At 42.1% G+C, this 272,702-nt stretch overlaps 2 protein-coding genes across 3 annotated transcripts; one reads left to right on the top strand and one right to left on the bottom strand.

The window, feature by feature from the left end:
- The first annotated feature begins 6,987 nt into the window (after window positions 1–6,987).
- Window positions 6,988–203,457, top strand: LOC132832133 (E3 ubiquitin-protein ligase znrf2-like). Its single transcript, XM_060849868.1, has 5 exons — window positions 6,988–8,221; window positions 114,902–114,997; window positions 186,369–186,474; window positions 188,461–188,554; window positions 201,990–203,457. Exons 1-4 carry the CDS (start codon window positions 7,726–7,728, stop codon window positions 188,516–188,518), a joined length of 756 nt encoding a protein of 251 aa, XP_060705851.1. The 5' UTR covers window positions 6,988–7,725; the 3' UTR covers window positions 188,519–188,554; window positions 201,990–203,457.
- Window positions 203,458–209,324: 5,867 nt separating this feature from the next.
- LOC132832207 (nucleotide-binding oligomerization domain-containing protein 1-like) lies at window positions 209,325–255,422 on the bottom strand. 2 transcript variants are annotated; one of them, XM_060849995.1, is made up of 12 exons: window positions 255,258–255,422; window positions 244,160–244,383; window positions 238,526–238,700; window positions 232,725–234,534; window positions 229,556–229,639; window positions 226,286–226,369; window positions 226,102–226,185; window positions 224,399–224,482; window positions 220,670–220,753; window positions 219,944–220,027; window positions 212,786–212,869; window positions 209,325–209,639 (listed from the first exon to the last, which is right to left on the bottom strand). In XM_060849995.1, exons 2-12 carry the CDS (start codon window positions 244,355–244,357, stop codon window positions 209,570–209,572), a joined length of 2,841 nt encoding a protein of 946 aa, XP_060705978.1. In that variant the 5' UTR covers window positions 244,358–244,383; window positions 255,258–255,422; the 3' UTR covers window positions 209,325–209,569. The 2 variants fall into 2 exon arrangements, with proteins under 2 accessions (XP_060705978.1, XP_060705979.1); XM_060849996.1 differs by lacking the exon at window positions 229,556–229,639.
- Between the last annotated feature and the right edge of the window lie 17,280 nt (window positions 255,423–272,702).

Raw genomic sequence — 272,702 nt, forward strand, 5'->3', positions numbered from 1 at the left:
TTTCTAATCTCAGCCCATACTACCTCAGTACACGAGTCCTCAAACATCATTTCTGCAACTGTAGTACTGTCCTTGACTAACAGTGCCACACCACCCCCTCTTTTACCATTTTCCCTGTTCTTCCTAAAACATCAAAATCCCGAAATCTGCAATAACCATTCTTGTCCCTGCTCTACCCATGTCTTCAAAATGGCCACAACATCGAAATCACAGGTCCCAACCATGCTGCAAGTTCACTCACCTTATTTTGGATGCTCCTGGCAATGAAGTAGACACACTTCAAACCAACTTCCTGCTTGTGGTGCCATCTTGCGATCTTGAAATCTTAGTTCTGACTTCACTACTCTCAACCTCTTCTGTATCCAAAGTACAATTTCGGTTCCCATTCCCCTGTTCAATTAGTTTAAACCCACTCGAAGAGCATTAGCAAATTCCACTGCCACCCCCCTCCCCCACCCCCACCTCCCTCCAGGATATTGGTACCCCTCTGGTTCAGGTGAAGACTATCTTGTTTGTAGAGGTCCCACCTACCCCAGAAACAATTCCAGTTCCTAACACGGTTTTTGAGGAGCTGGAGTTGGGTGCACTTCCCACAGGTGCAGTCAGCAGGGACAATACTGGTGACCCTTACCGCCCACATTCTGCAGGAGGAACATTCAACAGCACTAACCTCCATTCCCACTCTTCTAAATTCCCAATAAGACTACTGAAAAACTACAAAAAAGAAACCTTACCAATCTGGCGCACAGAACCTTTTTTTTGGTTAGAGGAGGAGGATGGCTGGGAGACACTACCTGAGTAGTGTTTCAGGTAAAGCAACCACCCAAATATAAAGCCTCACTTACCCAGCAGTCCCGCATCTGCTCCTGCTCAGTGTGCGTTCCACCTATACATGAGGTAAACCTTTATATCTTTTAAATCTTTTTAAATTTTCATTCCTGTTAGGCCTCTGGTCCTCGCTGTCACTCCTCCCACTCCAGCTGTCACTAAATAAAAAAGGCATGCTGTATACCCATCAGAAATCATCTTTACCACTCATGGAGGATTCCTGCAGAGGATTTTTTTTTTGTTTGCCTATTGGAATCTACCCCATCGTCTGAAACAAAAGGAACTCAGTTGCTACAGCTATACCAGGAACACAACTTCCGTGTTCTCAGTTTGTGTGTGAAGCACAGCTTCAGATTCAGAGCACCATTAGGGACAATCTGTAACTTAACCTTTTTTCATGAGTTTAGCTATCACTTATAACTAGTGTGTTAAAGTTAACATTGAGCAGAATTTTTATTTGCGTCACTTCAGACATGTATGTTGTATGCATGCTTTGAAAGAACAAACATAACTGTATATATTTTCACATTTCCAAACTCAAAATTGAGGCGAGTGATATGGCTAAGGTGTTAAATGAATAATTTCCATCTATCATTACAAAAGAGAAGAATGCAATTCTGGTCATGGTGACAGTAGGAGGATTCAAAATTAATTTATAAGAGGTCTTGGATAGATTGTTGGGACTTTTAGTTGACAAGGCACCAGATCTGGATGAAATGCATTTAAAGATTTTGAAGGAAGTGAGGGTAGAAATTGGCAGGGCACTGACTGTACTTGTTCAAGAAGGATTATAAGGTTAATCCCAGCAATTACAGTCCAGTGAGTTTAACTTTGGTGGTGGGGAAACTTCTAGAAACAATTATTCAGAATAGGATTAGTAATCATTGAAATAGATGGGTTGATTAGGAAGAGTCATCATGGATTTCTAATGGGGAAAGAAATCATGTTTACCTAACTTGCTGGAGTTTTTTTGAAGAGGTAACATCATGGCTCATTGCGAACAATGTTGTTGATCTAAAGCATTTGATACTGTACTACACAGCAGACCTGTGAGGGAATTTATAAGTCATGGTATAACAGGAACTGAAGCAACATGGATACAAAATTGGCTGAGCGATAGGAAACAGAAGGCAATAGTGAGTGTATATTTTTTGGGCAGGAGGGTGGTTTGTGGTGGAGCTATGACCTTTGTGTTTTTCCATTTCTGACTCATAGTTTACAGTGTGACCTCTGTCTTTGACCATGTCTCTCTTTCTATCTCTCTTATTGTAACTGTATGATTTCTGTGTTTTTCCTCTTCTAACTCAGTGTCATATTTTGACCTCTGTATTTGATCATGTCTCTCTCTCTCTCTCTCCCTCTCTCTCTCTCCCTTATTGTAACTGTATGATCTTTGTGTGGTTTTCTCTGTCACATCCTCATTGTTACAGTATGTTATCTCCCCATATAGTTCCATGTCTCTTTTTAACTGTTTCTCTGTTCATTATCCCATATCTCGTTGTCAACGTGTGATCCATCTGTGTGTTGTTACATGTCTCTCTCTGTTATAGTTACCAGGTGATTTCCTTGTGTATTTTCCCACATATCACTCACATTTTTGTATTGTTCCTTGACACTCATCCTTTATTGTTGTGTGATCTGTGTATTATTTCTTATCACTCTGTGATTGTTACTGTGTGATCCCTGGGTATTTTTGTCTGTCATGCTCCCATTGTTACTGTGTGATATCTCTGTTTATTTTTTCCTATATTCTATGTCTCCCTTCCATTGTTGCTGTGTCATCTCTCTGTGTTGCACCATTTTTATCTCTCAAATTGTTACTATATGATCTGTCTATGTGTTATTCCAGTTCTAAATCTCATTGCTACTATGTGCTTTCTGTGTGTATTTTTCAATGACTATCTCACGAATGACTGTTGTGTGATTCATCTTTCTCTCTCATTGTACAATACACAAATATCTCAGAGTCACAATATCTGATGCTCATTATTACTGTGTGGTCCCTGTGTGTTGTTCCATGCCTACATCACTCATTGATGCTTTGTGTTGTTTCATGTCTCACTTTCATTTTCACTGTGTGATCTGTTTATTTTTCTACGGCAGTCTCTCCATTTGTTACTGTTTGATATTTCTGTCTATTATTCTCATTTTCATTGATACTATGTGTTCGCTTTGTGTACTAGTCCACTTCTCACACTCTCATTGTTACTTCACAATCTCTATGTAATGTTCTGTATCTCTGTCACTTTTACTGTGTAATCCTGTGTTACTGTTCCACATCTCACTCTTATTACTGTATTGCTGTATTGCTCCACATTTCACTGTGGTTGTTGTCATTGTTGTTGTGTGATCCATCTGTGTATTGTTCCATGTTTCCTCTTCATTGTTATGTTATGACATCTCTGTCAATTGCTGTATGTTCATCTACCTTATTGTTACAGTTTGACATTTCTTTGTATTGTTCATTGTTACTGTGAGATCACCCTGTATATTGGTCCATGTCAATTCTCACTTAGTGTTACAGTGCAATCTCTCTTTGTCTCACTTTTTGCTCCATTTCTCACTCTTGCATGGGTTTCCTTTGGGTGCTCTGGTTTCCTCCCACAATCCAAAAGATGTGCAAGTTAGGTGAATTGGCCATGCTAAATTCCCGACAGTGTTCAAGGATGTGTAGATTATTAGAATTAGTCAGGGGTAAATGTAGAGTAATAGGGTAGGGGATTGGGCCTGGGTGGGTTACTCTTCAGAGGGTCAATGTGGACTAGTTGGGTCAATTGGCCTGTTCCCACATTGTAGGAATGCTATAATCTATGATTATCATTACTAGTGATTGCCATGTGCATTGTGTTCCCTCACTCTCCTTGTTACTGTATTATGTCTCTGTGTATTGTTCTATTCCTCTATCTTTGCTATTGTGCAATTTCTCTGTATTGTTCACATTTCACTCTCAGTTACTATGTGATCTGTCTCTGTATTGGCCCATATCTGTCTTTGTCATTGTTATTTTGTGAACTCTCTTTGTGAAGTTCCATGACTCTTTTTCTCATTGGTACTTTATGATCTATCTCCAGATTGTCCTTCTTGTATCTCATTGATTGTTGCTGTGCCATCTTCTCTATATTGTTCCAAATCTATCATTTTAATTGTCTGATCACTCTTTGTATTGTCCTATGCCACTTTCTCATTGTTATAATGTGACTTCTCTCTGTATTATTCCATATCTATATCATTCAGTGTTTTAGTGTGATCATTCTTTGTAGTGTTCCATGTCTGCCTTTTAAATTGTTATTGTGTGATCTGTGTATTGTTGCACACTTTTCTCTTGCTTTGTTACAGTGTGATCTCTCTTTGTGTTGCTCCATGTCTCACTCAGATTGTTACTCTGAGACCTCTCTGTGTATTGTTCCATGTTTATCTCTTTACTTCTTACCATGTAACCTTTTGTGTTGTTCAATGTTTCACTTTCACTGTTACTGTCTGATCTCTCTATTTATTGTTCCATGTCTCTTCTCTCTCTCATTGTTACTGTGTGATTTCTGTTCATTGTTCCAAGCCTAACTTTCATTTTAACTATCTGTTCTCTCTGCTCCATCTCTCTCTCTCTCTTTATTGCTGTGTGATTGCTGTATATTTTACCAGCATCATAGAGCATGGAAACAGGCCATTTGTATATGCTGAATAACAAACCCCAAACTACAGTGATCTCATATAACTGCACTTGATCCATTACCTACTATGCCTTTAAGTACTCATCCAGATGCTTCTTAAACATTGCAAGAGTATCTGCCCCCACCACCCTCTTGGACAATATGTTCCATGTTTCTACCATTCTCTGGATGAAGAGATTATTTCTCAGATCTCCTCTAAACCACTTGCTCCTCACCATAAACTTATGCCCCCTGGTCTTAGGCATGTCTGCCATAGGAAAAAGATTTTCAGAATCTACTCTGTCTAGAATCCCTATAGTGTGGAAGCAGGCCATTTAGCTGACACCAACCCTCTGAAGAGCATCCCAACCAGACCCATTCCCTATCCTATAACCCCATTTTCCCCATGACTAATCCACCGAGCCTGCACATCTCTGGACACAATGGGTAATTTAGCATTGCCAATCTACCTAACCTGCACTTCTTTGGACTTGTGGGAGGAAACCGGAGCATCTGGAGGAAACATACACAGACATGGGGAGAATGTACAAACTCCACAGAAACAGTCATCTGAAGGTGGAATTGAACCTGGGTCCCTGGTGCTGTGAGGCAGCAGTGCTAGCCACTATGTCACCACTCAGCATCTATACCTCTCATAATTTTGTAGGCATCAATAAAATCTCTCCTCAGTCTCCTCTACTTCAAGGAAACTTAATCTAGCCTATCTAGTGTTGCCTCATAACTGAGATTTTCCATTCCAGGCAACATCCAGGTGAATCCATTCTGCACTCTCTGCAGTGCAGTCATTTCCTTCCAATAGCATGGCAACCAGAAATGCACATAATATTCGATCTGTGGCCTAACCAATGTTTTATAAAGTTGTAACAAGACTTCTTTGCTCTGAGAGTCTATGAACTGGTTAATGCAGGCAAGCATTCTGTATGCCTTCTTCACCACTCTGTCCACCTTTGCTGTACTCCCATTCTTTCTGTCTCTCTTCTCTCATTATTTCTGTGTGATCTCTGTGTATTGTTCTATGTCTCACCTTAATTGTTTGCTGAGATCATCTGTATGCTGTTCCCTATCTGTCTCACTGTTACTGTGTGACCTGGGCATTGTTCTCTGTCTCTCTCATTCATTATTACTTTGTGATGTCTGCATTAATCAAGGTCATAATTTCATTGTTACTGTCTGATCTCTGTGTATTGTTCCCTGTCTCACATTTTCTCTCTCACATATTGTTACTCTCTGATCTCTATGTATAGTTCTCTGTCACACATTTTCTATCTCAGACATTGTTACTGTCTGATCTCTATGTATTGTTCCCTGTCTCACATTTTCTCTCTCACACATTGTTACTCTCTGATCTCGACGTATTGTTCTCTGTCACACATTTTCTCTCTCACACACATTGTTCCTGTCTGATCTGTGTATTGTTACCTGTCCACATTTTTTTCTCTTACATTGTTACTGTCTGATCTCTCTGTATTATTCCCTGTCACACATTCTCTCTCTTTCTCATTGTTACTGTTTGATCTGTGTTATGCTGTCTCTTCCCTCTCATTGTTACTGTGATCTTATTTGGTCTATCTATTTCTCATTGTTACTATTTTATCACTGTATATTGTTCTGTTTTTGTCTCTTTATTAATGTCTGATCTCTTGTATTGTTCCCTATCTCTGTATCACATTATTACTGTGTGATCTCTACAGATTGTTCATATCTGCCGTTTCATTTTTACAATGTGTTCTCTGTGTATTGTTCCATCTCTATCCCTAATTGTCCCTGTGATCATTGTATATTGTTCCCTATCTGCCTCTCTCATTATTGTTGGATGATCTCTGTATGTTGGTAATGTGTTATCGTTGCATTGTTCCTCTCTCTCTCATTGTTACTGTGTAATATTTATGTATTATTCGTCTCTCTCTCTCATTGTTACTGTGTAGTCTCGATTCCAATCTCTTTCTTTCCTTGTTACTGTGTGATCTCTATATATTGTGCCTGTCTCCCTCTCTTTGTTACTATGTGATCTCGATTCCAGTCTCTCCCTTTGTTACTGTGTGATCTCGATTCCATCTCTGTGTATTGATCCTGTCTCTCTCTCTTTCATTGTTACTGTCCGATCTCTATGTATTGTTCCTGTCTCATTATTAGCGTGGTCTCGATTCCAGTCTCTCTCTTTCATTGTTACTGTGGTCTCTATATATTGTTCATGTCTCTCTCTCATTGTTACTGTGTGATCTGTATGTATTGTTCCTGTCTGTCTCATTATTACTGTATGGTCTCGATTCCAGTCTCTCTTTCTCTCACTGCTACTGTGTGATCTGTATGTATTGTTCCTCTCTCTCTCATTGTTACTGTGCGGTCTCAGTAAATTGTTCCCTGTCTCTTTCTATTTCTCATTGTTAACCGTGATATCTGTGTATTGTTTCCTCTCTCTCTATATCTCATTATGACTGTGTGATCTCTTCCTGCTGTTTGTGACGTTCCCTGACGCGAGGAAGGGGGTGGCCAGTCAGTCAGTCATTGAGTAAGTCTGTTGTGAATGTGTGTCGGTGTTAATGTGGCCGTCCTTTGGACTTTAATGATGCGTGTGTGTCGGCGTTTGGATGTCCCCCTGTCGAACAGCAAGCCAGCAGCTCCCGGAGCGTGAGGAAGGCAAACAGGGGTGGGGAAGAGGAAATAGTTGAAGCAACAGAGAGAGAGAGAGAAACAAAGAGAGGAAAAGCAACAGCTCACTTTTGTTTTTTGTTCTGATTGCCATGCTGTTGGTTTAGCGCGGAGATGGCGGATAGTGCGGGGCAGCAGCAGTCCGGAGGAACGGCAGCGGGAGCTGAATCGGGAGCGGAGCCAGCGCGGCACTCCCGCCGGTTGCGGGACCCTCACCCCCGGGCCACTTGCTGAACCTTTCTCCCTGTCTGCAACGCCGCTTCGGATCTCCTGCCCACAAGGGGCTGCAGAGAGGGTATCCGCTGAAGCCGACTCGCTTTCCTTACTGGGATCTTTCTGTTCCTCATCTCTCTCTCTCACACACACAATCCGGTGCTTTGGTTTTAAATTCTTTTATTTGTGGAGAATATCAGCAGAACAAGCGGTGGATTCGAGAGAAACACTGGGAATCTCTTTCTTTGCTGGGGGAGGAGGGGAGGGGAGGGGAAGGACCCAGGAGCGGAAGAAAGTGGCTCAGAAGTTTGCTGGCGAGCGATTTGAGAAGCGCCTGCCTTTCCCCTCTCTCCTCCTGGTCACCCCCATGGGGGCAAAGCAGAGCAGCCCGGCTCCGAGCGGTCGCACCCGGGCTTACTCGGGCTCCGACCTGCCCTCGCACACGAGCAGCAGCAGCAGCAACGGGAGCAGCCGCTCGGTCGGAGGAGCGGGAGCCGCAGCCGCTTCTACCTCAGGCCAGAGCTCCGGGCTGGCCGCTACCTCGGGCGGTAGGAGCGCCGCCGCCGCCGCCGCCGCTCTCAGCCCCAGCGGCCGCTTGCACTTGGTCTCCCCGCCGCCTCCTCCTCCTGCTCCTCTGGTCCCACCTCCCGCTGCCGGTGGCTTCAGGTCAGCGGCCGCCGCCACCAGCGGCAGGAACCAGTCCGTCAGCATCCCCAACAGCGGCGGGACGTGCAGCTCGCAGGAGGAGTCGGAGGGCAGCACCCCGGAGGAAAGGACGCCCGAGCGGCCGGGAGGACACGGCTCGGCTCCCCGCTTACTCATCGGCTCGCTGCCCGCTCACCTGTCGCCGCACTTATTCGGAGGTAAGCGCTTCTTTAGAAACGCGGGCGGTGTGCTGACATGATTTGGAGATGTCGCTGTTGGACTGGGGTGGACAAAGTTAAAAATCCCATAACACCAGGTTATAGTCTAACAGCCCAATTGAACCTGGTGTTGTAGACTATAACCTGGTGTGGTGGACTATAACCTGGTGCGGTGGACTATAACCTGGTGTGGTGGACTGACGATAACCTGGTGTTGTAGACTATAATCTGATGTGGTGGACTATAACCTGGTGTGGTGGACTATAACCTGGTGTTGTGTGATTTTTAACGGTGTGCAGAGAGGTCTCTTCACAAACCGAAGGCTCCTTTGTAATGGGACTCTGGTGGAAGAGGGATTTCCTATTGATATTTTTAAAAACAAATCTTTGAAACAATTCGGCCCTATTTTAACAGGTTCCATTCCTCCCACTGAACGCGGATTCCCCGGCCCTTACCCCTTTCCTAAATTAGATGACGAATTCTAGAGATTAATTAGGATCTCTACGCTGACCAGCACTGCCTTGTCAATATGGGAACTCCTGCGTGGCTCTCCTGCATCCGGACAGCGATCCTGCTTTTGTGAGGAGCCCCCAGTTCCCCAACTGTTTCACCTGCACCGCAGACAAATTTGTTTTCATTCTGTAGCACCTTTCATATTATTTACATCTGTGTTTTCAAAACATGTCTTTGTCCCCCCGCTTTGTCTGGCGGTCAACAGGTGATGTGGAGGGAGATTCTGTGCTGAGCAATCACGGCGAGGGAATTTCACAACTCCCACCGGCACGCGTTGCTTATTCCTCAATACATTATTTACTCAACTACTCGGGTTCTGATTCGAGAAAGCAATTTGCAGCGCCTGAGTGTTTATGTAGTCACTTTACCCAAAGCCAGTTCAGTGAATCCTCGGTATAAACTCGGCCAAATGATTGAGGAGCTTGACATCATAAAGAAGTGTAACCCGGCTGACTCCTGCTCTATCACTCGCCCCTTCCTCAGGCGTGGTTTGTAGTCAATCAGTGCCTCTCTGCTTTGAGCGTGAGGGATTTCTATGGTCAGGATGTTTTCTGTGGGGAATCGCATGGCCTCCTACCAACACCTCATCTCAGTAGCTTTTCCAAGATGAGTTGAGCAAAGTTTGGACTATTCCAGGCACCATTGTGGTCGTTCTTGAATGTGTTCTGCTCCCATTACATAGCTCACCACTCTAGTGCTGAAAGTCTCGCCATGTGATACAGTAAATGGCTAGTCAGGATGTTCACACACCAGTACAGTTTAGAATTGGGTAAGAAGGATGATTGGGAATTTAAAAACCTATAGAGAGACACGACTGAAAATGTATCAATTTTGTGGTTATCACATAATTAATCTTTCTTTGTGTTCCTTATGAATTTCTTCCAACCCCACTATTTTGCCTGGAGATATCAAACCATTCAGCCACTATAACCAGGAAGTTTGATGAAGAATTTGACACCAGGTTACTGTAATATTTTCCCATTATATATGAGGAAGAGTACAGAGGGGGACTTCCACATGCCTCTGTCCTGTCTGCAGGGAGACATCCAGTCTCCACTAAGCTCTATTCTCCCTGTGGTGGACAGTTGTTGGGAAGATTTTTAAATATGTACCTGTGACTAATTTTGTCATGAAGTAATTTACTTCCAACTTTTAAATAGGTTCCATTAAGTAGGTTGTGCAACGGTTATGATCCTAGAAAAGCAGGAGCCCTGAGCTAGAGATCCAGGAAATGTGTGCCAAATCCCATCATTGCCATTTGAATATTTGAATTTGATTTAAAAACAAAATGAAAGTAAGAAGCTAGAATTACACAAAGGAGTGAAGTAGGCCATTCAGCCCATCAAGGCAATTCTGCCATGCAATGAGATCATGGCAGACCTACTAACCCTCCATCCCACTTTCCTGCCTTATCCTCATAGGCCTTGATTCCCTTGCTGATTAAAAATCTGTGTATCTCAGCCTTGAATATACTTAACACCTCAGCCTCAACAGCCATCTCCGGTAAAGCATGCTGTAGATTTACTGTCCTCTTGAGAGAAGAAATTTCTCCCCTCTCTGTCTTATTATGAGATAATTGTATGCCTTATTATGAGATTATGCCCTCTGCAAATCACTTCTCCCACAAAGGAAGCAACGTCTCAACTATTTTGAGCCCCCTTGTTTGTTTCAATAAGAACTCTCATGCTCCTAAATTGCAATGAGTACAAGTCAACCTACTGTACCTCACCTTTCAAGAAAACCCCTCTATACCTGGGATCAACCTGTGAAGCTTCTCTGGACTACTTCCAGTGCTAATATATTAAGACAGCCAAATTGTTCACGTTATTCTAGCTGTGCTCTCACTGGTGCCTTGTATAATTGTAGCAAGATGTCTCTTTAACTCCATTCCCTTTGACTTGAAGGTCAACATTCTAATTGCCTTCCCTATTTCTCACTGAATGTGAATGCAAGTTTTTTGTAATTCATGTACTAGGATATTCCACATTCTTCTGTGCTGCAGTTTTCACTGGCCTTTCCCTATCTAAATGGCATTCAACTCCTTTATTCTTCCTGTCAAAGTGCATAACCCTACGTTTTCCACCTGCCAAATTTACGTCCACTCACATAACCTGTCTATATCCCTCTATTGACTTCTATATCATTCTTACAATTTACCTTCCCATCCATTTCGTATCATCTGAAAACTTGGATGTAGTACATTCATTTTTCTCACCCAAGTCGTTAATACATATCGTAAATATCAATGGCCCCAATACTGATCCTTGTAACAATCCACTAGATACAAATGCCATCTTGAACTGCCTCCTTCCTTGATCTGAACTCTTGTGGTCTATTAGTTAGCCAAACCCGTCTCAATGCTGATAAACTGCTCTCAGCACGATGGTGTCTTATGCTATTAAGTAGTCTTTATTATTGAAAGTGATCATTCAGTTCCTTATTCTTTTTTTTTGAGCCAGATCTCTATTATTGTTATGAAAAGGCAATTATTCGCTTTTTGCTAATTTTCCTACCTATTCTTAATTTATCATTAAAAATACTTCTTAAACATTTCACCTTTGCTTTCCTAATGTTGCCTACTCAAAAGGTAGGGATGAGTTTATTTAGTAGTCCAACATGTCCAGCAGGTCCCCTTCTGGAAGAGGCCATCAGTACAATCCAATGTTTCAACCTGTTCAGCTTGTTTCGGTAGAGGTCAGAGAAGGATGATGAACTCATTAGTCTTTTAACTGAACTGACTTTGAGAATCAAACTATTTTCAGAACTGGTCTAACAGCAGGGGAATTCCACTGCTCTGTAATAAACTGTTGGATGAGGAAGTTACAGTTCTGACATTGATAAGCAAGCCTGGTTTAAAACAGAAACTGTGTTTAAAAGGGGCAAAGTCTTCACAAAGGAAAACCTGTTACCAATTTGAAGAGTTGAAAGGTTATTTCCATTGCATCAAAGATCCTTGAACAAACAAAGGTAAATGTTGGGGTGCACTTAATGAAAGTGTATATTAATTAAATGACAACTGATGCTTTCCTGTCAGAGTTGCTGGAATAGATGTAACTCTGACTGCAAGTTCAGAAATAATGTCATATTAGGTACTATGTGACTTTTCAGTTTTTTTTAAACTCTCACTGTCCAAAACCTGATTATTTTATGATAGTTGGAAACTAAATATTTCTACAATAGCTTAGTGAACTTGATACAGAACTACTGGGGTGGACAAAGTCAGAAGTCACACAACACCAGGTTATAGTCCAACAGGTTTATTTAAAATCACAAGCTTTCAGAGCGCTGCCTCTTCATCAGGTGAAAACGGAGCAGAGCTCTGAAAGCTTGTCATTTTTAAACAAACTTTAGTGAACTTGAGTTGATGATAGAGAAGTTATTGCCTAACTTTTTCTTATCGGCAAACAACTTCATCACAATTGTCATACCAAATAGGATGATTTTGGCTGAGTTGCGCGACTGCTGTATTTTGACTGTATAAGCACAGTATTTCAAATTTGTAACTATTGGTGACATGGTGCTGTTTATTAATATATACGGTGATGAATTCTCAATACAAGAATCTATTGTGGTTCTGTGAATATTCTCATAGTTGTTTGACAGCTGTTGAAAATGATAAGGAACCCCTTGTGTAGTAACACATGCCCTGCAGTAATGGGATATGGGGTCAGTCACGAGTTGTTGCCAGCTTTCAGTTGGCCTGTCTATTGGTAAACACTGAATGGAGGCTGGGCACTTCTATGAGGAAGTGCTTAGGTTTTGTCACACTTGCACATTTCCAGGCAGCTTTTTTTTCTGCAGTATTCATTGATGGGACCTGGATAACATTGACAAGGTTAGCATTTTGTGCCTAATTTTAGTTGTCTTTTGGAAAAGGTTAGTGATTTATAAGCATCATTATTAGTGGCAAGGTTATAGAGTAATGAATTGTGCAAAGGAACAGAAAGGGAGAATGCTGTAGTCACTGATTACAGTCACTGGCTCAAGGAAGGAATGATAGGGAGATTAATAGCCCAGATCTTCCTGTCAACAACAATGCTGTAGCTTACACAGTTAACTGCATTCTAAATTGCATTCTTAGCTTTTACATCAGCTATGGTGGTAAGCTTCCTCTGTGTCTTCAGCATGGTTCAATTGTTGAGAGGAAATGCGCAGTTGAAACAAAACTGTACCCTTGAGGTCTACCTTCAATTCAGTCTTTACAAGTGTTTTAAAGCTAATCTTTAATCAATTTTTCACTCTAGTTTCTCCAGCTGCATCCATGCCTACTGAGAACAGCATTATATCATTCCAGGTTTTAAACAAAAAAACTAGGTATGTCCTGGATAACCAGCCCCTGGTTTACTCATTGCCAAGTCCCCATGGAGCCATATCTGGTGGACAGGAAGACTGGAGTTCCAGTGTAAGTTACACCCTGGAATCTCTGCCTTGCAACTTTCAATAGCTGAGAATGACTCCTGATTTGCAGCAACCAGGACCTGGAAGTTCTCCACCATTGTTCCTGTATCTAGGAAATATGGGAGTAAAAGGAGGAGGGGAGGTCTTCAAATGATGAAAATGTAGTAAATGTAATCAAATGTGTAGTAAACACTGAGGAGGAGAGCAAAATCTTTCAGGAGAACATTGATTGGTGAAATGAATAAGACCATAAGACATAGGAGTAGAAGTAAGGCCATTCGGCCCATTGAGTCCACTCCGCCATTCAATCATTGCTGATGGGCATTTCAACTTCACTTACTAGCATTCTCCCCGTAGCCCTTAATTCCTTGTGACAGCAATAATTTATCAACCTATAAATGGTATTTAATGCTGCTGTGTGTGTTTTGGTTTGAAGGATGAGTTATGAACTAAATAGTACAGTCTTAGAAGAGGACTCAGGAAAAGAGCCACCTCATTGTGTACATACTGTAGACAAATTTTAAGCATGGTAAAACAAGTTGTGAAACATATGGAATCCTTGGTTTTATCAGCAGAGGAACAGAGTACAAAAGCAAGGCTGTGATGCTAAACCTTTCTAAAATACCAGTTGGGTTTAGCTGGAGTATTATTAAATTCTGGGTACCACTCCTTACTAAGGATGCCAAGTCTTTTGAAGAAAGAACAGAAGAGATTTACTGGAATGGCACCAATTTGATATTCTTTATGTGTGTGTGGAATGACCGGTGGTTCTTAGAATGGAGAAGGCTAAGACAAGATTTGCTAGAGACTATCAAAACCATTAATTGCTATGAGAGTAAATTAAAAAAATCCCAGTGATAAAATGGTTACTACTTAGAGGATACAAGTTGAATATGCTTTGTAAAGGTATCAGCAACAACAAGAGGAAACATTTACTTATAACATGGCAAGGTCTTCTGATCTGGAATGCATTGCTTGAAGGGGAAGTGAAAGCAGATTCAATCATGGTATACAAAAAATAATTAGATAAAAGCCTGAGGGGGAAAATAATTACAGTACAATGGCAAAAGACTAAGAGGATGATCTAAATTGGATAGCTCCAACAAACAGCTGGTGCAGGCAAATATCCACTTTCTGTGCTGTTTCATTCTATGGTTCTATGATGAGTTTGAATTATATAAAGACTTGATAAGAGTGGTTGATACTTCCTGTTCAGGCCAAGTATTTGGGCGGCACGGTGGTACAGTGGTTAGCACTGCTGCCTCACAGCACCAGACACCTGGGTTCAATTCCTGCCTCAGGCGACTGACTGTGTGGAGTTTGCACATTCTCCCCGTGTCTGTGTGGATTTCCTCCAGGTCCTCCGGTTTCCTCCCACATTCCAAAGATGTGCGGGTCAGGTGAATTGGCCATGCTAAATTGCCCGCAGTGTTAGGTAAGAGGTAAATGTAGGGGTATGGGTGGGTTGCGCTTCGGCGGGTCGGTGTGGACTTGTTGGGCCAAAGGGCCTGTTTCCACACTGTAAGTAATCTAATCTATTCTAAAGTTGTTCTTAACAACATTGGAATGTAGGAAATAGGAGCAGGATGAGGCCATTCAGGCCCCTGAGTCTGTTTTGCCTTTCAAATAGACCCATCTCATTTTCCCATCCTTTGCCCATTGCCTTTGTTTTAATAATGAGAAATCTGTTGACCTTTATCTCGAATGTGCGCAATGACTGAGCTTTCACTGATCTCAGTATTCTGGGATTTACCACCTCCTGAATGGGGAAAACAAAATATGAATGAATAAAAAAAATTCTGAGACTATGTCTCTTGGTTCTAGACCAATCCTCACAGCCAATGAATGCATCTTTTCTGTATCTACCCACCTGAGCCGTGTAAGAATTCTGCATGTCAATGGGATCAGCCCTCAGTGGTCTAAACTAGAGAGAATGTCTGCCTTTGTCTCCACAATCTCCTGTTGACGGACAATCTGACCATCTCAGGAATCAGTCTGGTGAACCTTCATTGCACAGCTTCTATGGTAATCATATCCTTCTTTAAGAGGGTTTTGTCACACAGTGGTAGTGTCCCTGCCTCTATGTCACGAGGTCTTACTTCAAGCCCCACCTGCCTGGTAGGTGTACCATGACAAGTATGAACATGTTGAATGAAAACAATTATCCTTCCTTGGGTGAGGAGAGTAAAAGTTTACACAATGTTCCAGCACAAACAAAAACAGAAATTGCTGGAAAAGTTCAGCAGGTTTGGCAGCATCTATGAAGAGAAATCAGTTAACGTTTTGGGTCCAGTGACCCTTCCTCAGAACAGTCCTACAAGTGTGGATTCACTGAGGTTACATATAATTGAAACAAGACATTTTTATAATGTGGCTGTACATTGAATTATTTATTTAAGATTAATTTCCTTTTGCTCTCCCAAAGAAGTGAATATTGGCGAACTATACAAACATGATGATGTTACTTAACTTTAGTGCCCATTTAAGAGTTGCAACTTGCAGTTGCATTGTAATGAAGGATTACGGCCCTAATTAATTTGCTTCCTTAGACCTATTAGTTGGTAAAACACCTACAATCAACTTGCATAGTACAAGGAGTAGGCTATTCAACCCCTCAAACTTAATCTGTCATGTATTTGGGTCCTGGTTGATTTTATATAGTGATGCCATTTCCCCTCCTTGTCTCCATGTCCCTGCCTATCAAAAATCATTTTGGTTTCAGTTTTGAATTTTTCAGCTGACTGAGCCTCAGTGTCTTTTTGAGGGAGACTTTTCCAAATTTCCATTTCACTCTTGTCTCAAGTTGATTTCCTGGTTTTCATTCCTGATTGGCCACGTTATTACTTTTAGGATTACTGTAGGCCACTTTATTCTGGATTATCTTTCCCTATCAAAGCCTTCTTCAGTTATCCGATTCACATAATTAATTCATCATTAATCTTAATTACACCAGCCCTTTATTATCTATATATAAGGGAATATAAGGCTTGACTTTGCAACTTGTCTGCATGATTTATCATTCTGATGGATCAGCACTGCACCCACTCCAAGGGCGATGTATCCTTCCAGAGTTAGTGTCCAGAACTGACTGCATTTCTCGACATAGGGAATAGCCAGTGATTTTAATTTTAAACAGTAGTTTTAAAGCTAATGATGAGCTTTCTCTGACCAACTGGCCGGTGAAAGTTAATTTTAAAGACACTTCATTTGGACAGTGCACCCGTGGGCTGCAGAAGACAGCTAAAGCGTGGAAACAAAGTGCTGAGTGTTCATTTTCAGCCTCACGTCCAACAGGGGAGTTTGTCTCCCGGGTCGCGCTTTGGATTTGACTTTCAGGAGTTGAGACCTCGTGCGTGTGTGCAACTTGCTTCACGGCATTGAGCGGGGTTGGCTGCAGCGAGGGCTCATTATCCCACAGACAGGAAACAAACGGCCTGCCTTCCTGCAGCAACGAAAACCTGCCCCACAGATGGATTTTCTTGTCGTGACTTGTCTCGGTGTAATTTTTTTTATATTGCTCGTCTTTGCGCATGTCTGCTTCAATGTCCTTCAGTAGTTGCAGTGAGCTGGCAGGTATTATCCCTTATTCCTGGATTGGATGTTCTCCGGGCGTGTTCTCTTAGTGAAAAGGCCCACCCCCCTTTTGTACAGCAGCTGGCTGCGCGCTCAGTATATTAATGTTGCTTCAACTACTCAGTAACACAGTGGCCCTAACCCTCTGCAAAATTATAACGTTAACCATAACGTGTCCACGCACCGTTTGGTGCTGTCTTGTAATGCATCAAACTTTAAATTTGTTGCAACATCTCTTTTACACAAAACGTCATTTATCATGGCTGTGATAAATAAGAAATTAGATTACCTATAGTGTGGAAACAGGCCCTTCGGCACAAGCCCACACCGACCCTCCGATGAGCTACACACCCAGACCCGTTCCCCTACACCTAACACTGCACCCTCCTTCGACTGACTGAACTGGTCCCCATCACGAAGGACTCAAAGCCCTCCGCTTCTTCCTCTCCCGCCGCACTAACCAGTACCCTTCCACTGACACCCTCCTTCGACTGACTGAACTGGTCCTCACCCTGAATAACTTCTCTTTTCAATCCTCCCACTTCCTCCAAACTAAAGGAGTTGCCATGGGCACCCGCATGGGCCCCAGCTATGCCTGCCTCTTCGTAGGATATGTGGAACAGTCCATCTTCCGCAACTACACTGGCACCACCCCCCACCTTTTCCTCCGCTACATCGATGACTGTATCGGCGCTGCCTCGTGCTCCCACGAGGAGGTTGAACAGTTCATCAACTTTACTAACACCTTCCATCCCGACCTGAAATTCACCTGGACTGTCTCAGACTCCTCCCTCCCCTTCCTAGACCTTTCCATTTCTATCTCGGGCGACCGACTCAACACAGACATCTATTATAAACCGACTGACTCCCACAGCTACCTGGACTACACCTCCTCCCACCCTGCCCCCTGTAAAAACGCCATCCCATATTCCCAATTCCTTCGTCTCCGCCGCATCTGCTCCCAGGAGGACCAATTCCAACACCGCACAACCCAGATGGCCTCCTTCTTCAAGGACCGCAGATTCCCCCCAGACGTGATCGACGATGCCCTCCACCGCATCTCCTCCACTTCCCGCTCCTCCGCCCTTGAGCCCCGCTCCTCCAACCGCCACCAAGACAGAACCCCACTGGTTCTCACCTACCACCCCACCAACCTGCGCATACAACGTATTATCCGCCGCCATTTCCGCCACCTCCAAACGGACCCCACCACCAAGGATATATTTCCCTCCCCTCCCCTATCAGCGTTCCGCAAGGACCACTCCCTTCGTGACTCCCTTGTCAGATCCACACCCCCCACCAACCCAACCTCCACCCCCGGCACCGTCCCCTGCAACCGCAGGAAATGTAAAACTTGCGCCCACACCTCCACACTCACTTCCCTCCAAGGCCCCAAGGGATCCTTCCATATCCGCCACAAGTTCACCTGTACCTCCACACACATCATCTATTGCATCCGCTGCACCCGATGTGGCCTCCTCTATATTGGTGAGACAGGCCGCTTACTTGCGGAACGCTTCAGAGAACACCTCTGGGCCGCCCGAACCAACCAACCCAATCACCCCGTGGCTCAACACTTTAACTCCCCCTCCCACTCCACCGAGGACATGCAGGTCCTTGGACTCCTCCACCGGCAGAACACAACTACACGACGGCTGGAGGAGGAGCGCCTCATCTTCCGCCTGGGAACCCTCCAACCACAAGGTATGAATTCAGATTTCTCCAGCTTCCTCATTTCCCCTCCCCCCACCTTGTCTCAGTCGGTTCCCTTAACTCAGCACCGCCCTCCTAACCTGCAATCCTCTTCCTGACCTCTCCGCCCCCACCCCACTCCGGCCTATCACCCTCACCTTGACCTCCTTCCACCTATCCCACCTCCATCGCCCCTCCCCCTAGTCCCTCCTCCCTACCTTTTATCTCAGCCGGCTTGGCTCTCTCTCTCTTATTCCTGATGAAGGGCTTATGCTCGAAACGTCAATTCTCTATTCCTGAGATGCTGCCTAACCTGCTGTGCTTTGACCAGCAACACATTTGCAGCTGTGATCTCCAGCATCTGCAGACCTCATTTTTTACTCGAAATTTAGCACGGCCAATTCACCTAACCTGCACATCTTTGGACTATGGGAGGAAACCAGAGTACCTGAAGGAAACCCACACAGACATGGGGAGAATGTGCAAACTCCACATAGACAGTTGCCTGAGGTGGAAATTGAACCCAGGTCTCTGGCGCTGTGAGGCAGCAGTGCTAACCAATATGCCACACTGACACATATAAAGTAGTAGCTGGGCAACATGTGGTCAACTATTGGGTTATGCTATTTTTCCAAGGTCTCTTTAACCTTGTTGTAGTTGTATTAAGGCCAGAGAGAGGTTGGAACTTCGCAAACAGTAGTTCGAGATTCAGTTGATGCTAAAGAGCAAAATAGGTTCTCAAACATTTTTGTAATGTCACCCTTTGGTTTCCAACACCCCCTGCTCCCTTCCAGATACGTTGATTTATAATCCTGGTCCTCACGTGGAGTAACTTTTGACATTCTGATAGATATATTCACTAACTGAACATATGATGTTTTCTCTAAGTAGATTGTCTGATCTTGTGATCAGACGTTTCCCCTCAGCTGGCCATAACACTCACATGGTCTTGGGTTGCCATTCTGTCTCTTCCAGAATCCTGAAATATTGCAAGCACCTTCCTTAACTTTGCAGAATGTTGAACACATTAAATATGCTCAAACTAGCTTGTGTTACTAGTAATATATAAGCAAGATTTACCTCTATCTTGATATGCATACTATTGTATAAATTTGGCCCTGAACTGACTGGCAACCCCCTTGAAGGGCAATCTCTCCTTTGTGAGGTGAATGTAGCCTACCAACTCCCACCTAACAAATCGATCAAACATCAGCTTAGCGTTTGCTCCAACCAAGATCAGCTAATTGAATTTGCAGTGTGCCTTGTCAGCATGGTCCCAAATTACTCCACTTAACACCTCAAACCATAATTTTTATTAGGCTTTGTTAAAAGACGGTTTATTTTTTGATTCTCATGCTACTTTCCAAGGGGATTGGAAGAGCTCACCAGATGTCATTCCTGCCTGCCACCTATCACTCAAGTGACATCACGTTCACAGTTCAACTGGTCATTAATCTTATTGCAGTTTCTGAGATCACTCTGTCTGTAAGATGCTTGACATTATTTCCTGTTGTAATAACTACACTTCAGAGCCATTTCATTGGTTGCAAATTTCTTTGCAATGTGCTAGCAATATGAAAAGTACACATACAAGCTCTTTCTTTCTATTTAACTGTGTCCTGTCAAGTTTGGAAGTCATGGATGCATTATTGAGATTTGTGTCACGGGATTCATAATTTCATGAGTGGCTCTTTGATAACTTATTAGATCAAACACATAATTAAATAATGGCCAGTGTCTTAATTAATGGATCCATCCCCTGGGTATTTATATTGCGTTCTGTTTGTATCATACATCTGATAGTTTGATGATTAATAGGAATGTAGGGTTTCTTTCTGTGATGCATCAAAGGTTAATGCGATAACTATATGTTACTCTATTATACTCGGGATGTAATTGGAACAGTGTCTTTGAGGTCAACATTGTGGATTTAGAAAGTTTATGTACCTTTGTCGTTCTCTTCATTCATTGTGTGATGTCAGTTACAATGTTTGCACTCAGAATGCCATTAATGTCACGTGTTTGGAATACTTACACTCTGAACTTTGTTTTAGTTGCTAAGTCCACCTCTTTGCTCCTGGTGGCAAAATCCCCTGCTGCTTTAGTAAGGGAACTAGATTTGGTAGTGTTAGCTGGTTCAGGAGTCTACTTCTGTGACAATTCAACCTAAACCTGCCTTCATTATGCTGTGTGCAATGTATTTTAAAACTTTTCTAACTCAAGATAATCCCTGAAAGAAATTTTAACAAGAGAAAGGTAAATTGATGCGTATCCCTGGATTATGGAAGCTTTAATCCAGATAACATGAGGTACAAATATTTATCTGGATATAACTAAACATATGAATTGACAGTTGGTGTGTTTACTAATACAGTACAAACCTTCATATGTCAAGATTAGAGTGGAGCTGGAAAAGCACCGCAGGTCAAGCAGACTCATTCCTGATGAAGGGCTCCTGCCTGAAACATTGATTTTTCCTGCTCCTGATGCTGCCAGACCTACTGTGCTTTTCCAGTGCCAATCTAATCTTGACTCTGATCTCTAGCATCTGCAGTCCTCTCTTTCGACTAGTTGATTGAAAGCTTCATATCCTAAGTGCAGTCAGGTGATGTGCTATTCAGTGGATGTTGTTGGTGGAACCATAATTTACCTTTTATTTTCTGCATTTTAGCCTATATCTAAGGCCAGTCATGTGGATAGCACCAGTGGAGGCTAAATTGTGGAATATATTGATACATTGATAGAGGAACTGCTTCAGAAACATTTGTGTTTTTACCATGTCTCAGTTGAGGACAGTTGACTACTTGACCAATTCTAATATTCTCCAGTGATCTCGTCCTTTGAAATTCTATGTTGTTCTTGGATGTACTTCCTGTGAACTTGAAGAATTAACATTGCCAGAATGGTGTGTCACTTCTACCTATTGAAATGTAACTACATCCTGTGGAGAAGATAAATTTGAATGTGCTTTTTAGGTATCTATTCCTTCACCAGTGGAATAAATTCATAGTTGTATGGTGGCTTATTAATAGTCTTCTCTAGACTTCTAACCACTGGGGAAATAGGAAATAGGAGTCAACCAATCAGTTAGGCCATGATTGACCTTAATTTTTAATCTACTTATCCACATTTTGTGCCACAGCCCTTGATATTGCTACCTATTTTATTAATATCCATCTTGGTATTTTCAATTGTCTCAGCATCTTTTAAAGAGAGAGTTCCATCTTTCCATCATACTTTGTAGAAAACAAAACGTTGTTATTACACTCCAGAATAGCTTGGATCTAATCTTAAGACTTCCAATTGTGGATTCTCCAGCTAGAAGAAATATTTTATTCTGTATCTTTTCTTTTGAATCTCTGATTCATTTTAAAATTTTTAATTGGATCATGTCAACTATTTAAACACAAGAATGCATGCAAATTTTACATGACATGTTCTCATAGTGACATCATTCTGGTGACTATGGGATGTATGTTGATGCTTGGTACCCATGACTGAATGCAGCAGTTGACATTTTGGGTCCAATGACTCATCCTCAGAGCTGATGGTAGTTAGGAAAATGTCAGTTTATATATAGAAGATAGGTGGGGGGGGGAGGAAGGAAGTAAGGAGTAAACAATAGATAAGGATAGAACCCAAGAAGAGAGAAACAGTTGGATGGACAGAGGAGTCAGGAATGATCTGGGTGGTAGGGTGTTAAAGGAAACTGTAAGTGGCTAACAGTAAGTAGTGTTAGGCCACCGGAATAGTCTCGGGGCTCTTCTCTTCTTCCTGGAGCAAATGCCTGAACGGTCCACACCCCCACCACCCTCCCCCACTTGGCTGAGATCGTCCTCACCCCCCAACAATGTCCCTTTCAACTCTTCTCATTTTCTTCACATCAGAAGGGAGGCCATGGGCATCTGAGTGGGCCCCAGTTATGCCTGTCTCTTCGTGGAGTATGTGGAACATTCCTTGTTCCAGTCTTATTCCGGATGCCAACCACAACTCTTTCTGTGTTGTATCAATGATATCATCGGTGCTGCTTCCCCCTCTTCTCCGGAATTGGAAAAGTTAATCGATTTCACTTCCAATGTCCACTCTGCCCTCACTTTCATCTGTTCTTTCTCTGGCTGCTCCCTTTCCTTGACATTTCTGTTTCTATTTCTGGGGATAGACTAGCCACTTATGTCTACTGTAAACCCCACCGACTCCCACAGCTTCCTGGACTATACCTCCTCACACCTGCTTCCTATAAAAACTCCATTCCATTCTCCCAGTTCCGCCATCTCCATCACATATATTCTGATGAGGCCAACTTCCACAAGAGAGCCTCCAAAACATCACCTTCTTCCTCACTTGAGGATTCCCCAGCAGGGGCAGGGCAGGGCACTCAACCGGGTTCAACCCATCTCACACACTTCTGCCCTCACCCCCATCTTCCCTCCTGCAACTTCAATAGGGTTCCCCTTGTCCTTGGTAAAAACAATGACTGCAGATGCTGGAAACCAGATTCTGGATTAGTGGTGCTGGAAGAGCACAGCAGTTCCATTATCTCTACTGTTGTATTTGTGGTTTTCTGAAGTTCAACTGTAAATTTGCTTATGATTGATATGATAGAAAGCTAAGCTTAATGCAGGGAATAAAAAGGAAAATAGACAAAGAATGAGAACAGATAAATAGATAATATGAAAGGAAACTTAAAAGTTTCTCTATGTACAAATAATTAAGTAGTTTACAAGAAAGCTGGGGGACAAAAATATGTTCTTGTGGAGGCAGTGGACATGGTTGAGTTACTACATGTTTGTATATGTCTTCACCGGAGTGGAGAATCTTGCCAGTGTTGCAATAATGGAGGAGGTAGCCAAAGGAAATGACACTTCAAAATGTTGACAGTGTTTGAAGGAGAAGTCACTTGCTCAGCTGCTGAATGAAATATGGCTGGAGATTGGCTGTGAAGTTTTGAACCAGAGTCTGTCTTAGATAGGGGAGTAGTGCTCCAGGAATGGAAGATTGTGAACTTTCCAGTCCAGTTTGAAAATGGAAGAGGGGGCCAGCAACACTTCAGACTGGTCAGCCCAAGGGTAGTAGAGAAATGTGTAAAAACAATCATCTAGACAAAATTAAATGTCACTTGGAAAAATGAGTTAATTAATGAGAGCCCGGGTAGACTTTGTGAGAAGAAAGTTGTTTGACTAACTTGATTGAATTCTCTAATTAAGTAATGCAAGGATTAATGCAAGTGTTACAGGTTGGCGTGTTGTACAGACATTCAAAGTATTTTCGATAATTAGTTGCAATATAGACTTATGAACAAAATTAAATGCAGGGGATTATAGGAGCCATAACAGCATGGAGATGAAGTTGATTAAGATCAGAAAACACCAAATAGTAGTGAAAGATTGTTTCTCAGCCAAAAACAATATACAGTGGGATTCCCTCTGGGTTCATATAGGCGCCACTGCTCTGTTGGATGTGTCTATTCATTATCTGAATGTGATTATGCAGAGCATGAATTCAAATTTTTTTACATGGCATTAAACTTAGAAGTAGCAAAACAATGAACTAGATTATTACAGATTTGAGGATGATTTTAGATTGGCAAAATGAACATGTCACATTAACTTAATGCGAGGAAGTGTGAATGGATGCATTTTGGCAGGAAGAATGTGGAGAGACAATATACTTTAAATGGTGCAATTTGAAAAGAGTGACACCTGAGGATATGCATACACAATCTTTTTCAAGATGATGAAAAGTCAAGAAATCTATTTAAACAAAATACTGGCTCCTTGACTTTATAAACCGAGGAGTAGCGCACAAACAAGGAGTAAACCCTCACAAATTTCTTGTTAGATCTCTGGAATATTGTGTCCATTATGGCCTTCGTATGTTTGGAAGGGTGTCAATGTTTCTGGGAGGGTACAAAAGGGATATTGTAAATTGGCACCATTTCCTTATGTGGAGATGATGAGAGAAGCTGGAAGTGATCTCCATGGAGCAAAACTAGTGGAGGTGTTCAAAATTATTAAAGGTTTTGACAGTGCAATAAAATGGTTTCCAATGGTAATGAAAGGGCACAGATTTAAGGTAATTGGGAAATGAACCAGAGGTGAGGTAGCAATTTTTCTTTTTGTGAAGTCACTACAACTTGTCTATAACTCTAACTCTAATTATCACTATAACTCTACTTATCTTGGTTGCCCTTCATTACCTCTCAAAATCACAATAAGTTAGAATGCAGTTTCTGCATACGCATGCACCCCAGCCCCACCTGCATACTGGAGCCTAGAGACTGAAGTTGGAGTAATTTTGGTTTCTCACTGACAGCAGTATAGGCTGAATAGTTTTCCACCTGTTTTAGATTACCTGGAATATGCTGCCTATGATGGATGATTGAAGCAGATTCATTTATACTTTCAAAAGGAAAGTGGATAAATATTTGAAGGGGAAAGATGAGAAGGTTGTTAGGAAAGTACAAGGTAATAGAACTAACTGGATAGCTCTTTCTGAATTAGCACAGGAGCAACAAGCTAAATGTCCTCCATCTGTGCAGTTGTTTATTACAACCAGTCCAGACTGAAACAAAATTTAGCTAAATACTTATACATCTTATATAAGGCCCAAGTAGGTGGCTGATATAATAGGAACAAATGGGCAGCACGGGAGGTTTCAACTGTGGGCTTTTGTGTTTCATTCATTAAAATATTAACCGTGTTTCAAAAGTACTTCATTTGTTGAAAAGTGCTGTGGGTCATGAAAGGTGCTATATAAATGTAATTTTACTCTTTGTTTACCTATGCACTTTGACACTGACACTGAGATCTGCTTCCTCTGAATTGTAGTCAATTTAGTAAATTAAAATTCCATAAAGTCGAACCTCCCCACCCAACCTACAATATTTGATTTAATTCTCCAGTCTTTGAGCCTGCTGTCTCTCAGGATGGCAGCTTCAAAAATTGTTAAATTGTCAGCAGCATTTATGTGGAAATTTCACAAAACAAAATCCACTTCTTCTGTTTTCTCCTCCAGTCCATGTTTAATTAAAATGAGGAAACTTTCTGCAGCATTCCTCTTTGTACTTTGTTTGAAATGTATTTGTGGAAATTATCTTGGACTAAGGGAATCAAGTGACCTCTGCAAAGAGACTATTTTAAGCAAAGCTTGCACCTGACTGGATAATGTGCTTGTAATGTGCTGACCTCTATCTCAGTCACTACTTTACAGTTAGGATGGCTTTTATTCTTTACTTTCAGTTACTGACCCTAGCCAATGGTTCAGCCCCTTCCCTGGCTGTTGTCTCTAGTTAAACCAGACAGTTCTCAATTTTATTTGTCCTGAGCTACACTTCTGACCCTACATTATCTCTATCACAAAATCTGTGCTATCACCTGTCTGTACCTCTGCCTCAATGTATTTATTGCTGTAACTCCATCCATGTTTCCTCCTTGATCCATATTTTTGATCTCCCAAGATCTTAACTTTCACCAAGTTGCAAGGAAGTTATTCCATTGTGACATATGGTTTGAGAAGCTCCAAACAGTTTTCAGCCTCATGAGGAAGGAGTCAACAGTGATCATTCCTGCTTCATCCGAAAGGGACAATTTCTCGTGTATCGCTCCTGACAGACTTTGCCTTCCCAGCTTGGTCAGCTGTGAGGTGCTATGGATTATGCTACTGGACTTCACCAAAATACTAGTTGCATTTCCATCATCCCTCCTGTTTGGAAGGATGCCAGCTACCCAACCAAACCCAATCTATTTGCTGATCTACATTGGATCTCTCTCTGTCAATTATTTGATTTTGCAGTTCTCATTCTTGCATTTAAATTGTTCCATGACCTCACCCACGTTCTCTCTCCAACCAGCTCCTCTGGCCCTACCTGTCATTGAGAACTTTGTTTCTCCAAATCCCACCTCTTGCACAAGTTATTGCATGACAGTAACCTGAGCTGTCCCACTGACTGGGGTTGTGGAGTCCCTGAGCTCTAAAAAATCCCTTCTAAATCTCTGAATTGCTTACTCCATCCTCTCTTGAGTGTGCACTTGAAACTGTATCATTTAAAGCTTTTGATCAGTGTCCTAGTGTTGTCTCTCTACCAGGTGTCTTTTGCTGTGCTTTAGACACTTTGTAAATGTAAGTTGTTGATTATAATTCAACTTCTCTTGGTTGTCCTTGATTATCTCTCAATGACAATAACTTGGTCTTTGAGTACAAATGCACTGACACTCCATCTGCATATTGGAGCCCAGTGACTGAAGTTGGAGTGCTTTTGGTTTCATATTGAAAGGCAGTGTAGGTTGAATAGTTTCTCATCTGTTTTGTAGACTACCTTCAAACCTTTAGGTGAGGTTTGGTATTGCAGCAATGAAGATGGAGAAGACTATTGTTGCAATGGTACAGCCATGTTTGACCCCAGTCTTCATCAAGATAAGCTCTGTGCTTGTTCCATTTTTGAGATTCATGGCTTGTGTTTCACTGTGATGCTAAGGAGGATGGTAGCAAATTTGAGGAAAGGAAAATTCGAGGAGGATATACAGTAAGTGTCCGTGGTTGATGGAGTCAAAACACTTTTGTGAGGTCAAGAAAGTGTCACAACAGTACCCTGAAGCATATGAGAAAATTGTTTTTTCACTAAACACCTAGAAAAGTGCAGACCATTTCCAACTAGCTCTATCAGCGCAACATCATCCGACGTTAAATAATGGTGTTATCCTGGAAAACAGCACAGCTTTTTGGTGTCAAGCCTTGAAGGCAGATTTGTGCGACAAAATTAATTTTCTTTGAATGTGCCACTTTAACCTTCAGCTGACAGAGGTCAAGAGTATTTGAGAATCATGATTACGAACATGCCTAAGATCACAAGTTATTGGGCAGCAACGACTCTCGCAGTCCAGTGTACTTCACCGATTTGGACACACTATAGCAGCATTTCAAAGCATTGAAGTAGTACCATTAGCAATTTCTTCACAAAATCCTCCAAATCCAATGGCAAGAAAAGTGGTCCAAAAACAATGTCCTCTACAGGCCAACACATGTTATGGAACTGGTTTTGAGTGATTAACTCCTCAATGAGTGTTGTTTGTATTTGACTTCTAACTCCCAAAGCAACTGCTCTACTCGGAACTCGGTTATGACAGGAGACTCCAGGAGGAAATCTGAAATGCTTTTGCGATGTCCTCAAGACGTCGCTAAAGACTTCAAATACCCCTGTTACCTCAAGGGACTATTTGGCTTGTCCATAAAATGTATTCAGAAGAACCTAAACCCTTTGAGAGATTTTGTTGGGAATGTGCAAAGTCAAGGTGTTGGGGAGAGTGCACAACCTCCTCTCTCTGTCTCTCTCATATGACAACATCTGCAGAATACACAATAGATTTATTGTTGTAGAGTTTTATATATTTAATTTACCTCCAAACAATACATAGGTTATACAAATTCTAACTTCAATAAGAGGTTTATTTACAATGCTCTTCAATTACTAAATGGCTCTGCATATAATCAGAACCTTGGCATTTTGGGTCTTTGTCTGGATGTTGCACCCAGATTTATTCAACCAAACACAGTAAACATAAATCAGGGAACAGAGTAACATTACCAAAAACCATTGAACATTACAGTCTGTTATCTCAGAACCCATAGAACTGGAAGAAACCAAGTCAACCCTGATCCTGAGGGAATACCTTTGAAGAGAAAGGCCTCTTGCAAGTGACCAATCTTAATGTTTGAACAGTGGAAGATTGTTAGGAGACCATTTGACTATGATGAGTTGTAGCAATCAGTCTGCACATTTACTTCAATGAAGTATTGCTGAATAGTAATTAAGTTAGAGACAAAAGCACTGTAGATGCTGAAATCCAAGGTAGAAATGCAGGAGGCTGGAAAAACACAGCAAGCCAGGCAGCATTAGGAGGTGGAGTAGTCAACATTTCAGATATAACCCTTCTTCAGGACTGGGGCTGGATGTAAGGTCAGTTGCAGAAACGGGTTGGTGTGGGGTGGGGGGGTGGAGGGGTGGGGAGGGAGACAGTGGCGGGGTTGTGAGGTAGGAATTGGGTGAACACAGAGGGTATGACCTGGTTGGTTGATGGGAGGACTGAATTTGGTTGGTAGTTTGGAAGGAAGGGTCAGTCAGAGGAATGGAAGGGAGGGGGAGGCACTGGAAAGGGAGCCAGGAGGTTATTGGAAGTTGGAAAGCTAAAAGCAACCACTTAGATCTATTCACTCTCTCCTTTCTCCTCTTCTTTCTCCTTCCCTTCCCCTCCCCTTTCCCTTTTAACAGCCTCCCCCAGCTGTCATCCTAACTAAAGTTGATTTAATAGAAATGGGCATGCAACTACGCATATCAGTGTGTATACAACAGTGCTTTGTATTGTGTTACTAGATGAGGCCCTGCTGAGGAAATTTGTTTTGCTTTAGAGAGATGGCATTTAAGGAAAATACTATGTTTGTGTAGGATCCACACAGCATCCACCACTATCTTGGTGTTGATGAGAAAATTGCTGTATGCACCTCCAAACAAAGGCAACTGCTGTCATTGGCTGCTTTACATTGAGTTGAATTTGTCAAAAATATCATTGACATTATGATTGAACACTGGGGGAAACCAGCCAAGCATTGTGAGCTGGAGATAAGATCAATATCAGTGTTTACTCATGACAGAAGCTTTTGCATGTGTCTAGGAGCATTTTTATAACATGCAATTATCCCTTGTTTCTTCAATAAAAATGATCTCTGATCTGGGCAGGAATTCTCAACTGTTTCTTTCATTGCTTGGTATATTTGGAATTAAAGGGAGAATGTTAATGTGGCGGGAAAGAACTCTGATATAGTGATTGTGTTTTGAGGCTTTGTAGATCGAGCTGAGCTCTTAACAGGGGCAGACATTATTAGAAGTCTGTTAGGATGCGTTTAATATTTGCCATCCTTTCACCTACAGACCCTTGCTCTTTGGATTTTATGGAGTTGGCATTTTAACGGAATATTACAATCATGTTACAGTTTAACTGGAAATTGCTTTTCATAATCGATGCTTTACCTCAACCTCTTTTTGCAGTCTCTAACATTTAAATACGAGAGAAGAAATTAAGTAAAGGCATACATCTTTCAGAATTATGATTTATGTGGTGCCCATACAGAGTTCACAAAAAAAATACATTATATTCTCTTCTCTAAATTTACTTGTCCACTTGTCCTTGAACCTCCTTTTCTGTCAGCTTCGAGGATATGAGAAAATCCCAGCATCCCTCCAGTACTATTGGCGCCCCAGTTGAGTTGGAGCAACTTTTTTTATTCATTCATGGCATTAGAACATCACCAGCTCGGCTGAAATTTGTTGCCTGTCCTTAATTACCCAGAGGGCAGTTAATAGTCAACCAGTGGCTCTGGAGTTACGTGTAGGCCAGACCTGACCCTCAAAGTTAGCAAACCAGATTGGTCGTTCCAAAGGTCAACAATGGATTCATGGTTGTTATTAGAGTCTTAATACCAGATTTTTATTGAATTCAAATTCTACCAACTCCACCCGTTTCCCCCACCCTCAAAAGAAAAGTCAGAATTCGAACCTATGTCCCCAGAATATTACCTGGGCCTCTGGATTATCAGCCCAGCGATAAGAGGTCATTGCTTCCCCTCTTTGGTTCAAGGACAGTTTTCTCTCAATGAGTGAGGAATGCAGGGTTTTATCATTACTCCAGGCGGTTGGGAGTTCTGACTCTGATCTCAGTTGGCACCCAGTGGGATACTCCCATTGATGGGTGTGTGGAGCACCACCACCCTCCCCAACCTCCCACCACCATAATTGTATAGTTTCTGGAAGCCTATTTTTTAAAAAAAACCCGTATTAGCACTCTTATCAGCTTCAATAAAGATAGTTACAGCAATGAAAGGAGCATTTACATCACAGCGAGCCCTGTGTTAGCCTGTGAATCTGTTCACTACACTGTTGTCTGAGGAAAAAAATGTGAAGATATCAAACAACAGTATGCCACCCTGGCAGACAGCAAATTAGCTAGTGAATCCTTCACTACTTCACATGTCTTTCTATCTGCAAGAAAATGAACAACAATTGATTGATAAGTGAGAATGGCCCTTTTTTCACAGCTGTTTTGGAAAACCCTTCCAGATTTGGTGCCAATTTCAGTAATGCTGTGAACTCCATGTACTTGCACCATATTTCCTTATCGAATGCCTTTTCTGTCCATGACACTCCATGACACTCTTCAAACTCAGTGCTTTATTTCCCAGGAACACTCTGTTGTCCAGGATTCATTCACCCCGTCGCTGACTGGGCCAATATTTAGCCCATGAGCAGATGGTGGTGAGTTGTCTCCTTGAACTGCTGTGGTTCATTTACAAGATGGCAGTGATGCAAGAAGACACTTAAATGGAACTCCTCGGGACACCATATGGCCTGACCACCAGTTGAGTTGAGAACTTGTCTGGTTGAGCTCATCTTAACTGAATGAGAGTAGGAGCAGTGGGTCTTCATCTCCTCTTTGTTTTGAAGTGGAAGTCTTAATAATGAATGAGGTTATCTGACCCCCTGTAGCTGGTCTCTCTGTTTGAATTCAGATTTCTCCAGTTTCCTCATTTCCCCTCCCCCCACCTTGTCTCAGTCGGTTCCCTCAACTCAGCACCGCCCTCCTAACCTGCAATCCTCTTCCTGACCTCTCCGCCCCCACCCCACTCCGGCCTATCACCCTCACCTTGACCTCCTTCCACCTATCCCACCTCCATCGCCCCTCCCCCTAGTCCCTCCTCCCTACCCTTTAGCTTAGCCTGCTTGGCTCTCTCTCTCTCTCTTATTCCTGATGAAGGGCTTATGCTCAAAACGTCGAATTCTCTATTCCTGAGATGCTGCCTGGCCTGCTGTGCTTTGACCAGCAACACATTTGCATCTCTGTTTTAGTCAGGAAACCAAGCTATGGAATTCAGATCCTGTCAGTCACTTTACTAACAAACCAAGGGGCTTTTACTACAGAGCATAATGAAATATTCTGACAAGTGCAAGACTTATTTTTTCCCCATTTTCTCCTCACTCCTTGCAATGTTGACAACAATTCACACACACACACACACACACACATCCCGCTTTTGGTACAATTGGTAGCTCCTGGATATCTTTATGTATGAGAATGCCACATGATGCTGTCATTCTCACTACCATTATTTTCAAGCCTGTTCCCATTACTAAGTTTCTCTTGGGTTTCGTTCATTTGGATCGGCGTTTGCTTCTAGACAGGGCAGCATTGATCACAGTATATAAACCAAAGTACCAACGTAAGTGGTCTGATTTGTATTTGAGTCTCTCTCTCTCTCTTGCACTCACTCACTCTGTATATCTAATCCTGTCAGATGGTATATGGGGAAAGTAATCAAATCTGTTAGTAATTTCTCAACTAATTTACAGAAGTCCTTAGTTACAGCTTGGGTCTTCTTGATCAAATGAAAATTAGTCCAGCTAAAATTGGAATTGAAAATCCGATAAAAGTTTTAGCGCTTTAGTTGGTTTATGTAGTGTTCTGATTTTAATTAATTAAAGAGCACCAGATGATTTAGTTATTGTGAAATCCAACTTTCAGGAAAGATCAGTACTTTACATGACAACAGAAGATAATGGAAATATTCAACCCATCTGGTAGCGCCTGTGGAGAGAGATTTTGTGTGTGTTTCTGATCATAGAGTGTGGTCATAGAGTCCTAGAGACGTACAGCATGGAAACAGACCCTTCGGTCCAATCCGTCCACGCCAACCAGATATTTCAACCCAATCTAGTCCCACCGGCCAGCACCCGGCCCATGTCCCTCCAAACCCTTCCTATTCATGTACCCAAACAAATGCCTCTTAAATGTTGCAATTGTACCAGCCTCCACTACTTCCTCTGGCAGCTCATTCCATACACGTACCATCCTCTGCGTGAAAAAGTTGCCCCCTAGGTCTCTTTTATATCTTTCTTCTCTCACCCTAAACCTATGCTCTCTCATTCTGGACTTGCCCTTTGAAGTTTCACAACATCTTTCTGATAGGAAGGAGACCAGAATTGCACGCAATATTCCAACAGTGGCCCAACCAATATCCTGTACAGCCGCAGCATGATCTCCCAACTCCTGTACTCAATACTCTGACCAATAAAGGAGAGCATACCAAACACCTTCTTCACTATCCTATCCACCTGCGACTCCACTTTCAAGGAGCTATGAACCTGCACTCCACGGTCTCTTTGTTCAGCAACATTCCCTAGGATCTTACCATTACGTGTATAAGTCCTGCTAAAATTTGCATTCCCAAAATGCAGCACCTCACATTTATCTGAATTAAACTACATCTGCCACTTCTTAGCCCATTGGCTCATCTGGTCAAGATCCATTGTAATCTGAGGTCCCTGACCTTACCTCCGAAAGGGATGGCTATTTGTTGAGAAGCACTCAGTGTTAGGCAAGTAATCAAGGTACAGGACAGGAGGACGAAATGACAAAAGGGTTCATGATGCAATGTTAAATGGGTCAAATAAAGAAACGAAAGCTATGCCGAGAGGAGGTGTGATGGAATCGTGAATAATTTCAATTGAAAATCAAAATAGAAGGGGGGAGAATAGAGGGGGAGAGAAAATTGTAAAGGGAATAAAATGGAAGTAGAGACTGCAATGTAAAATGTTGAATTCTCTGTAATCTAGAAGGCTGCAAAGTGGACAGTTGAGTGATGAGGTGATCTTTTGAGCTTGTGTTGAGCTTCATTGGAACACTGCAGGAGGCCAAGGACAGAAGTGTCAAACTCTGGAGGCAGCACTGGAAGTTTGGTGTCAGGCTTAAAGACTGAACGGAAGAATCTGAAAAAGGGGAGTCTCTCAGTCTGCATTTAGCCTACCTGAACAGTGATTTCAGGATACTAAATTGGCAAAAACAAAGAATGGCTGGGGTTCTGGTTGCTGAGATGGGTGGAAGCATGACAGCAGGTATTGTATCTCCTGTTCTTGCATGGAGAAATGTCGAAAGTGACTGAGGACTATACCAGGGTATCCCTGATATTGAGCTGAAGACTGCTCTTGCCTCTCCTTGGACGATGATCCCACCACCGAATATCTGGCTCTTGTTTTCAGGACTGTCATCAACCGCATCCCCTTTGGATTTCTCCCCTCCACTGTCTCCAATCCCAAACATTCCAAATTTACCTCTTTTCCAAGATTCACAAAGGGAGCTGCTCTGGCAACTAACTGAACAGATTTCTTCTTAATTTTTTTCCCCTTTCTCTCCTTGTCCAATCTCTTCCTATTTACTTCGCTGACGTTTCCTTTGCTCCTGTCACCAACACCAACTTCCTGGGTGTTCTCATCTCTTTAACATTGTGTTTGGCTCAATTGTGCTCTACCTCCACATTCCCCATTTTTATGTAACTTCCCTTCTTCTGCCCAACTGAGTATTCCCAAGTTGGACGATCTCTCCTTCATCTCTGCTCAGTTCTTGCAAATTCAAAACTGCTTGTTGCTGTGATTGTCTGGGTATCTCAACTGTGCTGGTCTTTTTGTGGGGAATGTGGAACTTTTGTTTTAGTGCAGCACAATATAGGTGATGCCTAGCAGATCTGCCTCATTATTTTTCCTAGCACATTAATTGTATTGATGCCATTTCATGTCCTCATCCTGAACTGGACAATGTCTATTAATTTTTCAACCTTTTACTTCCTGTCTCTTCCTAGACTTTTTCCTTGACCTATTCCTGGAATTGGAGGAAGTCCACAACAAACCCAGTAACTCCCACAATGTACCATGCTTCCTTTTGCCCTGTGTCCTAAAAATACTCTCTTCCATTCTCCCAGTTTCTATTTTTGTTGTATATTTTTTTGAATTTGCTAGCTTCCAATATTTCTTTTTCTTAACCAAGGCTTCCCCCTCACCGTGATTGACATGGTACTCCACTATGGCAAAAGTGAGGACTGCAGATGCTGGAAACCAGAGTTTAGATCAGGGTGGTGCTTTACTCCTGATGAAGGGCTTTTGCCCGAAACATCGATTTCCCTGCTCCTCGGATGCTGCCTGACCTGCTATGGCTTTCCAGCACCACTCCACTGTGCCCATTTGATTTCTCGTGTCTTCTTGCACTTCAACCCTCTATCTCAGAACCAGAAAAATATTATCACCTTCTCCAAACCTCCCATTCCACGAGGGTCCACAGGCAACAGATTATCTTTCACCAGTTCTGTCCTCTCCAGTCTGGACCACTATCAAGTGCATCTTCCCTTCTTTACCCTTTCTTTCAGAAGAGATTGATTCTCCCGTGATAACCTAATCCACAGCTCGGCCAACAATACCCCATTCTGTCCTTGACACATGGGTGTTGATGCACGCTTGCCATTTTACCTCCTTCTTATTGCGCAAGGCCCTTGACATTCCTTAGAATTCGAATTAGCTTTATTGTCACATGTTCTATAGTGTAGGTTAGATGGGCTTTAGATTGGTTTTGGCGCAACATCGAGGGCCAAAGGGCCTGTACTACACTGTTATGTTCTATGACCTTACATGAGTATAGTGAAAAGTTTACAAGTCACCACTTAACGGTGCCATCTTGGGTACAAATTCTCAAAACAAATTAGAAAAATAAAGTAATGGAAAGTTCAGCATTACAGACCTTCATGTCACCTTAGATACAAAAGTGGAAAATCATACTTAGAAAAATAAAGAGGTGAAAAATTCAGAATAAAAGTCCTTCCAACCCAGTTTGCGCTGGCACCTTAGCCTCCAGCCTACATTGGTCCTTGCCTCTAGACCGTGCCAGGCTTCACCTCAAGGCTGCTGAGGCTAGGAGTCCGCTATGGATTCACGTCTGGGCTCGGAGGACACGCTGAGGCTGGGATTCTGCGCTGGCTTCACCTTTGAGCTCTCAAGGCCGGATGTCTGCTATGATTTTACTCGAGGCTCCAGGATGGGAGGTAAGAAGGAAGAAAACAGTATGAAAACAGAAAAAGAGCAGAGCAGATTAGATTACCTACAGTGTGGAAACAGGCCCTTCAGCCCAGCAAGTCCACGCCGACCTGCCGAAGCGCAACCCACCCATACCCCTACATTCACCCCTTCACCGAACACTACGGGCAATTTAGCATGGCCAATTCACCTGACCTGCACATCTTTGGACTGTGGGAGGAAACCAGAGCACCCAGAGGAAACTCACGCAGACACAGGGAGAATGTGCAAACTCCACACAGTCAGTCGCCTGAGGCGGGAATTGAACCCGGGTCTCTGGCGCTGTGAGGCAGCAGTGCTAACCACTGTGCCACCGTGCCGCCCAAATGAGCTCTGGCTGCTGCCACCTCAGAGGATGAGGTGAAACAGTGATTTATTTGTGTTTCTTTCAGTTTAGACCACTGTTTCACACATGATGCAGTCTCTTCTACACTGGGGAGACCAAGTGTAGACTGGGTGACCACATTTGGACCATTTGATTGGTATGAGCCATTGTCCTGATTACCTGTCATTTCAATTCCTTATCTTGCTGTTTCTCTGACATTTCTGCATTCAGGCTCTAACAAAGTCCCAAAGACGCTTGACTCAAGTTGACCAACAGCACCTCCACTTTTGACAGGCCAATTTAGGGCAATCGAAGTTTAACATTTAGTTCAACAATTTTGAATCATATCCTTATTTCCACATTTTATTCTCTTTATTAATGATTTTTTTCTCTCTCTCTTTCGATCCTGCTATTCACACCTCTGTTTCACCTGTTCTTTGTTCTCCTTTTCATGTTTTAGCTTGCATCATGAACTCTATTGTTCTCACTCTCATCCTCCGCCCCCGTCACAGGGTTTCCCTTTTTGATTCCTCAGGACTTATTGCATTTTTAACTTTTTTTTACAAATCCCTTAAATGCCTGAAATTATAACATTAACTCAGTCTCTCCACAGATTTCACCTCAACTGAATATTTCCAGTGGTTTTGCTTTTATTTTTGAATTCCAGCATCAGCGGTGTTTTGCATATATGTCAGCCCTTTGCATAAGTGGTCTCTTGGTAAACAAATCTTCTTTCACAGTCGTGATCGTTTAATGATATATAATTTCTGTGACTAGATAGAATTTATATTGTGCATAACTGTATAAAAGAATTGACATGGCTGAATTAAAATCTAAGAGCTGTAAATCTGGGGTAGTCACTAATAATTCCAATTAGGATGTCTGGAGAAACTCTCTTTACCTTGAGAGTGGTTTGAATTGTGGAATCGCTGAGTTGAATGTTTAAGAGGACACTATGCATATGCAGGATGCAGAAAGGTATTGCAGGTATTATATTCCAAAGGAGAGGCTTCTTGGATTCAACCTAAACTGTTTCTTTCACCCCACAAGTTGCCAGACCAGCTGAGTTTCTCCAGCACTCTCTGCTTTTATATCAGATCTTCAGCATCTACGGTATTTTGCTTTTGTAATGTAATGAAGGACGTGTTAATTGGCTAAGTTGAAGGAAATGAACCACAAGCACAAATCTGTTGGGACAAATCGCCAGCTCCTGAGCTGCAAGTTTAATGTTCTTCTATTTCTTTGTTTAATGGCCAGCCCTAGTGAATTGACTGCTTGAAAGAGCACTCAGTGCAGGAATCCCAGGCAAGAGTCCACATAACCCATCATGCAGCAATGCAGTTCATTGGTGAAATTATAAGCTGCATCACACCTGGAACTCTTGTGCTCTAAAACTCTATTTCCTGTTTTAGCCTGTCACTCAGCTAAGTAATAAATGTTTCATTATTCGGTTACCTCATTGTGCCAAGATATCTCAAAGCCCTATACACAATTAGTTATTTTATGAAGTGCAGTACTGTTGCTGAGGTAAACTTTCTCATTATCCAGATATTTTCTACACCCTTTGCTTTTGCAAATTTTATTGACACTAAGTTTTTGTCACAGCATTTTGTTATAAGAGTTTAAAAATTCTTTCTGCTAGAGACTGGATGAGTGAGCATCTGAACCTGAATATTGTATATAATATGAGTAAAGTAAATGAATGGCTGTTTTGATGTTTTAAATCATTAGGACAGCAACTGAAAGGAAATGCAAAATCCTGGATGTGATTTTCTGCACAGCTTTATTCAAACTGAAATGCATAACTTAGAGACAATGCAGATCCAATTTAAATAGAATGTGTAGCACAGAAATAGGCCATTCAGTCCAATTAACCCATGTGTTTATACTCAAGTCTCCTGTGTGTCTACAACTAAATATATAAGCATAACTCTCTAATCCCTTGTCTCATGTTTATCTTTCTTACTTTTAAATGCATCTGTGCGGTTCATCTTGACTGTCTTCTGTGATAATTATTCACATACTGTAAATATTTCTTCTGAATTTTTTACTTGATTTGTGGTGACTTTTTTTGTTTCAGTGTCTGTTAGTTTTGCTCTACCCCGTAAGTGTAAAAATCACCCCTTAGCTTTCTCCTTTCTAAAGATGCAAAAATCCATCCTGTTGTTTTTCTGATGGGTGTAACCTTGCATAAAAGAACGTAATGACTATATCCAAAAAGGTGAAATAACACTGTATTTATACAGCAACCTGGGTTTTCAGATTCATAAAGGGAAAAAAAATAAAGCAAGTATTTGTGGAGGAGTGAAAGTTTGCTTAAAGTGGCAGACTTAAATGAAGAGATAAGTGAGGACTGCAGATGCTGGAGAACTCAAGAGTTGATAGTGTGGCACCAGGAAAAGCACAGCAGGCCAGGCAGCATTAGAGCAGCAAGAGAGTTGACGTTTCAGTCTTATCCCTTCATCAGGACAGGGGAGGAAGAAGGGGGCTGAGAAATAAGTAGGGGAAGGGGGTGGGGCTAGGGGAAAGGTATGGGATGACCATAAGTGGGTGAAGGTAGGGGGGTGATTGTGATAGATTGATGGCAAGTGTGGAGCGGATAGGTGGGAAGGAAAATGGACAGGTAGGTTAGATCAAGAGAGTGGAGCCAAGTCAAAGGGTTGGATCTGGGATGGGGTGGGGAGGAGAGATTTGGAAACTGGTGAATTCAACGTTGAGGCCATGCGGTTGTAGGCCCCTGAGGTGGATGATGTGTTGTTCCTCTAGTTTGCAGGTGGCCTTGTGTAGGCGGTGGAGGAGGCCCAGAATGGGCATGTGATGGGGTGGGGGTGGGGGGGGGAAGGGGGAGATAAAATGGATGGCTACAAGGAGGTGGTGTTCGTTGGTGCGTACTGACCAGAGATGTACCTTGAAGCATTCTGTGAGTTTGCACTCGGACTTAAATGAAGAGGCAGACTCAACACCAAAAGTCAGAGGAGAGAGGAATTTGGGGAGATGGGAGAGAGGTTGCAGGAGGCTGTTGGAAAGGAGAGGGTTAGAATAAACATGGGATGACTGTTTTCAATTTGAGATACTGTGACTAGAGTTCCACAAAGGGCGAGAGAGATGGGTGAGTGGGACTTGAGGGTGGGATGTGATCTATCAGTACATGTTTGCATGAACTGACATCATTTTGGCTGTTGTTTACAGATTACAAAACAGGTTTTTCAGAGAATCCTTATTCCAGGCACAGTGGCTCAGTGGTTAGCAGTGCTGCCTAACAGTGCTAGGGGGCCAGGTTCAATTCCACCCTCGGGTGACTGTGTGGTGTTTGCAGGTTCCCCCCCCCAATGAATTGCCCATGAATGAAAGGAAACTCTTTAGTAACTTGTCCTTTACTTGGTGAAGAGATCCAGATGGACCTAACAGTAGGTTCTTTAGGTTGGCATCAGGCATCTTTTTGTTCTCCCAGTCTCTCCTCTGTCTATCTCTGCTGACGGCAGAGTGACTCTTGCTGGAGAACTTAAACTAAAGGGTTATCCCAGACATTCTGTTCCCTCCTTAATTGGACTTCACACAATGAGTCACTGAATACAACACAAAAAAAACTGTCCAATCTTAAATCTCTTTTCCTCCATGGGAATAGAAAATTAGAAGGTCACACTCTCCGATTTCACTGCAGAGATGTAAATACATAATCCAGGCTGACACTTCAGCACATTACTCTGCTGCTTCGCTGACAGAGGTGTTATCTTTCTGATGAGCGATTAAACCAAGCCCTTTCTTCCCTCAGATGTATATAAAATATCCCTATAACAGTTGGAAGAAGACAGGGGTATTCTTCACATCAAGGGGATGACAGTTATCTGTTGATCAGCACATTAACACATGAATCAGTCCCTTATCCCGTGGTTTTCTTTGTGAAAATGACACCATTCAGACTGAAGCGGTGCATTTGATTGGCTTCCCATCCACCATCGTAAATATTTATTCACCTCATCACTGATGTACAGAAGCAGCAATGTATACAGTCCACAAGATACACTGCAGTTATTCACCCAGGCGCATTTCAGAGCTGTGAACTCTACCACCTAGAAGGAGAAGAGCAGCAAATGCATGGGAATGACCATCACATGCTAGTTCCCTTTCAAGTCTCACAGTCGCCTAACTTTGAAATACATCAGTGTTCATTCTCCATCACTGGATCAAAATCCTGTGACTCCTTCCTAATTACAGTGCTGTGGGTACCTTCTATCCCAAGGGCTATAGTGGTTCAAGAAGATAGCTCACCACCAAAGTCTCCAGGGCAGTTAGGGTTGGTACCTACATAAGTGACTTAAATAGACGTTCTAAAGCATAGACATTGGTCAATGTGTGCAATTCTCCTTGATTGATTCTGTGGTTATCATGCACTTGTTAATTAGGCTGAGCAGAGCTTTAAGTGATAGGGTGACATGATAAATTTCCCCAAAGGGTTACCAGTCGGCTCTGCTAAAAGCAAAGCCTGCTCAAACACGCACACGCACACACACGCACACACACGCACACACACACACACACACACACACACACACGTTCCTTTTCCATGAGACAGAAGCTTTCCTCAACACTCCAAGTGTGAAGCGATGGAAGGTTGCACAAGTTCACTTTGGTCATGGTAGAACTTGCAATGGGACTGAGATAGTGGCTGAACAGAATGTTAATGGTATCACATGCACAGGATCAAGTAAGAAAGGAGGATAGATATTTTCCAATCAACCTGCTCAGTGACATTATACACTTCTGGATTCTGAGGTATGAACTCTACCGAGAACTCAAGAAAGGAGGATAGACTTGGCTTTTTTCTAACATCTTTCATGTAATCAGGTGATTTCTAGTCAAGTACCCATAAATACTTGACACTCTAGATACAAAGCTAAAAGATCCATTTGGTCAATGCCAGTAGAAACTGCTGATCTGTTTTATTTGGTTCTTCAAAAATGTTGAGTTATTATAACCAATGTGTTTGTGAGGAGTGAGGCTAAGTGAAGCATGCTACCAATTCCAATAAAATTTGATTCCGTGAATAATCTGATGGAATGCCAACTTAATGCAGTTTCATGTAGATTGACCTGCTCGTTGGTTTTTGTCCAAAGTAGACTGGAGCTATAGGTAGTGGCCTGGGCCTCTGTCAATACACTCTTCCTGCACTCAAAGTATGTGGGTTCATTGACTCTTCTGATGGTGCAGCAGTGATCGAGAACTTGCAGCTTTCTGTGTGGTGATCTGTGGATCTGCTATTGTGGAGCTGAGAGTTTAATTGTGATTGCACGTAGATGCATTTGTCACACTCCGCTTGTGTTCCCATTGCAACATAAATATAGTGTGAAAACAGCAATCTTGAGCAGCTGACTTGATCTGCTCTGGCTGTACAGTGACATTGGCTCCAGTGAAAGGCTAGCCCGCTCTAGAATCTGATATCAGTTAGAGAGAATTTGAAAACTATCCACTGTTGCCAAACCTTAAGGAATGGGGAGTGGTTCATATTTATAATACAATATATTTATAGAAAAATTTTATCTGGTTTTCACAAACATAACACAATTCTCTCACCCATAGCTCTCTTAACTCTAGACGTAGCAATTACAATACCTACAAACTTCACATCTCAATCTCTGCTCCCAGTGTCCAATCCATATCATGTTCAGTTTATCCATCACCCTTGCCCTTTTTAGCCTCCATTGGCTCTCAGCCTTTCAATGTCTCCCATTTCAAGTTATTGTATACCTTCCATCATGTCCTCGGTGCTCCCTAGCTCTGAGACATCCTTCATCCTTGCATACACTCGAATCACCTCAAAACCCCAAATGTCTTGGTTCCTCCAACTCCACCATCTTTATGCACTCCCTTACCGTGACCTACCAATGGAGGCCAAGCTTTCAGCTGTGAGATTCCATATTCTGTAATACCTTCCCTAGAATGCCCTTGCCTCTCCAACATAGTTTTCTTTTCTAACACCCACCTCTTTGGTCATCCCCTCTATTTCTGGTTGATAATTTCTATGATGGCACCTTTCTGACTTGCTGCTATTTTGTGCTAAATACATTACACAATGGCATGTTATTTGTTCTGCTTATTTCCATTAATTACATTAATTCAGATTCATGGTGGTGCTATTGTGTGTGAAGCAGTAGTGTTATGGACTACATGATAATCACATCAACCCACACATTCCTGACATGGTGCGGCATACCTGTGTAAAGTCGTGTTCCTAGATTTTTATGTACATTATAAGAGGGATGTCAACACATTGAAGTGGTTTACAAGCAAGGCACCAGGAATGAGAAACTTCAGTTGTGAGGATAGATTGAAGAAGTTGGGACTCTTTCTCCTTAGATGGAGGAAGGCTGAAAGGAGATGTTATCGAGATTTTCTAAATCATGAGCAGGCTCAGAGAAGATGGTGAGAAACTGTTTTTGCTTCTAATATGAGCAAGTAATCATAATCTGGTTCAGTAATGTTCTTTATCTGGCCTACATGTGATTCCAGACTCAAAGCAATGTGATTGACTCTTATCTGCCCTCAGGGCAATTAGTGATAGGAATAAGTGTTGGTCCAGCCAGTGAATGAAAAAGAATCAAGGGCATAGACTAAACGTGATGTGCAAAAGAAGAAAGGGTGATGTGTGAACATTATTTTTTCACAGCGAGTTGTTCGGGTATGGAATACGCTGCCTGGAAATGTGTGGCACAGGTTCTGTTGAGGAATTGAAGTGGATAGTGGTTTTTTTTTAATAGGAGAATGTTTGAGGGGAAAAAGCAGGGGATTGGCCCAAGTTAATGAGGCTCACTTAATGAGTTGGTGCAGGCAAGATGGGTCAAATGGCAGTCTCCTGTGGCTATGATTTCAGGATTAGATGAATGTCAAGCCATCTGAAATTGACGAGGTCAGCAGCAACCTAATCTGATATCTGGTTGGATATCGGACTTGTTATTTGCATTGTGTCCAGTGTCCTCTGATCTCCATTTCCTTATTATTTTGGTTTTCTCTTCTGTTGCTTTTCAGACTTTGTCTTATATCTGCATTTTGATTCTGTGGTGTTTCTATCACTTTCTTTCTCTCTCACTTTCTCTTCCCTTTTCTCTCTCTCCTTCCTGAATTTCTGTTCTTCTTTCTGTTACCCATTCGCTGTAAAAAGCCCCACTATGGCAAATGGTGGAATTTGAATTCAGTGAAAATGTTGAATTAAGAGTCTTGATGAAGACCTTAGTCCATTGGCAATTGTCAAAAAACCCATCTGGTTCATTAATGTCCTCTAGGGAGGAGAACTGCTGTCCACACCTTGTCTGATTTACATGTGACTTCTGACCCACTACAATATGTTTAATTCTTAATTGCGCTCTAGGAGGGCAATTAATTCTGGCTTAGCCAACAATGCCCACATCCTGTGAAACATTAAAAAAAACTGAATTGGTTCACTAACATCGTTCTAGAGGGAGAGAAACTCATCATTCTTCACTGATACTGGTGTGGTGGCAGTGGGTTGTTTTTCGGACAGATGACCTGTGACCAGTGGTGTTCTGCAGGATCCACTTCTGTTGTCACTTATATAAATAATTTGTGTGAGTATATAGAAGGAATGGTTAATATGTTTGCAGATGACCCCCAAATTGTATCCTGGATAGTGAAGAAGGTTATTTTAAGATTACAAAGGGATCGTGATCAATGGGTTGAGGAGTGGCAGATGGAATTTAATTTGGATAGATGTGAATTCTTGCATTTTGGTAAGATGAACAATGGCAAGATTTATACTATTAAAAATAGGGTCTTGGGTAGGGTTGTAGGACAGGGAGCCCTGAGGTTCAGGTACATGCTTCTTTGAAATTTGCATCGCAGCTAGACAGGGTGGTTAACAAGGTATTTAGCACACTTGCCTTCATTGAGTAGGCCTTTGAGTATAAGAGTGGGACTGTTTTCACTGGAGCAAATGAGGTTGAGCGGTGACCTTATAGAGATTTATAAAATCATGACAGGCATAGAAAAGGTCAATAGGAAATAGCAAAAGTCTTTTCCTCAGGGTAGGCAACTTCAAACCTAGGGGGCATGTTTTTAAGGTGAGACGAGAAAGTTTTGAAAAGGACACGAGGGGCAACCTTTTTACATGGCGAGTGGTTCACCTGAGGAATGAACCTTTTTTTACATGGATAGAGGTTCATATCAAGAATGAACTGTCAGAGGAAGTGATTGATGCAAATACAGTTACAACCTTTAAAAGACGTCTGGAAAGGTATGGAGGGATATGGACAAGGAGCAGAGGTGGGATGAGCTTAGTTTGAGAACATGGCGTAGACTAATTGGACTGAAGGGTCTGTTTCCGTGCTCTATGGCTGTTTGAGTGTGATTTGGGCAAGTGTGATTCTAGTCTTGTACCAACATGACTAACTCTGATCTGCTGAAGAGGGCCTGCCAAATAAGTCTGTCAAATCAAGCCATTGTCTTCACCACTTGAGCTACAAAGATTCAGGAAGAAGACCCATATACACTAATAACTTCACCAGGGAGTGGGCTGTATAGATTGGTCTTGCTACAGATACCACAACTTGAATGTATAATTGAACAAGTATCATCCATTTCAATGTTCATAACTCAGACCGTGTAACCTGATGGGTTTGGTTTGGATATCCCTTCAGTCCTCACAAGGTAGTTTTTGTGAAAATATGGCTGGATTGCAACTTGCAGGTGCTGGCGAATTTGCAAACATGTTGATGTGCTGTATCTCACTGTAAATGTGAAAGTTCTCAGCTTGGAGATGGTTATCAAAGGAAGCATGAAAATAGCCAGCTGCTCGGTTATTTGCCAAAGCGAAGAGATCAAGCAGAAAGAAAAATGAAAGTATAGAAGATGTAGGAGTTCATCTTCACTTGAGTTGGTGTTTTGGAGCAGAGATGAGCTGTTAGTGAACAGTGAAAAGCAGAGCTGCAGGAACAACAGGTGCAGTCGATATCAAATGATTGAAATCCTTAATTCACAAAAGCAACCAATTGACCTCAAACCCATTAAGCGGTTGCCTAGGTAACACGAACTGCCACAAAAATCACAAACAATAAGCCCAACTTTGGAACTGATATTAAAATTCTTTCAGATCACATTCATCACTGTTCCTTGCTATTTCTGCTACAATTCATATTTAGTGACATCAATCAATTTGAAGTGTGATATAATAAGATGGTCAGTTTGTGTGGTTCATTTGCTGGAAACTAGTGAAGTTAAATCTACAGATCCTGCCAGGAAACGGAGGAATTGGGAAATATCAGTTTTCAAACTGGTTCTTATCTCTCCCATTCCCTTGCTCTCTCTCTTTCTCTTGCTCGTTCGCTCTCTCTCGCTTGCTCATTCTCTCTCAAATGTATGCACAGGCGCTAATAGGAGGCAGGTGGGAAGCTGGGTAGTTTGGCCTATGAATGAATGTGTACACACAACTAATATAGCAACACAAACTCACTTTTAAAGTCCTTTTCAGAGAGCAAATCTTTCACAAATTCAGCATTTTAGTTTTTCCTTTTCTTTTGATAATTGGCCTGAGAATTTAAAGGATTGGGAATGTTGACGAATTGGTGCATGTTGCAGCTATCAATCTAAGCAATTCACAGATAATGAGGTTGACACAAAACAAATCTTTGGTATGAAGGTCATTTTATAACAAAGTAATGGCTGATGTGTCACCTCCGGACTGGGCTCCTCCAAAGCTTGTTTGACCAACCCGAACCATCTCATATTCAACCTGCTCATATTCCGAGGTTTAATTTTCAGTTAAACTTTGTCCGATTCAGAGTCCTAGTACCTTATGGAGTTTTATTTTGTTAAAAGTATTATTACTACGCAAGCTGTTATTTTGTGCAATGAGTTCACGAAAGACAAAAACTTGAAAGTCCACTTTACTCTCATTCCTGTTAAATTAGTGCTGATTTTCCTTTGTGGACCTGCGGGAGATTACTGAACTCAAATCTTTAAGGGAGAATCCGAATTGCAGATTAAGATGAGCACGGTGAGCCCACGGCTGATTCGTTTGCAAGTATAAAGTGAAGCCATCCTCTGCTTTTGGATATATTTCCAACTGTTGTTTTCACATAGTTAACTGCCCAATTCTTTCCCTCCCCTCATAGTGTTTTTCCCAGTGTGTGTACAACTCACTGACATTTCCATTTCCTGCCCATGTTTTTTCAGGCCAGCCTGTTGAAATTCATTTCTCTCCTTCTCTTCCTTCATCTGAGGACTGAAATGTACATCAAAATTTTGCAGACTTGCCCCCACACTTAAATTTGTTAACAGTACCTCTTATAATCCAGTAGATATTGTGTTGTGCTTGAGGTGATTTTAAATGTCTCAGGCCCATGTAATATTTGATGTGGCAGTAAGCAAAGAATTGGGGATGGGGGGGGGGTGTCATTTCACACCTGGCGATATTTATCCCTCAGCCAACACTTCAAAAAATTATCTGGTCATTCACTCGATAGTCTATGGGATCTTACTGTGCATGCATTGACTTCTTTCCAATGTTACAGACAGTCAAGGATGTTTGAACTGTTGTAAAGTTCTGAGAGTGTGGTGCTGGAAAAACACAGCAGGTCAGGCAGCATCCAAGGAGCAGGAGAATCGACATTTCGTGCATAAGCCCTTCATCAGGAACGAGCTGCATTCCTGATGAAGGGCTTATGCCCGAAACGTCGATTCCCCTGCTCCTTGGATGCTGTCTGACCTGCTGTGTTTGTCCAGCACCACACACTCTCAACTCTGATGCTTCAGCACCTGCAGTCCTCACTTTCTCCCTGATGTCAAGTGCTGTCGGACCATCATGGAATTCATGAAAGACCCTTTATTAAGTGCAAATCCTTTCTGATCTAAATGAAAGGCACTGAGTTATGGATGTCAAAGTTTGCCATTTCGGAAAGTGGTTCTGAGTGCAATTTGGCATTGGGGAGAACAACGGAACCGTAGGTTAAGCATAAAAATCGAAAGAACTGCAGATCCTGTAAATCGGGAACAAAAACAGAAGTTGCTGGAAAAGCTCAGCAGGTCTGGCAGCAGTCTGGAATATCCCCAGTTCTGAGGAAGTGTCACCAGACCCCCAAACATTAACTCTGATTTCCCTTACAGATGCTGCCAGACCTGCTGAGCCTTTCCAGCCATTTCTGTTTTTGTTTAAGGTTAAGCGTGTTTGCGGATCTTCTCTTGCCCAGAGCTGACTCATGAGTGAAGCAGAGGAGATTGACGAAGACAAAGAGAGCGAGGAGAGAATAAAAGGTCACTCTCTGGGCCAGGTGCCATCAATTAATGAATGAGAGCTTTCCACACTATTACTGATGTTATCAACATTATTTTGTTTTTAGTTGGTACTTGTTCTTCAACAAGCAGCTGGTTTGATTTCTCCTTTAGTAGTCTTTGTGATGGAGTTACACAGATAAAAGATTTTTTTTCCATATTTTCTAATGTAGTTATCGCTTTGCAGTCTATTGTGCTGTTTGTTTAAATAAGAATCCTTCAGCCTGTTTAAAAACAATCTTTCCATCACCGTGAGAATGTATTTTTTTTAATCATCTCAATATACGATAGCTGCTTGTGTTGCAGTTAGAGAATCACTGCTGCCTTTTTTGTAATTCTCAAATGCTCTTGAATCATTTTACTTAAGAGTCTTCGAGCTGTACAACATAGAAACAGACTCTTCAATCCAACTCGTCCCTCCTGCTCAGATATCCTAAATTATTTTAGTCCCATTTGCCAGCATTTGGCCCACATCCCTCTAAACCCTTCCTATTCATATACCCATTCAGATGCCTTTTAAATGTTGCAATTGTACCAATTTCCATCACCTCCACTGGCAGCTCGTTCCACTCTCTGTGTGAAAATGTTGCCCTTCAGATTCCTTTTAAATCTTTCCCCTCTCACCTTAAGCCTGTACTCTCTAATTCTGGAATCCTCTTCTCTAGGGAAAAGACCTTGTCTCTTTACCCTATCTGTGCCCCTCGTGATTTTATAAACCTCTATGGTCACCCATCAGTCACTGACACTCCAGGGAAAATAGTCCCAGCCTATTCAGCCTTATGCAGTCAACCTTGGTGCATTATTTGATTATGGCGACCGTCATTGCTATGACTACCCAGGCTTCCATATTCTGAATTGTCCAACATTGTGATAGAGGGTAAAATGTGCAATGATTTTCTTTCCTCTCTCCTGCCTGTTCTCCTGTGTCACCTGTCCATTCTGAGCCTTCCCTCCCATCCACAAGCATCCAGTCCCTCCACCACTGATGCTCAGTAGCAGTTGTGTGTATTATTTACAAGATGCACTGCAGAAATTCACCAAAGATCTTAAGACAGCACCTTTCAAACCACGACCATTTCCATCTACAAGAATGAGGACAGCAGATATATGGGAATGCCACCACCTTCAAGTTCCCTTCCAAGCCACTCACTATCCTGTCTTGGAAATATAATCACCATTCCTTCACTGTTGCTGGGCCAAAATCCTGGAATTCCCTTCCTAATGGCATTGTGGATCAACACACAGCAGGTGGACTGCAGCAGTCCAAGAAGGTAACTCAACCACCTTTCAAGGGTAAATAGGGACGGGCAATAAACGCTGGTAAGCCAGTGATGCCCACGTCCCACAAAATTAATTTTAAGAAAAACCCTTTCCATCACATTTCTCATCTGTGCACAACCTGATGTCCCTCCACCCTGATATCAAATTGACACTAATCTTCTCCTCCGAAATCCATTGCTGCCGAACTATATTGTAATGTTTCCAAAGAAGTGCCTTTGATACTGTGTCAGATCACGAGGGCATTAAATTGTATTTTTCAAGGCTGATTAGATTATTATGTTGTAGACCTGATGTGAGGTGTTGCAGTCCATATTTTTCCTGTTAGGCCCTGGAGTGGGAGAATATTAATTGATGGGAAGTAACTTCTGTAATACTTTGTAATACTTTGTTTCTCCATTCCAGCGTTCTATTGACATTATTTTGGAGGAGAATAAACCTCAGCATTCATAAATTTCAAACTATACTGTAATTGCATATGCTCTGAAAAGAGAGAATGCATGAATTCATAAACATATCCAAACCTACACATGAATCATTCTTTAGTCTTGAATGCAAAGCTTGTACAGATGGTAATTTGCAAAAGCCAACCCATCAGACCTTTTGTGTCTGGTTTTATGGCTTGTTTCATAATATCTCAATTGAGAGTGTCACATGGACATGTGTAAGGGCTGTTTTCTTTCTTCTAAGGCACTGGAGTTGTACAAGCAAGCAAATTCTCTTGAAGTACAGAGAAATTTGATGCTTACATGATAAAAATGTTAACAATTAAACGGTGGTTATTTCATTTTCTTGAAAGGTGCATGGAATTTTGTAGTCTGATAGCTGAGTTTCACTTTGTGTTTTTCAAAGATGATAAAATATAACCAACTTTTCTGGGGATGCAGTGCTTGTGTTTTTCTATTTGAATGTGGCTTTCTGCTTGCAGTGCATCTGTATATGTATGCATACACCTTTCTATAATGGTGAAGGGCATTCCTGATGAAGGGCTTTTGGCCGAAACGTCGATTTTCCTGCTCCTCGGATGTTGCCTGACCAGCTATGCTTTTCCAGCACCACTCTAATCTTGACTCTAATCTCCAGCATCTGCAGAACCCACTTCCACTTTTCTGTAATGGTTCATGCTTCTAGGTTTTTAAAATTTGCTTAAGGAATGTAAATGTTAGCATTTAATGTTCACTGCTAATTGCCCTTGAGAAGGTGATGGTGAGCTTTCTTCTTGATCCACTGTCCATTTGGTATAGCTACATTCAAAATGCTATTGGCAGTGGAGTCCCAGACACTGTATTTTAATATGATGATGTAGCTCCACATCAAAGTGAGTGGCTTGGAAGGAGCCTGGATGTGGTGGCAATTCCATGTACCTGCTGCCCTTGTTCTTCTGGATGGCAGTGGTTGTAGGTTTAATGGACATGTCATAAGAGACTTGGTGAGTTACTGCAGCGTCGTCCAATACCCCCCCTCAGTCAAAGCAAAACACTCAAAGACACAGTGTAGTTTGACCTCCTTCATCTTTATTCCGAGCCCTGGAGGGAGAGAGAATGATTGCCATGTGCACAGAAACACGAGTTCCCTTGAACAACAGTTTCTTAATGAACTATTTAGTCATTTTATAGGGAGGAGCATCCAGATAAGGCAACATACATATTGATTGGGTGACCGTTACAATCAACGAGTGTCAATAGTAGAGATTAAGCCATCTGTTGTTACGCAATGAATAACTGACTTCACGTAATGAATACTTTTCACCTTGTTAAATTGACCTTACATACTGACTGCTTCAAATATTGATAAATAGCCCTACATAATGAATGCTTTTCCACCTTGTTAACCCATTGCCCTTACCTCCAACACCCCATTGTTAGCTGCAAGTTCTTATCTGATCTAAGTCATGCTCAGCTGAACCTCTAGTTTCACAAAATTCAAAACTTAATTCTTTTCCTGCCTGCTTATACCTGATACACATTCTCAGCAGTACATCTTGAAGATGGTATTTGTTGCTGCCCCTGGGTACCAAACATGAACATTAATTTTATGGACAAGACATTGGTGACGTGATCTGCTTTGTTCTGAATGGTGTCGAAGTTTGAATATTGTTAGAGCTGTACCTACCCATCCAGCCAACTGGAGAGTATTGCATTACAAGCCTGAAATGTGCTTTGGGGGCAGACATGCTTTGATAATTATTCAGTGGGTGAGTTACTCATTACAGAACCATGACCTGCAGAGTTTGTACCATCAGCACAGTTCAGGTTTTAGTCAGTCATAAATCACGGATGATGGTGATGGGGTATTCATTGATTACAATGCCACTGACTGTCAAGAAAAGACAGATTCCCTCCTATTGAAGATGGCCATTGCTCAGTATTTGTGAGGGTGAATATCCACTTGCCTGTTATCCCATGTCTTGCTGCTTGTTAGGAAGAGACTGTTTCATTGTGAAGATTTATGAATGGTACTGAACATTGTAGAATTAAACATCTTGGAGCTTATTATTGAGGAAGACTTGTTGAAGATGATTGAGCATGGATGTAGGTTTCAGTGGGCCTCCAGATGAAGCACTATTGATAATTCCTGCTTTCTATTTATATGTGTGGGTTTCTTTGTGTTGGTGACATCATTTCCGGTGGTGATGTCATTTCCTGTTCTTTTTCTCAGGGGGTGGTAGATGGGATCTAACTTGGTGTTTGTGTTTGTTGATAAGATCTGGTTGGACCCTATCGACCACTCCCTGAGAAAAAGAACAGGAAATTACATCACAGAAAAATGATGTCACCACAGGAAATGGCATCACCAACCCAAAGAAACCTGAGGAGAGAGATTTAAGATGGATTGCAAGAGAAGTGTGACGTGAGGAATGTCTTTAAATGTTGAGTTTTGTGACCTGGAATGCTCTGAAAGGATGGCAGGAGCAAAAGATAATTTGGTAGCTACTTGAAGGGATCAGAAAGAATGGGAAAGTGGGATCAAATGAATAGCTCTCTAACAGAGTTGACACAGGCATGTGCAGCACAGTGGCCCAGTGGTTAGTACTGCTGCCTCACAGCGCCAGCGACCTGAGTTCAGTTCCAACCTTGGTTGACAGTCTGCGCGGGGTTTTTCATTCTCCCCATGTTCTGCACAAGTTTCCTCTCTCAGTCCAAAGATGTGCAGGGTAGATAGATTGGCCATGCTAAATTGTCTTTAGGGTCCAGGGAATATGTGGGTTAGTCATGGTAAATGTGGGGTTATGAGGATAGGATGGGGTTGAGTTGTATGATTTGGTCTTCAGAGGCTCGGTGTGGACTTGATGGGTCAAATGGCCTCGTTCTGTACTGCAAGGATTCTATGATCAGCCAAAGTCCATTCTATGTGGAATAGAGCCACGTTTTCTGAAATTTTCTGTACAACAGTGGAAGTCTTTCCATCTCACCTCACCTTTTGTAGTGGGGATTGACCTTTAAATTATTGCCACAGGCTGTGTTCATACAAAGCACATGGAATATTTTTGTCAAGTAGAAGCTTAGGAACCGAATGGGTTGCTGGGAGGTGCACATGGGTGTGAGATTGAGACAGAAGGTTGGAAGATGTGATAAAAGAAATAAAAACAATGCAAAATCTAAAGGAAGTAAGGTTCAGCAAAGTGGAAAAATTAAAACAGACATAGTAACAAATATTTCAGTTCTCATGTTTATTTCCAACTGATCTGGACAGGATTTTAGATACTTTTTCCAAAAAAAAGTGCCTGCTGTGCAAATTGCAGCACATGTATGTTATTGTTCCCAGTTAGAGGAACTTTAACATGTGGTATTTTAAAAATGTAGTTAATCAGGTTGCTCAATAACAAACACTTGCCAATGAACTGGAGAAAGTCACTCAAAACAGTATTATGTTCCAGAAAGCTATCATTCCATGCCTTTCTGCCATAATTTTAAAAGCAGAATTTGTTATATCTATCATCTGTAAATCTTGAGCAAAAAATAGTTGTTGTTTTGCATTTTAAAAATTTTGTTCATGGAATAAGGAGGCTGCAGGTTAGGCCCTGGAGAACACAATCGTGAGCTACCATCTTGCATTGAATCATAGAATGCTTACAATTTGAAAGCAGGCCATTCGGCCCATCGGGTCCACACACTCCCGTCTCTCTTTCCTTCTCTCTCTCTCTTTCTCGCTCTTTTTCTTTCTCGCGCTCACTCTCTCTCTCTCTTTATCTCTTTCTCTTCCTCTCTCTCATCATCATCCATCATCCCAGTGTCAAAAAAAAATCATGCAGCATGTCTCGATGACTACCACCCAGTGCCTCTGACCTCCATAAATATGAAGTGCTTCAGCAAGTTACTCATGGCTCACATCAACTCCAGCCTTCCAGATTGACTTCATCCTTTGCAATTCGCTTACCGGCACAACAGGTCCATGGCAGACACCATCTCCCTGGTCCTATGTTCGTCCCTGGGGCGTCTGGATAACGAGGATGCCTATGCCAGGCTCTTGCTTATTGTCTACAGTTCCACCTTCAACACACAATTCCAAACAAACCTAACTTTAAACTCTGAACCTAGGTCTCAGCTCCCCCCTCTGTAACTGGATCCTTGACTTCCTTGACCCATAGACCACAACCATAGGCAGTGACATCCATCAAAATCCTTAACACCGGTCTCCCGCAAGGCTGTGTGTTCAGCTCCCTACTATACTCCTTATACACTCACCATGGTGTGACCAAATTCCACCCCAACTCCATTTATAAGTTTGCTGATGATACCATCGTTGTAGGCTGGATCTCAAATAGCAATGAGACAGAGTGCAGGGACGAGACTGAGTGTTTAGTGACATGGTGTAAAGACAACAGTCTCTCCATCAACATCAGCGAAATGAAGGAGCTGGTCAGTGACTTCAGGAAGTAGAGTGGAGGGCATGCCCCTGTCTGTATCAGTGGTGCTGAGGTGAGGTGGTTGAAGGTGACAGGTTCCTGGGCGTGATGATCACCAGCAATCTGTTCTGTTCCTGCCCATGTCAACATGGTTGCAAAGGCATGACCACATTGCTACTTCCTCAAGCGGTGAAGGAAATTTGTCACGTCCAGAAACACTCTTGCCAATTTTTATGGATACACCACAGGAAGCATCCTATCTGGATGCATCACAGCGTGGTTTGGCAACTGCTGTTCCCAAGACCACAAGAAATTATAGAGAGTCATGAACACAGCCCAGTCCATCACGCAAACCAGCCTTCCATTCACTAACCCCATTTATACTTGCCACTACCTCAGCACAGCAGCCAACATATTCAAAGACCCCTCCCACTCTGATTTTACTCTTTCACCCTCTTCCACTGGACGGAAGGTATAAAGGCTTGAAAACTTTGACGAAGAGATTCAAGCGCAGCTTCTTCCCTGCTTTTATCAGACTTTTGAATGGACCTCTCAAACGTTAATACTGATCTCTCTCTCTGCACCTTCTCTGTGGCTGTAACACTGTATTCTTCACTCTGTTCTAGTACCCATGCACTTTTGTATGGTACGGTCCACCTGTAGAGCACACAAAACAACACTTTTCTCTGTATCTCAGTACTTGTATCAACAATAAAGTTGTTCAATCGCTAATTGTTTAGGAGCTGAGTGGGCCTTGCAGAGTCCAAGCTGAGTGTTGATGAGCAGGCTATTGCTGAGGAATTGCCTCCTCATAGTCCCATCGACAGCCCCTTCCATCAATGGCTGCTAATGAGGAGTCAATTGATAGGGTGTACTGGATTTGGATTTCTCTTACTGTTTGTGGACAGGGCCTACCTGGTCAACTCACATTTCTGGGTAGGTACCAGTGTATGTAACTGTACTGGAACAGCTGTTTCTGGTGCACAAGTCTTTAGTCTGATTGCTGGAATATTGTCAGGGTGTGCAGCCTTTGCTGTATCCAGTGTTTTAAGTCAATTCTTGATTTTAAAAAAAATGGAGTGAATTGAACTGGCCAAAGATTGGCACCAGTACAGTTTGGCGATCATAAGAGGCAGAGATGAGAGAGCACTTTGGCTGGAAATAGAAGTCAATATTTCAGGCTTTTGCTGGGTTTCGTATGTAGCAAACTCCCACAAGCAATAATGTGATTTTGAGCAAATCAGTGACGTTGTTCAGAGATAGACAATACCCAGAGTGCTGGGGAGTATGCCCTTGTCAAACTTTGATAGGGCACAGAATCATTTGTAATCACTTAAGAGAGTAGGTGGGCCTCAGCTTTAATACCTGTTCTGAAAGATGCGATCTTTCTCAATGCGGCATTCCTTCAGCATTGCACTGCTATCAGCTTTGATCATATCTGTGGGCTGGAATATCCACCCCAAAACTTTGGCTTCAAGGTGGAAGTGATAGCATAACTGACCCCTTAACTGCAAGTACAAATGAGCAGATGAGCAAAGTGTTCTCTTGATTCCACCGCCCTGTGGCATCATTTTTAGCCATGAGGTTGCCCGATTTGCCAATTTGTGCCTAATTTTGAATTGGCACATTATTGATGGGCACAATCACGAACTGAGCTGCCTTTCGATTTAATGGGAACATGCATTTAATCGCTTCCCTTTCTGAGGCGCACTGGCTTTGTGTCACCTGGAAATACAATGAGCATTCATTAATTTAAATAGGACGGATTCGACATCTGTGCCAAGAATCAGCTTGGGGGATAGACTCGAGGGAAGCCGCTGTGGAAGTGACGCCAAATGTGCGTGTCTAATTAGGTGGGATGGGCAAGAGATGGGAGAATGATGGTTTCGATGCCAAATGTACATTTGATTTGGAGCAGTTTAATTTAATATGTGGGGACTGTGTACGTAGTGAAAATGGAAACAGCTGTTGCTGGTCCCAATTACAGATCCATAGACACAGCTCTCACTTCAGCCAGACAGATGGCTTGGCTTAGCACAAACATCAGTTGTTAGCATGGCTTTTGCAGCTTTCTCTCCTCCCACTAAAGTGTTAAGGTGTCCCAGCAGTTGAAGGACTTTGGTTTGAACCCAGATAGAACAATGTTGATTTGCGTGCAACCTTTAACACAGTGCTAAAATATCAAACAGCAGCAAGACGAGATCCCAGTGATGGGAGATTTGTCAAGGCCAAATTAGATTTTGGAAGGCAAGGGAGTTGAGATTTTTGTAAGGGCAGGAGAGGCATTGAGTTGAGACCACAACCAGACCATCCTATGGTCTTATTGAATGGTGGAGCAGGCTTGAAGGGGTTAACTTCTGCTTCTATGTCTTGTGTTTGCCCTCAGTAGTAGAGTTGGGAATTCTGTGCCAATGGTGGATGATTAGTTAGCGAGTTTGACCTACTGGCAGGATTTGTCAAGATAAACCTGCAAATTGGCAGTTGGTGGGGATTGTGGGAGTTGGTGCGGGGAGGTCGTTTTGGAGATGGAGTGTACATTGGTGGTCTCAAACTTCTCTCCACTTAACCTTATGTCACCCCCTTGCAGACCAAGGGCACCAGACTAGTTGGGTCACTTTTTACTACAACAGGCAGCAAGTCGCTTATGAGTAGTCTGTGCTGTTAAGCGTGGCATTTTTAATTGTTTTAACCTCTGACTATCATCTATACATACTTGGGAGGCTTTGCTAATCCCCAAAATGCATTTTCCCAAATTGTATATAAGCTTGATAGACATTTGGATGTAAATGTGTCCTTTGCATCCTTGTGTTTTCTATCACTTAGTTTAAGGTCTTTGCACATGTTAGGCATTTAGATCTCAAAAAAATAAAAGTTTCTGGGGTGAGAATATGCTGCAATTAGAATGGATGTGGTGGTTATAATTTAAATATGGATTGATCTAAATGTCAGACCATCTGTACACACTGCAAAATTCCATGTAAACTGCAAGTAATCAATGTATTTGACTTATATAAACTCATCTGTCTCTGTTCCTCCATCAGCGTATAGCTGTTGCTGACAGCCATGCCCGATGCACATATCACGCTCAGATGTCACTGTATTAATTCTGTAATCACCGTTAATCACTCTATTGACTTACCCGCTGTTTACTTAAAATTCTTGCTGCCTGTAGCCCATCTTTGTGTTATTCTGCTTACCCATCACCTCTATCCTTGTTGACCTATGTTGTCCCCCCCGTGTCAGATATAATGTTCTTACTATTGTATTTAACTTGTTTCCTGGTCGTGTCCATCCCTATTTAGTTATCCTGCTCCAGTTTCCAATGTTCAATGCATTCTCAGTTCCCGATTCTGGCCCCATGTCTTTCTGGCCATTTTATTCCAAGGCTATCTGCAGTGGGATTGAGCCCCGAAATCTCTCCTACATCTGTTCTGCTTCCACTTAAAATGCCCTTTATTTGAGAGAGAGAGATTTGGCTCATCCCTCTGCATATATCTCTCATTATTCTGGGATTTTTATTTTGCCTGCTTACACCTCTGAGAAGTGTATTGGAATATATTTCTGTGTGAAAAGGTGATGCAAATTGTTGTGAATTGTGAATATTTGTTTTGGGGAGAATTATTAAAGGCAAGCATAATTTTTTTAAAAATCTGCTTTTGTTATTAGACTCCCCATCTTCGTTCCTTATTCTTTTATTGCAAGAAGAGGTCAGAGGTCACTGAATCTCATTTAATTGTCTAAGAGGTACCTAACTATAAACAGAAAAGGCAGCTGTATGTCTATGTGGTGCTTTTTATGACCTTGGATATCTCGAATATATCTTGCAACACTGTGGGTGGCATGGTGGCACAGTGGTTATCACTGTTGCCACACAGTGCCAGAGACCTGGGTTCAATTCCGGCCTCAGGCAATGGTCTGTGCGGAGTTTGCATATTCTCCTCGTATCTGCATGGGTTTCCTCCGGGTGCTCCAATTTCCTCTTTGGCGGGTCGGTGTGGACTTGTTGGGTCGAAGGGCCTGTTTTCACACCATAAGTAATCTAAAATACTTTTAAAATGTCATTACTGTTGTCATGTCAGAAACATAGCAGCCATTTTTTTGCACCACTGGAGGGGTTTGTTTGAAGTTTATACAGGATATACTGCACAGAAGCAGATCATTCAGCCCAACCTTTCACTGCTGGTGTATTTATGTTCCACTTGCGCATCCTCCCATCTTTCCTTCTCAAAATCTAGTTTTTAAAACAAAAAGTCCCATCTCCCTCAAGTGCTTGCCTCTCTCCCCTTAAAGGCATCTGAACTTAGGGTGGCACGGTGGCTCAGTGGTTAGCACTGCTGCCTCACAGCACCAGGGCCCCAAGTTTGATTCCAGCCTCAGGTGACTGTCTGTGTGGAGTTTGCACATTCTTCCCGTGTCTGTGTGGGTTTTCTCCGAGTACTCCGGTTTCCTCCCACAGTCCAAAGATGTGCAGGTCAGGTGAATTGGCCATGCTAAACTGCCCGTAGTGTTAGGTGCATTAGTCAGAGGGAAATGGGTCTGGATGGGTACTCTTCGGAGGGTCGGTGTGGACTGGTTGGGCCAAAGGGCCTGTTTCCACACTGTTGGTAATCTAATCTAATTATTCATTTCAGCCACTCCCTGTGCTAGTGTTGTCCATGTTCTCACCACTGTATTGGTGAAGAAGTTTCTTGGCAATCATATTGTAGTGATGGTGTTAGTTATATACTTCAACAGAAAGGAAACATTCACTGTGTGTCTGTGAAAACATATTTCCCATTTTAAAGGCCTTTATTAGGTCACCCTTCATCTTTTCTGTTTCAAGAGAAAAGAGGCCCACCTTGTCGATCCGGTTTTTTCCCCTATCTGTGCTGTATGCTTTGGCCGGGATACACCTGCTTTTCTTCACAAAATAGCAGCAGGCAATATTTCACATCCACCCAAAAGGGCAGAAGCTGTCAGTTTAAGCCCTCTTCCGAAAGATAGCACTCCTCGCGATGGTCATTATTTATGGGAGCCTTCTGTGTACAACTCAGTTGCTGTGTTTCCCTGCATTAGTGCAGCAACTTCAAAAGGACACTTTTGGCTTTGAGATGTGGTGTGATGGCACAGGACGCCACAGTATATAAATGCATGTCTTTTCTTTCTATAACTGTTGACCTTACCATCAATTGAGGAACCTCGATTATCCGAAGGACACGGGCGGGGAGTATTTTGTTTGATTAATCGTATTCCAGATAATCAAACGCAGATAACATTGTTTAGCCAAGCATCGGGACCTTGCGATCTTGCCGGATAATCCGATATTCGGATAATCGAATGCCAGATAATGAAGGCTTCTCTGTATACTCCACATCCAAAGATCTTAAAAAAAAAGCCTGATCTGTTGACTTTGGTCTGTAGTTCTGTGTTTAGATCTTAGCCCCTGCTATCACTATGATTACAGGCCTGTCTATATCTGAGCTACAACTTACAAGATATTACTTTGACCATGTGGTGATTTATAAGACATGTGGGACTGAGTGAAAGGTATGGCTGTTCTGTTGACCTTTTGTAAACTGTACATTTGCGGAAGTGGCCATTATCTGGGCATGTGGAGTTCATTGTCTAACTGTGGCTGCCAGATTCTCCATTAAAACCGCTGGCTTCGTGTTTCCTTTTCTGTTTGAGCAACAGCAGGAGCTGCTTGTTTCAGGGGAGAAAAAAACACGAACTTTGTCAACCGCAACAGTATTGTAATCGACATCCTCTTGAAAGCTTTACTTGTGTACAATGCAGCAGAGCCTGCACTTATCAGCAAATAGTTTGTGATCCTAACCAGCAACTCCTCCTCATCCTGTTGTCCAGTTATTTAGTACTCTACTTGTTTAGATATGCAGGACACAAAGACTAATCAGTGTAGGATAATAGCTACTTCTCATTATCTTTCTTGTTGCTTTCGCTCTTCGTGGAAGAATCATTAGAATCCCTACAGTGTGAAAACAGGTCATCTGGCCCATTGAGTCCACACTGACCCTCTGAAGAGCATCCCACCCACATCTGCCACCCTACGATATCGCTATAACCTTGCATTTCCCACAGATAATCCTTCTAGCCTTCCATATCCCTGGAGACTATGGGTAATTTAGCATGACCAATCCAGTTGACCTGAAGATCTTTGGACTGTGGGAGGAAACCGGAGTACCCGGAAGAAATCCACACAGACCCAGGGAAAAATGTGCCAGCTCTGCATAGACAGTTGCCCGAGGTTGGAATCAAACTAAGGTCCCCAGCGCTGTGAGGCAGCAATGCTAACCACTGAGCCACCGTGCTGCCCCTATTGTTTTGAGATCCACAAGTGATCTGCTGGTGGTAAGCACCTTGAAATATGTTAGCATTTCTAAATTCAGTGATGATTGTGGAAGAGTTCATTTTATTTCTGTTCATTGGCCATTTTCCAGAGTTAATTTGGAATACATGAATCTTGCATTTGATCTTGCTGCACCATCATACATTCTCGATTCATCTTCAAAATGGAAATTGCATATGTAAATGAGTTGGACTATTAACCCCATATTCAGCTCAATGGTTTACATAAGCAATTTCTATCATGAATATAAAACATAACTGTTTATTATAGTGTGATAATAGTAATTGTAGAACGGATTGACTTAAAATAGGAACTGTTTTCCATCTCTGCTCCCTGGTCCAAATCGTTCACTCAGTTTTGATTCCCCATGAAGTAGTGACGAGGAATATATTAGAAAATGACGGAAGACGTAACATAATGTACAGCCATGTTTTTCCATCATAAATGGCTGTATCCACATTAATACTGGGAAGTATCTAGGTAAACCTGTCACAGTGCAAGCTTGCTCTTGTCCCTCCTTTTAGGGCTACCCATTGACGTGATAGGGTGATGTGTTTACATCAAAAAAACTTTTGTTTCAAATGTGATGTATTTCTGCTGCGGGGGTCAGTTAGTTCAGTTGGCTGGATGGCCGGTTTGTGATAACAACAGCGTGGGACCAATTCTTGCATCGGCTGAGGTTACCACCAAGGACTTCCTCACCTGAGGTGTGGTGACCCTCAAGTTAATCCACTACCAGTCGCCCATCTCTCTGACGAGAGAGCAGTTCTGTGGTTCAATTGGATCATGGTGAGTTTATTTCTAATGCAAATGTGAAAACCAAAAATGCAAAGGCCTTAAATTAGGACAACCACAACATGACCTCCCAGTTCCTGTACTCAATACGCTGACTAATAAAGGAAAGCATACCAAACGCCTTCTTCACTATCCTATCTACCTTTGACTCCCCATTCAAGGAGCTATAAACCTACACTCCAAAGTCTCTTTGTTCAGCAACATTCCCTAGGAGCTTACCATTAAGATTAGATTACTTAGTGTGGAAACAGGCCCTTCGGCCCAACAAGTCTACACCGACCCGCCGAAGCGCAACCCACCCATACCCCTACATTTACCCCTTACCGAACACTACGGGCAATTTAGCATGGCCAATTCACCTGACCCGCACATTTGGACTGTGGGAGGAAACCGGAGCACCCGGAGGAAACCCACGCAGACACTGGGAGAACGTGCAAACTCCACACAGTCAGTCGCCTGAGGCGGGAATTGAACCCGGGTCTCAGGCGCTGTGAGGCAGCAGAGCTAACCACTGTGCCACCCTGCCACCCACAAAGTATAAGTCCTGCTAAGATTTGCCTTCCCAAAATGCAGTACCTCATATTTATCTGAATTAAACTCCATCTGCCACTTCTCAGCACATTGGCCCATCTGGTCAAGATCCCGTTGTATTCTGAGATAACCTTCTTCGCTGTCCACTCCACCTCCAATTTTGGTGTCATCTGCAAACTTAGTAACTATACCTGTTATGCTCACATCCAATACAGAAAAAGTCATTTCCTACAAATCCAGTTCCTTTGTCTGGAGATTTAGACCAAAGTACTGCCTCTACAATTTCATTTTGTGAAGAGGAACAAGCGGTTAGGATTTGGAAATTTGTCGCATGTTTGTTTTTAGTCTCTCGAGAACGGGATATCTGTTTTCTGCTGATTTAATGTCACACAATGCCCAAGAAGGCTGTTTAATCCGCCTGGAATAGTAACCGAAAATTCTGGAAACTTGTAGCCAGTCAACTCAAGTCCACTTAAAAAGTTGTCTGATTTCACTTTTAGATGAGGACCCCTCAGAACTCCGGAAGAAAGGTCCACACCCGAAACATTAATTTATAGAGTCATAGAGATGTACTGTATGGAAACAGACCCTTCGGTCCAACCTGTCCATGCTGACCAGATTCCCACCCAATCTAGTCCCACCTGCCAGCACCCGGCCCGTATCCCTCCAAACCCTTCCTATTCATATACCCATCTAAATGCCTCTTAAATGTTGCAATTGTACCAGCCTCCTCCACATCTTCTGGCAGCTCATTCCATACACGTACCACCCTCTGCATGAAAAAGTTTCCCCTTAGGTCTCTTTTATATCTTTCCCCTCTCACTCTAAACCTATGCCCTCTAGTTCTGGACTCCCCGACCCCAGGGAAAAGACTTTGTCTATTTATCCTATCCATGCCCCTCATAATTTTGTAAACCTCTATAAGGTCACCCCTCAACCTCCAACGCTCCAGGGAAAACAGCCCCAGCCTGTTCAGCCTCTCCCTGGAGCTCAGATCCTCTAACCCTGACAACATCCTTGTAAATCTTTTCTGAACCCTTTCAAGTTTCATAACATCTTTTTGATAGGAAGGAGACCAGAATTGCACGCAATATTCCAACAGTGGCCTAACCAATGTCCTGCACAGCCGCAACATGACCTCCCAACTCCAGTACTCAATACTCTGACCAAAAAAGGAAAGCATACCAAACACCGCCTTCACTATCCTATCCATCTGTGACTCCATTTTCAAGGAGCTATGAACCTACACTCCACGGTCTCTTTGTTCAGCAACATACCTAGGACCTTACCATTAAGTGTATAAGTCCTGCTAAGATTTGCTTTCCCAAAATGCAACACCTTGCAATTATCTGAATTAAACTCCATCTGCCACTTCTCAGCCCATTGGCCCATCTGATCAAGATCCTGTTGTAATCTGAGGTAATCCTCTTCGTTGTCCATTACACCTCCAATTTTGGTGTCATCTGCAAACTTACTAACTGTACCTGTTACGTTCGCATCCAAATCATTTATGTAAATGACAAAAAGTAGAGGACCCAGCACCAATCCTTGTGGCACTCCACTGGTCACAGGCCTCCAGTCTGTAAAACAACCCTCCACCACAACCCTCTGTCTTCTACCTTTGAGCCAGTTCTGTGTCCAAATGGCTAGTTCTCCCTGTATTCCATGAGATCTAACCTTGCTAATCAGTGTCCCATCGTGAACCTTGTCAAACACCTTACTGAAGTCCATATAGATCACATCTACTGCTCTGCCCTCATCAATCTTCTTTGTTACTTCTTCAAAAAACTCAATCAAGTTTGTGAGACATGATTTCCCACACACAAAGCCATGTTGACTATCCCGAATCAGTCCTTGCCTTTCCAAATACATGTACATCCTGTCTCTCAGTATTCCCTCCAACAACTTGCCCACCACCGAGGTCAGGCTCACTGGTTTATAGTTCCCTGGCTTTTGTCCTTACCACCTTTTTTAAACAATGGCACCACGTTTGCCAACATCCAGTCTTCCGGCACCTCACCTGTGACTATCGATGATGCAAATATCTCAGCAAGAGGCCCAACAATCACTTCTCTAGCCTCCCACAGAGTTCTCAGGTACACCTGATCAGGTCCTGGGGATTTATCCACCTTTAACCATTTCAAGACATCCAGCACTTCCTCCTCTGTAATCTGGACGTTTTACAAGATGTCACCATCTATTTCCCTACAGTCTATATCTTCCATATCCTTTTCCACAGTAAATACTGATGTAAAATATTCATTTAGTATCTCCCCCATTTTCTGTGACTCCACACAAAGGCTGTCTTGCTGATCTTTGAGGGGCCCTATTCTCTCCCTAGTTACCTTTTTGTCCTTAATGTATTTGTAAAACCCCTTTGGATTTTCCTTAATTCTATTTACCAAAGCTATCTCATGTCCCTGTTTTGCCCTCCTGATTTCCCTCTTAAGTATACTCCTACTTTCTTTATACTCTTCTAAGGATTCACTAGATCTATCCTGCCTGTACCTGACATATGCTGGCTTCTTTTTCTTAACCAAACCCTCTTGTTTTTCCACAGTTTAGTGCCTGAAAGGATGAATCAGAGTGATTGTGTACATTGTCCCCCAACTAAGCTGGAGTAAGCTATGGAATGCCTTCAGCGATGCATAGCTACACCCAACCCCACAGATTGCGCAACATACTCAATGCAAGTGCTGTGCAACCTGGAATATGCGATCAGCTGTGAATCGCAGGTCTGCAACACTTTATTTAAAATGTGAAAGAGTGGGTAAATTGGCTTTGCACTGTTATCCCACGTTTCTCAGAAATCCCTAGGCCAGTTTAATTGTGATGGATGCTTGTGTTATAATTTAAAGATTCCAAAAGCTGCACTGTGGGGAACTGAGGTCATGGTCTTGGCCCATGGTGAGCCACACAGTGGACTTAGAATCTTCAAAGTGGCTTCAGAGACACCAACGAATGGCAAGGCAGGAGGTTCACCAGGAGACAGGGTGAGGAGAGAACTGAGTGACTCATTCCAAGGTGAGGCACTTGTCCCTTCTACTATCCCAGGGTCAGTTATGTGGCATCATGGCTGATCTGTGTCTTGGCTCTGTTCCACCCTTCTCACTCTGTACCTTACCGACGAAAATCTTATTAAACATTTCAATTGCTGCAGCATCCTCTGCCTTTTGAGGAAAAATTCCAAATTTCCACTTTTTTTTTGATGAAATGCATAGAGAACACACACCGGATCATCAACACCACATTCACAGGAATCCGATTCACGAGAGAGGAAGAAAAGGACAACCAACTCCCATTCCTAGACGTAATGGTACAAAGAACACCAAACGGAGAATTCACCACGAAGGTATACAGAAAAGCCACGCACACAGACCAAGTCCTGAACTATGAAAATAACCACCCCAACACACACAAACAAAGTTGCATCAGGACATTATTCAAAAGGGCCACAATACATTGCAGCACACCTGAACTACAAAAAGAGGAAGAAGAACACCTATACAAGGTATTCAACAAAAACGGATACCCGCGCAATTTCACCAACAGATGCTGCAGGGAAAGACAACGGAATGAGGACATGCCACAACCCAAAGGACTGGCCACACTCCCATATATCAGGAGCATTTCTGAACTGACAGCCAGACTGCTGCGACCACTAGGACTCATAACAGCACACAAACCAACAGCCTCAGACAACAACTCACCAAGACAAAGGACCCGATACCCAGCATGAGCAAAACCAATGTAGTGTACAAAATCCCATGCAAAGACTGCACAAAACACTACATAGGACAAACAGGAAGACAGCTAACAACCAGCATCCACGAACATCAACTAGCCACGAAACGACACAACCAGCTATCCCTAGTAGCCATACACTCAGATGACAAACAACATGAATTCGATTGGGACAACACCACTATTATAGGGCAAGCCAAACAGAGAACAGCCAGGGAATTCCTAGAAGCATGGCACTCATCCACGAATTCTATCAACAGACACATCGACCTAGACCCTATATACCGGCCACTGCAACAGACAGCAACTGACAACTGGAAGCGGCAGATTCAAACCAGTATAAATGCCAGAGGAATCAGCACAGAAGCGCTTCACAGGAGGTTCCCAAGCAATGAGGATGTCACCTAGAAAGGGGATGAAATGTTTGCAACAAAAACTCCCAGCTCGGCAAACAGAACCACAACAACGAGCACCCGAGCTACAAATCTTCTCACAAACTTTGAATTTCTTTACCATGGTAAACTGCTCAAGTAGATTAGCCTTTGTCTGTATTCCAGATAAACATGTGCCAAGTTCATACAACCTGTCTTTGTAGTTTAACCTTTTGGTCTCTGATCGTTACTTTGATATTCACCCCAGTCAAGGTCAGTGTATCCTTCTTTCTGATGTGACTTGCACAGAATTGAGTACTGTACATCAAAGGGGGCTGACTGGACAGTATATAATGATGTAACGTGCACAGCAAATGCAGGGAGAATGGAATAAGTGAAGTAGGTAACAGAGCTTTTAGTGTTAATAAAGGGTAGATGATTTCCAAGGCGTGCAGCACTATGTATGCTGTAGGAAAGGGGAGACGGTTATGTCATTGGTCTCGTAGAGACCTGAGTTAATGCTCTGCAGGCACAGGTTCAAATCCCATCCAGGCAGAGAGTGCAATTTAGATGCAATTAATGAAAGGAAAATGTGAAGCTGGCAAAGTATCAATAATGGCGAACGCAAAACTACCATGGCTTGTTGTAAATAATCAGCGGGCTCAGTTTGCTAAATTTTTAAGGAAGAAAATCTGTGATCTTTATCCTGTGTTGCCGAGATGTGGCTGCAGATCTACACCATTGTGGTTGACTCTTAATTTCCTTCTGAAATGGCCCAGGCAGCCATTCAGTTCAAAGACAATTGGGGATGAGTGGCAAATGTTGGCCATGGCAACGATGCATGTGTCCCATGAGAAAGTTTAAAAAAAGATGCAGTGAGCCATGAGCCAGTTCTTAGTGATTGACCTTACCCCTCTTGGAGAGTTCCTGGCTTTTAACGATACGTTGAAGTCTGAAATTCCTGATGATAAGTGTTCCTGCAACCTACAGATCCAGCAAGAGGCTTAACTAAGCTTGTTTAAGCTGGTTCTGTGGTTTATCCTGGGGGTGTCAGCTGGGAAACTGACAGGCACACCTTCAGTTACTATAAATACATTTTCAGAAATTTCAATGCAGCCAGGTCTTGATCACTCTTAGTTAAACACTGCAGAGAAATTTTAAACATTTCTCTCAGTGGCTCATGTATGAGTGGACCAATGGGGTTCGTTGTTTTTCTCCCAGCCCTCTTCACTGCTGCCTGTTAAAGCCTGTGAAATTGCTTGGGTTTGATGGAGACGTGGAGAAAGCTTAACTCTGTATCTAACCCCTGTACTGTACTTGTCCTGCAAATGCTTGATGGAGACAGTGAAGAGAAAGCTTTCCTCTGTATCTAAGCCCCTTGCTGTACCTGTCCTGGGAGAGTTTGATGGAGGCAGTGTAGAGGGAGCTTTACTCTATATCTGACCCTGTGCTGTCTCCTTAGACAGGTTGATGAGGATAGTGTAGAGGGTGCTTTATTCTATCTAAAATAAAGGAGGAAAAAGTAGAGTGGAGGGGAAGGGGAGAAGGAGAAGGGGAAAGGTGTAATAGTGATGGCATGCTTGTCATTTTACAGTGTCATTTATAAGTAGCAAGGATATGCTATCCCATCCAGAGGCTATTAAAGGCATTTATATTGTCAGTTAAGGGCCTTTTCCACCACTGTTGATACCTGTAGTAGCTGGGTCCTCTGCCATATTTGAGGGACGGCAAGTCTGGCCTAGTGTAGGAGAGCTCCTACTTGTGTACTGATTGACATACTGAAAGGCCTTCACAGTGATAATGTTGGCACCCATGCCAGTGGCATTGCCTGCCCTCACCAGAGCCAGACTAACTGGCCCGAGTGCTTCCCTTTCCTGCTTGGGATGGTGGAATCCTTCAATTGGCAAGCAGCTCTTGGAGTTGAGCAGAATATCTCCTTTGAAGGCTGAAAGTCCTCATAGTTGGGCTCCCATAAACGGTGTCAACTCCAGACTTTGGGATGATTATAGTGTCATAAAGAAATACAGCATGAAAAGAAACCCTTCGGTCTAACTCATCCATGCCGATCAGACATCTGATATAAATCTAGTCCTATTTGTCAGCACTTGGCCCATATCCCTCTCAACCCTTCCTATTCATATATCCATCCAGATGCCTTTTAAATGTTGTAATCATACCAGCTTCCACCATTTCCTCTGGCAGCTCATTCCATCCACTGTGCATGAAAAGGTTGCCCCGTAGGTTCCTTTTATACTTTTCCTCTCTCACCTCAAACCTATGGTCTCCCCCACTCTAGTCTATTTATTCTATCCATGCCAATCATGATTTTGTAAACCTCTATGAGGTCACCCTTCAGCCTTCGATGCTCCAGAGAAAACAGCCCCAGTCTATTCAGCCTCTTCCTACAGCATAAACCCTGCAATTCTGGCAACATCCTTGTAAAACTTTTCTGAATCCTTTTAAGTTTCGCAACATCCTTCTTATAGCAAGAAGATCAGAATTGCACGTGATATTTCAAACCATTGTCCACTACAGCTGCAACATGATCTTCCAACTCGTACACTCAATGCGCTAACCAATAATGGCAAGCAAAGTAAATGTCACCTTCACTATCCTATCTATCTGCGACCTCACTTTCAAGGAACTATGAACCTGCACTCCAAGGTGTCTTTGTTTAGCAACACTCCCTAGAACCTTACCATTAAGTATACATGTCCTGCCCTGATTTGCCTTTCCAAAGTGCAACACCTCACATTTATCCAAATTAAACTCTATCTGCCATCTGTTGGCCCATTGGCCCATCTGATCAAGATACTGTTGTACTCTGAGGATACCTTCTTTGCTCTCCACTACATCATCAATTTTGGTAATCATCTGCAAACTTACTAACCATGCATCCGATGTTCACATCCAAATCACTTACATAAATAATGAAAAGCACTGATCCTTGTGGCACACCTCTGGTCACAGGCCTCCAGTCTGAAAAGCAATCCTCCACCACTACCCTCTGTCTTCTACCTTCGAGCCAGTCCTGTATCCAAATTACTAGTTCTCCCTGTATTCCGTGATCTAACCTTGCTAAACAATCTGCCACAAGGAACCTTGTTGAACGCCTTACTGAAGTCCATATCAATAGACAGTAGGTGCAGGAGTAGGCCATTCTGCCCTTCGAGCCTGCACCACCATTCAATATGATCATGGATGATCATCCTTAATCAGTATCCTGCTCCTGTCTTACCTCCATAACCCTTGATTCCACGATCCTTGAGAGCTCTATCCAACTCTTTCTTAAATGAATCCAGAGACTGGGCCTCCACTGCCCTCTGGGGCAGAGCATTCCACACACCCACCACTCTCTGGGTGAAGAAGTTTCTCCTCATCTCTGTCCTAAATGGTCTACCCCGTATTTTTAAGCTGTGTCCTCTGGTTCAGCACTCACCCATCAGCAGAAACATGTTTCCTGCCTCCGAGTGTCCAATCCTTTAATAATCTTATATGTCTCAATCAGATCCCCTCTCAGTCTTCTAAACTCAAGGGTATACAAGCCCAGTCACTCCAGTCTTTCAGCGTAAGGTAGTCCTGCCATTCCAGGAATTGACCTCTGCTGCACTCCCTCAAAAGCCAGAATGTCTTTCGTCAAATTTGGAGACCAGAATTGCACACAATACTCCAGGTGTGGTCTCACCAGGGTCCTGTACAGCTGCAGAAGAATCTCTTTGCTTCTATAGTCAATCCCTCTTGTTATGAAGGCCAGCATGCTATTAGCCTTCTTCACTACCTGCTGTACCTGCATGCTTTCCTTCATTGACTGGTGTACAAGAACACCAAGGTCTCTCTGTACTGCCCCTTTACCTAACTTGACTCCATTTAGGTAGTAATCTGCCTTCCTGTTCTTGCCACCAAAGTGGATAACCATACATTTATCTGCATTAAACTGCATCTGCCATACATCTGACCACTCACCTAACCTGTCCAAGTTACCCTGTAATCTCCTAACATCCTCCTCACATTTCACCCTGCCACCCAACTTAGTATCATCAGCAAATTTGCTAATGTTATTATTAATACCATCTTCTATACCATTAACATATATTGTAAAAAGCTGTGGTACCCCACTGGTCACTGCCTGCCATTCCGAAATGGAGACGTTTATCACTACGCTTTGTTTCCTGTCAGCCAACCAACTTTCAATCCAAGTTAGTACTTTGCCCCCAATACCATGCACCCTAATTTTACTCACTAACCTCGTATGTGGGACTTTATCAAAAGCTTTCTGAAAGTCCAGGTACACTACATCTACTGGATCTCCCATGTCCATCTTCAGAGTTACGTACTCAAAAAATTCCAGAAGATTAGTCAAGCATGATTTCCCCTTCATAAATCCATGCTGACTCCGACCTATCCTGTTACTACTATCCAGATGTGTCGTAATTTCATCCTTTATAATAGACTCCAGCATCTTTCCCACCACTGAGGTCAGACTAACTGGTCTATAATTTCCTGCTTTCTCTCTCCCACCTTTCTTAAAAAGTGGGACAACATTAGCCACCCTCCAATCTGCAGGAACTGATCCCGAATCTATCGAACTCTGGAAAATAATCACCAATGCATCCACGATTTCTCAAGCCACCTCCTTCAGTACCCTGGGATGTAGACCATCAGGCCCCGGAGACTTATCAACCTTCACACCTAACAGTCTCTCCAACACCAATTCCTGGCAAATATAAATTCCCTTAAGTTCAGGTCCTTCAGCCACTGTTACCTCAGTGAGATTGCTTGTGTCTTCCCCAGTGAACACAGATCTGAAGTACCAATTGAATTCTTCTGCCATTTCTTTGTTCCCCGTCATATATTCCCCTATTTCTGTCTGCAAGGGCCCAATTTTAGTCTTAAAATCGATCACATCCACTGCTCTGTCCTCATCAATCCTCTTCATTACTAATTCAAAAATCAAGTTTGTGAGATTTCCCACACACACAGCTATGTTGATTATCTCTAATCAGTCCTTGCCTTTCCAAATACAGTACATGTAAATCCTGTCCCTCAAGATTTGCTCCAACAACTTGCCCACCAATGCCAGGCTCACCAGTCTATAGTTCCCTGGACTTTCCCTACTACATTTCTTAAATAGTGGCACCACATTAGCCAACCTCCAGTCGTCCAGCACCTCACCTGTGGCTATCAATGATGCAAATATCTCAGCAGGGGGACTGGTAATTTTCTTCCCTCGTTTCCAGAGTGTTCGCCCTGGTGAAACCATCATAATCTCACTTTGATGTCAAGAGCAAGAATAGTGTAGAGAAAGAGATTGAGATAGACAAAACTGGAGCCTGAAAACATGTCCTGCTGCTTTATTGTATAATTTGGTCTGGTGGAAACTTGAACTAACCATTGCTGTATTGACTGGACCCACGCCATTTGAAGAGGTCAAAGAGCACACAGTGTGATCCTGGTGAACAGAAAACCACTGTTGATCCTCCCAACAGAAAATGGGTGCAGATATGCAAATAAAAGCAAAGTCCTGCAGATGCTACAGATCTGAAATAAAAACAAAGCGTGCTGTCGGGCTGGTAGCATCAGCAGAGAGCGAAACAGTTCATGTTCAAGACCAATATGATTATTCTTTGTAAAATTGCTCAATTCAACAGTTATTTTTCAATTTTAAATTGTATCTATCTAAGGATTGGAAGCTTCTAATGGGTTTCAAATGTAATGCTACAGTCTTCTTTAAGTTTACCACTTCTGGAAGCTGTAAGTTGTCAATCATGGCACAGTGGGAAGCTTCCTTGCCTCTGAGGATCAGCAGCCGTTAAGACCCTCAAGCCTACTCTGCTATTTAATGAGATGAGCGTGATCTCTGAATAGGCTCCAAATTTCCTCATTACCCCACATTCCTTATTGCTTTTGGCTAATTAAAATCAAATTTAAATTTGACAATCGACTTTGCATCCGTTGTCATTTGCACATGTTTTGTATGTTGAAGTTTATCTGTCCTCACTTCCGAAATGCCCTCAACAAGTCTCACTCCTACAGACTTGAGTATACTCTAGACTGACTCTATCAATGGGCTATGTTTTTCAAATAAGAAGTTAAATCAAATCGCTGTCTTGATGGGATGCGAAAGATCCCAGTGCGATATTGGGAGGAGTGTTGTGCCATTCAACCCAATGTCTTGGCCAATGCTTATGTGTGAACCAGTGTCACTTAAATAAATTGAGTAAAAAATGAGGTCTGCAGATGCTGGAGATCACAGCTGCAAATGTGTTGCTGGTCAAAGCACAGCAGGTTAGGCATTATCACTTAAATAAATTATCTGGTCACACAATTTTTTTGTTATGTGTGGGAGCTTACTGTGTGCGAATGGACTACATTTCCTACATTACAACAATGACCACCCTGTGTGTTAAATGCATTAGAAAGTCCTGAGATTGTCACAGCTCCATTTGAAATGTATCCTCTTTCACTTCTTTACAATGTGGCAAGGGACATTGGGTCGAAAATGCCCTTGAGTAAGTTGTTAATAGAGGCACCAGGTTTGCCTGGATGCAATAAATGTGTTGTTTTGTCTTTGCTGCTTGTTTCCGGGCATAACATGTAAACTGGGGTGATGAGAGGCAAGGTGTGGGAATAAGCTCCTGGGCTGTTACTTTGTTGATGTTGAACAGACTGAGGTACAGCCAAACACTAAAGCCAGCTCCAAATGGCTCAGTGGTTAGCACTGCTGCCTCACAGTGACAGTGACCCAAGTTCGATTCCAGTCTTGGGCGACTGTCTGTGTGAGTTTACACATTCCCTCTGTGTCTGCGTGGGTTTCCACTGGATGCTCTGGTTTCCTCCCACAGTCCAAAGATGTGCAGGTTAGGTGAATTGGTCATGCTAAATTGCCCGTAGTGTTAGGTGCATTCGTCAGGGGTGAATGTTGGGCAATGGGTCTGGGTGGGTTGCTCTTTGGAGGGTCTGTGTGGACTTGTTGTGCCAAAAGGACCTATTTCCACACTGTAGGGAATCTAATCTAATCAAAATCAATAGCCTTTTTGGTGACTGGTCCACAATTTATTTACTGTGATTTTGGAGTGAATGAAGACATGGGGAAGGATAATTTTGTGAAGCAACACTATCATTGCAGTTGCATCAAGTGCTCTGATATCTATAATAACAGTCAGCTCTAAATTTGATCAGAGATTGTGTGGAATTGATGCTGTTGAAACAATGGTTTGTAGAGTTAATAGCAAAATTTCTGCTTCAACAATTATCATCTGAGTGATGCACTGCAGAAATTCACTGATACTGCTTAGACAGCACCTTTGACATCCAGAACAGTTACAGAAGGACATGGGAACACCACCACCTGAAATTCCCTTCCAAACCTCTCACTGTCCTGACTGTGATATTTATCACTGTTCCTACAGTGTGCTGGGTCAAAATCCTGGAAGTCTCTCCCTAATTAACGTTGTGGGGTACATATACAAATGGACTGCATGGTTCAAGAAGATAGCGCACCACCACCACCTTCTCAAGTGCAACTTGTGATGGGTAATAAATATCAGCCCATAAATAAATAGAGAAAAGATAGATCTGAAGATGAGTCATTTGGACTTCAACTGTTAACTTTGTTTCTTTCTCCACACATAGTGCCAGACCTGCTGAATTTATCCAGCGGATTCTGTTTCTCTTCAGATCTCCTGCTGCTACTGCAGCATCTTATTGCATTAAGTAACTACTTCATTTCTAGGTTTGTGCAAAGATTTGTACCTCAGGTGCCAGCTGCAGTAGTTGTGGGTATGTCCACTGATCTGGGAATTTGGTTTGCAGACATTTCGTCCCCTTTCTCGGTGACATCCTCAGTTCTGTGCAGTGCAGCTGATATTAGGGATAGCTGGTCGTGACGTTTAGTGGCTAATTGATGTTCATGAATGCGGATGGCCAGTTGTCTGTCTGTTTGTCCTGTGCAGTGTTTTGTGCAGTCTCTGCAGGGAATTTTGTACACCATGTTTGTCCTGCATATGATGGGTATTGGGTCTTCTATTTTGGTGAGTTGTTGTCTGAGCGTGGTTGTCAGTTTATGTGCAATAAGGACCACAAATTCGACTAGGGCAACACAACAGTAGTAGGACAAGCCAAACAGACGACAGCAGAGAATTTCCAGAAGCTTGGCACTCATCCATGCACTTCATCAATAAACATATTGACCCAGACCCAATATACCAACCACTGCAATGAACAACCGGAAACAGTGGGATCAAAACCAAATAAATTCTAACCGACGCAGTACAGTAGCACTACACAGGAGGCTCCACAGCACTGAGAGATGAATAATCTGTATTCCATCACTTTATTTGGACTCCCAGCTTAAAATTGTGAGGTGATGGGACAGAGTGGTGTACAGATCAGTCAAGCTTTTCACTTCTGGCCATTTTCAAGCCACAGTTCAAGTTTGAACAGACACTGAGGGAGAATTTGACTTTTGGTTGAAACTACATGTGGTGAAGTGTCCACTTGCACACTCTACTGTCTTTAATGTCTTTAATCAGCCTGTTCAGAGATGTAATAACACACTTCTGGAGCAGGTGGGACTTTAACCTGGTCTTCTGGATCAGAGGTAGGAATGCTACCATTGTCACAAGACCCTTATGCATTGGACAATCTGAACTAGATGGAATCCATTGCAGTACTTACGGGAATAAGGGAAACTGTGGCTGCGACATTATACAGTTGATTAGGCTCCCAGCAGCAGAAACACTCAGAAAGCTATTAATCCATTGCTCTGCATTTATTGTGATGGATTCAAGAGCATCTAATAAGCATAAATGCAAATAATTCCAGTTAGGTCATATGTAACAAATGCATTTGCATTATTTGAGATATTAATAGATGTTGTGTATTTTAATATTTGAAAGATATTTGGTTGAAATTCCATTTATAGCTGATGAAAGGCAAGTTGTAAACTGCTTTTTAAAATGTATTCATTACAGAGCAGAGGGCTTGATTATTTCATTGCACAGCAGTGAGTAGTGGGCATGGGGGATATTTTCTAATCAACCAGTTCGGAGATGATATTACCCAGGCCTCCTGGCTTCGAGGAAGGGATACTACCACTCTTCCACAAGAACTGGATTGTCTGGCTGTTCACACTATGATTGTACACTGTGTTGACCATTTAGCACTTTTAAATCTGTGGTGTTTTTTTTCCACTCAAGTGTCTAATCTTCTGCTTCCCCCTACAGACCTTCCAATATTTTTCTTGTGACTGATTACCTTTTAAACCACAGATTATAATCTCTACATTAACACACCTTCGAATGTGTAACCGTAAGTGTGGATTAAATTGGACCACCACACGTTGTACACATCCGTTTAAAATAAGTGCTTTTCTTATAGCTGATCTCTCTTCTGCATTGGGGTACCCAAGCACTGCACTTCTTGTTATTTTAAAGAATGAGAAGAGTACAGTTAATGAAAACAGTGTCACAGTACACGTCATTGTGTCTCCCAGCAACAACATGAGTTTCCAACTGAAAATTGATGTCAAGACTGAAAATGTCCTCCTGAATGAATCTCCATTTTTAAAGCTGTTGTATTAAACCATTGCATGTTCATCACCTCCTGGGATATTTCTTTGCAGGAGCATTCTTATAAATGATCACATTTCCATTGTTCCTGGTCACACTAAATTGGCCTCAAGTAATCCTTGTGGTGAATTGCTTTAAATTGTTAATGGTTGTTATATAGATACATCATAAGAGCTGTTCTGGGCTGTTATCCATTCTCAGGAAATGAGTGTTACTGGCAATTTATTGCCCCATCTCCACTTGCCCTGGGAAGGTAGTGATGGACCTTATTGTACCACCACTGAGTTGTTTCTAGAGGCCAGTCAAATTAGTGTGGGACTGTCCCCGACACAGCAAACAGGTAAGAATGGCAGTTTTCCTTCCCCAAAGATCAAAACATGAATTTAGAGTTTCATTACCGCTTTTATTGATATCAGCATTTAATTTGTAGATTATTTAAAACTGAATTCAACTTCTCAAACTGCCCAGTGGGATTTACACTCCTGATCTTCAGATTAATTACCTTGGGCTGCTGGATTGTTGTACCTGTAGCAAACCCCAACACTGAACAATGAGCTGACCTATAAATCAATCCCTCTTGGTATTTGTTGAGATGACCTACTCTTTTGAGAACGTTGGAACCTTTAATAGCCACATGAACTATTGGAATATGCCATACCCTCTGGTGAGGAATAATTTGTTGCTGTCTGCCAATTCTGTATATCCCAAAAAAGGGGCTTTCATTTCTGTACAGAAGGAACAGAAGCATTACTATTCATGAAAATTGAACTAGAGACACTCCTTTAGCTTGGTGATTCATTGAAATATTTCACACATTGTAGGGGTCCATGCAAAGTTATTCAGATTATTTGATGGGGATGGTTGCTGATTCTGTGGGGAGGCTTTGGAGAGCAATTTTCCAAGGTATATTTTTCTGTTTATTGAACCTGGACTTTTCCTCTAGTTTTTCTTTGTTTACTCCTCCCCAGGAAATTTCATGGCTGCATGGGACTCCTAGGAGGTGTGGGTGGGTAGGCAATGTCTTGCCGTGATGCTCCTGCTATCATGGTGTGGGAACAATTTGATGGACCATCTGGTCGTTAAGCTAGCAGAAGTTGCACTGAGAAACTTTGAAATAAGTACTGTACAAAACTGTGCTCTGACATTTTCTTTTTCACTTGAAATATTGTTTTAATTAATTTTTCATGAGTGTAGCCATCCGCACTATTGTCCTGTCATGGAATTGGCTTCCACATGACATGGCTGTGAAAACAAGCGATGATTTGTTGAATTTTGTGTGTAACTATGATATCTGCTAGTGTACCTTTTGGTTTAGGACTCAATCCATGAGCGCAGAGCTCTGAGCAAAAGCTCCCATTTCACTCAACTCAGTGATGACTCACAACTGTCACAATAAAACCTGATTTTGAGTATCAGATATTTCCTTCTCTGAGCTCAAAGTATTTCCAGCAGCTTTCACGCATGATAACGTGACTGTTTCAGAAATGAGAGAGTGCGTTGGATCTTCATAAGCTCACAGGCATTCAGCTTTCTTTACTGCATTAGTTGGTGTTAACTAGCCTTTCAGGAATTGAAAGACCGCAAGATGTAGGAGTAGAAGTGGACCATTCAGCCCACCGGGTCTGCTGTGCTGTTCAACGAGATCATCATTGACCTGATGATCCTCAATTCCACTTTCCTGCCTTTTTCCTGTAACCCTTGCTGATCAAAAATTCTTCTGTCTCAGCCTTGAATGTTCTGGATGACCCAGCCTTTTCAATGCCCTTGGTAGAGAATTCCACAGACTGAATACCCTCTGAGAGAAGGAATTTGTCCTCATCTCTGTCTTAAATGGATGACCGCTTGCTTTGAGGTTGTACCCTCTGGTCCCGGACTCTCCTGCAAGGGGAAGCCATCTCTCCGCATCTAACTTGTCGAGTTCGTGAAGAATCTTGTATTTTGCAGTAAGGCTGACTCTCGTCCTTCAAACTCCAATGAGTACATACGCAATTGACTCAACTTTATTCAACTAAAACAGTCCCTTCATCCCAGCATTAACCTTGTCTGACCTAGCCCCAGTGAGGCCTAGGTTCAGATCCCACCCACTCGAGAGGTGCATAACAACATCTCCTGAATAGCTAGCTTAGAAAATAACTATTGTTCACAGTATTCCAGCTGTAGTCTAATTATTGCCTTGTATAGTTTTAGCACCTCAGTTTTGTGACCTCCTTATTTTTCTTTTATTTTTATCCAGAAAATTAACTACTGAAACTGAACAGGTGTTTATTAACCAATGAACATGCTTCAGTCCTGGATGTGACTAACAACAGAGTCCAACTGCTGTTCTTGCGTGTGAACTCACTGGGGATTCAGCAGGAGGGCTTTCCAAGTGAATCCTTTCCCACACTCCCTTCAGGTGAATGACCTTTCCCCAGAGTGAATTCACTGCTGTACTGTGAGATGGGATGATTGCTTGAACCCAGTTCCACAGCGAGAGCATCTGAAAGGTCTGTCTTGAGTGTCTACACATTGATGGATCATCAGATGGCCCATGAGAGGAACCATGTTGTACCACCATGAGCAAGAGAGTGGAAGCAGGTACTTTAGGAGCATGTGTAACCAGAGTCAGCAAACCCTACTTGGGAAACATTGCTAGTTCTTGACTTGTTAGTGCCTCACCGTAGACTTTCTCATCTTCCCTCTTAGACTCAGTAAATGCACCCTTTGTTCATTATCACGCATAAGTCACTTATTGCATCTCCACTAAAATGGCTATAGGCTACCCTTAATGATCCCAATGCGTAGAACCCATTGCCTTTCCCTTGTCAGATACTAATTAACTTGTTATCCATTTTTAGTGTGGAATGAAATTCAGCTTCAATCACAAGTGCAATCAGAATAAGTAAATGATTTAACACAAAACAAATACACAAATGAAAGGCTGGCTGTTTTCTTCAATGGCAGGGTCCAAGTTCATATTGACAGCATTCAGTACAGGTATTAACCCAGCTTCCTGGGTAGTACTTTCACCTGAGTTGAAAGATTGTGGGTTCAGGTCCTCCTCCAAAAGACTGAACATATAATTTAATCTCCCAGTGTAGCACCGAGGGAATGCTGCATTATCGGATGTGACATCTTTTGGATCTTTGGGTTGATGTAGAAGATTGCTTGGCTCTCAGTCAAGAAGGGTAGGTGGTGCTTGGGTGTCATGATCAGTATTTGTACCATAACCAGCATCATGAGGATAAAAACAATTTCATTGCTGATTGTGTTATCTTGATATATAACAATTGGCTGCCTTGTGCCCTAGACTATAGTGGCTAATTTTCAAAGGCTCCTGGTTCACTGTAAAATACTTTGGAATGTCCTGAGATCTTCATGTAAGTCCAAGTTAAGCCCCATTTGGGTTATGTATAAACTTAACTTACGTTCTCTTGAGTTTGGAGGGTTGAGTGATGGGTAGATGGGGAGAATCTATTTCTTCTGGATGATTAAATCCAGAGTCATCTTCAAATAGTACTTTTGCCATTCTTGGATGATATCAGAAACTGATTTATTGGAATCTGAAAAGTCCAACTTGAAAGCCAGTGAATGGTGGGATAGTTGAAATTTTCAGGGCTGAAGTTAATAGATTGTTTTTGGGTCAGGACGTTTAAAGAGATGGAGCAAAGTGAGGTGAATTGAGTTGAGGTATCATCAGCTGTGAGCTAACTAGCATAGCAGACGAGAGGGGCCATATTCCTAATGTTCATTTGCACCGCTTATCATAATTTGAGCTGCTTTAATTTCCACTGTTGAAGTGTTCCTCTAGTTCTGGTCTATGTTGGTTTGTTGCCAAGAATTCTCGAGTGTAATCTTCAACTATTAATAAAAAGTTTTTAATCTGACTTAGTGAAATGTCTTGAGGCCCTTCACAGGCCAGTGAGCAAACAGTGTCTCACCAAATCTCTCAAAGATATAGTAGGACAGGTGAGCAAAGGCTTGATCAAAGGCATGACTCACTTCTGATGAAGGGCTTTTGTCCAAAACATCAATATTCCTGCTCCTCAGATGCTGCCTGACCTGCTGTGCTTTTCCAGTATCACACTCTCTACTCTAATCTCCAGCATCAGCAGTCCTCACTTACGCCCTGTTAGAAGATTACAACCATTCAAGTTGCCTCAGCTAATTCATTCCGACAATTAAAAATAATTGAGTTTGGGGAACTTGTGAGGAGCATTTTAATCTGTTTTGGTTGGTTTTGCTGACTAATGTTATGATGGATTCCAGTTGGGGGTCATTTCCATAACATTTGTACAAGAGAATTAATTTCTGCAATGTGATCACTGGTACTTTGAATCAGCCATTTTGCAAGTGTGGGTAAACGTGAATTATAATACAACGGAGCAGATTTAGTCTACTGAGCTGTGTAATAGGTCCAAAAAAGAGGCAACTTCGTTCTGGAATCAAATTGGTTTTGTTGACGACTGTACATGTAATGCACAAAAGATTGTGATGCCACTTTTGCCCAATAGTAGACGTAACACTGGATCTGGGCTTTTCTTTGCTGTCCCTTGAGAGAATCTAAGACAATGATCAAACATTTCTCCACAGGCTTCATTGACCAAAACATCTGAGAAAATTGAAGTCTGAACTTAGAATCATAGAAATGTACAGCATGGAAACAGATCCTTCAGTCCAACCCATCCATGCCGACTAGATATCCCAATGCAATCTAGTCCTGCCTGCCAGCACCCTGCCCATATCCCTCCAAACTCTTCCTATTCATAATCCCATCCAAATGCCTCTTAAATGTTGCAATTGTACCAGCCTCCACCACTTCCTCTGGCAGTTCATTCCATACACGTACCACCCTCTGAGTGAAAAAGTTGCCCTGCAGATCTCTTTTATACCTTGCCCCTCTGACCCTAAACCTATGCCCTCTAGTTCTGGACTCCCCCAACCCCAGGGAAAAGACTTTGCCTATTTACCCTATCCATGCCCCTCAATTTTGTAAACCTCTATAAGGTCATCCCTCAGCCTCCGACGCTGCAGGGAAAACAACCCCAGCCTATTCAGCCTCTCCCTATAGCTCAAATCCTCCAACCCTGGCAACATCCTTGTAAATCTTTTCTGAACCCTTTCAAGTTTCACAGCATCTTTTCGATAGAAAGGAGACCAGAATTGCACGCATTATTCCAACAGTGGCCTAACCAATGTCCTGTACAGCCACAACATCACCTCCCAACTCCTGTACTCATACTCTGACCAACAAAGGAAAGCCTTCTTCGCTATCCTATCCACCTGCGACTCGACTTTCAAAGAGCTATGAACCTGCCCTCCTTAGTATGTCTTGGACTCCTGATGTCTGCCATTTCATTCTTAACTCTTCGTTAGTGTATAGATTATTTTTCCCTCCCAGCGTTGAAGTATTTGAATAGAGTTTAAAATTGGGAACCCGTTACTACTTTCAATTTAATTTGCTTGCCGTTTTGAAAGGAGCCATGGTATTTGTGTCAGAAATCAATAATTCCTTTTGGGTAATTTTATTTAAGGGATGAGAGGTGAAGGTGTAGAAATGAAGTTGAGGTATTTATATGTTCCAATCTAATTGAAAGCTTAAAAAAGAGCACAAGGGCTCGTTGGACTCCCATTCCTAATCTTATTGACTCAATATTGTCCAGTCTCATTTCCATGTTTTGGTCTAACTACTTTTACTAGTGATCTCAAAGATTGCTTATTACTCCTGTCATTTCTTAAAAATCTATTCTTTTTTTCCCTGCACAATGTGTGAAAGGAAGCTTAAAAAAAGAACATTTGTTAGCACTTCCATTACATGAAATACAATACCCCATGAATACAAATTAACTGTTGGCTGATATCGACTTACACTAGTGTCGATCAATATGTTGCTATCAAACCTAAAATGACCTAACGGCTGGAAGTTATCACATGACTGGAGGTTTTCTCAATAGCCAATTACAATTGTGTATCATTTAGTGAGGGTTTCAGTCAAGGAATCTGTCTGTTTGTGAGAAAACTCAAATTCCTGGTATCTACATATCATCTACTGACGTCAAATTTTCTTTGGAGTGTCGTGATCTATATATAGGAAGATCTATAAGTTATGTGATAATCACTCTCCTGACAGGGTGTTCAACAAAGTATCAAAACATCAACACGTTTCCCAGAAAATGATTTTGTACATGATGGGAATTATACCTATAACTATAGTCGTTATTGAGATCACCAGCCCAAACGCTCCTGCAAATCCAGGACGATTACAAGTTCTGTCTGGGCTTTATCCACAGTCCAGAGCTTTACACTGTTGCTGAAGCTATAAGACTGACACAGATGCTCGAACTGTGATTTCCTTAACTCAAGTGAGTAATCATTGATGTAATGTTTGGCTTGTTGTCATGTGTACAACCTGTATATGCTGGCAGTTAACATGGGGAAACCAGAGATGATTGAGAGCAGTAACTGGCTGCGTTAATGATAGATTGACCATATACTAACTTGAGCTGTCTGGCACTTTGCATGTTTATTCTAGCTGTGTAAGTTAATTTATTTTTTAATCATGCAGTTGCGCATCTTTTGAAACTCCACAAATTAAAAGTTCATGGTGTAGAGAATAAACACAGTGTCATGGATAAAAAAAAATTGACTAGATAACAGGAAACTGTAGACATGAGTGGGTGTGTTTCTGGTGGGCGATTTGCAACAAGTAGTATGCTACAGACTTGGTGCTAGACCCTCAAACTTCTCACATTTTATATAAATAATTTTAATATAAGTAAAAAGGGACCAAATCCACAGTTGCTAAATTTGCTGATGACGCAAGGACAAGTTGTGAAGAGGAAATAAAGACTATAGACCAGTACATAGGTATTTGGATAGGTATACATAGGTATGTGGATGGGTAAAGTGAGTGGGTAAAAATCCGGCAGATGGAACATTGTATGGGAAGATGTGAAATTATTAACTTTTGCAAGAAGAATGAAAAAGGAACATAATCTCTAAATGGTGAGAGATTTGCAGAAGGATCTTGTTATTTTTCATCCATGAATCCTAAATGGTTAGTGGACTGGGACAACAAGTTAGGAAAGCAAATAGAATATCATAATTATTGTGAGGGAATTTAATACAAAAGTAAAGAGGTTATTCTTTAGTTATATAGAGCATTTTTGATAATTCATCTGGTCTCCTTATTTAAGGTAAGATTTAAATGTGTAGAAGGTTGACTAGAATAATATCTAGAATGTGCAGGTTTTCTTACGAGGAAATTTTGGACCAACGAGGCTTTTATTGATTAAGGTTTAGAATAGTAAGAGGGGATTAAATTGAAACCTAGAAGATCCTATGGCTCTTGACAGAGATCATGTGGAAGGGATTGTTTCCTCTTGTGGGAGAAACTATAGTGGGGGTGGGGGTGGGGTCACTGTTTAAAAATCAGGGGCTGTCCGCTTAGAAAGAGAGAAGGAGAAATGTTGTCTGGCTGTGCTTTTCCAGCACCACACTTCTCGACTCAGATGGTTGAGTCAACGGAGCTCTCTTCGTCAACAAGTGGTGGAAGCAGAGTGTCTGAGCATTTCTAGTCACACCAACATTTTTAGCACTTGTTGCAAATTGCCCACCAGAAACACACCCACCCGTGCCTGCAGTTCCCTGTCAGCTAGTCAACTCTTTATCCATGACTCTGTATTTACTCTCTACGCCAATTCTATTACTGAGCAAAGACATAAAGATCTTTGGTCAGTAAAATGGTGAAAGCTTAAGCAGGAATATGAAGTGAGCCAGATCAGCCACGATCTTACTGAATAGTAAAGCAGGATTGAAGGACTGAGTAGGAACAAATTACAGCAGATGCTGGCATCTGTACTAAAAACAAAAATTTCTGGACGTCACAGCAGGTCAGGCAGCATCCATGGAGAGAGAGGAGGCTAACGTTTCAACTCTAAACATTAGCTTGCTTGCTCTCCATGAATACTGCCTGACCCACTGTAATCTCCAGCATTTGTTCTTTTGAAGGACTGAGTGATTGATGTCTACTCCGAATTCATGTTCTTACATTTATAATTTACTTCCCAGTTGTTTGTATTTAAAAGCTGTGCTGGAATGGTAGATGGTTAATGGTGAGAGGATTAGTAACGTTACAGCACTTCCTTTGATGTGGAAAGCCTTGATGAAGAAATTTGCATCTCCGTGTGTCTTTCGTTTTGAATTGTAACTCTAACCCTGTCTGTGGAATTCATATTAATACCTCACACACATTGAGCTTGTTTTTCATCCAGTGACAGTCGCTTCTTTTTTGTACCTCAGTGTAAAAGCTGCGTCACTTTGGGCTGATGTTGTGTTGCAGATACTCTGCCAGATCACAAAGGTCTTTATGGATTGTTGTTCATTCAGTCACTTGTGCCAAAAGCTCAGCTCAAGCACCATATTAGCTGGTGGAGAATGTTTAACGTGACAGCTGGTTCAGAGCAAACCTGTCCAAAGCACTTCTAAAATTATTTCCATCCCTCTCTCGTGCCTTTGACCTTCCCTTGTCACCTGGTGTGGACATCCATCACTCTGCTCTGACACCCGCCTTATTATTCCCCTACTTTCCCTTCCTGAAGGATAAGGCTAGGCTACAGGGTCATAGTGGGGCTTGAACCAACTGCAAGGCATACCTGCTGCCAACTCACACTTATTTGGCACATGCTCCGCTCATTCCCCATGATATTGATGGAATGCAAGACTGCCAGGCGTTGAATATTAATTGATAGGTTAGACCGATTAGGAGAGTGGGCAAAGAAGTGACAGATGGAATACAGTGTGGGAAAGTGTGAGGTCATGCACTCTGGTCGGTAAAGTAGAGGCAGTGACTATTTTCTATATGGGGAGAAAATTCAAAAATCTGAAGTGCAAAAGGACATGGGAGTTCTAGTCCAGAATTCTTTGAAGATAAACTTGCAGGTTAAGTCAGTAGTTACAAAGGCAAATACAATATTGGCATTTATTTCAAGAGGACTAGAATATAAAGACTGTATAAAGCTCTGTTGAGACCATGTTTAGAATGTTGCCAGCAATTTTGGGCCCCATACCTCAGAAAGGACGTATTGGCTCTGGATTGAGTCCAGAGGACGTTCACAAGAAAGATTCCAGGAATGAAAGGCTTAACATATGAGGAACGTTTGAAGACTCTGGGACTATACTCGTTGGAGCTTAGAAGGATGAGGGCAGATCTAATTGAAACTTAGCAAATACTGAATGGTCTGGACAGAGTGGATGTTGGGAAGATGTTTCCATTGGTAAGAGAAACTACGATCTGAGGGCAGAGCCTTAAAGTAAAGGTTGGAGATGAGGAGAAACTTCTTCAGCCAGAGAGTGGTGAATCTATGGAATTCATTGCCATAGAAAGCTGTCGAGGCCAAGTCATTTAAGACAGAGATAGGTTCTTGATTGTCAAAGGGGATCAGGGGTTATGGGGAGAAAGCAGGAGAACAGGGCTGAGAAACTTATCAACCATGATTGAATGGCAGAGCAGACTTGATGGGTCGAATGGCCTAATGTCTGTTCCTATGTTTTATGGTCTTATAGCTAGTAAGTTGTGAAACACCTTATGGAGCTGTTTTAAACTAAACTTCGATCCATTGGATTGGAGTCATAGAATCCTCGAATCCCTACAGTCTGGAAGCGAGCCATTTGGTGTTTTGAATCCACACTGACTCTTCAAAGATCATCCCTCTCAGACCACCCCACCCTCCCCTTATTCCAATAACCCTACATATCCTATGGTCAGTTGACCTAATTTCAGATCCCTGGACTCTATGGGTAATTCAGCACAGCCAATCCACCTAACCTGCACATCTTTGGCCTGTGGGAAGAAACCAGAGGAAACCCGTGCAGACGCAAGGAGATTGTGCGAACTCCACACAGATAGGTACCTGAGGGTGGAATCAAACCTTGGGTCCCTGGTGTTGTGAGGCAGCAGCGCTAACCACTGAGCCATTATGCTGGATTGGCTGAACTTTGCTTTAAAAATCTGTCACAATCTGCTCTCTGCAACGGAAAAGTGTCCTGTGTTCCAATATCTGCATTTCTAACTGTGGCAAACACAAAATTAACATTAAAAATTTGCAGTGATGCTGGGTCTCCATTTGGAGGTGATGCAGTGCTGTGCTGCTGTTGCTCCCATTTGTTTACCAAATTAGAAATTTGGTTTGCAAAACAATTTGCCGGTCTAGGTAGGGGAACCCTTTTCAGTCATTTTTCTCTGTAGGTCAAACTCAACATTTCATACCTAGCACGTCCTCATAGCAGCTGTGACCTACAACACAAGTGGAAACAATTTGATATTCAGGTCTTTAGCTACATCTCCTGAGTCCTGTTACTCAGAAGCAGAAGAATGGATCTAATTCTAACTTTTCTCACTGGCTTGTACTTGTTATTATCCTTCAAGTAGGATCCTTGGAGTTGTGTATGTGGCTCTCTCAGTATTGCCAATTCTGGTTGGTTTATTCCTGGAAGTTTAATCACATGATCTTGTGACTTCACCCAATTTCCCCTCACTCTTACTATTCATCACCTGATAGAACTAATCTCATGTATCTCTATTTTTCTACCAATTAGTAAGCAAAACAACTCTTCTTCGGCTAATCGGATAAATTGAGTGTGTCACAGAAGAATTAGTTCTAAGTTTGTGAGAAGATCTGTAGCTCGGGTGCTCGTTGTTGTGGTTCTGTTCGCCGAGCTGGGAGTTTTTGTTGCAAACGTTTCGTCCCCTTTCTAGGTGACATCCTCAATGCTTGGGAGCCTCCTGTGAAGCGCTTCTGTGCTGATTGCTCCGGCATTTATAGTGGTTTGAATCTGCCGCTTCCGGTTGTCAGTTGCTGTCCGCTGCAGTGGCCGGTATATAGGGTCTAGGTCGATATGTCTGTTGATAGAATTTGTGGATGAGTGCCGTGCCTCTAGGAATTCCTTGGCTGTTCTCTGTTTGGCTTGCCCTACAATAGTGGTGTTGTCCCAATCGAATTCATGTTGTTTGTCATCTGAGTGTATGGCTACTAAGGTTAGCTGGTCGTGTCGTTTCGTGGCTAGTTGGTGTTCATGGCTGCGGGTTGTTAGCTGTCTTCCTGTTTGTCCTATGTAGTGTTTTGTGCAGTCCTTGCATGGGATGTTTTGCTGCGACCACTAGGACTCATAACAGCACACAAACCAACAGCCACTCTCAGACAACAACTCACCAGGACAAAAGACCCGATACCCAGCATGAGCAAAACCAACGTAGTGTATAAAATTCCATGCAAGGACTGCACAAAACACTACATAGGACAAACAGGAAGACAGCTAACAACCCGCAGCCATGAACACCAACTAGCCACGAAACGACACGACCAGCTATCCTTAATAGCCATACACTCAGATGACAAACAACATGAATTCGATTGGGACAGCACCACTATTATAGGGCAAGCCAAACAGAGAACAGCCAGGGAATTCCTAGAGGTATGGCACTCATCCACAAATTCTATCAACAGACACATCGACTAGACCCTATATACCGGCCACTGCAGCGGACAGCAACTGACAACCGGAAACGGCAGATTCAAACCATTATAAATGCCGGAGAAATCAGCACAGAAGTGCTTCACAGGAGGCTCCCAAGCACTGAGGATGTCACCCAGAAAGGGGACGAAACGGTTGCAACAAAAACTCCCAGCTCGGCGAGCAGAACCACAACAAGAATTAGTTCTATGATGTATTACTTTCGTTTTGGAAGATGGTGGTTCAAAATTTCTTGTTATCTTGACCTCCATCATTCTGTCACTGCCTGTGATGATACTGTGGCTTTAAAAGGTTGTATTTTTCCTGTATTTATAAGAAGGAAGATTGAGATCGAGGTGCTGAGCTGATTGCTGAACCGACTGAAGCAACCAGCTTGTAAAGCCTTGGGTTATTTTATGAAGTTGGTAAAATAGAACCAGCCCAAATGGGTGGGGTCAAGCTCCCATAGAACCAGGATTTTGAATTTTAGTTTTTCGGTATCGGTTGCTGGGATCTTGAAGTTGGATGTAGAAACCTTTATTCCTCTCTCTTAAAGCTGGGGTTCTCTTCCTGCTGCTAGAACTGCATGTGAAGCAATCTATTTTACTGAATTTACTTTTGCCAAGTGTGTGCTTATGTGATATTATTCTTTTGGAGCAGGTACTGTTTAGTCGTTAAATAATTATTATTCTGTTAAGTTTTTCAATAGAGTTGCGTTATTCCAATTCTTCCTTTTGTTGTATTTTAACCATCATTGTGGAATAACTTGTGTTTTGCATGAAGAACGCTAGTTTGACCAATTGATTTACATCTGGAATGCAGCGCCTTATACTTGCCTTTAAAATAAGAAAATGTTATGGTCTAGACGATCGCCTTGACATGTTTTGAGGGGGTTTGGTCTGATCCATAACACTGTCACATGTAGTCTGTGGGTGGAACCAGAGTTCTACAGTAATTTTCAGAGGGAGCTGATGTAGCACTCTTGAGAACGCCTAGTAATTATGCTTCATCTGTATGGTATTGGTACTTTCTGCCATCATGCATTAAACCACCTTGTTAACTAAGAGCAGAGCCTCTCCTGGAAAGGCTCTGGTGGCATATACTCCACCATTGATGATTAGACAGGCCCCTGATTGATGGCGGAGAACTACTCCAAATAACCCTTATTCTGGACTACATACTGACCAAGGAGGCAGACACCAAGAGGTGCCTGTATCAGGTTGTTACTGCAGTTTTTACCCAAGTGTTGATAGAAGGTTTTAAAAAGTTAATTTTAACTCCTTAATGATTTTATTCCTAGCTTATTTGCAATGGTAACCTGGAGATTAATTTTAAATCTTGAAGATTCCAGGGCAAATCTGAAAAGTAGTCAACGCTGCACTTAACAGTATTAACTTGTTGCAATTTTTTGCATAATTGAGTGTCTTTACTTACCTTGCATGCTACAATGATCAGCATTCATCGAATAGATTTGAGTTCAGTAACTACTATAAGATTTCCACTGTGCTATATCTGATGGAGCTACCAGGGATTTAGTAACCCTACAATCATGCACCGTGAATCACATCTCAGGATTACCTGAAGCTATTCACCTCCAAACAAACAGGAACCGATTAGAACAATTCACTTAAAACAAAGATTGCAATCAAATTTTATCTTCAAGCTGCAAGTTCCAAGGAGGTGTGGCTCCCACATCAGTTTGACTTAGCGTGGCTTTGATATGTTCAGGATGTTTGCACAGTGAACTTGCTAATGTACCCGTGTAGCTTCTCTCAACACTAATGTATTGTGTGCTGTGTAATCAACAAAGCTTGTGTAAAATTGATGTGAAACAGCAGACATTCTTGTATCTTGTTTTTGATATTTTTTTGAAATGCTTTTTTTGAGCTTCAGAACCTTTGTAACCAGGGTAAAAAAGGGGTTTAAATATGAAGACAGGTTGTGTAGATTAGGACTGAATCTCCTTGAGTGAAATGAATGATATAACTGAAGTTTCTAAAATATTCAAATATGTTGAACAGTTAAATAGAAGAGTCAAGATGAAGGGGGCAAAATGATAGAAGGCTATTCAAGATGGAAAACACTGCTTTAAAAACTGAGGATACCACTGCTTTAAAAATCTTACCTTGTCCCAGCTCCCCACCACTAATCAAGTTGCTTGAAAATTTCACAACTTGGATTAGTAGGTTTTGTTTTGCCCAAGGAGATTAAATGGTAAGGGACCAAGGCAGCCTAATGGAGTGAAGATGCAGGTCAGCCCCAATCTAACTCTACAAAAGAGTAGGCTCAAAGAGCTGATTAGCCTAAGCCTATGTTGTTATATGACCAGGCAGTTTTTGAAATGTGTTCTCCATGTGGCACGGTGGCTCAGTGGTGAACACTGCTGCCTCATAGTGCCAGGGACCAGGGGTCAATTCCATCTTTGTCGACTATCCATGTGCCGTTTGCATATTCTCCTCATGCCTGCATGGGTTACTGGACGCTCCGATCTCCTCCCACAGTCCAAAGTTGTGCATGTTGAATGAATTGACCTTGGTAAGTTGCCCGTGGTGTTGAGGGATGTGCAGGCTAGGTGGATTAGCCATGGTAAACGCAGGTTACAAGGATAGGATTGTGGCGGGGGGTGCGGGGCGCGGGGGTGGTGTTCTTGCTCTGGGTGGAATACTCTTTGGAAGGTCAGTATGGACTTGATGGCTCAAATGGCCTACTTCCACACTATAGGGTTTCTATGATTCCATGTGTGAGATGGGAGCTGGCAAAGTCCTGGCTTTTCATTTACACTTTATGCATATTTTGAGTATTTTCTTACTGCTAGGTTTGACTTTAAATGTTGAACAAAGACCTGACCTTGGCATGACCATGATCCAGAATCCAAACCTGAATGTGTTTACTTGGTGAAACCATGTGCCAGTGAGGGTAAAACGAATCTTTGACCTGGAGCTGACTGGATTGAATAACCTTCCCTTATTCCTTTAGTTTTGTAGAAATAAAGAGCTGTGACACTGGACAAAACACTTCCTTTTGCAGAAGCTGTGACATTTTGTTTCAATAAAAGAAATCTTTGCCTCGAAGTTGAAAGGCTTTGCTTGCAAGAGCCCTGTAGTGAATTGCGTACATTCTCTGGGTTAACACTGAGTGCTGCATTGTTGGACCTTCAGAGGTGATGTTAAATCAAGGTCCTCAGATGGATCACAACAGACCTATTCTGTGAAGAGGCAGTAGAGTTTGCTCCAGTGTCCTGGTCAATACTTACCTCACATCTCAAATGCAAATGTTCTCATTGTTATTTCATGACTGTTTGTGGGACTTTGATGCCCACAAGTTTACTCCTGTGTTTTCTATATTACAACAAGAAGTGCACATCAAAGATAAAGTACAATACTGTGCATGGCCTGAGGTCGGGAAAGGTGCTTTATAAATTTTGTTCTTTATTCTGCAGTGATAACTTTTTTGACTCCAGGGTTTAATACAAGACATCTCTTTCACATCATGCCCTTGCAGTCCTTGTTGATTGGAAGCAATGTTGTCACACGCTGTACTGTGAACAAGAGTGGAAGGCTGTGTGAACAGTTGACAGCAAGTGTAAGCTGCATGGCCATATGTCACTTCCAACAATGGCTTTCCATCTTGTTCGAGGGAGAGTGTCGGACTGGGTACGAGGTCTCCTCAGCAACTGGAGTACAAACTGATTCGATCCGAGTGGATTATATTGTGCCAATGCTAGTGGCTATGGTAAGATTGCCTGGACCGTTTCAGTCGAAAGCATCGACTCACAAGAATGGGCGATGAAGGAAAGAGCCTGCACATCCCTTGACACCACGGGCAACTTATCAAGGTCAGTTCATTCAACATGCACAACTTTGGACTGTGGGAGGAGACCGGAGCGCCCGGTAACCCATGCAGGCGTGAGGAGAATATGCAAACGACACATGGACAGTCGACAAAGATGGAATTGACCCCAGGTCCCTGGCATTTACATAGTGCCCCTTTCTACTGGATGCTCCAATGCAGTTGACAGCCATTGAAGCACTTGCGAAGTGGACCCATTACTGTTCTGACAGATGCAACCACTAATTTGAACAAGCTGTGAAACAATGAACAGAAAACCTGCTTTTAAAGATGTTGGTTGAGGGGTAAATATTGGCTAGGACACTGGGAAGTGTTTCTTCCTAACTGCGCCAGACTATCGAAAACGATGGCCCATTAAAGAGGCATAGGGATAAAATGTATAAGATAGGTAAGTAAGGGTATTGAGAGATTTGGACCAGAGGCAGGTATGTGGAGTAAGGCCACAGATCAGCCACGATATCATTCAATGGTGAAACAGGCTAGAGGGGCTGAAAGGTGTTCTCCTGTTCCTATATCAAAAGATGAGTAGATATCTAAAGGAGCATTTTGTGTCTATCCATCAAGCTAATAGTATTCATGAGTAGTAAAGCATGACCGAGGGATGGATTTCACTGTCCCTTTTCACACTGGCAAGACCAGCTGTCTGCAAATTATACATGACCGCTTTCATGAAAATGTGAAATCACTACATTAATTCAGTACGTTCATCACAGATATATGGGCCCATCATGGGAGAATTTACGTTTCCCCTTGGAAGTGGTCCGTGTTCTGTGTTGATCCCACGTTACTTCAAGCTTAAAGTTATTTCACAAGAACAGCAATTAAATTGATGGAGCCAATGGCACTGTGTCAGAAATGATTGTATCCCCTCTCTCGTGGTAATGCTAAAGCAATGGGAAAGAATCAATTAAAGTGCTGGCAATATTAATAAAATGTCAGATTATCAGCATATCCTTTGAACGGGGATTTATAGGATGTCCTAGGTACCATGTTAGTATTCAAAGGAGATGCCAGTGTCAGTATAGGCAAGGCACGACCCATCTGTATTTAAAAGTCTCAAGTGGGGTATTAGTATTTGCAGGAGATTCCTGGGAGTGTGTCTGTATTGGTAGGTCCTGGGGCTGTGTCCATAATTCACAGGAAGTACCTGGAAGAGTCTCATTAGTGACAGCAGGTAATAGGGAAGGTGCCTGTATTTTTCCAGGAGGGTATCAGGGTATGTCAATATTTCCAGAGAACTTTTCGGGGAACTTGCTTGCATTTGTAGGTATTTCCAGAGAGTGTGGTCATTATTTAAATGTAGTCTCCAATAGTGTGAAAGTATTTGCATTCCCTGGAAAATCTCCTATGTTATTATTTGTAGATGATGCACCAGCTTGGGACCCTACTTCAAAAGATGTCCAAAAGTCCATATCAGTATTTGAAGGGGTCACCTCAGAAATATGTCAGCAGGGGCCCAGGGAACAGGACAGTATTTGCACCCAGCCTCCAGGAAGCATGTCAGTATTTGCACATGGTCCCCAGAGAGCGTGTCATTATTTATGCCTAGACCCCAGGGAACGTGTCATTGTTTACATATTGTCCTCAGGAAGCGTGTCCGTATTTGCACATGCTCACCAGGGAGCGTGTCAGTATTTGCACCCAGCCCCCAGGGAGTGTGTTGATATTTGCACTCGGCCCCCAGGAAACGTGTCTGTATTTGCGCCCGGCCCCCAGGAAACGTGTCTGTATTTGCGCCCGGCCCCCAGGGAGCGTGTCAGTATTTGCGCCCGGCCCCCAGGGAGCGTGTCAGTATTTGCACATGGTCCCCAGGGAGCGTGTCAGTATTTGCACATGGTCCCCAGGGAGCATGTCAGTATTTGCACCCAGCCCCCATGGAGCGTGTCGGTATTTGCACTCGGCCCCCAGGGAGCATGTCGGTATTTGCAAATGGCCCCCCCGGGAGCGTGTCAGTATTTGCACATGGCCCCCATGGAGCGTGTTGGTATTTGCACATGGCCCCCATGAAGCGTGTCGATATTTGCGCTCGGCCCCCAGGGAGTGGGTCGGTATTTGCCCATGGCCCCCAGGGCACGTGTCAGTGTTTGCCCCCAGCCCTGGGAGCATGTCGGCATTTGCACATGGTCTCCAGGGCATGTGTCGCTATTTGCACATGGCCCCCACGGAGCGTATCAGTATTTGCACATAGTCCCCAGGGAGCGTGTCGGTATTTGCCCCCTAGCCCCCTGGGAACATGTCAGTATTTGCACCCAGCCCTCAAGGCGCGTTTCGGTATTTGCCCCCAGCCCCCGGGGAGCGTGTCGGTATTTGCACAAGGCACCCATGGAGCGTGTCAGTATTTGCCCCCATCCCCCTGGGAGCGTGGCGGTATTTGCACATGGCCCCAAGGGCGCGTGTCGGTATTTGCCCCCATCCCCCAGGGCGCGTGTTGGTATTTGCCCCCATCCCCCTGGGAGCGTGGCGGTATTTGCACATGGCCCCCAGGGCACGTGTCGGTATTTGCCCCCATCCCCCAGGGCGCATGTCGGTATTTGCCCCCATCCCCCTGGGAGCGTGGCGGTATTTGCCCCCGGCCCCCAGGGCGCGTGTCGGTATTTGCCCCCATCCCCCAGGGCGCGTGTCGGTATTTGCCCCCATCCCCCTGGGAGCGTGGCGGTATTTGCCCCCGGCCCCCAGGGCGCGTGTCGGTATTTGCCCCCATCCCCCAGGGCGCGTGTCGGTATTTGCCCCCATCCCCCAGGGCGCATGTCGGTATTTGCCCCAGGCACCCAGGGAGGGTGTCGGTATTTGCACCCGGCCCCCATGGTGCGTGTCAGTATTTGCATTCAGCCCCCAGGGATCGTGTCGGTATTGCACGCGGCTCTCAGGGAGCATGTCGGTATTTGCACCCAGCTCCCAGGGAGTGGGTCTGTATTTGCACATGGCCCCCAGGGCACGTGTCAGTGTTTGCCCCCAGCCCCTGGGAGCATGTCAGCATTTGCACATGGTCTCCAGGGCACGTGTCGCTATTTGCACCTGGCCCCTAGGGAGCGTGTCAGTATTTGCCCCCAGCCCCCTGTGAGCGTGTCGGTATTTGCACATGGTCCGCAGGGAGTGTGTCTGTATTTGCGCCTGGCCCCCAGGCCGCGTTTGTTGTTTGCACATGGCCCCCATGGAGCGTGTCGGTATTTGCACATGCCCCCCCCCCCCCCCCAGGGAGCGTGTCAGTATTTGCACATCGTCCCCAGGGAGCGTGTCTGTATTTGCGCCTGTCCCCCAGGGAGCATGTTCGTGTTTGCAAATGGCCCCCAGGGAGCATGTCGGTATTTGCACATGGCCCCCAGGGAGCATGTCAGGATTTGCACCAGACCCCAGGGAGCGTGTTAGTATTTGCCCCCAGCCCCCAGGGTGCATGTCGGTATTTGCACATGGTCCCCAGGGCGGGTGTCAGTATTTGCCCCCAGCCCCCTGTGACCATGTCGGTATTTGCGCCCGGCCCCCATGGAGCATGTCGGTATTTGCACGTGGCCCCCAGGGCGCGTCAGTATTTGCCCTCAGCCCCCTGGGAGCGTGTGGGTATTTGCACAAGGTCCCCAGGGAGCATGTGGGTATTTGCGCATGCTCCCCCCAGGGAGCGTGTCAGTATAGGCACATGGCCCCCATGGAGCGTGTCAGTATTTGCACATGGCCCCCATGGAGCGTGTCAGTATTTGCACATGGCCCCCAGGGAGCATGTCGGTATTTGCGCCCGGCTCCCAGGGAGCATGTCGGTATTTGCACATGCTCCCCAGGGAGCGTGTCAGTATTTGCACATGGCCCCCAGGGTGCGTGTCAGTATTTGCACATGGTCCCCAGGGAGCGTGTCAGTATTTGCACATGGTCCCCAGGGACCGTGTCGGTATTTGCGCCCGGCCCCCAGGGAGCATGTCGGTATTTGCACATGCTCCCCAGGGAGCGTGTCAGTATTTGCACATGGCCCCCTTGGAGCGTGTCAGTATTTGCACATGGTCCCCAGGGAGCGTGTCAGTATTTGCACATGGTCCCCAGGGACCGTGTCGGTATTTGCGCCCGGCCCCCAGGGAGCATGTCGGTATTTGCACATGCTCCCCAGGGAGCGTGTCAGTATTTGCACATGGCCCCCAGGGTGCGTGTCAGTATTTGCACATGGTCCCCAGGGAGCGTGTCAGTATTTGCGCATGGTCCCCAGGGAGCGTGTCAGTATTTGCGCATGGTCCCCAGGGAGCGTGTCAGTATTTGCGCCCGGCCCCCAGGGAGCATGTCGGTATTTGCACATGCTCCCCAGGGGGCGTGTCGATATTTGCACATGGCCCCCAGGGTGCGTGTCAGTATTTGCACATGGCCCCCAGGGTGCGTGTCAGTATTTGCACATGGCCCCCAGGGAGCATGTCGGTATTTGCACATGCTCCCCAGGGGGCGTGTCGATATTTGCACATGGCCCCCAGGGTGCATGTCAGTATTTGCACATGGCCCCCAGGGAGCGTGTCAGTATTTGCACATGGCCCCCAGGGAGCGTGTCAGTATTTGCACATGGCCCCCAGGGAGCGTGTCGGTATTTGCACCTGGTCTCCAGGGGGCGTGTCTGTATTTGCACACGGCCCCCAGGAAACGTGTCGGTGCCCCTGGCCCCCTGTGAGCATGTCGGTATTTGCACATGGTCCCCACGGAGCGTGTGGGTATTTGCACATGGTCCCCAGGGAGAGTGTCGGTATTTGCACATGGCCCCCAGGGCACGTGTCAGTATTTGCCCCCAGCCCCCTGTGACCACGTCGGTATTTGAGCCCGGCCCCCAGGGAGCATGTCGGTATTTGCACTCGGCCCACAGGAAACGTGTCTGTATTTGCACCCGGCCCCGAGGGAACGAGTTGGCATTTGCGTCCGGAACCCAAGGAGCATGTCGGTATTTGCATATGGCCCCCAGGGCGTGTGTCAGTATTTGCCCCCAGCCCTCTGGGAGCGTGTCGGTATTTGCACGTGCTCCCCAGGGAGCGTGTCGGTATTTGCACATGGCTCCCCCCAGGGAGCGTGTCTGTATTTGCGCCCGTCCCCCAGGGAGCATGTCGGTATTTGCACATGGCCCCCAGGGAGCATGTCAGGATTTGCACCAGACCCCAGGGAGCGTGTTAGTATTTGCCCCCAGCCCCCAGGGAGCGTGTCGGTATTTGCACATGGCCCCCAGGGAGCATGTCAGGATTTGCACCAGACCCCAGGGAGCGTGTTAGTATTTGCCCCCAGCCCCCAGGGAGCGTGTCGGTATTTGCACATGGTCCCCAGGGAGCGTGTCGGTATTTGAACCTGGCCCCCATGGCGCGTGTCGGTATCTGCACATGGTCCTCAGAGCGCGTGTCAGTATTTGCCCCCAGCCTCCTGTGAGCATGTCGGTATTTGCACATGCTCCCCAGGGAGCGTGTCGGTATTTGCACACGGTCTCCAAGGCGAGTTTCAGTATTTGCACACGGCCCGCAGGGAGCGTGTTGGTATTTGTACATGGTCCCCACGGAGCGTGTCAGTATTTGCACCCCACCCCCAGGGCACGTGTCGGTACTTTCCCCAGCCCCGAGGGAGCGTGTCGGTATTTGCACATGGTCCCCAAGGAGCGTGTCTGTATTTGCGCCCAACCCCCAGGGAGCGTGTCGGTATATGCGCCCGCCCCCAGGGAGCGTGACGATTCTTGCAAACGGTCTCCTGGGAGCGTTTCGGTATTTGCACACGGCCCCCAGGGAGTGTGTCAGTATTTGCACACGGTCCCCAGCGAACGTCGGTATTTTTGCATGACCCCAGGGAGCGTATCGGTATTTGCACCCCACCCCCTCAAGCTGCGTGTCAGTATTTTCACATAGTCCCCAGGGAGAGTGTGTGTATTTGCACATGGCCCCCAGGGAGCGTGTCGGTATTTGCACATGGTCCCCAGGGAGCATGTCAGTATTTGCTGCCGGTCCTCAGGGAGCGTGTCAGTATTTCTAGCCAGTCCCGGGACATGTCTGTTTTATAGCAGATCCTTAGGGAGTGTGCCTGTATTTACAGGAGGTCCCTGGGTTGTCAGTACTTGCAGGGGAATTCCCTTGAAGAGTGTCAGTCTTTTGAGGTGGACCTGAGGGTGTGTCGCTATTTACAAGAAATCCCTGTGGGTGTGTTAGTGTTTACAAATGTCCCCAGGAGCATGTCTGTATTTACAGTGCATCCCTGTGACTGTGTCTGTCTTTGGGGAATCTCCAGGAGTGTATAGTATTCATTTGGGATGGGGGTAGGGGAGAAGGGGTGATATAGGGGCACGTTATTAATTTCAGATTATCCCCAGGACTTTTATCAGAGTTTGAAGGGGTATTTGAGTGAATGTTGACACTTTGTGGGGCGTCTTCAGGAGTGTATCAGTGTTTACTTAACGTTCCCAGGAAAGAGCCAGTATTTGCCAACGGTCACTAGTATAAGTTAATATCCGTGGGCCCTCTGATATATATCAGTATTTGCAAAATGTCTCTGGGGTGTCTCAGATTTTATTAGGGATTCTTCACATTGCAATTCCGAACTGCACACATTGCCACGAATGTCTCAGTGCCACTTGCATGCATCTTCCAGAATAACACAAGACTGGACTTTACTGCTGTGGCAGGCAGAGGATTTTTATCAGCTAATGAATGAAGAATATGTGTCATCACAGTCACTTATCAAAGAAAGAAATGCTCTCTCTTACATTTAAAGTAGAACTTAAAATGATGTCATCATTTAAGGTTTTGTTTTGAAATGCAAGCTTCAATCCTGTGTACGTCCTGCTCCATTTTTATTGTATCTGGTGTTGTTTGGTCTCATGGTCACTGTGCCTGAGAGATATGCTCATGATATGGTCACTACCATAGCTTGTGACCTGAAGACATGGAGATCTCATGCTCCATCTTATCTCAGATCATTTGAAGCATGACTGAAATTAGTGGAATTGTGCTCGTCTGTTACTAAGTAGCCTAATGCCTCCCCTCTATCCAAGGCCCTAAAGGAGCTTTCCACATCCATCAAGGTTTTACCTGCACATCCACTAATATCAGTTATTGTGTCCGTTGCTCCCCATGTGGTCTCTTCTACATTGGGGAGACTGGGCGCCTCCTGGCAGTGTGCTTTAGGGAACATCTCTGAAACACCCGCACCAATTAACCACACTGCCCCATGGCCCAACATTTCAACTCCCCCTCCCACTCTGCCGAGGACATGGAGGTCTTGGGCCTCCTTCACCACCGCTCCCTCACCACCAGATGCCTGGAGGAAGAACGCCTCATCTTCCGCCTCGGAATACTTCAACCCCAGGGCATCAATGTGGACTTCAACAGCTTCCTCATTTCCCCTTCCCCCACCTCATCCGAGTTCCAAACTTCCAGCTCAGCACTGTCCCCATGACTTGTCCGACCTGCCTATCTCCTTTTTCACCCATCCACTCCACCCTCTCCTCCCTGACCTATCACCTTCATCCCCTCCCCCACTCACCCATTGTTCTCTATGCTACTCTCTCCCCACCCCCACCCTCCTCTAGTTTATCTCTCCACGCTTCAGGCTCACTGCCTTTATTCCTGATGAAGGGCTTTTGCCCGAAATGTCGATTTTGCTGCACCTTGGATGCTGCCTGAACTGCTGTGCTCTTCCAGCACCACTGATCCAGAGCCTTCACCATCCCGTCAACCTGTGATTCCAATTAAAAGGGAGCTAAGGGGCAACATTTTAATGCAGAGGGTGGTGTGTGTATGGAATGAACTGTCAGAGGAAGTGGTGGAGGCTGGTACAATTACAGCATTTAAAAGGCATCTGGATGGGTACATGAGTATGAAGGGTTTAGAAGGATATGGGCCAAGTGCTGGCAAACAGAACTAGATTAGGTTAGGATATGTGGTTGGCATGATGATTTGTCCGAAGAGTCTGTTGGCTATCTCTATGACTCTACGAATGAAAAGTTGTCTCTGACTCAGTTGCTAGTTCTGTTTTCTTACAAGTAATTTGTTCTGTCTGTTTACTTGATCTCTTGTAAATGTGTGGTCTGTCTCTTTTTCCTCCTTACTCATTTCCTCATCAGCTAAAGGTGGAAGTAATTCAAACCTTTTGTTTTTTAAAAAAATAATTCTCTACTAACGAATAAATATTGGACATAGGAAGCAGATTGTGGTATAAATAGGACTTCCCTCAGATTCATTGCAAACAACAATGAAAAAATGTGCTTCATTACTCCTGGGTTTTGATGTCAGGTTGTAAGTTATTTATCATCCTCACTCTCTCCTTTGGGATGATCTTTACATTTCCCTGGTCTCTGTTGTGGTCCTTATTTTTTTCTAGCTCACTTGTTTAATTAGTTGTGTTTATGGATGTTTGCCTTTTTTGAAATGATCTTTGCTCCTTACTGATTTCAGTCATTTCTTTTGAGTTGGGACTAAAGCCTTTCAACATTTAGTGAGAAGACCTTTGGAATGTGATCATGTGACCGGAAAAATATGTTTTTGGGCTCAATTCAAAGTGGGTAGCCTGTTGGTAGACTTCATAGCTAGCATCCAGAGGTGGCAACACATTTATAGAGTCATAGAGTCTGTACAGCATGGAAACAGACCCTTCGGTCCAACCCGTCCATGCCGACCAGATATCCCAACCCAATCTAGTCCCACCTGCCAGCACCCGGTCCATATCCCTCCAAACCCTTCCTATTCATATACCCAACCAAATGCCTCTTTCTTTGTTTAACATTTACGATAATGATATTTCTAGAATTTATGAATTTATGCTAAAATTCTAGATAATGAGAAAATAATTATAAGGACCCAACATTGAGTTTAGAATGGGGGAGAGCTTAACTAAACCTGGAGAATGAGAGAGAGCTGGTTGGTGGGGTACTTACAGGGTATATGCAGATTTTGACAAGGTAACACAAATGGGAGCACTGAAGTTAAAACTCGCACAACACCACGTTATAGTCCAACAGGTTTAATTGGAAGCACTAGCTTTCGGAGCGATGCTCCTTCATCAGGTGAAGGAGCGGTGCTCCGAAAGCTAGTGCTTCCAATTAAACCTGTTGGACTATACCTGGTGTTGTGTGGTTTTTAACTTTGTTCACCCCAGTCCGACACCAATATCTCCAAATTGGAAGCACTGAAGGCCTTCAGACTCCAGTTGAAAAGTAGTTAACTGCCGGTAAAGCTCAGCTGAGAGCACTGAGGTTGCGAAAATCATTATACAAATGCAAGTTCTTTGTTTACGCTAAATTGAGCTCAGGTGTCAGCCCACATGATGTCTGCATCATCTTGTTGGTATTTGGGTAATTATACTTTGGAAGAAAAAGCAAACCAATTACCTGAGGTTAGCTAATTAAGAGCCAGAATCCGAAATGGTTATCTGACGGAAAAATTGCAGGTTCATACCTGAGCTGTGTTTAGTTTGCTAGGTGTAGTAGTTTCCCAAGCTAAAAAAATGGAACAAATGATGACTACTGTGTAGGAGTATGGAAGTCATGCCACAAATCATGCCCAGCAAGGACACTTTGTCAGCAAATACCTTCAGTCGGCACAGCCATCAGCAGCTCGCCAATTCAGTTTTAATGACAACCAAATTGACTCTGCAGTTGTTTGTTCTAATGTAGTTCTGCTATGAATGTGATTGCCATAGATGGCATTTATTGTCCTTCCTTAATTGTTCTGAGATAAATATTGGTGGGTCAAGTAAGCAGCTGGTAGTGCTTTAATGCAACTCCTATTAACTGCGGATCTTGATCACTTGAGAGTCAAACACACTAGTGTGGCATTGGAGTCCAGTTCAAAATGACAATGAGAAAGAGAACAAGTTTCCTTCTTTGAAGGGAGCCAACAGGGTCTAATTTGACAGTTTCATGCTCACTTCTGCTAATATCATTGGGAATTAGTTTGACTGAATATGGGTTTCTTGCAACACAATGTGTCTGAAAGATTAAGCAATCTGATAGGGACTGTTGTACTTTGTATGTCTGTATTTGATGAGCACACTGGAACTTAACAATGGAAATTCCCAGCATCAAAGTTTGAATTCTATTTGGCACAGATTTTGATTTTTTTAACAATTGGTTCAAAGTCTGGTCGTGGCCCCATCGGCTTACTCTTAGTCATCAGCACCTAATGAAATGATGGAAGTTATTTGTTGTTTGTCCAGGGTTCAGGGCTGTTCATGATAGCTCAGACTTTCAACCGTCAGTAGCTGCGTACAACAGGATGTGGACTGAGCTGATCAGTGGCTGTCCAAGTTCTGGGCAATTAGCATCATCAACAAGTGAGAGTTGAACATCTTAATATAAAATGGTATTGCCATTTTCAAGCTCCTCACCACCAATAGGCCTCCATTGATCAGAAATGTCATTAGGCCAGCCATGTAAACATTGTTAAAAGAGCAGGTGGAAAGATGGGCATTCCGCAGTGTGTGCTAACCGGATCCTTTTGGGGTGATTAGATTAGATTCCCCACAGTGTGGAAACAGGCCCTTCAGCCCAACCAGTCCACACCGACCCTCTGAAGAGTAACCCACTTCCCTCTGACTAATGCACCTAACACTATGGGCAATTTAGAATGGCTAATTAACCTGACCTGCACATCTTTGGTGTGTGGGAGGAAACCGGAGTGCCCGAAGGAAACCCACATAGACACGGGGAGAATGTGTAAACTCCACACATACAGACTGTCGCCTGAATTGAACCAGGATCCCTGGCATTGTGAGGCAGCAGTGCTAACCACTGCGCCACCATGCCATCTGATCAAATTGACTGGGTTGTAAAAACTTCATACTAAAAACTATGATAAACTCAATGTATGCTAATGTCCCTAAACCTAGACTGGGAGGCCTGGATTCAAATCCCACCTGCTCTAGAGTTGTGTGATAACATTTCTGAATAGGTTGATTAGAAAAATAGTTTCTTCTCTTAATTTAAGCTATGGGAGGGACCCTTATGTGGTGCAGTGGAACGAAAGACCTGGGTTCACATCACACTTGCTCCAGAGATGTGTAGTTATATCTCTGAACAGGTTGATTAGAAAACTAGGTTAACTTAAAAAAAAGACTACACTATGTGGGGGGGCTGGGGGAGGGGGGCACTTGTGGCACAATGGCAATATTCCTACCTCAGGACCAGGAGTCCTAGAATCAAGTCCCACCTGCTCTAGAGGTGTATAATTACATCTCTGAACTGATTGGTTAATAAAATAAGAAAAATAACACGGTTGGGGATTGGGATGGGGCCCCGTTGTGATGCAGTGGTAGAATTCCCCACCTCTGAGCCAAGAGGCTGGGTTCAACTCCCCCCTGCTCCAGAGATGTGTGATTACATCTCTGAACAGATTGATTAGGAAAATAAGGAAAAGAAATAACACGTGGGTGGTGGTGGTGGTGGGGTGGTGGTGGGATGGGGCCCTGTTGTGGTACAGTGGTAGATTTCCCTCCCTCTGAACCAGGAGGCCTGGTTTCAAGTCCCAACTGGTGCATGTATGTAAACTTGATTGGAAAATATCTAAACAACAGTGTGGGAGGGCTCTTGTGCCAAAGTGGTAGTGTAGACCTCTGGATCAGGTGTCCTGGCTTCAAGTCCCAACTGCTCCAACATGAATGTGTTAAGAAACACTCAGTCGTGTGTAAAAGCACTTCTGTACATAAAAGGAGAACCATAAGGAAAAATAAACAGCACTTTAAGAAATAGCTTGCCACTGCTAACAATGGGCAATAATTGACAGTGATGCAGGCAATGGATGCATTCTGTAAATGAATAATTTAAGAAAAAATGATATAATTGAACAAGTGCATTAGAAGTGAAAGATCTCTGGAATAAGTAGCTAGCTTATTGGTGTTGAGGCCTGCAGCAATTGTACCAGCCTGAATGATTCAAATAGAAACCCCTTCTGAGTTTTTAAATTCTCTTTAGAAGTAACATTGCCATGTATCAACTTTCCAGAAGGAACCCCATAGGTCAATTTTTAAAAGATGTTCAGTATTATATTGTCTTCTATGTTTATATAACTAAATGATTTGCTGCTCTACCCCCCTGAATATGGCGATGTGTACTGTGCATAGTCCCATAAGTGATGAAGACTCTTTATCGGCCAACGTTTTGTGGGTGTGCCTGCATTGGGGTGTCCATAGACCTAACCTTGTCCTTGCATAACATTCGCATGTTGATGGGAACAGGAAATAAGGCTGATCTTATTTTAACCCTTCTTGGGATACTGAAGAATTTGTCAGATTAGCTCTGCTTAGCTAAGGCCAGCCTAGACTGATAATTAACAGAAAACTAAGAGTGTTTCAAATTAGATTGCACCTTTAATTGTGCAAATTATTTCACAACCAGGGAAACACATTTTAAAGTGTAAATGCTTATTATGTAAGAAATGCAGCAAAGACCCACAAATAGTGATGTGAAAATTCGACTTGATTATCTGTAAATGTCAGATCAAGGACAGAAAAATGTTGTCCAGGAACTAGAGCAAAATCCTCTTCAAATAGCATTTTTTGCAAACAATTTAGAGCGGTGTAAGTTTAGTGTTGCAGATAAAACTCTGTCCAGGAATGTGTAGGTTAGGTGGATTAGCCATGACAAATGCGGGCTTACGGGGCTAGGGTAGGAGCTGGGTCTGGGTGGGTTGCTCTTCAGACAATTGGTGGAGACCAAGTGGCCGAATGGCCTCTATGATCCTTTGACTCCCTTCGCTCTGCACTTCAAATGATGAAGGGCTTTTGCCCGAAATGTCGATTCTTCTGCTCCTCGGATGCTGCCTGACCTGCTGTGTTTTTCCAGCACCACACTCTCCACTACAAATGTCAGCCAGAGTTGTGGGCTCATGTCTCTGAAGAGGAATTTGAAATTTGGACCAGCTAACTCTGAGGCAAGTGAGCCACAGCTGACACTTTGCTCAAGTTTTACTTCGTGTGTATGGATCAGTTTGAAATCAATTTTCTGACAACCTGAAGGGAAACTTGTCTAAGTTGTTTAATAGTTGATATCTCCTTTTAAGTCTCTTTGTTTGCCAAGATATTGGTGAGAGACATTGGTTTTGGCATGTTTGGAATTCTAGTATGGATCACGCTTGGCTAAAAGAAAATTCTAACATTTGTGATTCCTTTCTATTGCCTCCTCAGTCCTCTCCTTCCACCTTCACCTTTTGAAATGCTTCTCTTAATATGCTAGTGGGCAGGATAAGGAGGTGTGATGTTAGGTCATCTGAAAGTTTGCCATGGAGAGTCTGGCCTTTTCGGTGACTTGAACTGTCAAAGAAATTCTAAACGGGAACATTGTGGATAAATGCATCTTTCTCCAATGCCAGACTTGCCGGTGTTAAGCATCGGAAGGAAAGCTGATTTAAGGAGAGGGAATTGATGAAAAATGCAAGAAAAGGAAATGTTATATTTCCTATGGTGAGACAGTTAAAGGAGAGAAAATGTTAAACAATAGAGCAGTGACTGAGAAGTGAGGTAATATAAAACATAAAGGCCAGCACAGTGGTTCATTGCTTAGCACTGCTGCATCACAGAAGCAGAGACCTGGGTTCGATTCCACCTACAGTCGACTGTCTGTGTGGAGTTTGTACATTCTCCCAGTGTCTGCATGGGTTTCCTCCAGGTGCTCCAGTTTTCCTCCCACAGTCCAAAGATGTACAGCTTAGGTGGATTGGTCAAGCTAAATTGTCCATACTGTTCAGGGATATTCATGTTAGGTGGATTAGCCATGGAAATGCAGGGCTAAAGGTAGAGGGTGGGTCTGAGTGGGATGCTGTTCAGAGAGTTGGTGTGGACTTGATAGGTTGAAGGGCCTGCTTCCAAACTGCAGGGATTCTATGATTCTGTAAAGACATTGGGCAAGTTATACTTTCAATCAATTCTACTTAGAGGAAACATCAGATCTTTGCAAAACCCCAATGAAGTATCTATAGGATTCAGAAGGAGCTCACAGACACTGGTTGTGTTCTGTAACTATACTATTCAGAATACAGCAGTCCAGTCATTTTGGTGTCAGACTAGTAGCCAAGTTTATGAATTTAAACTTCAGACTGACACATTACGAAATCAAAATACAACATTTGTGCACTGGCAGTAAATGAAGTGACCGTGAAAACTCCTGGATTATTGTCAAAACAACAGCAACTGCTTCACAAGAATCCTTCAGGGAGAGGATCTTGCCATTCAAAGCTGTTCTGGGCCTACATGTGGCTGCAGTCCCACATGTTGTGGTTAGTTCCCAGCACACTCAGGACATCTCGGGTTTGACCACAAGTGTAGCCTTGGAAATGTACATAAGGCTAATCAGAGATTCGTAAATCCATGTTGTAGATTCCACACAGTTAAGCTAATCTCTTTCTTCTTTGATGCCAAAGTATCATATACTTGAATATCGCAATTCCTAAAAAGCTAGCTGTGGCCTGTGACTTTTCCATTCATTCATTCATTTTGGGAATATTGGTATTGCTGACAAGACCAGCATTATGGCTGATGTAAATCGAGGGGTTTGCTAAGCTATTTTAGTGGCTTAATGAACATTTGTGTGGATGTGGAGTCAGATATAGAACAAAGTAAAGGTGGTAGATTTCTTTCCCTGAAAGACAGCGAAGGTATTTTCTAAATCAACCTGTTTAAAAATATTACTACACAACTTTGGAGCAAACAGGAGTTGAATCTGGGCCTCCTGCCTCAGAGATATGTGCCCTACCACTGTGCCACAACAGGCCCTGGATGGACAGTGAATTTTAATTTTTTTCTAATTTAACCTATTTTTCTAATCAACCTGTTCAAAGTTATTACTACACACCTATATGTCAGGAGCCAGCAGGTGGGATTAGTTTACAAAGTTAAAAATCACACAACTCCAGGTATAGTCCAACAGGTTTGATTGGAAGCACTAGCTTTCGGAGTGCTGCTCCTTCATCCACAACTACCTGATGAAGGAGCAGTGCTCTGAAAGCTAGTGCTTCAAATTAAATCTATTGGACTATAATCTGGTGCTGTGTGATTTTTTTTAACTTTGTCTAACACCAGCATCTCCAAATCGGGATTAGTTTACTTTGGGATTCTGTTCAGTATGGACTAGTTGGACCAAAGGCTCTGTTTCTGTGCTGTATGATTCTGACTCTATGACCTCTGGAGCAGATGGGACTTGAACCCAGGCCTTCTGGTACATGGGTAAGGACACTATCACTACACCATAAGTGGTCCTAGAAGGTCCTTGAACTTAATAGGTCTTTATAACAAATCAGGTGGAGGTGTTTTAATGATCATCTAACTGATAGATTCCTGATTGAGTTTGTAATTGCTGTAGTGGGATGTGAACTCATGTCAGGATAATTAAGTCTGTGTATGTTTTTTGTTGTTCATTTGGTGGGTCTAAGCAGTAGATGTTGTTGATGAGCTTCTCCCATTCTCCCATTAGGTATGATCCATTTCAGGACAGTATCATACCTAAACATGATTTGATTTCTATTGTAGAGTGCATATATGACTTTTTCTTCATAGAGTTTCAATCTGTTCAGATGTTTTGCATTAGATTTAACCTTTGTTAAACCCAGCTTGCTCCTTCACCCTTTCTTTATAAAGTAACAAGTGCTATAATCCTGAAGAAATTGAGGAGTTTTGCTCAGTGGTAAGGAACGAGCAGCCTGAGGGACAGTATGTATGCAGCCACCCATAGCCCAAGTTACATCAAGCTGGTATCTTAGACTGCAGGGAGCAGGATTGACTTCATGTGTTAATATAAAACATAAAGTATAGCATAAAGGTCTTGATGTTGTGTCTTACCGCATAATGGATTCCCAAATCAGACCTATGATATCACACAACTTGACGCTAGTTAATCCAAATATAGCAAATATAAAATACTTTCGATGCATCATTGAACCACCATGATTGTCCGGGTATGGCTCTGTGCTAAGTGATCACCAGTCACTCTATTTGGTTTCTCCCTGATACAAGGTGGTAGCATTGGAAAATCTTTCACAAATCCATCTGGGAAAATCAAGCTGCTCAAGCCCTTAAAGTTCTGGAATTCCCTCCCTTACCCTCTCCGCCTATCTTCCTGTCTTTCCACTTTTGGGAGCTCCATATACCTTCCTCTTTGACCAACTGTTTGGCTGAACACATCGTTGTGGCTCAATGTCAATACCTTAATATTCGATGAAGCACCCAACTGTATTAAAATGCACATTGCTACAGCATTGAAACCATAGGAGATGGAACTTTTCCAAGACTGTTTATTTATGTTTGTTAGTTTGTGGGTTGGATTTGAAAAGCTGCTTTGAATGTGCATGTGGGCTTTGCTGAATCCCTGAGGTGGTGTGTAGTGCAGTCACTGATGGCAGAATGAACAGACAGATCGCAGTAACTGTCACTCAGTGGTATGAGAGATGGTCTGAACAATTGGATAATTAATCGGAGCTTTGCCACATAGCAACTCTAGTTCTGCTTGTTATCCTGAAGGCGATGTAAATCATTATAATTGAAATTCTCTGCCTATTCTCACAGTGCAAGAAAATGTGAAGCAGAGGGTAAGTATTTTGATCAAGTTTGATACGATTCTGATTCAGTCTTTGTAGGTAGTTATTTTGGTACTACGCTTTAAATGAATCTCACCCAATAAACGTGTCTCTTTTGTTATGGGCTACACCAGACCATTGAAAACATTGTTAAGCAGGCAATCCAGACCAAACTTTGCAATTTGTTTTGTTAAGTGTACAGTGAAAACTGCTCGGAGTAAGTTAGCTAGGTTGACTACCAAGGTTGAAAACAGATAAAAATTTATTCACAAAACTACACAATGAAACACAAAGAACAGGAAGGTGGAGGGTCAGTGAAGGGATAATTGACTTGGTGCAAAACAGAAGAGCAAGGAGACATGAATATAACTTGAAAAGAGCTGCAAACCAGGTGGGGAGTAAGGAAGTGTTACTCCATGATAGAGAAGGGTGGTTTTGAGAATGCTTTCCCAAAAAGTATTGCCAAGTGCAGATCATTAAGGACTTTACTTTCTTACAGCCTTGCTGGGCTATCATTTCGGAGACACACATCATGAACTGGTGTAGCTGTGAGGAAGGCAGGGTGGCTGAGGATGCTTTTCATCCTCAAGTTCTGGTGTGTAATCACAAGTTCCTTATGCTGCCTCAGCAATTTATTTGGACTGAAGCCTGAGAAAAGCACCTTGATTGTAATAAACAGGACAGTGAGAGAGATCAGTCATCATGCCTTTACATGATGTAAGTGGGATAATATTTCAAACTCCTGTACCACAAGCCCCTGAGGGTTTCTTCATCACAAGAAACTAGAAATGAAAATCATATGATTTCTTTTAAATAGCTGAAGTATGTTTAGCTCAATTGCCACTTGCTTTACTCTGAATCTATTTTCTCCTTCCTGGGTATTCTTGATATTTTATTTGTGAAAATAAAAATGAAGAAGACCTGTGCCCCGCAAACCCAACTGATGGTTATCTCAGTCAAGCCTACTAGCACCATCCCTGACTCCAGCAATAGCCACTCACACTTTGTAAAGAATCTTTGATGTAGTGTGATATATCATGGTGCTTTAAAGGAGATTTATTAAACAGAATTTGAAACAAAATCATATACTGTATGTGACTTTAGGATATGTGACCAATAGCTTGTTTTAAGAAGTATCTTGGAGGAGGCAGAGCAGTTTATGGAGGGAGCTGAAGATGAGTCTGTGGTAAAGCAATAAAAATCAGGGATGTGCAAGAGGCAGAATTGCAGGGGCGGAGAAGGCCAAAGCAGAAGGGATGTTGCCATAGGTCTTGTGAATACCGATGAGAATCTTAACATTGAGATGTTGCTGGACCTGAAGCGATTGCAGGTCAGTTAATAGAAGATGATCAATGGACAGAACTTGATGCAAGTAACGAACCCCAGTTTGTGCCATGTTAGTTGATTTTGACTACAAAATCAGTCAAGCTGGTACAATTTTTAACCTCGGCTGGGTTCAAGACTGAGTGCTGCTAGTGGACAATAGCATTCTTGAAGAAGATGAATAATGAGGTGATTCTGGACTGCAGTAATCAGCTCTCCTGTGACCATGAAGCAGCGTGAAGAGTAGGAAGAATCCAGTAGAACAATTTGCGCGGTAATGGTAAACTCCTGAACATATGGCTTTGGGGGTGGGGGGGTGGGGTGAGGTCAGTTATAGAACCCAAAAGTATAACTAGCGTAAACCTGAAATTTATATCTAAATAGACCTAACATCCCCACTTTGTCCTGAGCCACCATTTTCCTGTAGTTCTCCCCAACCCTCACCACCATGACCCCCATATCCCCTCCTGATCTCCTGTCTTCATTCCCACTAAATTACTCTCCAAACAACTTTGTCTGGCTTCAATGTTAATTCATCTAAATGGCACTGGCTGTATTGTCCTTTTCAATGTCATCCCTCTGAACCGATTTCCTTGCACTAATTAAATCCTCATCATCCATGTCTTGCTATTTTAAACATGGTCTCTGTTTATTGTTGACTCATGGGTCAAATTCATTCCTCTATTTGATTCTCTTCAATTGAGTTTCTGCTCCTCTCACTGTTGTGAAATAGTTTTTGTTAGCATGACCAGAGTGCTTTATTTCCCCTATGTCTGTTTAACACGGTCAGTCACGCAGTCCTTGTCCAACACAACTCAATGGGGAAAGAACAGGGGACTGTGCCTTACTAGCACAGAGCTATCACAGGTGCAGTAAGCCAAATGGTTCTCTGCCCTGCTGTTAAATCCTATGGCATTGTCAAAATTGTGGGAATATTCTCACTTGGTTCCACTCTTCTTTAACTTATCAATTCCAGAGCATCTCTACCAATAGGTCCTTCTTCCAATTCCATGCATTCACCTCCAGAAAACTCCCCCATAGCTTTCTGCGTCACAAACACCAATGTCTTCCAATTTCGTAGTATCTCCTTTTTGTGCCTAATACATCAGGCCATCAATCCCTGAATCCTGCGTATGTGCTTTTGTTATTTCCAGACTTGAGACTGCCTGCCCTCCCAATTTCCATTTGCTGAAGATCAACTCAATAAAAGTTTTATTGACCTTACCCAAGCCAGTACTCGGTTCTGCTCGCCCGTTGTCCCTGTCCTCACGGGATTAAATTGGTTCAGAGTTACCAAACGACTCATTATCTTTCTGGCCTAGCATCTGTTTTTTCTGAGGTTATATGAAACATCTTGGGAAATTGAAGGCACTAATAAAAGTTACTGTTAATTTGTTTTCAATTTGCAAGCCAAGTTAATATTTCTGAAGAGATATCTTAGTGATCTTTCTTGACCTCTCATAAACTGATTAAAATAAAATTGCTTGATCTCATATTCAGTCATAGGACGTGGGCTTGGCTGCCAAGATCAGCTTTTATTGTCCATTTCTAATTGCCCTGGATGAAAGTGTGCTTTGTCCATGGTGCCGTTTCGTATTCAGTGAATTTAATTACAGTTTCAGGACATTTTTGTGAAATCTAGCAGATCCGACAGCTGAGACTCTGGAGAGAGAAAATAGAGATAAAATTTCAAGTTGAAGATGACTTTTTTCGGATCATTTCTGTATCCCATGATAATTCAAATATAAAATTTCATGAACTAAAATCCCCTTACAGTTTCCCTCCTCCCTGACGTTGTGACCTTTAGCTCTATGACCTTGCAAGCTCTCCTTGAGTCAGAATTGGTTGTCTCTGGCTCTCACCACCACTTTAAATCTTCATCTCTCTGCTGTCAAAACTCCTACCACTTTAAGTAAACCTTTGGTCACTCCTCCTGATATCTTCTGCTTTGGTCATATCTCCCTTTTCTTTTGTATTGTTACCTTTGGACATTTTTCCATTTTAAAGGCACGCTTTTGTGTATAAAATGCAAGCTGTTCAATGATCTGGAAAGCATTGCATGAATTGACTGTAACTGACTTCAAACAATTACCATGCTTACTTTTCCAGAAGATAAAATAGGACTAGATGGCTTGATTTTCTCCTGCTTTTCACTTTTGTAGATTGGAACTGAAGCGATGGGGCTCCAATCTTAAAATATTTTCCATATGATAAAGGACTTGACAGATTCCCTCATTCATGGTGCACAGAAAAGGGAATAGAGTTGTGTGAAGACAAACACTGATGATTTGTTTGAGCTGATATTATTCCTGGAAAGAATAGGGGTAATGAATAGTTAAAATAGTGAATGTTTGTCTGGTGCTGTCAGAGCAATTACTGAAGGAGATGACAAGAGTCACTGGAAATTTAATTCTGATATAGATAAGGTGCTATCTGTCAGCAAAAGTGTGTCAGGACAACTGGGAATGACAGAGGGAGTGGCCTAGAAAATAGAGATGTTATTTTAATTGAGTGGGAATGCAACCAGGTTCATCATCTTTTTTGCCAATTTTCCTGACTGATCACCTCTGAGAAAAGTAAATTTTGAACATGCAACGGTGCTGGCTTGTATAATATTAAGAAGGAGATTGAAAAGTGGGTGAGAATTGTTTAAAGAAGAGTGATATATTTGTGCTTGATTCACTCCTAGTGTGGGAAGTGTTCTTTCAAATATTTGGTTCAAGTGCTGGCCACCCCCACCTGGATTCCTTAACAATTTTTTTCAGAGAAATTGGGCACTTTGTCAAGTTTCACAGAGGGTTTCCATGTGTGATACCTACCGAGTGTCCAAACTCATCACATCAACGACCTACCTCATCCCTGTGACACGACTCTCGTTCTGATTCTGACCTGATTTTTAGCAACCTCCATACCTGAAACTACTTGCCATGACTGGGATAACTCGGGGTGGGCCAGTATCCCCTGCACTGGTGCCATTGTGCACCCACACAACACTGCATGGTCTCTGATGTTTGCTCTGGCAGACGAGGAAAAATTGGCGCATTTGTTGTGGGCAGGATCCTGTTGGTCCCACTGGCTGGTGTGATGCCCAGATAGGGTATCCTCTTCCTGTAGGACCAACAATTGAAGTCACAACAATGGGCAATGCCAACCTGGTCTGGGGTTGCCAACCAGGTCAGTGCTGTCTCAGCCATCTGCAGAAATGCAAAGCGCTTAGTGTCCATCTTCATTCCACCAGGGTTAGTGCCCCTATTTTCTCTCTCATACCTCTCACTCACTCACTCTGTCTGTGATACTATATTTCCACCTCTCACAAAGGCAGGAATTGCTCTCATTGCCTGCAACATCCTCTTGTTGTCACCCACCCCAAACCCCCACATCAATAACCCTACCTGCTCACTCAGTTGGGACACCACCTCACTTGCACTGAAAGTGGATGGCACAGCTATTACAGGGATCCTGGTCTATTGGTTGATAACCCATCGGCAGTGAGTTGTTCTGGGTACAGCGAGTGGTAATTAGACACTTAGGCAAAATAAATAATGTAAGGTTCAGTCCATAGTCACTGTTGTAGGTAAATGTGGCTGATTTGTGAACAAGCAACAACAAATCACACAAGCAGTCAGATCTGTTTGATTGTGTTAGATGAGGGATAAATAGTTGACACATGAGCGTCCACTTTTGCTTTTCTACAAAGATTACCATAGGATCTTTTATATCACCAGAGAGGGAACATTGACTTTTTTGTCCAGGTGCTTCTTGAATGCTGCTATTGTGTCCAAAGAACAAAGAACAATACAGCACAGGAACGGGCTCTTTGGTTCTCCAAGCCTGTGCTGACACATTTTGCCCTTCCATACTAAAGCTGTCTTCATTTACAGAAAGCATGTCCCTCTATTGCCTTCTGAGTTTGCATTGTAACTCATCCAAAAAGACCAGTCTTCCTAGATTGTAGTATTTCTTCAGTACTGTAGTGTGGGTTGAACCTGGATTATATGCTCAAATCTCTCATGTGGAACTTAAACCTTCTGGCTCAGAAGCAATCCTGCTCCCAGTGAGCCAAGAAACCAACTGATCCCACAAGATTGTATTTGGAAGCAGGAATCTTAGCTGATTTCCCCACTTTGACAAGTGAACAGAGAGTCACCATTAGAGAAAATTTGGGGAGAGAAAGTCAAATCTGTCTTGTAAAGTCTGGAAACTGTTAATGTCACAAGTGTGAAGTATGTTAGAGAACTGGAAAATCTGTCCTTATGCAGATGTAAGTGGTGTGGAGTGTAGTAATCTGCTAATACCAGCAAAATGTAATAAAAAGAACAGCAGCGTAAAAGCAAAATGGGTTCTTCTCTTAAATACAAGTTCCCGTTCTTTAAGTCTGTCTCTAGTTTTGTGCTGTTTTAATACAGAATGCCCAGTTTATTATTAACTGAGTTGAGCTTTTCTCTGACGGCCTTTTAAAATGTGCTTTCTGTTACATGATTAAATCTGTTCTGTTCTGCTCTGCTTCTGTTGTGGCTTGGGCAAAATGTCAAATGTTTCATGTACTGAAAAATACATCGCTCATACAGAATCAAGACTATTGTGGTGGATTACAAAGAAGGGTGAAATAATTGAACTGGGATATATATTCAATTTCCATTACAGGTTGTAAATTCCTCTTTATGTTCTACTCTAAAGTCCATTGATCATTTTTCTAATGCCAGTTGTCTATTTACAGTAGATATTGTAATTGATCTGTTCAGATGTATACCCTCTGGAGCAGGGCTGTTGTGTAGTGGTAGTCACTCTACCTTTGAGCCAGAAGACCTGGGTTCAAGTCCCACATGCTTCAGACGTGTAGATACTTTCCAAACAACCTGCTCAGAAAATGTATTTTTTAATTTCAAAAATATATATTAAATCACAAAATCTATACATACAAGGTCACTAAAGCAGCTTGTTTCTGTACAATAGTATATGGCAAAGAACAAACAATCATTGGAGTTTGACTCTATCTGGCAAAGAAACCAAAGGCAGCTCTCTCTCTCGTATAAAATTATATTTACATGTAATTGAAGCACCGGGAAGGCCTGATAACCAAACAGAACCCCCCCCCCACCCCCCTCCCCATTTAACATCAGCAGAAAGACCTCAAACTGTGGTCTTTCCCCACTGCGTGAGAATTATGACACATTTCTGAAGCAGGTGGGACTTGAACTCTGACCTCCTGGCCTAGAAGTCAGGGTGCTAACACTATACCATAAGAGCCCTCAGTTGCCTATGTAAACTTCCACCTCTCCTGGTAGTGGTGGGACTGCAACTCCTCTATCATGACTTGACAAGTTCCAAAAGCTGTTTTTAAGATAGATGTTACCATAAGTATTTATAATTGGAGATGAGGGTAGAAGAGTTTTTATTTAATTTGTTCATATGAACAATGTTAGATTCACTTGAAGTAAAATTGAAACACTCTAATCATTCAATTTTAAGAACTGATACTCTTTTATGCCCTCAGTGTAGTCAAGCATTACTCTGCTTTAGATTACAAGGAGGTAGATCAGGAGATTGAAATATTCTTCAGTTAGCTATTAAACATTTGGTTGCAAAGAAAGCAACAAATCGCTTCAGACTAAGCAGAGTTGACCTTTGGAAAGTTTTTTGGTTTGCTTAGTTATGTTTGTTGCCACAGGGAAGCACCTTCAAAGGTTTTGTCACTTTGATCATGCTGCCATGTACTCATGACTCGTTACGTTTCAGTGCAGTTTATTGATGAATGAGAGCAGCTTTGCCAAATGCCATTAGCAGGAAGGCAGTCAACAATCTTGTTTTCTACACCAGTGAAAGCTTGGGAGTTATAGATAGAGATGTCTGAGGGGTATTCAATTTCATGAACTGTGTGGTCTCTTAGAAATTTTCAAATTTCTTTGTCCCACTGTTTTAACCAGCATTCAGCTGCCTCTGCCCAAACCTCTTGAATTATTTTTACAGCTCTCTGCTCTCTCCCTATTTGTCCTTTGATCCATCTACTTGCCCATATGTTTAGTCGTCTTCTGTAATGCCTGCATTTTGGGCACAGTCAATTAAGTTTTGTCTGATTACACTCCTGCAAACTGCTTTGCATGTTCCACTTGTGTTGCAATTTTATTGAAACAAACTATTCACCAGAATCTGAATTTTTTTTGTTTGAATCGTAAAAATAGGGTGCACTCATAACAGTCAGGGCTTTTAATAGTTTCACTATTAATGGCCAAGACTTTGCTGAAAGATGGAATTAAGTAATTATGCAATCAACTTCCCACACTCAGAAAGTGAACAATTCCAATTCTCATTCATGTGAATTGTAAAGCAAAATCTTTTTCAAAATGTCAAACTTAAAATATGTTTTATACTTTTTCCTTACGGATTTTTCTGCTCCTAGTTTCTCTCTGGCACAATCTGATTTTTCTTTCCCATTTGCTCTTCTTTTTTCATACTTGATTAAAGTCACCCACTCTTAACTCACCTTCTGTCTCCATTCATTTCTCAATACGACTTGCTAGTTCAGGAGATCTACTATTTTTCCTGCTGTTGGTGGTGTTATCAGTCCACATTTGTGTGCAGTTCTGTGGGCAAAGCTTAAACATACAAGAATAGGCCTTAATTAACAGGGCACATTCCAGCACTATTGGATCCCTTATTTTAACGATTGTCCCAGTGCTTTCTCTAGCTCACTTGATGAATTTAATGATCTATACAATGTTACGGAAAAGCTCTTCAATAATGCAGGAGCAAATTACATGTGGATTATATAGCCAGTCTCATAACTGTGAAGATTACACTGTTAACAGAGTTGGTGTCCTATTCTGTCGCACCATGCCTGAGAAAGGTGCATTTTACGGAGGCCACCAGGAAGGGCGATTATCAAATCCTGTGATGTCACTTCTGATTGTAATGGCGTTGTTATAAATATCTGCTTCAATTTCTTTGCCTGTGATTAGAAAACAAAATTGGCATGTTTGTGCAGTAGCACTGAGAGTTTATAACTATTTACTGGTCTACTGGCAGTGCGTTGGATTATTGTTTCCAAGTGACAGAATCCCTCTGCTCACTTTTCCAAATTTCTTAAGCTTTGCTTTTCAAAATAAAGAGATTGAGTAATTACTTTGCAACATATCTATTATATGTGTCCTAGGCAGCTTTGTGGTCTTGAGCAATGGGTTACCTTTGATTGTGTGAGGGTAATTCAGGCAATTGTATCTCAAGTTTTCTGCCATTTAATAGATCACCTATAGATTAAAATAAGTTATTGTGCATCATAAAGCTTTCTTTATGAATCTAAACCTATGTTATGTTTAACTGTGTTTTTTTTTAAATCTCTAAACCAGGTTTTAAGTGTCCTGTGTGCTCAAAGTTTGTTTCCACGGATGAAATGGATTTGCACCTTGTCATGTGTCTGACCAAACCAAGGGTGACCTATAATGGTAAGGAGTCTTATTTTGTTTGATATGCTGAGCTTCATTTTGTAAAAGTCATGGTCCATCAAAATACTACTTTTAGTGCCATCATCAGCTGTTTACATGCAATGAGTAACTCCGTTTGGTACTCCTACAGTTTCACCTTTTGCACTGTGGATGGCTTTCTTACCTGTCGAGAAATCATGTATATTTTCTCCTGCGGATGTGGCATTTTGAAGACTGAGATGAGCAGTCATTAACTAATTGTTCCTGTTCTGAAGCAATTAATCCATCAGGCTCAACAAAGACGCCAATCTTGGAGTGTCCCAAAGTCATGGGCGTGCTGTGCAAAACAAAAATCCAGTAAGCCAGTTAGGATAGATTAAAAACCAATTAGGATGGATCATTTGGACCTGATCAAATGTATCCCAGATCTCTGTCAGAATTTAAGGAAGATAATACTAGGCTCCTTGCTGAGATATTTGTATCATCAATAGGGTGAGGTCCCAGAAGACTGGATGTTGGCTAATGTAGTGCCATTATTTGAGAAAGGTGGTAAGGAGAAGTCAGGGAACTATAGACCAGTGAGCCTGATGTCAGTGGTGGGTAAGGAGTCGGAGGAGATTCTAAGGGACAGGATTTATGTGCATTTGGAAAGATGAGGACTGGCTGGGAATAGTCAGCACGGGTTTGTGCATGGGAAATTGTGTCTCTCTAACTTGAGTTTTTTGAAGAAGTGACCAGATTTAATGAAGGTAGAGCAGTAGACATTGTCTGTAAGGTACTTGACAAGGCTTCACGTGATAGACTGGTTATCAAGGTTAGATAACATGGGATCCGGGGCAGCTAGCCAATTGGATACAAAATTGGCCTGAAGGTAGGAGACAGGGGTTGGTGGTGGAGGTTTGTTTTTTGGACTGGAGACCTGTGATCAGTGGTGTGCTGCAAGGATTGGTGTGGATCCACTGCTTTTCATCATTAATATAAATGATTTGGATGTGAATCTAGGAGGTAAGGTTAGTAAGTTTGCAGTTGACACCAAAATTGGTGGTATAATGAACAGTGAAGATGGTTATCTCAGAGTATAACTGACCTTAATCAGTTGGGCCAAGGAGTGGCAGATGGCATTTGATTTAGATAAATGTGAGGTGTTGTATTTTGCCAAGGCAAATCAAGGCAGCATTTATACAGTTAATGGTAGGGTCCTGTTGAATGTTGTTGAAGAGACCTATATATGCAGGTGCATAGTTCCTTGAAGGTGGAGTCACAGGTAGATAGGATGGTGAAGAAGACATTTGGCATTCTTCCCTTTATTGGTCAGTGCATTGAGTATAGGAGTTGGGATGTCATATTATGGATGTAGAGGCCATTGTTTAGCCCACTTTTAGAAAACTATGTTTAATTCTGGTCTCCCTGCTATAGAAAAGATGTTGTTAAACCTGAAAGGGTTCAGAATAGACTTGCAAGGATGATGCTGGTGTTGGAGGGTTTGAGCTATAGGGAGAGGCTAAATAGACTGGGTTTATTTTCCCTGGAGCATTGGAGGCTTCAAGCTAACCCTTTTAGAGGTTTATGAAATCATGAGGGGCATGGAGAGGATGAGTGACCAATGTATTTTTCCCAGAGTAGAGGAATCTAAACCTCTAGTCCCTCTAGTTTTAATGTGAGAAGGGAAATTTTAAAAGGAACCTAAGGCGCACCTTTTTCACACAGCGGGTAGTGTGTGTATGGAATGAGCCTCCAGAGGAAGTGGTGGAGACGTGTACAACTGCAGCATTTAAAAGGTATCTAGATTGGTGCATGATTAGAAATGTTTAGAGGGATATAGGCCTAATAGTGGCAAAATGGGCTACGTTAGTTTGAATATCTGGTAGACATGGACGAATTGGACTGGGGGGGTCTGTTTTTTGTGCTGTATAACTCTGACTCCAAGGTTCTGAACCAATCATTCTGAAAGTGCCTGATCTTAATAAAGTTAGGTGTGATAATTCAGCCAATGGTGGTTATTTTGCAATCCCTGAAATATTAACGTAAGAACCAGAAGCAGGAGTAGGCCATTTTGCCCTTTGAGCCTCCTCTGCCATTTAATAAGAACATGGCTGATCTTTTTGTGGCCTCAGCTCCACTTACCTACCCTCTCACTATAACCCTTAATTACTGCACTGTTCAAATAGTTATCTATCATACCTTTAGAAGTGGTCAATAAGGAATTCTCAACTATTTCACTGGGCAGGGAATTCCACAGATTCTTAACCCTCTGGGTGAAGGAGTTCCTTCTCAATTCAGTCCTAAATCTGCTCACCCTAATTTTGAGGCTAATCCCTCTTGTCTTAGTTTCATCCTCTAGTGGAAACGTCCTCACTACTTCTGTTTTATCGATTCCCTTCCTAATTTTATGTGTTTCTATAAGATTCCCCCTCATTCTTCTAAATTCCAATGAATTAATCCCGGTCTACTCAGGCTCTCATCAGCCACCACCCTTAACTCCGGGATCAACCTAGTGAACCTTCTCTGCATCCCCTCCAGTGCCAGTACGTCCTTTCTCAAGTAAGGAGACCAAAACTGCATGCAGTACTCCAGGTGTGCCCTCACCATCGCCCTATACGGCTGCAGCATAACCTCCCTGTTTTTAAACTCAATCCCTTTAGCAATGAAGGACAACATTTCACTTGCCTTCCTAATTACCTGCTGGACCTGCAAACCAACCTTCTGTGATTGATGCACAAGGACACCCAGGTCCCTCTGCACAGCAGCATGCTGCGTTGTTTTACTACTCGAGTAACAGCCCTTTTAACTGTTGGTCCTACCAAAAGTGATGACTTTACGTTTATTAACATTGTACTCCAACTGCCAGACCTTTTGCCCATTTCATTTAAACCATCAATGTCCCTCTGTAAGCTTTCACAGTCCTCTGCACACTTTGCTCTTCCATTCATCTTAGATGTCATTAACATCGTCTAGATAGAGAATGACTTTTTTTTTATTTTTCGTGTTTATATACACCATCTGTCAGTGAGCTGTCGGTCAAAGGGTAATAGAGAGCATTGAAATTGATGAAATATAGAGCAATGCCCATTGCAGAATAAGTTTTCAAATCCAAATATAAGTTGGCACCAATGAAAAGCTTTATTCCTATCCTGAGAGAAGCTGCAATTTACTTCAGCACTGCTACTGTAATTATTAAATAGTTTCTTAGTTGTTGGGTTCCTACTGACTGAACTTGTGACATTGTTGTAGTTTTGCAAATTGATAATAAACTGTTAAAAGGTTTTTCCTTCTAAAGTGTTTCCTCCTTCACCATTTAAACTGTCATCACTGCTGCTTGCCTCCGGTCAGGGCGGTGCAGTGCACTAACATCTCGCTGTACACTATTGAAACTGATATTTGAACAAATTACAGGTAGTTCTCCTATAATGCTGAAGTTGTGTTCCAGCAAAATCTCACTTAATAAAAAGTCGCTTCATGTAAATAATGGGGCCTATGGGAAAAATCATGTTCGGGGCAGATCAACAAAAAAATCTCAAAGTCGCTCAGAAATCACCAAAAGTCTAACAGAGTATAGCACAGCCTGATTGTAGGCTGAGATCATATTTATTAACGAAGCAAAAGTAAATTTAACACTGTACATTTAAAAACCGTAAGAAAGCTGCTCCCTGGACAGTGGGCAGCACAGTGGCTCAGTGGTTAGCACTGCTGCCTCATAGCCTCAATTCCCGCCTCAGGCAACTGTCTGTGTGGAGTTTGCACATTCTCCCCGTGTCTGCGTGGGTTTCCTCCGGGTGTTCTGGTTTCCTCCCACAGTCCAAAGATATGTAGGTTAGGTGAATTGGCCATGCTAAATTGCCCATAGTGTTAGGTACATTAGTCAGAGGGAAATGGGTCTGGGAGGGTTACTCTTTGGAGGGTCGATATGGACTTGTTGGGCCGAAGGGCCTGTTTCCACACTGTAGGGAATCTAATCTAATATACCTCTCAGAGAAAGCCTCTCTACCGGCAGCTGACATCACACATCAGAACAGCACGAAGACCGGTGCTGATATCGTGCATGAGCAGAACGGCACAGAGACTTCGGCGTGCACATCCTCACTTGCACAGAACCAAGTCCGCGAACTGATCCCTGCCGGAATCTCGCTATTACCAACAAAGGGAAGTGTTTTCCAAAATACCGTTCCTAATTCTTTCGCGACATTATAGCCAAATTGCGCATTAACCCAGAGCTATCTGTAGAGGCATATACTTGAATAATGCAAAAAATCTAGATGGTTTCTCCTTTTGCAGAATGTGATTGTGTGGTGAGAGCCCAAGGTATGGCAGCATTGAAATAGAAGCTAAGGTGGCAATAACGATTGTGAAGACATTGCTCCAATACTCCAATTCTGACTCAGATGTGCTTTTCTGAGGAAGCTATAAACACTGGGAAGCTTAGAGAAAATGACCAGTTTCCATCAGTGTGACTAAATAAAGTATCACATTCAGTTACTTTGCAATTAGATTTGGCTGTATTCCTTCAATATACTGGAAGGAAATGCTAACTGTGTCAAATGTTGCATATGTCCTTTGAATACTGTTGACCAGATGGTTACTAGGTGATATTTCCTGGCGAGACTTGTAGCTGAAAGTAAGTTTTTACCATAATTGTTTCTTGTTGTTTGACTTCCACTCTTTGTGTGGATGTGTTTTTCTGTGAACTTAATCTGATACATCTCATATTTGCCCATTCTTCCACCCTTTCATATTGTGATATCGTTACAACTGGGACAACAGTTATCAGCATTTGCTGCAAATTGTTTTTTGTAAATATGCATGCAAGCATTAAATTATCTGACGTTATCTACTAAAATGTTTCCTCCTGACTAATTCATTTAGCAGCAGGTTATTTCAGCTTTTGCATGCTCCTGAATTCCGTCTGTCCCACCAATAAGTTGATACTTTTTTTCTAATTGTGTTTCCATTTGCCATTTTTATAGCAGCATACTTACATTTTATGAGTTTTTCACCAGCTCAAGCTTCCTCTCATTGCAATCTTAATTTGCTATTGGATAATGCAGTCTAGTGTTGCAGTGACTTAAAGTAAAAGTGGGAGGCCTAACTATGGTAAGCTAAAGAATGCAACATTCAGACAGCAATATCAGGACCACTTCACGTATATGGTATTCAATTTTAGCATGCTTAATCTGACAGATATCAGGCAGTGGTGTAGTTAGCGGGGAATCCAGAGATCTAGATAATGTGCTGGGCACCTGGTATTGAATCCCATTATGGCAGATGGTAGAATTTGAATTCAATAAATAAAATCCAAGATTAAGAGTCTGATGATGTTCATAAATCCATTGTCGGAAAAACCTGCCTGCTTCACTAATGTACTTTAGGGAAGGGAATGTGGTACATGTGGTACAGGTCTGGACTACATGTGACTTCAGTTGATTAGATTTGATTTATTCTTGTCACATGTGCTTGGATACAGTGAAAAGTTTTGTTTCACTTGCAGTATGGCCAGACCATGCCAACTTATAGAAGTTTATAAAATAATGAGAGATATAGACAGAGTTAATGGTAGTTGTCTTTTCCCTAGGATGGAGGATTTCAAGACTAGGGGCACATTTTTAAGGAGAAAGTGAGGTCTGCAGATGCTGGAGATCACAGCTGAAAGTGTGTTGCTGGAAAAGCGCAGCAGGTCAGGCAGCATCCAAGGAACAGGAAATTCGACGTTTCGGGCATAAGCCTTCCTGATGAATTTCCTGCTCCTTGGATGCTGCCTGACCTGCTGCGCTTTTCCAGCAACACACTTTCAGCACATTTTTAAGGGGAGAGGACAGAGATTCAAAAAAGATGTGAGGGCCAAATGTTTTACAGACAGGATGGTTTGTGTGTGGAATGAGCTTTCTGACATTTCCAAGGTTTAAAAGACATTTGGATAAGTCCATAACTAGGAAAGGTTTGGAGGGATATGGGCCAGGAGTAGGCAGATGGGACTCGTTTAAGTTGGGATTATATTTGGCATGGACTGGTCGGAGTGAAGGTTCTGTTTCTGTGCTGTATGACCATGACAGAGATATAGGGTGATTGAACAGAGTGAGGAATTAAAAAGTTACAGCTGCAAAGAAGGCGCACAAAAAGCAAGATCAACGTTAGATTTGAAATTTGAGAGGTCCTTTCAGAAGTCTATTACTAGCAGGGAAGAAGCTGTTCTTGAATCTGTTGGTTTGTGTGTTGAAGCTTTCGTACTTCTGCCTGACGGAAGATGTTGGAAGAGATTATAATGGGGGTGGGGCGGGACTTTGACGATGTTGGCAGCCCTCCTGCGGCACCGACCATTGTGAACGGAGTCTGTGGATGGAAGGTAGGCTTGCTTAATGGACTGGACTGTGTTCACGTCTCTTTGTAGTTTTTTATGGTCCTGAGCAGAGCAGTTGTCGTACAAAGAGTGATGCCTTCTTGACCGTCGCATCAACATGGGTGGTCCAGGACAGATTGTTGATAATTGTTACTCTTAGGAACTTGATGCTGTAGACCATCTCCACTTCAGCCCCATTTTCCTAGAAAGGGGTGTGCCCCTCTTATTGCTTCCTGAAGTTGATGATCAGCTCTTTAGTTTTGCTGATGTTGAGGGAGAGATTGTTATCTTTATAGCACACCACCAAGCACTCGTATCCCCTTCCTGCATTCTGTCTTGCCATTGTTTGATATCCGGCCTACAACTGTGGTATCGTCGGTGAACTTGTAAATAGAGTTCAGATGAAATTTGGCCACACAGTCATGAGTGTACAGGGAATACAGAAAAGGGGGAATGAGTACACAGCCTTGCAGGGCACTGGTGTTGAGGAGGAGGAGGAGGTATATAGAATATAGAAAAATACAGCACAGTACAGGCCCTTTGGCCCTCGATGTTGCGCCGATCCAAGCCCACCTAACCTACACTAGCCCACTATCCTCCATATGCCTATCCAATGCCCGTTTAAATGCCCATAAAGAGGGAGAGTCCGCCACTGCTATTGGCAGGGCATTCCATGAACTCACGACTCGTTGCCTATCCTTACTAATTCTGGTCTGTGGGTCAGCAAGTCGAGGATCCAGTTGCAGAGGGTGATGCAGAGTCCCAGGTCTTGGAGTTTGAAGATTAGTTTGGTTGGGATTGTAGTATTGAGGTTGGATCTGAAGTTAGTAAGTAGAAGCCCGATGTACATATCCTTTTTATCCAGATGTTCCAGGGATGAGGACCAGGGAGCTGGTGTTTGTTGTGGGCAATAAATGCTGGTGAAGACAGTAATGCCCATAGCCCGTGAATGAATAATTTTTTTAAAACTTGCAGATGGCAAGGATACCCAACCCAATCCAACTGTGTCCTTTTTAAATGTGCAGATCAGCATCCACTAAGGTAAATGAGAAGTTCCCTGCCAAATCAAACCTGCCTGGACCCCAACAGAGTTATGCTCAATTTTACTAAATTTGTTAGTGGGACAAGAATTCTCCTTTAGGTCCCTCAACTTGGCTCTTCCCTTTTCCCCAGCTGTGATTCCCTTACTGGAACAATTCCCTTGTACAAGGATTTGTCTTATTGTAACTTGTCATACAATCAAGACCCAGTTGTTAAAACAGGGCTGAGCCTGATTGACGTCTTTTGCAGTAAGCCAACGTAAGTTGAGAGGTGGGAATGTTTGCTGATGATTGCACTATGTTCAGCACCACTATTCAGATACTGAAGTAGGCCATGTCCATGTGCAGTGTGAGCAGGACAATATCCAGGTTTGGGCTAAAATGTTGCAAGTAAGATTTTGTGCCACACAAATGCCAGGCAATGATCATTTCCAATAAAAGATCATTTAACTACAGCCCCTTGAATTTCAATGACATTACTATCTGTGAATCACCCTACCAATATCCTGGGCTTACCATTGACCAGAAACTTAACTGGACTCACTATATAAACACAAGAGTAGGTCTGAGGCTGGGAATGATTAGAGGTTAGATTAGATTCCCTACCATGTGGAAACAGGCCCTTCGGCCCAACAAGTCCACACTGGCCCTCTGAAGAATAACCCACCCAGACCTTTTCCCTCTAATGCACCTAACACTATGGGCAATTTAACATGGCCAATTCACCTGACCAGCACAACTTTGGACTGTAGGAGGAAACCCACGCAAACACAGGGAGAACGTGCAAACTCCACACAGACAGTCACCCAAGACTAGAATCGAACCTGGGTCCCTGGTGCTGTGAGGCAGCAGCACTAACCACTGAGCCACCGTGTCACCCAGCAAGTAATACTGCAGCCAGTAGCTCACCACCTCACTCAAAGCCTGTCCACTGTCTACAAGGTACAGAAGTGTGCTGGAATACTCCCCATTTGCCTGGATGAGCGCAGCTCCAACAAAACTCAAGAAGCTTGACACCATTCAGGACAAAGCAATTAACTTTACTGCCACCAGACGTAGAAACATCCACCTCCTCCACCACCGATGCTCAGCAGCAACAATGTTGATCATTTACAGGATGCACTACAGAAAATCACCAAAGATCCTTAGTCAGCACCTTGCAAATCCACAACCACTATCATCTAGACGAACAAAGTTAGCAGGTAGGAATACCACCACCCGCCAAGTTGCCTTTGAAGCCTTTCATCATTTTGACTTGGCAATATAATCGCCATCCTTCAGTGCTGTTGGGTCAGAATCCTGGAATTCACGTCATAACAGCATTGCGGGTCTACTTCACTAGATGGACTGCAGCAGTTGAAGAAGGCAGTTTACCCCCACCTCTCGAGGGCAGCAGATAATAAGTGCTGACCAGCCAGCAATGTAGAGTGGGTTAAAAAAAAAAGCTGCTCGATTCTCTCAGCCCTGTCCCAACTCACCTCCAATGCCTGGGAGGTAAAACATAGTCCCTTTGTTAAAACAAAGTGGGGCTTTTTGGAATCCTCCTTCTTAAAACACGGAACATCATACAGTATTGACCAATTTCCACCCCCAGTAATGTTGAATGTGATTATTTTTATATAAATGTGTATCTGAATAGTAATATAACCTGTTGGCTGTTGAAAACAGCTATGAAGAGTGTTTTCCCTCTTGATTCCATTTAAATTATGGCAACAAAGAAAGCATTTGTCAGATTCAGAAAGCAAACCTTTGTTACAATTGAGGCAACATCAGCTGCTTTCCAATCTAATTATTTTTAAAAAGCTGGCATTTGTTGAGCTCTTCATGAATTCTCTTTATCCAGCACAGTGTTTCAGTACAAACAGTGGCCTCAGGAGATTTGTATCTACTGGCGAATGTGTTGGTAGTATCCGTTATCAATAGGATCTTTTAGTACGTTCATTGCCAAAGTGCTGTAAAAAAAAAGCCAGTCCAGTCCAATGCACTGCCATTTTGTGTCAATGTGTCTGGTGTAAAACTCTTAATGCTTCACCTTACTCTCACTAGGAATAGGCAGGTTATCAGTGTTAACTGTGTGATATTGCATAATTCAAAATTTCTCAGTGCAGACTAATAACCGTTATAATCATTGACCTTCCTACTTTTAAACAAAAGTTGAGAAATTTGAATTGCTGCTGGTGTGTCTTTCACTGGTAGAAAACAAAAAATGCAGGAAGTACTCAGCAGATCTTTGGAAATAGAAACAGAGTTGAGGTTTCAGGTCTATTCATCAGGTTTGCAAATGATTTTTGGCATTTATATAAATGGTTTGGATTTGAAAATAGAAGATATGGTTAGTAAGTTTGCAGATGACACCAAAATTGGTGGTGTAATAAGACAGGAGAAAGTGAGGTCTGCAGATGCTGGAGATCACAGCTGAGAATGTGTTGCTGGAAAAGCGCAGCAGGTCCGGCAGCATCCAAGGAACAGGAGATTCGACGTTTCAGGCATAAGCCCTTCTTCAGGAATGGCTTATGAAGAAGGGCTTATGCCCGAAATGTCGAATCTCCTGTTCCTTGGATGCTGCCTGACCTGCTGCGCTTTTCTAGCAACACATTTTCAGCAGGTGTAATAAGACAGCTGATGGACCAAGGGGTGGCAGATGGAGTTTGATTTAGATAAATGTGAGGTGCTACATTTTAGAAAGATAAATTATGGCAGGGCTTATACAGTTAATGGTAAGTTCCTGGGAGTGTTGCTGAACAAAGAAACCTTGGAGTGCAGGTTCTTAGTTCCTTGAAAGTTGAATCCCAGGTAGACAAAATAGTGAAGAAGGCATTTAGTACACTTGCCTTTATTGGCCAGAACATTGAATATAGGAGTCGGAATGTCATGTTATGGTTGTATAGGACATTGTTTAGGCCACTTTTGGAATACTGCATTCAATTCTAGCCTCTGTGCTGTAGGAAGATTGTTGTGAAACATGAAAGGTTTAAGGTGAGAGGGGAAAGTTAAAAGGGACCTGAGGGGCAATGTCTTAATGCACAGAGCCATGTGTGTATGAAATGAGCTGCCAGAGGAAGTGGTGGAGGCTAGTACAATTATAACATTTAAAAAGGCATCTGGGTGGGTATCGGAGTAGGAAGAGTTTAGAAGGATATGGACTAAATGCTGGCAAACAAGAATTGATCAGTTTGGATATCTGGTCAACATGGATGAATTGGATTGAAGAGTCTGTTTCCATGTTGTACATCTCTATGACTCGATGTATTGTCTTGCGATCCAATATGTTTCACTCACCACCACATCTGTGATTAGTTATTAGGCTAAAAGGGTGTGTACCTCACAAATTTAAAATGGTTTTGAAAATGATCAGTTGTAGATTTTTTTCTCCTTCCAATAGTATATTCATTGCAAAACCTGGGAATTGAGTTCCACATTCTATTCAGTGTGTATTATTGAATATTTAAAGCCACTTTCCTGACCAATTCAATTTTCCCCTAAACACCTTCCCACCCACCCCACCCCTTGCTAGAAAAAGAAAATCTGTCTTGAACATTACAACTGACAACATTGTGGGAGATGGGGAGTGAGTGTTCCAGATTTCCATTACTCGTAATCTGGAGGATTTATTGAATGTCCTTATCTTAGTCCGAAGGAATCTGGTTCTAGTTGTGATTACTCTTCTGGGATTCTTCCACTCGAGATTTTTTTTTGGATTCACCTTACTGTGTCCTCTTCATACGTTATGTTATCTTCTGAAAGATAAGGAATGCAAGACTGGTTTACGGCACTTGACCGTCGACATTAACCCTTGAAGCTCTTTGGTGAACCCTGAATATTTATTATTCGATGGATGAGTCCTGAATGAGCTCCCTCATCTGTGTACTTTCTGTTGGATTTTTAACTCCTATGCAAGCTGAAAATGTGTTGCTGGTTAAAGCACAGCAGGTTAGGCAGCATCTCAGGAATAGGGAATTCGACGTTTCGAGCATAAACCCTTCATCAGGGCTTATGCTCGAAACGTCGAATTCCCTATTCCTGAGATGCTGCCTAACCTGCTGTGCTTTAACCAGCAACACATTTTCAGCTGTGATCTCCAGCATCTGCAGACCTCATTTTTAACTCCTATGCAAGTATGCTTCACTGAAATCCCAGTGACACAGTGTATGCCAGTTATTTTCTCTTAACTTCTGTAGAGTCAAAGAGATGCACAGCACAGAAACAGAACCTTTGGTGCAACTCATCCATGCTGACAAGATTTCCTAAACTGATCTAGTCCCGTTAGCCTATATTTGGCCCATAACCCTCTAAACCCTTCCTATTCATATACCCATCCAAATGCCTTTTTAATGTTGTCATTGTACCAGCCTCCATACCTTGCACTGCCAGTTCATTCCATGCACTTGCCACGCTCTGAGTGGAAAAGTTTCCTCTTAATTCCATTTTAAATCTTGCCCCTCTCACCTTAAGCTTGTGCCCTCCGGTGTTGGACTTCCCTACCCTGGGAAAAGCCCTAGACAATTAACTGTATTCATGCCCCTCATGATTTTTTATAAACCTCCATAATGTCACACCTTTGCCTCTGACACTCCAGGGAAAACAAGCCCCAGCCTCTTCAGCTTTTCCCTATAGCTCACACCTTCGAACATAAGAACCAGGAGCAGGAACAGGCTGTCTGGCCCTTCGAGCCTGCTCCGCCACTCATTAAGATGATGGTTAATATTTTCGTGGACTCAGCTCCACTCACTCATATTTTTACCATATCCCTTAATGCCTTTACTTTTCAAAAAAGTATCTACCTTAGCTCTAAAAACGATTACTGAAGTAGCGTCAACTACTTCCCTCGGCAAGGAATTCCATAGGTTACCAACCCTCTGGTGAAGAAGTTCCTTCTCAGTTTAGTTCTAAACCTGCTTCCTCTAATCTTGTGGCCATGCCCTCTTCTCCTAGTCTCACCTACCAGTGGAAACATCCTATCTGTTTCTATTTTATCGATTCCCTTCATAATTTTATGTGTTTCTGTAAGATTGCCCCCTCATTGTTCTGAATTTCAATGAATATAAACTTAGCCTCTCCTCATAAACCAACCCCCTCAACTCCGGAATCAGCCTAGTGACCCTCCTCTGCACCCTCCTCCAGTGCCAGTACATCCTTTCTTAAGTAGGACAACCAAATCTGCACACAGTTCTCCAGGTGTGGCCACACCAGCACCTTGTACAGCTGTAACATTACCTCTCTGCTTTTAAACTTAACCCCTTTAGCAAGGAAGGACAATCGCAGACCAACCTTCTGCGATTCATGCACAAGGACACCCAGCTGCCTCTGCAAATCAGCATGCTTGTTTTTACCATTCAAATCCAGTAATAATCTATTTTGCTGTTACTCCTCCCAAAAATGTAGGACTTCACATTTACTAACCTTGTATTCCATCTGCCAGACTTTTGCCCACTCACTCAAAGTATCTATGTTCCTCTGCAAAGTTTCACAGTCCTCTGCACACTTTGCTCTGCCAGTCATCTAAGTGTTTTCAGCAAATTTTGACACCATACATGTGGTCCCCAACTCCAGATCATGCATATAAATTGTAAATAATTGTGGTCCCAACACTATTCCCTGAGGCACATCACTAGTCACTGATTGCCAGGCAGACTAACGCCCATTTATCCCCACTCTTTGCTTCCTGTCAGTCAACCAATCCTCTATTCATGCTAATACTCTACCCCTTACGCTATGCAACCTTATCTTATGCAGCAGCCTCATGTGCAGCACCTTGTTGAAGGCCTCTTGGAAATCTAGGTATACTACTTCTACTGGTCCACCTTGTTGAAATGTCTTCATAGAATTCCAAAAGACGTGTGAAGTTTAACCTGCCCTTCATGAACCCATGCTGCGTCTGTACAATGGGACACTTTCTTCTGAGGTACTCTGTTATTTCTTCTTTGATAATAGACTCGAGCATCTTCTCCATTAGTGGTTAAGCTCACTGGTCTAAAATTCCTCATTTTTTGTCTACTTCCATTTTTAAACAGTGGTGTCACATGTGCTATTTCCAATCTGTTGGGACTGCCCCAGAGTCCAGTGAATTTTGGAAAATTACCACCAGTCAACTTGCTATTTCTCCTGCCATCTCTTTTAATACCCTGAGATGCATTCCATCAGGGGCAGGAGACTTATCTATCTTCAGCTCTATTAGCTTACCCAACACTAGCTCTTCCGTAATAATAATTGTTTCCAGGTCCTCACCTACCTTCGTTTCTTTGTCACTTACTGGCATGTTATTAGTATCCTCCACTGTGAAGACCAATGCAAAATACCTGTTCAATGTCTCAGCCATTTCATTATATCCCATAACTAACTGCCCCATCTCATCCTCTAAAGGACCAACATTTACTTTAGCCACTCTTCTTCATTTTATATACTTATTGAAACATTTGCTATCTGACTTAATATTCTGTGCTAGTTTTTTCTCATACTCTGTCTTACTTTTCTTTATAGCTCTTTTTTTGTGGCTTTCTGTTGACATTTAAAGATTTTGCAATCTTTTAGATTCTTGTTGTTTTTGGCCATTTTGTATGCCTTCTCTTTCCCTTGGATAGCCTGCCTTATTTCCTTGGACACCCATGGCAGATTATCCCTCCTCTTACAGTCCTTCCTTTTCACTGGAATATACGTTTACTGAGCACTTCGAAAAATTTATTTGAAGGTCTTCCACTGCTCATCAACCTTCCCACCATAAAGTCTTCGGTTCCAGTCTACTTTAGCCAGGTCCTCCTTCATTCTATCATAGTCCCCCTTATTCAAGCACAGGTATTGGATTTTATCTTCACGCTATTCAGCTGTATTTTAAATTCAATTTTAAATTGTGACCACTCCTTCCAAGAGGATCCCTCACTATGAGATCATTAATTATTCCTGTCACATTATGTAGGACCAGATCGTGGATAGCTTGCTCCCTCGTTGGTTCCATGAAACTATCATGGATAGTCTCAATGAACTCCGCCTCAAGGCTACCCTGTCCGAGCTTGTTCAACCAATCTACATGCAGGTTAAAATTCCTCGTGATAATGGCCATACCATTTTTACAGGCATTAGTTATTTCCTTATTTATTACCCACCCTGATGTGATGTTATTATTTGGTAGCCTATAGACTACGCCTATTAGTGATTTTTTTTCTTGGAATTCCTAATTTCCACCCAAATGGATTTGACCTCATGCTTCATAGAACCTATATCATCTCTGATGTCGTCCTTGAATATCAGAGCTACACCACTGCCCTTGCATTCCTGTCTGTCCTTCTTAGTACTCTGGTACCCCTGGATATTTAATTCCCAGTCATGATCTTGCAGATCTTCTCTGACCCCTTTCAAGTTTAACAACATTTTTCCTGTAGCAAGGAGATCAGGATTGAATGCCATATTCCAAAAGTTTGCGCTAATGAAATAACAGAGACTTTGCTGAAAACCAATTCACTGCACCCCCCCCCCCGCCATTGAACATGACCTTCAGATCTCATTTGCTCTCCCTTGATTGCCAGTAATTCTTCTTTCACTGGTAGACAACTGTTTCAGCTTTCACTGAACATGCAGAAATTATTCATTCAAATGATACGATGGGAATGTAGAATTTGCATCACCAGAAACGAAACTTGTAGCTTTCGTCTCTAGAATTAGAGAAGTATTAAGAAGAAATTTGGTTAGTCCAGTCATATCAAGCATGAACCATTTGACAGGACAATTTGCAATTTTGGACTCAACACATGACTAAATTCAAATATCCTGTAGAAGCTTGCTTCTATAAAAAGATTCACCACCCGCAGTCACTATTACAACAACTTGTAAATCACTTCCAAACAAAGTTTACATTATCATACATTCTTGCTGTGTTATTGAAGCTATCAGTCTAAAATATGGAGGACCCATTTATCAGAAGTGCTTCTGACAGGAGGTTAACTAAAATGGAGTCAGTAGAGGTGATTGAACTATGGGGTGCAGCAGCAAATCAAAAGCAAATTGGGCAAATGAAAGCAAGTCAAACAAAGAAGTAAACAACTCTCAGCTGGGCAGGCATGAGATGTGTTTGCTGTGGCACATGCCAGAAAGAATAAGCCATCTTTAGTAGATGGTTCAAAAATGCAGAAATTAATGACTGGTCAACTTTAAAGAAAGGGCCTTAGAACAGGTATTTAAAAAGCTATAACAGGGTGGTCAGAAATAAAGTAATAAATCTTGCAGTTGGATAATAATAAATCCAATAAATATGTTGGCATGGCAGTGTGGTGGCTTAAATCATCGAGTTTGAACACAATGGGGCCCAGGACTAATGTACCATGTTTAGGCTTAGATCTGGGCATTTTCAACCTAATTGTAATAATTTTTAAATTTAGTCTGTTTTTCTAATCAACCTGTTCAGACATGTTATTACACACTTCTGGACGGGGTGGGACTTGAACTAGGATCTCCCAGTCCAGGGGTAGGGGCACTACCACTGTGCCACAAGATCCCCTAAACCTAATTACCCTCGCAACACCGTGGCACGGTGGCTCAGTGGTTAGCACTGCTGCCTCACAGCACCAGAGACCTGGGTTTGATTCCAGCCTCAGGTGATTGTCTGTGTGGAGTTTGTACATTCTTCCCGTGTCTGCATGGGTTTCCTCCGGGTGCCCCGGTTTCCTCCCACAGTCCAAAGATGTGAATTGGCCATGCTAAATTGCCCCACAGTGTTAGATGCATTAGTTAGAGGGAAATGGATCTGGGTGAGTTACTCTTCGGAGGGTCAGTGAGGACTTGGGCTGAAGGGCCTGTTTCCACACTGTAGGGAATCTAAACTAACATCAGGTTCTCCTTGAGTATTAATAGGTCCAATTACAAACTATTTGGGAATAAGACAAACTATTTGCCCCATTGTGAAGCACTCCAATGCCTCCCCAGTGGTGTGTCAGCTGTTTTGTAGATGCATTTGCGTTTTTCTTGATTTCTATCTCTCTGTCAAAAACATCCTTTCCATGTGTTGACTTTCTCAGAATGAAGAACTATCTGGTTCTAATGGTTTTGGTTGATTTGACCCGAAGTCCTTTTATCCTATACATATTATTTAAAACAATAGTAATTTCATATTTTTTCCTCCACCTCGTGTGTTTTCGTTCTTCAAGTATCACTCCTCAAACATTTCCTCTGCAGGTTTTCTTTATAGCTCAGACCTCTGACTGTAGGGGCCCTGCCAGTATTGCAATGTCTCCCATGTATTGGCACCAGACATTATGGATGATACGTTGTGCTCCAGACATCATCTGACGCAGATTGTGTGTGTTTGACTGTATAACAACAATGGTTTGCCTTTATATGGCACCTTTTAATGTTGTCAAACATCGTAAGGCATTTCACAGAAACAATATGAAACAAAATCCATCACTCAGCTCTGAAAGAAGTGATTCAGACAGACAGCCAAAAGCTTCTTCACAAGGGATAGGGCTTAAAGAATTTCACCACTTAATTACATTTGTTGGCTAGGCTGACTGTTAAATCTCAATCCTAAAATTTTCTTCTCTCATTGTGAAGTACCTGCGTAAATAGCGATTATGGTCTTAAAGGTATAAGTACTGGATTACTAAAATGCATCATACGTAGTATAACTCTTCTCTTCTTTGGAAAACAAGGTGTCCAAAGTTTTACTTCCTGTTTCCCAATGCAGGAGGTCGCAATAAATAGACTCTGCTGCCAACCCATCAGGACTTTAGTTTCTGGCCGGCATTCTTGTGTTATATTTTTGAACCATTTTTTCTATGGCTTTTGAGTGTATATGTATGTTTTTGACACTAGCTCTGAGCTCTTGTAGCCTGGTTACCAGCAATAAGCTGTTGCCAATCACATGGTGGTTTCTGTTATTGTTCAGGTTACCAGCAATAAGGGATGACACTAGAGAAATAGTTCATCCTGAGTGAACCTCTAAATGTCTTTAGAACAAGGAATTGGTGAACCTAGTAACCGAAGACCAATGCTTTTGTCAACAATGCAATCTAATGGGAAAGACCAGATACGATCATTTGCAATGAAATGTAAGCTCTTTCGTTTCATTTAGATGTGCAAATAATTTCTAATTCCAATGTCTCTGTATCTTCAGAATACTGTTTAATGAAGAATGAGTACAATATAATGTCATGTTTCTTCACTTCTCAAAATACTTTGTAAAATATAATCATCACTTTTCTTCAGAAATTTGGTAACTGGTTTGCAAGGCTACCCACATTGTGTGATAATGACCAGATAGTGCTTTTGACAAATTGGTTGAGGAATGAATACTTGTCCAGGGCTGCGAATAGGATTCCTGCTCTTCTATGATTTATTCTTTGGATTCTTTGTACGCTTAACTGAGGTAGGGTTGCCAATCCTTCAGAATTGTCCTGAAATCTCCAGTATTCAGGGAGGCAATGGCCTAGGGGTATTATTGCTGGTCTGTTAATCCAAGGCTCCAGGTAAGGTTGCGGGAACCTGGGTTCAGATCCCGCCTTGGAAGGTGGTAGAATTTGAATTCAGTTAAAAATAAATCTGTAATTAAGAGTCGAATGATGACCATGAATCTGTTGTCGAATGTTGGAAAAACCCATCTGGTTCACCAATGTCCTTTAAGGAAGGAAACTGCAGTCCTTACCTGGTCTGACCTACACGTGTCTCCAGACCCACCACAATGTGGTTGGCTCTTAACCGCCCTCTGGGCAATTAGAGATGGGAGATAAGTGCTGGCCTAGCCAACAATGCCTTTATTCCATGATTGAATACAAGAAAAGAATTTAAGGTTGATCTCTGGGATGAGCAACCCCAAGAGAGAAATCAATGGCACGCAAAAGAAAATCTACTTTTTTGTTCCCTTTTTTTGACCATTTATGAGTAACAGCAATATTAGTGATTGGTGAAGGTGTTTGGTTATCTAGTATCATCAATACTGGTTGCTAAAAACCTGTATGGTTGCTTTATGATTGGTGTGGGAAGGCAGTGTACAACAAGGTTGAGTGTGTTATATGATTAAAACCTCCAAGAATATGTCCAACCTATCTCTCTCTCCTTATCCAGGGAGGGCAGTCAAAAACAAAAGTTTTGTTTGGATGAACCAAAAAATTAATCATGACACCAAGCAGGGACCATATTCTGTATGGTTGAGTACCAGATGTCCATTTAAGGTGTCCAGATTTATGGAGAGTTGTACTGAAATTTATAAAAGTCATGTGGTGCATTGGAAATCATCTCTGTGTTGTGGTATGAAGAGACACTGAACAGAAGTCTGTAAAGGTGAAAGAATTTGAGATTTCTGCTCTTCCTTTGGAATAAAACTACCACCTAAGATTGAAAATCAGCCAAATGTGAGACAAAACCCTCACTCCCCCCTCATTGCTCTCCAAATTTGGGGTCAAATCGCACAGAGGTTGAGAGAATTCCCTCCTCATGCTGTTGAACCATAATTATCCAATCACATTTGTTACAATGACCTGGATTTTGCAGTGGTAATGTCGATGAAGCTGTCAGTGTCCTCTGCCATTTATCCCTGAGTCTGACAGCATCTGTCTGCACGGACTGGGAGAAATGTGAAAATCCAGAAATTGCTGTCTGTGATTTGTTACTGCTCTAGAGGTTGCACAGTTGAGATCCTACTAGGCTGCTGTTAATGAGTAATCTTTAAATTGATGAGCGCTTCCCCACTACTGGTAGTTACTGATGAGGTGTAACTGAATTTCTAATGACGTGTTAAGGTCGCAATTACACCCAAGGCACCCTCAGTGATGCTGAAAAGCTAATTTTGTATTGAATGTAAATTGTCTCCAAAGTAGTTCAATATAATCCATATTTTTAATTTCTTAAATTTTATTTTTGTTTCTATCTTAATCTAATCATTGTTTTCTTTGCTATCTGAAGTACTAAGTATTAAAGATCAAGGGATTCAGTGCTTTTAACTTATTGTCCATAAAATACTTCACTGCTTACCTTTCTTGTTCATATCATGGCTAGATGTCTCAATGGCACAAGACCAGATTTAAACTGCCATCAGGAGGCACAGTGGCTCAGTGGTTAACACTGCTGCCTCACAGTGCCAGGTTCCCGGGTTCGATTCCTGCCTCGGGTGGCTGTCTGTGTGGAGTTTGCACATTTTCCCCATGTCTCCATGGGTTTCTTCCGGGTGCTCCGGTTACCTCCCACAATCCAAAGATGTGCAGGCTAGGAGAATTGGTCATGCTAAATTGCCTGTAGTGTTAGGTGCATTAGTCAGGGGTAATTATAGGGTGGGCAAATGGGTTTGGGTGGGTTGCTCTTCGGAGGGTCGGTGTGGACTTGTTGGGCCAAAGGGCCTGTTTCCATACTATCGGGAATGAATCTCAGGAAAATGGGAGCTCCATGTCCCAGAGTTTATTAGAATGTTGTGGATCACTTACTGTCATGTTGACATGGAACCTGTTAACTTCCTGCTGGCAACATCTGAGTAAAGATTGCTGTTACCTGGTGCCTCCATTCATTGCGCATATGTATAGCTAGACATGAAGCATAACATTCCTCACTTTTCAAAGTTGTTTGAATAATAGAAGTTCCTCATCTCTGGAACTATTTCAAATAATCTTTTCTGTACTCTCTCTAATGCATTTGCATCTTCCCAAAATATGCTAGCCAGAAGTAATGCAGTATTTTAATTGAATCCGAGTTAGCGTCTGATAAAGGTTCAGCCTAGACTAACATATATGCTTCAGTAATCATTCTCTCAACCAACTCAAAGACTTACCTACACATATACCAAGATGCCGCTTTCATTTTACATTGTCTTTTGTTCTTCAGTGTTCCTACCAAAATGAATTATTTCTCATTTCACAGCATTGAACTTTGGCTGCAGGGCAGAGAATCCCTACAGTGTTGAAGCAGGCCATTCAGCCCGAGTCCACACCGACCCTCTGAAGAGCATCCCACCCAGACCTACTGAAGCTATCCTGTCCCTGTAACCCTGCAGTTCCCATGGCTGATCCATCTAGCTTGCACATCCCTGTGCATTATGGGCAATTTTGTATGAATGATCCACCTTACTTATACATATTTGAACTGTGGGAGGAAAGTGTATCACCTGGAGGAAACCCACGCAGAGAAGGGAACATGTGCAAACTCCACCCAAAGGCGGAATCGAATATGGGTCTCTGGTGCTGTGAGGCAGCAGTGCTAACTGCTGAGCCACCACGCTGTCCCAAAGTTCACCAGATTGATCCTGGACATGGAGGGATTTTCTTGTGAGGAAAGATTGGGCCTACACTCATTGGATTTTAGAAAAATGAGAGAGCTTGAAACATACAAGACTCTTAGGGGATTTGATAAGCCAGACACAGAAGCAGTTTCCCCTTATCTATGATCTAGGACAACCGGATATAGCCATTTAAAGTCAAGATGTGAGACAATTTGTTCTCTTGAGTGTACTATATCTTTGAAATTCTTTAACACAGACGAGTGTTGAGGCTGGGTTATTAGGTATATTAAGGTTCTGATTAACAGAGTTTTAATCAGTGAGGGGATCAAGAGTTATAGGGTTAAGGCAGGAAATGTGATTGAGGATTATCAGATCTCTTTCAAAGGCAGAATACACTCGATTGGTCGAATGGCCTACATCTACTCCTGTGTCTTACATCTTACAGACACCTATCTGCCACTCCTCCAACTTTGAACTTCTGCACTGTCGTTATAGTTGTAAGTTTTTTATTGATCACATACATTGACACGTGGGTCCTATACGCTAAGGCCTCGGCTATTAAAGCAAATGTCTCAACACTAATCCATGAGGAATTCTACTGAACCTATCTTCAGCCCAAAGAACATTCATTAACCGTGCCTCTGTACTCCTGTCACTCAGCCAATTTTGTGTGAATATTGATGTAGGAATAAATGGTTGGGGATGACAAATTGATGAGCTTGAATATTCCAAATGAAGTCTAATACATAAAATTATGAGGGAGCATGTTGAGTAATGATCTTTCTCATGGTCATTTATAGCACTGGTTAATGGCAGGTGTTCCATTCTATCCAATGACTCAGTTAATGGAATTTTTGCTATGTAAATCAGATTCATGTAAGGCTAAAGAAGGTTAAATGACTGCATTCAGACACAGGTTGTTTTATGATCAAGAACAGGAAGATTAAGAGACATTACTTATTGTATCATCTCAGTTTTTTTTGGGTGCAGAAGGATGTTTGTTTTGGTTCTGTGATTGAGTTTAATAAAGGCTTCCTACCGCAATTGTAGGTTTACACGGTGCTAATTACTAATTAAATTAATTGTCTGGTAACTAAGCTTTGAAGAACTGTGGCTTCACAAAGGCATGTTTGCTCCAAGTAATTCAGAAAGTATTGAAATATTCTTGACAGGAGCAATTTATACATTTGACTCATAACTGTGTGGTCACCACAGGTCGGTGCCAATATCTGGAGGTGGATCTACTACTACTTTATTCATTATCTGTGAATGCAGGATTGAATTACATTAGCATTGGAGCATGGACTGTCAGTGTAGTGTATTCACTTCTGATTCAAGCCCAAGTTCATTGACTGGCAAGTATAGTCTGGGTTAACTGTAATTTTGAATCATGTCACTTTTTTTTAAGATTAGATTACTTACAGTGTGGAAACAGGCCCTTTGGCCCAACTAGTCCACACCGACCTGCTGAAGCGCAACCCACCCAGACCCATTCCCCTACATTTTACCCCTTCACCTAACACTGCAGGCAAATTAGCTTGGCCAGTTAACCTCACCTGCACATTTTTGGACTGTAGGAGGAAACCGGAGGGCCCAGAGAAAACCCACGCAGTCACGGGGAGAATGTGCAAACTCCACACAGTCACCTGAGGCGGGAATTGAACCCGGGTCTCTGGCGCTGAGGCAACAGTGCCGCCCACTTACTCAAAAAACTCAACTCAATCAAGTTTGTGAGACACAATTTCCCATGCAGAAAGCCATGCTGACTATCTCAAATCAGTCCTTGCTTATCCAAATACGTGTAAATCCTGTCCCTCAGGATTCTCTCCAACAACTTGCCCACCACCATTGTCAGGCTTACTGGTCTATAGTTCCCTGGCTTATCCTTACCACTATTTTTTAAATAGTGGAACTATGTTAGCCAGCCTTCTGGCACGTCACCTGTGATTTCCGATGATACAAAACATTAGCAAGGGACCAAGAAATCACTTCCCTAGCTTCCCGCATAGCTCTAGGGTTCACCTGATCAGGTCCCACTGATGGATAACATAAATGAGTTGGCATTTCATCTTCCAAATGATATTAAACCGGGCAATTCAACTGGATGGGAAAGTTCCCACATCATTTTTCTTTTGGAGACCAGAAGTTCTTTCTAGCATCTTAGCCGATAGTTGTTCTTCAGTCAATATCACTGAAACAAATTAGCTGATTATTTATCACATTAATGCTTGTGGAACCCTGCTGTATGCAATTTTATTATTGCATTAACATAAATTCGAAAATATATAGAAAAATAATCTGCATTAAAATGCTTGGGGATGTTCTGAGGCTTAGTAAAGATGAAGGCTTTTCTTTCTAAAAGCTGACAATTCCAAAACAAGTTGCGCTGACATAGCAGAAATAATGGTGTTGCTGTCTATTAATTACTGCTGTGAAGGTGAAAGCCTGTTATATATTAAAGTAACGTCAGGCTGCTGAATAGATGGGCTGGTGTCGGTGTGCAAATTAGAATAACCAAGTATCAGGTAATTTTGTTTCTATTTGTTACTGTGCTTTGTAATGTTAAGAAATTAAGTTTTTCACCTGTGCTAAGGTACATCTTAGAAATCCAGCAGTAGTTCCCACTAAGGTATGTACCTTAGGCTCTCAGTCTTGAATTGATTCGAGCACTTAGCTGCAAGTTTTGCTTTAATTCTCCATTTCATTTGGTACTTTTAAATGTGGTATTATTGATCAGGAATGGATGATGCAATAAAATGCATTTTCATATTGGCGTTGCCTGCTAATAAAATGAAGTTAGAGCGTTATTGATATTATTATAGGAGTTCATCTATTATCACTTGTGTGTTCCTATCATTGTTACTGAGCAGTACAGACTATTGATTGAATGATCTTTACAGTGATGAAGACGTTTTGCTGCAGATTGCCTGTTTTTCACTGGTCAGAAGGAGTCTCGCAGTTTTATTGCTGATTAAATCTTGGCTACTTTTTAAACTGTCTACATTGTAAATTCAGCTGGTGATGATCAAAATATCCTCTCATTAGCTGGGTAATTCAGCTGGACCTTCACTTTTTTGCTGTTGATTTCCTTTTTTCATAGCTATTTCCATATCTATCTATAGGTAGTTCTTCTATAATGCTGGAGTTGTGTTCAGCGAAACCCCACTTAATAGAAATAATGGAAAAAGAGGTGTTGGGACAGACCAGCAAAAAACAATCACTCATGATCGCTCAAGAGTAATACAAAAGTCTAACGCAAAGTATAGCGCAGCCTGAATGGTTGAAATCATATTAATTAATAAAACAAAGTAAATTTAACACAGTACATTTAAAAAATGTAAGCAAGATGATCTCTGTACATGACTGGGGAAAGCTGCTCAGTCAGCAGCTGACATTACGCAAACACAGAACGATGCAGAGATATCGGCGCATGCGCAGAATGAAGCATGCAAACCAATCTCTGCTAGAATCGCTCCATTGCCAATGGAAGTACAGGTTATCGAAAATATCATTCCCTAATTCTTCAGCGATGCTGTAGCCAAATTGCACTGCCGAAACGCGCATAATCCCAGTCAAAAATCACATGACACTGGGTTATAGTCCAACAGGTTTATTTGAAGCCACAAGCTTTTGGAACCCCTGCCCATTAAGCCCATTCCACCATTCAACAGAGTCATGTCTGATTTTCTAACTTGCCTCCATGCTTCTGCTCCCTCCCCATATCCCTTGACACCATTGGCCTCTAGAAATCTATCTACATAATTGACTTGGCCTCCCCAACCTTCTGTGGTGCATTATCCAAATGTCTTCTCATCTCGGTCCAAAATGGCCTATTGCATATCCTGGGACCATAACCAATCATTCTGGACTCCCTGGTCAGTGAAGACACCATCCCTGCATCCAGTGTGTCCGTGCCTGTTTGAATTTTGCATGCTTCATTCTGTCCTCTGCCATTCTTCTAAATTCAGTGAATGCACACCTTGTCAATCCAATCTGTCCTCATAAGACAAATGTGTCATCCCAGGGAGCAGTCTGGTGAAACTTTGCTGTCTTCACTCCATGGCAAGTATAACATTTCTTAGCTAAGGAGACCTGAAACTGCACACCATAATCTGTGTGGTCTCATCAAGGTCTTAGTTAAAAATCACGGAATGCCAGGTTATGGTCCAACGGGTTTATTTGGAAGTTCCTCCACATCATGGTTACCAAGGCCCTGAACAGTATTCAATGAAGACCTGATCCTTGAGGTGAGAAGTCTGACACCACATTGCAAAATCTAATGTTTTCCGAGTATTACAAGATTGAAGATTAACGAGATTAATGTCAGCACACGATAGTGATTTGCATTTGTTGGGGATGTTGGACCTCGAGTAGATCTGAGCAATGGGGATACAACTCTGCATAGGTGCTGTTTCTGAAATGGAAGAAGTGGACTTTTCTGCATCTTGAGATACCCATGCAATCTTGTCTTGTTTTTCTCTTGGTTATATATGCCTATTTTGAAATTGTACATACTGGCAGTGAAGACCTATGCAGTGATTTTGGAAAGGTTTATGTAAAGTTCAAAGTGCACCCATCAAAATATAGTTGAACACTGTCATTGAACATTGGTAGTCATGGGATCAGTTACTTTCCATCTTTTGTTAATAATTTGATTGATAAAGAAAAACACGCACAATTTTTACTGGATTTATTAAGAAAATAGCTTTAGAAAGGAAATTGTGTTAAATATTGTATCCAAAATAGAAATAATATGCAAAACAACAATTTGGTCAAGTTAGGACAATGTCACTCATTCCATTGAAGTAAAGAATCCTTAATGTTTTCATATACAGCAATGGGGACGGGCTTGTGATGTAGCATAAGGTGATGCTGAAACTGCAATTTGCTGATTGTTATACTGACCGAGTGATCAGGATTAGGAAGAGCACCAGTAAAATATTAAAGGCTAACACAGCCCTAGTGCATTGTCAGTCAGCTTTGCACATTTCAGGGTCTTCAGAATTACTTGATTGCGATGCACGAGACACAATAATCCATCACTGACATTTTACTGGTCACATAATTCAGCACTGTATGCAGTGCAAGATTTTAACATTGAATACAAGTATGTTTGTACATATAATGTGCAAATTGTCTTCCATTCTCACTGTCCTCAATCTTTTACACACCTGAAATGGGTGACCTTTGTTGGCATCTTACCTCCTTTGGTTTCAGCCTGGTCTCCCAAGTTTAACCTGTTGTAACCCTGAGGCCATCAAAACTTTGTTATCTGTGTTCCAATTCTCACCACAATGCTGTTTGCTTTTTGCTGGATCTTGTTTATTCTACACCAAGCCCCGGACACTCTTTATCACCGTGTTAGTTAACCCACATTGCCTCCAGAATTGTAACACTGATTTTAAAATGCGTTCTCTGCTTCAAAGCCCTCCGTGGCCCCACTCTTTCCCTTTGTAAGCTCCTCTAACCATGTAACTTTCCACTTAATCCCCAGCCCTATTTATCTCTCAGCCCCTCTCCCCCCCCCCAACCCCACCCCCATATTCCTGAGGAAGGGCTTATGCCTGAAATGTCGATTCTCCTGCTTCTTGGATGCTGCCTGACCTCCTGTGTGTTTCCAGTCCCACACTTTTCATCTCTCCACACAGCCTGTATTTCTCATTGCTCCATTATTGGTATTTATGCCTTCAGCTGCTGAGGGTGGAAATTCTGAAATTCCCTCCTTCAACTTTTGCATTTTTCTTTGTCTTTCCTCCTTTAAGGTGCCCCTTGGAAATTGTTTGCCTGCCCTAACATCCCTCTTTGTGATCCATGTCAGATTTTGTTTGGTAGTGACTCCTGTGAAGAACCTTGGGATTTTTCACAACAATGAGAACTGGGAAACAGCTACTAACTTGCCACATTCCAATAATGATGTAAAAAGAATGGTTAAATCACCAAACCATATGGATCCTTCAAATAGTATGGAACCGTAAGCTACAGACACAGGCTTAATAGACATTGAGGGCAGAACTTGCTTTGCTTGCAATGTTCCTAATGATGGGGGATAGTCTGCCAAAATTCCTTCTGTGACTGCTTGGATGAGGCACTTATTTCCACAGAAACAAACATCAGCAGCTGTTCTCTTCAAACACAGATTGGCTTTTCCCTCACTCTCTCTGGTATTCTTATAATATTGCATTTTATTGATTTTTCTTAATTGACGTCTTGTCACCTCTGGGGTAGGTGGGACTTGAATCTGGAACTCCTGGCTCTGAGGTAGGGGCACTTTCTCTATGCCTCAAGAGCCCCAATAAAATTTACAACGTGTGACAACTGGGGATTGAACCCAAGTTAACTGTTTGGAATGCACACCACAATATCATCATCGCTGACAGCTCACCTGTTTTTTTTTCCTCTTTTAATATCCCCTGTGTTTTGTTTCTTGGCCAGTCCATTTCCAGCATGTGTCCTTCTTACCTGAAGCACCACAGTCATTATAAAGGCGTATTCAAAGTCCAATTTTCCTGTGATGTTCAAAGCAGCGTAGAGTACTCCTCAGTTGTCACCAACTTTACTCTTTCTGCAGTGACTAGCTCTGTTGATGCTTTTCTATTGTGTGTCCACAGTCAATTGCTTTATCTACTTGGCATATTTCTGTGTATTGTTCTGGGGTGTTCTTATTTCTCCAGGATTTAAATCTAGTTTTATCTGCGTTATCTATATTTGGGAGCATAAAAGATTCCTTTTGGTTTATTTTTGGAGAGTAGGAGAGTGTATCACCCAACCAACATCACTGGGGTTCCTGATCACCTTTTGCATTGCTGTTGGTGGGAACTTGTGTGCAAATTGAATAAAAACATTTCTCCATTTTACACTTCTGCGTCACTTAATTCACTCCAAACGTGCTTCAGGATGTCCTAACAGTAAATACAAGCAATTTCTCTTTTTGATATCTTTTCTCAAATGTCCATCTTCACACACAACAGAATAAAAGCTGAAGACCTTCAAGTTTCCTGATGCTTGTCATTTTTGACATGAGCCCATGGCCCACTCCAAACCCATCCAGGCTTTTGTGTTGCATTCAAGCTACAGGTTTAGTTTGGGATTATGTTTGGCATGGACGGGTTGGACTGAAGGGTCTGTTTCCATGCTGTATGACTCTCTGACCTTGGTCACATTCTAAAATTTTCAGACCAATCCTGTTTGAGTCAGATGGCTTTTAAGTATAATGAGTATTTTCAATTTTATTGACTACAGACTGTGTTTACAATGAAATGATTTCCTCCATCTGATGCACACAATGGCATGTCACTTCTAAAGGTCAGAGAATGAGTAATCATTTGTGTGTTTCTATATAATTTTTCAGTGTGGTCAGTGAAAATCCATTTGGACATCATTTATTAAATGAATTGCTGTATTGTGTGGGCTGGGGAAAGAAAGGAGGAACAGATGAAAGTCGTCATCGTCAGAACCATGAGACAAGTAGTGTCATTAAGTAATTCAATCTGCCTCTTTAAATGGATGGTCGCTTGTGAAATGATACGAACCCTGTGTACAATAATTAATGGAATTGCAACTAGCACTTAATGAAGCATATAAGCAAAAATCACTGCTTTACTTTTCGGAAACAAATGCACTCAATCTTTAGTACTGTCTACAGATTTCCACAAAGCAAAAATGAAGGATTAAGCTTCATCAATTTCTCAGTTAACAAATGACATGATAACATTTTAGGTCCAATTATTCTCATTTTGCAGAGTTAACAATTGCAATATTACCAGTGAATATTTTTCAGGAGAGCAGGATACTCAGAGTGTAATTTATTCTCATGTTTTAGAACTAGATGGCTAGGAATTGTCCTTGGACTTTTGCGCAGCTGTAGATTTTCATCTGAAGGACGGTGTATAAAATTGATCCCTGAGGAATGTGTCTCTCGATAGCAATATGAACTACATGCTTGTGGCTGTAGTAAAACAGCATTAACCTTGATCAGGTGAGGGAACAGGGTGGGGTGATGTAGACATGAATGCAGTCTATCCTGCAGACCTTACAATGGAAAGGGAATAGCGTGGATTTTATACACAGTCTTTCATAGCCTCAAAGTGTTTTGCAGTTATTGAAATACTTTTACATGTAGCCACTTTGTTTTTTTTTAAAAGGGGGTGGGGGGGGGGGGGTTGGTTCTAAAGTATCAATAAGATAAATGATCCGATCATTTTAGTGATGGCTGAGAGGTAAATGTTTCCCAGAATATCTGTCTCTTTTATGAATGGTGCCGCAGCACCTTTTATATGCACCTGACAATATCAGGCAGGAGCGCATTACTGCAGATGCTGGAATCTGTCCTGAAAGCAAAAAGATGCTGAAAATCATAGCGTGTCAATCAGCATCCATGGCAAGAAAGCAGTCTAGATGACTCTCCAGACTCTGTCAAAGAGTCAACTGGACTCGAAATGTTAACTTATTCTTATTCTCCCTCCATGAATGCTGCCTGACCCGCTGTGATTTCCAGCATTTTTTGTTTTCACAGCAGATAGGGCTTTGGTTTAGAGGTTTATCCAAAAGAATGCAGCACTCCCCTCAGCAGTGATATTGAAAAGGCCTTCTCCCTTCCTGGCTTTGTTTCTATAGATGGCTTTTTATCCCTATCAGGAGATTACCTGGCTATATTGGGGGTTTGAGAGGGAGAGGACTGATAGTAGCAGTGATCGTGATGCTGTAATCATTGCAAGAAGTAGGTTTGACAGATCTGTAGTTCTTTCCACTCTGCTGCATATGCTTATAATTTATGGGTGTTTCAGTTTATATTAGGTTTTGTTCCAAAGTTTTCTTTTTTAAAAGATTTATTGGTCTTGCGAATTCTGGATCAGCAACAAAATAAGCATCAAAGCTGCTGTACACAACGAGCTTTAAATAATGGAATTATTAATGAAATGCAAAACCACCTCATTAGGGGTGGCAATGTAATAGAAATAAGGCAGTAAAACATCATGAGTGGGATTGTGCTGCATGAAAATAGCTGCTGTTTGACTTCGTAAATACTTGCAGTTCCAAGTAATTCATTATATATAGCGCGATCTGAGGCATTTCTGCTGCTTAGGAGCTAAGTTCTGGAATTCAGTCCTGAAATCTCTCAGCCTCTCTCTTTGCCTTTAATAACTACTACTCACAGCAAGCATTTGGTCACAAATCTCAATATCCCACATATCTTAGCATTAGGTTTTTTTTCCTAATGTTTCTTGAAATATTTTACTATGTGAAAGGCAAAGTCAATGTCTATTGCTTTTGCTGTATTTGGGAATATGATCATTTTAAATAAAGTCAGAGTCATACAGCATGGCAACAAACACTTTGGTCCAAGCAGTCCATGCCAAATATAATCCCAAAATAAACTAATCCCACCTGCATGCACTTGACCCATATCCCTCCAATCTTTTCCTATTCATATACTTACCTAATTGTCTTAAATGTTGTAATTGTACTCACATTCAGCACTTCCTCAGGAAGTTCAATCCACATCTGAACCACCCTGTGTGTAAATAATTCGCCTCATATCTTTTTTCAATATCTCTCCTCTCACATTACAAAAGGAACCTCCTAGTCGTGAAATCCTCCATCCTTGTAAAAAAAAGACATTAATCTTACCTCTCCCTCACATGATTTTGGAAACTTCTTTAAGGTCCCCTCTCAACCTTCTATACGCCGGTGAAAAAAGTCCCAGCTTAAGCAGCCTCTCCTTATAACTCAAACCTTCCATACCCAGCAACATCCTGGTAAATCTCTTCTGAACCCTCTCCAGCTTAACAATATCCTTCTTATAGTTGGGCGACCAGAACTGGACACCGTACTCTAGAAGTGACCATGCCAGTGTCATTTACAACCTTAACATGACTTCCTAACTCCTATACTCAAAGGACTGAGCAATGAAGGCAAGTGTGCTCAACTTCTCATTGTTGAATTGAATGTTTCCTTGCATCTCAGATAATCCCAGTAACGTCAGTACTGAAGTTAATTGTTGGGGGCTGCACCTTTAAAGTTTTCAAAAAGCTGTAGTTTTGGTTCCTCTCGGCTCATTTAGTAGATTTAGGTCTGGCTATGAAGTAATACTCTCCAATTTACAGCTTCATTTTGATTAGAGGTTAGGTTAGTTTCCTCTACAGTGTAGACACAGGTACTTTGGCCCAACAATTCCACACCAACACTCCGAAGAGTAACCCACCCAGACCCATTTCCCTCTGACTAATGCACCTCACACTATGGGCAATTTAGCATGTCCAATTCACCTGACCTGCACATCTTTGGACTGTGGGAGGAAACTGGAACGCCCAGAGGAAACCCACGCAGACATGATGTTTTACTGCCTCATTTCTATTACATTGCCACACCTAATGAGATGGTTTTGTATTTCATTAAGAATTCCATTTTTTAAACTCCACACAGATAATCGCCAGAGGCTGGAATTGGACCTGGGTTCCTGGTGCTGTGAGGTAGCAGTGCTAACCACAGCCACCGTGCCCCCAAATTCCATTTTAATCATGGAGTTTTACAGTATAAGAAGAAACATTTTGGCCATTCTCCTTATGCCATCTCTTTGCTAGAAATGTTTAATCGATGCCACTTCCCTGCGTTTTACATGAACGATTTTATTAGTTGAACTTTTCTGCTTAAAATTCCCCCTCGATGATCTATTAACTTAATTTATTTTTGCCACTTGTTGCCATCTGTTTTAATGAATCATTCATTGCAGCTATGTGTCTGCACCAGGTTTTACTCTTCCTTCAGCTGAAAATGGAAGTGGAATGTTATTTAAGGCATTGTATGTTGTTACATTTCAGGATGTTACACCATGCCATCACCCGGTACAAGCTATGTTAAAATTACCATTGCTACAGAGAAGTTTAATCAAGTTCCACATTCTAAATGTGTTCGCAGAATTGAAGCTCATGAGATTTTAAAGGACATTGGCAGACAATGTAAGAATGGTAAAAATGCTCTGCATTGCAGTGTTGAACAGTTGTTTTTCAAGTATACCAATGTGTCCTTTAGGCTTTTCTTTCTGTTATCCCTGATCTTTTGATATGTCAAAGACCTAGATTTTAGACATGAAGAGCATAATTTCAAAGTTATGAAAACTCTAAAAATGTTGTAAACACTAAAAAGTATCATAGCAGATATCCAGACTCTTATGGACCAGGCCGGACACCATCAAAACAATTTAACGAAGTAGCCCATACCCTAACTTTGAGAGTTGTTTTAAGCAGGTGTACAGCGGATATTGCAGGAGTGATGCAGCTGGTCAAACCACTTTAAACAAAACAGAATTTATTTACAAGATTACCAAATGAAACACAAACAAAACAGAACCGAATACAGAATAACTTACCTGACCCAAAAACCCAACAGATTATCCCAACTTGAAATACTTGCAACAATCCCCGTAAACACCCCTTAGCAAAAAAGGTAAAATCAAACACAGATTCTTACAGGTGAGAGAGAGAGAGAGAGAGAGAGAGAGAGATGGCAGAGAGCAATTCAGCGTGGAACACTTTGTTCCATGTAGCTGCTTGTTGGACCAGCAACCTCAAACCTGGCTGACTAGCAACTTTGAACCCAAACCAAACCAGAGAAAAACTGAGTTGGGAAAACTGGCCACTCCCCTTTTATTGTACAAGTGTTTCTTTTAGAACTTAAAAACTTTCTCAAATAGGTCAACCCCATACATTTTGGAGCCTGTGTCTTTACAACCTCTTGAAAGAAAAAAACAAGGTCAACCTAACCTAGTTAAAGGAGCAACATTATAATACCACCCCCATTAAAAAAAATCAATATCCAAAGATGGCTTCATTTTAAAACCTTTTAATCACAGATTGTTAGTATACGACAACACATATGCATTACATTGAATATAAATATACAAGTGCACTATTACATTTTGTTTCAGTTTGCTTTACTCCTGCCACTGAATGATTTCATTTCACATTCAAGTCTCCACAATGTGTCGGCGAACACGTCCTCACATCCTGCCACATGCACAACTTTCAAACTGAAAATGGCTGTAACAACAAGCCCCACCTAAACAGCCTGGAATTTTTGTCCATAACTTTCTCCACAAACTTCCATGGGTTATGGTCAGTGTATATGATTGTCTCAGGTATGTTACTGCTAACATAAACATTGAAATTTTATAATGCCAACACCAAGTTCAAAGTCTCCTTCTCATCTGTCGAATATTTCTGCTGATGAATGTTCAGTTTTCTGGAGAAATACTCTATGTCTTTCTATCTTCTCATCATCTTCCTGCAACAGCACAGCACCAACACCTACATCACTTGCATTGATAGCCACACAGAATGGCTTAGCGTAATTAGGTGTGACTAACAATGGGGCGGTGGTTCGCATAGCTTTCAGGCTGTCTAATGCCTTATGACAGTCTGCTGTCCATGAAACCTCTTGCCTTTTTTTAGTAACTCAGTGACTGGGACAGTCATATTGCTAAAATTTGGTACGAATTTTCGATAAAATCTATTCAATCCCAGGAATCATATTACTGCTCTTTTTGCTGATGGGAAACTCCCCAATTATCTTTGCTTTTGCATCCCGTGGGGCCACTTGACAATATCCAATAATAGGTCATTTGGGCTTTAGCGAATTCACTTTTAGCCAAGTTTATCACCAAGCCTGCCTTCTGAAGTCAATTGCACAATTCTGATAAATGTTGTAAATGTTCCTTCCATGTGTGACTAAAAATCACCAGGTCATCAATATATATAACCCAATTGGGTAATCCAGAAATACCCTTAATAGTCAATCTCTGAAATATGGCTGGTAAGTTTTTCATACCAAACGGCATGACTTTAAACTATGCAGTCCATTTAGCGTTATGAAAGCCAAAATTGTCTTCATTCTTTCAGATAATGGTACTTGTCAGTACCCACTGAGCAAGTCCAACTTAGAAATATAAGTTGCTTGTCCCACATTTTCAACACAGTCTTTGAAACATGGAATTGGATATGCATCAGTCTTTGTAACACTGTTGATTTTGTGATGGTCCACACATAACTGTTGTGTGCCATCTGGTTTTGGCACCATTACTATGGGTGAGCTCTAGTCACTGTAACTCACGTTGATTATGTCATCTGAGAGCATGCATTCAATCTCCTTTTGAACCTGTGCCTACATTAGAGGGTTATGCCGTAAGGATGTTGCTTAATCAGAACAGGATCTCCTATATCAACATCATGCATAATTAGGTAGCACTGCCCAGCTTATTTCCACATATTTCCCTGTACGACAGTAGTAACTCCTTCAGATCCGGAAGGTAACTCAATAATTTATCCCAATTTTTGACAACTTCCTCATTGTCCAATTTAATTTGAGGAATGTCCAATTCAGAATCCTCTGAATTTGGTTCTTCTCTTTGTGTTGTAACCAATAATACAGGCTCCTTTCTCTTTCTTTCCCTGTCAAAATACCTTTTGAGCATATTCACATGACATACTCTGTGAGATTTCTTTCTGTCTGGAGTCCTTATCAAATAGTTCACCTCACTCAATTTCCTTTTGACTTGATAAGGTCCACCAAACCATGCTTTTAAAGGTTCACCTATCACTGGAAATGACACTAGCACCTTATTTCAGTTAACAAAGTTGCAAGTTTTTGATTCCTTTCTGCTTCCTGTTTCATTGTATGCTGTGATACTTTTGAATGCTGTCTAACCAACTCCCCGGTCTATTTTATTGTTCCTGAAAATTTGACACACAGTCTGAATATGTGGTCTCTGAATTCTGACTTCCCAATTTCTCTTTAATTAATTTTAATGGTCCTCTCACTTCATGCCCAAAAACTAATTCTAATGGACTGAATATGATTAAATCACTTGGTGCATCTCTGATCGCAAAAAGTACAAAGTGAATTCCCTTATCCTAATCATCTGGATAGTCCTGACTATAAGCCCACAACATGGTCTTTAATGTTCATGCTACCTTTCGAGCACTCTGCGATACTGGATGGTACGCTGTAGATTTGATTTGTTTTATTCCCAATCTGTCCATAACTTCCTTGAATAATTTTGGTGTGAAGTTTGACCCTTAATCCAATTGTATCTCTGTGGGTAGTCCATATCTAGTGAAAATTTTGAGTAATTCCTCTACAATCCTTTTAACTTTGATATTGTGTAATGGAATGGCCTCTGGAAATCTCATGGACACACCCATTATTGTAAACAAATACTTATTCCCACTTTATGTTCTGTTTAGGGGTCCTATGCAATCAATTAAGATTCATGTAAAAGGTTCCTCAAATGCAGAAATAGGTATTAAAAGTGTGGGTTTTATCACTATCTGTAGTTTTCCAACTACCTGACATGTATGACACGTCTGGCAAAATTCGACTACATCCTTGTGCAGTCCAGGCCAGTGAGAATGTTTTTGTATTTTAGCTTGAGTTGTTCTCACCCCTAAATGACCCCCTAGTGGTAGCTTACGTACCACCCGCAACACCACCTTTCTATAACCCACTGGCAATATGAATTGATGAACATCTGCCCATTTCTCATCTGCTTGAATATGTGATGGTTTCCATTTTGTTATTAAGACATCAGTTTTCAGATAGTAGCATTTGGGGATACATTCAGATTCTTTTTTCCGTGTATCCTTTCAAACTTGATGAAGGCTTAACCAAGGTCCCTCCTTAGATTCCTGAAATGTTGTCTGTAGGTTCCTGGCACAAACTCATAAGCACTAAAGATGGATTTGTTCAGCACCTGATTTACACCCCCCTCCCCCACCGATGCCCACTCTGATAGTGATGTGGGTGAATACCTCATTTGTTCTACCTAGCAGTTTTGTCTGGATCAACAAAACCCACATGGTCATTGGCACTGCATTTGTTTAGCCACCTTTTCAAATGAGATGAAAAAGGCTTCCACATCCTTCTCATCACATTTAGGCAATACTTGAATATGCTTAAACAGTTTCTCACCATGGCTTTGGCTACCATAGGTTTGCTCTTTCTCACTAATCTTACCTTCAGCCTTCATCTCCATCCTTTAAAGCTGACTTTCTTATCTCAGTACCAATTGCTAAAGTTCAAACTCCCTCTTTTTTCTTTTCTGTCTCTTCCTCTCTCTCCTCTCTTCTTTCCTCTGTTTTTAATTGTAATTCAAACTATTTCATTTCTTTTGCCTCTAACTCAAGCTGCTTCATTTGCAATTCAATTTTAGCTGTCCCTAAAGGCTCTGCTGGCGTTTCCAGCAAATTTAAATGCTGAGTTATTGCTACATTTATCTCTCCTTTCCTCACAGAAGGAGGCAGCTGCAACTCCAGTTTGTCTGCTAATTTCAGCAGTTTTGGCCTAATTCACCATGTGTAAAACCCCCACTGTCACCTCTTCCACCCTCAGAAAACTCTTAGTGTCTGAAAAAGCCATTGCTATCCCAAGCATTGTTTAAACCAACTGAATTCAATACCCTGAACAAAAGACATTAACACCTACCACTCGCTGCCTTTGAGTCCAGCAACTCTAATCCCAAACTGGAATTAAAGAACAAATCCCACAAAGAGCCCCCAATCTGTTATGGACCAGGCCAGACCCCCTCAAAACATTTCAAGAAAGTAGGCTGGACCCTAACTTTGTTAGTTTAAGCTGGTGTGCCGAAGATATTCCAGGAGTGATGCAGCCAGTCAAACCAATTAGTTTTAGACAAAACAGAATTTATTTACAAGATTACCAAATGAAACACGTACAGAAGAGAACTAAATACAGAATAACTTAATCTATCCGAAAACCCAGCAGATTATCCCAACCTATTGGTGTGGTTTCAAATACCTGCAACAATCCTCATAAACACCCCTTGGCAAAAAGGAAAAATCAAACAGTGTCTTATAAGAGAGGCAGATAGAGAAAGAGAGAGAGTACGCAATTCAGTGTGAAACACAGTGTTCCATGTAGCTGTTCCTTGGACCAGCAGCCTCAAAAATGGCTGACTAGCAATTCTGAATCCAAACCAAACCAGACAGAAGCTGAGTTGGGAGAACTGGCCACTCCCCTTTCATTGTTCAAGTGTTTGGTTAAGAGCCTAAAAGCTTCCTCAAGTAGATCAAACCCCAGACATTTCAGAGTCTGTGTCTTTATGACCACGTGAGAAGAAACCCAGGACAACCTAACCTTGTGAAAGGAACGGCATCATTCCAAGACATGGAAAGCCTGGTGAAAAGAGCAGATGTAAAATACATGAAATTTAGCACAAGAATGTGTAATATATTTTGGTGGAAGAATGAGGGTAGACAAAGTAACGTTGCAGGTTTAATGGTGTTGCAGGCGATGTAAGTGGATAGTGGCAGAAGAAGGTGAAAAGACCTTTAAAATAGCAAATAAAAACTTTGCAGATGGAGGTTTAGAGAGGGGGAAAGAAACACAACAAGTTATATTAAAACTTTAGTATCTCTGGTTAGATCCTAGCTGGGGGAAATGTGTCCAAATCGAGGCACTGCGTTTTAAGAAGGATATCGAAGCTTTCAAGAGGGTGTACAGCAGAGTTGCTAATACTGTACCAACGATAGCGGATTTTTATTTATCTGGGGAGACTGCAGAAGCTGTGGTTATTTTACTTAAAGCTTCTCCTTAAAACATTTCTCCTTTAAAGGAAATGTTAAGGGAATTTGTAATGTAGATTTTTACAAGTCATGAAAGTTTTGATTAATTAAGTAAGCTGTTTGAGGTGGAAAAGGAGTTGGTAACGAACTGACTCAAATTTAAAATAATGGGCAAAAATAAACAATGGGGAATGTGGTGCAAATATTGTTTTACATGATATGTTATGATGATCTAGAATGCACTGACTAAGACAATGTTGAAAATACCCATAGTAACTTCAAAATGGAGTTGAATAAATACTTAAGGTCAAAATTTTCCAGAACTTGGAGGAGGAGGCTGGTACATTTACAACATTTAACAAGAATCTGAAAGGGTACATGAATAGAGAGATATCGGCCAAATGCTGACAAATGGGACTAGATTAATTTAGGATATCTGGTCAGCATGGACGAGTTGGATCGAAGGGCCTGTTTCCATGTTGTACATCTCTATGATCCTATAAACATGTTGTTATAATCTCAGTAAAGACATTTAACCTGAAATTGGAATTCCGACTTATTAACTGAAAAGACCACATAATGAGATGCCATACAAAATTTTTAAACAAACATTTTACTGTGACAAATGCCAAAAGAAAACAAGAACAACTATCTGAACACTGTGTCTCTAAACATTTATACTTCCAACAAAAACCAAACAGAACACTTTGCATTCTGCTTTTAATTTCAATAACAACTGTTGTTAAACTTGGAAAGGGTTCAGGAAAGATTTACAAGGATGTTGCCAGGGTTGGAGGTTTTGAGATATAGGGAGAGTCTGAGCAGGCTGGGGTTGTTTTCTCTGGGACATTGGAGGCTGGGGGGTGACCTTGTAAAGGTTTATAAAATCATGGGGGGGCATAGATAGGGTGAGTAGCCAAAGTCTTTTTTCCAGGGGAGGGGAGTTCAAAACTAGATGGTATAGATTAAAGGTGAGCTGAAAATATGTTGCTGGAAAAGCGCAGCAAGTCAGGCAGCATCCAAGGTGCAGGAGAATCGATGTTTCGGGCATGAGCCCTTCTTCAGGATTTCTGAAGAAGGGCTCATATCCGAAACATCGATTCCCCTGTTCCTTGGATGCTGCCTGACCTGCTGCGCTTTTCCAGCAACACATTTTCAGCTCTGATCTCCAGCATCTGCAGTCCTCACTTTCTCCTAGCTTAAAGGTGAGACAGGAAAGTCACAAAAGGGACCTAAGGAAGAGCTACTTCTTGCAAAGTGTGGTGCATGTATGGATTTAACTGCTAGGGGAAGTGGTGGAAGCTGGTACAATTACAACATTGAAAAGGCATCTGGATGGGTTAGGGTTTGGCATGGATAGGAAGGGTTCAGAGGAATATGGGCCAAATGCTGGCAAATAGGATGAGATGAATTTAGGGTATCTGATCCACATGGACAATTTGGACCAAACTGTCTGTTTCCATGCTGCACAACTCTTTGATTGTGTAACTGAGAATTTCCTTTTACATTACAGTTTCATGAGTGGTAATCCAGTTCTACTGGGAACAAACCAAAGTTTGTTAAGACTCTCAGGAAACACATTGACCTCTATCTCTCAAACACACACACATACACATACACATACACATACACATATTACTGGATGGCTCTGGTAGTATTCTATACACTGGAGATTTGAACTTTCCTTTAAGAGCATGCACCTTCAATAATAATTTCAAAATCAAGAAAATCCCTGGGCATTGAGGGTTTCTCTGCTCCTTATCCCTAGCTTTGGGCAGGCACAGGCTGCCATCACCCTGAGTGCTGTCTTTTTGGCATTCATCCTTCTTGGGAGATCATGGACTGAGCCCAGAGTTATGCCACGTGTAGATTAAACATGGCCCCTCATGTCTACTAGAGCCTGCTTCATAAGTGGCATTCACCTTCCACAGTCGGCAAATTGAAGAACATTGACTCAAGGTTAACTGATGTCTTATTTTTTTCACTCGAATGGGCTCTCTTTTCCACAATCTCATCCTTTATATTGTCCTCTGCTTTTTCTCCTTCCCATTCAGGTCTCCTTCATACACAATCCACCTCCAGGTTTCACGCTCCCATTTCCGTCACCCCAGCCCTCCTTTCAGCAGTCCCTGAAATTTCTCTTCTAAACCTCCTCTCCTTCTATAAGGCTGCCATAGTCATAGAAGTGTACAGACCCTTCGCTCCAATTCGTCCATGCCGACCAGATATCCCAACCTAATCAAGTCCCATTTGCCAGCACTTGGCCCATATCCCTCTAAGCCCTTCCTATTCATATACGAAATCCAGATGCCTTTTAAATATTGTAATTGTCCCAGCCTCCATCACTTCCTCTGGCAGCTTATTCTCCACCCTCTGTGTGAAAATGTTGCCCCTTAGGTCCCTTTTATATCTTTCCCCTCTCATCCTAAACCTATGCCTTCTAGTTCTAGACTCCTCCAACCTAGGGAAAAGACCTTGGGAGAAAGTGAGGACTGCAGATGCTGGAGATCAGAGTTGAGAGTGTGGTGCTGGAAAAGCACAGCCAGTCAGGCAGCTTCCAAGGAGCAGGAGGATCAACATTTCGAGCATAAGCTCTTCATCAGGAAAAGACCTGATGCTCCATCTCTTGGTTCAGTCTCTGTTTTCTGCAAAGCTTGTGGGGACATGTTGCTGTGTTTGAGGTACAAGATAACTCTGCGATAATGCTGCTAATGAAGACAAAGAGCAAAGAAAGTTTACAGCCCAGGAACAGGCCCTTCGGCCCTCCAAGCCTGAACCGATCCAAATCCACTGTCTAAACTGATCACCCAATTACTAAGGATCTGTATCCCTCTGCTCCCCACCTCCTCATCTGTCCAAACGCACCTTAAATGAATCTACCGTGCCTGTCTCTGCTGCCTCTGCTGGCAACGTGTTCCAGGCATCTACCACCCTCTGTGTAAAGTACTTTCTGCGTACATCCCCGTAAACCTTTCTCCTCTCCTTGAATGAGTGACTTCTCATTATTGAATCCCTCACCCTGGGAAAAAGCTTATCTCTATCCACCCTGCCTATACCCTGATTTTGGACCTCAATCGGGTTCACCCCTCAATCTCCTTTTTTCTATTGAAACCAATCCTAACCTATTCAACCTCTCTTCATAGCTAGCACCTTCCATACCAGGCAAAATCCTCGTAAACCTTCTCTGCACCCTCTCCAAAGTGTCCACATCCTTTTGTTAATGTGGCGACCAGAACTGTACACAGTATTCTAAATGCGGTCGAACCAAAGTCTTGTACAATTTTAACAGCTTTTATATTCAATACCCCATCCGATGAAGGCAAGTGTACCATATGCCTTCTTGACCACTCCATCCACCTGTGCAGCAATTGTCAGAGTATAATGGACTGAACTCCCAGATCTCTCTGCTCAACAACTTTTTCCAAGGCTCTTCCGTTTACAGTATAGTTTTTTTTCTAGAATTAGACCTTCCAAAATGCATCGGATTGCCCGGATTGAACTCCATCTGCCACTTCTCTGCCCAACTCTCCAGTCTATCTATATTCTCCTGTATTCTTTGACAGTCCCCTATGTTTTCTGCTACTCCACCAATCTTCATGTCATATGCAAACCTACTGATCAGACCACCGATTCCCTCTTCCAGATCATTTATGTATCTCACAAACAACAGTGGCCCCAGCACTGATCCCTGTGGAACACCACTCGTCATGTTTCTCCATTTTGAGAAACTCCCTTCAACTACTACTCTGTCTTCTGTTGCTCAACCAGTTCTCTATCCACCTAGCTAGAACACCCTCACACCATTTGTCTCCACTTTCTCCATTAGTTTGCCTTGTTGTGGTTCTGCTCGCCGAGCTGGAAGTTTTTGCTGCAAACGTTTCGTTCCCTGGCTAGGGAACATCATCAGTGCTGTTGGAGCCTCGTGTGAAGCGCTGCTTTGATGTTTCTTCCGGTATTTATATTGGTTTGTTCTTGCCGTTTCCGGGTGTCAGTTTCAGCTGTAGTGGTTTGTATATGGTGTCCAGGTCAATGTGTCTGTTGATGGAGTTTGGGGATGAATGCCATGCTTCTAGGAATTCTCTGGCTGTTCTCTGTCTGGCTTGTCTTATGATAGTGGTGTTTTCCCAGTCAAATTCATGTTGCTGGTTGTCTGAGTGTATGGCTACTAGAGATAGCTGGTCGTGTCGTTTTGTGGCTAACTGATGTTCATGGATGTGGATTGTTAGCTGTCTTCCTGTTTGTCCTATATAGTGTTTTGTGCAGTCCTTGCATGGTATTTTGTAAACTACGTTAATTTGGCTCATGCTGGGTATTGGGTCCTTTGTTCTGGTGAGTTGTTGTCTGAGCGTGGATGTTGGCTTGTGTGCTGTTATGAGTCCTAAGGGTCGCAGTAGTCTGGCTGTCAGTTCTGAGACGCTCCTGACGTATGGTAGAGTGGCTAGTCCTTTTGGTTGTGGCATGTCCTCGTTCCTCGGTCTATCTCTTAGGCATCTGGTGATAAAGTTGCGTGGGTATCCGTTTTTGGCGAATACCTTGTATAGATGTTCCTCTTCCTCTTTTCGCAGTTCTGGTGTACTGCAGTGTGTTGCGGTCCTTTTGAATAGTGTCCTGATGCAGCTTCGTTTGTGTGTGTTGGGGTGGTTACTTTCATAGTTTAAGACTTGGTCTGTGTGTGTTGGTTTCCTGTGTACCCTTGTGGTGAATTCTCCGTTGGGTGTTCTCTCTACTAACACGTCTAGGAATGGGAGTTGACTATCCTTTTCCTCTTCTCGTGTGAATCGGATTCCTGTGAGTGTGGCATTGATGATTCGGTGTGTTTTTTCTATATCTGTGTTTTTGATGATTACAAAGGTGTCATCAACATATCTGATCCAGAGTTTGGGTTGGATTTGTGGTATGGCTGTATGTTCTAACCTTTGCATAACTGCCTCTGCTATGAGTCTCTGTTTCTCCTGTCGTCCACGGTTCATGAATCTTGCCTTTCCTATCCCTTGTTTTCAAAGGGGCATGCCTACCCTGCACTATCTTCAACCTATGAAGACGAATATAGTTGATAAGACAAACTTCAGTCGTAGATATTATAATTTCCAGATTTGAAATTTCATATTGGGAGCAGGAGTAAGCCTGTTAATCCCTCCAACCTGGTTCATAATTGGCTTGATTAGACTGATCTATTCCTTAATTTCATCGTTTTTGCATTGTTTCCATGTCCTTTCATCATGCCCTGGCCTACCAGAATGCTTTCAGTCTCAGTTCTGAAAGTTTCAACAAAGTTTAACTTGACAGTTTATTAGGGGGATGGAGTTCCAGATTTCCACTGCCCCTTCTGTGCTGAATTTACTCAAAACATTCCTGAAAAAAAAATCGCTCTGCTTTTGTCCCCTAACTCTGGGCATTCTGCTTCCCCCATCACCACATTAGATTACTTACAGTGTGGAAACAGGTCCTTCAGCCCAACAAGTCCACACTGACCCTCCAAAGACAACCCACTCAGAACCATTCCTCTTCACCTAACACACAGACACAGGGAGAATGTGCAAACTCCACACAGCCAGTTGCCTGGGGCAGGAATTGAACCTGGGTCTCTGGCACTGTGAGTGCAGCAGTGCTAACCAGTGTGCCACTGTGCTGTCCAATTGTTCCAATCCTTTGATTATTGTAACACAGAATTTATAGCAAAAATTTGCAGTAATTTTGCTATAAATTCTGTTACGATCAAGCCCTCCACAATCACCTGATGAAGGAGTGTCGCTCCGAAAGCTAGTGTGCTTCCAATTAAACCTGTTGGACTATAACCTGGTGTTGTGTGATTTTTAACTTTTTACACCCCAGTCCAACACCGGCATCTCCAAATTTTGATTATCACAGTGGCGAGTGTGTTTGATGCCTAGAATAGGAAAGCTGTGTAATCTCCAGTTTGGATCCACTAACAGAGTTAATATTATAATGAAGACAACTTTCTCAATTAAACATTATTTCTTCAGTTTGATATTTACTGAACAATATTTCACTGTTCAATCTGACCTTTCCAATATCTTCAGAAGTATAAAATCTGCTCTCACCTGGAAAAATCGGGTTTGTAACTTGCACTTCAGATCCTTCTAACCTTGGATTTTGTGATTTGTTCACACTGGTCTAAAACTCAAAAATATTTGCGGGCTGGTTAAGAATTGCACAATGTGACCAATGCATTGGAATTTTATAATAGACTTTGCATTTCCAAAGGGATTTTTAAAAATATTGGTGTAGACAGGATAACGCAATCTCACCTCTGAGTCAGCAGTTTTTTGTTTCTGTCTTCATTGTAAAGACATGGAATGCACATTCCAGGTTGACACCCCAGTGCTGAAGGAATACTGCACTATCAGAGGGGTGTTGTTTTGTTGGTAGCATGTGAAGCTTAGACTTCAGCTGCCCTGATCTCACAACACTATTTACAGGAGAGCGGGGGAGTTCTCCCTGGCTGACATTTAAATAGCTGACCCAATGCCTAAAACAGGTTATCTGGTTCCCCCAGCGCTCACATTGCTGTTGCTGAGATCTTTCTGTGTGCAGTTTACCTCATTTCCTACATTATAGCTATATTTCGAAAGTACATAATTGGTGGTAAAACAATTTGGCATGTTATGAAGGCATGAAAGATACAAAATCTTCCTTTCTTCTCAACCATTTCGTTGATTTGTCACAAAATAAATGTGTTTTGTTAAAAGTTGAAGTCCGAAGTTTGTGGCATTGAATTGCCACAACCATTGATTTAGAATCCTACAGCCTGGAAACAGACCCTTCAACCCAACCAGTCCATGCCAACCATGTCATAGAGATGTACAGCATGGAAACAGACCCTTTGGCCCAACTCATCCATGCCAACCACATATCCCAACCCAATCTAGTCCCTTTAAACCCTTCCTAATCATATACCCATCCAGATGCCTTTTAAATGTTGGAATTTACCAGCCTCCTCCATTTCTTTTTGGCAGCTCATTACATGCACGTACCATCTTCTGCATGAAAAAATTGCCCCTTAGGTGCCTTTTATTTCTTTTCCCCCCTCACCCTAAACCTATGCCCTCTAGTTCTGGACTTCTCCACTCCAGGGGAAAGACGTTGTCTATTTACTCTATCCATGCCCCTCATGATTTTATAAACCTCTGTAAGTCACCCCTCAGCTTTGACGCTCCAGAAAAGCGAAATTAGTCCCACCTGCCTGCTCCTGGCCCATATCTCTCCAAACCTTCCTTATTCATGTACTTATCCAAATGTCTTTTAAACCTTTTAACTGTAATCACATCCAGCACTTCCTCTAGCAGTTCATTCCACATATGAACCACTGTCCGTGTCAAAAGAAATTGTCCCTCATGTCCTTTTTAAATCTTTCTCCTCTCACCTTAAAAATGTGTCCGCTAGTTTTGAACTCTCCTACCCTAGGAAAAAGTCTCTTGCTATCCACCTTATCTGTGCCCCTCATGAGTTTTAGTACCTCAATCTCTCATATTCAAGTGAAAAAGGTCCCAACCTTTCCAGTCTATTTTTATAAGATTAGATTAGATTAGATTCCCTACACTATGGAAACATGACCTTCAGCCCAACAGGTCCACACCAACCCTCCGAAGAGTAACCCACCCAGACCCATTCCCCTATATTTACCCCTGACTAATGCATCAAAACTATGGGCAATTTAGCATGGCCAATTCACCTGACCTGCGCGTCTTTGGATTGTGGGAGGAGACCGGAGCACCCAGGGGAAACACACGCAGACACGGGGGTAATGTGCAAACTCCAAACAGACAGTCACCTGAGGCTGGAATCGAATCTGGGTCCCTGGCGCTGTGAGGCAGCAGTGCTGAGCCAGCGTGCTACCTGTAAAACTTAAACCCTCCATTCCCAACAACATCCTGGTCAATTTTTTTCTGAACCCCATCCAATTTAATAATATCCTTCATAGAGCAAGGTGATCAGAACTGGTCATCGTACTCCAGAAGAGGCCTCCCCATACATTCCCAACTCCGATACTCAAAGGTCAGGGCATTGAAAGCAAGTATGCTCAATGCCTTCTTAAACATGCTACCTGTGATGCAAATTTCAAAGAACTATGTACCGGAACCCGTAGGTCTCTCTGTTCTACAAGACCAGCCATTTGATGCAGCAAGTTGGCATTCTGCTAATGTCCTGTAAACTAACTCAAATATTTTGAGCCGCAGGTGCCCAACAGCAGCAGTGTGGTTTAAGTAAAGATTCAAATGGTACAGTTAGAAGAAATCCAGTTTGAACTTGGAGTTTTAAAGAGTGTCAGCAAATTCAGCATTCATCGGCTAAACTTTCTTGCGCATCTAAAGCGTATATTTATCCTTCGCTATGTTTGCAAAACCATGTAACCAGGTCATTCAAGCGTCAGTTATTTAGAGAGGAACGCTGTCTGGTCCTTCCATGCTCTTTGGCAGAAAAAGTGTAAACAAGAAAAATATTGAGTGATCTAGAGGAACTTTGTGTTGACTGGGAGAGAATGGCACTTTATGGCGACCTCTGGTCATTCCAAAAGAGAAGAGTGAGAAGGAGCCTGGAACAGGGAGAGTATTATGAAGCAAACACTTTGGGAATTATGTGTTGAGTGAGCAGATGGTTTCACAGGAGAGCTCAGGAAAGGGAAGGGGAAATTTTAGAGGAAATACTGATGAAAGTGAAAGTTCTGACTAAGCTTTAAAATCCACTTGGCTTCAGTGGAGACGGTCTCATTGCAGTCACAGTTTTGATTGCGATAAGTGAATGCTTGAGTTAGAAATTGTATGCGGCGATGGTGTGGGCGAAAGAAATAATTTCCATTTCTGCATGTCCTTGCATAATTTCTGGACTTTCCCAAACTCCTGTCCAGCCAATGAAACACTTTTAAAAGATAAATCACTTGATAAAGAAACTTGGGCAGCCATTTGCACACAGCAAGATCCCACATACAGTAATGGGCTTAATGGCCAGATAACCTTGTAGGTGGTGGCTTCGGGATAAATCTCGGCCAAGACCCAGTGTGACATTACTTGACACCATATGATCTTTTATGCCTAACCTTAGAGGGGCTGATGAAACGTCACTTTATTACCTCACCTGAAAATGGCATCTCTGACAATGCAGTTCTCCCTCAGTCAAGCGTCAGCCTGGATTTATGGGCTCAGGTCTCAGGTTTGAGGATGGGAAGGAGGTGGTTAAGAAAGGTAGCCAAGTGTACAACTGGCTGCTTGGAACTGAACTGATGAAAGAGTTACTGAAACAGCTGACAATCTGCACCAGACCAGTGATAAACCTGCCTGTTTCAGCTTCATCTAGACGAGTCAGCAGGATCTGACCTTGATAATGTGTTTTTTTTTGCACAGTCAGACTGCTTTGTCATTGCTTTATAGAGGTGAAAGCCTGTGTACAGAAGCTGGCATGGTGAATGAGGACCCTATGAATGCACCTTGTGAGGGGCTCGAGTGATGTAGTTGGTGGAAGACTCACCACAGAGTGTTCAAGTGTCCCTATAGAGACATGAGACCACAAAGTCATGGTATGTTTTGTATTGTGCTGAGGTTGTGAAAAATGCAGCATAAAATGTCACTTTTTTGAAAAAAAAACAAGTCTCAAATGCAAGCAATACAATTTTCAAGTGCAGTCACTGTGTTATGTGCACCATTATATGGTATTGTCACCTTGTGCTTGGGAGCCTGTTCCCATCTGGGTGCAACCCTCTTCAATTATTGATTGTACGGTTTGATTTTGTGGCTGCATTAAGGTGTAATGTTTTTGCCTAAGCCCTGATGAGATTGTGGTCCAGTGCATGCATCGGTCTGAGGCAAATACACATTGCTTTTGGTGAACTAACTATCTTCTATGTTATCAGGGCTGTTCCCTCAAGCTTGGCCACGTGCAAAAAGCTCTTAGTTTCATCCTGATGAAGGGCTCATGCCCGAAACGTCGATTCTCTGGCTCCTTGGATGCTGCCTGACCTGTTGCGCTTTTCCAGCGCCATACTCTCGACTCTTAGTTTCATCAGTCAGCTCAGGCTCAGCAAAGAGTATAAATCAATGTCATTTGTTTTCACAGTCATCAATTACCTGATGATAAATTGGGAGGACTTGGCTAAAAATGCAAATGGCAAGAAAGAAGGTAACTGGCTGGTTAGCGTACTCTCATTTGCACAGTGCGTCACTGGAATCACTCTTGTTCTGTAATCCCTACTTAAGTAAAATGTCTATGACCTTCAACAATGCCAGCAATCCCCATTATTTGCAGTGAATATCATTTTCACTGGTGATTAGTTTGAAAATGGCCAAGATATTGGCCCTTACAATCTGGTTTCATCCATTGCATGCAGCCCTGGCAGTTTAGTCCCTGCACCCTGTCCATGTTCCCCATTGGTGAGTTGCCTGTTCCCAAGTAATGAAGGCATCTCCTCCCCTCAAAGGATTTGCAAATATTTGCTGCAATCACCCATGCTTCTCTCTATATATGGCTTCCAGGATTGTGCTGGAAACCCCAGGAATCAAAGATGCTGTGAGCTATTTCAAGAGGAAAAATCATGTGAACGTTGAAGTATTTTTAATCTTTGTTTAATATATCATTTTGGTCAATTATGATTAGATATGTATGTTCTTGTGGCTTTATGTTCAAAAATGGCTGTTTGACCAGGGAAGGTATTTGGAGAAGGCAGGTTAGAGGATGAAAGCTTCAGGAAAGCATCCAACCAGTGTGGACAACCTAAATTCTTAAGACAACTTGAAGCAATTCCAGTGTTGACCAGTGGCTTAGACCTGCCGAGAAGACTATCTGCACCTGTCTGATCGCCGAAAATCATGATCAGTTTGTGTATCTGAATCCTTGGCCAGAAAGACCTTTCTGCATTCGTGTGTAACTCTGGAAATAGTTTTGAGAAACCGAGGAAATGGTGAAAAAGGAGGCCTCGGGTAACTTCACCCCAACCTAGTCAGGCCTTCAGTAAAGAGACAGCACCTTTTACATCAAGCTTGTGCTTTGTCCACAAATTTTTAGATTAGATTACTTACAGTGTGGAAACAGGCCCTTTGGCCCAACAAGTCCACACCGACCCGCCGAAGCGCAACCCACCCATACCCCTATATTTACCCCTTACCTAACACTATGGACAATTTAGCATGGCCAATTCACCTGACCCGCACATCTTTGGACTGTGGGAGGAAACCGGAGCACCCGGAGGAAACCCACGCAGACACTGGGAGAACGTGCAAACTCCACACAGTCAGTTGCCTGAGTCAGGAATTGAACCCGGGTCTCAGGCGCTGTGAGGCAGCAATGCTAACCACTGCCACCGTGCCGCCCAAATGCTGGGTAAAGTTACAGCTTCCATGCCCAACTTTGTATCAAAGTAATTCTGGAATTGTCAGTTATCAGATGTAAGAGAATACTGCTGAGCCAATGCTAACCTCTGCGAAAGAAGTGCAACTATTATCACATGCCTCTCCAAATTCACATGTAATTATCAGGATTGTCCAGATTATTTTCTTGTTTTAAGATCTGTTTCAACAACACCTTAATTTTCAGCACTCAGTTGTGAAGTATTCTGGTTGGAATGGGGTGGTATTGCTGGCAATAGTTCCTGTTGTCTTTTGGGGAGCAAAGATTTGAAGAATTCTCTTGTTGACATTTGGTAGGTGGGCCTGGAGCTCAGAAGGGATTTAGCACGAGGCCAGAGCTGGTAGGTTTCATATTTGGGCAAATCACGTGAAGGGGAACAATTAGAAGGAAAAGGGTCCAGAGGGCAGATGTCTTTTTCAGCGTATTCGATGGCAGAATGCTGATGAAGTGACATCCCCATTGTCTACCAGATCCTTAATTACCCTGAGCTAATCACATATTACAGTGTGGAGTCTCATATAGGTCCGACCAGGCAGCGGTTGCATTGCCTCGCTTGAAGGATGATAACCAAGGACGAACAGAACCTTTGGAGAAAGTGCAAAGAAGATTCACTAGAATGTTGCTTGGTCTCGAGGACATTGGCTATGAGGAAAGGTTAAAAAGTCAGCATTTCAATAGTGCCTCCTGATGTGTCGATAACGAAAAGACCCCTGAGCAGAAGCATCTTACCCTATTGCATTGGAGGGGAGAAGTTGAATAGTGGATGTCTGATGGGAGTAGTGTTTGTTTAGAATTTGCAGTTGAACGTTTCAGTAAACATTTCAGGATCTCTTGTGCCTTTTTGCAGCCAGAACTATATTTGATTACATTTGTTTATTCAGACAGTAAGCACGCAGCTTCATGCAAAGTTGTGCAGTTGTAATCCTAGCGACCTGACTTGGCTCTTTGCCTGAATGAAGCTGTGGAGCAGACTCCGTAATGATGTAAATCTCCTCACTCAGGGATGGAAAACTGTGGTCATAAGTGTGGTGGATACATTCACGATCCCGGGAGGTTTGTGTTACTATTTATTGCGTGACAGTTTTGCGTTCGTGTCGTGGCTGTTACAGCAATTTATGCTTTGACACTGAAATGTTTGTAAATGGTTACCCTGCCTTTCACCTCATTCTCAGTATCCCTCTGTATTTTGTAGCAGCGAGAAATATCTCAGAATATAAGGGACTATTTGAAGCAGAGATCACAAGCCATCTTTCCATTGAAAGTCATAAATATACAAATCAGGCCTGAGAAGTTACACTTACCAGGAAAGGCACTGTGAACCTTGGCTCTTTCTTGGAAAGGGAAAACTGCAAGGTTTAATGAAGGCTTTTGGAAATATAAAGGGACTTGAAAGGGTAGGTGCAAGTAGAATGTTTGCACTTTTGAAGGAGATTTAACTAGGGGTGACAAATTTAAGATCATCACCAATAAATCAAGCAAGATGAAATAAGGTCCCACTATTCAGGTCTTCGACATTGCTGGAATTGTTTATCTACGCAAACTATAATTTACACTGTTTCACCCACGCTATGTTTAGCATTCGCTTATCTTTGATGTTCAGAAATGAATAGAAGGAAATGTAAGAGAAAATATTTCTTTTAAAAAGCAATGAAAAGCACTGAAATGAATGTTTATTTAAGAACCTAAGATACAGAAGGTGTCCAGAATGTACTATGTTGTATTTCCTAAGTGACCACTGCTCATGCTTAGTCCACCATGTTGCTTGCACATGGGTGTTCATTGGAGTCCCTGTCATAATTGAGAGCATTATAATCGGGTAAGTGGGACAAATCTTGTATTTAAGTCATTAAAGAATTTTTTTTTCTGTAGGACATTTGTTGCATGTATTAGCAATGATTTTTTTGTTTTTTTTATTTTAGACTGAAACTGTATGTATATTTTTAGATGGTTGGACCATCTCCAACCAGCTCTTATTACAAAATAGCTTCACCATTTGCAAGGCTTTCCAAGAATGTAACTCCCCCGAACAGTAGGACTTCACTGTAATTCAGGAGAACTGAGAATGTAATTACATAAGAAATGTAGAAAAATTACAGTGTGGAACTTTCCACTGACAGGAGTGCACGTACCAAAGAGAATTGGATAGATATATCAGCTGATGCCATTCGATAAAGAAAGGTGAGGGGGGGGGGGGGGGGGGCGGGCTTGTGGGAAGACAGGCATAGACCAGATAGGCTGAATGGCCAGTTTCCATGTTGAAAATTCCATTTATTAGCTTTATCCCATGTTATTGCAATGAAGTGCTATTCAACTAAACTAACTGTTCCACTCAAGTCAGAGATAAGACTTATTTGAAGGATTGCTTTGTTACACAGTTGAAGGAATCATACTGTGCAATAAAATTCATAGCTGGGCTGTTCCATGACTTCAATGAGAGAAGCTACAGTCATGCAGAATGTGATTTCCTTTTTACTACCACAACAGACACTGGGTTTCATCAAGATGTCATTCCTTTGGAAATTTATTTTTACTTCAGATTAACCTTGATCAAGGTGTGATTTTATTCATTAAAATTTGGAGGATTTAGGATCACAACCAAGTCTGTTGCATCGATGTCCAATTACCAGTTTGCATCTGCTGGCTTGAGAATGGATTAGATTAATGTTTTCCAGGGGAGGCAATTTTTTTATTGCAGCTCAAATTAAAATGAGTGTTGAAGAAAGGAGCTATTTCAAGTTTCTTTTGGTGGTGGAGCCTGTTATTGAAAATAAAGTCGAAATCTGTTGGCATTGTTCACAACTAACACGCAAAAATCTCTGATTCATTACAGCACAGAGCAAGGGCCATTTGGCCCATCATGTCTGTACCTGGTTTTCAGAGTGAGCAAGTCACTAACTACTATTCCCATGTTTCAGATTGTCCCCCAATCTATTAGATTAAGTTTACATTTATTGTCACGAGTACTCAAGTACAGGAGTACAACGTCTACAATGTTGAAAAGTCTACAATGTTGCCCCATAGGATGCCATCTCAAGTACAAAGTACCTAGGTACAAATCTTCAAAACAATTAGAGCGATAAGGAAAAAAAGTTACATCATCTTAATAGTTATTCATAGTTTGCCTGCTCCCATGAGGATGTTTCCACTTTTGGAGGAGAATGTTATTAGGAGTGCTAACGATTGTGAATGGATATAACTGGATTGATTTGCAACTTGGGCACAGAAATGGTAGATGGAGTTTAATTCAGACACATGCAAGGTGATGCATTTTGGAGGATCAGATTTAAGTGTGAATTATACTGTAAATAGCAGAACCCTTAGGAACATTAACATACAGATGCATCTGGGCGTGCAGGTCCACATATCCCTAAACGTGGCCAAAATAATTAAAGTTTATGGCATGCTTGCCTTCACCAACCATGACATGGAGTGCAGGAGTTGGCAAACCATAGTGCATCTATATAAAACCTTTGTTAGACCACATTTGGAGTACTGTGTGCAGTTTTGGTCGCCACATTACCAGAAGCTTTGGAGAAAGGGCAGAGAAGGTTCACCTGAATGTTGCCTTGTCTCAAGGGGATTGGCAATGAGGAAAGGTTAAAAAGACTAGGATTGTTTTTACTGGAAAGATGGTGGCTGGGAGGAGGCCTGATGGAGGTCTATAAAATTATGAGAGGCATCGATAGACTGGATAGTCAGAGGCTTTTTTCCAGGATTGAAGTTTCAATTACAAGGGTTCACAAGTTCAAGGTGAGGGGGGCAAGTTTTTCACCCAGAGAATGATAGGCGCCTAGAACACACTGCCAGAAGAGGTGGTGGAAATGGGCATGATGATGAAATTTAATAGGCATCTGGATAGTTACATGAATAGGGAGGGAATAGAGGGATATGGACCAAATAAGGGCAGAAGGTTTGTTTGTTTAGTTTACTTAAGGCATGATGATTGACACAGGTTGGAGGGCCAAAAGGCCTGTTCCTGTGCTGTACCTCTCTTTTGTCCTTTGTTTCTTTTGAGTGATCAATTTATGCTTTACATCCTTGGTGCGTTCTTCCTTTCTGAAAGCCTTGATTGAATCTGCCTCCAGCACACGCACTCAGACAGTGCAATCCAGATCCTAACCTCTCGCTGTGTGTGAAAAGGTGGGCAATAAATCCTGGCCCAACCAGTGATGCCCAAAAATGACCGAATAAAAGCAAAGCTTAGTAAAAGTGATACATTTTAAGGAGCTTCTTTAAAAGACGCAGAGAAGTTTTGTGGGAGAATAAAGAGCACAGATTCTCGGCAACAGAAGGCAGGGCCACCAGAGACAGATCTAAGAAGGTGAGTGTGTTTAAGAGGTCAGAATCGAATGAACCACACTTCTCAAGATTTATAGAGTGAAAAGCTGGAGAGTTAAGTTCACAGCACCATGAATACAGTTTTTCGACTTCCAAGTTGATGAATTGACAAACTAGCTTTCTTGCTATAATACAGAAGAAGGCCATTCAGTCCATTAGAGGCATGGATAAGGTGGATAGTTGGAGTCTCTGTCCAAGGGTGGACATCAAATACAAGGGGGCATAGGTTTAAGATGAGAGGGGGAAAGTTTAAGGAGATGTGTGAGTGAAGTTCTTTTACACAGGCATTTAGGCAGACACCTGAACAACCAGAGACTCGAGGGATATGAACCATGTTCAAGCAAATGAAATTAGTTTACGATGGCATTGTGGTCAGCACAGATATGGTGGGCCAAAGGGCTATTCCTGTGCTGTACTGTTCTATGTTCTGTGTTGGGAACATCTCCCTATCTCTCAGTAAGTAGCAGCCAGAAAGGACAGAGAATATCTACGTCTTGGATGAATTTGCTGGTTCCTTTCTGCTGTGGTCTGTTATCCCCATGGGAACTGTAACATGATATATGGGTGACATGGTGGCTCAGTGATTGGCGCTGCCGCCTCTCAGTGCCAGGGACCTGGGTTCAATTCCACCTTCGGTGACTTTGCATGGAATTTGCACATTCTACCTGTGTCTGCCTGGGTTTCCTCTGGATGCTCTGGTTTCCTCCTATGGTCCAAAGATGCGCAGGCTAGGCAGATTAGCCATGCTAAATTGCCCATTGTGTCCAGGGATGTGCAGGCTAGGTGGATTAGCCATTGGAAAGGCAGGATTACAGGGACAGACTAGGCGGTGTTAGTCTAGGTGGGCTGCTTTTCAGAGGGTTAGTGTGGACCTGATGGGCCAAAGGCATATTTCCACTCTGTAGAGATTCTCTGATCAGCCTAGGCTAGCTTTGTTTCAGACTCCAACTCCAGGATGATGCTAACCTTCTCCCCTGTGCCATCTGTGAGCATTGGCACAGCTGAACCAACAGAACAGCATTAGTTGATCTGAAGCATTAATTCCTTTCCCCTCTCTACAGGAACAGCCAAATCTGCTACGTGTTTCCAGCATTTTCTGAGTTTCACTCCAATCCCAGACTTGAACCTGTGGCGCAGGTTGTACATTCTCTATTAAACCCTCGTGGGAAACTCCAATGTGCCATCTGGAAGTAGTTGGATCAAAAAGCAGAAAATGCTGAAAATATGCAGCAAGTCATGGAAGCAGCCTGTGCAGTGGGGAAAAAAAAGTCTCAAATGAATAAGTTATAGGAAGGGACAGAATAAGCAGTAGGAGCCGATAAAACATAAGGAAGAAAGGAAAGAAAGAAAGCCTGTTTATAAATCCCAATTGAACAATTCTGAACCCTGCACTTTGTAGAGAACATAAAGGCTTTGGAGAGGTGCAGAGAGATTTACTAGAATAATTTCAGGGATAAGGGATTACAGCTATATGGATAGACTGGAGAAGGTGGATTCTGGATTAGTGGTGCTGCAAGAGCACAGCAGTTCAGGCAGCATCAGAGGAGCAGTAAAATCGATGTTTCGGGCAAAAGCTCTTCATCAGGAATACAGGATGAAGGGCTTTTGCCTGAAACGTCAATTTTACTGCTCCTCGGATGCCTGAACTGCTGTGCTATTCCAGCACCACTAATCCAGAATCTGGTTTCCAGCATCTGCAGTCATTGTTTTACCTTGGAGAAGGTGGATTGATATCCTTAGAGCAAAGGTGGTTGAGTGTTAATGTTGTGTTAATTTATTATTAACCTTTAGGAGGAGAGCATTGATTGACTAAGTAACTCATGCACAAATGATATTTTGTTAATTATTTCTACATTTGAAATACTGAAAAGATTTTTTTAAAAACGGTCAGCAGATATTTTCCTTTGGAAGGCTCCCTTGTTAGCTTTCTCCTGGAATTAGCCAAGGAGTCTACCAACTGTCCCAGGCAATGAGCAGGTCAGTGGGTTGTTTAGCCTGACTGGCCCTCTTCGATGGTTATGTCCATACTCTAGTGTCTTTGGAGAGGGAGCCTGGTGTGCAGTAAACTTGAGGCTTTCTGAGGCAGAAACAGGACACTGCGAGGGCGAGAATGTATCATCTCTCTGAACCACCTGATGAAGGATCAGTGCTCCAAAAAGCTAGTGCTTCCATTTAAACCTGTTGGACTATGAATGTATTTGGAAAGGCAAGGACTGATTAGGGATAGTCAACATGGCTTTGTGCATGGGAAATCATGCTTACAAACTTAATTGAGTTTTCTAAAGAAGTAACAAAGAGGATTGATGAGGGCAGAGCAGTAGATGTGATCTATATGGACTTCAGTAAGGTGTGCGACAAGGTTCCCCATGGGAGACTGATTAGCAAGGTTAGATCTCACGGAATAAAGGGAGAACTAGCCATTTGGATACAGAACTGGCTCAAAGGTAGAAGACAGAGAGTGGTGGTGGAGGGTTGTTTTTCAGACTGGAGGCCTGTGACCGGTGGAGTGCCACAAGGATCGGTGCTGGGTCATCTACCTTTTGTCATTTACACAAATGATTTGGATGTGAACATAAGGGGTATAGTTAGAAAGTTTGCAGATGACACCAAAATTGGTGGTGTAGTGGACAGCGAAGAGGGTTACCTCAGATTACAACAGGATCTTGACAAGATGGGCCAATGGGCTGAGAAGTAGCAGATGGAGTTTAATTCAGATAAATGTGAGTTTGCTGCATTTTGGGAAAGCAAATCTTCGCAGGACTTATACACTTAATGGTAAGATCCTAGGTAGAGTTGCTGAACAAAGAGACCTTCGAGTGCAGGTTCCTAGCTCCTTGAAAGTGGAGTCACAGGTGGATAGGATAGTGAAGAAGGCATTTGGTATGCTTTCCTTTATTGGTCAGATTATTGAGTACAGGATTTGGGAGGTCATGTTGTGGCTGTACAGGACATTGGTTAGGCCACTGTTGGAATATTGCGTGCAACTCTGCTCTCCTTCCTATCGGAAAGATGTTGTGAAACTTGAAGGGGTTCAGAAAAGATTTACAAGGACGTTGCCAGGGTTGGAGGATTTGAGCCATAGGGAGAGGCTGAACAGGCTGGGGCTGTGTTCCCTGGAGCATCAGAGGCTGAGGGGTGACCTTAGAAGTTTACAAAATTGAGGGGCATGGATAGTATAAATAGGCAAAGTCTTTTCCCTGCGGTGGGGGAGTCCAGAACTAGAGGGCATAAGTTTAGGGTGAGGGGGAAAGATATAAAAGGGACCTAAGGGGCAACTTTTTCACTCAGAGGGTGGTACGTGTATGGAATGAGCTGCCAGAGGAAGTGATGGAAGCTGGTACAATTGCGACATTTAAAAGGCATTTGGATGGGTATAAGAATAGGAAGGGATTGGAGGGATATGGGCCGGGTGCTGGCACGTGCGACTAGATTGGGTTGGGATATCTGGTTGGCATGGACGGGTTGGACTGAAGGGTCCGTTTCTATGCTGTACATCTCTATGACTCTATAACCTAGGTGTTGTGTGATTTTTAACTCTGAAAATGGAATTCTATTTTAAAGTTAACAATCTCCTTTAAAGTTTCGGTTTTCATTGCTGTGTTCCTTTAAGGGATGGTTCTTTAGTTAACGAGCTTTTTTGGTTTACCCAGAGTAGGAAAGTTTCCATTCAAGTTTTGTTTATTCTCTGCCCTTTCTAAGAGGTTGTTAATTGGTCATTTGCTTTATTTTGATTTGCTCAAACATGTATGATGAGAGACTTAATGTAAAAAGGTTATGTGCTGGATTCTCATCCGAGAGGAACTTGGTAAATTTGTGGACTCACCATGTTTATCTTGAGAGTTAGTGCCCTCAAAGGCAGGGTATTCATTCTGTGGAATGTGGGAGTGATCACTGGAGACGAGTTGCCCCGGGAACAGTTTGGAGGCAGCCACAGGCTGTCAGTGTTGAGGTAGGCTGTAAGGAGACCTTCATAGACAAAAACAGAAATTGCTGGAAACACTCAGCAAGTTTAGCAGCATCTGTGGAGAGATATCAAAGTTAACGCTTCTGGTCGAGTGACCCTTCCTCATTTCTGAGATTTCTCCTGAGCTTTTCCAGCAATTTCTATTTCTATCTTCAATTTACAGCATCGGCAGTTCTTTCGGGTTTTTATTTTATAAAGAGAACTTTCTTGATGTCCAGAGACATTGCCACAGCAGTAATACGAACAGTATATTGAGAAAGTCTTCTGGTCCACATCCAACATGCTTCCTCATTCCCATATGCTTCATAGGCCAACTCATCTCAGTTCATGTCTCCCCACCTATCCCTCTATCATTCCTCATAAAGTCTGTACCATGTCATGTGCCTTCACCCACCCCATGACTACAATATACAGATTGGGTACTTTTTCAATGTGAAAGACAAAATCAATTTTTCCTTCTCCATTTGATCACAATCAGGCTTTTTTCCAAGGTGTTTCACAGAAATACCTAGATTTTAAATGAATCCTGCCAGGAATTCAGTCATCTTAAGGACCATTGGGCTCATGGCCAAGGCTCTAATTGAAATACTCCAGCAACATTTTCGATGCTTCTCCACTAATCAAGTGACCATGGTTATCATCAACTTGCCATCACTGTCATTGGCAGATGCTTTTTTATGTTGTTTTCAGAATGAGTTATTCCTGGTAAGGCCAGAATTTATTGCCCATTCTCAGTTGCTTTAAGAAGATAATGGAAAGCTTCCTTCAAGTATCCTAACCGCCTAAGTGATGAAGGTGCACAGGCAGGACAGTTAGATAGAACCTTCCAGAATTTTGACCAGTGTTGATGAATAAACAGCAATATGTCACCATGTTTCGGGTGTATGACTTGGAAGGAACCTAATGTTGCTAGTTCTTCAGTTGGTGGAGGCTGTTTAATTGGCGTACTGATATTTGTGAAGTCTTGGTGACTTACTGTAGGGTTAGGGTTCGTGATGTGCATCTTCGAGATCAGTGATTCTCAATCATTTTGTGGTCACAGCCCCCCTTGGAGCTCTTCTCAGGCTCCAGTCTCTTTCCCCCCCACCCTGAACGCATGAACAAATAAACAGAAAATCATTTTTTATTGAACACCTAGAAAACTGGAACATTCCAGCATACTAGTCAAAAACTTAAAAAAAAATGATTGTATAAAATTAAGCATCTACCAGGCCTAATGCGATCCTTGAGCTTGGTGTTTTTGTTATTACATTACATTACTTACAGTGTGGAAACAGGCCCTTCGGCCCAACAAGTCCACACGGACCTGCCAAAGCGCAACCCACCCATACCCCTACACTTACCCCTTCACCTAACACTACGGGCAATTTAGCATAGCCAATCCACCTGACCTGCACATCTTTTTCTGCAAGTTTGAAGCAATTAATTTACCAGGTGTGTCGAATTCAAACTGTATTTTGGAAAGATATTCTAAATAGGAGGGAAGCTATTCATAAGCTTTCAGATGACATTGAAATTGGAGGTGTAGTGGATGGCGAAGAATGTTACCTCCGATTACCTCAGATGAGCCAATGGGCTGAGAAGTAGCAGATGGAGTTTAATTCAGATAAATTTGAGGTTCTGCATTTTGGGAAAAACAAATCTTAGCAGGACTTATGCGCTTAATGGTAAGTTCCTAGGGAGTGTTGCTGAACAATGAGACCTTGGAGTGCAGGTTCATAGCTCCTTGAAAGTGGAGTCGCAGCTGGATTGGATAGTGAATATGACGTTTGGTATATTTTCCTTTATTGGTCAGAGTATTGAGTTGGGAGGTCATGTTGCGGCTGCACAGGATATTGGTTAGGCCACTGTTGGAATATTGCATGCAATTCTGGTCTCCTTCCTATAGTAAAAATGTTGTGAAACTTGAAAGGGTTCAGTAAAGATTTACAAGGATGTTGCCAAGGTTGGAGGATTTGAGCTATGGAGAGAGATTGGATAGGCTAGGGCTGTTTTCCATGTAGCATCGGAGGCTGAGGGGTGACCTTATAGAGGTTTATAAAATCATGAGGCATGGATAGCATAAAGAAACAAAGTCTTGTCCCTGGGGTCGGGGAGTCCAGAACGATAGGGCATAGGTGCCGGGAATGGAGGTTGGGTTGGTGGGGGGTGGTGACCTGACGAGGGAGTCACGGACGGAGTGGTCTTTTCGGAACGCTGATAGGGGAGGGGAGGGAAATATATCTCTGGTGGTGGGGTCCATTTGGAGGTGGCGGAAATGACAACGGATGATACGCTGTATATGGAGGTTGGTGGGGTGGTTGGTGGTAGGTAAATTGCGGTCTTTGAAGAAGGAGGCCATCTGGGTTGTACGGTATTGAAACTGGTCCTCCTGGGAGCAGATGCGGCGGAGACGAAGCATCTGCTCCCAGGAGGACCAGTTCCAATACCGTACAACCCAGAAGGCCTCCTCCTTCACAGACCGCAATTCCCCCCAAGACGTGATCAACGATGTCCTCCACCGCATCTCCTCCACTTCCCGCTCCTCCGCCTTTGAGCCCCGTCCCTCCAATCGCCACCAGGACAGAACCCCACTGGTCCTCACCTACCACCTCACCAACCTCCATATACGTCGTATCATCCGTCGTCATTTCCGCCCGAAACATCGACTCTCCTGCTCCTTGGATGCTGCCTGACCTGCTGCGCTTTTCCAGCAACACATTTTCAGCTCTGATCTCCAGTATCTGCAGTCCTCACTTTCTCCTAGGTATATGAATATGAAGGATTTGGAGGAATATAGGCCAGATGCTGGCAGATGGGGCTAGATTGGGTTGGTATATCTGGTTGGTATGGACAAGTTGGACTGAAAGGTCTGTTTCCATGCTGTACATCTCCATGATTCTATTGACTCCCATGAAGGTTATTGTTTGGGTATTTCGTTGGTTCAGTTGCCAAGACTCCCATGAACGCTTGGGGCTCCCCTTCTTACAGTTTTCAGTCTGTGCCCCCTTTGAAGTGTGCCAGGGCCTCTAAGGAAGCCATAATTTGTTGGTGAAGAAGGGAGTAAATGCTTTAATCAATTGGAGTGTCAACCAAGCAAAATATTTCCTCTTGCTTTATTAATGATGCAAAAGATAACAATGAACATCAGTTTCCTTTTGTATTTCTGAGTGTTTGTAAAATCAGCTTTAAGGTCTCTATAGTGAATATTCCAAACACTGGTATAAACCGACTGCCTCTGATGGAAGATTTCACCTCTGCACTACTTTCAGGCGAGCACTGGCATGAACAGAAATTTATATTGAAGAATCAATAAAGCTGTGTTTAGTTTGAAACCAGCTGGGCGACACACCCATATGATTAATGCAATAGAGTTTCCAAGATCAATATGAAATATGACTACCACTTTAGACATTCTTTCTTCTCCTCAAGTTGAAGGAGAGTTTTGTATATTTTTTCTGACAATGCCACTTTGTAAGGGAGTCTTTTATGTAAAATAAAATTGCTTCCTTGTGACAATGTGCTTTCTGGAAATATAGTGTGTGCTGTGAATGCCAAGATGGCTAACAAAGATGGCCACCACCTAGATGTGTGCACTAATGATATCACATCATGAAACATAGATTTAAGGTTCAGAGAAAGAATAATTGAAACTGTACATAGTCCCTGCAGGGCAATACGTACTCTAATTTATTGTAAAATGTGGTCCTCAGAGGCACCAATGTTTTATTCCAGATATTAGTCAATGTTCTATATGGTTAAACTTGTGAGAAAGAGAGAATATGTGTGACTCTCAGTGTGGGTGTCTCAGAATGTGAATGCTGCACCTCATTGACTGTAATGGTATTGACCTGTGTTTCTGCACATGCGCAATTGGTTATGATCCCAGCCTTCTGGAAAGGCAGTACAACAGGTCGATGGCAATATGAGAGAATGTATTTGTATCCTCCATTGCTGAGTCTACCATTTTTACATTCAATTCTCTACAGTCTCCATTTTGTGGGCCATATACTGTGGTGAGGTAAAAGGGTGGGAGTTGCAGGCGATGCACAAGAAAGCTTCATGAAATAATTTATATAGCCCCTTTCATGACCTCAGGGCCTCCTCAAACACTTTACAGCCAATTAAGTATTTGTAATGGGGGGAAAAAGGCAGCTGTGTTTGCATCGGTTTGGCAATGCTGACCAACACTTTTTGATGTTAATTGAGGGATAAATATTGGTTAGGACACTAGGGAGAAAGCAAAATTCTGTGGATGTTTGAAATCTAATCTAAAAATATTACATGCTGGAGAATTTTGATTGATCAGGCAGCATCTGTGGAGAGAGAAAAATAATATTGGCACTTTTCTTTGGAAGAAGTTACAAAGAGAGGTCGTTGGACGTGAAAGATGAGCTGTTTCTTTTTCCACAGATGTAGTCAGACCGGCTGAGTTCCTCCAGCATTTTCTGTTTTCTATGCTAGGGAAAGCTTCCCTGCTCTGCTTTGAAACTGCAATATGGGATTCTTGAGTCTGTCAGTGATGGGCAATATGGCACGGTTTAGTACTTCATCAAAAAGACCACATTTTCCAGAGTATAGCACTCCCTTGTTTACTGCTTTGTGTTGTTAGCCTTGATTGTGCATTCTGGAGTAGAGGTTTCTAATTCAGAAGTGAGAACGATCAACTGAACTGAGCCTGATACAAATGGTCAGTAGCAGTCATCTGTTTCTGGACAATTGAGGTATAGACAGAATACAGAAGGATTCTGGATTAGTGGTGCTGGAAGAGCACAGCAGTTCAGGCAGCATCCGAGGAGCAGTAAAATCGACGTTTCGGGCAAAAGCCCTTCATCAGGAATAAAGGCAGTGAGCCTGAAGCGTGGAGAGATAAGCTAGAGGGGGGTGGGGGTGGAGAGAAAGTAGCATAGAGTACAATGGGTGAGTGGGGGAGGGGATGAAGGTGATAGGTCAGGGAGGAGAGAGTGGAGTGGATAGGTGGAAAAGGAGATAGGCTGGTAGAACAAGTCCGGACAAGTCATGGGGACAGTGCTGAGCTGGAAGTTTGGAACTAGGGTGAGGTGGGGGAAGGGGAAATGAGGAAACTGGTGAAGTTCACATTGATGCCCTGGGGTTGAAGTGTTCCGAGGCGGAAGATGAGGCGTTCTTCCTCCAGGCGTCTGGTGGTGAGGGAGCGGCAGTGAAGGAGGCCCAGGACCTCCATGTCCTCGGCAGAATGGGAGGGGGAGTTGAAATGTTGGGCCACGGGATGGTGTGGTTGAAAAGTTCCCTAAAGCGCTCTGCTAGGAGGCACCCAGTCTCCCCAATGTAGAGGAGACCGCATCGGGAGCAACGGATACAATAAATGATATTTGTGGATGTGCAGATAAAAATTTGATGGATGTGGAAGGCTCCTTTAGGGCCTTGGATGGAGGTGAGGGAGGAGGTGGGGGCGCAGGTTTTACAGTTCCTGCGGTGGCAGGGGAAGGTGCCAGGATGGGAGGGTGGGTTGTAGGGGGGCGTGGACCTGACCAGGTCGTCACGGAGGGAATGGTTTTTGCGGAAAGCGGAAAGGGGTGGGGAGGGAAATATATTCCTGGTGGTGGGGTCTTTTTGGAGGTGGCGGAAATATCGGCGGAGGATTTGGTTTATGCAAAGATTTGTAGGGTGGAAGGTGAGCACCAGGGGCGTTCTGTCCTTGTTACAGTTGGAGGGGTGGGGTCTGAGGGTGGAGGTGCGGGATGTGGACGAGATGCGGTGGAGGGCATCTTTAACCACTGGGAAGGGAAATTGCGGTCTCTAAAGAAGGAGGCCATCTGATGTGTTTTGTGGTGGAACTGGTCCTCCTGGGAGCAGATACGGGGGAGGCAGAGGAATTGGAAATACGGGATGGCATTTTTGCAAGAGGTAGGGTGGGAAGAGGTGTAAGCCAGGTAGCTGTGAGAGTCGGTGGGTTTGTAAAAAATGTCAGTGTCAAGTCATTCGTCGTTAGATTAGATTAGATTAGATTAGATTACTTACAGTGTGGAAACAGGCCCTTCGGCCCAACAAGTCCACACCGACCCACCGAAGCGAAACCCACTCATTCCTCTACATTTACCCCTTTTATCTAACACTACGGGCAATTTAGCATGGCCAATTCACCTGACCTGCACATCTTTGGACACATTAATGGAGATGGAGAGGTCCAGGAAGGGGAGGAAGGTGTCAGAGATGGTCCAGGTAAATTTAAGGTCAGGGTGGAATGTGTTGGTGAAGTTGATGAATTGCTCAACCACCTCGCGGGAACACGAGGTGGCGCCAATGCAGTCATCAGGGTAGTGGAGGAAGAGGTGGGGAGTGGTGCTGGTGTAATAATGGAAGATCAACTGTTCTACGTAGCCAACAAAGAGACAGGCATAGCCGGGGCCCATATTTGTGCCCATGGCTACCCCTTTGGTCTGGAGGAAGTGGGAGGATTCAAAGGAGAAATTGTTAAGGGTGAGGACCAGTTCGGCCAAATGAATGAGTGTTGGTGGAAGGATACTGTTGGGGACATCTGGAGAGGAAAAAACAGAGGGCTTGGAGACCCTGGTTATGGCGGATGGAGGTGTAGAGGGATTAGATATCCATGGTGAAGATGAGGCGTTGGTGGCCGGCAAAACGAAGTCTTGGAGGAGGTGGAGGGCGTGGGTGGTGTCTTGAATGTATGTGGGGAGTTCCTGGACTAGGAGGGATAGGACAGTGTCGAGGTAGGTAGAGATGAGTTCAGTGGGCAGGAGCATGCTGAGACAATGGGTCGGCCAGGGTGGTCAGGCTTGTGGATCTTGGGAAGGAGTTAGAACCGGGCAGTGCGGGGTTCCTGTACCATGAGGTTGGAAGCTGTGGGTGAGAGATCTCCTGAGGTGATGAGGTTCTGTATGGTCTTGGAGATGATGGTTTGGTAAGGCGAGGTGGGGTCATGGTCGAGTGGGCAGTAGGAAGAGGTGTCTCGAGTTGGCATTTGGCTTCAGCGGTGTAGAGGTCAGTGCTCCAGACTACCACTTTATCCGCTGGCTTGATGGTGAGGTTGGGATTGGAGCAGAGGGATTGGAGGGCTGCGGTTGTGAGGGTGAGAGGTTGGAGTTGGGGAGGAGAGTAGACAGATTGAGGCAGTTAATGTCCCAGCGGCAGTTGGAAATGAAGAGGTCGAGGGCAGGTAATAGGCCAGTGCGGGGTGTCCAGGTGGATGCAGGTGTTGGAGGTGGACGAAGGGGTCCTCGGAAGGTGGGTGGGAATCCTGATTGTGAAAGTAAGCTCACAGGCGGAGGCGACGGAAGAATTGTTCGACGTCACGGCGTGTATTAAATTCATTGATGCGTGGATGGAGGGGGATGAAGGTGAGTCCTTTGCTGAGGACTGATCGTTCTTCCTCAGTGAGGGGGAGGTCTGGGGGGATGGTGAAAACTCGGCAGGGCTGGGAGCTGGGATCTGGTGTGGGTGTGGAGCTGGGAGTGGGGAATACAGAAGGAGACAAAGGCAAAATGATTTTTTTTTTAAATGAAAGCATCAAAAGACTTTAAAGTATGTCATATGTAAATATCAATTCTTGGGCTGTCTAATTTTCTGTATTCAGCTGAGTAAACTTCCTAATCCAATGATTTGGTTTAAAATTTAAATGCAGTGTACTGTAGGATTAACTTGTTCTCATCTTGGTTTGATTTGAGGTTCCTGTGGAGCTCCCATGTAATTGTGAGATCAATAATGCAGTGGTTAGTTCAAAGCCAGCTAGGGAACAGACCCATACTATTAATGTAAGCATTTCCAAAATCAATATGCAATGTGATCACTACTTCAGCCAGCTCCTCCATTGTTTTGTGCAGTGCATTTCGGTGCTAATTCCAGCTGCCGAGGCCTAGGCCGCTTTTAAAGCTTCCATTGTTTTCTTTTAGCCAAAACAGTTTTTCTTTCATTTGAGTGGTTCCTTTTTTTGCAAGCAATGAGCTAAAAGAGAGAAGAACAAGTAATTGACCTTAACTTATTGTAAAATCTTGTATTCCACTTAACACAGAACAGAAATAGGAAGTTTCCAAAGTGAATGTTACTTGCTTAGTTCCCCTTTCAGTTCTGTTCAGTTTTGTGTGCATTGTCGGTGACTAGACTGCAGTGTGTAAATGGCTAGTGTGTCATTGGGAAAATAATAGTCTGCACCATGGTGCTGCCAAAGTTTTTAATTTAATTGAGCTTAGCTTCTACAATATTGAAGTCCCACCTGGGTTGGTTGGAGGTTTAGTCATGTGATTGGCCAGTGGTCACCTGACCTCATTCTCACTGTGCTCCATCCTTCTGCACGAGTTGAGTTTCTCAGTGAGATCACTGGTCAGTCTCCCAGTCATAAGGCAATGCTAACTATGCTTTGGAATTTCTTCTTGAGATTTAACTCTCAGCACTTCCTCCAAGACCAACTTGTGTTCATTTGAACCAGGCATAAGGACTGTTCCAGTCAGTGTCTAACCCCTTTTCTAATGTCTGATCCTGATCATTGCTCATTATCAAGGTGAGAGCTGCTTGAATCAAACAGTAGTCAATGCATTGCAGAAACATTCAAGATAACACGGGGCACTGGGCAATTTCATTCATTCACAGGGATAATCAGTTGGAGAAAAGTCATCACTATGGATAGAATAGAAAGAAAATGTGAGGAGCTGCTCCTCCAATCACAGATTGGTTTTCCCCCATACTTCCTCTGGTAGGTTCACTTTTGAACCTATCAGCAACAAAGGCAGAAGAGAGACCGTCTGTGGTTGGAAGAATAGCAGCAGGGTAAGTGAATGCTCAATCACAGGACCAAGGGTAACAGTGCAGGAACTGAGGGCTGACATTCAGGAGCTGGGGAACTGGGAAACGCCACCATGTAGCTGAGGCTGGGGAATGGAGGCCAGGGCCAGGAGCAGCCTTTATAGTGATGTCAACCAGGGAAGTGACATTCATGTTTTTTGCTGGGACAGCTGGATTTATGGGTGGGTTTAGTGGGGGGGTGTCAGAGGCCACATGGGAGGGGGTGGGGAAGGCAGGTTGGCAGCCACCTGGGGAATTGTTGGTAAATGGGAGACTGTAAGGGGCTGGCAGGAAATGAGGGAGAAGGTGGCTGCAAGGGGCTTGGGAGGTGGGGGGCATGGGGATGATGAAACTGGAGACATGGTGGCTGCAAGAGGCTTGGAGGCTTTGGCGATCCAAGGTGCTGTCAGGAGATTGGGCGGCCATGACAGATTGAAAAACCAAGGGAAGCCAATAGTGGTTTGGAGAACGAGAGAGTTTGCAATGCTGGAGAAGCTAGAGAGAGCCTGCAAATAAGATGAACAACTTTAAAGTTGTCAAGGACACTTAGCTAAACCAGAGCCTGGAGATCCTGAAATAATTGCGGTATTGAATTACTTGCAAATGTATGTGGTAGTTTTAGCTTTACAATGTATGCATATGGGTGTTATATGGGGAAAAATGTATCCAATGCTATTGGAATGAATACTCTCTTGTCAATTATTAAATTTAATTGACACTGTGATTTCAGAGGAGAAAGTGAGGACTGCAGATGGTGGAGTAGCTGAAAATGTGGTGCTGGAAAGACGCAGCAGGTCAGGCAGCATCCAAGGAGCAGGAGAGTTGACGTTTCGGGCATGAGCCCTTCTTCAGAAATCAAGCAGCCCTTCTCCTGCTCCTTGGATGCTGCCTGACCTGCTGCGCCTTTCCAGCAACACATTTTCAGCTAATTCCTAAAAAAGGGCTCATGCCCAAAATGTCTATTCTCCTGCTCCTTGGATGCTGCCTGACCTGCTGCGCCTTTCTAGCAACACATTTTCAACTGTGATTTCAGAGGCGGCAGAATGGGTTATAACTGCCTGGTTAAAGTATTCTAGCTTTGTGCATATCGCTTGAACAGTCTTTGGAAGATTCGTTTAAAATGATGGGCCCTTTATGTTTAGAAGGATGTGTCTGTTGTTTTGAAGCAAGCTTTTTATTCCAAATCGATGCCTGCCATTTTGTGCTCGTGTAAGTTGTATTTTATTCAGGAAGTTAATATTTTTCTTCTATGTTGTGGCTTTAAGTTTAATGGGGTTGGTAATTGTCAAGGATATTGCTAAATTCTTTAATTCTGCTTTTAGTGTTAGCCCAAATACTCCTACAATCAATATAAATGCAGAAGGTGATGTTATTATTTAATAAACAATTTAGGGAGAATGAAAAAGGAGGAGACGAAGGATAGGAAAAAATATATAGTTTGTGTCTTGATGCGGAATAACTTGAGAGAGGTCCCAGGTTTGACTATTTCCCCTGTAGAGTGCAATTTGAGGATTTCACTGGAGTTTGGCAGAAGGATTAAATTCATGCCAGAATCCTGAAACGACAGGACAAATATCAGCCAGCACAACTAGCCATAAGTTCCTGTTCTATGGTGACATCAGTGACTGAATTAGAAAAAATGTTAAATGACCACAGCTGCATATTTTAGATATCTCCTCACACATGTTTGTGTATAAAATACATGCAAGTCCCTGTACACCAAAATAAACAGCTTCTATACATAGAAAGTATACACACACATTTGACACATTCAATGCATGCATATGTGTACCGATAAGTCAAATACCCACCAAAGATCCCTCAACAACACCTTTCAAATCCATGACTAGGCAACGGCAGCAGATACAATGGGAACGACACCCTTTCAAGTTGACCTCCAAGGCACGCATTGTCCTGATTTGGATATATGTCACCATTTCTGTGTCAAACCTCATTCCTACCAATACTATTAGTATACCTATATCTCCTGGACTAAGTGGGTCACCATCTTGACGTCAATAAGAAATGGGCAATAAATGCTGGCTGAGCCAACAATGCCCACATCCCACAAACAAATAAAATGTATGTGTAACCACAAGCACTTACTTCTGTTCGTTTAAGAGTAAAGATGTGTGAATCAGAGGTTGTGGGAAATGATGTTCAGGCAAGATCTAACTGAATGGCTTCCTCTGGCTGTAATGTATCTCTCCATGTTAAAAAGATGTGCTGAAAATGAGAAGTTTCCTTTAGACTGTGACCTCAACTGATACTAATTCCCAGGGGATATGTGATGTAAATAGACTGTCCTTGAATCTGTGCGTTATTCAAATAGGCTTTTCAAAGTCACAGATCAAAGTAAGAGGCCTTAAAAATAAGAAATCTGGAAGGAGCAAACACAAACTACAAGACTTTGGGTCACTGAGCTGCAGTGGTTTGGATGTCATGGGAAGAAATGTGTGTAACCTTGCTTAGAAAGTGCTCATATTAAAATCCTCAGAATTTTACAGCAAGATTTCCTGGGTCATCTGAAGATTTAGTCTGGTTGAGGTAGGTAAATATGTGTACAAGGTGGTGAGGAGCCAAGCGGTCACTATAACTTCAATCCCAACCTGTAATGTGTCTGAAGTTAGTGGGCAGTACAATCATCACACTGCCAGGGATTGGCATATCAGTAAAGCTTGTCTGATACAACTCAGAAGTTCAACTGGTAAAATCAGTCAAACCCAGCCAGAAACCAATTCCTTCCCCTCTAGTGGGAACTGGATTCTCTAAGACTCTATACCTAGGTACCTTTGTATGTAAGGTGGCACCATAAATGGCGACTTGTAAACTTTTCATGTGGTTGCATGTGACAATAAGTCTAATTCAATTTTAAAACAGAGAAACAATGTAAAACAAAGTTGATCAAAGAAATGTGATACCTGCCTTAATAGTAAGGGACTGAAACAGGACCTCCAGAATGGTGATAGCCCATTCCTAATGCAGCATGTCAATAAACATTTCTTCTGTAATGTTTTCTCCTTTTAATAGGCTATGGTACTGTGTTTGGCTAACTATATTGTAACTTGTTGGCGTACCATTTTTCTTGTGATCCTTGTCCATCTTCTGCTCTTGTTCTGAACCATCTTGACTTTGTAGGAGGCACTGTGCAAAGATTTGTGACACCTTTTAGGATAGAGATGAGGACATTCATTTTAAGGTGGAGGTAGATGCTTTCTTCTTGGGTAAGGGAAGCAAAGATTACCAGGTGTAGATGGGGATGTGGAATTCAAAGCACAAGCAGATCAGTCTTTGAATGACAGAACAAGTTTGAGAGGCCTATGTTTTTTTTCCCAATATGTATTTTCAGATGTACTCTGTTCGCATCCTCCATTTCAACTTGTTCGGTGGCTTTGACTATTTCCCTGGAGTCTCTTGCAACTCTCCTAGATGTCAGCATACCTCCCATTCTGGCTTCCCGCACATCCTCAGTGTCCCTCAGCCTTTAGGCTTTAAACACTGGATTCCTTTATTATATTTCTGCATTTACTTCTCCATTACAATTCTTCTTTCTCCCCACCTCCTTCATTATTCTGCTTTTGGTTAGCCTCCCTAATCTGTGACGCATTTTTTGTCTGCTGTACTTATTCAGAGATACTCTGTTGACAAATTTCAGTAGTTGTGGTGATAACTCATTCCCACTGGAAGATTAACAACAACAATCTATCTATAAACCTTCCCCTGCGTGACATTCTGTTCCTTTCGGTGCAACATTTCTGAGTCTGATATGCTGACTGTGTAGCGGCTGTTGAGTCACGTCCTATTGCAGGTACCTGGGAGGTTTATCGCTGAGTGTTAGTGCCTCCCCGAATACATTGGTCTCGTTTGGTTTGCTTTCCCTCTGGCTTTCAAAACTAAAGTGTGAATGTGACCTGAGCTCACCAGCACAAAACAGAGAGGCACAGCCCCCTCTACTGGTGTCATTTTGTGAAGTCATTCAGGATGCTTTTTCACAAAATGCTCTAAAGCCTGTGTATTTCTAAAGCAGGTTCTTCCTGAGCTCTCCTGTACAGTTATGGGCGGCACGGTGGCACAGTGGTTCGCACTGCTGCCTCACAGCACCTGAGACCCGGGTTCAATTCCCGCCTCAGCGACTGACTGTGTGGAGTTTGCACGTTCTCCCGTGTCTGCGTGGGTTTCCTCTGGGTGCTCCGATTTCCTCCCACAGTCACAAAGATGTGCGGGTCAGGTGAATTGGCCATGCTCAATTGCCCATAGTGCTAGGTAAGGGGTAAATGTAGGGGTATGGGTGGGTTGCGCTTCGGCGGGTTGGTGTGCGCTTGTTGGGCCGAAGGGCCTGTTTCCACACTGTAAGTAATCTAATCTAAAAAACACAAGCTGAATAGGAATTGTGACTTGCACTTCATCCAGAAGAAAAATGGAACAAGCGGCCTGCTCAGAAATAAGGGTTCTCTCTTACAATCCAGTAAATGTGTTCAGTAAAGCATGATCGGGATGTACAAATTCACAAAAGGCATGGATAAGGTAAACAGGAGGGACTCCTTTCTGCCTCCTAATATTTGGGAAGTATTTAGAAAGTGCACTTAGTCATACAAGGCTGTAAGGCAAATGCTGAAAAATGAAGTTAGAATAATTAGGTTATTTTTGTTTTTCACTAGTGTAGTCTCGATGGGCTGAAGGGCCTTACACTCTCTAATCCCTAAAACAAATTCTCCCATTACTTGCACTCACAGATATAAATCTAAAAAGGTTTTACTTATTTTTTAAAATCACATTTATATGCCCTTTACTTGACCACTGGACATCTCAAAGGGCATTAGAGAAGTGCTTTGTCATAAAAGAACTTGCTGTTATAGTGTAATGTGAAAGTCAATTTGTGCACAGTAAACTCCCTCAAGCGGGAATAGATGATAGTTTTTAGATTTTGTCATGTTGTTTGAGGGACAACTCCCCTGCTCTTCCTTGAAGTAGTGCTGTTAGAACTTGTGCATCCATCTCAGCAGTTTCATGTCTCATCCACAATCTCTGCCAGTGCAGCAATCCCTCAGTACAACACTGGAATGCCAATGTTGATCTTTGAGCTGAAACCCTGGTGAGGGACTTGCATGTAAATAGACGCTGATTGTCTGCTTGAGCCAGAGGATGGTATAAAAGCAAAATACCACAGATGCTGGAAATCTGAAACAAATACAGAGAATGCAGGAGAAACTCAGCAAGTCTGGCTCCATCTGTGCAGAGAAAAACAGAGTTAACCTTTCAAGCCCAGAATGACTCCCTTAGACTAATTGAGTGCAACTTTATATTATAACGGTATTATTAAGTTGTGTGTTTTTTTAAAAATACGTACATGGGATGATAGCATCACTGGCTAGTTATTACCCATCCCAGAGGGTAGTTAAGAGTCAATCACATTGGCTGTGGAGTCACATGTTGGCCAGACCCAATTAAGATGGCAGTTTCCTTCCTTAAAGGGCATTAGTGAACCAACCCAATAATTGGCAATGATTTCATGGTTGAAATTAGATTCTTAATTCCAGGTTGTTATTGAATTTAAATTCCACTGTGGCAGATTTCAAACCCGGGTCACCAGAATATTTCCTGTGCCTCTGGTCTAACAGTCGAGTGATAATACCATGAGGCCATTGCCTCCCTCCAATTGGTAACATTAGTTCCTGTGAAGCATATTCTTTATCTGCTGACAGAGCTGTTACTCCGATATCTTTTTATAGGACATAAATACATGCTGTTGGAGTTCTGCTGGTGGAAGCTTTTAAAAACTTTGAAGCAACATCAATGACCAATGGTATAATTCCTTGTAATGACACTGATGTGTGTTTTTTTTTGTTGCTGTAGAGGATGTGCTAAGTAAAGATACTGGAGAATGTGCAATATGTCTTGAAGAACTGCAGCAGGGAGATACCATTGCACGCTTGCCTTGTTTATGCATCTACCATAAAGGGTAAGTAGACTAAGGGGCTGAGAATATTGTGGCAGCACAAAGTTATGAGTGTCAAGGTCAATTGTTTATTAAGAGGCATCAAGGGCTAGAGGGGGAGAATGCAAATGCATCATTGGGCTGGAGGATCAGTATTGATCATGTTGAATGGTACAGCTGTCTCCAAGGAGATAGAAAACCTGAGAACTTTCTCAATACCTGAATGCCATAATCCACCATGAGAGAACACTGATGGCCTCTGAATATGGACAGTGCGTTTGGGACGTTTGAGCTGATCGTTGCATAAATTATTAAATTCTCAGAAATACCAATTGTTCCCAAAACGCTGTCTCTGAGATTGTATGGACTCCAAGTTTTTTCTCGACAGCTGCTTCCAGTTTGTGTGTCCACGCCGGAATGGCCAATAGCAATTGCACAGGCCCATCTCAATGGGCTGAGATTGCCACCTTTTCTGATTGCACAAATTCTGGATGGACCGGGTTATTCATCACATGACCACTCCCAACTCCAGCACCCCACTCAAACAGCCTTTTTACCAATTTCTAATATTTTTTAAAAAGTTTTTAATTTTTAAAAAAAAAATTGTTGAAGTATTAAAAACAACTTTCCAAGATTGCTGATTGCAATGGTTAAGGGATTAATGCCAAATTGTATAGGCTGCAGTGCATTCTGGTAGGGTTGTACATTCAACCCTGAGCCAGCCAATGCTCAAGATTAGAATGGTGCTGGAAAGGTACAGCAGTCACGCAGCATCCGAGGATCAAGAAACTTAACATTTCAGGGAAAAGCCCTTCATCAGGAAGCCATTGCTCACTTGACTTAGGTTCGTAGTCAAAGGCTTGCCTCACTTCTGATTCAGGATTAATTCATAGCATGAGCAGAGAACTTTACAGTTATTACAAGTGTGAATTAGTTCAAAAGTTTCTGCATCTCAGTCTTCACTCTAATGCTTTATCATTGCTCTCCAAAAGAGAGTGCCTTAATTAGTGGTTGCTTTTAATTCACGATGCATCATGGAAAATTGTTTAAAAATAAACCATATGGTATCCTGCTCCGCTCAAGCATTAAAAGAAGTGCCTTTCTTCTTGAGGTTTCTGAGACCTACCTGCTGCATGTTGCATCCTTCCCCATCCACGCCCACCCTCTGCACACGTGTGTGCCACATGCACACATTTTTGCCCATGGAAATTCAAATGGGCACAGAAGCAAGAAAAACAAAACACCCCAGACAAATTGTATGGATGTAAAATTAATATAGGAATGGAATGGTGCCCTGGTTTTTGTTTTGAGTGCAGTGAGTGAAATGATATAATCATTAGCAACCTTCATTTGTATTCTACCTTCAACTCAGAACAATATCTCAAAAGGCTTTGCAAACACCAAAGCCGAGTAAGAGCTGGAAGGTGAAAGACCTCTGTAAATATCTTCTGATAAGCAGACATCAGCTGTCCAGTCAGCAGATCAGTCCCTCAGCTCAATGAGATTTCACCCTGGAGCAGGAACAGGTTATGCAATCTTTCAAGCCTTGTCTGTCCTTCAATGAGAATGAACTTTTTAAAAAATCCAGCAATTCTCACATTTGTTAGTTAAAATTCTTAGCTGGCCTTTTGATATTCCACACTGATGAAGCCTTAAGAATGTGTTATCTCACCTTTTGCTGTCAGGAACAGCAGGTAGCAAAGGGAGCTTCTGGCTGTCACTGACAGAAGAGAGACAGCAGGCAGGAGCAGAAGAAAAACACAAAATTAGGGAGACAAGTGACAAATTTTTCAGAAAGTTCTAAATGCATTATGCTCCTTTGGAATGGAACCTGACTCTCCAGTATGACTGAAAGATGATTCCATTACGTTGTTTGCAAACCTTCAATTGTATTCTGGATGGCTTTATTTCATGCAATCGGCTTTAATCTCTAAGAAGATGCTTTCTTTCCGGTGACTTGTGTGTGTAGACTTTGTCTCACAGGAATTTTGTGTTTATATTTCTCTCCAGATGTATAGATTCTTGGTTTGAAGTCAATAGGTCTTGTCCTGAGCACCCATCAGATTAACAGATGAACGAAACGGACTGTTGCTGTTCCTATAAGGTAATTTCTTTGTAAGGCTTGTCTTATCTTCTCTAATATTGGATCGTTATGTAGATTGGCATTTGACTGCTTGACTAACAGTTACACTGAGACACAAGTTGCTTCTGCTTACTAAAGTCTCTGGAAGTCTGTTTAATAACGGGTATAGAATGTTTTTGATCTATAAAATGTAAAGGATCACTTGCCTACTATATTCAACATGCTAATAAGATGCTCATGACGACTTCAATATGCAGTTGTCATTTGCGTTAAGTGCACTTAGTGCGTTTATCCCACATATCAAAATGTATCAGACTGGAAATGAGCTTACATATATCGAAACTGGCAGATGAGTCACATAACTCCATGCAGAGAGTGCACATGCACTAGGAATGTTAGGATATTGAAATGGATTTCTGAGACTAGGGAAGGTAATGACCTAGTCATATTTTCGCTGAACTCTGGCAATGTTCTGGGAATCTGGATTTGAATCCCGCCAGGGCAGATGGTAGAATTTGAATTCAATTTTTTAAAATCTGGAATTAAGAGTGAATCCATTGCTGATTGTCGGATACCATTGCCAATACTAATAATATCCTCTAAGGAAGGAGACTGCCATCCTTACCTGGTTTGGCCGACATGTGACTCCAGATCCATCGCAATGTGGTTGACTCTTAACTGCCCTCTGGGTAATTAGGGATGGGCAATAAATGATACCTAGCTAGCAATGCCTTCATCCCGTGTAAGAATAATGAAAAAAAATTGTTTTAAATGCTATCAAGTAGGAGAAAAGAGGTCCATTTGTCTCCAGTATTTCTTGTTGGAGCAATTGTGGGTCTAGCTACAGCATATAGACGACAGCAGTTCGAGAAAGCAGCTCACCGCTACATTCTCAAGGACAACCAAGGACATGCAATAAATGCTGACCAGCCAACAATGCTCAGGTCCCACAAGAGAGTAAAAGAAATTTATTCCCGCTTAAAGTTCTGTTCTTGTTCGTCTGTTCACAATTTCTGAAGGAATCTGACTTTATTTCAACCAATAAATCTTGCTTAATTTGGCAGTTGTTGGGCCACTTTCCTCACTTGACTAGGGACAGTCATGGAATTGAATTGTTTCAATGTCTTGAACATTTTCAAATGTCATTACATACATCTTGAAATATGATATGTTTCATGTTACTGCAAAGCCTGCTTGAAGTATAACTCTGAAGGCTGCTTGTGATTGCACAACATGGATTTGTGATTATTTTTCTGGACGTAATGAAATGTAGTACTGAGCTATAGGCAATGGAAATTTGACAGCTATACTAGGCTGCCAGTCTAATGCAACATTCAGACTGATTAGCTTTACAGAATCTTACAGCACCAAAGGAGGCCATTCATCCATAATTCCTGTGCTAGCTCTTTGAAAAACCTATCCAATTAGTCCCACTCTCCAACTCTTTCTATTTACCATGCACGTTTGCTCCTTTCTAAGTACAGAGGAACCTTGATTATCCCAACATCCCATTATCAAATTATCCGGCAAGATCGCGAGGTCCTAATGCTAGGTTAAATTATGTTATCAGGCATTTGATTATCTGGAACTTGATAAACCAAGCAAACTACTCCTCTCCCGTGTCCTTCGGATAATTAAGGTTCCTCTGTAAATATTCTCGAACGTACTTCTTTGTTTAAAAAATAAGCAAAGGTTAGGGAACTACAAGAGGAACAAAGGAATAGAAGGTTATGCTGAGAGTGAGATGAAGCTGTGTTGGCGGAAGATCCTCTAGAGCAAAGTAACAGTATAGCCCAGTTGGGCCAAATGGCCCTCTCTTTTATTATTGATACAATTACATGTATCCAGTTTTGTTTTGAAAATTAATTTGACGTCTGCTTTTACCATCCTTCAGTTCATAGACTCTAGATCATCAGCATGATTAGTTTTATTTTAGCACAAGTAAAGTTAGGTTCCCAATTTCGATTGCAAAGTGAACACTTATTCCAGGATTTGAGCAAAAAAAAAAGCAGGTTTGTTGTTTGAAATTCCTGAGATAAAACAGCATGCAAAAGCTTGGAATATCTGGCCATTGCACAGAATTTTGTTTTGATGAAATTGAGTAATGGATCTGTATTTCCACATTAGCCATTATGTCTCTTTCCAATTTTCAGTCAGAAAGATTGGGCTTGTGTGGCCCTTGGGGACATATTTCACCATAAATAACTTAAAAAATAAATAAATCCTTGTGGTTGGTTGGCAAGAAATGCAGTTGGTCCAAGCTCAGGCTTCATTCAGTTGCCTCTCCTCAACTCTGTTTGTTTCCAGCCATCACTCTGTAAACTAGGAAATCTGATTTAACTGAGATCTTTTATGCAGGTACTGGGCTCAACTGTACAAATGTGTGAACAATTAATAGAAATAAACATAATAACAGGTTTCTGTCTGCACCTTCTGTACCCCTCTCACAAAGTAAGCAATTGGTTTGTACTCTCATGCCTTAGCCACCAGAAGCTAAAGGTTGAATACTTGACCCTTGTGATCTCTCAAAATCCATTCAGTCAATCAGTGTGAATCACACTTTCCACCCTACCCAAACTATGTGAGCTCCTAGATGAAGCAAAATAATGGATGGAAATTATGGTCAGTTTGTGTAAACAACATCTTGGATATTTCCCTCATCTCATTGAATATAAACATTTCACCAAAAGGGAAAAGCTGTTATTTAAATGTATTTATTCATTTTAATTTGCCTCAACTGCCTGAGCTCATATTGTAATCCATGACTCTGCTTAGTTGCCCATCTGACTTCTGTGATAAATTAGTCCACTCCACAAAGTAGAAATGTTTCACCTGAATTCCCTTACTTATTGCAAGCCTGTTTTCTCCTTAGTTGTTTGGGACTTAGATCCGTTGTCCCCAGAATTCTGGAGTACCTCAAGGTTACTGCTGCAATAAAAGCAATCCCAGATATTATATCAAGCAACTGTATATTGTGCAGAAAATCAGACAAAAGTCCATCTCAACAAAATAATTTCCAGGGGTTAGTGTGACAGTCGACTATTATATCATTGGAATTTGCTATAGAGTGGAAGTAGTCCATCTGTGATGCCTGATGGCTGACTCAAAAATAAAATAGAAAGCCAATGGCTCATTGAGTAAGAGGAAGTGGGGAAATTCAAACAGCAAGGTTCTGTCTTTCTCAACCAGCAAAAAAAAGAGGCAAACAAAGAAATGAATGTTCAATCCTGTTGCTTCAATGATCCATGCGATAGTGTGTGGTATGTGGAGAGGAAGTTATCCAATTAACAGAGGAATGGGGTACTATACTTCCTGATTGAAAAAAAGATAATTTATTTTGGTTATTGTTCTGAAGGAAAAGTCGTCTTCTAGTCTTAAGGAGTCTTATGCGTGTAACCCAGGAACAGGTCAAGCTAATGGAAAGTCTGATGGTTTGGCAGCCGTACAACAGAAAATGTAATTAAAGTCAGTATTTCCATGCTAAAATATGTGTTGAGTTTGTTTCAGAGATCAAGTTTAAAGTTCTCAAGCCCTTATCTTGCCTACTGTTTGGTGAAAGAACAAGAAGAGGAGAGGAGGGCAGTCAGTCCACAGCCAGGAGGCAAGTTTGCAATGTCAGTGTTCTATTCAAAGCAAGGAAAAGCATATCAAGCAAAGGAGAGTGGAAGGTCAGGTGACTGCTCAGACTACAGAGAACATCGGAGCAGGACAAATAAATTAGAACATGAGAGGAAGTTAGTGAGAAATGTAGAACTATAGGCCAGTTAACTTGACATCTTCTATGAGGGCAGATGTTAGAAATTGATTATTGAGGTTATACTTGGACTTTTTGACAATCTGAAAGTTGTTGGGAAGAGTCAAGAAGATTTTGTAAAAGGAAAACAATTTATTAGAATTGTTTGAAGGAGTGGAGGAGATGTGCTGTAGGAAAAGTGGATCCATTGAAGTATAGTATTTGGATTTCTTGAAGATGTGCTATTTGATTTGATTTATTTATTGTCACGTGTACCTAAGTACGATGGAAAGCTTTGTTTATGGGCGGTACAGGCAGATCATAAGCAAGGACACACAGGTCATAGGATGAAAAAAGAACTTAGACAGAGACATACTGGTCACACCGCACAGGGCGTGCACTCGACAAAATCAACATGAGCAAGATCAGCATTATTTGAAATTAGAGAGTCCATTCATCAATCCAATAACAGTTGGCAAGAAGTTATTCTTGAATCTTGATCAAGCTCCTATATCTTCTGCCTGATGGAAGAAGTTGTAGGACATCATTACTGGGGTACGATGGATCATTGATGATGTTGGCAGCCTTTTCGTAGCAACAATCAATGTAAATAGAATCCATGGATGGAAGGTTGGCTTCCGTGATGGTCTGAGCTGTGCACACAACGTTCTGTATTTTCTCATGAACTTGGGCAGTGCAGTTGCCGTACCAGGCCATAATGCTTTCAATGTTGCATCTGTGAAAGTTGGCAAGGATCTGTATGGACATACCAAATTTCCTGAGCCCCCACCTGACAAAGAAGAGGCATGGGTATGCCGCCTTGACTATTGCGTCTACGTGGCAAGTCCAGGACAGATTGTCAGTTATCATCACTCCAAGGAACACTCTCCACCCTCTCAACCTCAACTCCATTGATGTGGATGTGGGTGTGTTCTCCTCCTTTCTTTCTGAAATCATAGAATCATAGAGATGTACAACATGGAAAAAATAGACCCTTCCGTCCAACCCGTCTTTGCTGACCAGAAATCCTAAATTAATCTAATCCCGTTTGCCAGCACTTGGCCCAGACCCCTTTAAACCCTTTCTATTCATGTACCCATCCAGCTGCCTTTTTAAATGTTCTAATTGTACCAGCCTCCATTTCCTCTGGCAGCTCATATGTGCACCACCCATGCCATGAAAAAGATGTCCCTTAGGTTTCTTTTAACAGTTTCCCCTCTCACCCTAAACCTATGCCCTCTAGTTCTCTAGTCCCCCAAGCCAGGGAAAAGACCTTGCATATTTACCCAACCCATGCCCTTCATGATCTTATAAACCTCTATAGGGTCACCCCTCAGCATTTGTCGCTACAGGGAAAACAGCCCCAGGCTAGTCAGTATCTCCGTATAGCTCAAACCCTTGCAATATCCTTGTAAATTAGATTAGATTAGATTACTTACAGTGCGGAAACAGGCCCTTCGGCCCAACAAGTCCACACCGACCCGCCGAAGCGCACCCACCCATACCCCTACATTTACCCCTTACCTAACACTATGGGCAATTTAGCATGGCCAATTCACCTGACCCGCACATCTTTGGACTGTGGGAGGAAACCGGAGCACCCGGAGGAAACCCACGCAGACACGGGGAGAATGTGCAAACTCCACACAGTCAGTCGCCTGAGTCGGGAATTGAACCCGGGTCTCGGGCGCTGTGAGACAGCAGTGCTAACCACTGTACCACCGTGCCACCCACAATCTTTTCTGAATCCTTTCAAGTTTCACAACATCCTTCCTACAGCAGGGAGAACAGAATTGCCATAATACTCCAAAAATTGCCTAACCAATGCCGCAGCATGACCTTACAACTCCTGTACTCAACGCACTGACCAATAAAGGAAAGCATACTAAATGCTGCCTTCACTATCCTATTTACCTGTGACTCCGCTTTCAAGGAACTATGAACCTGTACTCCCAGGTCTCTTTGTTCAGCAACACTTCCCAAGACCTTATAATTTAGTGTTTTAGTCCTGCCCTGTTTTGCCTTTCTAAAGCGCAGCATCTCATATTTATTTAAATTATGCGCCATCTGCCACACCATGGCCCATTGGCCCATCAGATCAAGATCCCATTGTACTCTGTGATAGCCTTATTTGCTCTCAATACACCAAAATTTTGGTGTTATCTGCAAACTTACTACCTATAGTCTTATGTTCACATCAATATTCTTTATGTAAATGATAAAAAGCAATGGACCCAATACTAATCTTGTGTCACACCACTGGTCACAGGCGTCCAGTCTAAACAGCAACCCTGCACCATCACCCTCTGTCTCCTATTTTTGTATCTAAATGGCTAATTCTCACTGTATTCCACGTGATCTAACCGTGCTAACCAGTCCAACATGAGGAACCTTGTTGAATACCTTACTGAAATACCTGTACATCATGTCCACCTCTCTATCCTCATCAATCCTCTTTATTATAGAGTCATAGAGATGTAAAGCATGGAAACAGACCCTTCGGTCCAACCTGTCCATGTCGATCAGATATCCCAACCCAATCTAGTCCCACCTCCCAGCACCCAGCCCATATCCCTCCAAATCCTTCCTCTTCATATACCCATCCAAAAGCCTCTACCACTTCTTCTGGCAGCTCATTCCATACACTTACCACCTTCTGTGTGAAAAACCTGTCCCTTAGGTCTCTTTTATATCTTTCGCCTTTCACCCTAAACCTATGCTCTCTAGTTCTGGACTCCCTGACCCCATGGAAAAGACTTTGCCTATTTACCCTATCCCTGCCCCTCATAATTTTGTAAACCTCTATAACGTCAACCCTCAGCCTCCAACGCTCCAGGGAAAACAGCCCCAGCCTGTTCAGTCTCTCCCTACAGCTCATATCCTCCAACCTTGGCAACATCCTTGTAAATCTTTTCTGAACCCTTTCAAGTTTCACAACATCTTTCCGATCCAACAGTGGCCTAACCAACAGCTGCAACATGGCCTCCCAATTCCTGTACTCAATACTCTGACCAATAAAGGAAAGCATACCAAACACCTTTTTCACTGTCCTATCTACCTGCAACTCCACTTTCAAGGAGATAGGAACCTGCACTCCATGGTCTCTTTGTTCAGCAATACTCCCTAGGACCTTGCCATTAAGTGTATAAGTCCTGCTAAAATTTGCTTTCCCAAAATGCAGCACCTCGCATTTAATGAATTAAACTCCAACCTCCACTTCTCAGCCCATTGGCCCATCTGGTCAAGGTCCTGTTGTAATCTGAGGTAACCCTCTTTGCTGTCCACTACACCTCCAATTTTGGTGTCATCTGCAAACTTACTAACTGTACCTGTTATGTTCACATCCAAATCATTTATGTAAATGACAAAACATAGAGGACCCAGCACCAATCCTTGTGGCACTCCACGGGTCACAGGCCTCCAGTCTGAAAAACAACCCTTCACCACCACCCTCTGTCTTCTACCTTTGAGCCAGTTCTGTATCCAAATGTCTAGTTCTCCCTGTATTCCATGAGCTCTAACCTTGCTAATCAGTCTCCCATGGGGAACCTTGTCAAACACCTTACTGAAGTCCATATAGATCACGTCTACTGCTCTGCCCTCATCAATCCTCTTTGTTACTTCTTCAACAAGCTCAATCAAGTTTGTGAGACATGATTTCCCATGCACAAAGCCATGTTGACTAGCCCTAATCAGCCCTTGCCTATCCAAATATATGTACATCCTGTCCCTCAGGATTCCCTTCCACAACATGCCCACCACCGAGGTCAGGCTCACCGGTCTATAGTTTCCTGGCTTGTTTTTACCACCCTTCTTAAACAGTGGCACCTTGTTTGCCACCTTCCAGTCTTCCGACACCTCACCTGTGACTATTGATGATACAAATATCTCAGCAAGAGGCCCAGCAATCACTTCTCTAGCTTCCCACAGAGTTCTCGGGTACACCTGATCAGGTCCTGGGGATTTATCCACTTTTAACCGTTTCAAGACATCCAGCACTTCCTCCTCTGTAATCTGGACAACTCAAACCAGTTAGTGAGACATGATTTCCCATACACAAAGCCAAGTTGACTCCCCCTAATCAGTCCATGCCTATCCAACTACATGTAAATCCTGATTCCCTCCAACAATCTGCCCCCCACTGATGTCAGGCATGGCAGTGTATTTTCCTCGGCCTTTCCTTACAAACTTTTCTTAAATTGTGGCACCACATTAGCCAACCTCCAGTTTAGCGGTGCCTCACCTGTGACTATCAATGATACAAATATCTCAGTAAGGAGCCCAGCAATCACTTCCCCAGCTTCCCACAGAGTTCTAGGATCAGGTCCTTGGGGATTTATCCCCCTTTGTGTTTCAAGACATCCAGCACTTCACCCTTTGTAGTACGGACATTTTTCAAGATGTCACCATCTATTTCCCACATTCTGTATCTTTCTTGTCCTTCTCTACAGTAAACAGTGATGCAAAAATACTCATTTTTTATTTCGCCTATCTCCTGTAGCTCCACACATAGACTGCCTTGCTGATCTTTGAGGGACCCTATTCTCTCCCTAGTTACCCTTTGTCCTTAATGTAGTTATAAAATCTCTTTGGATTTTCCTTAACACTATTTGCCAAAGCTATCTCATGTCCCCTTTTTGACCTCCTGATTTCCCTCTTAATTGATACTCCTACTGCCTTTATACTCTTCTAAGGATCCACTCGATCTCTGTTGTCTATACCTGACATATGCTTCCTTCTTTTTCTTGACCAACCCCTCAATTTCTCTAGTCATCTAGTATTCCCTGTACCTACCAGCCTTTCCTTTCACCCCACTTTCTCTGGACTCTCATTATCTCATTTTTGAAGGTTTCCTATTTTCCAGCCATCCCTTTACCTGTGAACATCCACACCCAATCAACTCTGCCTAATCCAGTCAAAATTGGGCCTCCTCCAATTTAGAACTTGAACTTTTAGATCAGGTCCATCCTTTTCCATCACTATTTTAAAACTGATAGAATTGTGATTGCTGGTACCAAAATGCTCCCCCAATAACACCTCAGTCACCTGCCGTTCGTTATTTCCCAAGATTAGATCAAGTTTTGCACTTTTTCTAGCAGGTACATTCACATACTGAATCAGAAAGTTTTCTTGTATACATTTAACAAATTCCTTTCCATCTAAACCCTTAACACTATGGCAGTCCCAGTCTATGTTTGGAAAGTTAAAATCCCCTACCATAACCACCCTATTATTCTCACAGCTGAGATCTCCTTACAGGTTTGTTTCTCAATTTCCCTCTTACTATTAGGGGGTCTATAGTACAATCCCAATAAGGTAATCATCCCTTTCTTATTTCTCAGTTCCACCAAATAACTTCCCTGGATGTATTTCCAGGAATATCCTCCCTCAGCACAGCTGTAATGCTATCCTTTATCAAAAACACCACTCCTCCGCCTCCTCTCTTGTCCGTTTTTCTAACCCTCGGATAGCATTTGCAACCTGGAATATTAAGCTGTTAGTCCTGTCTGTCCTGAGCCACATCTCTGCAATTGCTATGATATCCCAGTCCCAAGTTCCTAACCATGCCCTGAATTTATCTGCCTTCCCTGGTAGGCCTCGTGCATTGAAATAAATGCAATTTAATTTATCTCCTCTGTTGTGTTCCTGCCTGCCCTGACTGTTTGACTTGCTCCCTTTCCCAAACGTACCAGTCCCAGACTGAACTCTATCTCCTTGGGCCCCACCCCCACCTTACTAGTTTAAATCTTCCCGAGCAGCTCTGGCTAATCTTTCTACCAGTATATATTACTACCCTTCCAATTCAGGTGTAATCCATCCATCCTTATACAGGTCACTTCTACCCCAAAAGAGATTCCAATGATTCAATAATGTGAACCCTTCTCCCTTGCATCAGCTCCTTAGCCACTCATTCAGCTGTTCTATCCTCCTATTCCTACCCTTACTAACTCATAACACTGTGAGTAATCCAGATATTACTACCCTCAAAGACTTCCATTTTAAATTCCTGCCCAACTACTTGTATTTTCCCTTCAGAATCCCAAGATTTTTCCTTCCTATGTCGTTAGTTCCGATGTGTGCAATGACTTCCTGTTCTCCCTCTGGGGAGAAGGTAGCAAAGAGTACAATAGGTGGATGGGGGTGGGAATGAAGGTGATAGGTCAGAGAGGAGGCTGGAGTGGATAGGTGGGAAGGAAGATTGGCAGGTAGGACAGGTCATGAGGACAGTGCTGAGCTGGAGGGTTGGAAGTGTGTACGATGGGGGGGGGTGGAGGGAGGGGAATTAATCAATCGTTTGGAACCTAACGTATCCTTCGTGACAGTAGAGCCCACCTTGGAACCAGAAACTTTGCTGTTTCTATTACATTCTCCTGAGAGTCCATCATCCCCTTCCTTTTTGCAAAACGGCATACATGCTTGAGTTGGGGATAGCCGCAGGAGATTCATGCACTACCTGCCCCCCCTCCTACCTTTCAAGGCAGTAACTCTCATCCTGACTGTATCTGCCATTTCTCTTCTTTCCTATAACTGCTATCCATCACACCCCCTAGCTCCTATAAATTCCTCATTGCCTCTAACTGCTGCCCCAACTGATCCACGTGATCTGATAAGAATCATAACCAAATACACTGCAGATATAATCATCGGTAATATGGAAATTCTCCGTAGTCTCCCACATCCGACAGGGAGAGCACTTCATTCTACTAAAGGCCATATTTGCATGTTACCAAACTACAGAAAACAGCACTGTCTTACTGCTCGAAAAATCACTGCTGCAGGCTAACTTAGTATCTTTGATTAATATCTTTAAATTTTAATCAAGAGACAAATCTTGATCAATGATGTTTTCTTTAGTTTTGCAGATGTTGAGAGAGTGGCTGTTTTCATTGCATCACATCACCAAGCCCTCTATCTCCTTTCTGTATTCTGATTCACTGTGAGATACCTGACATTCTAGGGTGGTGTCATCAACAAATTTGTAGATGGCACTTATTCAGAATTTGGCAGCATATACAGGGAGTACAGTAGGGGACTAAGGACACATCCTTGGGGGTCTCCAGTGTTGAGTGTCATCGTGGAGGAGGTGCAGTTGTCCATCTTTATTTTTGTAGTCCTGTGGGTCAGAGAGCGGAAGATCTAACTGCAGAGGGCAGAACCAGTAGATTCCACAAGAAATGTTATTGTAAAAGAATGAGCTCATGGCATAAGAGGGTGTCATACTATGATGTGCAAAAGATTGGCTGGTTGGCTGGCAGAAAACCAAGAAGATGCATAAATGGTTTGTTTTCATATTGGTAGGCAGTGACAATGGAGTCCTGCAGGGGCCTGACTGAGCTGTTAATCATTTACAATTTACATCCATTATTTAGATGAGATTGAAGCCATGATAGCTACATTTAAACGCGACACAAAAACAGGTAAAGCGGTATTTTGCGAAAATGACATTACAAAGATGCTGACTGATATAGATGGGCAAGTGAGTGTGCAAAAGTCTGACTGATGGAGCATAAAGTGGAAAATGTGACATTGTTCTTTTCATTCTTCCTGCCAAAGCGAGCGGTGTCATTTAAACAGAGACTGACTGTAGAATTCTGAGGTGCAGAGGGATTTGGTGTTCCAGTCTCAGAAAATTAGCATGCAGGTGCAGCAAGTGATTGAGAAGGCTAATGAAATGTTATCTTTTATTTTGAGAAGAGTTGAACATAAAAGTAAGGATGTCAGGGCTCATCTCAATGACTGTGCAGATTTGTCTCCTTATTTAAGGAAGGATGTAAATGCATTGGAGGTGGTTCAGCGGAGTTTTCCTAGATTGATAGCTAAATGAGAAAGCTGTCTAATGAGGTTAGCTAGGGTTCTTTTCAAAGGAGTTCAGGGAAGTGAGTGGTTATTTGACGGATGTTGAGACGGTGAAGGGCATAGTAAAGGCTCTAATGTATGAATTCAAGATTTCCTAAGATTAAAATCTGAAATAGGCCAGTGAACCATGTGGCTATATTGGTGCTAGCTCTTTAAGTGAAACTGTCTGCTTACTCTTCTTACCCTTGGAATCTGTACATTTTTTATTCTACTATTTACACATCATTATCCGAATTTCTTAAACACATCACTGTACTTACTTCAAACCACTTGTAACAAAGCATCCATGTTCCAGTTATATAAAAAGATGTGATATATCATTCCCCCCATGTTTGAGTAATTATCTTTAATCACTGTCATATTATAACTGATTCATTAAGCAATGAAAATAATCTTTAATTGTTTGTCACAAATAGAAACAGAAGATGCCGGTAAATTTCAGCAAGTCTGGCAGCATCTGTGAAGCGAAATCAGAGTGAACGTTTCAGGTCCGGTGACCCGTCCTCAGAACAGACCCTTTCCGGGTCTGAGGAAGGGGCACTGGAGCCAAAACGTTAACTCTGTTTTCTCTTCACAGATACTGCCAGACCTACTGAGCTTTTTTCAGCAACGCCTGTTTCTGGTTCTGATTTACAGCATTCACAGTTCTTTTGGTTTTCATCGTTGTCATCTTACATCCTTTCATATCCTGAAAATCCTCCAGTATGTGTCCAATAAAGATTTCTGATACAGGTTGAAAAAAAATCAATTTAATTTGTTAAACCATGTTTCAAATAAATTCCTGTCGTTCCCTAATTGACCTCTAATTTCTTGCCTTCATTCTTTCCCACAATTTCAACAATGTGTAAATTTTTTCCATCCTCTAGCCCTTTGATACAAATTCTGTGCTTGATGTACCTGAACTTAGGATTGGTTGATTAGGTGATGGCCAGTATAGAAGGAACTTCTCACTGCATCTAACCTATTCTGTACTTAATGCAGGAGAATTTCACTGGAGTAGTGTAACAGAACCTTTAGTTTGTATCTAAAGGCTAGTTAATTTGACCCCAAAAATATCAAATGTTGTAAATAGATTCTAAAATGAAAGATGCTTTAAGGAGTTTCTCAAGCAGCTAGTGGCTAAGCTTTGAAGTGCACTGCCTGAGAGTACAGTGAAAGCAAGCTCACCTGAGGGAGGCAAGAGAGAAGTGGATTCCAATCGGAAAAGAATGAATGTGCAGGGATATGGAGATGAGCAGTGGACTCGCTCATTTGGAGAGCCAGCACAGATATGACTGGCCTAATGGTCACCTGTGTTGTTCTGTAAGGATTCTGTGGGCCAAGACACACATCGACTTAATTGTCCAACACTTGCTATAGAATGAGCTAAGGTAATTTCATCCTGATTATGCCTATGACAACAAAATGAAGTGCAAATACCTATATCACCCTTTGACAAGAGTCACTCCCCTTGTCCAATTAAAAAATCAGTTGGTCAAGACACCAATGAAGTTGATAGTTAATGGTCTTTGCTTTACTTGCATGTTTGTAAGTAATTTGCATGATTTGTAAATATATCGCTGTTCTTTTAGTGTCACGTGGTCAGAGTCCTGCAACTCCCTTCCAAACGGTACTCTGGATCTACATACCGCAAATCGACTGCAGCCGTTCAAGAAGGGAGTTTATCACCACCATTTCAGAGGCAGCTAGAGACAGGCAATAAATGCTAGCAATGTCCACATCCCATGATTGAATTTAAAAAAACATATTCTGTATAATGTTTGAGATATAAACGGTGAAAACAAAACACTTTTGCGGTTTCTGGATTAAATGTCAGAACTCTCTGAAATATGTTTTAATTAATTTTATGTTTTGTTCCTTCATCAGGTTATCCTGTCACTTCTGTGAATGGAACAACTTGTTCAAGTAAACAGGGGCTGTGACTGAATTCCCAAAGGCGAGGAGATACTTAAGAGTACGATGATCGTTGCTGCTTCCTTAGACTGTTGAATAGGAAAACTTACCTTACAGTTCTTTATCAATGATGGCTACAGATTCAATGATGCCACAATATTCATCTCCTTCAGGGTGTTGTTTTGAAATCCTCATGGATTGACTTTATTGCCATTTGGATATGGTGTGCCACACACTCACATATATAATATATATTATATATGTATAAAATATATAATATATATGAAGGACATGTGCAGAGATAAAAAGGTTTTTCTTTATGTATACAACCAATGTTTAATTTTATGGTAATTAGTTTGTGACTTTCGACCTTTTTTGATTTGAAAGCACACACTGATTAATTTGTTCTTGTTATTAATTGTTTTCTACATATTTCTTTTGCACTGTAACTGTGCAGCCGTAGCCATTTCTGAGAGATGTGTGATGGCTCAGCATTTGATGTTTTATCTGAAAATCTGGGACAGGATGGTTAAAACCCTGTGATGTAACTGGAACCCTCAGCCTAATACATTCATACATCCACACACACATCCATATACACACACACACCAGTGATGTTCCGGTCTAGTTTTAAGGTGACACATGGAAAAGCAGATTTCAACCTGGATGAATTTTAGCCCTGTCTTTTACCGGCACTTTGCACACCATCTATACAGAAGTGTTGTCATTGTGGATCAGGTACCTTCATCTGGATCAGGCTGTGATTAAGGACAACTGGAATGAGCAAGCCTGAAGAAGTTTATTAAGTGAGCTTGCAAGGACTGAGTGATCTGTGAATTAACATTCAATCCTTGGGACCAGACTTTGGAATCAGTCCAGAATGATAAGATTGACTCTCCTCTTTACACTGGCATTCTGGAGCTGGTATATAGACCAATCTGCTGGAAGGGTTCTTGACACGGCCTCTAATGAGCGTGAGTTTGCAATACAATATTGACTGCATTCCAGCACACTTGCTTGTAAAAGGATCCTGCAGGAAATGCTAATATCTCATTGGTATAAGAAGGGATCAGTCTTCTGTGGTTGGAGTTTGGGCACATTATTGGAGAATCTACTTCGTGACATTGGAAGAACTTGATGCTAACTGAGTGTGCCAAAAGCAGGAAGATGTTTCATCATTCTCCATCCATTAGCCAAAAAGGAAAAAAAAAATCAAAGGTGCACTTGCATATATGGCAAAATCTTCCCTTGTTATCTGGGAACCACAAAGTCTGCACAATAAACAAATGTCTGAACTGGGTAATTGTTAGCAACTGATACTGTTGCCAGAAACCTTGTAAACTTAGCTCTGCCTTTAGGGGTGACTATGTCTCCACCTCTGAGAGGAAGATGAGATATTATCACAAATAAATCAACATTAAAAAAATCAATAAATTGACTATATTTAAAAAAAAATATTATTTTTGTGACTGTTTTGAGAAAAGTGGAAATACAAAGATGACGGGGTCTTTTTTCCGAGGAAAGTCGGAGGCTGAGGAGTGACCTTAGCTTTTGAGAAAATCGTGAGGGGCATGGATAGGGTGTACAAAGTTTAAGAAAATTACACGACACCAGGTTATAGTCTTAAATTTGGAAACCTGATGAAGGAGCAGTGCTCCAAAAGCTAGTGCTTCCAATTTAACCTGTTGGACTATAACCTGGTGTTGTGTGATTTTTAACTTTGTACACCCCAGTCCAACACCAGCATCTCCAAATCATGTATAGGGTGAATAGACAAGGTCTTTTTCCTGTGATGGGGGCGACCAAAACTAGAGGGTATAGATTTAAGGTGAGAGGGATAAATTTAAAAAGGACCTAAAGGGCAACTTTTTCACACCGAGGGTGATGCGTGTATGGAACAAGTTGCCAGAGGAAATGGTGGAAGTGGGTACAATTACAGCATTTAAAAGATATCTGGATGAGTATATGAATAGTCATAGGATTTAGAGGGATATGGGCTAAATGCTGGCAAAGGGGACTCAGCTAGATTGGGCTATCTGGTTGGCTTTGACGAGTTTCCGTGCTGTATAACTCTATGACTATGAATGAAGAACCTTTGAGGAATTGGGTGGTTTTTGAGGTTCTTAAACCTTGGTTGGGTTTCCAGAAAATGACCAAGCTCAAAACTAAGAGCAAAACAATCAGCATAATGTACTTCACTGCCAAGCACATGCTTTCTAGTCAAGCTAATAAACAAAGCACTCACATTTGCATAGCACCTTTTATAACCTCAAGTCATTCCTAAATCACTTAAAGCTTATGAACCACTTTAAAAATCCAGGTTTATAATGTAGGGAAACACAGTTGTTAATTTGGACAACAATGTCACATGGACCATGAGAAAGTTTTATTGTGTTAGGATGTTTGTTGAGAGATGAGTCTTAAGTGGATGTCTCTGGAAACCCCCTCTGTTATTCTGAATAATATGAGATATTGTATATCCACTAGAATGAGTAGGCAGGACCACAGTTTTAATATCGAAAGGAGAGTGCTGCATCTGTGTTAGCCTGGAGTTTCTGCTTGGCTCTTTGGAGTATGACCTTTTGACTCAAAGAGTACTAGACTGAAAAGGAAAAATATACAGGACTAAAAGGGAAAAGGAGCAGGACTGGCTGGATGGCTCTTTTGAAAAGCTGATGAAGTTAAAGGCAGCCTCCTATACTTAGCATCTCATGACTCCCACGTCCAGCTCACAGGTTAGTCTTTGGTTGTTCCTAACTTGTTTTGATTCAACAAATGTTGCACAATTGATGTTTACATCGACCCAAGTACAAGTTATCTTTGCATTCAGGTCGGGAGGAAATAATATAACCCCCAGAAGTTCTCACCATTAACCTTTTGAAGTAATCGTCACAGTAATACAGCAAAAATATTATTTGTGTTCTGCCAGAGATGAATAAAGTCAAAATTATTGTGCTCATTAATTCTTTTCTGTCAATGACAATGCCTAAAACCAGCACAAATTGTGGAGTACAAACACATCAGTTTGCTGCCAATGTTCAACTTGTATGCCTCTCTGACTTTGTCTTTTTTCAGTCATTAAGAAAATACCATGGATTGTTTGCATAAATTCCACTGAGTGGGGGTCATTGAGATAATTTTTGCCCTTTTCAACAATACATTTGTGAAAGCTTGAGATAATAATGTGATTGAGAATTAGCTACACATATTGCTATCCTAGAGCACGAATTTTACAATCACTTAGTCCCATGTGCTATCAACTCCTGGCAATCATGATTGAAGGGCTTATGCCCGAAACGTCGAATTTCCTGTTCCTTGGATGCTGCCTGACCTGCTGCGCTTTTCCAGCAACACATTTTCAGCTCTGATACTCCAGCATCTGCAGACCTCACTTTCTCCTCAATCATGATTGAATGCTTGATGTGCTGATTCTTTAAGGTAGCTGTTAAACTGAATGAAGTATCTTACTGATTTTTTTCAATATTTATTTCTTATCCATATTTTACAGAGCTTTGCTTTGATCCTACAGCTAAAGGTCAAAAACATAAAAGGTGCAAAGTGATTTTGCACTTGAATTTGGGGAAATGGTTTTAATTTCCACAAATGTTAATTGAATTTTATACTTCATTGCATTTTCCCAAAGAAATTTCAGGCATAAACCTTGTCTTTATGAAGAAAGCTCATTTATTGTACACTTCGACATGACATGTAACATTATGTAGGGTTCAATCACACTTTCAAATTATTTTAGCAATAATGCAACAATTTCAGAATTCCTAAAATACATGACCTTCTGGCAATCAAATATATAGAGTTGTTTGGTAGTACAGAACTTCAGTTTTGCTGAAACTGTTTATCTTGTAACTACCAGGACAGAATCCGAAGAATACCGAACCTCAGTGGGAATAACAATTTATGCTGCATGAGAAACGAGTGACTTGTCAATTAACTGTTTCCTGGTACATTCTCCATGAGAAACACTTCTACCAGTTAGAAGCTGTTTGCCAAACAGTTAGTACCCTTTTCTCATGCAGTATGTATTTTTATCATTGGGATTTGGTCTTGTTATTCTTTGCTAAGAGTTGCGAGACAAAATGCTTCAATAGCGTTATGGCAATGTTCAAATATACAGTGGAACCTCGATTATCTGAATATCAATTATCTGAATTTTGGATTATCTGAAGATCTCAAGGTCCTGAAAGAAACATCGCATCAAAGAGGTGTTTCCAACGCTGATCACGCCTTTTGTTTACAATGATTAAAAACTAATTCGGCTGACTGAAATGCTGCCGAGAACAGTGCTGGGCGTTGATGGGCGCGCAGGCACCGTCTCCAAATGACTGACATCCTACCCGCGCTCTCTTTCTCCCTACACTTTCCCTGGAGTTCTACACAGTGGTGTACCCTAAACCCCTCCCCCCACCCCCAACTCGACCCAAATAATCTCTCCAACATTGGCCTATATAGAACAGAGCAGGAACTTGTCAAAACGCACGCAATTTTGAGACTCACCCCCAAAGGCAGCTGCAGTCTTGCTGTTGGTGTCCAGTCTGGCTGCCCCTCTGTTCCAGGGGCAGGGCAGACAGAGGTTTAGTGGGGGAAGGGGGTGGGGGAAGGGGTAAGTTGAGTGGTGTGCTGCTGCCTAGTCTTCTGAATGGGGAGTGGACATAGCAAGTGTTCACTCTGTCAATCCCGTTGAAGTGAAGCAACGGCGGGGGGAGGCTTCAGCAATGCTACAGGTCCCTTATCCACGCGTGTATGTCTGCTCAGAAACAAACCCTGAGACAGAGAGAGGGAGCAAGGCAGGCAGAGCTAGGAAAAAGGAAACTTCAAAACACTCAGAGGAGAGGCATTCAATCAGTTATCCGAATAATCAATTATCCGAACAAAATACTGCCCGCGCATCTTGTTTGGATAATCGAGGTTCCTCTCTATATGTATGTGTATGTAAGTTAGCTCGCTGAGCTGGAAGGTTTGTTTTCAGATGTTTCATCACCATACTAGGTAACCCCATCAGAGAGAGTCTCTGGTGAAGCGCTGGTGATATGTCCCGCCTCTCTATTTATAGGTCTTGGTTTCTTAAGTGGTGATGTCATTTCCAGTTCTTAATCCCACAATAAAAAATCCTATGTGGTCATGTTTGGTGCAAGTTTATTGGGAAAATGCCAAATATTTTGATGGATATTGTAGAGTAACATGGCTTCTTTTTAGCCAGGTCATATGTTCCACAGGTAATCTGCAACTAATTAAGTTGATCCACGGAGAGCAGTCACAAAGATTCCAGAGTTCCATCACGATCCAAAAGGTGAGGATGGATTAATGATGATGGGAGCTGTATCTCTACCCAACTCTAACATTTGTTTAGCTGTAACAGTCCTCAGCTTTGAACCACCCCAATGGGAATTTCGTTTGTCACCAAAGACACAGTCGATTGTGTGAATAACTGTGAAAAATACTGTGTGAAAAACAATCAAGCGTTTGAACAATCTTCAGCAATCCTGGAATCGAGTTCTTAAAACTCAGCTCAATCTTCTGTCTTTGCTGTTAATAGAGTTATGCAGCATGGAAAAAGACCTTTTGAACCACTTGTCCATGCTAAGTTTCCCAAACTAAACTAGTCCCATTTGCCTGTATTTGATCCATATCTCTCTAAACCTTTCCTATTTGTGTACCTATCCAAACGTCTTTTAAACATTGTAACAGTACAATCTACCATTTCCTCTGGCAGTTCATTCCACATATGAATCACCCAGTGAGTGTAAAAGTTGCCTTTCAGGTCCATTTTATATCTTTCTCTTCTCACCTTAAAATTATACCTTGCAGTTTTGAACTCCCACACCCTAGGGAAAAGACATTTGTCATTCACCTTGTCTATGTCCTTCATGACCTTATAAATCTTCTTCATAAGGTCATTTCTCAACCTCTTACTCTCCGGTGAAAATGCCCCAGCCTCTCCTTATAACTCAAACCCTCTAATTTCGGTAACATCCTCGTTATTCTTTTCTACATTCTCTCCAATTTAATAATATCCTTCCTATAGCAGGGTGACCAAAACTGTACACAGTACTCCAAAAGTGGCCTCACTGATGTCCTGTACAACTGCAACTTCATGTCTCAACTCCTATACTCAATGGTATACTCGGGTGGCACGGTGGCACAGTGGTTAGCACTGCTGCCTCACAGCGCCAGGGACCTGGGTTCAATTCCCGCCTCAGGCGACTGACTGTGTGGAGTTTGCACGTTCTCCCCGTGTCTGCGTGGGTTTCCTCCGGGTGCTCCGGTTTCCTCCCACAGTCACAAAGATGTGCGGGTCAGGTGAATTGGCCATGCTAAATTGCCCGTAGTGTTAGGTAAGGGGTATATGTATGGGTGGGTTGCGCTTCGGCGGGTCGGTGTGGACTTGTTGGGCCGAAGGGCCTGTTTCCACACTGTAAGTAATCTAATGGTCTGAGCCATGAAAGCAAGTGTGCCAAATGCTGCCGTTACCACCCTGTCTATGTGTGACACAACTTTCAAAGAACTTTGTACCTGAATCCTTAGGTCTCTCTGTTAGACAACACTCCCCAGGGTCCGAACCATTAATTGCATAAGTCCTGTCCTTGTTCATCCTACCAAAATGCAACAACTCACATTTATCTAAATTAAACTCCATCTGCCATTCCTTGGCCTATTTAATCAGATCCCTTTGTAATCTTAGATAATCTTAATCCTCAACTTCACTATTCTGCCTTTTTCCCCATAGGCCTTGATTCCCTTATTGATTGAAAATCTGACTAGCTAGCCTTGAATAAATTTCCATTATATAATATTCCATTCAAAGCTCTGAGGAGATTACTTGGAAATTTTTCTAAACAATGCAGACTAGACTCTATAAACTGCAAATGACACAAGGTCAGACTGTGGTAGAATGGCCTTCTGATGATATGTTAACGACCATGATTGCATAGTCAGAGCTTTCCGTGCTGATCAGAGATCAATACTGAGCAGACAGTATAGATTACTGGTCTTGAACTGAAGCAGGCTATGACTAATTACAAACAGATCTTTACCTCCAACCAGAAGACACTCTAAGGTCAGACTGCTTCCAGGAATGCTTGAAGAAGGAAGTCTTGCACCCATACAAAGCTCTAATGATCTCACGAATCCCAAAGTATTTAGCAATCATTTAAGTACTTCTAAATATGATCATTATGAAATGTAGGAAACAACAGTCAATTTTCATATAGAAACATCCCACAGACAGCAATTAATAAAAATATCATATCTCTTTTTGATTAAATTATATATGAACCCTTCCCTGCTCTTTGAATTAGTACTAGACAGGTAAAACTGGCTATGATTTAACATTGCATCCACAGATAATATATTATCAATGATACACACCCTTCACTAAGTGATATAAACCCCTTTACTTCTGCTCTGGCAGTGTCAGACTATATTGTATCCTCAGGTCTCTGGAGATGCACTTGAACAAATCACCCTCTGATTTAAAGGTGAGAAAGTTATGAAGGTGTCCCCATGGTGCTGCAAACCGTCACTGCTCCGATAATGGCCTAGATGATGATGCGTTTGTCTTTCATAAGATGACTGGCATCATTTGGTGGAATCCAGTTATCCTTCAGGCTGGAACAGAAACAGCAGATCATTATTCATTTGCAACTTTTCTCATTGATCAAACCCTGATAGAAATTCATGTCCTAAATGCTTATTGTAGGCAGTCATGTGCAAGACAATATAGTCACTGATGTTCTATTGATTCCTAGAACAATGAGATCATTAAAGTTTCTGCTTCTGTACTAGATCCAACTACTGTTGCAATTATAAATCTGAGGTTACAGGTTTGGCCAAATTGCAGTCCTCTGCCAACCTGGCACTGGTTAGCCTTTCCTCTGTAGACTGGTGTATGGAGAAAAGCTTGCAAGTGTCCTCCGTCTGGTATCAAGATGCAGTGGTTTGAAACACCTCTCTCACTGACTAATCGAACTGACCTAGCCTCAGAAAACAAAAATGCATCATATCTAGGGTGTAGGTTTGCTCGCTGAGCTGTAGGTTTGATATCCAGACGTTTCATTACCTGGCTAGGTAACATCATCAATGGCGACCTCCTAGTGAAGCGAAGCTGTTGTTGCCTGCTTTCTATTTATGTGTTTGTCCTGGATGGGGTTCCTGGGGTTTGTGGTGATGTAATTTCCTGTTCGTTTTCTGAGGGGTTGATAGATGGTATCTAGATCTATGTGTTTGTTTATGACGTTGTGGTTGGAGTGCCAGGCCTCTAGGAATTCTCTGGCATGTCTTTGCTTAGCCTGTCCCAGGATAGATGTGTTGTCCCAGTCGAAATAGTGTTTTTTTTAAATCCGTATGTAGGGCTATAAGGGAGCATCCATTCCGACTGGGACAACACATCTATCCTGGGACAGGCTAAGTAAAGACATGCCAGAGAATTCCTAGAGGCCTGGCACTCAAACCACATAAACAAACACAGATATAGATACCATCCATCAACCCCTCAGAAATGAACAGGAAATGCCATCACCACAAACCCCAGGAACCCCATCTAGGAGAAAGATATAAATAGAAAGCAGGAGACAACAGCTTCGCTTCACTTGGAGGTTGCCACTGATGATGTTACCTACCCAGCTAATGAAACGTCTGGATATCAAACCTATAGCTCAGCGAGTAAACCTACACCCTAAACCTCAAGCTGAGCTACAAACCTTGCAAATACATTCATATCATTATGAGATACGTAAACCATTCAGAATATTCTGTAGCTGTGAGGAATTGAAGATTGACCATCTGGTCACTAACTGTCAACAACGGAGGAGAAAATCATATTCTTAAATTCTGTTTTTCTTTTGAGCTTTCTTTGAAATTTTCCTTCATCTGTTGTTAATATGTTGGAAGTGGGACAGAGCAAAGAAGGCTGTTTGACCAATGGTCAAGAATCAGAGTTGAAAAGTGTGGTGCTGGAAAAGCACAGCAGGTCAGGCAGCATCGGAGGAGCAGGAGAGTCGATGTTTTGGGCATAAGCCCTTCATCAGGAATCTGATGGTCAAGAACCTCCAGGTGAATAGGGAAGTCTGGGCACAGTGATGATGGGCATCGCAGGTGACCAGTGGTGAGAAAATGGCAGTTAGATTAGATTAGATTACTTACAGTTGGAAACAGGCCCTTCAGCCCAACAAGTCCACACCGACCCGCCGAAGTGCAACCCACCCATACCCTTACCTAACACTATGGGTAATTTAGCATAGCCAATTCACCTGATCCACACATCTTTGGACTGTGGGAGGAAACCCACGCAGACACAGGGAGGACGTGCAAACTCCACACAGTCAGTCGCCTGGGGCAGGAATTGAACCCGGGTCTCTGGCGCTGTGAGGCAGCAGTGCTAGCCACAGTGCCACCGTGCCGCCCACATTGTTCATGCCACCCAGAAAATGCCAACCAGCACTGGTGATCTTGCATTATGCTGTATACACTTTCAGTCATCTGGTGCTGAGCTTGTCACTTGAGCTTTGTGCATGGCTGACAGATAATATTTTTGGCAGGTGGAATCTGGTAGTTCTCATACATTCAGCCGATTTAAAATCCCTCAAAGCGAGAAACTTGTTTTTGAACCATGTTTGGAAATTCACATCCAAACTTGTTCAATTTGCCTCTTTACTAGAAATGTGATTGAAATTTGTTCCAGCATAAGGCTTACACATTTGCCATGATGGTCAGGGAAAGAACAGAAATTCATAACCTTTGAACCCAATTTCCTGAGTCCCATTTCTTTGTACTTCCATCATTTAATAGTTCCCAGTGTTTTTTAATAAATTGCTTTCAAAGGCTAAAAGACATTCAATTGTTACAATAGAATGTAACACCAGCTTTCAAAATCATTTGCATATGAATGTTGCACCCTCGTTCCTTGATAAAACAGGAAAGAAAAATATATCATGTAGAAGTGCTCACAATCCAATCCTGAACTCTTATAATGGATTAGTTTGCAAAGGCAATGGGTGCTTACTTCATACAGATCTGAAGGTCTCAGCCTCTGCCATTTACCCTGATGGGAGCAAGATGAAAAAGACCAAGGTTTGTTCAGTTCAATATGTACTATGTACACTCATCCTAATGGAGTTATTAACTAATCATGGTAATTAATGTCAACAAGAGATCCAGGATTTATACAGAAAAAGATCAACTTCCAGTGGTGGAGGAATTTAGAAAACTAGGTCCAAAATCACCACCTTCCTCCAAAACGTTTGTCATGTCATTAGCATTCATATGCCATGCCAACATATTATTTTCTGAAACGAATGTAATTTCATACTGATCCCTGTATGGGGAGAGTGTGAAGCAGTGAATTGTTAATACTGCACCGTCTCACTCGGAGCTAGGAATGGCATACTGAAACCAAGCACACGGTCTGTCTGTATTGAATTAGCTGATCTCAGCTGCAGTGGTAAGGAGGACGTTACAGTGACTGTTGAGCACTTCCTAATTTCATTGCAATATTCCAGGCTATGGTCAAGATATCAGGATGATGCACCATTACATAGCTTATGAGGTGGGTTAACTTATAAAGATAGTTGATAGTGTACTGACCAGGAATGGTGCCTGGTGGTGGGTCTCTATAACTTGAAGCGAAGGGAAAGCAAACTGATTAAATAATGTAAAATGGCCAGCCGTCTGTTCTTATAATCTAACTGTCATACATGTCCTGTACCAAGTAGATGCTGACTGATAAATAGAAGTGGAGACGGATGCTTTTGCCTTACCAGATTTCATTTATAGTGGTGTTTTCTCTGAGTGACTGAAGGAGGTATGTGGCTCCATGGGTTGTTATCTTGTTTTGAATCAACCTGCAAAATATTTATTACATTCCTAGTGATTTTCCAGTGTCCATATACCTGTATGTATGGATATAATACATAAAATATCATTCCCTACAAATGTTACCACTGCAAAGCTAGTTGTTCATCTTCTAGTAGCTAATACAGGGTCTATCCTTACAATAAAATAAAATAAATGTGAAAGGGCAGGCTGGGGTGCATTGAAATGGAATTGGAGAATATGGATATACCAGCACCACATGGGCTGTACCGAATAAAGAAGATGGCCCACCACCACCTTTTCAAAGGCACTTAAGGATGTGCAGCAAAGCACACTATGTGAAAGATTAAAAGAAATATGAGATAGAAATATCAGAGTAAAACATAAGTGATTCAAACTTGTGTTATCTGCAAGAAGATCAGTCAAAGGATTGTGAACCTGCTGACTGCACAGGAAATCTTCATTTTAGTTGAGAGGTTGAATACACAGGCATGTGATGCGGGATGTACACAGTTTTTGTGAATGGTGAAGCTCGACGTTCTGCAGATATGATTAGATTAAATTTCCTACAGCGTGGAAACAGGCCTTTCGGCCCAACCAGTCCACACTAACCCTCCGGAGAGCAACCCACCCAGACCCATTTCCCCCGACTAATGCACCTAACACGCTATGGGCAATTTAGCACATCTTTGGACTGTGAGAGGAAACCGGAGCACCTGGAGGAAACCCACACAGACACAGGGAGAATGTGCAAACTCCACACAGACAGTTGCCCGAATCTGGAATCGAACCCGGGACCCAGGTGCTGTGAGGCAGCATTACTAACCACTGGGTTCAGGTTCTATTTCACTGTTGTAGAAGAAACATTGATCCCTCTCAGTGAAGAGACCTCTTCTATTAATGTAGCCTCCAGAGTGTAGGGATGGGAGGTGTCATGAACAGCAATCAGGCCCTTTACTGCAGGCTGGACGGGAACACCCTTTCTTGCTGTACTGTTCTATGTTCATTTCCAGGTACATTACAATTTTGAATTCCTTTTGTGGATATGGACATTGCCTGGCTCAGCCAGGATTTGTCCTCGAAAAGGTGGTGGTGAGCTGCACTTTTTGAACTGCTAAGTCCATGTTGTCAGGGAGGGAAATGTAACATTTAGCCTATTCACAATGCGATTCAAATCTGGATTTTTAAAATTCATTTGTGGGATATGGGCATTTTTGGCTGGCTGGCTGGCATTTATTACCCACCTCTAGTTACCCTTGAGAAGGTGGTGATGAACTGCCTTCTTCAATCGCTGTGGGTTGACCTACAATGCCATAACAGAGGGGATTCCTGGATTTTAACCCAGTGACAGTGAAGGAATACTGATACACAGCAGGAGGGTGTGTGATGTAGCAGCATCTACTGCCCTTGTCCTTTCATGTTGTAGAGATAACAGGTTTGGGAAGTGCAATGAAAGTGAGTTTGATGAGTAGCACATGGTACGCAGTATACTAACTCTTGGCATTGTGCAATGGTGGTCAAGTGCATGAATGTTTAAGGCAGTGTGTGGAGTGCTGATCAAATAACCTGCATTCTCTTGGATCATGTCAAACTACTTGTATGATGCTTGAGCTGCACTCATCCAGGCAAATGAAGCTCTCCATGATGTTCCTGACTTATGGCCTGTAAATGGACAAAGTCAGAAGTCACACGACACCAGGTTATAGCCCAACAGGTTTATTTGAAATCACAAGCTTTCAGAGCACTGCTGTTTCCTCAGGTGAAGTCAAATAAACCTATTGGGCTATAAGCTGGTGTTGTGTGATTTCTGACTTTGTTCACCCTAGTCCAACACCAATACCTCCACATCATTGTAAATGGACAGGCTTGGGAAATCAAGAGGTCAGGCACTTGCTGAAGAATTGACCTCCTCTTACAGCCACAACATTTCTATATATGTACAGTTATGTTTCTGGCAAATGATAACCTCCAAAATGTTAGTAGTGGTAATGATGATGCACTGACAGTCAAGGGGAGTGATTTAAAAACGGCCAATATCAGGCATGTGTGGTGTGAATGTAACATGCACTTTTCAACCCAAGCCTGGGTGTTCCCTGGATCTACATGTTGTTATGGACTAGCCCAGACCACTCAAAACATTCTTGAGCAGGTAACCAGACCATAACTTCTGCAATTTGTTTCGCTAAGTGTACAGTGAAAGTTAACTGGAGTAAGCTGGCTAGATTGACCACAAAGGTTTAAAATAATGAAACACAAAGACCAAAGAGCCCCTACAAAACTCAGCCTATCCAAACTAGACTTAATTATGTTGTTCCGAATATACACACCAGTCCCAACAAGCAAACCCCCTTAAAGACCAGTAAAAAAAAGGAACAGAAGCTTACAGGTTGAATTTAGAAGGGTAGAAAGAGAGAGAGCCTGTTCACACAGTCCACTGCTAAATTTCCAACTAGTTCCTTACTGAACTGCTCAGCTAGAGAGCTGACCACTCCCCTTTCATTACACAGGTCATTTGAGCTATAGGGAGCAGTTGAATAGGCTAGGGTTGTTTTCCCTGGAGTATTGAAGGCTGAGGGGTCACCTTATAGAGGTTTATAAAATCCTGAGGGGCATGGATAGGATAAATAGATTTTGTCTTTTCCCTGGGGTGGGGGAGTCCAGTACTAGAGGGCATAGGTTTAGGATGAAAGGAGAAAGATATAAAAGAGACATAAGAGGCAACTTTTTCCACTCAAAGGGTGGTACGTGCATGGAATGAACTGCCAGAGGAAGTGGTGGAGGCGAGTACAATTGCAACATTTAAAAGACGTCTGGAAGGGTATATGAATACGAAGGGTTTGGAGGGATATGGGCTGGGTGGGACCAGAGTGGTTTTGTATATCTGGTTAGCATGGACGAGTTGGACCGAAGGGTTTGTTTCCATACTGTACATCTCTATGACTCTATGAGGTCACTTCTAAAACATGACCACTTTGGCCTGAAGTCTCACCTGTTTACATGTAAACAAAAAGGCCTCTCAATACCCTTTAATCTCTGTACCAAATCAGTCTAATCAGCACCAGGAAATGTTTAGAACCCCTCTGAGAAAAAAACAAGGACACAGTATCCTTGAGAAAAGGAACAGCTATTAGATAAACGGGGCCAGCATTGTGACAATATTAACACCGATGTCTTCAGTATCTGAGGAGTTATCGTTGGTACTGAATAGTGTGCAATAAATGGCAAACATTTCAAAGTCTGATCTTACAATGGAAGGAACGTCATTCATGACGCAGCTGAAAACATTTGCATGTCGAATGTTACACTGTGGAACTCCTACAGCAATATCCAGAGGCTGGGGTGATTTGCCTCCACCTTCCTTTGTGCTAAGTATCACTCCAAATAGTGAAGACATTTCCCCCTTGTATTCCTATTGACTTCAGTTTTACAAATGCTCCACCATGTTACACTTGACTAAGACCATAAGATATTGGAGCAGATTTAGGCCACTCAATCCACTGAATGTGTTGACCATTTGCTCATGACTGATATGTGTCTCAAGCCAATTTGTCTGCCTTCGCCCCATGAACCTTGATCCACTTACCAATGAAGAATCTTTCTATCTCCATCTTAAATAAATTCAATGACTTGGCTTCCACAGCTTTCTACAGATTCCACAGATTCACTGCCCTCTGGCTGAAGAAATTCTTCCTCATCTCAATTCAAAAGGTTCATCCCTTCACTCTGAGGCTGTGCCTTCCCGCCAGGTTCTTGTCTTTCCTACTAGTGGAAATATCTTTTCCATGCCCACTCTATCCAGGCTTCTCAATATTCTGTAGAGATCTCCTCTCATTCTTCTGAACTCCATCCTCACCCACTCCACATATGACAAGCCACTCATCTCCAAGATCATTTTGTAAACCTCCTCCGGACCACGCCCCCACCCCACCCCAATGCCAGCATATCTTTCCTCAGGTACAGGGTCCAAAACTGCTCACAATATTCCAAATTCAGCCTGACCAGAGCCTTGTACATCCTTTGTAGAACATCTCTGCTCTTGTTTTCTAGCCCTCTTGATATGAATGCTAACCTTGCATTTGCTCTACTGACTGCTAACTGAACCTGTACATTAACCTAAGGGAATCCTGAACTAGGACTCCAAAGTCCCTTTGTCCTTCAGATTTCTGAAGCTTTCGCTGTTTAGAAAATAGTCTATGCCTCTGTTCTTCTGATGAAAGTACGTAACCTCACACTTGCCCACGTAGCATTTCTGCCAGATGGAATACAATCTTGATGTCAGCTTCATTTATTCAGCTCCTTTGTCCGTGTTTGCGCAGGGCTGTAGAGATGCCAGGAGTCAAGTGACTTTAGCAGATCCCAAACTGAGCATCGGTAAGCAGGTTATTATTTTGATAGGGCTGTCACTTGCACTAACATTTTCAGCTGCTTCATGAATGACTTTCCTTCCATTGTAAGATCAGACTTCGAAATATTTGCCACTTACTGCACACTGTTCAGTACCAATGGTAAGTCCTCAGGTACTGAAGACATCTGTGTTAACATGTAGATCCAGGAAACACACAGGCTTGATTGAAAAGTGCAAGTAACATTCACGGCACACATGTGCCAGATATTGGCGATTTCTAAATCACACCCTTTTACTGTCAGTGCATCACCATTACCGCTCCTAATATTCCCGATCACTTTGACGATAAAGAATAGGCTAATGGGCAGGTAGATAGTTGGATTAGATTTGTCTTGTTCTTTGCGGCAGAACATATCCGGGAAATTTTCCCATTACATGGTAGATGGTTTAGCTATACTGGAACAGGTTAGCTGGAATGGGGTTGGTTCTGGAGCACAGGTCATGGTACTGCTACCATGGTAATCAGGGCCCATTGCCTTTGTTGTCTTTTGTGCCTTCAACCATTTCCTGGTGTATCATGGAGAGAATTGATTTGTCTAGCTGGCTAACTGCTTCAGGGCAACTCAACTTTATAGAAGAGAACCTGAATCTGACAGATGTAAAGAATTAACACATATTTCAGGCCTGGGTAGCGGTCTTCTCTTGTTTGTCCTTACTGACATGGAAGGTGACGCACCTTGAGCCAAACATCTGTGTACACTTCCAATCCACCATTTTGGAAACCTAGCTACCAGAGAAATAGTTGATACTTGGACCAAATTCTAGGTTGGCATTAGCATCAAGCTAACAAAAGGATGGATAAGGTAATAAGCACCTGATTTGTTTTAATAGTTGGAGTTAATGAGAATGCAAGAACTCATGATTACAAAAAGGATGCAAAATTATCTTCAAGCTCATGTGATTATGACTCCAACAACAGTTTCTAAAGTGCCCACATTTGTAAGGGGATTTAGATGATTACCTGAGTACGCCAAACGATACATGAGCAAGAGTGGGATTTGAAACAGAAAAGACTGGGAACACTGAGCAGGAGTAGCAGTATTCAAGAAATTCCAGCAACCAATGCTCTAAACTGTTAGTCCTCCTTTAAGACCAGGAGACAATACAGATGCACAGCATTTAAAATGCAGCAGAACAAGGAACAAGGGGGGACAGAGGGGAGGAAAGAGCCATGGTCATGGGACAAGAAAGGCTTGTGAAGTCTTGTAATTGAGAGAAAGGAGGTAACTAAATGTCAGCAGGAAGTCTGACAAGAGAAGTCAAAGAAAGTACATGTGGTAGATACAGATTGTCTGTGAGAGATCGTTAGAAAGAAAGGTGTGGTGAAACCAGCAAAATGGGGAAGATGGATGGTCCCACACATCCAGTAGAAGTAGGGTGAAAGGTAGGTACTGTCATGGCAAGGTGCTACCTCTCACTTAGTTTCCAGTCTGGGACATTCACTGTCCAGTGCAAACCTAACAGTGGGATAAGTTTATGGGATTCATCTGCAATGAGAGGCACTGGGCTGGGCGGTTAGAGGAACCTCGATTATCCGGCATTCGATTATCCGAATTTCGGATTGTCCGACAAGATCACAAAGTCCAAATGCTTGGCTAAAATATGTTATCCGGCATTCGATTAATCAAAAAAAAACTCCCTGCCTGTGTCCTTCTGCTAATCAAGGGTCCTCTGTGCTCTGTTGTGATATTCAATTATTCACAAAACCAGTTGCGCAAAGATTGCCAGGGAGAACTGCTACTTAAATATCACAGCGAGCAACGGAGGAGCACAAGATATGAGTGCTACACCTTCTGTTCCTCTGGGTTACGGTTGATACTGCAATTGAACCAAGGACTGGGTTCAGCAGTTGAGAGAATGTGTTACCATTTGAATCATTTGAACACAGTGGGAGAGAAGTGGAGCAGAGCTGAATGGAACAAGAACGGGTTTAGAATATGCTGTACTGCCCTATTTCTGTGATATTTAAGTACAGCTGTTCCTCTTGCTTCCCAGCTTCAGGCTAAGTCAAATTCCACTGTTTGTTTCTTCATATGTTACTGTACAGAACCCAACTGCTTCAGAGAACTTATTTATGTATATGAAAATATTTTTATGAATAAAGTATAATTTTGAAATGAAAAGGTTTCCCAGCTTCAGGCTAGGTACCTGCTGCTAATTAAAGTTTTGAACTTGGAAAGAAAGCTTACATTCTTGCCACTCAACAGAATGCTCAAGTCTACCTCTTCAGTCACCTATTCTTAAGAGTTCCTGAACTTCTGACTATAACCTGGCTCCTTTCAGTGCACTTTGTGAAGCACCTTAGAGTATTTAAAGGTATGTAATTGCAAGTGTTTGAAAGGTCAAAAGGACATCCTTAAAATCACTGAGCACCTATAGTCTTCCAGGGTGCAGAAGTCCAAAATTGTATCTGTGCCTTTGAGCTCAGAGTGCAAGTATTTTCCAATGTCAGAAAAAGTCTGCAGGCCAGCAGTAAGGAAATGCCATTTTCGTTCTGCATGCATGGTTGAGCTCTCAGCTTACATTGGAAGAAAGCTGGAACTAAACAAGATGTCATTGCACACAGTTTCAGGAACTAAGCAACTAAAAGCAAAAATCCCTAACAGTGATTTTTATGACAGTTTCAACCCGTGGCATCAGTCCTGTGATGTGACAAGAGTTTAAGATCTCATTTCAGAGGCATACTATTAAATATTACCATAACTTTTCCAGAGATGTGTTAACTCTTAGCATTTCACCAAAGCTTTCAGCTGATGCATCATCTAAATCATTTTGAGTCAACCTGCAAAACACAGAAAGTCAATACCGTAAATTCAACATTAGTATTTCTGATCAAAATCTCCCTGCATGATAATTCCAGGTTCATAAACCTCATATCCAATTTATAATAAATGTTCAAATATATGGATCATTATTAATCCAGAGCATTCATCACTTTAAACAAAATAATATTATTAATACATTTTTAAAAATTTGATAATACTTATAGCCTTCTGTTCAAGTTGACATATGCCATTATATTGAATGTGGATTAAGGTTAAGTTATGAACTTGAACATAGTTCTTGCATTTGCAGTAATATCATAGTCCTTAATAAAAGGGCAACTTTAAATTAAAATGCATATTATATATATATATTTGTACCCTAAGTCAAAGAGATGTACTGCATGGAAACAGACCTTTTGGTCCAACTTTAAAATGCCTCCTTTTTTAACTTTACACAAGTTCTGCATATTCTTAAATATCAAATCAAGGTTTCATACAAAGTCCATAATTATGATGAGAAAATCTTATGAACATCTGACTTTTATCCAAGAATTTTTGCTTGTTGATTTGTTTTTTTAAATTAGTTTTTACTCTGTGATTCCTTCCATTTTCAACCATCAATAAACATTCCGAGCAAGTCAGTAAATGCCAGTCAGTACCAGAGTATTTTTAGTGAGCTGTTCTTGCAGAGTGCCTTGGCCAGATGTTTGCTGCCCTCTGATGAGATCTGGTTTGCTGCGAGGCTGGGAAAATATGAAAATAAGTGATTTATTTTCTTTTCTAGTGAATTCAGGCCCTGACCAGTCTTAGAACTCCATACAGAAACAAAAGTTTTCATTGGAATTTTGCCCATTCCCTTTCAGCATTCCAATGGACTGTTGCCTCTGACATTGTGGACCAGTCCTTTCTTTGCAAGTGCAGGAATTATAACCCCTTTCCTTCCCTTCCCTTCCCACCATCCAGGTCTTCAACACTCTACAAGGTAAAATCGCAATTTATGTGTACTTCTCTGAATGTGGTGTCATGGATTTACTGGTTGCTATGCAATCTCCCGTACACAGAGGAGACAAAAATCAGATTGGACCTGCTTTGTGGAACACCACCACATCCACAAGCATGACACTGAACTTGTAGTCTTTTAAATCTCTTCTTTGATCTTGTTCTATCTTCAAATCTTACACTGGCAGCATGTTATCTTTCAAATGAGTAAATTTTCTGCCTTTCAAACTTTGGTTATCATCTTAAACTATTGACCGCATTGTCTTCATTTGTTTCAGATGGCAGATGCTTCCAGTGTTTCTCATTTACACTTCTACCAGACTCACTATTACTTGTCTCATCATCACCTCATTCAGACTTCTTTGTCCTTCTTTTTGCCTTCCTTTTTGTTCTATTGGCTCTCTCCTACTTTCCATGCCCCTGTACCTGCTTAAAACCTGTTTCATCTTTAACTTTTAACATTATGGGCAAAAGGCCTCTGTCCTGAAATATTAACTCTGTTTGTCTCTCCACAGGATAACCTAGAGGATTTTCCTGCATTTTCTGCTTTTTTAATCAGATTTTGTAGCATCGACATTTTTGCATTAATATAGAATGGTATGGAGTAAAGCAAGCGAGTCATCAGTCAGGATTTGGAAGCAAGCCATATAAAGAAATGATAGACTGCATCTTCTGACATCCTGAGTGGCAAAATCTGAACTTCAGTCGTGATTTGGATCAGGGCTCCATTTGAAGTCCTGATGTGCTCATGTGCACTTTAATTGCCCACAAAGTCTCTCCTATGCATTGGGAAGCTAGGATGCCAATTCACAGAACATTTCAGAGAACATCTCTAGGGGAGACATACCAAATAACCACCGTGTCCCCTCCGTCTAATCCGCCAAGGACATGCAAGTCCTGGGCCTCTTCCACAGCCAAATCCTAGCCACCCAATGACTGGAAGAAGAGCACCTTATCTTCTGTCTTGTGACCCTTCAGCCACACGGCATCAATGTCTATTTCACCAGTTTCCTCATCTCCTCTTCCTTCACCTCATCCTGGATCCAACCATCCAACTCAGCACCACCCTCTTGAACTATTCTACTTGTCCATCTGCCTTCCCACCTATCCTGCCTGTCCATCTTCCTTCCCACCTATCTATTCCACCCACCCCTGTGACCATTACCACCCCCACCTGCATCTTCCTATTGCCTTCCTAACAACTATTCCCACAGCCCCATCCCCACCCCCCTCCAAATATCTCTCAGACTCCCCTCCCCCACATTCCTGATGAAGGGCTTATATCCGAAATGTCCATTCTCTTGCTCCTTGGATGCTACCTGACCTGCTGTGCATTTCCAGCACCATACGTTTTGACTTTGATCTCCAGCTTCTGCAGTCCTCACTTTCACAAAATGTGAACGTCTGATAAAGTCTGACTTATGCTTCCTGGGACACTACATGAAGATACCGTACACTGATCTCAGTATCGGAGATTTGGACTACATATGCATTGCTCACCCAGATATTTACCCTTTAATATCATGCAGTGTAATCTCTGTTGTGATTCAGTGATTAGGCAACATAACATCACCTCTCTGCTGACCAGAGAGAACTCTCTCTCTCTCATTCTCTCTCTCTCTATCTGACTGCAGCCCCCCCCCAAACAAATCTGACTATCTTCCAACTCACCACATCGAGCTCCCATCCAAATAGAATTAGCTATATTGTCACCTGTGTACAGTAAACTTACAAGCTACCAGTTATGCATTCATAAGCACAAAGTCTGAGGGAAAATGTAAAAAAATAAAGAAATAAAAAGTCCAGTAATAAATTAGAAAACCAGAGACATTAAAATTCGGATTATCAATCCTTTCAACCCAGGCTGGGCTGAGATTCACCTCGGGGCTGGGAGTCCGGGTCCACGCTGAGGCCGGGAGACATTCTTGCTGCCATTTTATCCGCTCACACACCCACTAAGAGATTTGAACATTTAAAAACTTACCTGAATACAGTTGCTAATGTCAGGAAAACTAGGCAAGTCCTCTCTTTATTGTGCTCGCCCATGTTCCTCCTGAAAGGCTTTGCTGAGCCATTGCAGCTCCGGTAGGGATCGGAAGTCCGGGCCAAAACAGTGCCAGCTGGTCGAGGCGCAAACATCTTCCTGGCTAGTGGCAATGCACCAAGTACTGAAGCTAACTGGAAGGTTTGGATCTATGGTTTGTGTGAGAGAGTGGGGAAGTCTTGCTGTACTTTTCAAAGTAGGCTAATGACACTCATTCTAAGCGCTGTTTACACTGCTGCTTCTTCAAACAATGTGGGGCATGTTAAAACAGACATGATGGAGCCTGGGGTCTGAACAAAGGGAGATTCGGCTGGCAACAGAAGCTATTTGGTCTATGGACTGGTGATGAGTTGTTGATTACAAAGGCTTTGTTCTGTCTGCCGCCAACTATGTGATTAGCTCCCAGGTAGCTTAGCAGCTTTTGGGTGTGAACAAGATGATCAGAAGCCTTTGGATACCAGAAAGGAAGGTGCAGTTTTGTCTCTGTAGTAGTGAAAAAAATTCCTGCCACAATTTACCCTTTTAAGTTAAACCTTTTGGAAGATGCTTAATATCAATTAATATCAGTTTCTTGAAGGTCAATCTTTCCTAGTCCTTGTTACTACAGAACACAGCCCTTAGAAACTTTAAACCACAAAAAGACTTCAGAAACTATCAGCAATAAATATTTACCTGGCCTTACCTACTACTTACCAATCAGTTCTCTCCTTCGGAGCTTCTACTGCTGCAGTAGGGTAAGACCACTCTTTTTTGTTTGATGTCATGGTTTTATTACAATTAAAATATTCATTTAAAAAACCTACAAAGGCTTTTCAAATCCATTCTATACATTCTTTGCACAGAGAAAAAAGAGAAAAAGGCCTTATAATTTGACATCCCACAAAGCTACTGTGCAGTTGCAAAAAGCAAAGATATTTTTAACCAGTGCAGGAAAAATATTTACATAAAGTTTGAGGCTACTTAGGGTCTGAGAACATTTACTCTTTGTTTCTTCATAACTAGCAGGAGGTCCTTCCCATACCTCCTCACTGTGATGCTAACTGCAAGGACGTTGTTCCCAGATTAGATGTCATGTGGTCAAATTTCCTGAACACTACCAAGCTGAATTGGATATGCGGAAAACATGTTCTTCCAGTCCACTTTTCAAAATGCCCTCCTGATCCTTTGACAATGATGGAACATTAGTGTTCTGTTCTTTTGTTCACCCCACCTCACGTTATGACATTTTGGTAAAACGTACTTTGATGTGATGATGTAGAATTGAACACTTTGATACAGCACTTAAATGCCTCTCTGACCATTTAGCAAAAAATACATGCAAGTAACATAATTATGAATTAGTTACCTCAGATTCTTCAAACTCTGGTGATTTTCCAATGCCTCTGCAAAGGCTACAACTCCTCTGTCTCCTATCTGATTTCCCCAGAACCTACCAATAGTAAAAACTTAAATTATTTGATGAATTCTTTGAAATTTCCAATCTGCAAGTAAACTGGCAGAGATATTTTAAAAAAAATTCTGTTTAATGATGTTCAATATAATTGTTTTGTATTTATGGTTAAGAAACAGGGACCTACCTTTTATATTCTCAAGATCTCCCAAAATATTTAGCAGAGGATGAATTACTTTCTGAACAGCAGTCATCATTAAAATGTTAAAGTAGCAAATATGGTGACTGATTTGCACTTGCCTTTGAAAATTGAATATGGTTCTTCAGCCAGTGCCATCAATAACAATTTCCTAGCCGTCAGCTTGGATTATTGTGCTCAAGTCTCTAGAGCAGAACTTGAACCTTTGAATTCAAAGGCAAGAGTTCTACCACAAAGCCAGGCTAATATTGACCTGTACTGAGTCTAATTCTAATTTACAAGGCTCTGATCTTGTCTTGGTGAACACAAACATTCTCACAATCTGCTCTTCAGCTGGCCAGCTTTTCTGTTACATCAGATCCTTTTTACAGTGAGCTGATAATGAAGGAAAAGATGAACCAGCTACCCTAACACTGTGAAATAAAAGAGTGACTCATCAGAAGGAATGTCAAGGTTAATTTTGTTCTCTCTCGTTCCTATTCTCTGACTCACAGGATGGTGCTGAACATGTGCAAGATGTATACAGGGGAAGAAAAAGAGACAGACGAAAAAACATTTTATTCCTATAATCTCTTGTTTAAATAGATCATAAATCTGAAAATTCAACAAAAGTGCCACCTTCCATTAGTATCTCTGTGTATTTTCCAATTAATTTCTACTTCTGTAAATTACTTTCTGTCAAGTTAATTTCAAATATTAGCTTTGAAACACAAAACTGAAGAAACAAACAGTAGAATATGACTTTGTGTCTGTGGTTTCTCTTTTTATTGAGCTTCCATGAATGAAAAAACTAATGAGCTGTCAAAGCCAATTATCAAAGAAATACATTTGATTTCTTTATAAATTTGTGGCCAATCAAGAGATGTCAACTTTTGTAGAACTGTGCCATACTAATTAAAATCATAATTATGAGTTTTAATCCCTTGCTTTTCATGGATTTCTTTTATCAGGAGTTTCTATTGGATAAATCTCAGGGGAGGTCCCTATTATGTTTTTCCGATATGTCAGATCAAGTGGCACCAAAGAGTAATCATATTATTGGCATCTTTGAGTCAGTATGTACTTTAGCTTCTACATCTGGTTCTTGTAATAGAAGGATGCTGCTTCCATCCCTCCTCTGGTTTGGGTATAAAGACTTTTTCGATTGGAGTATTGGACAAAGAGCTATTAGCGAATCTTAATAAGGAGGAAATTTTGCCTAACAAGATATAATTCATTGGCTGATGTGAGTTAGTTAGAGATTGTCACTAAGGCTGCTGGGAGAGTGTGATGACAGGTCCATGCACTCTGAAATCCAATGCTGTCCTCCTGATTTGTCTGCATGAGACTGTATGACATTATTAGGTTTGGTAGAGCTTAATGCAATCTCCAACATTAACCCATTTCGAACTATTTTTTCTCCAACACTCTGCACCTGCATATCTCCCAACCCTACTGTGTATTCTGCTATCCAACTTACCCGGTGTCTTCAATGGTTTTACTTTTTTGGATTGCTTTAGCTAAGCAAGTTCCTCCTTCATGGGTGATCATGTTTGCTCCCATCCTATTTGAAGATAACATCATATGAAAAAGGAAGTGGTTCTTTGGTAGTGAACTCTTATGAGGAATAACAGGTTTTTTTTAACCACAATAGAGTGACTCACCTTAAATTGACAAGACTGGAGCAAGCTTCAATCAGTTCAGCAACATCCCTTGCGCCAACATCACTAATGTAATTCTTATAAAGTCTGAAATAGAGTTGGTCACATGGATATCAGCCATTCAAAAACCAATTTTAAACAAAGAGAAGACTGAGGTAATTGTGGTCACAAAAGCCATTAAGCCCATTAGTTCATCCACCCAGACACACTCTACAATCCCCATCTCTAGCTAATTTTTTTCTCAAGTGATTCCAGTGTTGTCATAAAACCATGAGATACTACAGTGTTGAAAGAAGCCATTTGGTCCATCATGCTTCTCATGAATGAGCGATTAATCCCAATCTTCAATTGTTGCCTGTACTGGAGAGTTTCAGTTATGAAGAGGGATTGAATAGACTGGGTTTGGTTTCCTTTGAGCAGAAGGGATTGAGAGGGGACATAATTGAGATGTATAAAGTTGAGGGGCAGAGGTTGGGTAGATAGGATGATTTAAGTTAAATCAAGAAAATTTAGTGATGTAAGGAAAAAAAATTTTCACCCAGAGGGTGATGGGAATCCGGAACTCACTGATGGTGGAGGCAGAAACCTCATAACATTGAAGAAATATTTAAAAATGCGTTTGCGGCACAAAGGCTATGGGTCAAGTGATGGAAAGTGGATTTAAAACAGTTAGCTGGTTATTTTTAACTGAAGTGGACGCTTTTCTGTAAGCTGTAAACCTGTATGACTCTATGACTTTTCCATAGCTCTTTTCCCTTCCAGTATATTTATCGAATTTCTTTTGAAAGCTACCATTCAATCTGCTTTTACCACCCTTTCGGGGTTTCATTTCAGATCATCAAACCTGTATCCTCATCTCCCCTCAGTAATTTTGCACAGTATTTTAGCACTTTATCACATGGTTGCTGTAGTGGAAACATGTTTCACTTTGTTCCCTCAATCAAAGCCAGTGTGTTGTACATGTTTACTCAATCTTCCTGTAATTTTCTCTGCTCTCAAGAACAGCCCCAACTCATCTGAACACGTAGCAGAAGTCCCTCAGTCCTCGATTTGGCCTCTCTGACTCTGCCTGACAGTTCATTTGCTGATATTTCCTTTGCATGATGAATTGTCTTTCTAACCTCTGTTCAGTTCTTCCAAAGATTGCCATAATCTGTCCCAAGTTCAAATTCACTGATTTTTTTTCCCCAAACATTTAATTATTGCTGTGTCTCAGAATAGTCAAATGCTGTCTCCTAAAAGCTGCATCCATTGCTGAGCACTAGGGGGCTTACTTCTCTAACATGCAGATGCAGTCAGAGGCATCAATATGGTGTAAAACAAAACCCATTTTGTGAAATACTATTCAACCATGCTTGCCTTTTTTTAGATTAGTTTAGATTACTTATAGTGTGCAAACAGCCCTTCGGCCCAAAAAGTCCACACCGACCCGCCGAAGTGCAACCCACCCATTCCCCTACATTTATCCCTTCACCTAACACAATGGGCAATTTAGCATGGCCAATTCACCTGACCTACACATCTTTGGACTGTGGGAGGAAACCGGAGCACCCGGAGGAAACCCACGCAGACACGGGGAGAATGTGCAAACTCCACACTTTATTGGTCAGTGCATTGAGTGTAGAAGTTGGGAGGACATTGTGCAGCTGACATGACATTGGTTAGGCCACTTTTGGAATACTGCATTCAATTCTGGTCTGCCTGCTATAAGAAAGATGGTATGAAAGTTGAAATGGTGCAGAAAAGATTTACAAGGATGTTGCCAGGTTTAGAGGGTTTGAGCTATAGGCAGAGGCTGAATAGGCTGGGGCTGTTTTCCTTCGAGTGTCAGAGGCTGATGGGGTGAATCAATAGAGGTTTATAAAATGACAAGGGGCATGGATAGGATAAATAGCCAAGGTCTTTTTCCCAGAGTGGTGGAGTCCAAAATTAGAGGTCAAACATTTGAGGTGAGAGGGGAAAGATTTAAAAGGCACCTGAGGGGCAACATTTTCATGCAGAGGGTGGTGAGTGTAAGGAAAGGAACTGCCAGAGGAAGTGATGGAGTCTAGTACAATTACAACATTTAAAAGGTATCTTGATGGATATATAAATAGAAAGGGTTTAGAGGGATATGGACCAAGTGCTGGCAAATGGGACTAGATTAGGTTAGGATAGCTGGTCTGCATGGACAAGTTGGATTGAAGGGCCTGCTTCTGTGCTGTACATCTCTATGACTCTAGAACAAAATGTTGATGAAGAAGGATCTCCAATCAGTGATATAAACTAAATGGCCATCATTGAAGATTGAGTGAAGGATTGAAGATCAACTGAGATCAGGGGTGGTGCGATGAGATGGGGAGGGAAAGCTTTCTCAGTATAAATTCACAAGCAGCTTATCAAGAATTGATTTCTAACTTGCACACCCCACCATGCTGTGTGTATTGTGAATTATCCACCCACTAGAGGAGCCCCTTGAAGTTCATCCCACTGACCTTATGGGAATTGATTTCTTACAAAGGTAGAGTACCCCAAATGTATGAATTTCAGCAAGAAATTTCATTCACATGTGAATGACTGACTACTTCCTGTGCAGGTGATGGTAAATCTGACCGCTCAAACCATTAGCTCTCATTATGCAAAGATCTTGTTCACATCCCAGAGCAGGTTAACACTCATCAATCAATAGATGGACCATTGCATTTTTTTTCTCTTTCAGTTTAGCTTACAATTATTTCCCATTAATTTGGTTTCTAAGGCATGAGCTGGTAGATGGGATGTTTCCATATAATCTACCTATCTGGCCCCTTTGTTGAAGCAAGCTTTTATTGATATACCGGCTTCCATAATGTCAGAACATCCCAAAGTGAATTGCAATACATTGCAGGATTCCTGCAATGGAGCAAATGTGGCAGCCAATTTACACACAGTTGGCTCCTACAAGCAACAGTGATAAGGCTACTGAAGTGATGTGAGCTGGGAGCTAACTATCAGTCTGGACACATTTAAGATCCCCTCTGTTTTTCTTTGAGAAATATGATTATGGAATCTTTTCTGACCATCTGAGAAAGCAAAGAAGGGCTTGGTTCAGCCTTTCATTTGAAAATAAATGGAGTCCTTTGTCTTGCATCCAAGCTACAGAATAGCACTCAAAGAGCATGAATGCAGCATGTGAACATATGGGCTTGCAGATGTTGGAAGAAGCATAGCAAAAACAAAAAAGCAAAGACACAATCTACGTTAAAAAAAAATTTAACCATAGACTCTAGGCATACTATGGTCATATGCTCTCACCCGAGTGATCTGATCTTCTGATGCTTTTTGAGTTCTTCTACCAAGATGTGAACTCCTTGGTCTGTGATCTGATTTACACTCAACCTGTTTCATTAAAAAAGGTATGTCAGATAAGGACTAATTTGTCATTAACTGTGGTTCCAATTAAAGATGCTATTTCATGAGTAACTTTACGAGTAAAGCTGAATTTTGCCAGTGTTCTGGTGATGGACTAGGGAGCAAGAGGACGAGTAATACGGCACGGGAAACCATGAGGATGAAAGCCTGATATCTTCCCATCTCCATACTATAGTACCAGCAGTGGGAAGGTCAGGAGTGTGACCAGTCGAGTCAGTTAAAAATCTGATTAACTTCTCACCCTATCTACACTTTGCCCTCATCAGAAGGACCCACTATTACATGGGGAGACTGCCAGGCTTAACTCTAGCAAATTCACAGTGGGTTTCCAGGGATCGGTTTGGTGGCTTTTGGTTTTATGACTGTTTCATGACTCTAAGAGAGGACCCTTCCAACAATGCTGATCTCTGCTGAGTGGCAAAGGCCATGCCATTGATTTATGCATGTGCTCAATACTTGCTGAACAGAACTTGTCTGATCTTTGAGGGTGCATTGAGCCCCTCCTTTCACATGCTGCAGTCTCATTAGTGGTCTCCATTAATCATGCTACTGTGAAAACTGCCAGCTGTATGCATAGCCCAGCAAGTCTGCCATCCTCTATCAGGCATCAGTCCTGGTGGCAGTCTCTTCATTGGCTAGCAATTGCAAAATGCCATTGAAGGATCCTGCTGTCATGGTGCCAGCTCATGCTTTAAGGAATCTTTCAATACTGACAAAGTGGGGAAGGTGATGATCTCCTGGTGTTATTGCTGGATAATTAATCCAGGAACCTAGGTAATGTTCTGGGGACCTTAGTTCAAATCCTGCTATGGCAGATGGTGGAATCTGGAATTCAATAAATATCTGGAATTCAGAGTTTAATGATGACCACAACACCATTGTCAGGAAAAAAAAAGCATCTGGTTCACTAATGTCTTTTAGGGAAGGAAATTGCTGTCCTTACCTGGTCTGACCTACATGTGACTCCAGACCCACAGCAACATGACTAACTCTAAACTGCCCTTTGGGCTATTTATGATGGGCAATAAATGCTGGTCTAGCCAGTGACACCCTCATCCTATAAATGATCAAAAACACTCACCCCATAGATTTGTTTAAGAAATCAAAATACAACTTAAATCACCCGGATAAACTATTTAATAATATTGCATGAGCAAAAACATTTTAGAAGTATATTTTATCTTAGTTTGGGTGTACAGAGTATAATTCCCAAGCTGATATGTTACTCCATATAGCGAATAATAAAGACTGATGATTAGAGTTACAGAGAATCATACAGCATGGAAACAGACCCTTTGGTCCAACCAGTCCATGCTGACCATGTCCCCAGACTAAGCTAGTCCCATCTGCCTGTTCTTGGCCTTTATCCCTCCAAACCTTTCTTATTCATAACCTTATCCAAACGTGTTCTAAATATTGGTAACTGGACCTGCAGCAATCACTTTCTCTGGTAGTTCATTCCATACACAAACCACTCTGTGTAAATAAAAACATTGCCTCGCATGCCCTTTTTAAATCTTTCTCTTCTCACCTTTTATAAATACGCCCTAGTTTTGAACGCCCCCATCTTAGGGAACACACCCTTGTCATTCACCTTATTTATGCCTCTCATGATTTTATAAACCTCAGTAAGGTCACCCCTCAACCTCTTATGCTCCAGTGAAAAATATCCCAGCCTTTTCAGTCTATTTTTATATCTCAAACACTCTATTCCTGGCAACATCCGAGTCAATTTTTTCTGAACCTTCTCCAGTTTAATTAAATCCTTCCTATAACAGGGCGGCCAGAACTGCACACAATGTTCTAGAAGAGGCTTCACACATGTCCTCGACAATGACAACATGATATCCCAACTCCTGTACTCAAAGGTCTGAACAATGAATGCAAGCGTGCTAAACAACTTTTTTACTACCCTGTCTACTTGTGATGAATTATATATCTGAATCCCTAGGTGTTCTACAACACTACCCAGGGCCCTACCATTAATGGTATAAATCCTATCCTTGTTAGTGTAATGGATATTATTGGATAACACATAATGGATAAAATTTTGCAATGAGAAATGGAAAGTGGGAAGAATGAACAGAAACAATATAAACTGAATGCTACAATGTTAGAGGAAGTTCAGCAGCAGAGTGTTCAGGAGGCATGAGCATCCAAATTGTTGCTGAGTACAGGACACAATGAGAAGGCCATTCTTTTAAAGGAAAAAGATCAAGCAGAATCTTTGACATTATTAATAGGGGAAGGAATAGTATACAAGGGCAAGGTGTTTGTGCTGAATCTTTATAGGATCTTGGATTAAACCGTGTTTTCGAATTCTAAGTATCACCCTTCATCGAGATTGTCACGAATGCCAACAAGGAGGAAGAACTGCAGTTATTGTGGGGGAAATTGGAATAGCTCAGGTTGTCCTTCATAAAGCACAGAAGATTCAAAAGAAACTTGACCACGAATGGTTTTGATGGAGTAATTAACAAGAAACTGTTTCCAGTGGAAGAAAGGGTAGGAGCAGGGACATTGCATGAAAAGATGGTGAAAATTGATTCAGTAGTAACATTGAAAGCATGTAGGATAAATGCTGGGCCATAGGGAAAATGCAAGGGAGTAGAATTAATTGGATAGTTATATCAAAGCATCGCCAGAGGCACAGTGACTGAATGGCCTTCGATATTATCTTTGGATGATCAATAAAAATTGGTTAGGACTCTTATTTGAAATAATACCACCATCTTTGAGTTGGTTTTATTTACAATCATGACAGGAGGCATATAGGCCAGAACTGGATTAATGTCTTATCTGAAAGGTGGTACTTCTGACTAAGTGGCATTTCCACTGGAACAAATTGTTGGTCTAGCTGGTGAAAGAGTCTAGCTTGAACCTGTGACTTTGAGATAAGAACACCATCAACAGAAGCCAAGGTTGGCATCTTAAAATTAAGATCACTATTGTATGGCAAGGGTGAATTCTAACGTCCTAAGTACTATTGAAAAAACATCTCGATTCCATGTGATGCGTACAGAAAGTACCATAATCTGGATATAAAGCTTACTTGAGGACTGTGAGCTGACTGAAACAGGAGACCATTTTCTTCACCCCATAATCATTGATGTTGTTATTGTCCATCTCCAGTGCAAGGGGTGTTCGGATGTGATGCAAAGTAAAAGCAAGGGCACCGCAGTCTACAGAAGAAACATTGCAGTAGTTCAGCTTTATGTAATCAGCATGGATCCCTTTGGCTGCCAGTTTGGCTGTTGCTCCATTCTGCATTTCGAATATGTACCTTATCAGCCATAAAAAACGTGGTAGCACATGAACCTTACAGCCGTCTTCAAGGCACAAGCGAGGAAGCTTTTTCAAGTATGTCTTCATGCAGTTGGACAAGTAAGACGCCAGCACTGATTGCTTTTTCTTAATGGTCGCTGGAGATGCGAGGTTTAGCAACAGATCAGTGTTGCTATTCGACAGCAAGCCACAGAGGAACAGCATGGTAAATTGCAGATGTTTGCTGAAAGGCTTGAGGATATGTGTCGAGGAATACTTCGTAGGGCTCAAGAAAGCTAAAGCTGAATCACTTAGCTTGTTGTTTGACAGTTTTGGTACATTATTATTCTTGAAGAGTGCAAGAAAGTCAGATGGACAGATCTCATCATCTAGAACTAATAAAAATGCAGTAAAGAACGACTGAAGTGTTATGTGAATATATTCATAAGTTGATTGGTTCCCAAGTCCATTATAATGGCCAACAGTTTTGATGAAGCCCAGCTGTAAATCTTCTTCTGAAATATTTGCTGCTGTGACTGTCCCCTGACTGAATGTAAAATTTCTATTTTCAATGCCTTTTAGAGCTAGCTTACCAATTCGCATGAGGATTTCCTTTTTGGTTCTAAACAGGTTTACCCGGCTTCGTGCACTTTTTTTATTTGGATTGGCCTGAGAAGAATGGTTGAGGAAGACTTCAATCATCACCAGGTAAATATCAGTCAGTATAACAGAATGTGATAACCACTGGGGACTACAATTGGACTGCGAACAATCATAACATTTAAATATAATCCAACAAAACAATGGCACTGAACATAAATTGCTCAGGTGGGGGTTTGTCTCCAGCTGGCCTAAAACAAAACTTCGCTGGGTCTCATTTTTGAAGAACTTCTTCAAATATTGCAGCAAATGGTCCTTGGAAAAGCCCTTTAGTGTCACTCTCTTCCTCACCATTCTCAGTGGTAGCTCTGTGCCAGTTCTTGCTGTCAATAGTTTTTTGGAACCTTTTAATAACTTACCATGAAGAAGGCTCATTAACAGGGCAACAGGATGTAACGGGTCAAAGGGTGAAGAGATTATAGGGATATCACTAAGATGACAGTCAATGTTAATTTCATCAAACCCATCTAGTGTGAAGAGAACAGAGTCTGGGTGTTGTTGGATGTAACTAAATATCTCATCAGGGTCTTTGTCTGGATAAGAATTGTATTTGAACAGTAGATCTCTGAGAGAAATCTTATCTTCCTTTCTAAAACTATTAAACATTCGGCATCTAAATTTGAACAAGAATTTAACACCAGTACACAGCTCTCCTTTGGACCATAGGTTTTGAAATCTCTGGAGCAGTATAGTCTTACCAACCCCAGCATCACCAGTTACAACCACTGTCTCTGCATCCTCATTGATGATTCCAGTGTCACTGAACAAATCCTCCAAGTAGGAAATGCTTCCTAGGATCTCATTTGTTGAATTAACTAATTCCATGAGAGTATCTGTGTACATATCTTCAAATAGGGTATCTTCCTTTTGGGTATATGACAACGTGAACCTTGTTTCTCTTTGCAATTCGATTCTGAGCTTTTCAGCATATTGGCAAACTGAAAGACAAACACAGTACAATTTTTTTCACAAACACATTATCAATGATCTAATTGTGGAAAGGCTTTTTTTTGTCAGTACTTTCTACAGGGTCTTGGTGAGGCATTCTCATTGGCTAGTTGGCAAACCAGCAAGACATCTAACAGTGAAGACCCATCAAACCATACGCCATTAGAGAAACTACTAGTAGACCTTCCCCTGGAATCAAGATCCTGGGAATGAGGAAGTCACCCAGAGACAACTGTTGGCTAATCAAAGACTGCAAGCTCTGGTGCTCACCAGCCATCAGGGAGATGACTACAACTGTTGGCACACCCAGAGTTCCACGATTATGTAGTAAAATCACAGAATACCTACAGTGCATGTAGAGGCCATTTTGCTTATCATGTCTGCACTGACCCTATGACGAGCATCTCACTCAGACACACCCCACCCCACTCCCATAACCCCACATTTCCCATGGCTAATCCACCTAGCCTGTACATCCTTGGACACTATGGGGCAATTTACTAAGGCCAATCTATCTAACCTACACATCTTTGGACGGTTGGAGGCAATGGCCTGGTGGTGTTATCGCTGGACTGTTAATCCAGAGATCCAGATAACATTCTGGAGCCCCGGGCTCGAATCCCAGCATGGCAGATGGTAAAACTTGAATTCAATAAAAATATCTGGCATTACGAATCTAATGATGACCATGAATCCATGTTGATTGTCGGAAAAACCCATCTGGTTCACTAATGTCCTTGAGGGAAGGAAACTGCCTTCCTTACTTTGTTGGGCCTACATGTGATTCCAGACCCACAGCAAGGTGATTGACTCTTAACTGCCCTCTGGACGATTAGGGGTGCCTGGCCAGCGATGCTGTCAGCCTGTGAATGAATAAAAAAAGCCAGACCACCTGGCAGAAACTCATGCAGACACAGGGAGAAAGTACAAACTCCATGCAGATAGTTTCCAAAAGATTGGAATTGAACCCCATTCCCAGGAGCTGTGAGGTAGCAGTGCTGACCACTGAGCAACTGTCTCCAGATCAAAGATAAGCAATGTGGATTTGGTGGATGAGGTGATTTCTTGGGGTTGGGGATCATGGAAAGAAGGGTGCAGGGGGTGTCTCCCAGCAAGAGCTGATTGACTTTGACCAAGAGACACTGCCCCACCTCAGATGACCACAAGATGGCAGTTGTCAGGATCTCCGCATGGTGATAGACTGGCCTACGGCTGGGTAAATCCCAGTAAAGCCAGGCTGAGGCTCGCTAGGCCCTTAATTTGTGGTGGAGTAGGAGCTTTTCCACCTCAAACTTAATTTTACTGGAGACAGGAAGGGTTCATAATTAAGGACATTTGGCACCTATTTCCAAGATCACTACTTCCAGGAGTAACATATGCCCCAAACCATGCCCCATCATGATATTCCCTTGAACTTAGAAATAAAATCTTCTTGATCGTTGAAAAAAAGAAATACACAAATCCAAAGCTGTGTATATTGATATCTTTTGCTGAAATCTACCGGGATGGCAGGTCTCCGAAAAAAACTGAACTCAAATTACAAACAATAATTGCACAGCCTGATCAGGTTAATAGAAGCTCAGTAATTCTGTTACATTTTCATATAAGGTTTTCTTTGATTGTTCCGGGGATTTCATTATTTGTGCTATTGTTATGCCAGTGATTGGCTTCATGTGAGGGATCACAGTGTGGTAAAATATCCATTTATGTGTTAAAAACAGATGACTGACAATGAAAATGCCACTTTAATCACGCTCTGGGAACCATACCTCGGCTGTGAACATAATAAAACACAGACATGCCAAAATTATACTGGGCCTAAAAATGTTAAACTATAAGTGGGCTGATAGCAATGACCTGGCCTGTATTTCCTTGAATATAGAAGCTGAAGTAAATTAGATTTTTAAATGATTAAAGAAGTTGATAGGGTCAATAAGGTGGAGTCTGAAATGGTGAGGCATAACCATAAAATTTGAGCTAAAGCATTTTGATATATTTTTAGAATCACCTCTTTGCACAAAGGGTAGTCCAAATCTGAAACACTATCTTTCAAAACCCATTCAACACTTGAAAACTGCAATTCATGTTGCAGCTGTAGAGGACATTGGTTAAGCCACTGTTGGAATATTGCGTGCAATTCTGGTCTCCTTCCTATCAGGAAGATGTTGTGAAACTTTACAAGGATGTTGCCAGGGTTGGAGGATTTGGCCGTGGCTGTTTTGCCTGGTGCGTCGGAGGCTGAGGGGTGACCTTATAGAGGTTTACAAAATTATGAGGGGCATGGATAGGGTAAATAGGTAAAGTCTTTTCCGGGGTCAGGGAGTCCAGAACTAGAGGGCATAGATTTAGGGTGAGAGGGGAAAGATATAAAAGAGACCTAGGGTGCAACGTTTTCACACAGAGGGTGGTACGTGTATGGAATGAGCTGCCAGAGGATGTGATGGAGGCAGTTACAATTGCAACATTTAAGAGGCATTTGGATGGGTATATGAATTGGAAGGGTTTGGAGGGATATGTGCCGGGTGCTGGCTGGTGGGACTACATTGGGTTGGGATATCTGGTTGGCATGGACAGGTTGGACCGAAGGGTCTGTTTCCATGCTGTACATCTCTGTGACTCTATGACTCTATGATTGGCAAAGTTATTCAGAGTTACAGCACAAACTTTGGTGATGTGGAGCTAAGATACTGATTAACTATAATCTGATTAACTGTTGAATAGGGGAACAAATGCAAAGAGCTGAATGGATTACATTCTCATGGTGTTCTGCAAGAATGTGAAATATTTTCCCAGGAAGGTGCTATACTTGATAATTTCTCCTGTCTTTGCAGAGGGTAGCAAACATTGAGTAAAGTACTTCCAGCAGACAGAGGAGACTTGCAGTAGCAAGAATGCAGACTGTTAAAAATCAGTGAGTAGAATGTTCAACTACCTTTTCAACAGCAGAGGAATGGATCTAAATTGCTCTTAAAAATAACGAGAAAAGAACATTTCAAAATTGATGCACATTTGTGAATTAATTATTGCTTCCATTTACTTCTATCTTCTAATCTGTTTTTAGTTTTGGGTTATGGATGTCACTGAAAGGTTGCATTTGTTGGTTGCCTGTAATTGGCAGTGGGTTGTCTTTTTGAACGACTGCAATCCCTGTGGTGAAGGTGTCTGTGTGTCAGTGTAGGTAGGAGCTTTCAGAATAATGAGCCAAAAATAATTTTAAAAAGTTGAGTTGTGCCTAAATCAGGATATTGGCTATTGGAACTGCCATTTTTCTGCTCTTGGAGAGAAAAGAGATGCTATCAAAGTATCTTTGGAGAGTTTCTGTATTGTATCCTGTAAATTGCACACAATACTGTCATGATTGGTCAGTGATGGAGAGTGTGTGTATTGAGCCTCAACAGCAAAGTATCACAGATGCTTACAGGATAGATAACTATCTCATCAAGAGGGCGGTATGGTTAACACTACTGCTTCACTGTGCCAGGGACCCAGCCTCGGGAGACTGTGCAAACTCCACACAGACAGTCTCCCCATGTCTGCGTGGGTTTCCTCCGAGTCCTCCAAAGATATGCAGGTTAGGTGAATTGGCCATGCTAAATTGTCCATCGTGTTCAGGGGTGTGTAGGTTAAATGCATTAGTTAGGAGTAAAATTATAGGATAGTAGGGGAGGAGAATGGGTCTGGATGGGTTACTCTTTGGAGGGTCAGTGTTGGGCTCAAGGACCTGTTTCCATGATTCTATGAAATAGTGGAGTAATGGCTGTCAGCTGCACCAAGGTCCTACCAATCACAGCAATAAATAGTCTGTTGCCAACAAAACCATCCAGGATGAAATGGTGGAGCAGACTCAATGGGTTGAATGGCCTAATTCTGCTCCTGTATTTAATGGTTTTATAGTGTGGTACTGTATTTGACCATCATTGAATTAAATCTCAATAATTGTTTCAGTAATCTGGAAGATAAATGCATTAATGAAATACTCACCAGCATCTGTAATCAGCACTGGTTTATTCATCAGGCGGTCTGATGGGGAGTAATGAATTTCTCTTAACCAAGGATGAAAATCTGAGTAAATCTCTTTGGCACAGTTCAGGATGTATAGAAAGAATTCCGCACATTCTTCTCCTTTTGCCGAAATAATGTTCAATGTTTTGCGAACCTGGATTTTTATTTAAAGAATATTGGATGGATAAGATTTGAATTGGTTCATGTTTTTCTGATCAACATGCTGCTCAGTTTATTAAGCGTTTTAACCCCTGAAAAGTGATTTGTTTTGTTACCCACAATGGGAAGAGAAAAAACATCAAATTCAACACAAATTTCCTTCATAGATACCCTTGTCAGCCTTTTAGGAATCAAATGAGGAATTTCTTCATTCAAATTTCAAACAATTCAAAGGATTGTAAATGATTGGAACTTCCTGCCACAGACAACTTTGGATGCTCTGACATTGAGTTTATTCAGAAATTGATAGATGTTTGGATAGGGTGGTCATGAGGTTTATGTAGGAAGGTGAAGCTGAGATAGAAGATCCATTGTGATCTTATTAGATTAGGAAACAGGCCCAAATGGTTGAATGACTTGCATATGCTCCTATTTATTATGTTCAGATCACCCTCAACCTCCATTACTGTTAAAAATTTGCTGGGTCTGCCCATAATGTTCATCACAAAACATTCAGCTTGTACTTAACAACCAATATGCCATTTTTGTCACATGATTAAAAACAAATACAACAGCATCTCTCTAAGAATAAGGTCCTTCTTGGAAGACAGTAAAGTTTCTAAAATGAAGGCAGATGCCATGTGGTTGATTATGAATTGTCTCATATGATTTGCAAGAGTCATACTCGACTTAAACGTAATCTCTGTTTCTCTGTCCTCAGATTCTGCCAGACCTAATAAGGTTCTCCAGCATTCTCTGTGTTTGTTTCAGATTTCCAGCATCTGTAGTATTTTGCTTTTAAATGGTTTGCAGTAAGACTTTGCTTGCAGTCACCCACAGAAACTAGAGGGATATGAAGTCTGATGGTGAGAAAGACTGCAGTTCCACTGAGGAAAATAGTAGAAATGAGTATTAAAAATAGTTAGAAAACAGTCTAGAGAATATGTTGTTGTGGTTCTGTTCACCGAGCTGGAAGTTTTTGCTGCAAACGTTTCGTTCCCTGGCTAGGGAACATCATCAGTGCTATTGGAGCCTCCTGTGAAGCGCTGCTTTGATGTTTCTTCCGGTATTTATAGTGGTTTGTTCTTGCCGCTTCCGGGTGTCAGTTTCAGCTGTAGTAGTTTGTATGTGGGGTCCAGGTCGATGTGTCTGTTGATGGATGTTCTTGCCGTTTCCGGGTGTCAGTTTCAGCTGTAGTGGTTTGTATATGGGGTCCAGGTCTATGTGTCTGTTAATGGAGTTTGTGGATGAATGCCATGCCTCTAGAAATTCCCTGGCTGTTCTCTGTCTGGCTTGTCCTATGATGGTAGTGTTTTCCCAGTCAAATTCATGTTCCTGGTTGTCTGAGTGTATGGCTACTAGGGATAGCTGGTCGTGTCGTTTTGTGGCTAGCTGATGTTCATGGATGCGGATTGTTAGCTGTCTTCCTGTTTGTCCTATATAGTGTTTTGTGCAGTCCTTGCATGGTATTTTGTAAACTACGTTAGTTTGGCTCGTGCTGGCTATTGGGTCCTTTGTTCTAGTGAGTTGTTGTCTGAGTGTGGAAGTTGGCTTGTGTGCTGTTATGAGTCCTAAGGGTCGCAGTAGTCTGGCTGTCAGTTCTGAGACGCTCCTGACATATGGTAGTGTGGCTAGTCCTTTTGGTTGTGGCATGTCCTCGTTCCGTGGTCTATCTCTTAGGCATCTGGTGATAAAGTTGCATGGGTATCCGTTTTTGGCGAATACCTTGTATAGGTGTTCCTCTTCCTCTTTTCGCAGTTCTGGTGTACTGCAGTGTGTTGTGGCTCTTTTGAATAGTGTCCTGATGCAGCTTCATTTGTGTGTGTTGGGGTGGTTGCTTTCATAGTTTAGGACTTGGTCTGTGTGTGTTGGTTTCCTGTGTACCCTTGTGGTGAATTCTCCGTTGGGTGTTCTCTCTACTAACACGTCTAGGAATGGGAGTTGGCTATCCTTTTCCTCTTCTCTCGTGAATCGTATTCCTGTGAGTGTGGTGTTGATGATTCGGTGTGTTTTTTCTATTTCTGTGTTTTTGATGATTACAAAGGTGTCATCGACGTATCTGATCCAGAGTTTGGGTTGGATTTGTGGTAGGGCTGTATGTTCTAACCTTTGCATAACTGCCTCTGCTATGAGTCCCGAGACTGGTGATCCCATGGGTGTTCCGTTGATTTGTTCGTATATCTGATTGTTGAATGTAAAGTGTGTGGTGAGGCACAGGTCTAGTAGTTTAAGTATGCCGTCCTTGTTGATAGGTTCGGCCTCCTGTGTTCTGTTATGTTACGAAATACCATGCAAGGACTGCACAAAACACTATATAGGACAAACAGGAAGACAGCTAACAATCCGCATCCATGAACATCAGCTAGCCACAAAACGACACGACCAGCTATCCCTAGTAGCCATACACTCAGACAACCAGGAACATGAATTTGACTGGGAAAACACTACCATCATAGGACAAGCCAGACAGAGAACAGCCAGGGAATTTCTAGAGGCATGGCATTCATCCACAAACTCCATTAACAGACACATAGACCTGGACCCCATATACAAACCACTACAGCTGAAACTGACACCCGGAAACGGCAAGAACAAACCACTATAAATACCGGGAGAAACATCAAAGCAGCGCTTCACAGGAGGCTCCAATAGCACTGATGATGTTCCCTAGCCAGGGAACGAAACGTTTGCAACAAAAACTTCCAGCTCGGCGAACAGAACCACAACAACGGACACCCGAGCTACAAATCTTCAACCAGACTTTAGAGAATATGTTTTTGTAAGGCGATGGTAATTTTATTTGATGAGCAGACATGTGAAGCCACCCTGTTAAAAGTTTAAAAGGAAAGACTTTTAAGCATGACTTCAGAAACCTCTGTATAGTAGAAGGATGATTGAAACAAACATGGTAGCTTTGAATGCATTTACCATTGGAATAAATTAAAACATAGAAAATTAGGAGTTTTTGAATTCAATGGCAAAATGACCCTGCTTTTGTTCAGGGAGCAGGCAAGCAATTTCTAAGAAATATGGAGTCAGTTCAACTGCTATTGGTGAAGAGTGACAGAATTTCCATTGAGCAAATTCATCACTTAAAATGAATTATTACAGGGCATTAATGAAAGTTATTTAATCAGTTTATTGTAGTCAATTTAAAAACTAGTTTTATTTCCACTATTTCAGTTGTGCAGATTGAGTGCAAATGACCTATTAAGTCGTCTCTTATCGAGTTAAAATGTAGACTCTCTATTATCAAATGACTTCACTGGATATAAGGTGTCACCATCACTTGTGATTTCAGAAAGGCCCTGTGAAGTTGTTATAACTGAAAATATACAAGCGAAAGTAAATGATGTATTGGAGCTCTAAGGAATCGGAAAGTTTGAGTTAAAGGACATTTAGAACATCATATAGACAAAAAAAAAAGAGTTAAAAGGATCTGGGGATGAAAATTGTTTGAAATTAAACCTGTAGACCGAAATGAAGCAATACATGACAAATTAGATAGAAACAATACTAAAACGAATGATAGAACAAAGGACACACAGCTTTAGAACAGAATGGGACAACTGTAACCAGTAATGATACCATTGAGCTGTAAGGAAAGAAACATTTTCTTGAATGTAAGTTGAAAAATTAAGAATAATCAAATCATCACTTGCCAAAATAAATTGGATAATGCTGGTGCTGAATGAGAAGGCAAAAGATTTTAAAAACTTAAAAGAACTTGTGACCTAACCGGAGTACCTGGATTTTTTGACTGACCACTTCCATAATCTTAGCAAAGTTCTTAAAGCCACAAAACAGCTTATAATATTCAACAAAAATGTAGAGAACTAATTGCGGAAATGGATGCGGTGCTACATTTGTGTCTCTTGGGAAAAAATGCTGAAAGTTTAAATCAACAGAACACACTTCAAGATAAAAGTGATCCTGCATTTCAATATGAAGGCAATTTCAATGTGTGGCTAGTTGACACTTGTTCTGGACATTAAAATAAATTCGAGATGTAGCAGAGAATATAGATAAGGTTTTATAACCTGAACAGGGTGATTCAAGGATTACATTGAAAGGTCAATACCTTGATGACAAAATATCAAAACAAGCCAAGTATACCATTTTCCAATCTGGGACTTAGAAAACCTATGGAAACTATATGCTACGAGAAAGGAGATTTGCATTGATGGGTCCCAGGTTCAATTCCAGCCTTGGGCGACTGTCTGTGTGGAGCTTGCACATTCTCCCTGTGTCTGTGTGGGTTTCCTCTGGGTGCTCCGGTTTCCTCCCACGATCCAAAGATGTGCCGGTCAGGTGAATTGGCCGTGCTAAATTGCCCATAGGTTAGGTGCTTTAGTCAGAGGGAAATGGGTCTGGGTGGGTTACTCTTCGGAGTGTCAGTGTGGACTGGTTGGGCCGAAGGGCCTGTTTCCACACTGTAGGGAATCTAATAAAAATAAGATGCTGGTGTGAACGCGTTCTCATGTTGACAATATGGGGCTCTTTGAGATTTAAAGACACAGGTTGACTTGATCTGAGCCATCAGGGACAATGTGTCACGAGAAGGGGGACAGCTGCTGATGTTGGACTGGGGTGGAAGAATAGACTTTGTTACTTGAAGTTGGTTTGGGAATTCTCAGAACACAGAAGAATAAATTCTAATGGGTATTTGCACTACAACTTGCAAAATGGAAAGTAGTGGACTTGTTGCGAATATTTTTAAATTTGTTCCTGAAAGGATTGCAACTTTTTGGAGAATACGGTAAAACCTATAAATGCAACATGGGATTTGTATTGAGAAGTTAAGGAGAGAGATAGTTCAGTGTATAAGTGGCCTGCTAAATATTGTTAATCAATTTAATATTAGTTTATTGTAGTAAAAGTCTTAAAACTTGAAATCTTGTGTGATCCTTAAAGTCAATCTCTTTTTAAACATTATCAGTCTCACAAGGATCGTAACATTCTCTAACGGTGAGAGGAAATTATTGGTTGCTTAAGGTTCTAACTTTGTTTTTCAATGTGATGGGAATAATTAGGGAGATGAATTAGATTCCTTACAGTGTGGAAACAGGCCCTTGGGCCCAACAAGTCCACACCGACCCTCGGAAGAATAACCCACCCAGTCCCTCTGACTAATGCACCTAACACTGTGGGCAATTTAGAATGGCCAGTTCACCTGACCTGCACATCTTTGGAGTGTGGGAGGAAACCAATGCAGACATGGGCAGAATATGCAAGCACCACACAGACAGTCACCCAGGGCTAGAATTGAACCTGGGTCCCTGGCGCTGTGAGGCAGCAGTGCTCACTACTAAGCCACTGTGTAAGTATTGTCATTCACAGTAAATCAAGTTGGTTTACACATCTTTTGCTGCAAACCTAGTGGCTACATAAACTTATGAATCCAGGCTATTCATTATCAACAAATAATATGTGGAATTTCTAGGCTAACTGTACCTTTTCATGTCGTGTTGCACTGTGCTGAATAAGTTCTATATCCTCTGGCATGAAGTATCCCAAATGTAGCAGGTTATCCAGGATGCACTCAATGTTTTTAATTCCATTCACTAACTTCACCCGGTGTACCACGAGGAGATCAAGGTAAGAGATAACCCGTTGGTTATGGACTACCACCTGCTCCATAATACTGCACATCTTGTTGACAATAAAAATTCACTTTCCTAAAGAAAGTAAGCAATAGAACAGTCAGTAATTTTGCTTTAAATTAATAAATTGACCACAACAAAATATGATCATTTCTCTCAATTACAAAATGGTGTTGAGTCAGAAGAGAGATTTCCGAATCTCACTGCACAGTGTCATGGAGTATCAGCAAGCTGCAAATACACTGTAATAGCTGATGTAGAAATATTGAGTGATAATTACTGGTGTGTTAAATGAAGATGGTGAAGTCTGACATGGCCATCATACCCTGGCAATAAAGGTTTTTAAACAGAAAATGTTTCAGCCTATGTCCCAATCACATCATGTGGGTCCACAAAGCGCTTTGTGAACTATAACTTTACAAAGCTTAATTAGCAATGTTTGGATTTTTGACTGTTCCACATTTAATATAACCAGTGGCAAAATTTAAGTTTTAAACAGCATTAAAAATTCACTTCTTTCTCAACTACTATTGAAAATTACAAATTGCAATTGTAAGTAAAAATTGCAACAGTTAGATGAAATACAGGAACAAAGATTAAAAGTAGACATCGATAAAGGATATTTATAAAAATGAGAATAAGTCAGTGAGCAGAATTTTTCTAGCACTTAAATAATATGGGAAATACCAACACAGTTTGGAAAATAGGGAGAGATTAGAAAAATTGGATTCTTCACATGGCGGAAAAAAAGTCAGCAATCAGGTTTTAACCAGCAACATGAGAATCCTGCTGGTGTGTGGTGAGATGCCTATTTGCATGCCGATTTTACCTACGCTCACCTCATTGATGTGCACTTTCATATTTACTTACATGCCAGACAGAATCGAGGTGGCAATAATTCCCGACATAAGTGTCAGAGTGGGTATCTGGTGGCTCTAGCTCACTGCTTGCTCCTATGGGATTCTATCTTAAACAGCAATCCCCCAAATTTTGAGGTACACTCCATATGTATTGATTGCATGCAATCCCCATTTATGGAGATTGGTTTTGGACATACATAAGCCTCAACATATCCTCATGACACATCTCTGACCCACATAGAATTACACTTCTCCACCTCAGTGCTGTACTTTGGAGTGCGTGGGCACCTTGCATTGTAATACTGCTGTCAAGATACTTTGCACAAAGTGACAATCACCCCTTGCATAGATTGGATGAAAGTGCTTCTCATGGCTGCTTACTCATTCTCTTAGTTCACACCCATCCTGCACCTACTTGATTACTCACAACATCCATGCCTTTGCACCTTTTGCACTTTGTGGCCTCATTCAGAGCTTGAAAGGTTAACGGTACTTCTGTCTCAGCAAGTTTTGAGAAGATTTGTAGCTCAGGTTGAGGTTTTGGATGTAGGTTTGCTCGCTGAGCTGAAAGGTTCATTTCCAGATGTTTCATCACCCTTCTAGGTAACATCTTCAATGAGCCTCAGGCGAAGTACTGTTGATGATTCCTGCTTTCTATTTATATGTTTGGGTTTTTTTGGGTTTGTGATGATCATTTCTTTGGGTCGATGTGTAGACCCCATCTACCACCCCCTGAGAAAAGGAACAGAAAGTGACTTCACCACAGGAAATGACATCACGACAGGAAATGACACCATCAACCCAAAGAAACCCAAACATATAAAAAGAAAGCAGGAATCATCAGCAGTGCTTTGCCTGAGGCCCACTGAAGATGTTACCTAGTAGGGTGACAAAACGTCTGGAAATGAACCTTCCAGCTCAGCGAGCAAACCTACATCCAAAACTTCTGTCTCACTTTGTTGTTAGCATGGAGATCAAGCTTCTCATGATTTTCAACATTGAATAGATAAGGGATGGACATATGACTATTTTGCATCATGCTTCATGAATGTCACACTTACACCATGTGTTCCAGCAGTTAATGCTATAAACACACTGCATGTATTTTAGCCAAAGAGTCATGTTTTAAAGCCTAAAGGGAATAATTGCCAGCCAGGCCAAGGTAGTGTTGCCTGTCAGGGGATACCAAAACAGACGAACCTCGATTATCCAAAGGACATGGACAGGGAGTCTTTCGTTCAATTAATTGAATGTCAGATAATCAAATGCTGGAGAATACAGTTAGCCAAGCATCGGGACCTTGCGATCTTGCTAGGATAATCCGAAATTTGGTTAATCGAATACCGAATAATCAAAGTTCCTCTGTATAACAAGCAAAGGCAATGGCAGCAACTGATTTCAGTCCATGACTTTACTAAGATCACCCAGGCCACTTGGGAATGTCAGGGTCATGGCTCCCGTATCCCTGTAGTGCAGAAAATGGGCTATGGTCAGACCAGTACATCTATTCGGCCAGAGCTCACAGTGTCATATTGGCAGTTGAAGACATAAAGGAAAGAGTTCTGTGGGAATGTGTCAAAGATTGGTATTGATGGGCTAGACAATAGTGCAGGGATGAAAGGAAGATGGAGATTCTGACGGGTGTCCTGATTTCCAGGCTGAGCTTGTCCCTCACTCGCTGAGATTGACCCACATTGGCTTCCGTCCTCATGCTAACGAGAAATGAGAATGGCAAATGGAAAATGGTTGCAATCACACCCAGAGTGAGTGATAGAAGTGGTTTTTTAAAATTTTCTTTCCGTCTGAGCATGTGAACGATGTAAGGTCTTTGAGAAACAATTGCACTAAAGATTCCGCAGTAAAGATTGTAAACATGGCATTTTCAGTTGTATTAGGAAATTAAGGAGAGAGATAGTTTAGTGTATTAGTTGCCTGCTAAATATTGTTTAATCAATTTGATTTCAACTGACAGCCCACAAGCAGTGTGAAATGCAACAGTGTTCAATAATGTGGAATACATATCCTGGTCACAAGCAAACTTGACCACACATTGTTCATTACATATCAATCATTGTCAATTCTGCAAAGCACAAGTAGTCGCAGGTCTACATCAGAATAAGGTCCCTCTGTCACAGACCAACGTAAAGGTATTCCTGGTCCTCCTTGTCGGAGTCCTCTGTGTGCCATTGTATAGGGGAGTATGCTAAACTGTGCTGGCAGCTCATTATTACAAAGGACCTGTTTCTGATATTCCCCAAACAGGTTCACGCGACCAATGAATCTAGAATTACCAGAAATGGAGGGGGAACTGATTTCCCAGCAAACCCAGGAATAACAGCAACCTCCATTAGCTGCTGAGCAGCCTCTCTACGAAGTAGCTGCAGCTGAACATTCCCCTGGGAAGGGAAAGAAGTATAAAAGGCCTGAGGTCTATCATCCTTGATGCTGTTTTCTCTGAATGAACAGGATGCAATATCCTCTGAGCCTGCGGATGTCCCAGGACATTATCACAGAACAATGCCAACTGGTGCTGGGGCAAGTCCTATGATCTGAAAGGGTGGATGGTCATTCTATCTCAATGCCCATCAAAAGGTGACAGCTGAGCTCATTCTTTAAAAAATAATCTTTCTGAGGATCCATAGAGGACATGTGTGGACTCTTACAATCCTGAATTCAGAAATGTAACAAGGCTGTTACCAATGCAATTTGGGTCAAGGTGAGCCCAGGCAATCGCCTTTGCCAACATAACTGGATCCTGCAGGTGCAGGGCATAGACTGTGCACGTAACACATTGAGCATGTTTTATCAAAACAGAACAGTCTTTAGAAAAGAAAAGGATTCCATTCCTTCAATGTACAAGCTATCAGTAACATGTCACAGAGGTTGACACCTGGTAACCTAACAGTTGCCATGCTGCCTTTATCCACCATCTCAATGACTCTAAGAAGTTTAAACATGCAAAATGTTTATTCTTTCTGTCTGCATCTGAAATAGTCTCTTTTTAAACTTATTAGCTGTTTTTTGGAGAGAGAGAGAGAGAGAGAGTGAGAGAGTGAGAGTGTGTGTGTGTGTGTGTGTGTGTGTGTTGTTTCTTTTGTAGGCAATAAAATTCTTTTTCCTTTCACTCAAGAAAACCTTTGTAATTGGATTTTTGTTTTTAAGTAGTTAACTACAGTTTGAATTGTCGTGAAATATAACTGTGAGCTAATAAGAAAAAGGAGTGTTTGTTGTGATTGATTGAAAAGAGATTAAAAAGAGGGGAGTAGTATTACCACTTCTCACCAGGTTGCGAAACTACCTAAAACACTTCAGAAAGCAATCAGGAGTCCATCCCATTGCTATGGGTCTGACCGGATAAGACTAGCAAATTTCCTTCCCTAAAGGGCATTTGTGAATCAGATGGGTTTTTGATTAGAGTTACGATGGTCTCCATTATTCTGATTACCTTTTTATGTTCCGGGTTTATTCAGTGCTGTAGTGGGACAGTGAGGTTGGTGATTGGTGAGTTATTATGGTCAATATGTTTATACACACGTGGTCTACAGCTAGCATTAAACTTTTTTTCACTGGGCTAAGAATTAAAGTACAGCTTTAGATAGGGCAACTCTCTGTAGTGGGATATCACTAATTAGGTAATCCAATTCAATTTAATTTGGCATTGTAGCTCCAAAGGGTGTAATTACATGGGGCTCTATGCAGCTTGCAAGTGGAGTACACATTTCAAGCAGAGTGAGTTTGGTGAGTGGTGAGTTGGAAAGGAGATGCTTTTCTCCCCCTTTGTTTTTACTTTCTTCACACTGTAATAGTACTTGGCTCATATCTCAGTGTGGTAGAAGGAGCTAGTTGAAGAATAACATAAGCAATTCTATTCATAATAAATATGTTTGATACAATGACAGTATGGAAGGGCAGCTTGGCTGTGTGGAATGTACAGCCTGTGGAATGTGGGAAATGATAAATGCACCATGTGTCTGAGATGAACACACTGCACAAGCCTGAGCTCTGGGTTTCAGTGTTTGAATGGTGGATAGGGTCACTGCTGTGCATTCCCTGATGTAGGTAGCTTCATGGATAACATTGAGAAAGGTGGTCACGCTTCAGTTTAGGGATCTACAGGCAGGTCGGTAATTGGTGACTACCTAGCAGTCCAAGAGAACTAGGCATGTAGGGCAGGAGTCCCCCTGAGATACTCTCACTTGCAAATCAACTTTTCATACTGGACATTGGTGACGAATCCCTACAGAATCACTTAGGCATGGAAGCAGGCCATTCGGCCCATTGAGTCCACATCACCCCCTCAAAGAGCATCCCACCCAGACCCACCCCAGTACTCTATAATCCCGCTTTTCCCATATCCTATCCTAACCTACACATCTTTGCACTGTGGGAGGAAAGCTGAGCATGCTGAAGAAACCCACACAGGCATGGAAAGAATGTGCAAACTCCACACAGACGTTCGCCCGAGGGTGGGATCAAACCCAGGTCCTTGGTGCTGTGAGGCAGCAGTGCTGACCACTGAGCCAACGTGCTGGCCTTTGAAGGCCATGGTTCCTCAGGGGACTGGAGACAGACCCAAGCCAGCGGCACCATGAGTGTACTGTAGGGGGGGAAAAGGAATGGAAGAGAAATAGCATTGGAGATATTTTAGTTAGAAGAATAGACAAGTATTTCTGTAGCCCTAAATGTGACTCCAGAATGGCATGTTGCCTTCCTAGTGTCAAAGTCATAGGGTGAACAGCCAGAAGTTATTATTTACATTGGTGCCAAAGATTTTATTTGGGAAGGAGATGAGATTGTGAAAGTGGATTTCAGGAAGCTTAGAGAGAGAGAGAGATTGAAAAGCAGGACCACCAAACCAGGATTACTCTCTGTATTACTCTCACATCCCAGAGAGTGTTGAAAAATCAAGGATTGGACGCCTGGCTGGAAATTATGACAAGATAAAAATGAGCAAGGATAATTGTGGGCACATTACCAGTGAGAAGAGGATGTATAATAGACAAGGAAATGGTAGAGAAAATGAACAATTACTTTGTGTCTGTCTTCACAGAAGAAGATACAGAAAATTTTCAAGCAATACTTGGTGTCTAAGGGACTTGTGCAACCAAAGAGATGAAGGTAGAGTAGATCTAATGAAAAGATGGTACTTGAAAAAGAAACCATGAGTTGAGGATTGATTGAGTCTGATTAGCCTCACTTCAGAATACTGAAGGAAATAACAATTGAGACAGTTGATGGATCTATCATTATATTTGATAATTCTATAGATCTTGGAAAGGTTCCTGCTGATTGGATGGTAGTAAGTGTACCCCCATTATTTAGTGGGGAGATAGAGGGAGAGTTGAGAATTACAGACCTGTTAGTTTGGCGTCAGTAAAATGGAAATGTTGGAACATATGATCAAGGATGTGATGATGGAACATTCAGAAAAGAATGGCAAAATTGGGCTGAGTCAATGTGGATTTATGAAAAGGAAATCATATTTGCCAAACTTGGAGATTTTGTTCAGGAGGTCATTTAGAGCAGAGACAAAGGAAAACCAGTAGATGTGGCATATTTAGACTTCCAGAAGGCTTTTGATACTGTCCCACATAGGAGGTTAGTAAAATAAAGTAGGATCACATAGAACTGGAGGCATTATTATAGCATGGATTAAGAATTGGTTAATGGATGAATAACATATTATTCTCAATATCACAGGTAGTTACTAATGGCAGTTATTAGTGTCAGTACTTGGTCCACAAATGTTCACAATCTGTATCAATGATTTAGATGTGGGTCTAATTATAATATTTTCTAATTAGCAATGACACCACCCTGTCAATTGTGTAAATTATGAGGATAGTGCAAGGAGGTTTCAAGAGAACTTGGGTAGGCTAAGTGAATGGGATAGAACATGGCAGATGGTATATAATATAAACACATGTGATGCTATTCACTTTGGAAAAAACTGAAAGGTGGAATATTTTTTAAATGATGAGAGATTGAGAAATATGGGTGTCCTTCTCCACGGACAAATATACAGGTGAAGCAAACTATTGGGAAGGCAAACAGTACTTTGGTATTCTTTTCAAGGGGATTTTAGTTAACAAGTAAAGATAGCTTGCTGTGGTTGTATTGAGCCTAGTATTGAGACTTCCCTCTGAGTACTGTGTATAGTTTTGGTCTCCTTAACTAAGGAAGAATCAAATTGCCATAGAGGAAGTGCAATGGCAGGTCACCAGATTAATGCCTGAATGGTGGGATTAACTGACAAGGGCAGATTTTTGAAATAGCATCTGAGTTCTTTAAGTTTTTCAAAGAATGAAAGCGATCTCATTGAAACTTGCAAAATTCTTACAGGGCGTGACAGGGTGGATACAGATCAGTTGTTTCCTCTGGCTGGTGACTCTAGAAAGAGGGCGCATAACCAGAGTTCCCGTTAATATGGGCTGCTGAAGCCAATGCATGACATCAGCCTCCAGAACGCACGGTCACTGGACTTGAAACATTAACTTTGCTCTTTGTCCAACAGATGCTGAGAGACTTGCTGAGTTCCTCCAGCCAATTCTGTTTTTGTCTCTCCTTTTTGTTTGATGGACAATTATTGAAGTTTTCCATTCTTCAATCTTTTTTGTAATATTTTGAGTAAGCGAAAGCAAATTTATATAGAAACGTGATTTTTCTTTTGATTTTCTCCAGGGTTAGTAACAGGCGTTTTGAAGATTAATCTCTATTTCCTAAAGACACCAGGACAATCCTAGAGTTGTAAATTTTAACTGATGACAAAACTAGGGAGTTGTTTTAATTCAGAGTTAACTCTGACCTTAACTCAAGGTCAGAGAGCAACTGGCCTTGCTCTCTCAGTAACACATGCCCTTGGTGTTTACAGCAGCTAACCCTCTGTGACCTTAACATTAGGTGAACACTTTCTCACAGAAGTGGTTTTCACAAGAGCACAGCCAGGAAGGGGAAGAGCACTTTGCTCAGTTCTGTCTTTTTAGATTATTGTTACTGCAGCTAGCATCACTTGAAAGGAGATCAGTCTCTGGGTTGTGGCTAATTGACTCATTCCAAAACCAGTAACATAACTTAAATCAACTTTCTGAGAACTTTTGTGGTGCAGTGGTAGTGTCCCTACCTTTAAACTAAGTTCAAGTCTCAGCTGCTCAAGAGATATGTATTAACATCTCTGAACTGGCTGATTAGAAAATAACTTGCCCAAGCATTAATTGTAGTGCCCTTCCCCCCATTTGTGTTGTGAAATTGACAATGCTCTGCATGTTCTGGTTAAAGAAATTTTGATTTGGCTTTCAACAAAATGGATAGGTCCTTTTCAATTGTCCACTTTTTATTCAGATCTCCTGACATCTGTCAGGACATGTCTCAGACTGCTACCAACCTTCCTTCAGTGCCACCTGATTGTCACTTTCTCATATAAGCCATCAGTAACCTAACTGACTAGGGAGAGCTTCACAGCACATTCAAATCCCAACTCAAATTTCCCTTTCTCAAGCATCACTAACTCTATCGCTGAATTTGGTCTCTCAAATTCTGCATTGGAACGGAACAAGAAGTGAAAGGGGGAAAAAAAAGAACTGCAGATGCTGGAAATCTGAAACAAAAACAGAAGTAACTGAAGAAACTCGACAGGTCTGGCAGAATCAATGGAGTTAATGGAGTTAAGTTGAAGTTGCACAAGTTGCTATGGTGGTTTGTGATTCTATTAGTGCTCACCATTGGGTGGCATGGTGGTTTAGTGGTTAGCACTGCTGCCTCACAGCGCCAGGGACCCATGTTTGATTCCAGTCTTGGGTAACTGTCTGTGTGGAGCTTGCACATTCTCCCTGTGTGTGTGTAGGTTTCCTCTGGGTGCTCTGGTTTCCTCCCACAGCCCAAAGATATGTAGGTCAGGTGAATTGGTCATGCTAAATTGCCCATAGTGTTAGGTGCAGTAGTCAGAGGGAAATGGGTCTGGGTGGGTTACTCTTTGGAGGGTCAGTGTGGGCTGGTTGGGCTGAAAGGCCAGAAGGGGTACATCAGGTTGTAAACCCGAGTAGCTGTATTTCTCAGTTAAAGATGGAAATTGGGAAGTTTCTGTGAGTTGCCTGTTCCTCTAAACTGGTATCTTGACAAAAGCTTCATCATTGAAATAAATGGAATGGCTTAAATTAGTTGTACTTGTCCATTTTTTACGCGTGAAACATACCACCAAAGTTAAGGTGTGTCCATTCAAGTGTTGGTGAATTTTTATCAGTGTAGTTAGTACAGTCAACATTTAAAGCTAGCTTTTATATGTGTGGAGTTGCAACCCTTCAGATTTTTATTGTTGTTGCAAATTAACTACTTCTCTTTCCCCCTGCCCACACTTTCAATCCTGTTTTACTTTCTCTCTCTGTGTTGCTTTTTACATTGGTATTTTTCATCAGCGTGTAATGTGACACAGCACTGGAGATGGGACTTGAAGCTTGGTAGTCAGGCTCAGAGGTTAGGGCCACTACCACTACACCCCAAGAGCCCAGCATTCTACGTATATGACTCTGGATTATTTCATTCACCTCTCTGTTTCTTCTTTAAACTTTACTTATCTCAACGAAAATATTTCAAGAGAATTTGTTTCAGAAGCACATCATTAGTTGCCTTGATGCTCAGGTTCCATATCCTCAGTAGAGTGCGCTTTGTTTTATTGTTATGTTCTGACAGAAAATTGCAGTGTAGAAGTCAGTAGAAACTTGCCTATGGGTGGGCAAATGTCAGTAGAATGGAGATTCATTCACATACCACAAAATCCAATAAACATAAATGGTATTGTTTCATGACAAAATAATCTCATTAATATTTACTCAGTGTATTACCATGTTAAAATATCTTGGGACACAGATGTTCACAACGTAAAGGGAAGACTTGTATCTCACTGTGTCTGTGGACTCTCTATGTTAAAGCAATCTTTAAAAAGAATTCTTCCTCTTTCTTCCCCTACCTTATTTTATTTCAAATATGTATTTATATTTTCCTTGAAAGATACAATAGTTTCTGTCTAAACCACTCCTCTGGCAAAGAATATCAAGCTTTGACCATCTTACATATAAGAATTTGTACAATTATTAGGTAGGGGGAGACGAACAGTCCATCAAGCCGGCTGCACACCATGATGTGACCAAAGCATCATGACTGAACACCTTCTCCCCTGCAGCCAAGTAACTCTCGAGAGATACACAGTGAAAGTGTAAAAAGAATAAAAACACATAGAAATTAAATTATCTCCTCAGTCTTTTAGTGCCAATTTAAACCATGACTGATGACCTCAAATGTTTAAAGCAATGAAAGAATTACTATTGAAGGATAGAATGACATAGATACAGGAATGCAGTAGAAATCTTCTTCACAGAGTAACAAGATCAATTAGCCGATAATCCTTCTTTTGGTTGTATTAATTTGAGGAAAAATAACTGCTATGTGAATGAGCATTTAGTGTATAAAATCTTTAATATCTCCTTAAACCAGTAGATAGAAAAACAAAATAAATGATTTAATACTGCATCTGAAAGATAGAAATACTGATTAATTCACTACTAGTCCAGGTTATCATGAATTATGAACTCAAACGCTGTTTAAAATTATACACTTTCAGATCACGTAGTGTATGTGCAGGTTTTTCTGAGTAACTCAGCTTAAAGTTCTTAAACTCCAAGCCAGCTACAGGTTGATTATATCAACCAGAAACAACAGGATTTTTAGATTCCCAACAGTATGGAAACAGGCCCTTCAGCCCAACAAGTCCACATCAGCCCTCCAAAGGATAACCCTCCCAGACCCATTACCCTACCCTATATTTATCACTGACTAATACACCTAACACTAAGGGCAATTTAGCATTGCCAATTCACCTGACCTGCACATCTTTGGATTGTGGGAGGAAACTGGAGCACCCAGAGCTAACCGGTGTAGACACAGGGAGAACATGAACTCCATTCAGACAGTCACCTGAGGCAGGGATTAAACCTGTGAGGCAGCAGTGCTAACCACTGAGCCACCGTGCCACCCCAGGGTTTGTTAGCTTAGGACTGGAAACATTAGTCGTTAAAATTGCAAAAATATTCTCAGACTTGCCTTCTTCTCCCAATAGCATGGTCCTTCTGTGTGTGTGTCTTTGTTGCAGTTCTTCAAGTTTGTTCTTCCATCAAGAAGGTTGTTGACACTATAAAGTCCTACGGATCTGCGCAATTATCGTCTTGCAATTTCACGTACATTGTTTTTACTTCAGCGATCTGTCCGAGAACTGTTGCTTTTTGTTTGATTGTGTCCACTGAATTCACCCAAAAGGGAACCTAGCCCCTAAATTGACGTCACCAGCAGCAGTCAGACAGGATGTGAGAGTTTGCCTTAAGGTCATGTGGCAAGCTATCTCAGTTCCCATGATTGTAGAAGACAGCTGATGGTCAGCAAAACGTGGAGCTGAATCTATGGGTTTTAATGCTGACTGTAACTTCCATCAAGTTAATTTAGAGGTTTTCTTGCTGTGAGGGTCAGGGATTTCTCTTGCTTTATCTTATCAAGCTCACCTTATTAATTCCTGATGAAAGGCTTTTGCCCAAAATATCGATTTTCCTGCTGCCTGACCTGCTGTGCTTTTCCAGCACCACTTTTATCTTGACTGTAATCTCCAGCATCTGCAGTACCCACTTCTGCCTCACCTTATTAATTCTCACCTTATTCCTGAAGAAGGGCTTATGCCCGAAATGCCGATTCTCCTGCTCCTCGGATGCTGCCTGGCCTGCTGTGTTTTTCCAGCACCACATTTTTCAACTCTGGTCTCCAGCATCTGCAGTCCTCACTTTCTCCTAGTTCACCTTATTATATGCCTACCCAATGCCACTGTGGTGTCTCTTACTTTCAATTTCCACCCTGTCTTTCCATATATTGTTCCTGGAATAACTTGCTGCTCCATGAATATCTCCTGATTTATTTTCTTCCACGCACACTGATTACTGCTTGGAAGTCTGTGTGTAATTCCCATCAGGGTCATTAGTTTATTTGTGGTTCATTAACTCTACCCATGCATATTCTGTACCTACTGCCTCAATATCACTTCTTGCTATGGGTTTGATGTGAGGTTATCCACTTGGGTCACGAAAACTGGAAGGCAGGTTATTATCTGAATGGTGGCAGTTTTGGAAAAGGGGAGGTGCAATGCAACCTGGGTATTACGGTGGAACAGTCATTGAAGGTTAGCATGCAGTTGCAGTTGACAGTGAAGAAAGCTAATGGCATGTTGGCCTTCGTAGCAAAAGGATTGGAATATCAAAGTAAGATTGTCTTGCTGTAGTTATACAGGGTCTTGGTGAGGCCTCACCTTGAGTATAGTATGTAGTTTTGGTCTCCTACTCTGAGGAAGGATATTCTTGCTGTTGAGGGAGTCCAGCGAAGGTTTACCAGATCAATTCCCTGGATGGCAGGACTGAGATTGCATGATCGTATTGAATGGTAGTGCAGGCTTGAAGAGTCGATTGGCCTACTCCTGCATCTATGTTTCCTCGGTTGAGGAAAAAGGAGGTCATGTCAGAGCTAGCCCAGTGGAAGATGGCGTCATCAGAACAATTATGTCAGGGTCGGAGAATGGATTGGAATCCGAGAAGGAAGCAGGATATGAGGAAGTGGTGTTGATGTAATTGTGAGGTTTGGTGGGCTTTTAATGTACAAAATGGAAACCATAAAGGGAAGGGAGAAGTCATGGATGGACCTGGTGAAGGTGAGAAATTGGAAACAAAACTGATGATTTTTTTGTGTGAAGGCAAGAAGCAGCACCAAAGATATCATCAAAGTGTGGAAGAAAGAGTTGTGAGTTGGAGTCCAAGTAGGACTGGAGCAAGGGATATTCCACATATCCCACAAAGAGACAGGCATAACTGGGACTCATATGGGTACCCATACCCACCCCATTGATTTGAAAAAATGAAATGAGTTAAAGGGAAATTTTTCAAATTGACAACATGTTTAGTCAGGTGAAGTGGCATGGTGGATGGACATTGTGTAGGCTCTTTATCAAGGAGAAAGCAGACAGCCTTCAGACCAGAATCTTCTACCAGTTTCCACGCAACCATTTTGTCAACATCGCTTTGTTCCTGGGACAATGTTTAGACAGTAGTTTGTTTCTGGATTGGCTACTGTCCGGGACATAATCAATCTTCCCAAACTGTTCTGATGAAATTGAGGTTGAGCGTGCCTGCAGTGAAGAGTTTTGATTGTGAACAGCATACAAAAATTCAATTTATGTGTGTTTTCTTCCAGTGTAATTTGTAGCAGTCTTTAGTTCTTGGCAGTTAATTCTCTGTACCACATAGTCTCAGATCAGGTAGCTGCAAGCACTGCTTCTTTAACCTTGGTAGCTGGTTGATAGGACAGTAGTTCATGCACTTGTATCAAGCTTAAAAGTAACAGGATGTCCGTTGACATAGACAATTTCTATGTCTTCTGTTTTGTCTGGATTAGCGAGTTACCCTTGGAATGCCTCAGATACTTTCTGCACTGGACGTAACTCATCTAAAGTGGTATCTCTTCAAGTGGTGTGACTGCTCCACTGTGTTGAACTCTTCACATGACCAGAGTATTTCCATTGTTCTGAAACATGTACTTCTGCACATCTTCTGGAAGTGCCCTACAGTTTTACTCATGTAGTGTTCCATTGTGTGCCTATGAAGCCTAAAGACCATAAGTTACAGGAGCAAGATTCAGCCATTTAGCCTGTTGAGTCTGTTCCACAATTCAATCATGGCTGATATGTTTCTCAATTCCATTCTCCTGCATTCTGCCTGCAATCCTTGTTCCCCTTACTAATCAACAACTTATCTATCTCCTTCTTAAATGCACTCAATGACTTTGCCTTCACAGCCTTCTGCAAAATGAGTTCCACAGATTAACCACTCTCTGGCTGAAGAAATTCCTCCTCATCTCAGTTCTAAAGGGTCACCACTCTAAGGCTGTGGCCTTTGGTCCTAGTCTGTCCAACTATTGGAAACATCTTCTCCATGTCCACTCTATCCAGGCCTCTCCATATTCTGTAAGTTTCAATGAGATCCCCCACTCCCATCCTTCTAAACTCCATTCCGTACAAACCCAAAGACATCAATCACTCCTCAAATGACAAGCTTTTCATCTCCAGGATCATTCTTGTAAACCTTGTCTGGAGCCCTTCCAATGTCAGCACATCCTTCCTTTGATATGGGGCCCAAAACTGCTCACAGCCTCGGCAATACATCTCCGCTGTAGCCGACTTGAAATGAATGCTGGCATTGCATTTACCTTTCCTAACTGCCAACCGAACCTGTGTGTTAACGTTATAAGAATTCTGAACTAGGACTCCCAAGTTCTTTTGTGCTTCAGATTTTCAAAGTCTTTTGCAATTTAGAAAATAGTCTATGCCTCTATTCCTCCTATCCAAATGCATGAACTCATATTTTCCCACCTTCTTTTCTATTTGCCACTTCTTTGCTGGCTCTCATGGCCTGTCAAACTCATTCTGCAAATTATTTTTATTCATTCGTTATCTAGCCAGCCCGTATTGTCTGACCCTAGTTACCCTTCAACTGAATGGCTTGCTAGACCAGTTCAGAGGGCAGCTGAGAGTCAATTGCCTTGTTGTGAGTCTGGATACATATGTAGGCCAGACCAGATAAGGATGGCAGATTTCCTTCCCTGAATAGCACCAGTAAGCCAGACAGGGTTTTCCAACAATTGACATTGGTTTTATGATCATCAGTAGATTCTTAATTCTAGACCTCTTTTAAAATTGAACTCAACTTCCACCAACTCCTTTGAAGGGATTAGAACCTGTGTCTGTAGCGTATTAGATGAGGTTTTGGATAAATAGTTGACCAATAATCTCATTAGACCATCACCTTCCTGCTCCGCTACCCTACCTGTTCTTCTGTCTATCTTTGTGATACCTGCAAGCTTAGCACATGCCCTCAGTTCCTTCATTCAGATTATCAATGTATAATGTGAACAGTTGTGGTTACAATACAGACTTTTGTGGTACTCCATTAGTCACCAGTTGCCATCCTGAAAAAGACCCTTTATCCCCACTCTTTGCCTTCTACCAATTAGCTATTCCGTTATCCATGACAGTACCTTGCCCCTAATACCATGGGCTCTTATCTTATTTAACGGCCTCTTGTATGGTATCTTGTCAAAGGTATAGGCAAAAGTGAGGACTGCAGATGCTGGAGATCAGAGTCTAGATTAGAGTGGTGCTGGAAAGGCACAGCAGATCAGGCAGGTGTGAAGGCTATTCCTGATGAAGGGCTTTTTCCCGGAACATCGATTTTCCTGCTCCTCAGATGCTGCCTAACATGCTGTGCTTTTCCAGCACCACTCTAATCTAGACCCTTGTCAAAGGTATGCCTTTTGGAAATCCATAGAAATCCCATTAACTGGCTTTCTTTTATCTAACTTGCCCATTACCTCTTCAAAGAATCCTCAATGCAGCCTACAATTTCCTGTCTTCTGCCTCCCTCCCTTCTTAAACAGGGGGGTTACATTTACCATATTCCAGTTCTCTGGGACCCTTCCTGAATCCACTGATTCCCGAAATATCACCATCAATGCCTTTATGATCTCCTCAGCTATTTCCTTCAGAATTCTGGGTTGTAGTCATTTGGGCTGGCTGATTTATTCACCTTTCAGCTTCCCCAGCACCTTCTCTGCAGCGATGGCCACTATACTCACTTCTGCCCTCTGACTCACGTGAAGTTCAGGTAGCTTCTGGTGTCTTCCACTGTGAAAGCTGATGGAAAATACCTGTTCCATTTGTATGCCATTTCTTTGTTCCCTATTACGCCTTCTCCAGCATCATTTCCCACTGGTCCAAAGTCCACATTTGTCTCTCTCTTACTTTTTAGATATCTAAAAAAAGCTCTCGCAATCTTCTTGTATATTACTAGCTAGATTACTCTCATTTTTGACTTCTACACCCCCCCACCTTATTTGTTTTTAGTTATTCTGTGCTGGTTTTTAAAGGCTTCCCAATCCTCTGGCTTCCCACTAATTTTAACCACATTGTGTGCTTTCCTTTCTGCTTTTATGCTGTCACTGACTTTTCTTGTCACCCATGGCTGCCTCACCCTTTCCTTAGTATTTTCCTTCTTCCTTGGGCTGAATTTCTACTGTGTCTTTTAAGTTACCCCTGAAATCCCTGCCATTGCTGTTCCACCATGTTCCCTGCTAGGCTCCCCTTGGAATTAACTCTGGCCAGCTACTCTCTTATGTCTTTGTGGTTATCTTTACGCATGCCACTATGTGGTATGGTTGTCAGTGGTTAGCACTGCTACCTCACAGTGTTAGGGACCTAGGTTCAAATCCAGCCTTGGCAGACTACCTGTGTGAAATTTGAATATTCTCCATGTGTCTGTGTGGGTTTCCTCCCCAGTCCAAAGAAGTACAGGTCAGGTGGATTGATTATGTTAAAGTGCCCATTGTATGCAGGCTAGGTGGATTATTCATTGGAAAAGATAGGGTAGGAGTTGGGTCTGGATAGGATGCTCATCAGAGATTTGGTGTGGATTCGATTGGTTGAATGGCCTGCTTCCACACTGTATGGATTTTGGGATTATATCCCATTCCAGGTTTTTCTACTCAAACTGTCGGGCGAATTGTATCATATTATGATCACTTCCCTCTTGAGGTTCTTTTGCTTTTAGCTCCCTAATTAAGTCTGTCTCATGACCATTCCTGATGAAGGGCTTTTGCCCAAAACATTGACTCTCCTACTGCTCGGATGCTGCCTGACCTGCTGTAGTTTTCCAGTGCCACACTTTTTGACTCTGATTTCTCCAGCATCTGCAGTGCTCACTTTCTCCTCTGCCTCATGACACATCACCAATTCTGACATTGCCTGTTCCCTAGTGTGGTATACCACAAGTTGATCCAAAACACCCATCTCATTGACATTCCACAGATGTAAACATCGAATTCCTTTTCTTGGGATCTGCTATCAAGCTGATTTTCCCCATCCACCTGCATATTGAAGCCCCCCATCATTGCTGTAATACTGCCTTTCTTACACTCCATTCTATCTCCTAATTTATTTTCTTCCACACACCCTGATTACTGCTGGAAGCCTGTAAATAATTCCCATCAGGGTTGTTTATTTCTTTGCAATTCATCAACTCTACCCATACAGTTTCTACACCTTCTGACTCAATATCATAGAAATCATTGAAACTCTATAGTGTTGAAACAGGCCATTTGGCCCAACAAGTCCACACTGACCCTCCGAAGAGTAACCTACCCAGACTTATTCTTCTATCCAATTGCTTAGATTTATCCCTTTCTAATGCACCTACCCTACACATCCCTGAACACTAAGGGCAACTCAGCATGGCCAATTCACCTAGCCTGCACACCTTTGAATTGTGAGAGGAAACCAGAGCACCCGGAGGAAATCCACACAGACACGGGGGAAGTGGAATGTGCACACTCCACACAGTCAGTCTGCCAAGGCTGGAATTGAACCTAGATCCCCTGCACTGTGAGGTAGTAGTATTAACCACCGACCACTGAAGTATCACTTCTTGCTATTAATTTATTCTCATTTCTCGCTAACAAGGCAACCCCACTTGTTCTAACCATCTATTTTTCTACAGGTTGTGTATCATTGGATATTTTGTTCCCAGCCCTGATCTTCTTGCAACCATGTCTCTGTACTTTGTACTTGTCAATTTCAATCTGCATTACAAGCTCATTTACATGCATTTGTATATATGTACATTTAAGGACAACACCCTTAGTCCTGCATTGACGGCCCTACTTCTCATTGTTGTCCCCTTATCTGTTGTGCCTGAATTTAGATTCCTGACCCTTTCCATACTCTGTGTCCTATTACTTGTTCTGGAAACTTCAATAAATTTTGCTGAACCCTCTCCCACTTTGACACTACCATTATTTTTCTATGCAATTGAACCACCAGTACCACCCCCACTTCGCCAACCCCACCCTAGCTGTGTTGTCCAAACATGCTGGCACTGCCTACAGTATGGAAACAGGCCATTTCTTCCAACAAATGCACACTAACCCTCTAAAGTGCATCCCACCCAGACCCATCCCCCTACCCTATCCGTGCAACCTTGCATTTTTCATGGATAACGCACCTTACCTACATATCATTAACCTTTTTGCATCATTCAGGATGGAAATGTTCATGGAACCACATTCTCCTGTTAATTGTTTAATTTGTCATCATTTTTCACAAATAGGTATAGTTGGACTGAAGAGCTTAGAGCTGGTTTGTTGATCATAGCTTTGTTGTAGTGTATTGCTCTCACTCGCTAATGTGCATGTAGATCTGAGCTGTAACTTATCCAGGATAACATCTCATTTTTATAGATGTCTGATGCTGCCAATAGTATGCTGTCTCACACACCCAAGTGATCTGGGGTTGGCCACTAGTTTAAGAGTACACTAGTCTCCCCATACCCACAGGGGATATGTTCCAAGATCTTCCGCAGAAGTCTAAAACTGCAGATGGGAATGAACCCATTCATTTCAATGGGAAATTTATCTTCCTGGCAACCCCCTGGTGCCTGGTTCTGGAACGTTCCCTGTAATATATTTGGGCTGCAGTAAACCACAGGTAACTAAAACCACAGAAAAAGATTCTGCAGACACGGCAGTGAGAGATATGGCAAATCATAAAGTTATAACTTGTTTCGGCATGCAATTCTGTTACTGCAGATGGCCCACAATTATCATGGATGTCATGTTTTCAGCTGCTGGATTGGTTCAGAATTTAGTCCAATGGTATTACCACACAACATGTCAGTAGGTACACTCAGTGTGAAGATGAGACTTTATCTCCATAACGGTTGTGTGGTGTTCAGTCCTGTCAATATTGACACTTGCAAACTTTCAAACTTTCAAACTGCACTAATCACTTTGGGTATGAAAGAATGCGGTAGCTTCCTTGTGCCGGCTTTGTCTCATGGTGGTGGACTGGAACATCAAAGGAGAAATTTTATCTTGACTGAAGAACTGCATTGTGGGTCTGGCAACATTGAATGTAAGATGGGATATTTGCTCAAGATGCAGAATTATAAGGTTTGCAAACTGACTATAAACTGTGCTGGAGCTGTGACCACTGAAGAAGCCTCCTCATTAAGATCACAAAAATGCCTTCTCTGCTTCAGTACTAGAGATCGACAAGGGTGTTAGTGGCAATGATTTGGCCATCGCCCTTTTCTGCTGATGTGCAGCCCTGAAATTAAAGCCAATAAATATGAGGTGCACTTTCTGAACCAGTTAACCCCATCATCCCAGGAATTGCTCCAAATGCAAACATATCCTTTATTGAGAACAAAGACAAAGAAAGTTTACAGCCCAGGAACAGCCCCTTCAGCCCTCCAAGCCTGAGTCGATCCAAATCCACTGTCTAAACCTATTGCCCAATTCCTAAGCATCTGTATCCCCCTGCTCCCCACCTACTCATGCATCTGTCCAGATGCACCTTAAATGAATCTACCAAACCTGCCTCTACTACCTCTGCTGGCAACATGTTCCAGGCACCTAACACCCTCTGTGTAAAGTACTTGCTACGTATATCTCCCTTAAACTTTTCACCTCTCACCTTGAAAGCGTGACCTCTTGTTATTGAATCCCTCACCCTTGGAAAAAGCTTATCTCTCTCTACCAAGTCTGTACTCTTTATGATTTTGTAGAGAAGGGGAAACCATACACAAGACTCCAGATATGGCCTAAATAAAGTTCTGGACAGTCGCACCAACATTTTTCTGCTTTTGTATTCAATTCCCCTTTTAACAAATGCCAACAATCCATTTGCCTTCTTCATGGCTTGCTGCACCAGCATCCCAACTTGTGATTCATGTCCCAGGACACCCAAATTCCCCCATCCCACTAAATTCTGTGAAATCTCTCCTTTTCTATTTTTCCTACCAAAGTGAAAAAGGTTACATTTTCCCAGATTGTGCAGCTGCCAATTTTTCTGCCCTTTCACTTATTTCTATCTTTTTGTAGACTTTTTACGTCATCTTAAAAATGTACTTTCCTAGTTGTCTTTCTGCGAAATTAGTTATCATACATACAATGCTTTCATCCAGATCATTAATATAGACTGCAATGATGTACTTTATAATCTTGTCTCTTTGTACTACTAAAGAATATTTACAAAGTCTGCTGAGGTAAGAAAAAACATTACCTTCATGAAAGAAACATTTTACTGTTGATGCATCTAGCCATGAATCTACAAGACAGCAAAATCATGTGATATGGCATCACATCCTGTGGATGATGTATACTATGACTTATTAAGCTATCACAGTCAGATTTAACCCCTCACATGAAACAAAGCTCTGTTGGAGTAGGATTGATCACTAGCTCAGAAATACAACGTGAATGTCTTCATTCTTTCTCAGCAATGTTTCCACTATATGCACCCCGCTTTCAATTTCATCATTAGCCTGAGGGTATCTTGATAGCTGATAATATGAAAAATCCTTAAGTCATGAACTCTTTGAAGTATTCATTAGCAAACAGTTGTCCATTGCCTAAGGTTACAAAGTCTGGGATTTCATGATTTACAAACATCAGAGATATAATCGCTCTTGCAAATATGTGACCCTTCAGTGGCTTGATTTCTATTTATCTTCATAGTAGTCCATTCTGATGAAGAACATTTGTATGGTCATAGTAGAATGAACAAAGACATTAACATACTGTCCCTTGTTGATGAACAGTACAATTAATGCAGCTTAACATCATCCCTTCTAATGATTTTGAGAGATCTAGCCACCAAACTGTATATCTTGCTCTGGCTGACCATATTGTAATATATGAGAGTCCTTCTTGCAGTCGTTGCAGTATAATTGTCAGGATTCCTGAAGTGACCAATCTCTTGTCATGAATGAGTAAATCATCTTTCACTATACTGAGGTGCACTCTGTGTTCATGTGACATATATGCTGGCCAATCTTTGACATAGTCCTCTCTGACCTGAATACATCCTTTGCCCGATGTCTCTGCACCTTTGATTCCATTCAGTCACTAAGTGGTTTTTGATACAATTGCACCTGTAATCAATGTTAAGGCTTACATCGCTTCAACAAAAATAATATCTCCTTGATCACGTCACACGGGCATAGTATCTGCTATTCTTTGCCATTTTCTCCTAACAGTCTATCTTTGCATCTCATATTAATGGCTTTCTTCTGAATCATTGCAATCATGAAGGCACTTTGCTAACTCCATAGAAATTGAGAAAGTCATTAAGAATTTCCTGTCTAGATCTTGAAGACAAAGAAAATAATCTGCAAAGTTTTCATGTAGCAGCAATTTTTTTTCTCTATCACTACATATCTCTGTTCAGTCTGTTAGTGAACATAATGCATGGTAAACTCTTCTTTGCTTTCCACCTATCTGTATCTGAGAGTATAGCTCCCAGTCCTTACGGCGATGATAGTGAACAACTCTGGGTCGCAATGAGCTGCAAAAGACAAAAAAAATGTCCTGAAAAGGTTGGGAATACCCAGGAAGAAATATAGAGAAACAGTATTACAAAGAAAAGAATTTTAAAGTTGGAAGTAATAAATTATGACAGAAATAATTCAATAGAATGTAAAGTTTTATTGAAGAATTTAATGTTACCATATGGAAAATTGCCAAGGTATGTCCTGTACACAAAAAGAAGGACCACCTCATCAATCTACTCTCGAGCATCAGTAAAGTGATGGAACGTGTCATCAACGGTGCTGTCAAGCAGCATCCGTTCAGTGATAACCGGCTCACTTGACACCCAGTTTGAGTTCTGCCAGGGCCACTCAGCTCCTGACCCATTACAGCCTTGGTTCAAATATGGACAAAAGAGCTGAATTCCAGAGGGGAAATGAGAGTGACAGACACTTTTACAAATGACTGTAAAAGATGATGCTGAAACAGTTGCAATCATCTTCAGCCAGAAGTGCCAAATGTATGATCTGTTTTGGTCTCCTGTGGAGCACCTCACTATCACAAATGTAAGCCTTTCCTTTATCATTGCTTTGTAGAATTTGACCTTCCCTCACTTTCATTGCTGAGTTTGAGGGTCTTTTGTAAATAACTAGGTATCTCACATCAAACCAGCATCTTTGTTTCCCTACCTCTTATTTGAATTGTCATAGCATTATCTCCTAGAGGGGGTGAGATATTGTTATCCTCCACTTAAGTGCACAATCAGTACCTAGTGTTTCAAGGCCCCAGCTTTTTGCTATGAGTAAGTTGTTCCTTTTTTGAACTGGATAGACATAATTTTCCTATGGTTTCAGTACCTTGTCATCTTTTCAGTACTGTACCCTATTTCTAAGTTTACTCAGTGTACTATTCTGCAAAAGAGTATCTAGTAAACCATGTACTAGCTTCTAATAATAAAGTCATATTTGAACAATTATTAATTGAATAATAATTCCTGAAGAGAATGGAAAATTGGACAGCTATGTCCTATCCAGGAAAAAAAATGGACAAAACCAATCTAGCCAACAACTGCTTGTCACAGACAGAATTTATGTTCTCTCTTATTGCCCATGACTGGTATGAAAGAAATGTATCTTTCCTTAAACTGATTAAATGATTTAGTAGCAAACCTTGATGAGGTGAAAGCTAAAAAAGATGATGTATTCCCTAAATTAATCCAAATGAATATACTATTACCCATTCAACGAATATCTCTCTCTCTCTCCCTCCCTCCCTCCCTCCCCCCCCACACTCTCTCTCTCTCTCTCTCTCTCTCTCTCTCACACACACACACACACACACAAACTCATATTCATACAAAGGTAAAGTTAATGCACATCTCTCTCACTCTCACATTTGCACACTACAGGTAAAGTTAATGCACATTTCTGGATACTCGCACAGAGTTCCAACATTAGAGGAATTGTTCACAAGAGCTATATTCTTCTCTAAGCTGGCTGCCAAGCAAGATATAGATCAATTCACTCATCAGCTTTGCTCTGACATTCAAATCAATAAGGCTATTACGATCCATCTCTATGTCCACTTTGACTAGGCCATGATCGCATGACATATCACCTCTGATATTTGTCAGCAATGTCAGCCAAATGCTTGGCAAGACATATAGAAGGAGGCCAGCAGATGCCACAGGTACAGCCATGGTACCTTGCCTTGAGAATACAAGGCATCTCTCATATTACCTTTCAATAAAAATCTGACCTCTAACACACAACTACATTGTTGTAGGTGCCCTTCATGGTACATTTTGCTGCCACCAATAATTAGACTATGTTTCTGATACCAAGTGTGAAAGGATGTCCATGTGAAGTGTTTGACAGAAGAGATGCTCTGTCTTCAACAGAATAGATGAATGGGTTTATTACATAGTATTTAGTAGCCATTTACATTCAAGTCAAGTTGCCATAGTTTCACCACATCATAGGATCACAGTCTTCCTTAGAGAGAGACAAGTAGTGGTGATTTAACCTGAGGGCCACCATACCTCAGACATGGAGAGAGGTTGTGAAGGAGAGTCCTTCATAGTTAGTCAATGGGGAGATTGAACCCATGCGGTTAGCATCACACTGCTTCACAAACCAACCACCCAGCCAACTGAGCTAAACCAACTCCTGCTAGTTACATTATATATGAGTTACACAATAGTCTCTTGTGAGACATCAGAATAAACCTAAGAGTTAGTTGACATTACTGTTCTGCTATGTAGAGCTTAGCACTGGACTAAAGTTAGAACACTCTTGGAACTCTGCTTAGTTCTTCCAATAAATATTTCCTTGTATCCTAACTGCCAGAGATCATCTTATAATGCTAGTTCACACTTTCAGATATTAACTGTTTTATATCACACTTCTGTTCATACAATTCGTCATTGACTGCCAAACATGATAGTGCAATATGCCTGTGATAATCCCTGAAAAGTCCAGAGCAAAATCATGAATTACTCTCCTTGTGAAGCTTGTTGAGTATGAGTTGTCTTGGTAACAGGCCTGCCTACCTGGAGCTCATCACCTGAGACCTTTATAAAGCAGACCCAGGTGGTGGTTAATAGTTGGAAAAAATGTCATAGGGATGTGGTGGTGGGAAAACCATTCAGTTGTGCATAAGATCATTTCTGGAAATGGAAGCAAAAGTTAAAAGCAAACTCAGGGATGATTCTCAGAGCTGTCTGTCCTGAGATGGGACTAGCTATTGAATGGTTCTATTTTGAAGTTCAACAATAAATGGTGTCCTTTCTAGTCAGGCTTACTAAACTATTACAATGGCTTTGAATGAGATCAGCTGAAAATGTGTTGCTGGTTAAAGCACAGCAGGTTAGGCAGCATCTCAGAAATAGGGAATTCGACGTTTCGAGCATAAGCCCTTCATCAGGAATGAGAGAGAGTAGCCAAGCAGGCTAAGATAAAAGGTAGGGAGGAGGGACTTGGGGGAGGGGCGATGGAGGTGGGATAGGTGGAAGGAGGTCAAGGTGAGGGTGATAGGCCGGAGTGGGGTGGGGGCGGAGAGGTCAGTAAGGGGATTGCAGGTTAGGAGGGCGGTGCTGAGTTGAGGGAACCGACTGAGACAAGGTGGGGGGAGGGGAAATGAGGAAACTGGAGAAATCTGAATTCATACAGAAACTCTTCAGCCACGTTCTCAAACAGAAATCTCCTTACTGACCTCTCCGCCCCCACCCCACTCCGGCCTATCACCCTCACCTTGACCTCCTTCCACCTATCCCACCCCCATCGCCCCTCCCCCAAGTCCCTCCTCCCTACCTTTTATCTTAGCCTGCTTGGCTACTCTTTCTCATTCCTGATGAAGGGCTTATGCTCGAAACGTCGAATTCCCTATTCCTGAGATGCTGCCTAACCTGCTGTGCTTTAACCAGCAACACATTTTCAGCTGTGATCTCCAGCATCTGCAGACCTCATTTTTTACTGTTTGAATGAATTCAACAACAAATGCACATGGAGCATAGAATGGTTGAGTGAACAAAATATATATTGTTGTATACTTGTGCATAAAATAACAATGCGTCAATTGGAAGTACAGTTAGGCTTAATTAATTGATTTTTTTTCTGTAAGTGGACCAGACAAGACTTTAAATTAGTAGCATGTAAAATAAATAATTGAGTGCAACGTAACACCTGAGCACAGCTTATAACTAACTGCTGGAACTGTGTGATTAAGGAACTTGGGGAGGAAGGGAAAGAGATACTCGAATGCCTCCAGTAATTAATTCTTGCTGTGATAAGTAGAAGTAGCTAATTATTTGGTGAGTGTCTAAAGTCTATTCAATTCCAAAGATTCAACATCATGTTACAATTGGTAATATGATTAATAAAGTATATATTAACATATGTAAATATATAATTGAATAAAATAATTCATTTAACTAGAACACATTAAGGATAGCTGGATGAATGATGTGTCACAGCTGCAGTATGTGAGATCTCCTGGACGTCAGTTGTGGGTTAAGGAAAATTTGTCTACAGTTAGTGTTTAAAGTTTAAACAGATTTGACTAAGAGTTTAGAAGATTCACCTGGATTCTTTGTCGCAAAAAGCATTCACCTTTGATAGGATTGGGTCATCTAATCTGGTTAGTGTTCAGGGACTGGAGAGTGTGTTTATGAGTAAGACAGGTAAGTGGAGTACAGGAGCCTCGGCCTTTGCAATTGTTTAACATAGATGACATTTTTTCACTATATCTGGACGGGATCAGGAAAAAATAACTGACCACGGTACCGTGGTACAGGAAGCATTCACATCGGGAGAGCGAAAGGAATGCAGTGGTAATAGGGGTCAGTGCGGTCATAAGTGACAATCAAAAGCAAAATGCTCGAGTCCCCCCAGATGGCTGTGTGCCTGCACAGTGTCAGGTTTTGGAACATATGGTCAAGGCAGGAGAGGGAAGGTCCCAGCTGTTGTGATCCACACAGGTACCAACAGCATAGGCAGAACAAAGAAGAACATCTTGCATAGTCACCACGAGGAGGTAGATGCCAAATTATGAATCCAAACTCAAAGATTATAATCTCTGAAATTGTTACATGGGCTGTATGCATTTTTATATTCCTTCATGGGTTGAAGGCATCATTGTCTAGGCTAATGTTTACTTCAAATCTGTATTTGGGTGGCAAGGTGGCTCAATGGTTAGCACTGTTGCCTCACAATACTGGGAACCCGGGTTCAGTTCCAGCCTTGGATGACTGTCTGTGTGGAGTTTGCATATTCTCCCTGTGTCTGTGTGGATTTCCTCCGGGTGGTCCGTTTTCTCCCACAGTCCAAAAATGTGTAGATTGGATGGATTGGCCATGCTAAATTGTCCACAGTGTCCAGGGATGTGTAGGTTATGTGGATTAGCCATGGGAAATGCAGGGTTGCAGGCATTTGGGTGGGGTGCTCTTTAAAGGGTCAGTGTGGACTTGATGAGCCAAATGACCTGCTTCCACACTGTAGGGAGTCTATAATTCTAGTTGTCCTTGAGAAGGTAGTGGTGAGCTGCATTCTTGAACAGCAGTGGTTCATTTACAGTAGGCGAAGTCACTATACTGTTAGGTAGGGAGTTCCAGATCATTAACAGTGAAAGAACATTGATGTATTTCCAAGCCAGGATGGTCAGTAGCTTGGAAGGTGGTGGTGGTTTTATGTGTCCACTTCCCTTGTCCTTCTTGATGGTAGTGGTCATGGATTTGGAAGGTGCTGTCTAAGAATCTGGTGCGTTTATGTGATGCAACTTGTAGATGCAACGGTGGTGGAGGGAGTGAATGTTTCTGATTGTGGTTCCAATCAAGTGGGTTTCTTTGCCCTGGATGGGGTCAACCTTCTTGAGAATTGTTGGAGTTGTACTCAATCAGACAGTGAGGAGTATTCCAGTATACCCACATTCATAGCGTGGAATTCATATGGCAAGTCCAGTTCAATTTGTGGTCAATGATAGCCCCCAGAATGTTGATAGTGGTGGATTCAGTGACAGTGATACCAGTGAATCTCAAAAGCCGATGGTTAGATTCTCAGTTGTTGGAGATGATTATTACCTACCATTTGAGTGGTACGAATGTTACTTGCCACTTGTCAGGCTAAATGAAGATATTGTCCAGGACATGCTGCATTTGAATATGAACTGCTTTAGTATCTGAAGAGTTGTGAGTGGTGCTGAGCATTGTGCAATCATCGGCAAATATCCCTCCTTCTAATCTTATGACAGAGGGACGGTCATTGATGAAGCAGCTACAGATGCTTTGGGCCAAGGACATTACCCTGAGGAACTCTTGCAAAGATGTCCAAGACCTGAGATGACTGACCTCCAAAAACCACAAACATCCTTCTTTGTGAGTGGTGGGATGGTGATTGGCTGGGTTGGATTTGTCCTACTTGTTGTTTACAGGAGATACCTGAGCAAGTTTTCACATGCTCTGTTGCTGGCAGTCTGGTTAGCTGTACTGGAAGAGCTTGGCTGGGAGAGCATCAAGCTTTGGAGCACATGCCTTCAGTGTTATTGTTGAAATGTTATTACAGCCCATGTTTTCTCAATATTAAATGCTTCTAGCATGTATTGATATCGTGTAAGTAAACTGAATTGGTATCTGTGATCTGGGGAGGAGACCGAGATGAATCATCCAATTGGCACTTCTGGCTGAGAAATTGTTGTAAATACTTCAGCCTTATATTTTGCTCTGGGTCCCCCTTTTTGTTGAGGATGGGAATATTTTTGCAATGTTCTCCAGTGAGTTGTTTAATTCTTCACCATCGTTGCTGTTCGTTGGATGGGGATTTACTTAATTCTGTCTGTCACTCACAGCTTATTGTATTTGGCACGTTAAGTAGTCTGGTTTTGTTGCTTCACCAAGTTGACCCTTCATTTTTAGATCTGCGTGGTGCTGCTCCTGACATGAGCTTCCTCACTCTTCATTGAGTTAGGGTTGATCTCCTGATTGCTGCTAATGGTAGAATTGGGGATATGCCAGACCATGGGATTGCAGATTGTGTTGAATTAGGCAGCTCCTGTTGATAGACTACAGTGCCTCAAAAGCAGGTGGAAGCAAAGTCCTTGAACATTTTTAAAACAGAGACTAGATATATTTCTTTGTTTATGCAATGTAGTGAAAAGGTTATCAAGATCAGGTGGTCAAATAGCCTGTTCCTACTTCTTGTTCATATGTTTTTATGTTCACACATGCCCAGATTCTATGAAGAAGGTACTGCTTTGAAATTGCTTCCTAAAAACAAAGATTATCTACAATCACATGCAACATCTCTATGGAGCAGTGGTTTAATAAATGTCGGTGTCATTTGTCAAATGACTCCAAATCTGGCTGCTCATGATTTAATTCTTTAAGATTCCTTTCTTTTACCCAGTTTAGGTGTTCATTGCTTATGCCCCTTTAAAAAATGTATGTTTTGTGAAATGAATTTCATTAGCATCGATGACTGTGTCTTCTTGTTCATGGTGAGAAAGAGTAGACCGGGCACCACCAGTGATATATTTCCCTCCCCCCCCCTTTCCACCTTCCGCAAAGACCGTTCCCTCCGTGACTACCTGGTCAGGTCAACGCCCCCCCTACAA

Source organism: Hemiscyllium ocellatum, chromosome 34 (genome assembly GCF_020745735.1).
Source record: "Hemiscyllium ocellatum isolate sHemOce1 chromosome 34, sHemOce1.pat.X.cur, whole genome shotgun sequence".
NCBI classification, from domain to species: Eukaryota; Metazoa; Chordata; class Chondrichthyes; order Orectolobiformes; family Hemiscylliidae; genus Hemiscyllium; species Hemiscyllium ocellatum.

Coding starts and splice junctions, on each gene's coding strand:
- LOC132832133 (XM_060849868.1), top strand. CDS start 7,726: ATGGGGGCAAAGCAGAGCAGCCCGGCTCCGAGCGGTCGCACCCGGGCT. Junction 8,222..114,901: donor GTCGCCGCACTTATTCGGAG/GTAAGCGCTTCT, acceptor TCTCTAAACCAG/GTTTTAAGTGTCCTGTGTGC. Junction 186,475..188,460: donor TTATGCATCTACCATAAAGG/GTAAGTAGACTA, acceptor ATTTCTCTCCAG/ATGTATAGATTCTTGGTTTG.
- LOC132832207 (XM_060849995.1), bottom strand. CDS start 244,357: ATGTGCAGTATTATGGAGCAGGTGGTAGTCCATAACCAACGGGTTATC. Junction 220,754..224,398: donor CAGAGTTTGAAGAATCTGAG/GTAACTAATTCA, acceptor ATATTTTCCCAG/CCTCGCAGCAAACCAGATCT. Junction 212,870..219,943: donor ACATCTCTGGAAAAGTTATG/GTAATATTTAAT, acceptor AATATTTTGCAG/GTTGATTCAAAACAAGATAA.